Here is a 288358-nt window from a genome sequence, read left to right on the forward strand (position 1 = left end):
TAACCTAACAACTATAAAGTAATAATCCTATTATTTGGTTTCTGAAGATCAGGCCCAGGATTACCTACAGTGAATTTAGCTTTAGGGTGGCAAGTTTTACCCTAGCTGGTTTGGCTCAGTGGATAGAGCATGGGCCTGTGGACTGAAGGGTCTGGGGTTATATTCTGGTCAAGGCCTCATGCTCAGGTTGTGGGCTCAATCCCCAGTAGTGGGGTGTGCAGGAGGCAGCCCATCAATGATTCTCTCATCATTGATTTTTCTATCTTTCCCTCTCCCTTCCTCTCAGAAATAAATAAAAATATGTGTTAAAAAAAAAAAGTGTCGCCCTAACTGGTTTGGCTCAGTGGATAGAGCATCAACCTGCAAACTGAAGGGTCCCAGGTTCAATTCCGGTCAAGGGCATATACCTTGGTTGCAGACACATCCCTAGTAGGGGGTGTGCAGGCGGCAGCTGATCGATGTTTCTCTCTCATTGGTGTTTCTAACTCTCTGTCCCTCTCCCTTCCTCTCTGTAAAAAAATCAATACAATATATTTTTTTAAAAAGTGGCAAGTTTCATCAGCATATACTATCATTATATATTTAAAGAAACCCAGTGACTAAACTAAAAAAATAAAAGCGACAAGAAATATATACATATGTGCTCAGTAAGATGGTATAATTATATGAAAAAAAGAATGCAGCTGAAAAGATTTTCACTTTACCCAACTTCACTTCCTTTCCAAGACAGAAATTGAGACAATGATGAGCAAATATCCTGATGAACAAAAGTAAATGCCAGTGTCTGACTAAAACTTTCCCATATAGTCATTTGTGATAAGCTCTACTTGTCATAAGAAGCTAAAACTCATTGATGACTCATACCACAAACAAGATGACCCATTACATAAGGAAATCCCTCCACTCAAAGTTTCAGTCTTAAAATCAACCCCCAGAGAACCATACTCCTGTAAGCAACTGATTTTAACTCCAGGTTAGCCTGCCTATAGACTCTGAATGGTCACTCTATCAATCCATCCTCCTTAGCCTAATGCTGGTAATAATAATAATAATAATAATGCACTTTTTGCATTTATGATATTATTTAATGGTCAATTTTTTTAAAGAAAGAAAAACCTCTGTTGTCACTAATCCTATATAATAAAACCCTAATATGCAAATTGACCGAACTGTGGAATGACCGGTTGCTATGATGCATACTGACCACCAGGGGCAGAGGCTCAACAGGGGGAATGCCGCTCAGCCAGAAGCCAGGCTCACAGCTGGCTAGCCCAGCGGTGGTGGCAGGAGCCTCTCCCACCTCCATGGCAGCGCTAAGGCCCACTCCCCTAAGCTGGCAGTCAGACATCCCCTGAGCGGTACCAGACTGCAAGAGGGCACAGGCCTAGTTGAGGAAGTCCCCTCTCCCCCCTCCCCAGGGCATGAATGTCATGCACCAGGCCTCTAATTTGACAAATAAGAAGGGAACTGACTCTTGGCAAATTATCTTGCCTAAGGAGACACAGCTTATATGTGAGGAAGCTTAAACTATGTGTTTTATTGAATCTGCGTGGGGTAGAGGTAATTGCCAAAGTGGGGAGTGACTCTTTGTCTGTGAATTTGAATAGATGCAAGTTCAAATCCTAGTGCTGTCCCTTGGGGAAGTCATTTGAATTCTCTGAGCCTCTTTTCTCATTTTAAGTAAGGATCAGGGTAGTACCTACTTCATAAGGCAAGGAATCAAATGGACAACTGTACGTAAAGCATTGTTTTAGGAGTCTAAGTATGTGAGAAGGTGAAAGAAATAGACAATGTTGGTTTTCAAATGTAGACTCTCCAGAGCACATTCGACTAGTTTGCAAAATTTTACTTATATTAGGGATATAACTATTATCTACTAAAATTAAGTCAAGTTCATTTATGCCTTAATATTGATTAACAATCCAGCTACTTAGAGAGATGAGATAAAGAAAATACCAACAACATGGGAAAGAATTGGTTGAAATATAACGATATATAGAGAAAAGAGAAAGGCAAGGAGGTGCTAGTACAGGTCCCACTTCCTCTTTCACTTGATCAGCTGCTACTTTCTGGTCTCTAATTCCTCCTTTTCTACTTTTGTAATGATTACTTGTAGTATAAATTGAAGTAGCTCAGGCTATGACTTTAGATAACCCAAGTTAAAGACCAGTTGTTCATAGGATAGTCTCAATTAATATCACTGATTTTTAATATAGTTGTCTGCAAAACAAAGATAATACCTTCCTATGTGCATCGTCAGACACGTAAGAATAATTTATTATATATGTGTATGTATGTGAGCATTTTATTATCTAAAACTGGGCATTCTAGAAGCATTTAACTGGATTCTTGCCTTGAACCTGTTCATACTGAAATTTTCAGAACCTTTGAACATTTAATTTTGAATAATGATATCTAGGTATTTCAAACTACTCCAGGTTTGCATACTGAATTTCTTCACATTATTTTCGCATTATCTTTGGAAAAATGGGATTTTGATATAGCTTTACTTTAATGACTAGGAAAAGAAATGGTTTTTAATGTTTTGGAGGTACAAGTACACCCTTTATGTTTTTATATGCAATCCTAAAATACAGAGATCTTGCATATGATAAACAACATTTCTCTATAAATAGTGAGACTAACTCATGAGTCACACATGAATAATAATCAGACTTTGCAGCTGCCCTGTATATTCGTGTTGTAGAAGATATAGGTAGGCAAATATAATCTGGTAAGGTTGGTAATTTCAGAGGTGAATGTAGACTTTGAGCTCTATTAACTGAAGTTGAAAATTAGACCACCAGATTTCAACTACCCAGAAGTAATTAATTCCAGTATGTGAAACTTAATTAAGGAAAAACAAAATACATCACAAATTGTCGAAAAGTAAAGCCACCAACTGATGACACAGGACTATTTAAATATATTAAAGAAATGGTGCAGTATGTTAAGCATGTAATTCCGCCAAAATTCTCCCAGCTTTATTTTGTCTTCCTTCCCATTTCCTTGGCTCTCAAAAATTCGTTCTCAGTTCTTTGGCAAAAGAAACTGGAAGAGACCAGAAGGAGGAGAGGGGGAGTGGACAGCTCATGCTAATGCCATTCTTGATTTCATAATTTTGTTAAAAAATCCTACTTTGTGCATATAAAATATAGTTCATTTCTTATCCTGAGAGTTACCCTGGCATATGGCTCAATTGGAAACATCAAGGTTTTTAGTTCTTTTTTAAATGGCTTGCCTCTTTTCCAGACTTTTCTTCAGATGTATTGTCAATGCCACTTTTAGAGTCTATCACCTGTGTATTGGTAAAATTCTTTTCATTTCTTGGCATAGAAGGTCCTGACCATGATGGTAGGCAACTAGTGAACGGGATGAGTCTGGGAGTAACTGTGAACACATCCATCTAAGTAGTTTCTTTTCGAGGAATGATTGATCTCAAGTTCTTGGACTCTTTTGTAATGTAAAGGAGGTGTTCCTTAGGCGATAGAAAATACTCTTCTACTTTTTTTCTCTTGAGTTAAATCATTTGAGTTAAACAACCCAAAAGCATCTCTTGAACTCTAAGGCCAGATGCTAATTAAAGGTCCATGAGTTCAATCCAATCCTGACTCTTCTTGGTAAAATACAATGCCAACTAACTTACTTGCAAGAACATTCCTGTATATCTAAGGCTTAACAAAATCAATGTTGGGCTGGTGTGGTAACAACATGACTAAAATAGCCAATACCTCAAAACTGAATGTGGACTGAAAGAAATAATACCTTGTTATATTACCCATCTTGGATGAAGTGTTTGGTTTCAAAAGTCTGAAAATACTTACCTAATTTTATTCGTCATGACTGGTCTGCATTAGTCTGTAAGAAATATTGGCTAGAGCCAAATGAATGCATAGAATTATTAGATAATAGTAAATCCTTCACAAAAAGAAAAAGGAAGATAGCCTAAAAGTATGTATCAAACAACAAATATGGAATAAGAAGTAAAGGTAAAAGAAAACTGAAAAAAGCTAAGTAGTTCTTTAAGTTAGTTTTTTCTAAATGGGTATAAAATAATAGAAATACTATTCTTTATATGCAATGCTAAAGAAAGTTTTCAAGGATACTTTATACCAATGACTTTCAACTTCTAGCTGGCTGTAATTTCTGAGGCCTGAGGCAGTTGTCAGTCACTTTTTCAAACTGGAGAATATGGTAATAGTTTCAAGAGTGTTCCCCTACTTCGTTCCATATGTATATTCTAAATCTAAATATCATTTGTAAACAATATACATAGAACTTCATGTTATAAAGGAATTATAAGTTATAAAAATTCATTTACATTTAGAAACATAGAAATATCTACATCCAGACATTTTGAAGGACTGTGCAAGGTTATATTTTTCCTTAGCAAACTCTTCATCTATTTTTCATTTTTCTTACTTGGCAGTCAGCTAGGAGCTACAGAGTCACATAATGAAGTTGTCTTTCATTTGAATATAGTTTATTAATGGCAAAATACTAATCCATTACTCAACTTAAAACAAGTCAGTAAATTTTTTAAAAAATTGGCATCTCCTTTAGTAATAGAGATCACGTGCCTCTTAAAAAAAGGATCCATTATCTCCATGGGTTTCTCAGCTGAAGTTAAAAATCTAAAAATGATTTTCATTCATTTCTCATTAATATGCAAAAATATTCAAATTAGATAGTAATTAACTATCTACTCAGTAGAAAACCTTTTCATGTTAATTTATGATAAACTCAGTTGCTGCTTTGATTGAGATTGATTTTTGTTATTGAAATCTATCCTGAATACAAAAAAGCACCTGAAAAAATATTTTTAAACACCTAACATTGCTCAGCTAATTACATGGTAGCCATGCTCACAGACTGTTCCAAAGAGAGGCTTACGGTACCAAGACAAGCGCTGAAGAAGCTGTGCATACACTCTTCTGTGTGCTTATTGTAACTCATCCTAAAGCAGTGTCTTTGGATGCCTCAGTTCAGCTGATTCATATCCTTTTGGGGTTTATCATTGTTTAATTCAGCCACCAATACACTTTACATGTGACTGCCTGGATAATATAGAATTTCAATAAGTAAAGAACTATGAAGAAAAAAAGAACTATGGACATTTTTACATATTCTTGGGCTTAATTGACTCCACAGGTTACTTTGCTCCATGGATTCAGTATGATTTGTAAACAGACCAGTTTTACTTTCTGCAGATGAGAAACTCACCTCTGTAGTAGATGACAAAAGGGTGATTATCAGGCCAGTGGAAGTCATTTTCATTCCCAACAACAAAAGCTGGAGTTGAGTATCAGTGAGCATAGGGTATGCGCCTGAATCTAAACACTGAAGACTGCTATTCAAACGTTGCTCCCTGGGAGTCACAGAACCATGGGGACACAGTTAGTGACCTTCTATTAGCACTTTTAAAAAGTATACAAAGAAAACACCTACTACTTTCAGTGCCTATTTGGTTGCAGAGATCAACTATGGGTGAGAATTCCTGTGGCAACAGATGAAAAGGAAACTCTGACTCCGGCTGGGTATAGATGGCTGCCTCCACCATCCACTGAAAAGCACATTGCTGTGGGATCACAATAGCACACATTACATTTTGGCAAGCGTTTTACCTTGGGTTTATATTTACATGCAATAAGATGTCCGACATTATTTCAGTTGCTCCTCTGCCAAGTATGCTGGGCAGATATGATACTCATTTTCTAGATAAAGAACATGAAGCTTGAGCAGCTTCACTGGCAACAAGTTAATTATTCAGTTAGATGAGACAGGACTAGGATTGGTGTTTCTTCTATTTCTTTTCCCCCAGCTGCCCAGTGTTTTTCATTGTCTCCCAAAGATGACCTACATTAACATCATCAGGGGAGACTCTTTGAGATGCCCAGCGCCAGGCTCATCTAAGTTGGACTGTGAAAAAAGAATCTAAGTATTTCCATTTTTAAACTAGCTTCCCAGGTCATTCTTCTGCACACACACAAAAGACTGTGAATGCACTGCCTATAACTCTGCCTCACTAAACAGTTGATCTCCCACCCCTGCATAGTGTGCATTGTACCTTCAGGGAATGGGGCAAATGGGGAGAGGGATACCCTTCTGTGCATCCTCCTGGGGATTTTATGACATAGTGAAATATAGGGCAATTAGTAAAATATCCTGAAAACATTGTTCTGAATCTTTCTAGCAATGTCTGAGAAGGGTAATTATAGGATAATGAGCAAAAGCCTAAACAAAAGGGAGAAAAGGCTGCATTAAAATAAGTTAACACCTTAAGAATGTTTGAAAGGTGCCTTCACAAAAGTGAGTGGTGAAATTATCGAAATTTGGAGCATACTGCTAGTTCCCATAGGGTACAGTAAGTCCCCACTATGGGTAATATGCATGCACATGCTTTCTGATACGATTTTAAAACAACAAAATTAGCCATAAGCTAAGAGTTGCCATGATTTATGTTTTTATAGTAGCCCCTCCTTTCCATTTCCTGGTCAGCGTTCTGGATGATGGTTCCATTTAGCACACATTCTCCAGTTTGTTTCTTTTGCTTCAAGTCTCTTTTACATTTTCCTGTACTGAACTGCATTTGCCATCTGCTGATCCAATTACTTATACAATCCAAATTCTTTTGAGTCTGATTGTTTTGTTCCTCATTATTTGCTCAGCCTCCAGTCTTAGTATCCTCTGTAAACTCTAAAATCTTGTTTTCAATACCTCATCTGAATTGCTCATCTACAATACAACCCAATTAACTCAAACTTCAGAAACCTAAGGCTACTTGTGTCTGAGGGGATTTAGATTAGTTGAGTGGATTTGGATCCTAAGAAAGAACTGACAATTCACTCATCAAAGGCCAGCTGATCCATCAGGAATTGAGCCATCCTCTTTAAATGAAAAGGAATCAAAAGAGAGGAATGTTACAGATTCTAAAATAATACTATATGTAATAATATCATCGTCATCATCTTTATTTTTGTTACCAATCAATATTACCTCATCAAATGTTTATTAAATTCCATTGTAAAATTATCTATTAAAATAATACATCTATACTAAGATGAGATTGAGGTTATGCCAAAGGGCCAAAATAAAGGTGTTAACTCTCCAGTTTATTCCTCATTTACATCTATTGTGGTAAAATACACTTTTTAAACCAGTTCTATTATTTATACTTTATATCTCAGCATAGTTTCTTTTGAATCTTAGATAGGCTGATTTTTCCAGTGTTACCTAGCAAATACTAGTAATGATAAGTTTGGGAACATTAAGTGGCTCAAAACATGTTCACATGTTCAGTTTTCTTCACAAAAAAACCTACTAAGCCAATCAATTAGTAAGCAGTTAGAGAAGTCCATTCTTCAGTTGTGTGTGCAAAGCTAAATAATTCAACTTTCACTTATTGCTATCTAAAATGCCCTTTCTCCTCCTCTTGTGAAAGCTTGTCATCTTCTAATATCTAGTTCAAAGGTCACTTCCTTTAAAGAACCCCTCCCTGAGGCAAAACTATGCACTCCTTTATTTCTATTCCCATTTTCTTATTAACTTCCACTGTAGCACATGATATATTTTATATTGTTCCTTCCTTAGATTCCCAAAGGGATCATTAAACATTAATTGGATGAATGAATGAGTAAATAATGAATATGAAGCACTCAATTAAACGTTTATAAAAATCGAGATGTTAGATATCCAGCTCTGCCTTTAACTATGGGACTTAAGTCTCGCTAAAACTCTGTAACATTAACTGGGTTGCTGCTGCCTGCTTTTCTATTCTTTAGAGGCCACACCGTACTTCACTGGGCTCTCTCTCCTCACCTGATCACATCTCTAGCTGAAGCATTTGCTCCACCCAGTATGATTCCTGATGTCTAGTTCTTCCCTCCTCCCAGGCCATTCTGCTGTGATATAATCCATCCATCCTCTTTGGACACACCTTGTTTGCACTTCAACAGCATAGGTAACAGTGGCTTCTGACTTAGTATTAGAAGAGTAGCCTAGACCATTCAGGCTAACCTTTTCATCAGAAAAACAGAAAGTCTCAAATACATAATGGAGATTTCATGCTTTCTTCATACTTCCCAGTCCTGAGGGGTGACAGCTCCTGGTGGCTTGTAACAATCCCATTTGAAATTTAGCAGATGCTATCTCCTATTATTGTTTCTCTCTCCTCAATGTACACTGACCAACTCAACTAGACTTTAAACCCTTAAATGTTATTCTTTGTCCTTTCCCACACCCTAACCCACACTGCCTTCTCTATAACAGATGTTCAATAAATGTTTACTGGTAAACCATTCATTTAATTTCAACAAATATTTACTGAGATGCTGAACTACATACTTTAGAGAGGAGCCTGAGCATGACACAACCTTTGAACTTCAAGGAAATTTAACTCAGTTGAAAACTTAAGTACATGGAAGCAATTGTACAAGGTGTTAGGTGACGTAACAGGAAAGGACCCCTTTGTAATTTTGTAGTTGAAATTGCTCTTTCCAGACAACAGAGTCCCACAGAAGCATCATCAGATTGATGCTGATTGCAACAACAATCCATTCTTACTTCCCTGAATATTAACTTTTACCATTAATTTTTATGGCTTGTACTTTAGATTACTTCAATCTAATAGCTGGAAAAGGCCTCTGTAAGAGTCCTTAGCTTTAATAAAACGATTATCATATGTCCACACCCATTAGGAAAATCTACCCAATCCATGGAGGCAAGATGAGAGATTCATGCATGTAAACCTGAAAATCATAGACCGCTGAGCTCTTTATTTTTATTTTTAAAAATAGTATTTATTCTTCCTTTTAATTTCCTTATGACTTTGAAAAACTTGCGAGCTTTCACTCTCCTTTTGGAGATGGTTCTCTGGTTAGGCTAACTTTCCTCCCTAATAATGATTCATTATTCAAAGACACAGTAAAGTGTGACATGATATTTCAGAACCTTCAGATCATGGGCAAACAGGCAGTTCAAGCTCAGAGAACAAAAGAGAGAGAGAGGCCTGAAATAGCACTTGAAGTGAGATCTGGAAGAGAAGACAAGAGTAGAGAAAGGAAGAGTAGAAGAGGAAGCAAACTATGTTCTAACAGAGAGTATCTTTGTAGCTATTTCTCTTAGTTTTATTGGCTCATAATCAATATTTTCAGAATCAACTTTGCATCACTTTACCTAAGTCTCCATTTTGTGCCTTTTATTCTTGAGGGTTCATTTTTCCAGATTTTAGTATTTTCAGTGAATTTTCCAGGAGTAGGTATAATATTTTTATTTATTTCATTCTTTTTAAAGAAGGTATAATTTTTACATGAAAACATCTATTGATTCTCCTTCTGGTCAGTTCTTGGTTTGTAAAGGGCTTCACTTCCACTTTTTCTTCAGTGCTAGTATTATTTCTCTGTCATTTGCAGTTGCACTTTCATATAATGAAATGGACTCATTACTTCCCATATCAGATATATATATTTTCCATATCAGATGTATATATAATGTTCATGTATTCCAAATAAAAAATGAGGGCACATGACTCTGCAAAGAATATTGTCTTTGGTTTGTAAACTTTTTTCTCAGAGAGCTATATTGTGCTGTAAAAATTAAATAATATTCATTTATATATACAAAGAGATGCCTTCATTGAAAAATAATAATATTATATGAAAGTAAATGCATATCTTAGCAAAAAAAGTGTATCAGTTACACTGATATTGCATTTTATTTTGTCCTTTATTGACTATCTAATTTGATGGCATGTTTTTTTGTTCTCACATGTTTAAAATTGGGTAACTCAGTAATACTTAATTCCTTTTAAATGTCCATAAACATATCTTGTAAAGGTCAGAATAGTCTATTTAAATTATCAAGAAATAGCTTACTCTTTTATTGGCCATAGATAACTTTTTTGTTGTGCAGGCTGGTTAATCAGTGAAGATGCCCATTGCATTCTTTGTACTTGGCAGCAAGATGTTGAAATTACCTTTCTTTAGTTTTGAAATACTAGTTATTCTCAAAATAGAAATCTTACACTGCATTTGGATATCTTTTACTTTCAGAAACATAATCATTTAGAAGATTACTGTCAACACTGAAAAATATTTTCATACAAAATGGAAAAAAAATATTTTCCAAAACTTTCCACAGTCTTTTTTCTTCTCTTTCCTTCTTTCTTATGTTACTTTACATACTTTCATTCATGTGTTATTTCCTTAGTAAGGACATTACTACGTATCAGTGATAGTTACTAGACTAAAGAAACAGATCAAATTATTTCACAGGAGACAATGAGACAGAATAAAGCTAACTAAACTATTTCACATAGAAATTAAATTTGTATCCTGGACCTCATCTGTGACCTACTTTAAAAAAAAACTAAATAAAAATTACAAGCAAGAAAGTCATTGGTAACATTTTGTATAATTTATTGTATAGGTCTTAGAAAGAAACACAACCATGCCATCTGGGTCTAAATGCTTCCTGAAACCAAGTACTGATTCTGATTCCCTATAATAATGACTCTTAAGGTAGAAATTCAGATGTAATACAAAACTTCAGTTAACTAGAGCAACTTTAAACTCCATTGTAAGAAAGCTGGTCATTGAAATGCTACAAAGTTATGGTTAATCCTGTCAGTCATAAAAGATATGTCCTCACTAAAAAAATCAGGTAATTGTATTAAATGGAGTTGTGATCTCAAATAGAGTGTGGTCCCAAATTTCAATGTTGCGATTTTACAGTCTGTTCTATGCTTCTATGTCTCTGGGTCTCAGAGGGAAGGTGGGGGAGGGTGGGTGGTGGGAAGAGAGCAACCAAAGAATCTGTATGCATATATGCATAACCCATGGACACAGACAATAGGATGGTGAAGGCCTGGGGCGGGGGCGGGGAGCTAGGTGGACTAGAAGGGGTCAATGGGGAAATAAAGGAGACATATGTAATATTTTCAACAATAAAGATTTTTAAAAATAAAATAAAATGCAAGAAAAATCAATGTTGAAAAACATAAAAAGTGACATAACTTTTGCACTGATGATGACATTTTTTTAAACATATCATATGATATGGGGTGCAGGACGGCTGATCTAAACACACTTGTGTTTTAATTTGACCTACTAGTAGTGCTTGTAAGAGAATTAATAAAAAACACTCTTGCTTTAGAAACATATGTGTATCATATTAAGAAAGGAAAAGGAATGCTGAATCTGGTCCTTTTTACATTATAAAGATATTTCTCAAACCACCTTTCTGACACGTTTGTCTATATTGATTACATGCCATTAGACTGACATTGTCTGACCTGCCTAAATCCATCAATTGCTAAGCTGTTGATGCCTGATTCCCTAAATATGAATATTATTCATAAGCTTTTTATTAAAGAGATCAATAATTATGTGCATATTAAATTTGCATTGCTGCGTTGTTAACAGTGCCCTTTAGCAGGCCACCGATTACATTCTTCGGCTTAAGCTGCCATAGGTGATAAACATTTCATTAACAACACTTAGAATGTACACACAGGATACCATATCCCCAAGAGTGTACATGGGAATTATAAGGAGCCTGTTTAGTGTTAGGGTAAGTACATATTCCTTATAATTTTCATTGTATTTTCATTCTGGGTGCCCCAAATGCTCCCATTAAATAAGTTTTGCCCACTTAAAAACTGCTTTGTGGGGATTGCATGTCTTAATTGTTCCCAAGACAATGCATAATGCACTGCTGTGATGGGCCTTCGGTTAAACTAATAGGCAAGCAAGTTGCTGCTTGGTTTCAGCAGATTTTAAAGCGCTAATGAAATACATTGCACTTGAGAAAAAAAAAAAAACACAAAATCTTGTTATCAGGAGGGAAATATTCCAGAAGAACCTTTCTGTCTTTTAGTTTTTGCAAATAAAAATAGGTAACAAATGCATTTTACTGGGTCACTGTAAGGCTCTATTGTCTTCTATACCTGATATACTTTAGGTCCAAGAACAGAGAAATATTGGTGCCAAATTTTCCAACGCAACTCATTTGTGCATAAAAATTATGCGGAAGAAAACAAAATCAGCTAGTTGCCCTTACAAATCAGGCAGTTGTGCATGTAAAGCAGGTAATGGCGTATTTTGCACCAGCAATCACCTTTCCTGCACCTGTGAGTGCCTGTTTTGCATAAGTAAGTAGGTCCCTGTTTGTTGCATTTAAAGCTGCCACCTCAGCTTCTTTAGGTAAATTTTATGTTTTTACTAAATGTCACTCCAAAACAAAATGGGGGGGGGGGGCATTTCTAAGGTGGGTTTATGTGTTTGTGTGCACGTGTGTGCCTGTATGTGTATTTTTTAAATAACTGTAAAATTGATGCTAACTTCATTTGATTTTAAGTACTGTACCTTGCAGGGCCGTGTTCAGTGATATAAAATATTTCATTTTGGTTTTATGACATAAATGACTAAATGTCCTGCTGCTGAGATGTATCAATCAAATCAAAGGTCCAAATTTAATATTATCCAGGTGCCAGGATGAGCGGGAAAATGATACTTCAGTTCACAGTCAACCGACACAGAATGTCTTCACAGTCAATAACATGTACCTCTCGCAGAGCCATTACTTCGGGGTTCATAAAGTGGGATGCTGCACTTCTGACAATTCGGTAGGTTTCCCCCCACATATATATTTGTTATTGCATGAAAAAGAGAAAATATCCAATTCATTTTAAATAGCCATCATAAGCAATTAAAATCCACAGTGTTTCAAGGACAGTTCACAGCTTTTTGATAAACCGAAGCAAACCCCGAATCCATTTTTATAATCCCACTGCATCTAGTAGCTAGTCATTCTGAAGCTATCAAACTGAACGCTTGAATACGTCTTACTGACCTATTTTTTATCATTAAATCTCCAAGAGGGGTACAGACATGATCAATCCAGCAGACGACACCACTGGGCACAGGTCTAGGAAGCAAAATTTTAAGCAAGACTATCTAATAAGACTTCATTACTTTCCAACTTTATGGCAGATAGCATACTCTATTTGTCAATCTTCACACCAGCCAACTTCATTAGCAAAGTTTATGGTCATGAGTACAAATTTTACTTTATGTTTTTATTGATTTTAGAGAGATAGGAAGGGAGAGAAAGAGAAACATGGATTTGTCATTCCACTTAATTATGCATTCATTGGTTGATTCTTATAAATGCCTTAACCGGGGATTGAATCTGCACCCGTGGTGTATCGGAACGACACTCTTACCAGCTGAGCTACTTTGGGCCTGAGTGCAGATTTTAGATGTAGGAGTGAGAAGGTCTGTTTTAGAAGCAACAAAGGGAGAATCTTGTTTCTCTCTTGGGGTTCTAGAAAGAGCCCCTAGAAGTTGTGACATAATTATCCAATGATCACAGAACTTCTGGCCCTTCCTTAAGAACAAACTTTCCCATGGATACATTGTCATTTATTAAATCTGACAAGGGACAGCATGTAATACCATGATTGAGAACCTGGCTGCTTAAAGGTCAAAGGCATGATGAGCCTGAGACCACCAGACAACAAAAGGGAAGAAAAGAAAGGTGTGGGGTCTTTTCTCTCCCCAAACTCTTTTGGCCAAGAGAAAAAGGCTAGGTATAGTTTGTACTAGAGGTGAAAGAAATACTGATCTTCTACAGCAAACTCTTTCTGTAAAGGATCAGAGAGTAAACAATTCAGACTTTGTGGGCCATATGGTGTTGTTGCAATAGTTCAACTCTACCATTGTAGCAAAAAGCACCCGTAGACAATACAGAAATGAAATGGGGTGGCTATGTTCAATAAAATTTTATTTACAAAACAGGCAGTGGGCCAGATTTAACTTGTGGCCTATGGGTTTGCTGACACCTGCTCTAAGTTAAAAAAAAGAAACGGTTACAGTTTTAAACAAAACCCACATCTATATAAAGATAACAGATAATGTTAGCCATTAATTATGTCAACATTCTCATCTTCCTTCTAATGACATCCATCTCATCTTCCTTCCTATAGCTACAGTCATTTGTAGGGTCACTAATTCCAGGTTTCTTTTTCTTTCCTAATCAACATTATATATCCTTTATCCCAGTTGTTAACACTAGATAAACAATGATTACTTTTGTGTATGTGTTTAGGAGTGGTAGGTATCATATAATTAAGCACAGCACTTTAGCTAGGTGTGGACAAAGAATAAAAGGACAAAGATACTCATGAAAGTTCTTAGGGGTATTTGTATAGAAAAGTATTTGAAAAAGAAAGGGAAAACACGAATTCATTATTTCATGCATTCAGTGAATAAATGAAACAGCAAAGAAGTCACCTCTTCCCTGTTTCTTTTTTCCAAAGATGAAGGAGGAGGTGTAAGAAAAGGAGAAGAGAGGTAACAATGCCTATCACATACTAGGCACTGTGCTGTTTTTCACTCCCTTATTCTAGCAAATTTATTTGTGACTGGGGCTCTGTTAATTACACCAGTTAACAACACATGAGAAAACTGAGGTTTAGCAAAAGTTCAGTAACTTGCTCAAGGTCACCCAAGTAAGAAGTGACAGCAGAAATCCTCTGGAAATGCTCCATCAGTATTTACATGAAAAAGTGATTCTTCATAGTATAACATGGATTCAACCAATTCATGTATCAAATTTGAAAACCAAGACATATCAAGTAAAGCAATAAAATACTCAATACTATAATTTCAAATTTGAAAAAAATATTGCATGAAGTTGATTGTAATTTCCCTTGGATACTCTTTATATCCTGGATTATAAACAAACCCAGATTATAAGTATGCCTGTGCCTCCTCACATTTCCTGCATCAAGATTTCCCATTCAGCCCAGCCAGCAAGGCTCAATGGTTGAGCATCAGTCTATGAACTCAGAAGATCACCATTCCATTCCTGGTAGGGGCACATGCAAGTTTTGGGCTTGATCCCCAGTAGGAGGCAGACAGGAGGCAGCCAATCAGTGATTCTCTCTCATCATTGACAGCTCCCACTCTCTCTCTCTCTCTCTCTCTCTCTCTCTCCCTCCCTCCCTCCCTCCCTCTCTCTCCCCTCCCTCCCTCTCTCCCTCTCTCTCCCCTCCCTCCCTCTTTCCCTCCCTCCTTCCCTTCCTCTCTGAAATCAATAAAATAAAATAAAAACATTTCCCATTCAGAGCTCCATTGGTTGCCCCTTTTCAGACTCCCCTGACTGTGACCTCTTGTCAAGATTGGAACCTATAAACTGTCATCATATATACAAGTATATGATCTGGTACATAATAGCCCCTTTTCTGGAAAAATATATTTGTATATATATATTTATAGTATGTATAAAAAATAACCCAACATAATTACTCTATCCTGCCAGTCAATTCTGTTCATAGTACCTATAATATATGCTGAGTACAATATTTCAAATTCTGCTCATCTTAGTCACCCTACTTGAAATTTCTCTCCTTTATCCTAGTCCTCGTCATGGATTCAAATCAATGATTGGAAACAATAAATGGCTCTTTAAGCTTCTGCTAAAAATTGACACCATCATTTCTACTTAGACTTCTTTGTTTACAGCTAGTGGCATGGACAGGGCTGCATACACCTCTGGAAGGGAGCACTCCAAGGCCCACAGCAATGGCGGAAATGTCTGTCCTCTCACAGGGAAAGAGAGAACAAATATTTGAGAACAATAAAAAGACCTCTCAGAGCAAAACAATTTCAGCTGGGAAATGTGGGAGCACATGGAAAATTGGTGAATTTTATTGTTACAATCCACACTTCTTATCACTCAGTATCCATTTCTTCCTTCTTCCTACTCATAGAATACATTCAGTGCCTCCCCAAGGGAGATGTTACAAAGACCCATGAAGTCATTCCATCCAACTTAACGTCCAGGATTCTCTATCTTGTCCAGATGTAGTTTCTCTTTCTCTAGAGGCCTATGCACTAAAAGGAAAAACAACATCAAAACACTTTTATCATCTAAGGCTTAGACCCACTATCCCACCACCACACAAGAGAGCAGGAACAGTAACAAGACAGATAAATAATTAAAAATGGAAGGATAGTGTTTTATTTTGCTAGGGCTACCATAACAAAACGCCTCATACTAGGAAGTTTAAAGTAGAGAAATTAATTTTCTCACAGTTCTGGAGACTAGTTCACGATCAAGGTGTCAGCAATTTGGTTTCTTCTGAGGCCTCTTTCCTTGGCTTATATTCAACCACCTTCTTGCTGTCCTTACATGGCTTTTACACTAGGTGTCTATATCCCTATTGTTTGTGTCCAGATTTCCTCCTCTTATAAGGGCAGATTGGATAAGGGCCCACGCTAGCAGCCTCATTCTAAATTAATCACCTCTTTAAAGTTCCTTTGTCTAAATCCAGTCACCTTCTGGAGTTCTGGGAGTTAGTGCTTCAATACTAGTATATGCATTTGGTGGAGTACACAATTCAGCCCATAGCAAATGAGAAGCACAGAGCAGTCACTAGTCTAATGAACTTCTACCCTAGGTGGGGGGAAGTTTCTTTGATTAGACCCTCATTCTGCTCTGGAAGAAAATTCCTTACCCATTGTTCTTTGTGGCCCCCATGGCCACCTGCAGAAGGTTTTTCCTTTTATTTTTATCATCTTCTTTGTCTATATCTTCAATAGTCATAAGGAAAGAGGCCCTCCTCAGTAGCACAGTTTTCCAGCCTACCTCTGGCTTCTGGAAGATATGGGCCCAAAGGTTGTTTTAAATGTAAAACAGTCAAAGGCTTTTAAAACCTGAGGTAAAGATTTTATGGGCAATTAATGTCCTTAAAAACTTAGTAGACATGTAATCTTTTTTGATCCAGTAATATGTGCCTGCCAGTTTTCACACTAAAACTTTCATGATACCACTCTCAGATGTACTTTATTTCCTAACTTTGTAATCTCTTCAGCGTCTACTGTCTCTCCCTCCCTCCCATTTTTCTCTATCTCTGTGGTAAACAGAATTGTGAGATGATCCCCAAAATTACTGTCCCTGCTGTCCATGTCCTGGATAATATCTTCCCTTAGTGTGAGTGAGAAATCTGAATGTGTGGGGTCTAACTTCTAAAATTAAGTTATATGGTAAAGGAACTTTATAGATGCAATTATAATCCCTAATAAATTGACTTTAAGTTAATAAAAAATAGATTATCTTGGGTGAGCATGACCTAATTAGTTGAATCTTTAAAAGCAAGTCCACAAGTCAGACACTTGAAGCAGCAGAGACTGCCTCGCTCTTGCTTGCCCCGAAGAAGTAAATTTCCATGAGTTCTACAGATGCAAGGAAATGAATTCTACCAATAGAGCTTGAAAGAGAACCCCAACATCAGATGAGGCCAAGGCCCAGCTGACACCTTGGTTGCAGTTTTGTGAGACACTAAGCTAAGGACCCAGCTAAGCCATGTCCAGATTCCTGACCCATGGAAAATATGAGACAAATAAATGGATATTTTGGGTCTTCAACAGCTTTACTAAGATACACTTTACATATCATACAATTCTGAATGTCGTTTTTAGCCAATAAATTTGTGGTAATTTGTTACACAGCAGCAGAAAACTAATACATCTGCTTTCTAAAACAATGACAGCTATTTTAAGGCTTTTATAACTAAACTAGAGGCCCGGTGCACAAAAATTAGTGTACTCGGGGGATTCCCTCAGGCCAGCCTATGCCCTCTTGCAGTCTGGGACCCCTCGGAGGATGTCCACCTGCTGGCTTAGGCCCACTCCCTGGGGGATTGGGCCCAAGCTGGCAGTCAGACATCCCTCTGGCAGCCCAGCAGCCCTTAGGAGATGTCCACTTACCATCAGGGAGCAGACCTAAGCTGCAGTCGGACATCCTTAGTGCTGCCTGGTAACCTTTATTAGATGTTTGAGCCTCTCCCGCCACAACCGCTGTGCTGGCAACCATCAGCCTGGCTTGTGGCTGAGCAGAGCTCCCCCTGTGGGAGCGCACTGACCACCAGGGGACAGCTCCTGCATTGAGCATCTGCCCCCTGGTGGTCGGTTTATGTCATAGTGACCAGTCATTCCCAGTCATTCTGCTGTTAGGGTCAATTTGCATATTATCCTTTTATTATATAGAATAGAAGCCTGGTGCATGGGTGGGGGCCGACTGGTTTGCCCTGAAGGATGTCCCGGATCAGAGTGGGGGTCCCGCTGGGGTGCCTGGCCAGCCTGGGTGAGGGGCTGATGGCTTTTTGCAGGCTGGTCACACCCCCTTTAGAGTTGGGGTCCCCACTGGTATGCCTGGCCAGCCTGCGTGAGGGGCTGATGGCTGTTTGCAGGCTGGTCAAGCCCCCCCCCCCAGTGGGGACCCTCACCCCATGGAGGTTTGGCCAGCCTGGGTGAGGGGCTGATTGCTGTTTTCAGGCTGGCCACACTACCTTTAGGGTGGGGGGTCCCCTCTGGGGTGCCTGGCCAGTCTGGGTGAGGGGCTGAGGGCCGTTTTCAGACTGGCCAAGCCCCCTGGCGACGGAAGCTCCCAGCCTCTTCTTTTTTTCTTTTCTTTTTTTTAATTCTGGGATTTATTTACCTTCTATAATTGACACTTTGTAGCCTTGAGTGGAGCTCAGAGCCAGCCAGGGCGGGCAGGAAGCTTGGCTTCCTCCATCACCAGAGGCAACCCAAGCCTCCTTCTCGCTCCAGCTCCGTGGCCATGGCCAGCTGAAAGCAGGTATCTGGGGTTTATTTATCTTCTATAATTGAAACTTTGTTGCCTTGAATGGAGCTCAGAGCCGGCCGCGGCAGGCGGGAAGCTTGGCTTCCTCCATCACTGGAGCAACCAAGTCTCCTGCTTGCTCCAGCTCCATGGCTGCCGGCCACCATTTTGGTTGGGTTAATTTGCATATAGTCGCTCTGATTGGCTGGTGGGTGTGGCTTAAGGCATAGCAAAGGTACAGTCAATTTGCATGTTTGTCTTTTATTAGTGTAGACTAGAGGCCTGGTACATGAAATTCGTGCATGGGGGGGGGTGGTGTCCCCACAGTCCAGCCAGTACTCTCTTGCAATTCGGGACTGCTGCCTCCTAACCACTGGCCTTCCTGCCTGCCTGATTGCCCCTCATCACTCACCTGCCTGCCTGATCCACCCTAACCACCTCTGCCTGCCTGCCTGATCACCCCTAACCACTCGCCTGCCTGCCTAATCGCCTCTAACCACTCGCCTGCCTGCCTGATCACCTCTAACTGCCTCTGCCTCGGCCCCTGCCACCGTGGCTTCATCCGGAATGATGTCTGGAAGGTCGTTCGGTTGTCCAGTCTAATTAGCGTATTATGCTTTTATTATTAGAGATGGGAAGGCTCAAAGTTATTTTGATTTTTTGACCCTAGTCATTTAATCTACCTGATAACCTTTATTAGATGTTTGATCCTCAAGGCCTTTGTTAGTACTCGTATAATTTCCAACCCTGATAAACCCATATTTCTAAACTCTATATTTCTTGTCACTCTGCTACAAACCAGACAATTTTTCTGACCTAATATAATTCTTATACTAACTCACCATGACCATGCACAGTCTGAGTTGTACTATAGATGTTTTCTAATACCTTGACCTAGAGTTTCCAGCTTGGAGCACACTAGCATAGTCATTTTCTAATTACTTCTAATGACAGTTTTCTCAAATAATTTGTCACTGTAGAACAAGGATCTCCCTCCCCTTTTTTTCTGGCAGCCACTAATATCTGTTTCCTTATTGTCTATATCTCTCAAACAATGCATTTCCCCACTTCTGCTACCAATCTCTGAATCAGCTATGATAGGCTAGACCAGTGGTCGGCAAATTCATTAGTCAACAGAGCCAAATACGATTGAAATTTCTTTTGAGAGCCAAAATTTTTAAACTTAAACTATATAGGTAGGTCCATTGTTATTAACTTAATTAGGGTACTCCTAAGGCTTAGGAAGAGCCACACTCAAGGGGCCAAAGAGCCGCATGTGGCTCGAAAGCCGCAGTTTGCCGACCACGGGGCTAGATTAAATCCAAAATCTCTGAGGCTTAATACATAAAAAGGTTTTATTTTTGTTTTTCTCCATTTAAAATCCAATATAGGTTGCACAACTCTCTTCTATATTGTAGCTTCAGCATCTAGAACTCATGGGCATTGGGGTCACCACAATAGAGGAGGATATGAAAGAGGCACCTTGGCTCCTAACTGTCTTGACCTGGAAGTGACCCATTACATACTTACTCATGGCCCATTCAGCGGTTCTCAACCTGTGGGTCGAGACCCCTTTGCGGGTGAAATGACCCTTTCACAGGGGTCGCCTAAGATCATCGGAAAACACATATATAATTACATATTGTTTTTGTGATTAATCACTATGCTTTAATTATGTTCAATTTGTAACAATGAAATTGGGGGTCACCACAACATGAGGAACTGTATTAAAGGGTCACGGCATTAGGAAGGTTGAGAACCACTGGGTTAGATTAATCTTATAGCCCCAATCTAAATGAAAGAAAAACAGGGAAGTAAGATAACAGTTGGAATATTTGGTGATCACAGTCTCTGCCATAGGTAGGCTTAAATTCATGCTCTACATACTTTCTAGTTAATCATTCTCATCATTGATTTCATATAAGAATTAGGAAGAGAAATCAGGGGTTTAAGGAAAAAGAATCAAGAAGCAAGCAGAGCAGAACCAACATACAAACAGGAGAAAAGGAGAAAACCTAAGGAAAGAGGGGAAAACAAGAAAAACTATAGGATCAGCTTTTCTGTATTTTGTTAGAGCCCGTCTGAGGCAAATTTGTTTCCTTCAGGAATTGAACATCTCCCTGTCTCCCAATAAGTCCTTGTAGTGACCTGGTTTCCCTCCATGTGCTGAAGAATTATTGAAAAATTCAAAGCATGCCTCACTTGAGCACAGTGGTGCAAGGTTAATTTGATGTACAGTATAAAGTTTTATAGTTTCACCTAAGTGTACAGCTATACTGTGAGGTTTGAGATTGCATGCCACAGCTGTACAACAGCGTTTATAAGATAATATAAATAACTGCTACAGAGTTCTTTTTAGCACAGTTATGGTAAGTATCAACATTGAACTTTCAGCAAATCACATTGGCTTTACATTAGACATTTCTCTTTGTGTAATACTAATTGGGGCTCTCTTTCTGAGAGTGTGGCTCACTTTACCAGGTTCTGATTGGATCAGAAACAATGCCAAAAATCTGGAGGAACAAGTGATAAAATTTTAATTAAATATCCTATTATAGATAGACATTAAACATTTGAATATAAGTATTTGAATATTTACACACTGCAGCTATTTTGCTGACTTTTTTTATTCTCTATTTGTCATTGTACAAAGTCTAAATGCAATTGCTGCAGAGACTATAAATATGTTCTTATATTGAATGACAACTTGCTCTGGCAGAAAAGATCATTGTCCTGGAATTCAGGATCACAAGGTTCCAATTGCAGAACTGTCATTAATTGTTGTATCAACTCTAGCATGTCAGTTCACTCTCTGTGTCCTGACTTTTCTCATCATTAAGTTTAAAATATCAGTGGCTCTCACCCTAGCAGGTTTGGCTCAGTGGATAGAGCATTGGCCTGCGTACTGAAGGGTCCTGGGTTCAGTTCTAGTCAAGGGCACATGCTTGGGTTGCAGGCTTGATCCCCAGTAGGGGGCATGCAGGAGGCAGCCTATCAGTGATTCTCTCTCATCATTAATGTTTCTATCTCTTTCTCCCTCTCCCTTTCTTTCTGAAATCAATAGAAATATATTTTAAAAAATATCAGTGGCTATCAAGCTTTCTCACATGGGTTTAAGAGTGTGTTTCCTGTGGTAGACCAAATGAGCTCCTAAAGATATCTATGCCCTAATTCCTGTGACCTATAAATATGTCACTTACATGAATAAAGGGCTTCACGAATGTAATGAAGGTGAGGGACCTTCAGATAGGGTGAGTATCCTACATTATCCAGGTGGGTCAAATCCATCATAGGAGCCTTTACAAGCTCTTGGAAGTTTCTCCAGTTAGACAAGAAAGAGACAGGTGAGATATAGCAGAAGGGGAAGTCAGAAAGATTCCAACTGTGAGGAGGATTTGACTCACCTTTGCTGGAGGGGGTCAGGGGCTCCTGGAAAAGCATGAGAAGGAATGAAGATAGCCTGTAGAAGCAAAGACTGGCCCTTGACTGGCATTCTGCAAGGAAAAGAGAACTCCAGTTCTGCAATTGAAAATAAATGAATTCCACCAACCATCTGAATGAGCTTGAAAGAAGATTCTTCCCAGAGCCCCCTGATAAGAGCCCAGCCACCCAACTCGTTGATTATGACTTTTCACTGGCATTAACAGTCAAGTCCGATCCTTCTAGATTATTCCAGTAATTGGGCCGCAAATTACATTATTCTCCTGACACTTTTGTAGAGTTTACTTTTTCTTTCTCTTCAGAGGTTTCTCCACATTTGGTGTATTTTCTTGTCCTATTAAACTAGACCTATAAATCAACATTGATGAGCATCTTGTTACTCTCTCCTTAAGATATATTCCCAGAAAAATTCTGACTCGTCACCAACTCATAATCCCAGTGTCCAAGGGTATATTCACATAAAGTTATAGGTGTTAAGTTCCCATAAATAGATTTAAAGCAATATAATTTATATAGTAGGTCCAGAAATAACGTTGTTGTGTTCAATGTCCTTTCATTGTAACGTTGATGAGAAAAAAATCGATTCTTGGACTGGACCGCTCTCTGTGTGGAGTTTGCATCTTCTCCCCACCATCTGCATGGGTTTCCTCTGGGTCCTCTGGTTTCCTCCCACATCCCAAAGGTTTGCATGTCTCTCGAATTGTGTCTAATTGTCCAAGTTTGAGTGAGTGTGGGTGTGAGTGTGCCCTGCAATGGAAGGGCATCCTGTCCAGAGTGGGTTCCCACTTTGTGCCTTGAATTGCTGTGATGGGCTCCAGCCACCTGTGACCCTGAACTGGAATAAGTGGTTTGGAAAATAATGATCTTACTTGTTTTTATTAATTTTGTCTGAAATGTAGGTATAACTCACATTTATTTTAATATTTAATATTAGAAGTGTTGGGGGGTTTTTATTAAGAACTTTGGTGATGTTTTTGTGACCAGAAATATGCTGTGGGAACTTAAATCTTGTTTATATCAATTAGCCTATGATAAATTGGTTTTGTTATACTCATTTCACTTAAAGTCGAAGTTTCCAAGAACCTATTCACAATGTTAAGGGGGATCTTACTATAAAAGGATATTCTGTATTCAAAGCCATATACTCAAACTTTTTTTAATTCACCAAATTGACTTCATCTAACTTAATCCCATTAGTTCTCTGTCACATCTCTGATGGGAAATTACCATGTAATTGAAGATCTGGTCCCACAAAAATCTCCTTTTCACTATATAGTATTTTTGATCAACACTTCTTTCTGTCCTCATTAACTGATGTCATATTTATTTGTTCAACCACATCAGTGTATATTATGTGCATAAACTTTAAAAAAATTTTAATTACTTTATTTTAAAATTGAGGTATTACATACAGTATAGCACACATACCTTAAGTATATAGTTTGATGACTCTTTATACTTGTATACATGCACCAATGTGACCGTCACCTAGATCAAGACATAAAACATATCCAGCATCTCAGAAAGCTATAGCCCTTGCCAGTCAGTATTTCCACTGTTCTAACTAGAATCACCATGGATTGTTTTACCTGTTCTTGAATTCCACATAAGTAGAATTATACATTCTTCTGTGCTGAAGGACATTTTGGGGAAGGAAAGGAAGATCAGCACATTTAGACTTCCCCTTATATCACACCCTCATACCCGCACAGTGGCCTCCAGAAAACAGTTCAATTGTATGCAGTTCTGCAGACATGTACACTTTAGTATTCATACTATGGTATTTAATGCAAACAAGCTTTTCTTGTTTCTCATCTTTGGAGAGCCTCTAATTGTGCCTTTTCAATAAATAAATTATTTTAACTTGTTAGGTTTTACATGCTAGTAATATTTTTAAGAAGTGACATATTGATCAGAATAGTAAACATTCTTAGAGAGAAAGGAGATTTGAATATCATCTACCTGTGTATTGGTAATAACAAAGCCCACACCAGTTTTGTCTGTTTGTGTGTGTGTGTTTTTGGTGAGGTGAGGGTCCATCAGAAATAGGTTAAAGTACAGTTGAACCTGAAGCAATAGCTGTTAATGGGAAAAGAGGGTAGGTAGAAGCTGAACAAGAGACACTTCCATTTTGAAATGTATGAGAAGCAAGAAATTATGACGTCATCAAAGATAAGTGAAAAAGGAGTAACAAGCAGAAAGGAAGGTTGAAGAAGTAAAATGCGTAGAAAAGGCCAGAAAAGTGAGGCTGAAAAGGAGGGCTGTGAATTTGTCAGAAGGAATACACTGTGTGGCTTCATGAGGGCAGTTGTAGAATGTAATAATGAAAGTGAAATTGCAAAGCATTTTGAAGGTTAGCGAAAGGAAATAGAAGAATTTGTCTTAAATAACACAATCAACAAATTGAATTTTCTCAGGCAGGGAAAAGGATTAAATGATACCTACAGAAATAGAAATACTGTCCTAAAGCTGAAAAAGCTAGAGAGAAAAAATATAAAGGGAGGGAGAAATTGATGATACCAGTAAGGGAAAGGAAAAGCTTTGGCTCCTACCTCAGAGGGAAAGAAAAGAGGAGAATACAAGTGAACGTTTTCAACATGTTCAGAAGTGACAGTAGAGATGAAAGAAGAGAAAGAAAGAAGATGGTAACAATGAAAGAAGAAATTTACATTTTGATATATGTATTTTATTGTTACTTCTCCCAAACGAGGTCTTTCCAAAGTTGTTTCATTCATTGAGATTCAACAAAGACATAACAAATACTTAACAAGCATTTTACAAACACCATGTGTCACACATTGTGCTAGGTACATGTCGTGAACATACATGTCCTTACCGGAAAGAAATAGTTTATAAGGCAAAACAGGCACACACACGTAAAAGCACATTAAAATAACACTTATGAGAGTATTCTCATAGATCTGATTTTATTTGCATGTTATAATAACCTTAGGCGAAAGAGTAGGTGTTAAGCCATTCTACAGGGGAGGAAAATGAAAATCAAAGAAATAGTGTGAATGTCAAATATTGCATAGTGAATTGAGACCCAGAACCAAGGCTTCTGGCTGGGAACTGGGGCAATCTCCAGTGAAACCTAAAAGTCTGCAGTAGCTTTGTCTGTGGATATGCTTCCCTCTCTTCTCTGACAACTTGGACCTTGACTTGGAAGTCAATGATACCTTCACCAGTTTTATTTTCTGAACTTTTCATCAGATATAGTTGGATGATGTGACCTGTTATATTCCCCAAGGACAAAGTGATGTGTGATCCTGACAGATTCATGCAAATTATATCTAAGTAGCTTAGGGTTTAGAAAACTTAGCTGAAAAACAGTAGAGGGGAGGGTGATACAAATTTATGAAGAGGATGATCCAGAAACTAAGAGTCTACATATGTATTTAATTCACTCTCTCTATTGCCAGGTTTGGCCTGCTTATAATGAAGAAAAGAGTTTATCTCTGATCTGATCTATTGAAGTTGATGCTACTTACTTTGGTCTTGGTTATAAATACCTTTTTCTCATTTTCAGAGTTTATCACATTTCTTTATGATGGATATGCCTCCTCTTTGCTTATTGTCCCAGGTCTATCAATGAACTCTATTGATAGGACATTTTACTTTTGATTCGTTAGTCCAGGAATGAACTGGATAGTTCCAGCAATGTAACAAGGGAAATTGCTTTGAAGCCATCCTGTGAAATATACCTATTATTATTACATTTTGAAGGGAATATTATAATTGCAGTTCTATACTGAAAATATTTTCTTGTATCTTAAGGAAGTGATTGTAATTCCTTCACTTCATTTTCACATATGGTCATGTATTTATTTTCACACTTAATTCTGAGATGTAGATAGGTTGAATGTGACGCACATGTATAGCTTTTTAAAAAGTGAGGTATGAGGACTGACTTGTTAGCCACACTGACAGAGGAAGACATTTCCACCACAGGCCCAGAGTGAGTAGAAGGAAAGAAAGAGTAGAGGGAAAAATGTCTTCTGACTGTAAATTCTATTATTTGTGTATTACAAAAAAATACAATAGTCTAGTATCACTACCATAATCTGAATTTGCTTATAATTAAAGGGATTTTTCAAAGATAGTGGATGAACACTTATTATCATAAGGAAGAAAACAACAGATAATATTACATAAGATAACTTGAATTCAGGTCTTTCCATGGCAGATCCTTTCCAATTTTATATTCTCCCATACTTTCCCCCATTCCTTCCGTGTCATTCCATTACTCCAGCACGGGTTTCAGGGTTCAGAACACAATGGCTCCTCAGCAAAATCCACCTGTTTGATTGTCTTTATATTCCTGCCATCTCCTGTGTACTCCTTACTAATTTGAGACCTTCAGATTGTGGACCTCCATTCCCTTGGCCAGACATTTCGTGGGATTTTCAGTACAAGAGGGGAAAAATTATGCAATGAATCTTTTTTGTCCAATCTAGAAACATTCAACCATTGAATGAAGTAATCAATATGACGTCCTTAGTGATTCTATTCCATTTACAATGAGTTCTACACAGTGGAAAGAGTCTTTGACATGGAAGATATCACCTCATCCACCCCTTTAGTTTAAAGATGAGGAAATGAAGGTCCAGAAAGGTTAAAGGACTTATTCAAAGCCATTCAAATTTTGAATGGAAATCCTTTAATTTGTGCATACCATTTTTATTGAGATAAATTGTCATATATCATTGTCTAAGTTTAAGGCGTACAACATTTTAATTTGACATATTTACATATCATAATATGATTACCACTGTAGCTTTAGCTATCATCTCCATTACAGTACATAATTATTTCTTTTTTGTGTGGAGAACATTTAAGATCTAGTCACTTAGCAACTTTGAAATATATAGTACAATATTATTAACTATAATTACAATGTTGTGCATTCGGTCTCCATCCTCTAACTGCAAGTTTTTACCCTTTGATGAACATCTCCTAATTCCTCCAATCACCCAGCCCCTGCTATTCTACTCTTTGTCTCTACAAGTTCAGTTTTTTAGAGTCCTCATATAAGTAGTTGTCTTTGTCTGACTTATCTCTATTAGCAATGCCATCGAGGTCTATTTATGTTGTAGCAGATGGCAGGATTTTCTTCTTCCTCATCAAAGTAATCAATTAGTACTAGAATAAATTCAATACATTTTTTCTTTGATCTCTATCAGTTTAGTGGGGGTTTTTTCCATTCTACTAAGCTAAATTTTCAATATGTCATAATTATTTTTTCTTGAACTAAGTTTCATTTTTGAGGAAATAAAAAATGTTCCTGAAAATAAACACTCTAGTGCAGTGGTTCTCAACCTTCCTAATGCCGCGACCCTTTAATACAGTTCCTCATGTTGTGGTGACCCCCAACCATAAAATTATTTTCATTGCTACTTCATAACTGTAATTTTGCTACTGTTATGAATCATAATGTAAATATCTGATATGCAGGATGTATTTTCATTGTTACAAATTGAACATAATTAAAGCATAGTGATTAATCACAAAAAGAATATGTAATTATATATGTGTTTTCCAATGGTCTTAGGCGACCCCTGTGAAAGGGTCGTTTGACCCCCAAAGGGGTCTCGACCCACAGGTTGAGAACCGCTGCTCTAGTGCTATTCAATTCAGTGTTACAGTATGATAATGAAGATACCTAAATTATAGGTTCAATTTCCTAATGCATATCCCCAGGCCCACTTCTATATCTTAAAATCATTGATTTGATGAAACTTGACACGTGACTTTTAATGTATACGTGTGAGTTTATAGTCATTAGTGGAGAAGAAAAAGCGAGACACTGCCTACTGAAAGGGCCATTAATTTTCTGCAAAAATGTCAGTATATGTAAGATTGAATGTCACAGAGAAAAGAAATAATGTATTATTTATGTTTGCAATTTACATTGATTATTAGAAATGTTAAGCCAATCCTTTCTCCCAACTGAGTATGAAAGCATACAGAGAGTATGCTTTCAAAAAAGGTGTTTTAGAATATATTTACTAATAGTAAGTCATGGGATTTGAACTATGGTCTATAAGGATTGGTGAAGAACATCTCATGGCCTAGAATGGGATAGAAAATATTAGGAATAGAAATGAAAAGTATTTCCTCAACATTGTCCCTCTACAGAATAAACCACTTAATATTACCTGAACAAGATTTATACTTCATAATCATCTTAAATATATCTTAATACAATCTTTGATCCATATATGAAAATGAGCTGTAGTATAAGAGGCCTGTATATCCAAATAATTCTAGAGTATGAAGATATTACAAATGTAAAGTTTCTACATTGGATCAAAATACATGCAAACACATTAACTCATCTCTACTAACTCCCAAGATCCATTGAAATAATAACAAAATATAAAACTAGGAAAAAATTAGTTATCGTACTAGAAAATCTGATAGCAAAACTACTGTCATCAGTTCCGATGAATGGCTAGGAAATATAATGCAGATGGGATGTAGTTGACAGCAAAACTCCACAGATCTGAGAAACCAAAGATAAATAGAATAAAATGATAATTTTTCCACTGAACTCGACTCCAAACCATAAAAGAATATCTCCTCTTTTTTAAAAAAAAGTTAGCATGAGTGAGAAGCAATCAGAATTCTTGGACATTAGAAATATGAGTATCATAATTTGTAAACAAAACCCAAAAAACAATGAGGGGTTGAATGTTTCACTATATATGCTAAAGAAAAAGTGAGCAATCTGGAATAGCAACCTAAATATTCCCCAAATGTAAGGCAAAAACACCAAAATAAACTTATGAGAGAAAGGTCTGAGAAAATACTTACCGAAAATAATTTTGTAGAACCAGATGCATAAAAAAGTAAATAAGTAGTCAAGGAAATGATAGAAGCATATTTCTCTAAACTTAAAAATGACAATTTGTCAACCAGAAAAGAGCTTATTGAATGCTTTAGAAGAATTAAGATGAATCCATTTAGAATCTATCAACACCAGTAGTAAAAAATATACCACAAACTTCAGTAGAATAAAAGTGAAGTTGCCTGCAAAGAATAAAAATGCAGACTTTCAGCTGTCTTCTCAGTTACATGTGAGAAGTAATAGAGTACTGCCCAAAACCCTGAAGTGAAAGTGTCAAGTTCAAATTTCTATATTTAAAAAAACTACCATTCAAAACAACAACCACCTACCATTCAAATATAAGGGCAAAGAACACATTTTAAGGAATAATAATCCTCAGATATTGTACTGCCTATGCACCCTCTGCAATTCTCAAGAATGTCCTCTAAGTGAAAATTAAATTTTAGGAAGTAGAAGTATAAGATAGAAAAACTTGTGATGAACAAAGCCATTATGAAACTCATAGTAAACTGACTATTGATAACATGGCAATTAATATAATTTATTATACAAAGGTTTCTAGAACAGATGAGATATAATAATAAAAAGAAAAGCCACTGGAAGATACTTCAATCTTATTTCAACAAAAGTGTTTGATGGTGAAAAATGTGAGAGGAAAACATTAAATTGCAATAAAGGTCTCATTGGGCTGAAAGGAAAGGCTACTACTGCTGATTATTTTCTGAACCTTTATGTAAAATATGTGTATGCGTTGATTACATTTTTTATTGCAATCATTGTATCAGTCAAGAGAGGCTTGTGGTAATAGGCAAGCCCAAAGTTCAGTGGTTTAAGCATAACAGCCGCTAAGGAACACAAGATGACAAAGGCTGCATCATCAGGGAAGCCATCACCTCCAGATGAGATGTTGAGATTCACTCTGCAAGTGAAGAGAGTGCAGAGGGAAAAAGAGAGAGAGCGCAAGAGCATGGGACATCATATACTAGCTCCCAAATGCTGCATCACATAAGTCACATACTCGTGCCCATTTTTAAAAGGACAAGGAATTGTAAGCCTTCCTATTTATAGGAAGAAAATGTCAGTGACTGCTACTAAAATCTACCACAGTAGTAGACTAGATGTTAAAGGTAGAACCTCCAAAACTCTCTAAGAAACCATGAATGAAAAAGTTATTAATCTTGTAAAAATCTGGAAAGAAAAAGGGAAACAACAAAAATAAAGAAAATATATGGTATGTTGTCAGAAATAACACCAAATATCTCAATGTCATGGAAATTTCTTCACAGGAGGTCCAGGTAAAATGACACCAAAGTTGAATCAACTGATGAGGAAAATAATAGAAGTATGCTAATGTAGAGAGAAGGAGAAGGGAAGGAGCAGAATGAATGGGAGGAGGGAAAAAGAAGGAAGGGGTGGTAATATTTGACATCAGACAAATTAGAATGCATAACAGAAAAAACTAAAGGGCATAAAGATGGCTCACATTGATAAGAGATAAAAATGCACGAAAACTATATAAAAGTTATGGTTTTTAATAGACCATTCAGCAAATAATCAAAACATATGAAGCAAAACAAGTAAAATTTAACGTAACTAAAATCACACACAAGGTGACAGCTCAAGGACACACAAGTAGTAGTACTATAGAGGAGTTGGGTGACATGATCAACATTCCTGATGTGTCTGTATCTGAGTGGATATATACACTTAGTTTCCTTTTAGGAAGGACAAAATAACAAAAGAGTAGAAAAAAAGACACAATATTAAAGAAATTTCTATAACTTTCCTTACCCAAAGAAATGGAAGCTAGGAATAATATTAAAGGTAGCGATATGTTTATGACTTGATGTGTCTTAACTTCAGTTCTGTCAATCAAAAAGATTGACATGAGATTGACATGTCAGGTCCATGTATTTGCATATTCTCATATATATATATATATAAATATATATATATTTACTTTGAGTATTTGGGTTAACTCTAGTTTAGTCATTATAGGCTTTTTAAAAAATTAATATATTACTTTTGTTAAGAGAAACCAATTAACAAGTCCATTAGCTTTTGCATGTAGATATATTTTCATTATCTTACTTGTCAATTAGTTTATTATATTCAGAAAACACAGAGTTCCAGGTAGTTATTATCATCACATTATTTTCTGAATTGTAACTTTTGTTTTAAAATCTAAGTTCACCACTCAAGCTTTGTGAAAATGAACTGACAAGACCAAAAATACAAATGCCTACAGGACTAGACAGATGAGTGATGCAGGTCAACTGTAAGACAATACAGTGGTAAGGACTCAAAAACTGTGGTGCTAGTGCCACACCTTAGAGAAGGGCCACCACTTCCCCGCTCCAGCCAGTTGTCACCTTATAGTAATGATCACCATGTAGAAATTCAGGCCTATGCGGCCACATTTCCTATTATACCCAGAGAAGCTGTTAGCTCAAATGTGTATGTAAAATTGATGTGGTAAATAAATCAATACAGTTTTTTCAATGCCATGGAAGAAGAAAAAAGTTCAGGGTCTAGATTGAGTCTACAGGCTGCCAGTTTGAAACCTGGCAGTTCTGGATATTTGGATAGACATGTTTATCTCCAGGCGATAACAGGCATGAGTTTACAATTAGCACAGAGAATGTGGGACAGAAGGGCCACGGCAAAAACCTTTTGAGTGGTTAACTTATCTGACTCATACTCTATTCCTACTCATTCTCCACAGCTGACAATGATATTTTAAAAATTCAAATTCCATCAGGTCATGCCTACCTGGTATTTATAACTTTACAATGGCTTGCTACAATTGGGACAAGGTCAACACTCTTAATGCAACCCATGATCTTTATGGTCTGCACTCTGCCTGCTGCCAGGCCTCACCCCTCTAGTTCAGTGACTCAACCTTACTGGCTCCTTCCAGTTTACCAGATAGTTTCACCTTTTCACACAACATTATACCTAGATGCTTCTTTTACTCGTCACCCTAACCTTCTAATAATCCCACAATGAATACCCATTTGTCTTTCAGATCATAGCTCAAACATTACTTCCTTACAAAATTCTTCCTTAATATCATCAGACTGGTCCCCCATATACATGCTCTCACAAGTATGTATACTTCTTGCTGCTGTTGTTGTTAATCCTCACCCGAGGATATTTTCCCATTGATTTTTAGGGGACAGTGGAAGAGAGAGGGAAAGACAGAAGGAAACATCGATGTGCTCTCATACATCGATTGGTTGCCTCCTGCACACTCCCGGACCAGGTCCTGGGCCAGGGAGGAGCTTGCAACCAAGGTACGTGCCCTTGACGTGAATCAAACCCGTGAAGCTTTGGTCCCCAGGCCAATGCTCTATCCACTGAGCCAAGCCAGCTAGGGCTGTATCTATACTTTTTCATTCCTAAGTACTTATTAAAATTTGAAAGTAAGCCTGTAAGCTTTGGGAGATAAGGAATGTGTCTCTTTTGTTCAACATTATCAATTCAGTGCCTCACATAGTGCCTACTAGATAGTAGGCCTGTATAAAATAATTGATGATAGAAGAGCAATTGAGCTGTGATGGGAATGCTATGGTTTTGATTAGCATTTATAGATCAAGTATGATTTTTGGCCTTTTACTTTTTTAAACATTTTTATTTATTTCAGAGAGGAATGAAGAGGGAGAGAAGATAGAAACATCAATGATAAGAGAGAATCATTGATCAACTGCCTTCTGCATGCCCCACACTGGGGATTGAGCCTGCAACCCAGGCATGTCCCCCTGACCAGGAATCAAACCGAAACCTCCTGGTTCATAGGTCAGTGCTCAACCACTGAGATTCACCGGCTAGACCTGGCCTTTCATTTGTAATGAAATAATTAAAGACAGGTACGAATATTTAGAAGGAAAAAAGTAAAAATGTCATTTGGATATAAGGACAGATATCCTTTTGGTGAATTTCTTACCTTTGGAATGATTTTACTAGATGTTATAAATAAAGGTTATAAACAAGGAAAATTTTTTAGAGAGGTGAATTTGGGTTAATGTAGAAATAAAGTTAAAGATGAAGAGTATCATGTTTTCACTATAATTTAACATACAACAATAGATTTTTTTAAAAATGGACATCCTGCAGCATTAATGGCATTATTTGTTAAGAATAGTATGCATTTATCTTGCACTAAACCACCTTCCAGGATGCCCTAATGGATCATGGAGCAGTAAATATTTCTACTTGAATAAGCACTCTCCCCTCTGTCTCTTTAATTCCTTTATCCTTTTCTATGTTTGAATGTGACACTTTATTCACTTTCTCATTTGAACACCTACATCTATCAAGTTTGGGATTTTATTCTTTCTCTTTCTTGAGGCTCTTCATAGGAAGAATCACACTTACAGGCACATCTCAGAGGGTAAAAACATGGACTCTTTATGTTGTGGTTGGAGTAAAAAACAGGCACTTCATTGATTTCAGCCACAATTTTCCAATGAGAATATTCTTGGTACTTCAAAAATGATGCTTTCAGAAATTGATTCTCTAGGTTTCACCAACTTGCTACTCCTTCATAAAAGCACAGTTTAAAAATATTTGCTATTGTGTTATATATTATGAACACTGGTATTTCAAACATTAAAACGTCCTTTGCGATCTTGTTTGTACTTAGTATCTTCAGCTCTAAGGCCCCTTATGATTTAGAAAAAGCAGATCATCATGTACTTTATTCTGTTAAATAGATTGAAAGCTTTCAAGTTGAATCCTTAGGCAGTTACTCTCCTCTTAATAGGAGGCTCAGTAGAAGAAGGTGAGAAGATGGGAAAACTGTCAGCTCTATTGATGATCTTTAATTGGTATCTGTAGGTTTCAGGTTAACTTTTGATGATAGCCCCTTATAACTGAAGTAAACCTAAAGTCATGATCTATTCATAAGGCCTATCTATGCATTGAGAGAGAATTTACTGAACTCTTACCATCACTCACAAAGGATAATTGTGAAGGAAACATGTCTTTAGAATTTTCTCTGGTTCTTTGAAAATTACTTTTCTCTTATGAAATATATGTTTTGAAGAATAAGTAATGTATAGGTACCACACATTAATAAATAAGCAATCAATATGTTTCAGGATTATACTCCTGACACCAACTTTAGGTTGCTTTTCCAGTGAAAGGAAAGGATGGGCATGACTCACCCCACGCTTTCTCAGAGCACAGTTTGTGACACGTGAATCACGGGGAGGATAAGGCTATGACTGGTTAGCATGCAACAAAACCGAGGACTCTAGAGCAATGGTCAGCAAACTTTGGCTCGCGAGCCACATGCGGCTCTTTGGCCCCTTGAGTATGGCTCTTCCACAAAATACCGACTTCTGCGCATGAACTATGAAGTTTCAATCACACTGTACATGCGCGCCCATATGTGGTATTTTGTGGAAGAGCCACACTCAAGGGGCCAAAGAGCCACATGTGGCTCGCGAGCCGCAGTTTGCCTACCACTGCAAGCAATTCAACTCATGGTGTTGATCTCATTTTCACAACATTTATTCTCAAACTAAAATTTTAACCACTGGTAAGAATGGACTATCTGCTTGTCTCTTACCAATTAAAATAGTGAATTGAGCCCTGAATGATGCAGGGTCATTTTTCCCAGTTTTGAAATTGCTACAACCTTCCAGTACTGGAAACTGTTATCAACTCCTTTTCAACACACACATGGAGTGGTCTCAACAGTGTGGGACATTAATAAGGGAGAGAGGAAGACATTTGACAGAAGAATGCCAACTGACATCTGTCCCTCTAGTTCATTGTTCTCAACCTTACTGTCTCTTTCCAGTTTACCAGATATTTCCTCTTTCCACATAACATTAACCTAGAAACCAAGTTCCCAATCCATTTTACAAGCAGACCAACAAAAGTCTGCTCCCACTCCATGCCATTGTGCCTTCACATGAGGCGACATGAATCTACTTTCTTTGACATTGTCTGCATCAGTGGGACAAACTTCTGGCATGCTCAGAACCCAGGAAGTCCTCAGGAACACAGACATTGGCATATATCCAGGCTCCTGCCCTCCACCTCCATGTAATCAGGCGATATAGAGTTCCACCTACTTCAGGTCATACAAGGCCCTTACTTCTCTTTGTGCAATTATCACTTTATTACAAATTAATAAAACCAGAGCAGCTAAGTTTTTATTTTGTTATTACTGTCTTAGCCCCTTTGACTCTAGGTTAGTCAAGAAACTGATTTTACTTTATATGACTTATATCTAAAATATGATGAAAACTTTTTGTCAGTTTTTATGTTACTGCCTTTCAGAAACAGGAATCAAATGTTTCTATTACCTTCTAAACAGGTACCAAAAGCCTCTGTGATGAGTACCTGATACCTTTTTTTTACATTAAACTTTTGTCCCAGTTTATTTCAGGCATGGGCAAAAGTGAATTTACAGTTTTTTGTATAGAAAATAATATAATAATTAATACATAATAATACAGGAATAAATATATGTTGCATACTCACAACTGTAAACCTGCTTTTGCCAACCCTGTATATGATTTTATTTTATTGAAAGAAGATTTGAAACCAGACTTCTAAATGTTGTCTCTATTGTTAAAAGGAACAACATTGCCATTTTCCATCATTTTTATGCTTATTTGGTACTAGAGTGCATTAAATTCCATTTGTAGTTAATTCTATTGGACACTATGCTTCGAGGGCTAATTATTGACCCCTTCATCATTAAGATAGTATTCAGAGAAAACAATAAAGAAAAATGTATTTAATGGACAGAACACATCCTGTAACTAGCTAATAAATGAGTATCGCTAGACACAAAGGAAAAGGGGTAAGAGAGTAATACTAATACCTATTACGGGGAAGCACTCTTAGGCTCAGGGCACACAGATGATAGGTTAGTTGCACCACCTTTTTATTCAAAGGACACCACACTCTATTAGTTGACAATCTATAAAGTTTAGCTGTAGTTTTGGAATCAATCATGCTTATGTTGGTATATGTCTGGATATGTGGAGCATATTTCTACCTAGGAACCTCTTATTCTCATTTTCTATCTGCACAGCCAAGTTTCAGAAGTAGTTGCCATCCATCCTCCCCTTTTTAAAGGAGTATTCCATTATGATTAACATTGATTGTACCATTTAGAGAAAAAGTTTCCAAAACACAGAAAGTAGAACAAACTTGGAATCCCTACCTTTGAGTTCATACAATTAGTCCAGAAATTGGATCTTAAATGGCACAGGCAATTTTCATAGTTTAAAGAGAGAAAACTATAAATCTAGTTTATCATGTTCTTATAAATCTTCCAGAAACATGTGAGGAAATGTGAGGACCACTGTGAATTGAACAATAATCATAAAATTAGGAACAAAAGAATCAGACAGAACAAAGCCTTTTTCCCCCCTTTTTTCTCCCTTCTTTTTTAGGATTCTAAATCACATACAAAACATTTGTTCTGCTCCAGCTCTTTGTGAACTAATTGGCTCTCCTGGAGGGATAGGTAATTGTACCTGACTACACAAGCTGTCCCGAAGCTCCCTGGGAAAGCTCCAGTAAGCTTCTAGTGTTAGCAGCCATCAAGGATTTCACAGGTCAGGCATCGGATCGATACAGCTAAAAGCAGCAGGGACTGTAATGTCGACAGCAGGTTTCAGAAAGCGCTGCAAGTGCCAGTTTGTTCCTCTTCATGCAGAAGCTCAAGACAGCTTAATTAACCCTTGGAAAATACAATTTATCCAGAGGCTCGGCAGGTCCCTACCAGGCCTTATTGGTGAACTGATAGGAGAGATATTGTAGCTGGCAGTGCTGAATTCCCATTTCCCCCTTTAATGCTGTTTCAGTTAGGATGCAAAGAAAACATGATTTTTGGTGGATGTGTTCATCCCATCCTGAAGAGCCTGTGATAGGAGGCAGCCTTAGAGGGGGTTTGTTAGAACTCACGCGTGACTTCAGCAGGAGCAAGGCCGAGACAGGACATTGATCATCGGAGTCCTGGGGTGAAGAATTGGGGTGTGTGTGTGTGTGTGTGTGTGTGTGTGTAATGTGTGTGACTGAGGGGAGGGTAAATGAAAGGCTTTTTTCACTAATGTAAATGCTTCTGTGCCCTCATTTAAAGATATCTTCTGTTAGTTGTCTAATTCTTGTGTCTATAACACCACAGAACCGAGAAAAATGCAGCTCTCAAAATTGTTTCCATGCCCCAAATACTTCATTTGGGAGGACAAAACACCTGTTTGGGGTAATAATTGGGAAGAAGTTAATTGTTCAGGTGTTACCCTCAAACCCTCATCTCGGTGCTGCCCTCCATGCCACGGGCCTTTTCTCCTATTGCCGCTCATCCATGCTAGGGCAAGCTGCTGAAGAGACATAAATGAAGCTATCCAGATACAGAAAATATTTAAAGTTAGTGGGGCTTGAGGAATTGTGGCCACATGAATGGTCCGGTGCATTCACTTAAATTGATTGTATCTACTTGTATTTGCACTCACATTAGCCACATTTTTAATTTGTATCATTTCAATTAATTAAGATAAAAGTATTTTCCTAGGATCATATCTGTGGTCATTAGTGAGAGTTCATGGGGTGCAGGTTCCAGAACAGTGAACTCTACATGGATGCAGAGTGGATGGATGCCATCTCCTTTCTGCTGGTTCATTTCCATTTATGATCAGAAGCAAAGTAGTTTGAAGTGGAAGAAATCAAATTAAATATAGATTAAATGTGCATAGGTTGGTGGTATATCTTAGACCAGCATCCAGCCTCAATCTCTTTGAAATAATTTATAACAAATGCAATGCACACAGAGTAAAAACAATTATGTTAAATGCCAGGTGAGGGTCCTGTCCTCCTCTCTCATCATCAGTCTTTCTCCCTAGAGATACAGCATGTAACCATTTCTATTACTGGCTCTTTTGTTGGGTATCAGCATGCACCTATTCAACAAATGCATATTGGGCAATTACTATGTTCCAGGAACCCTTTGAGAGCAGGTAATAAGGTAACTAAAAAAAAAGAAAAAGAAGAGGGATTACATTAAAAAAATATTTACTAATGTGAGTAGACAACAGATAACCAAACAAAAACACATATATAATACCTCCAAAGTGACCATAAAGAAACATTGAGCAGGGTAAGAATATAAATAGTTGAGTCTCTATCATTGTCATTCCTCATAATATAGCTAGGAATGTTTCTCTAAAAAAAGTGACATTTAAGGAAAATTTGAAAGAAAGAGTAGTGTTCTAAGTAGTTTGCTGGAGGGAAGAGCTATCCAGGCAAAGGCAGCATGTGCAAAGGCCCTGAGGTTGGAGCTTGCTCGTCCTGACCACTGATGAGCAGGAGGGCTTTGTGGTTGAAGTAAAGTGAGCATGAGGGAATAAGGCAGGACATTGAGTTATAGTCAGGGGCCATATCATGTAAGGCTTTATAGGTCTTTCCAAGGTCACATAGCTAGTAAGTATAGAACTGGGATTTGAACACAAAAAATAACTGCTTGTTTCTAACCATCATGCTGCACTGATCCCCTCAAACTGGAGTTTTGTCTTACATATGATTGGCAGTCGTCTATGCTCTCTCTCTTCTGCACACACCCTCCTTACTCTGATAAATCAAGAATTGACTATAATTTCAAATTAGCAGACATTAACTGGTCAGCAATGATGGCCTTATCTCTACCTGAAAATAGACATCAGTGCTTTCTAGTTGCATGTAGAGTTGCTTAATCAAGAATTACATGTGTGACCCTGGCCAGTGTGGCTCAGTTGTTTGGAGCATTGCCCCATACACTGAAAGGCGTCGGGTTCAATTCCCAGTCAGGGCAAATACAGAGGTTGCAGGTTTGATCCCCAGTCGGAGCGCATATGGAGGCAACTGATAGATTTTTCTCTTTCACATTAATGTTTCTCTCTGTGTGTCTCTGTTTCTCTGAAGTTAATGAAAAACTTATCCTTAGGTGAGGATTTAAAAAAAAAAAGAATTACGTGTATATTTTCCAATAAGACTTCTAAAAGGCTGAATACGTACCCAGTCCTTGACTAGTGACACTGAAAGGGCCTCAGAGAATAGTCAACCCTTTTCATGGAAAGCAAGACAAAGGCAGTTAATATTTTCCACTTCAAAATCAGAAAAGTAAACTATCAGGGAGACAATCGCTGACCCAGGGAACTGTGACCTTCCATGTCAGTGTCCTACATGGCCCTCTTTCACCTTTCCTTTCCTTTCTGACAGCCCTTCCCCAACCCCGCCCTCCAACCTCCATTTCTGATGTCTCAACCATAATATGACTTTTTAAAAATTTCTTATGGCAGGATGTAAGAAAAATTGGACAAATAAAATCTCTAAACCTTATTTTAATTTTACTGCCATTCTTTTCTTCTAAAACACTTCACGGGTACAGCTAGCAAACAAAAGGTTAATTTGCACATGTGAAATTCACTTTATTTCTAAGCATGTGTGCTATACAGTTCAACAAAATGGCTGAGAAGCAAATGGGAGGGAAGGTGAGGCAGGGTGGAGCTGCGGGCAGAGCAGAAACTCATCAATCAGGTGATCTATTGGCCACATGGTTTTGAGCAAGTCACTTACCCATGCTAAGCCCTAGATTCTTCAGGTGCAAATTGAGAGTGTGAATAGATAATCTCAAAGTCTCTGTCAGCATTAGAGCTTTTAGATTCATGCCATCAAAGGACCAGCACCTAGCTGTCAAACTTGTCCCAAAAAGCCACATACCATTCCCCTACTGCTGAGATTTCTGTACACTTCATACAGCTACCATTCAAATTGTGGCATGCACTCCTAATTAGCACTTTACTAAAGCTCAGCTCAGGTGTCTGTAGTCCGTTTTTCAAGATGACTTAAAAAGAAATCAGAATTTGTGTGCTATTCATTCCCTCTCAAAAGCATTTTTTTTCAAGATGTATTTAGGCAATAGTGCTTTTCCACAGCATAAATGTATCCTAATGTAAAAACTGCAAATATATTTCTTTTTCCATGTTTGGCAAATCCTTAAATGACCTCATATTTTAGCATCATTATATAATACACAAAGGAAGATGCATCTTATGTGAACTTGTACACATAAATAGGATTTTTAAAAAATTCTTGACACATTACCGTATGCTGCAAGCTTTTTATGGACTATGAAAGAACAGAGGACTAATACACTAACTGAAGTTTGAGAATTTCTCGACATTATCTGAATTTCTATGGCACCTACTCCATTTAATCACACATTCAAATGTCAGGCCTGTTAGCAGTGTCCTCAAAGTATTTATATGTTGACTGCATTGGAACAAGTTTTTTAATATATAATTTTTCTTTTTAAAATCAATCAATTCTAATATACCTGAGTCACAAAGATGAGAGAATGTCAGATTTATTGGCGGATGTTGCATATTCACATTATAGTTATAGCAATGTGGGTATTTTTAATGATCAAACTGGAAATAACAGAATTAGCAAATGCATCTGTTTGTTTAATGGCATTCCCAATATAGCATTTGTGCTCTAAGAACTATTTAAACTATCATGATACCATTTAAAACAGACACCCCTATCTCTCTTCCTTTTTTACCTGCTTTCACTTACTTTCATAAGCACATTGCAATCTGAAATTATGCTATAAATATATAGCCATACTTGTTAACTGTCACTAGAATGTGAGTTCCATGAATGTGGGAAGCTTGCCTGTCTAATCACTGGATCTCCAGCACCTACAAAAATATTGAACACATGCCCTCACTGGTTTGGCTCAGTGGCTAGAGCGTTGGCCTGCAGACTGAAGGGTCCTGGGTTTGATTCCAGTCAAGGGCATGTACCTTGGTTGTGGGCACATCCCCAGTAGGGGATTAGCAGGAGGCAGCTGATCGATGTTTCTTTCTCATCGACGGTTCTAACTCTCTATCCCTCTCCCTTCCTCTCTGTAAAAAATCAATAAAATATATTTAAAAAATATATATTGAACACATACTCAGTGCAAAGTACCTATTTGTTGAATAAATAAGTGAACTTTTGATCATTTATGTTTGTAAACACATGTACATAACATTAAGTTGGTAGATTATGCATATACCCAATTATAGGTATATATTTTTTAACATTAAAATATCTCTAAAGCTGATAATGATACCCATATAACAAACACAGAGAGATAAGATCCCATGTTTACAAAGTCATCTTGAAGAGATTAAAGGCCTACACAGCTAAGAGTGAAAACTGGAGTTATTCATCTACCCAGCCTATTCCCAAAACACTTTCATAAGGAAATAGCTAAATCTATTATAATAACACTAGAGGCCCGATGCATGAAATTCATGCAGGGGGTTCATTCCTCTCAGCCACAGTGGCTTGCCTTGGCCCTCGCAGCCCCGGCTTCATCTGGAAGGTCATCCGGGATGACATCCAGTCTAATTAGCATATTACGTTTTTATTATTATAGATATCCAAGAAAAAAAATGGTTCATTAAAAGAGCAGGAATAGAAGGGAGTAGAAATACAGAAAAATAGGAACCATAAGTTTCAAAGCTGTTAGTGAGAAAGTCAGTAATGCATAGGAACCAGAGCAATTGGGACACCAGAGAAATAGGTCTGAATGTTTCTTCAACCCTTACTCATTACCATCTTTCTTTGCTCTGATTTTCATCTCACAGAGCAGCCTTTTAAAAAATATATTTATTATTGAAAGTATTACATATGTTCCCTTTTTTCCCCATTGACCCTTTCTAGCCCACTTCTGTCCCCCACCCCAGACCTGCACCACACCATCATCTCTGTCCATGGGTTATACATATGTGCATACAAGTTCTTTGATTGATGTCTTCTCGCACCATCCCTCTCCCTGCCACCTTCCCTCTGAGATTCGACGTCTTAATTTCAAACTGGCTTCTTGATGAGGGGGTGAGGCCTTTCCTATTTAAGAAAAATTAGCATTACCTCTTCCAGAAAGGGTATCTCATAATTAATTAATGAACTGTGTCTTTGGTTTAGACATGACCTTTATTAGTGTAACTTTACCAATGAGTGACTACCCCGCTCTCAGTATATGACGACATCCATTTCATGAGATTCTGAGGCTGGGATCCAGACTCTGGACTGAGGTGATCCAGCATAGAGTTCCTATCAGAACTGTGACCAGCAGCCTTCATGTGACCTCATCCCTATTGTCATATGAATGGGTTCGTCAGGTTAATTGATGTGGAGTACATTTCAATATATGCACTATTGTTATACTTTATACTAGTAGCCCTGTGCACAGATTCGTGCACATTGAAAGGAAATTAATTAGAAGAAAGATTCGTGCAGTAATTATGTTACTGCAAAAAAGTATATGTCAAAATAGTATGTATAATATATAGTATTATAAAATTAAAATAGTCAACATTTATTTTTAAATTGCTAGTATGCATCATATGTACCGGCTGGTCAGTCAGTCGGACAGTCAGACAGACAGATGGTCAGTCACTTAGCCTTTTATATACATAGATCCCTACAAAGACCTTCAATTTTTCATTTTTTTAAAACAATTTCCAAGGTGTTGGGTTTTTTTTTAAGTTAAGACAAAAGACATACATTTAGCAGTTTTAAAATTGGTCAGAGAAAAACCCCAGCCTGGCTGAGGATGGCAAGGAGTAAATCTGTTACCACTCCATAGATGCCAAGAGTAGACAAAGAGACTTACTGCATCAGATTAAGATGGTTTATTCCTCAGCAAACAGAAGGTTCATCGTCACAGTACCACTGGTTCCTCTTGTCCCTCAAGTCCCAGGGGCATCATAATGAATGCTCTGACATAGTGGATTGGGTTCCAGCTGAGGAAAATAAGGCCAAGGGCTCAACACCATTTGCACAAGCAACAAACAAGTTAGTAATTACATAGTGGTCACATTGAACAACTTATCCAGTATGACCAGCTACAGAATTTGTTCAGTCCCATGAGACAGAAATAAAAGGGAAGCAAGTATGCAGGTAATAAATTGTATGGAGGGGAAATTGCACCCTCTAAAGACTACCTTCTGCTTTGGTTCTCTTGGCACATATCAAAATATTCTCTTCTAAACAATATGATTGTCTATAGTTCTGGTGCCAACTCCCATGGAATTCTGTAAGTTTCTTTTTCCATTATTTAAATAAATAACTATAGAAAGTAAAATTTCAGAAAAAAATATCAGAGAAAATAAGGCAAAGCAATCAAGGTTAAGTAATTTTTGAGATTAAAAACAGACTAAATAATAAAACTAAAATAATAGTTATCCAGTGGAATTATTTCTTTTAATATATATTTTTTTTATTTCAGAGAGTTAGGGAGAGGGAGAGAGAGATAGAAACATCAAGGATGAGAGAGAATCATAGATTGGCTGCCTCCTGCATGTCCCCTACTGGGGATCAAACCCACAACAGGGCAAGTTCCCTGACTGAGAATCAAACTGACTTCCTGCTTTATAGGTTGAAAATCAACTACTGAGCCACATGGGCTGGGATGTGGAATTTTTTTTTTTTAATATATTTTTATTGATTTCAGAGAGGAAGGGAGAGGGAGAGAGAGAGAAACATCAATGATGAGGGAGAATCATTGTTTGGCTGCCTCCTGCATGCCACCGACTAGGGACTGAGCCCACAACTCAGGCCTGTGCCCTTGACTGGAATCGAACCTGGGACCCTTCAGTCCATAGGCCGACACTCCATCCACTGAGCCAAACCAGCTAGGGCCTGTGGAATTATTTTTAAGACAGAATTACTAGTTTGGGAATTTTTCAGAGAAAAAAGAACCTATCTTCCAAGAAATTATGAAAATATTAAATGTGTACTGATAGTAATTAAAAACTGACCATAAAAATTCACTCAACTAACTTTTTACCAAGGCCAGTAGAATAATTAATAGTCAACCAGATAATAATGGAGGTCTAGGGAGAAGGATCAGCATGTTAGTAAGTCTTTCTAAGGATATGGATACTCAGATCTGTTAACTCTTCTCTCCACAGTCTTGACATGGTTGATAGCCTTTTTTCTTTTGCAAGAATACTTCCTAAGTAAAATCACCCTCCAGGAAGCTCATACTGCCTGCTTCTGTTTATTCTTATGATGCTAGTGTCCATTTATAATCAACACCTAAATCTATTATTTAATTTGGGATTGAAAATTATGATATTCTAATTCTGTCATTTATTTTTTTCATATAGAAGCTGGAACACTTATTTTAAGAAAAGATTTTTCCAAAAATAAGGAAGGCAGAGAGTCTATTCCCCATAGGAAAGGCAAAACAAATACTTGAACTGATTTCTTAGCAACTTCAATAGTGACCAGTGACATTTTCTCTTTAATTATTATTATGTTCTCATGTATTTAAAGATATTTCAAATGTTCCAATTCATTACATTTATTCTTATTGCTGCTAAATTTAATTGCCTTTGGCCAATAAGAACATCTTCAATATTTTTAAATTGATTTTAAAGATAGAGGAAGGGAGAAAAGGAGAAGAGAGAAACATCAATGTGAAAGAGAAACATAAATCTGTTGCCTCCCATACCCACCCTGGTCAGGAATTGAACCTGCCACCTGGGTGTATGCCCTGACCAGGAATCAAACCTTTCAGTGCAAAGGACAATACTCAATCAACTGAACCACACAGGGCAGGGCAAGAGTTCTGTTTTTTAATAAGTCCCTTGCTTTCTGTTTTGATACATTGTTCCAGTTTATCTTGTATTTTTCCTATCTCAGACTTTGATTCAGCCATTTCTTTAAGGAGCCTTTACTGAGAGGCCACAATTGGGCATTGTGAGTGCTCATTATTATCGGGTTGGTCATTGTTTTTAGGCTTTCAGTAAACAAATCTAGGAAATATGTATGTATACTTGTTTTTTTTCTGTTTAAGATAAAATACATGATGACATAATATTGATATTTCCATTTAAATTTAGAATTTCAGAGTTTTTAACTTTCTTAATCTTATGTCTACATCTCTTATCTCTTATACCAAAACTTTTAGTTCCTGGTGACATTAATGTCCTTTTTTTGCTTGTAACAGTTACAGAATAACACCACCAAGAGTAAATTACCAAAAACAATTTATTTTTTCCTGTTATTTTGGTCTTGAGATATAAACCACTAAGAAAGTGCATTTACTATATTTTATATTTTCTTGCATTCTTTGTTGTGTGGTTGCATCACCGATTCAATACAGAGTTAGATTATTTTGTTTAATTTTTAACTATTTGCATTTTTGCATTTTTATTTCATATTTATGTTTATGTAAAATATGTTCATGATTACAAAGATAAATCTGTAAAACAAACTGTATATTTTCAAAATCTATGTCCTTTTTTATTCCTTCTTTCTCATATATAGCTAACCATATAAAGTTTTTTCTAACTTATTTTTCTTTTTCACTTAAAAGATACTACAATATGCACCCCTATGTTCATAGCAGCACAAATTATAATAGCTAAGATTTGGAAACCAAGTGCCCATCAGTAGGTGAAAGGATAAAAAAGCTGTGGTACATTTACACCATGGGATACTATGCAGCAGTAAAAAAGAAGGATCTCTTACCCTTTGAGACAGCACGGAGAGACCTGGAGAGCATTATGCTAAGGGAAGTATGCCAGTCAGAGAAAGACAATACAACATGACCTGTGGAATCTAATGAACAAAATAAACTGATGAACAAAAGAGATCCGGAGACATAGAATCATAGAACAGACTGTCTAATCTCTGAGGGAAGGTGGTGGTGGGTGGATGGGTGGGTGGGTGGGTGGGTGGGTGGGGAAAGAGATAAACCAAAGAATTTGTATGCATATATGCATAATCCATTGATACAGACAATAGGGTGGTGAAGACCTGGGCGGGGCGGGGCGGGGGGTGGGGGGGGCGAAGAAGGGTCAATGGGGAAAAAGGGGACGTATGTAATACTTTCAACAATAAAGTTTTTTTATAAAATAAAAAATACTGGGAATTATTCCATATGTGCATGTAAAATTATTCATCATTTCTTTTTACAACTACATATTTCTATTGTATGGATGTATAACAGTTCATATTTAATCAGACACCAATTGATGAGCATTTGGGTTCTCTCCAGTTTTTGCTACTATAAATCATGCTCTAGTAAATAGCCTTCTGCATATGTCTTTTCATGTTTTTCCAGTGTATCTTTGGGATAGATGCCTAGAAATGAGTTTTCTGGGTCAAAGGGTAAATGATTATGTAGTTTTGTTAGATATTGACAAATTTTCTTCCATGGGGGTTGTGCCATTTTGTATTACCAGAAGCAATATATGAGTGCCTATTTCCTCACAGCCTTGCCAACAGTTGTCAAATTTTTGGACTTTTGCCAAATTGATAGGGGAGAACTAATAACTCAGTGTAATTTTAACTGGCATTTCTCTTATTATGAATACATATGAACATCTTTTCCTATCTTTAAGGGCCAAGAAAATATAAGTACAAAATATATAAAAGCATGATCTCTTATTAACAAATAAATGTATTCCAAATAAACAAGTGTTGATTAATATGAAACATATTAATATGATATATAATACAAGCGTATCAAATTTAGATATATTTACTCAAAATAGGCTGAGAAACATTTGCCCATATGTCATTCAATACCCTTTCCTTAGGGTTATTTTAGCTTTAAAATTTTGAATTTCAATTAACAAATTCTCTTTGCATATTTACCTATCTTACCTTCTTACCTCTCAATAAAATGAAAGAAAAAAAATTCTAAGTAATGATGGTCTAGCAGCACTGTAGAACTATGAAGTGGGCCATCAAAGAAGCAGTAAATGTTAGAATTTTCAGGATGACACAATGCAGATATGATTAAAATTGCAAAGGAGCATATCAGTTCCAAGTGCTGAAATTTAAAGATAAAAAAGGACAATTCTCGGAGAGGTTCTCACTTTGTGGCAGTCTTATTTCCCCAAAAGTCACAGAGGAACCTCTATGTTCAGAGTAGCTGAGGCCAAAGCTAGTGGAAAAAAAAGCTTAATGTCAGTTTGAACATTATTCTTCCTCAAGAACTCATTTTAGCTCTGAGAAACCTTATATGAGGAAGAAACATTTAAGTAGCACTTGAAACTGTAGGAAGAGAAGGAAGCAGACAAGCAAAGATGCCATGAACAAGGTGTGTAGATAGGAGGTGTGGAGATGGAAGTATTCCAGAAAATGGGAGTATCCTGTGCAAAGTCTCTGAGGAAAGAGTAACTCCGTATGTTCTATAGACAAAAAGAATGCTGGGTAAGATAACAGCAACAAATTTATACTTTGTTGTAAGTGTGATTTAAAAAGCCATATAAAGATTTTATATCTATTTAAAACTATTCTTTCTGCTGTGAGAAAAAGGGATGAGATCAGAGAAAGAGTTGATAGAACTTTAATCATAAAGAAATCTATACTAACAAAAGGGTAATATGCTGATTAGACCATATGTCTTCCGGACATCCTTCCAGACAAAGCCACACTGGTGGGGCCAAGGAAGAAGCAGTTGGGGGTGATCAGGCCGGCAGGGGAGCAGTTAGGGAGTGATCAGGCTGGCAGGCAGAGGCGGTTAGGGGCGATTAGGAAGGCAGGCAGGCAGGTAAGCGGTTAGGAGCCAGTGGTCCTGGATTGTGAGAGGGTGCAGGCCGAGCTGAGGGACTTCTCCTCCCCATGCACAAATTTCGTGCACCGGGCCTCTAGTGTTTTATAAAATTTCAGAAATTATCAGATTAAGTAAGACATGCAAGATTTATTTAATCATGAATATCTTATTTAATATATTAATATAGTGATAATTCTAAAACCAACTAACATAGAATGCATATGCTTTTCAAATGTCCATGGGATTTTTTTTACAAATTGTCTACATACTAAGAACTAAAGCAAAATCCCATTATATTAAAGAAAGCAGATGTGCCATCTTCTGTTATTACAGTTCAAAGAACAAGGAATTAAATACAAAATATAAACAAATTTCTTGGAATTAGAAAATAATTTCTTCTAAAAAAAACTAGCTAAAAGTATAGACTTTTTAGAACTTGATGAAAATTTGAATGTGTCTGTCAAATTTTGGGGGATAAAGGAGCTATTTTCAACCGTTTTAATCTCATAGCACATATAAACTAACTAGAGGCCCGATACATGAAATTCATGCAAGAGTAGGCCTTCCTTCCCTGGCTGCTGGCACTGGCTTCCCTCTGGCACCCAGGACCCAGGCTTCCCTCCGGCCACTGGCAGGCACCCGGGACCCAGGCTTTCCTCACAGCCCCAAATTCGTCCAGAAGGTCGTCTGGAAGGATGTTCAGTCTAATTAGCATATTACTAAAATTCTGTGATCTGACAAATAAAATAAGTATAATATTGATTCATTCACACCAGCCAGCTATTATTGTGTTGGCTGTTGTCATTTGTAAATTTGACAATCTAAGGGAAAAGAGATCAGTGCCCTTGACTAAGTAGTCAGGTATTACATACTTTAAAAATTCTTGTGGCAAGGTAGCATACTCATAACTGTCAAAGATTATGACATAGACCTTTGGGAAGCCATTATTCTGGCTACCACACACCCTGCCAAACTATCATAGAAACATAAAGAAAAAAATTTTAGAGGCATAGAAGAAAACTACTAACAATGTAAGATTCTAGATTGACAGTCTTTGATCCCCTTTAATTCTTTGTGTTTGGCATGTATTGTCACTGCTGAAAAATGTATTGTCAGTAACAGGGAAATGGAACCTGGAGATTATATGCATTACTATACAAAAACATGTTGGTTAATCAAAAAAGCCTTCACTGAAATAATAATTTCTATGATAATAACCATCATAATGAAAAATTTGGAAGGTTAAATATAGTGATACCAATTATGACAATAACATTAAAGAAGAAAAGTGACATTTGTAGAAAAGTTAGTGTTCTAATGTTCTAGTTCTGTGGAATAAGTTAAATCCTATCTTTCTCAGTTAGACAGTAGCTCATGTAACAATCATTAGCCCCTTACTTCTCTGAGCATAACTTAATGCAAAATTAGCCAATTGAATTTTGTGTAACAGCATTGATGAAGTTGGATTACTTAGGAGATGGACGGGTGAGGAATTCCATATAATAAAAGCCTAATATGCAAATCAACCAAATGGCAGAATGACCGGTCAGCATGGGGCAGGGCTAGTGAGCAGGTGGTGCCAGGCCAGCCAAGGCGGATGCCAGCAGGCAGAGGCAGGGGATGACGGCGACCAGCAATGACAGAGGGGTGATCGGGGGGTGGGGCCGGTTCCTCGCTGGCCGGCGTTGTCCCCCATCGCCCTGCTGGTCGCCTCCCGCAAAGGGAGGTCACTGGCAGTGGCGGGGCGATGGGAGGCGTGGCCGGAGCTGCCCCCTGGTGGTCAGTGCACTCCCATAGGAATATCCATGGGAAGCGGGCCTAAGCCATCAGTTGGACATCCCCCGGAGCTCCCGGACTGAAAGAGAGCAGAGGTCGGGTTGAGGGACCCCCCGCACCTGAGTACACGAATTTTCGTGCACCGGGCCTCTAGTGTTAGAATATAAACTGAAGCGTATTAAACATTTTAAGTTTATATGAGCCAAAAATCTATTCAAACGGGACAGCGCCAAACCAGAATTGGTTAGAAACACCCTACAAACAGGAGCCAGGAAGAGATATATAGAGAAGGTGCAGAAGCAACGAAAGGAAATTATTTGATTGATATAGGTTAAAGCCTAGCTGGCTGTTTGTGATTTGTTGTTCTTAGTATTCAGATATCATAACCTGGAGGATTTACAGGCTTAGGTTTTGGTTTGCCTATGCAGGCTGCCACAGCATTAGAGCTACCTCTGCCTAATGGCCTCTTTGTTTAATTAATTTAACAGAGAACATCAGAAAAGATCACTAGGTTTTCCCCAAGATTCCAGCTTGGATGATACTCTGAGGTCTGGCAAACTTCTTTATTTAAGGGTTAGATAGTAAATATTATCTATGCTGTTCATACTGTCTCTGTCACAACTACTCATTGTGCTCGTGTAGCTCTAAAACCCCATAGACAAAGTGTCAATTATATTGTCTAAATGTATATTTTTAGAACCTACTATTAAAAGTACAAGTGAACATAATTGTTCCATATGAATAAAGAGTAGGGAGGACTCTCCAGACTACTTAGTACATAGATAGATAGATAGATAGATAGATAGATAGATAGATAGATAATAGATAGATAGATAGATAGATAGATAGTAGATAGAACCAAGAACAGCTTGATATAACAACCTAAAAATACAAAAATTAAATAATTCGGTAGTACAACCCCATGTATCCCTGTAAATAATTTTTAAAAACCTAGATAAAATCCTAAATAAAATGCGAGCAAAGTGTTTTAAGTGTAGTAGGATAAAAATACTCAGTGACAAAGTAAGTCATTTCTAGAATTCAAGAGTGGGAAATGTCAATATAATTTATCTCTATTAAGAGAATAAACACCATATAATTGTCTTGTTAAGTACTAAAAGGCATTATATTATTAATTATCTATGCCAAGCATTTACAAAAGTTTGATTTAAAAATCGTATTAAACTAGAAAAGGAGGGGTCCTTGCTTAACATAATAAAGACTATCTCAACCCAATATACCTCATGAGTGACACTTGAATTTTTAAAATTTAATTTATTTTAATGTCCATCACCATTTATCCTCTCTGTGCACTCTTTCACCTCCTCCCACCTTCCTCTCCACCCCCAGCAATCACCACACTGTTGTCGATGTCCATGAGTTTTCTTTTTTCTTTCTTTTTTGCCCAATCCCTCTGCCCTTCTCCAACGCCCCATCCCCTCACCCCCAACCAGAGCTATCTGCCCGCTTTCTATCTATGAGTCTGTCATGGTTTCATTCATATTTTGAGTTTAATGAACAAACCGAACTACCAAGCAAAATAGATGATACCTGAATTTAATCTCTTTAATGTCAGGGGAAAAAACAGATGGCTCCAGACAATGTTTATTTAACATTGTCCTTGAAGTTACAGTCAATCCAGTTAGATGAGGATGATAATGAGACATACATTTTGAAAAGAAGGGAATAATATTTTTAAGTTAACACTGCTGCTTATCAAAAAGCCCCACCAAAAACTAAAAAGTATTAATATTTTTAAAAGGTTTCATTATAAAATAAGCATATAAATTCAATAGCTTTCCACCCTACCAGCAAAAGCAAGCTGAAAGATATAATTAGAGGATGCCATTTTAAAATCAGCAAAAAGACATAACATTCAGGAACACTCATAAAAGATAAAGATCTATAGAAAACATATAAAGAAAACAAGAAATATTAAAAAATTTTAAATAAATTAATCAAAAACATTATTTTTTAAAGTCATTAAGTCATTATGTATATTTGTTATCTTATACCCTAACTAGAGGCCCGGTGCATGAAATTCATGCATGGGGGGGGGGGGGGCGGTGTCCCTCAGCCCAACCTGCACCCTCTTCAATCTGGGACCCCCTCGGGGGATGTCCGACTGCCGGTTTAGGACATCTGGCAGTTGTATATCCCTCTCACAATCCAGGACTGCTGGCTCCCAACTGCTCGCCTACCTGCCTGCCTGATTGCCCCTAACCACTTCTGCCTGCCAGCCTGATCACCCCCTAACCCCTCCCCTGCCAGCCTGATCGACGCCTAACTGCTCCTCTGCCGGTCCAGTTGCCCCTAACTGCCTTCCCGTGCCATCCTGGTCCCCCCAACTGCCCTCCCCTGCAGGCCTGGTCCCCCCCTACTGCCCTCCCCTGCCGGCCATCTTGTGGTGTCCATCTTGTGACCACATTGGGGCAGCCATCTTGTGCAAAGGCATGACGGTCAATCCTATATTTATTATATAGGATTTTCTGAATATTTTAAGCATATTATTATAAAAATATTTTGCTGGAGTGTGATGGAGAAGAATGAACATTTTCTATTTTTATCTTTCCCTTATGAATATGGTCTATGTATTAATTTATGTGTCTCTTTTTATGTACTTTAAGATAATTTGATATTCTTTTATAAATTTTAGGATAATAATTTTTATTACATTAAGGGATAGGTAACTTTTGGGTTTTCCTCTATTATTAAACTCCTTTTTCTTAACATTTTCCAGTCTGCTTGTTCCTGGTATAATTTTAATGTTTTCATATTGTCTTATATACAATAACCTACCTGACTGGTCATTCTTACTGGTTTAACTGTCCTGTGTGTTGATTCTCTCTGATTTTGTGTCTTACTAGAAATTATATCAATGACTTCTTTTTCTTTTATTTCAGTGTTTAAAATCTCCAGTGAAACAATGAATAGAAGTGGGCACATTATGAGAATTTAAGTTCAACAGGTATAACAGAGATTTAAAAAAAAAAAAAAAATCCATGGTTTAGATTACATAGAAAACTACCAGGACTGGTATAGTGACTCCCATGGTGTGAAACCACAGTAGTTGTATCTTGTTGCTCAAACTTTTAAGATGACCCCATCCACATGTTCAGCCTGATTCATAGCTACGCATCCAGCTCAGTAGGCAGAGAAGCCTAAAAGTAAAAAATGAGATGTGCTCCCTCTCTTTAAAAATACATCCTATAACACACATCACTTCCAAAATACTTCCAGATGGACATAGTTTTATCCATTTGCCAGGGAGACTGGGCCATATAGGTAGCCACGGGCAAACTTAGTCTGGTTCTATTACTGCAGAAGAAAACAAATATTGTAGGCATCCTTGTCTTGCTAGGGGTTTCAAAAAAACTGCTTCTAACGTTTTACCCTCTTCATCATATTTGAACAAGTTACCTTCTACAACAGTTATTTTAGCCTTTTTAAAAATCATGAATAAATACTTCTGCTATACTTATTGAGATGATCACATTGTTTGCAACTTGCTAATGTGACTGCACTAATTTACAATCCCACCAGCAGTGAATGAGAGTTCCCTTTTCTCTACATCTTTGTCAACACTTTGTTATTTGTTGTCTTTCTTATAAGAGCCAATCTGTCCAGTGTGAGGTGATAGTTCATTGTTGCTTTGGCTTACATTTTCCTAATGATTCGTGATGCTGAGTATCTTTTCATGTGTCTGTTGTCCATCTGAATGTCTTCTTTAGAAAAATATCTATTCAGGTCCTCTGCCCATTTTTAAACCAGATTTTTTAAAATGTTGAGCTGAATTAGTTCTTCATATTTTTTATATAAACCCTGATTAGATATATCATTTGTGAGTATCTTCTCCCATTCAGTGGGTTGCCTTTTCTTTTTTTTGTGGTTTCCTTTGCTGTGCAAAAGCTTTTTAGTTTGATGTAATACCATTTGTTTAGTTTTGCTTTGGTTGTCCTTGCCTTGAGAGACATATTCAAAAAATATTACTTAGGCTGATATCAAAAAGTTTATTTCCTATGTTTCCTTCTATGAGTTTTATGGCTTCTGGTCTTACAGTTAAGTCTCCATTTTGCATTTTTTTTTGTATATGGCATAAGCAAGTAGTTCAGTTTCATCTTTTTGCATGTAGCTATTTAATTTTTTTCAACATCATTTATTAAAGATAGTTTCTTTCCCCATTGTATATCCTTGGCTCATTTGTCATAGATTAATTGACCATATATGTATGATCTATCGCTTGGCTCTCTATTGTGTTCCATTGATCTATGTGTCCATTTTTTAATTTTTTTTTTATTTTTGGTGCCAGTCCCATGCTGCTTTGATTGCTGTACCTTTGTAGTCTAGTTTGAAATCAGTGAGCATGATACCTCCAACTTTATTCTTCTGTTTCAAGATTGCTTTGGCTATTTGGGGTTTTTATGGATCCATGTAAAGTTTAGGCTTACTTGTTCTAGTTCTGTAAAAAAAAGTCATAGGTATTCTGACAGGAATTTAATTGAACCTGTAAATTGCTTTAGGTATTATAGACATTTTAACAATATTAAGTTTTCAATCCATGCACATGAAATATCTTTCTATTTATTTGTGTCTTCTTCAGTTTATTTCATCAATGCCTTATAGTTTCCAGTATACAGGTCTTTTACCTCCTAGTTAAATTTATTCCTAGGTGTTTTATTCTTTCTGATGAAATTAGAAATGCAATTGTTTTCTTAATTTCCCTTTCTCATAGTTTGGTATTAATGTATAGAAATGCAATATATTTCTGCATATTGATTTTGTATTAAAACCTAGGCCTCATAGCAACACAATTTACAATAGCCAAGATTTGGAAACAACCTAAGTGCCCATTAGCAGATGAGTGGATTAAAAAACTGTTGTACATCTACACAATGGAATACTACACTGCTGTAAAAAAGAAAGAACTCTTACTATTTGCAACAGCATGGATAGACCTGGAGAGCATTATGCTAAGTGAAATAAGCCAGTCAGAGAAACAAAAATATCACATGATCTCACTCATTTGTGGAATATAATGAAAAACATAAATTGATGAACAAAAAATAGATCCAGAGACATAGAAGCATCGAACAGTCCATCCATCTTCAGCGGGAAGGCAGGGAAGGGTGGAGGTGGGGGTAAGAGATCAACCAAAGGATTTTTATGCATGCATATAAGCATAACCAATGGACACAGATACTAGAGGGGTGGGGGTATGTCCTGGGGGGTGGGAGTGGCCAATGGGAGAAAAGGAGACATATGTAATTCTATATGTAATACTGTAAAATAAAGAATTAAAAATAAATAAAATAAAACCTAGGTATCAGGGTCCTGAGATACAATTCACCCTCCCACCTGACATTCAACCTCAGTAGCAGCTCATGATTCTGCCTAATTTCAGTTTTTGTTTCTGGCAGTTAAGCTTTCCAATTTTTGGATTTACATTCAAATATGCATTTAAGTTCTTTTACTTTTTCCTAATGTCCTCTGTGCTTGGATCTAAAAAGCGGTTGAGTGCTATTTCACATCAGGTAATGCTACCATCTAAACCGAAAGTCTCACAGCAATATTTCCTAACATATCATTCTAACTTCACAAAAGGTGTGTTGGAACATTAAATTAATTGTTTGGACATTTTGAAAGAGGAATGCTCATCTTGATTTTAGATAATTTATGTTTTAATTACTTGTTATATAACCTCAATTTCCTATTAAATGCTTCACGTTTTAGGGAAAGGTTTGTTGCTGTTTTCATAATGACTGTTTATTATTTTCAACACATTAGTAATCCATGTAGGTAGATTGATGATTAAGCCAATAAAGTGTCACTGGTTTAATCAACAACAACAACACAAAGACTTCTTTGCTACTTTAGAGTTCAAGAAAATCTGAAAATTGATATGTGTGAAGTATTCCAATAGTAAATGCATTATCATTTTTTTCTGGGGAATGCAGATTTGTAAATAAAATTATCTACTGTTCAATAGAAAATGGTTTAAAAATGTTTATCTCCTGTTTATTTTACTATTTTAAGAAAAATATAATATTTCTAAAATAATTTATAAAGCTGCCAAAAAATAGATAAGTTAATAATGCTGTATAATAGATCACTAGATTTAGAACATCTAACTGGAAAAGCTGGAAACGAGAAGTTTAAAGTTCAAGGAGGTCTGAAGTCTAACAAGCTTAATCAAAGGAAAAGATGTGAAGTGTTCACAAAAAGGAGTCTGCAAAGCCACACACACAGAAAGCCTCTGCCAGTGTGGGAAAAGAATGGCAACTTTTTCCTATTAAGAAAAAATAAAAATAGGTCACATTGTTGACCTTGGCCATCCTCTGGCATAGTCATGTCAGAGCCATAACAGAGAGCATAACATAAATGGCCAAGGGGCCCTCAATATGTGAAAACAATTTCTGAAAAGAGGGTAGGAAATCAATTCATACTAATTTTAACTCCCTCTTGTTTCTGCAAAGGCTCATCTTGATTTCTTGGTGAACTTTAACACTCTTAGTCTCCTTGACACAGTTCAGTTTTCATACTGTTCCCCTTAGACTACAAAAGCGATCACTGGACCATAGACAGTGCAACAGATAAACATGACCTCTCTTTTACTAAAAATGAGTATGTCATACTGCGCTGAAAGAAAAGAATTATAGGAGGGTAAATATGGTCCAGAGGATAGGACCAGATCACAGGCTGAGATACATTAAGATGTAGCTTTCAAAAGGGCACAGCAATTTTTTATACTCATCATTCAAAACTTCATCAAAAATATCTCTAGGCCTAATATTAAAGTAAACTTCACTCTAATGTCACTGTTTAGTGATGTACAATAGCTCAGACATCAACCAATCAGTCAATAAAAGAAAAAGCACTCATTAAATATAGACTGTTACCCATATTTTACTGAGCACTATTGTGAAGATAAGAGAAGTATAATAATATTTCACATTTCAATATTTGTTATTTACAAAATACTTTGTTGCTAGCATGGGAAAAAAACACAGAATATCTAATATATTTCTCTCATTTTCTCATTATAATACATACAAACACATACCCTAGATTAAACAAAAGAAAAGGTAGAGAATATGAACCATATGTTTAGACTATTAAGAGGGAAGAGTTGGGAAGAGAAATTTTATTAATTTCCATGTCCATAGAGATGGATGGGGAAAAACAAACAAACACATCCTTGAATATCCCAGAATCTGCTTCTTAAAACAGAATGGCATGGATCATCTCAAAAAATGACTGATCTACCTCCTATTCTCCGACTCTAGCATGATATAGAGTCCGTGTTTACTGGTGAGCACTCTTCAGTTGTAAGAGGCATACCTTCTGAATCCAACAGATTTCACCAGATCCTCCCCTTCATCAGAGCCTCTGTGTACATATCCATTTAGGCACTAAAATTTTTAATATTCACTATGGGGCTATACCTTGGTAGTAGTGGTAGTTACATGACTATATGTATTTGCCAAACATAGAACTACACTTCTTAAAAAGGGTTATCTTTACTGTATGTAATTTACACTTCAGCAAAAATAAAAAGTTAAAATATGTACAATATTTTAGAACATGGACTGACCTAAGTGCAAATTTTCTCAAAAGTAAAATATATAGTTAAGCCGTAACCGGTTTGGCTCAGTGGATAGAGCACCGGCCTACGGACTGAAGGGTCCCAGGTTCGATTCCGGTCGAGGGTATGTGCCTTGGTTGCGGGCACACTCCTGGTGGGAGGTGTGCAGGAGGCAGCTGATCGATGTTTCTAGCTCTCTTTCTCTCTCCCTTCCTCTCTGTTAAAAATCAATAAAATATATTTTTTTAAAAAAGTAAAATATACAGTTAAGAGGACTAAAGATACAGACATGTATAGACATCTACACTGTCTAGATACCTGAGTTCAAGGATATATATATATATATATATATATATATATATAATGTAAATATACAAAAATACTGAAGCATAAGAGAAAATCACAATTCCCTAAAAACTTGGAATAAAAGCGTATCACTAAAATTGCTTCCTATGCAAAACATAACAGTACTGTGTAACACCTTTATTTGGTATACCAAAAAATCTAAAAAGGTGAATTTTTTAAGAAAATGAGTTCTATAAAGCAGAAGCAGGAGTCATGAAGGGGTAATACTCTGAGGTGAAATCAGACAAGAAAATAAATCTGGCTGCAAAAATAATTAAAGAAACAAATACATTTTAAAAGTAACAACAGAATAAAAATTGATATTGCATCAGGGAAAACCCAACAGTGACATGGGTAATGGGTAAGGAGAATACAACTCAAACATATTGGGACAACTTTCTAAATTCATCACAATCTAGCCCCTCCTAACTTCTCTAACTCATTTTACCACTATCTCCTTTTCTTCACTTACCAAATCCCACTCTTCAGCCTCAAATAATCACTTACAACTCCCTGAATATGATGCTACTCTTTCATTACCCTAATTTAAGAGCCTCAGCTATGGAGTGAAAATGCCAACTTGAATCTCAATTCTTTCCATTACTAGTCTTAAGATCTTGAAAAAATTACTTAGGTTTGCTATGCCTCAGGTACTTCATCTTTAAAATGGGATCATTCCTCAGCATTTAATGCTTCTCCTTCTTATTTTCAAATTGCAAAATTTTACTCTTTTTCCAATCTCAACTCAGGCTTTACTGTCATTTCCTTGGTCTCCTGGTCTATGTTAGAAAACTTAAAATCATCATCTGTTTTTTAAAAAAACAATGTCTATGTCTTTATTATTTTCTCTCCTAGCATCTAGAAGAGTGGTACATAAAAAGTGTAAATATATGAATGAATGAATGAATGAATGAATGAGGAGATTAATGAAAAATAGCTGAATAATGTTAAATTTTATTTTTTTTAAAAAGCAACAACAAGGTATTGGTCTGTCTTAAGATGGTAAGGATTACTAGTTCAATAAAAGTTTATGGTAAGATGATATTGGGCACCCTATAATAGCATATTTTTCAATTAAAAGCTAATGGTTTCAGGATTGTTTTCTCAGTAATTTCTTGGTTTGGGTAGACATTATACTAGAAATTCTCTATGTTCCATTCCAACTCTTCAATGTTGGGAGCCTCTGATTTTTAATATAGTTTGATGGAGAAAATGAAATTTGAAATAAGCATTAAAGAATGGATTGAATTTGAATAGTTAGAAAGAAGAAGGGAACAACATGAACTAAGGTATGAATAGTTCAGTTGTCCAACAGTGAAAGGGAAATAAGTAGTAAAATTAAATGCAAAAAGTAGTGAAAATTCCATACACTGATAACAGAATTCACTATTGTTTCTTTATTTTCATGACATATTTTAACTACCTGGAGAGGAATCATAGTGTGATAGTTAAATTCATCTGTTTTTTTTTTAAAAAAATAAGGTCTGTGTCTGCAGCTAGACTACCTGCATTCTGATCTCATTTCTGAGACTTATTAATACTTTTGGACAAAGTTTCAAAATGCTTAGTGCCTTAATTGCTTAACCTATAAAATGGGTACAATAGAAGTACTGACCTCTTAAAGTGGTTCTAATGGTTAAATAATTTAATACATGCATGTTACTTAGAACAGTGACTAGCCCATTTAAGTGCTCAATAAATATCATTTAACTTAAGGCTACAAGACATTTCCCATGAAGTTGAATATACATCTTTTAACACAGCATAATTAAACTCAATCTTTTCTAACCCAGAATTATAGAGACTCACTGCCACTTTAAGACAGATTCTAGTACTAACAACACCATCTTATTTAGGATAGTGTGGTAGTTAACATCATAAAAGTCAAAGAAAAGGTCCAATTCCTCTGAGAACACTTCATCATTCTAATTGATGACATTCAAAATTAAGCACTGGGTTGTTCTGGAAAGCACTAAATCTAGAAAAAGCTAAAAGGAAGGAAGAGAGAGGGAGGGAGGGAGGAAAGGGGGGGAAAGCAAAAGGAAAAAGGAAAGGGAGTTTAGGCCATGTCACTATTCAACCTGGGGGAAAAAAGTAACAGAAACTGTTTAAACACTCTAAAAACTTTTGCTAAATTACACTGCACATGAGCCATTGGTTTTGTTTGTTGCCTTGGACCAGATTCATTCAAAGAAGTAACTAAAATATGAATCTGATCTGTGATTTGGAAAATGGTTCTCAATAAAAATATTCAAAAGCCTGACTGCTTCTCAGTCTCAGATGAATTAAGATTTAACTCTGACATGAATTGAACCTCTCTCTGGGGATGCTTCTCTTTCCAGGGCTGAGATCACAGAGTTCATCCTTCTGGCACTAGCAGCTCTTTGATTTTGTCAGGGAGGCCTGCCACCAGAGCACCAGGCGTAGCAATGCGAGGGTGTCTCCCATGTTCCTTAATGAAAAGCCATCCTGGGGGGTGGTGGAGGGGGGGGGGGAACAGGTTGGCGGATGCATTTCAAAGAGGGGAAAGGTCAGTTCATGGTCAAAGTATGAAGAGCTTGTGGAAGAAAGAAAACTTCGAAAATAAAGCATTAACATAAATTACTGAACACAGGCTTTCAAGTCTTATAGAAAGAGATGAAGCAATGCCACCACATTCAAGGCTCCCTTTTTCAAGGATGTATTCATCTTTGTGCTCTTGTTATTACTTCAGAAAATTATCAGAAATGTCGATAGATGATTCTATTTGAGTTTCTTAAAGAAAACTTTACAGGCATTGACATTTAAAGAGATCCCACTTTTTAAACCAGAAAGAGGATAAGGTTATCGTTAGTTTTCTTGAAAGAAAATACGATCAATAACTTTCCCAAGAGAATAGCCTCTGCTAATTGTTGGGGAAATGGTTAATTGACATAACATTATAACATAAATGGCATCAGCTTAAAGAGATGGAAACATGAGTTTAGTGTCAGTAGTCTGGTAATTTTCATAATCTCTAAGTAAACGGCATAATATTTTCCCAAAGTGAAGGTTTTTTGGGAGTCTGAAACACATACTATCTATACAATTTGTAGACTGGCCAGTCTCCATTTTCTGCTGTTGTCCCACTGGGATGAGTGAAAGGAGGACAAAAATACTCCAAAAGATCCCAAAGCAAAAACTTGGCTACGCAGAAGGAATATGGCAACTACTTCAGGTTTGCAGGCAGGAAGTCCAGAACAGTGGTATTAGTCTCAGGGGCCCTTTGCTCTCTTAACAATTATTGAAGACCCCAAAGACAATTTGTTTATATATCACACTGGAGGCCCGGTGTTCGAAATTGTTGCACTGGGGGAGGGGGATGTCCCTCAGCCCACAGGGATCGGGCCTAAACTGGCAGTCGGACATCCCCCTCACAATCTGAGCCTGCTGGTTCCCAACCGCCCTGCCTGCCTGATTGCCCCTAACCACTTCTGCCTGCCAGCCTGATCAACCCCTAACCACTCCCCTGCCAGCCTGATCGACGCCTAACTGCTCCCCTGCAGGTCCGATTGCCCCCAACTGCCCTCCCCTGCCAGCTCGATTGCCCCCAACGGCCCTTCCCTGCCAGCCCGGTCGCCCCCAACTGCCCTTCCCTGCCAGCCTGGTCCTCCCCAATTGCCCTCCCCTGCCGGCCTAGTCGCCCCCAACTGCCCTCTCCTTCAGGCCTGTTTCCTCCCCCCCACACACCCCCCCCCCCCCTCCGCAACTCCCTTCCCCTGCTGGCCTGGTCGCCCCTAACTGCCCTCCCCTGCCAGCCTGGTTGCCCCTAACTGCCCTCCCCTGCAGGCCTGGTTGCCCCTAACTGCCCTCTCCTGCCAGCCTGCCCCCCCCAACTGCTCTCCCCTGCCGGCCATCTTGTGGTGGCCATCTTGTGACTGGGCCAGCAGGGGAGGGTAGTTGGGGGGGACCAGGCCAACAGGGAGGGAAGTTGGGAGTTACCAGGCTGGCAGGGGAGGGCAGTTGGGGCGACCAGGCTGGCAGGGGAGGGCAGTTGGGGGCGATCGGGCTGGCAGGGGAGCAGTTAGGTTTCAATCAGGCTGACAGGGGAGTGGTTAGGGGGTGATCAGGCTGGCAGGCAGAAGCGGTTAGGGGCATTCAGGCAGGCAGGTAGGCGAGCGGTTGGGAGCCAGCAGTCCCGGATTGTGAGAGGGATGTCCCAGATTGGAGAGGGTGCAGGCTGAGCTGAGGTACACATCCTCCCCTGCCCACCCATTGCATGAATTTCGTGCACCAGGTCTCTAGTATTAACATAAATAACACATTTTTTCATCAAAATACGTAAATTTTTCCCAAATAACGAAATGAATGCCATTATCTTACACTTTTGTGAATCTGTTTTAATATCTGTCTTAGTAAAGACAGTAGAGCTCTCTCTGCTTCTGTATTCCATCTGTTGTGATAGCTTAATTTTGGTTAAAATATCTAGAAAAATCTGGTTTCCCACAGTAATGTAGCAGGAAAAGAAAAAGCATTTTAATAGCCTTTTCAGTTAAGTTTGGATACTCTTCTCTGATACTACACTAATAGCTGACAAGTGCTAGTTTCTCAACGATTAGTGCAATGTAGAATCTGAGAATACCTGGGCAGACTTTGCATACTTTGTTACCTTGAAATCCACTGGTCAATATGAAACTTTGAATGGATTTTTCACCCATGCATGATTTGGAACATCATGCATTTGTTACTAGGGAAATAATAGATCTCTGAGTTATATAGCTCTTTCATTTCAAAATACATTTTTCAAATTGCATTCGTTAATATCACCAGGAAGCTCAGCAAAAAAATAACTATTGAGAAGCTGTCAAGCTCACAGTAGGGAATAGGAGTTTTCCAAAAACTTAATTTTTGCTTAAAAGTTGGAAATTTTATTATTGGCAACAAATACTTTAAGTGGTTTCCTTGAAGTGAGAATTTCACTCCATTCATTATCAAGAAAATATTGCCAAATTCTCGTCTACATCATCATAGTTTTTCTGTCGGTCATTCTTTCAAATGAAAATGAAGTTCCATGAAAAAAGTGTCTAGTTCAGCTCACTTCTCAAATAATCACCTAAGTGCTTTTGCTCACGGTAGTTACTGTGTTTCAGAATGCAGCAAAGTACATTCTGCATGCTCCTGCCTTGTCACACAATATAAAAAAAGACATGTACTCAAGGGTCAAGGTTTAATACAGTAATGTGTTATTTTTTATCATCAAGAACATTCTTTGAGAAATTGGCTTTTTCAAAAACTGTGAGTCCAGTTTGGTGCAATTGCCTGAATTCATGCTAAGCCGCCAGCAGTTTTACCCGACATCTTTGCTTTTGTACCATCTGCGCAAATGCCAATGCAAAGTAAAGTAACTTTGTAGTGTTATTATAAAACATATTTTTTACCTCACCAACAACCTGAAAGGGTCTTGTGGACCCCCAGAGGCCTATAGATCATACTTTGAAACTGATGAAATTTTAAAAGTTGGCTAAAGCTGACCCATGCATAGTACAAAATCTGCATATTTGACCCTCCTAAAACTTAACTACACTCAGGATCCAAGGGGAACACCACCCCACTCCCACAGATACTAAAATCTGCAGATGTTCAAGTCCTGTATATAAATTGGCTCAGATCAGTGCATCCTCTGCGTCCACGAACTTCCAACAGTGGATTGGAAACAGTACAGTTGTTTATTGAAAAAATATTCACAATTAAGTGGACACATACAGTCAAACCCATATTGTTCAAGAATTAACAACTATGAGAGGCTGTATTAAGGAGCAGAAGGAAAGACTCCCGACTGTCTGTTTTTTATACTGACCAATTAGGGAGGGAATATTTGGGACTTTAGGTGTTGGTCATATCCTGAAGGAAGTCAAACATCTGCAGCCAACCTTTTAAAAATCTATGTCTTGAGTGAAAAGAGAGAGAGCTGGCTACACTAATTGGACATAACTATATCCACAATGCCTAACCTAATTCAGAAGAATTCGATCCCAAATTAGAACAGGAAATCTCTGGACTCTAGGAAGAATGACTTCCAAAAAAAGAGATTTTAAGCAATAGACAGGAACAAGCTGGTGATATGGTAAAGACAGTTAACATGTTCCCTGTCTTGAAAACAACAACAACAAAAAATGACTTCAGGTTGAAAATAAAAATAAAAACTATGCAAGCAAATCTTCTCCAAATAAGAAACAACAAAGTGTGGTGTGATTTTGAGCAATCAATACAAGAAGAAAACATCCATTTTATTTGATGCCAGGGATTTTCTCTTTGACTTACTTAGGGTCTTTTATTTTGGACTAGTAAAGAAGGAAATATTTGTATATCTATAATGATAACAATACTATTTACTCATTTTAACTGTGTTTTAAGTGAAAGACAAAATACGGATTTTCATATAGGTTATAGAACAACATGTAAATGTTATCGATACTAAAGCTGGAGGGCAGTAGAGAGAATGGTAGAAGTCCTCAGACTATCCTCAGTAATGGGGAGTCAAGAGATGCAATTGAAAGTTATAGAATGAGAAATACAGGGAAACTTTAAGTACTTAAGTAAAAGTATTATTCAACATTACAAAGTTAAAGTTAAGAAGAGATAAAATTATACAGTTATCACAAATTGGGAAAGGTAGGAAAGAGATGTATTGTGAAGGAGCTAAATTTTATGGCGCTACATCAAGAGAAAATGTTTAAATGTTGTAAATCAAGAAGTTATGATATAAATGATATTATTTAGACAGCCTTAATATTGAAAATATTTGATAACTATTATGGCACAGATACATAATGATCAGACCAAACCCAAGTTTATATATTCAGAATGGAGGTTTACTGGTACACACTGGCTGTATATCAACTCTGTTTTTAAAAAAATAATTAGGAAAGTAACAACTTCCAAAACAAATATAGGAGCAGGCCAAAAGGTAGGTAGGGTAGATTTAGGGAACTGTTGCTTTTAATTAAAAGTCTTTCTGTGCTATATTAATTTTTACTGTATGTATGTATTACTTTGATGAGAAATAATATATGAAAGGATATTTTCATTTTATCAATAAATAAAACAATTTAAAATTATATTATCATTCTTTAAAATCTATTGATATTCAGTAGAACAAATTCAATAAAATGTAATGATAAACATTTTCTTGGTTTATTAGTAAATTTTTTAAAAATTCTAATGTATCCTCATATATATTCTCAAGGATATATAAAGGAATTCTTTCAAATTTTAACTTAGGAGATAATTCATAATTATACTTCTTTCTCATGATGACAGGGAAGTAATAGAAATATTCTAAAACATATAGCTTATCTCTAGGGCACATTTCTTTAAAAGTTATCGATGCTTTTAAACATTAGGAGATTCCCCTCAGCAAAATTAAAGATGACGCTGGGAATTTAGTTAGCTTTAATGAATGGACCCCAATGAACCTTAACTTATGTCTATATGGCACAATTAACTATCCTTTCTGTTCTTTAGATCACCACAGAGAACAGAAGGCCTACAATAATTACTAGAAGGTGTATTTTGAGGACATTGCTTTACTTGAATTTATGAGTAGTACAATTAGTCACAGATATTGTTGGCTGCAAGAAATAAGTCCGTGAAAGAATAGTCTCTCAAATAACATAGATGCCTGGACTTAGAATTATTTGGATGTCAGATTCGTCCATTCTGAAGGTATATGAAGTCAGTTAAAGAAAATACGCAAATGATCAAAATGTAATTAATTGTAATTTTCATGTTCAAAACCTAGAATTTTGCAGACTCTTGTGTATTTTTATAAAAATGCAGAAATTGTTATATTGTTAGAGAGTTGTTATGGTACAAGGTATAGAGGTATGAGAGATGGACAGGCAAGTGAGGGTCCCCAAATGTTTGCGTTCATTTGGAGGAGGACCTCAGAGAACAGTTTTGAAGTTCACTTAACCAACATCTACATCTTAAATCAACTTCCTCACTGTGTAATATAACAATATCTTTGTGTAGAACTTTGCATCTTCAGAGTCAAGTAGTAGAGGATTTCAGGCCATGTGACATTCTTCCTTTGTATGTTTCAAACATGCAAGTTATATTTCTTTCTTATGTTTATTAATTTTTATAGATCCTATGGAACATATAATAACATTTGTGCATAGTTTAATCATACATATCAGAAAATAGTGGAATTTCTACATGTACACACATAATGTAACTCAGAAATAGAAAAGAAGTCTTACTAAAATGAATTTGAATTATTTGACTTATTCAAATCAAGTAGCTTTGTACACATATGTCCTCAATAATCTACTCAATAGCAATGATAGTTAATAATTCAAAGTTTTTATTTTTTAGTTAAATAGATGGTCTTTTTGAGGCTATAAAAGTCGGATATGCATAAATATATAAAGTATATAATTATACAAAAAGTCTGAAAGAATATTAACTAGATGCATGTACATTATTTAAATACTGATTAAGTCCTGGGTCATATGTTAAAACCATGAGTTCTAGCAAACATCTGTAGGAAGATACCAAAATTAGTCTTTAGAATTAGTATAAATATATTAGTTAAAACAACAAGGTTACATAAGTCACATAAACTAAAACATCTTTTTTTGTTCTATAGTATAAAATATTCAAAGCAAAGTTCTTAAAGGTCTTATGACATATTAAATGAATGTGTATTAAAAACTGTTTTAAACCAAATTATTTCTACCTAAGAAAGCAAATTTAATGCACTTTTTCCACATTCATTCAATTATTTATTCATCATTCATCTTATAAATATTTACTGAGCCCCCTGCTCTTACACTACTATGGGGATGGCAGAGACATAAAACATGTGGCCATAATACTGTGTGATAAGTGCTCTGGGTAATTTACCAAGTTAGGCCACTCGCAGGAACAAATAAGTTAATTACAAAAGGTCCCTCAATAGTGTTATTTCTGAAGTGACTGGTATTAAAAATAAAAAGTTGCCTACATTAGACTTCATTATACTATAAAAAACTGACAAGTGGAAAACTCTAGAATTATTATATTTACATTAAGGAAAATTAGGTAAGATGCCTATCTTCTTAACTTTATATTCATTTTAATGGACATCCATTCTTCATCTTGTTTCTTCAATTCTAGAAGTTCTTGGAAGGCATTATAACAGGTTCGCTTTCATAAGAGAGAGGACAATCACACAGAAAATGACTAAATTATTCTCGGTTTAGAATTTCACTGTTTATTTATTTATTTTTGCCTCAGGCTTTGGGACATTAAGGCCAAGTTATAAATCCTGGTCACTGCTTTTACTAAAGAGCAAAAATGAGAGTTTATTAGCATCTCAGTAGTTGCCTCAATAATGACAAAACAGTTGCTCATTACTGCTCATTAGTTTCGTATTAGATTCATGTGCAATAGCAATATATCTTCTATTCATACTCAATTGCAAAGCAGCTGATATGATTTGACACCTGCTGTACATAGAATTCATTAGATAGTAATAATACAAATAGAAATTCAGAAGCTGGACTTCTATTTGCCTCTATGATGACTCTGTACAGCAAAAGGCCTCTAAAATCATCTAGGCTAGAATAAGATAAATATGCGCAGCAAATAAGCAAGATTTTCAAATACTGAATTCTCTGTTTTTCTATCTACAATAATGTCCTATATATACAGTGTAATACTGTAATGAGTGGCATAATTTCCAAAATAATGAAACACCTTTCTACTGCACAAATGAAATGAAATATTTATTTAAAGAACCATACTGAATGAAAAGCAAGCCTAGGATAGTACTATAACCCCCAAACAAATAAATGAAAAGCAGGAAAAACACCTTGGGAAAGTAAAGTAAAACTGCTAAAAAACAAAGACCAAATTTGAAAAGCATTCAGAAAATATATCTTTTAAAAATGTCCTTCTCAACTGAAGGGGAAATAAAGATATTTTTAAACAAACAAAAATTTATCATTGACAAATCCTCACTAAAGAAATACTATGGGCAATCTTCAACAGAAAAAAATAATTCTGAAGGAGAGCTTAGATGTGCAGGAAGGATTGAAGAATAATAAAAATATAATTATATGGGCAAATGCAAACACATACACTGTATAAAACAAAAATAATAATAGTTCATGAGGTTTAAAAATACATATGAAATTAAAATAGATGCCAATAATAACAAATAATTTATGTAAAAGTAAATGATGATATTTTAAAACCCTTGCTGTTTCTAGGAAGTAATAAAACAAAGATGTTTTAGTCTCTAATATAAAATCCAAAGATATAATGAAAGAATATGTAACTGTTAAGCTAGTAGAGAGAAAACAAAACTATAAAAAAAATTTCAGTCATTACAATAGAATAAAAGAAGGGCATAGAAATCAAGAAAAAGAGTACAGACAGTCCAAATAGAAAGCAAATTGTAAGATAACAGATGTAAACACAATAATGACATTAAATTGTCAATAAACTAAATGATCCAAATAAAAGACAAAAGATTGTTACAGACTCAGTTTTTAAAAGCCTATATAAGTTGAATGTAAGAGGCACATCTAAAATATAAGGATACATAAAGCTTAAAAGGTAAATAGATGAAATAGATAATCCATGTAAATACCAATCAAAAAAGAGCTATATACCTATATTAATGTATACCTATATTGTTATATAGCTAATATACGTGTATCTATAGTCAGAGAAAGATTAGAATTCTCTCTAATTCTGTCCCCATTTCAGAGAACCATGATTTGCTTTCTGTCATTACACATTTGCATTTCCTAGAATTATTTACAATTGGAATCATACATTCTGTACTATTTTTTAGTATAACTTTATTCACTTAGCAAAATTATTTTGAGATTCATCCATGTTGTAGTGTGTATCAATAGTTCTTTTTATTTTAATCACTGAGTAAAATCCCATTGTATGAATATATTACTATTTGTGTATCCATTTGTTAATGGATATTTGGGTTGTTTCCATCTTGGGGTATTACAGATGAATCTGCTAACCAACATTTGTGTAGCAATCTTGGTCTGGACATATGATTTCATTTTTCTTGAATCAATATCTAGGACTAAAGTGACTGGATTATATGGGACGTATACGTTAATTTTTAAAGAAACAGCTAAACTGTGTTCCAAAGTGATTGTACTATTTTATCTCCCCATCAGAAGTGTATGAGTGTCTTAGTCCCTCCACATTCTAATACTCAGTGTGATCAGTCTTTTAAATTTTAGCCATTCTAATAAATGTATAATGGTACCCATTGTAGTTTAAATTTGTAGTTCCCTAATGTCTAATGATGTTGGGCATATTTTCAGGTTCTTATTTGCCACCTGTATATTTTCTCTGGCTCAATGTCTGATTTGTTTTCAACTATGGTCCTTTTAAAATATGCTCACAAATTCTTCAGTACTCCTCAAGACAAGAAGCTTCATTCCTGTTGCCTTTGGTGTGGGCTAGATATAGTACGAATTTAGTTTCAATCAGAGCAAAGACCAAAACTGACTTCCAATCCATCTATCAATATAAATAAAGAAACTTGTAGTCCTCTGAGCTGCTGGCTGCCACTTTTTCTGACTAGGGAAATTAAGCTAGGATGCAGGCATTAAGGTATACAGGCTTTAGTTAGTTAGCAGTAGGGGACCTGGGGTCAGGATAAAGCTGGCACCGCAGATAGAAGCAGAGATGTGGATGACACCAGGGTCTCTGACACCACTGGACTTCTGGATTAAAGCAATCTTGAAGACTCTGCTAAGACTATTTTTGCACTTATGCGAGCTAAATTTTCTCATATTGTTTAAACCAGTTTAAACTTTTTTTTTGTCACTTGCAAAAGTAAGGGGGGTACAGAGACACCCGACATGGAGACATCTATTCATGCTCATTGCTAATGTTTCTATTAAAGTGTAACCATTTCTTTCTGTATAAATATTTTTTCAGCTTGTTCTTCTAAACTTCTATAGAGTCACATATTCTATCATTTTCCTTTTATTGTCTTCTATACTAGTGTTAACTACACTTCTATTGTACCCTATAAGTAAAAAATGTGAGCTAACAGCTTACCGTGTGGGATGAACTGTCAAAGCAAACTGGTTAATCATTAATATTACCCAAGATATAACCAAACTTTACTAATGATTCAATGGACACAGGCAAGAACTGACACAGATGTACCATTTTTTTTCTAGAAATGTTCAAATTCTTTAGCCACAGTTGTTCAAAAACAACAGTTTGGGTTAAGATAAAAGACAAATTCTGAACAATGGATGTGGAAACATGCTTCTCCAAGAACTGGTTCAAGTTTTGCAGTTCCCCAGTTTTATATTCCATTATACAGATAGAACATATCCATGTTACCATATCCATTCTCCAGCAAGCCAAATTACAGGTCAATTTACAATAAGCAATCTGCACAGACCACATATAGCATTTTTCAGATAGGCATCTCCAGTATCTTTTTCCTCATAAATATCATGAGCAGGTTTTACAAGGGGTCTATCCAAAGTGATCAGAGTGGGTAAGGAGTAAGTCACAGTTGGCTTGTTTAAACCACACACACACACACATACACACACAACTCTATATTTATAAAAATCATTTACATGTACTATATCATAGTGTATTTAGAAGCAAAAATTTTGAAGGCACAAGATAAAGAGATAATAATTTTTTAAATACTGTTTTATTTCATGTATTAAGAGCAGAGGTCTTAATGCCCTTTTAAAATTATTATTTATAAAAGCTTACAATAATTATAGTTATATTTTGTGCAGTAGCATCATTGAATATGTCTCATATTTGGAAATTTTTTATTTAACATAATGTCTCTGAGATCTGAGTTTGGGATACGGAGTTAGATCCAAGGATCCCAGTGGTATAATTGCTGAATTAGCTGTGCTTACTAAATTATGATATTAACATTCAAATTCCCTTCAACTTATTATGCACAGGTTGTTGTTAGTGTTTGGCTTTTTTGTGGTGTTTTGTTTGTTTGTTTGGTGTTTTGTTTTGATAAGAGTTACATATTAAATTTCTACCTTCCTTGTTGTCAGTTCTTGCAAAATAATCAGAATGCAGTATAATTTTACATTTTTAACAAGTGGTTTCAAAATTCACTGAAACTTCTCTTATGGAAGATTTTTAATCAAGTTAGAAAATTTGTTTCTAAATTTTTAAAATATGTAGATATGTGAGTTTATCAATAACACATTTTCAGCATTATCAACCCCCCCCCCACACACACACACATAAAAACCCCATACATTACAATGGAAACATTACCATACATTCATTTTCAAAATACTTTATCCTTACTATCACTTTCTTTTGAAAAGCTGTTACTTTCTTATTTGTTGATAAAAATCATTTCCATGGAGGAACAAGTTAAGGTGGATTTTTCTAGAATATATACCAACTAGCAATCCACTGACAGCCAGCCTTTTGTCTTTATGAAAAATCTGGAACATTTGTATTTCTATTAAAAAAAATATATAGCCCATATTCAAGTTCAACAATTCTCATCAGTACTTTGTTATGAGGTAACCAATACAAAAGTTTTTCATAGTCACTTATCTCATGTACTGAAAAAGAATTCTATGATTGAAGAAAATACAATCTGTGAATCTGTTTATCTAGGTACATAATACATTGTGTAGGCATATACACACATTACTATATAGTTTGAAAATAATGTAATTAATAGACCTACTATGTCTTCTTACACCTCAATTGATGATTTTGTTTTCAACCATGATATTCACACATTGAATTTTATGCACATTTTATTTAATTTCTTTTTATTTATTTTCTGCAGTGTCAATTTTGATCATTACTGCTCTTTCTATATCATTCGACATCTCAGACTGCTCCATTTCCATCTCGTTCAGATAGCCTCTATTTTATTGAAATTGTAAAGAGTAAAACATAGATACTAAAATTTTATTGTTTCCTAAAGTAAGTAATGTTTAGATATGGTTTGGTTATTATATTTAGATCCGTGTTTTATTTATTATGTGAGAGAATATTGTCATTGATTCCTCATGTTGATTTTTTGGGATCACTCATGCTTTAGTGAGGAGCAATCAATATATCCAGATCTACAGGTTAGAAATTGACAGTGTAAATGTGTATTCCAGCTTTTCTCCTACTTAATGTCCACTGGATGCTGCTAAAATTCTCCTCTCATATCTGAAGCTGGAGAACACTAGATGTGTGCGGAGTGCCCCCAAATGTGTGCTTCCTAGCAAACTCTTACTTGGTGTGAGTGGGGCAGAAGTGTTTTATTTACCTCCACTGTCTGCTTTCTTTGCAATGGGAAGCCGTCTGGTGTATTGTTTAAGAGCTTACTATCTCAAATCATTTTGCCTGGGGTCAAATCCTACCTTTTCAACCTATTAGAGGTGTGACCTTGGGCAAATCACTTAACTTGGCTCTGCTTAGTTAGCATATTTCTAAAATAGCATTTCTCTAAAATAAAATCTTTACCTAGGTTGTTAAAATTCTGGGGCCAGTCTATGAGCTCTTGTTAATTTCTGTTAGGATCCACTTTTTACCAAAAATGCTAGATGAAAATAAAAATTTCTATAGAATACCAATTCCCTGTTTTCCTATTTCTACTCTTGCTTACAGCTGATTTAATTAATATCCAGACATTAGTGTGTCCCATCTGTCCCTGTTCACCTTTGGCTAGTTTATATGCTGTAACTTTCAGACACTCAGTGGAAAAGGGCAATTTAGTCTGTTGGTCAATTTTGTTTGTCCCAGCAGGAGCATAATTGCCACTCATTTTGGTTGGGATATGGGCCTCCGTTTCTGACGTAGGGAGAGGAAACTGGACTGTGAATGGACACTCTCCCATCTCCTGCCTGCCTGTCCATGCAGCAGTTTCACAGGCCCACACACGAAAGCTATAGTTTCTCCACCTGACCCTTCTGCATAGGTAATGCTTTCAGAGTTTGACAACTCTGTGTATCCCTCTAACTCAGCAATTTTCAACCGGTGTGCCTCAAGAATTTTTAAAACATGAAATACCTGTAGTTAAGGACATTGACCTCTTTCCCCTTAGATTGTCAAATAATAACAACAGCTGCCTGGTGTGAATGATTCATAATCAGACTTTTTTTTTCAGATCGACAAAAAATATAATAGATGTTCTGGTGTGCAGCAGAATTTTAGTGACTAGTTTATGTGAGCCCTGCATGAGATGAAAACGGTTGAAGCCCACTGCTCTAACTCATAGCTCTCCTTACCTTCTCACATGTTATGTTCATTGTGTCGTCTGCCCCACCCTAGCTAGAATGATAGCTCTGCAAAAACTGGGGATTTTTTCTGTCTGCTAAAACAGCGCCTGGCCCAGAATAGTTCCTCAAATAAATACGTTGTAGTACATTGAAAACCTTACTTTTTAGTACAGTTGTGACTCAAAGGGAGTTCCTGTTTTCAGAGGCATTTCAATAGGGAACTCCAGCAGGCAAAGTTAGCTGGCCACCATAACTTGGAGGTCAAGAGCCAATTATTTGGACTTCCTTCAATGCATAGCAGTTTGACATATATATATATATTTTAATGTTTCCAGAAAACAATTATTATTGATAGTATTTTAATCATCAAAATCCTGTAGAACCCTTAATGTACATAGTCTCCATTGTGTTTTAAGTTTTGAATAAAATATTGTATCTAAATGCAATATATATATATTTTTTAATTTCTAAATTGCTGCATTTGTATAGACTCTCCTGGGGAATATGAACTAGAGAGCTCTGAAAATTTGCTCCTGTTTCTTGGAATGAATTTGTTTTATTTCCCCCCAGAGGACATATACTTTATATCCTTACAATAGTTTTCCTCCTCTGAATTACTAAATATTTCCATCTGCCTGATGGGTTTTCTGTTTGTTCAGCTTTACAGAATGAGACACTTTTTCAGTTGGGGAAGTTGATACAGGATCAGCCAGCAATTTACGTGGGTTTCATTTCTAACTTTTAACTGCAGTCAAAGGGGGGGAAAGAAACGTTTTCATGCTCTGTAGCTTTATTTTGCTAGATCTGGGAGTCCCGGGTGGCTGCAGAGAGCAGTGCAAGAGCTTCTGGGAGGCAGTCACATGATCCAAATTCTCTGGTTTGGTAAGAGGTTTTCTTTTCCACAGTTGTTGAATAACTTAAAGTTAGCTGAGCACCTGTCCCTGCCTTCTCCATCTGACATGGCTAATCTTGCTGTTAGCCTGTTGTAATATTGTCCAGTTCAGTCAGTTCTATTGGTGTCTTCTATTATTGCCACCAATGACTACCCCAGGGGGCTAACTCCCTAGCTTCTGGTCAGAGATTGGGATTTGGAGAAGAGGTGTCAGGCAAGCTGTTTCCTTATTTCACAGGTGGACTTTTCTTGTCATAGCCGCCTCATTACAGACAAGTTATTATGGCTGTCAATCTGATCCCACCTGCACTAGGTTTTGTAGAAAAAATCCTCCACATTGGGGAATTTTAATGGCCTTTGTTGTTGTTATTATTATACAACTCTGTAAATGATTTTTTTTCATTTGTCCCATTATTTACATTTCTGTGGTCAATTCCATGGAACTTAGGAAACCAATATTAAGTACATGAGCTCACATTAATATCCTGAAATGAAAAGCTCTTCTATTTTTTCTTCATTGTTTATTTTTAAATTAAATTAAATTTTTTTGTATATCCCGGCGGCCAGACATTACATAACCTGATATGTGATCATCCCAATAAATCCCACACTTATCCAGCACCATGCCTCGTTATTAGAATATTACTATGTTCTTATGCTGTACTTTACATCCCCATGACTATTCTGTAAAAACCAATTTGTACTCTTAATCCCTTCACCTTTTTAAATAGGAGATTCTTAACTTTTCCAAAGCACTGACATTAGTGTATAATGAACCCAGATTTGAAGTATGTGGTTAAATATAGGGTGTCCCAAAATTCACGCAAGTAGTAATTTTGATAGAAAACACAGGTTCATAATTAAAAATTGTAAATTTTTTATTGATTCATAAAGGATACAGTTTAGGGTTATGTATGGAATAGCATATCAGGTAGACTGGATTATCATGTTGCGATAGCGAGCATCATTATAGCGAGCATTTTCGAAGAAGAATGGTCCGATGAAGTCCAGCCCAAAATCCGCACCAAACAGTGACACGCTGTGGATGCATTTGTTTCTCAACAATCACTCATGGATTTTCTGAACCCCAAATGCAACAATTTTGTCGATTAACCAAGCCATCAAGATGAAAATGAGCCTCATTGAAATTCAGCCATATTTATGCAAAACAGTCATGGAAAATTTAAACAAAAGAGTGCGTATGTGCCAGCAAAGCCGTGGAGACCATTTACCCGATATGCTATTCCATACATAACCCTATACTGTATACTTTATGAATCAATAAAAAATTTACAATTTTTAATTATAAACCTGTGTTTTCTATAAAAATTACTTCTTGCGTGAATTTTGGGACACCCTTTATGTAATACATTTCCTTGAAAGAGAAGTCAGTCACTTTATTTCATATCAATATAGTAAAGCCACTCTCTTGGATTTGTAGTTGAATTTGTTAAACTTTGAAAGCTTCTCCAGCCCCAGAACTTCAACACTAACTATACTACATCCTCACTTTATCCAGTAAGTTCTGCTCATCCATGGTTTATATGCCCTGTTCTTTGGAAAGTTCTCCTGAACCACCAAGCATGGCTTATATTACCTGCAAATACTCCTCGCTATTACAGTACTTTCACACAGTACTAGAAATGCCTCTGTAAGTGCCTTTTCTCCTAGAAAAATAAGCTAAACTCACAGCAGGCAAGAACTAGGTCTTCCTCAAATTGGTATCTATAATGCCAAGCATAACATCAGCTCTCAAAAATATTTGTGGAATTAATTGCAAATAATGTGACCAAACATTAAGACAATAAAAAGAAAATTTTAACACTGCTACTATAAAACTGGCAACACTAAGAATCTAAGTATTTGTACTTTAAGTGTAGGGGTAATATATGCTTGAAGACTAAATAGTAAATGTCTCTGAGTTTATGTTTTAAAAATTATATAAATGTCAACATTATGTAATGTTACATTAGTTAAAATTTCGTCATGACTCATATTTATACCAGGCTTTCATAGCAAATGTGACACAGAGAAATGAGACAGGTATCCAGGAAATTGGAGTGTGTGATGGAAATAGAAGGTTTTTACATAAAGGACAGTGTATGTATAATTTAATCCAGCTTTGATTTTTGATCGCAACAGAAAAACATGTTTTGTTCTAGGTGCTTCAGAATCATTCAGGCTTCCTGCCTCTGGTTCTAGTGCAGTGTCTCCTTTTAAACTGGTGATTTTCAATCTTGGCTGCACACCAACATAACTTCTGTGATTTTGTTCATGGAGATGAATTTGTGAGGAGAACCAGGGCATCGAATTACTCCTCGGGAGTAGGCTAATTCCCTCCTCGGGAGTAGGCTAATTCCCTTATTGCTTAGAGTGAAGGGTAAATAGTTATAATTTCAAAAAATAGATAATTGGCTATCTACACTAATAAAAGAGAAACATGGTAATTAGCATACGACCGCTACCCTTTTCATTGGCTAATCAGTGAGTATATGCAAATTATCTGTCAGCCAAGATGGCGGCCGGCAGCCAGGCAGCTGGAAGTGAACATGAGGCTTGCTTGCTTCACTGAAGGAGGACTCCAACGTTCCCCGCCTGCGCTGCTGGCCTCTGAGTTGGCAGTTTGAAACTTTGTAACAAATATAGAAGCTAAACAAAACCGCAGGGATCTCAGAGCTGGAGTTATACGTTGTTTCGATTATAGAATGCAAACAAACCAGCAGCGGAAGCCTCAGAGCTAGAGCCAGAGCTAAAGCTGGCCCAGAATAAAAAAGAAAAAAAAGAAAAAAAGGAGCGGTTGGGAGCTTCAGTCAATCGCCAGCCTTAAGGCAGCCCTCAGCCCCTCACCCAGACTGGCCAGGCACCCCAGTGGGGACCCCCACCCTGAAGGGTGTGTGACCAGCTGCAAACAGCCATCATCCCCTCATCCAGGCTGGCCAGGCACCCCAGTGGGGACCCCCACCCTGATCCAGGACACCCTTCAGGGCAAACCAGCCGGCCCCCAGGCCTCTATCCTATATAGTAAAAGGGTAATATGCCTCCCAGCACCGGGATCAGCGGAGCAGCGAGGCTCCCGGCACCAGGATCAGCGTGACAGGGGGCAGTGCCCAAACCCCCTGATCGCCCTGCGGCTCTGTGTGTGACAGGGTGTGGTGTCCCAACCCCTTGATCGGCCCTGCTCTGTGTGTGACAGGGTGTGGTGCCCCAACCCCCCCCCCCCAACTCCCCCCACAGGCCCTGCTCTGTGTGTGACAGGGTAGAGCCATAACCTCCCCATCGGCCCTGCCCTGAGTGTGACAGCGGCGGTGCCCCAACCCCCTGATCTGTCCTGCTCTGTGTGTGACAGGGGGCGGTGCCCTAACTCCCCTATCAGCCCTACTCTGTGAGTGACAGGGGGGAGCTCCTCAACCCCCTGATGGGCCCTGCTCTGTGCATGACAGGGGGTGGCGCCGCAACCTCCCCATCGACCCTGCCTTGAGTGTGACAGGGGGCGGTGCCCCAACCCCCCAATCGGCCCCACCCTGAGTGTGACTGAGGGTGGCATTGCAACCTCCCAATCCTCCCTGCTCTGTGCATGACAGGGGGCGGCGCCCCAACTCCCCAATTGGCCCTGCGCTGAGCCTGACCAGGGGCTGCACCTAGGGATTGGGCCTGCCCTCTGCCACCCGGGAGCAGGCCTAAGCCGGCAGGTCGTTATCTCCCGAGGGGTCCCAGACTGCGAGAGGGCACAGGCCGGGCTGAGGGACCCCCCCTTCCCCCCGAGTGCACAAATTTTTGTGCACCGGGTCTCTAGTATTATATAAAATTAGAGTTATAAAGGAATAATTAGAAGAACTAGAAAAACTTTACACTTTCACCTTTCCAAACAACTCAAAATTTTAGACGGATAATACAAATATACACACAAATCAAGGAAACATGGACCATCAGGGATGAATTAAACAGAAGCATTAAAAATAAACAGAAAAAGCTTGAAAAAGGTAACATAATTAAGAGTAAACATATCATTCTATGTGGAAGGTCTATTTGGAGAAAATACTAAAACACTACTAAGGGACATTGTCAGGAATAGTAAAATACTGCATGCTAATTAAGTGACAATCAATAGAGATATGGTCAAATAAAGTGTGGTATTTCCATATAATCAAATACTACTTAGCCATCAAAAAAAAAAAAAAGTGCCCTAGTCGGTTTGGCTTAGTGGATAGAGCATCGGCCTATGGACCAAAGGGTCCCTGGTTCAATTCCAGTCAAGGGCACATGCTTTGGTTGCAGGCTCCTCCCTGGCCCAGGCCCTGGTCAGGGCTTGAGCAGGAAGCAACCAATCGATGTGTTTCTCTCACATCGATGTTTCTCTCTGTCTTTCCCTCTCTCCTCCACTCTCTCTAAAAATCAATGAAAAAATATCATTGGGTAAGGATTAACAAAAAAAGTATTTTTTTCTTGCATTGATATGGAACAATCACAAAGATACAATCTTAAGTGACAAAAGTAAGATACAGATTATTGTGTACTGTAAAGCATACCACTCTTTGTGTAAAAAGAGAAAAAAATCATGTTCTATGTAAATATGTGTATATATATATATACATATATATATACACACACACACAATGTAAGTAAAATTGTGTGCATTATACGCTTAAATATAAGTAGAATATTTCTAGAAAGGCTCATAAGAAATAGTGGTTGCTTCTTGGAGTAGGATTTGGGGTAAGAGAGAGAAACTTGCTTTTCATTGTATAACTGACTATTTTTTAATGTGCATGGATTATTTTTTAAGTTTTCTAAAACAAGAAATAAAGTAAAATTTCTGAAGTAATTGTGGTACCTATAAGCGACTTGTTTAGTCACTGATAGGTAAGCATTTGGACCTTAACAAAACCACTGCAGGTACTTAACCTTCTCTGTGCCATGGACTCCTTTGACAGCCCAGGATAGACTTTGGATCCATTCCCCATACATCTTTAATGCTTTTTAAGTGTATAAAATAAATAAAATAGGATCAAAAAGAAATAAAATCTATTGGCATTATTATCACAGTATTTTTAAAAAAATAGATGATGGGGGTCAGACTTTCATAATAGTGATGAACATAAATGATATTTTGAGATATCTATAATAGCTCTACTATGACATGGGAACATCTTCAATTTCTGTTGCTGGAAAAATCATAAGTAATGATAATATTACAAGGTTTACTATATAATTACAGAAAATCCTGAATTCCAGTTAAAATTAGTGAAAATAAAGATGTGATTTTCTTCCAAGTTCACAGACTGCTCCTTTTTTGTTTTAAATCCTCACTGGAGGACATTTTTCCATTGATTTTTAGAGAGAGTGGAAGACAGAGAGAAACATCGGTGTGAGAGAAACACATCAAATGGTTGCCTTCTGCACACGCCTTGACCAGGGCCTGGGCTGGGGAGGATCCTGCAACAGAGGTGCGTGCCCTTGACCAGAATCAAACCCAGACCCTTTGGTCCACAGGCCTATGCTCTATCCACTGAGCCAAACCAGTTAGGGCCACAGACTGCTTTTAAAGTCTATCCAGGAATTCACTGAATCTGGACTCTAAATTAAGAATCCTTTCTTAATAAAAATTCTCTGGGCTGAAATTCATTCATATTCAAAGTAAGAAATTTAATACAGAGCCTTGTCATAAAAGTTTCAGATGAGTAAGTAATAATATATTACTGTATATTTTTCTTCATTCAACTTATAAACATGCTTGGGATATTAATTTTTCTAAGATACCACAGTCAACAGGTTAGACAGAGGTATCATAACAATTTTGTTTTGAGGTTTATACTACTGTATGAAATGAAAAATACATCAACTACCCAGTGAATCATTTCCATGTGGACATCTATATATATAAAACCCTAAAATGCAAATAGACCGAATGACATAACAACCGGTCACTATGACATGCGCTGACCACCAGAGGGTGCGTGCAGAACATGGCAGGTGTTGGCTGTGGTGGAATGGTGAAGCAGATGAGCAGGGGTGCCAGACCAAGGTGGGGCACCTGTCGCTGTCATTGGGGCGAGCCTCTGGTGGTTACTGAAAATTCTTTGCTCCCACGCATCATGGTCCTGCCAGGCGCTCGCCCCGCTCGCACCCACTGCCAGCACTGGAGCCACCACTCAGACCCACTGCTGGCACCCAGCACCGGTCCTGATCACTCGGCGCCATCAGCGGGTGTGAGCAGTGGCTGCCGGCCACGATTGCCCCTGAGGGCTTCTCCACCTCCCCCTGCTCCTGAGGGGCAACTGGGGCAGCAGCTGCCACTCACACCTGCTGAAGGCGCCGGCCCCAATCACTCCGTGCCATCGGATGCAACCAAGGCTGGCGCCATAAGCATGTGGGAGCAGTGCGGGAGCGGGACTGCTGGCAGTCAGGGGGCCATGGTGGGAGGGGCCAGGCGGGGGTGCGGAGGATGGGCCGAGACCCGCCCCTGTGCCCACCAAAGCCTCGTGGCTCACAGTTCCTTTCAAGGTGCATGAATCCGTGCACTGGGCCCCTAGTCTGATAATATTGGTTCTAGCTTTTTCTTTTTTTAAATAATTGAACTTTCCCTTTTCCCTTTTCTCAGTGAAATCACTGAGTTACAGTTTTTAACATTTTCTTTACTTCTCCTTTATGCATAGGACTCAGCTAATAGCACCTCCCATACCTCTTCACACCTCTGACCAATGGCTACTGAAGCCTGTGTTTTCATTTGACTTTATATAGCATCACGTTTTTCATCTTGGGGTATGTGATTAAGAGAAATTGCTTAAATGCCAATGCTCCTGACTTTTAAGCAATCATTGATTCTTCCTTTTGTCTCAACCATCGAAGCTGTTAGTACTTTGAACCCTCTTTAAGTTGCAAAATGTCCACTTGAAAACCTTAATCAGTCAGAAAGTTGGTAAATTATACCTTCACGCTATCCATATTGAATACCCATTACTCCTGGACATAGCACATTAACTGACTCATTAGCTATTTCAAACCATATGGACTTAGGTTTGGGTGGGTCATTTTGATAATATCCTGAGGTGAGTTTCCTAATTATTGCAATTATGTGATCTCAATCATGAGGCCAGGCTCACAAAATAGTGTCAGTGCCTTTAGAATGAGTGTCAGTGCACCCAGACAATGACTGAGATGAGCAACATGCTCTTTCGTTGTTATAAGTCCCTTGATACCCTAAAAGTAATTACTTGAAAAGTTCTGAGAAGATGCCAGAAACAGGCTGAGACTGGAATAAGCATGGAATGTTACAGCACTTGCCAATCATAAATAGGTTGCCCAGATTTGAAAGTGGCAGAACTTGAATTCCTTTAATGTTGATGCTGCTTAAACATTGTTTCCAGAGTACATTTTTGTGGAATATTTTAAGCAACAATGTAGATTTTTTTAAAAAGGAGTGAGAAAAGAACAGGTGTGAAAATCATGTTGCCTCTGAGAAATTCTGTGATGGCATCACAAAGCAATAAGGGGTTAGACGTTCACATATCAAAATTGGGAGGATAGAAAGAGATTTGTTTAATAACTGAAAGTTGTTTGTATAGTGGTAAAATACACTTAAAAGATACCATTTCAACCATTTAAAGTGTACAGTTTGTGGCATTAAGTGCATTCACATTGTTCTGCAGCCATCTCTACCATCTATCTCCAGAGTTTTTCACCTTATAAAACTGAAACTCTGTTCCCATTAAACACTAACTCCTCCTTCCCTCTTCTCCTCCTCTGGCAACTAACATTCTACTTTCTGTCTCTATGCATTTGACTACTCTAGGTACCTCACATAAATTGAAGCATACAATTTGTTTTTTCGTGACCAACCTAGGTCACTTAACATAGTGTCTTCACGGTTCATCTATGCCAGTGATGGCGATCCTATGACACGCGTGTCAGAGGTGACACGCGAACTCATTTTTTTGGTTGATTTTTCTTTGTTAAATGGCATTTAAATATATAAAATAAATATCAAAAATATAAGTCTTTGTTTTACTATGGTTGCAAATATCAAAAAATTTCTGTATGTGACACGGCACCAGAGTTACGTTAGGGTTTTTCAAAATGCTGACATGCCGAGCTCAAAAGTTTCGCCATCACTGATCTATGCTGTAGCATGTGTTAGAATTTCCCTCTTTTTTTAAGGCTCAATAATATTCCATTGTGTGGGTGGATAGATAGATAGATAGATAGATAGATGATAGATAGATAGATGATAGATGATGGATAGATACCGTGTTTTGTTTATCCATTCATCTGTCTGTGGACACTTGGTTGCTTTCACCATTTGGTTTTGTGAATAGTACTACTATAAACATGGGTCTACAAATATCGGTTCAAGTCCCTGCTTTCAATTTTGAAAGGTTATTTTTTTAAAATAAAATAGTAAATGTGCATTTTCAAAGCCTACCCTCTGCACAGGCATCTAGAAGTTACCAACTACAAATTAAAATTAAAGGGATCAATTTGAAAGTGAAACAGGAAATCCCCAAAGCTCACCACTTCCTTTTATTTTTCTGGCTTCTTTACTTAAAGGCCAAAGATAAACATTAGAAGTAAAAAATATTTCTTTTTCTTAGACTCTAAGATATATATGAAAGGATTAGTACAATCAGGGTTGCCGGAGCAGGCCAACTGGGGACAACACCAGAACACCGCTACAAAATAGACACAAGCAGACTTCATTTTATCGCACTTCACTTGTTGCATTTTGTACAGATTGAAGGGAAGACCCTCCAACAGCAAAATGATATGGCTCGCTTTACTACAGTGTTGGGACTGAAAGGGCAATATATCTGAGATATTGGAACAGGGTAGTCATGCTCCAGCTGGTATAAACAACCAAACTACTGAAATATGGAGGTTTACTAGAAAAAAGACAGAAATCTGTAATCCCACAACTTAACACTAATGAACAGATAATTAGCTAGTAAGAAATACTTTTAAATTAAATTTATTGGGGTGACATTGGTTAATGTGACCATATAAGTTTCAGGTGTGAGTTTCTATGTTACAAGATCTCTTCTTTCAAGAAAAGTCTGCAGATGGAGAGACTAAAGAGCAGGTCTCAGGTTTGCAAAGGGCCATTCACACTTGTGAATAGTTTGGGGATTCAGTACAGATACATTCCAATTTAAAGGTTGAAATAACAATCTAAGAAAGCAGGATAACTCAGGAATTAATGTGTGTGTGTGATTCTATTAGAAGAATTCTATTAAAGCACTTGATAGAGTATAATACCAATTGCTTTATTCCTAGCCTCCCACAGATCCTGTTGAAGCCAAGCTATTACCTGTGGTATTGATGGGGAAAATGAGAAATTTTTAGGGGGCTAGCAATCTGAATCTGTGCCATTAACCTAATGCACATTCTTATTAGCCTGTAGGCTAGCCACTGCCCCTTTAATTGTCTGGTCCTGCAAGACCTGTTTACTCCCATTTTAGAGAAGCCATAAACCATCCCCAGAGGGAGTTATCAGTACTGGTGCCAGGCCAGGCCTTTAGTTGTGGTCTCAAGGCCCCTCACACATGGGGCTCTTTGAGAACTTGCAAAGGGGATCGGAAAACCCTTATTTGTGAGACAAAGGGCTAGAAAGATATAAAAAGGGAAGGCTTCCTCCATGTTTTTGCTCAGGATTTGGAGAGAAACAGTCTCCCCTGAGTCCTGTGCTGGTACACGTGAACTGTCTGGAAACAAATGGGTTTTTCCTGTGCCTCCAGAAATCCTGCCAGTTGGGTGGCTTTTATAGAAAAGGTAAGCTTCTGTATTTTTCAGTTGCCTGGTGAATTTTGTGACAGTATAACAATCAAATACCCTACAGACATTTTATTTCAAGGTTGTGATGCTCTCATGAAGACCTGACTCCTAAACTTCTAAGTTCTTAAGATGAAAACAGCAGCTGGACTCACCGAGATTCGAGTAATGATGCATGTGGAGGGTGCTGAATTTAGTTGGTTAATGTGACAGCAATTTAATAAAAAGAATCAAAATTTGGGGAGTTAAAGATTATCTGAAGAGATTAAATATAGAGGGAAAAGCCTTTATTAGAAACCAAATATAAATATAGGTTTTGGACCTTGTTTTATTTGCCTAGGCATTAGCTTATAGAGTAGAGTCAGAAAGACTGGAATGTAAGGCTTCTCTTCTGGGCAAAGCACTTCTCATCTAGTTGCTCTTTAACTGAGTCATCCTTGTCTCAGTACATTGTTACACTGTACAATGGTTGAGAGCACAAGTTCTGTTGCTTTCAAGCTGTGTGAGCTTAGGCAGGTAATTAAACTACTCAGTCTCAGGTTAATCCAAGATTTAAAAAAAGGGGGGTGGGGAGGCAATAATATACACACCCCTTTTTTTCTTTTTTTCATTATTAAATGAGTTCATAACTATAAAGCAATTACAACAGAGCCTGGGACATATTAATAGCTCAGTATGTGGTGAGCCATTACCATTGCTATCACTGTGGTTTCCTTCTTTCATTTGACTTCTTATCAAGAATTTGAAAAACAATTTTATAGAAAGCCCAAGTTGAAGAACCAGACACAGGAAGACAATCATAGGAAATTTATTAAAAAATATATTTATTATATTTTAACCATTACTAGGTTAAATACATTTTATCTACCTTTGTGTGCATTGCTGAGAATTATTCTATGGATTCTGCTTATGCAAAAGTCATGACTTTTGTCTAACTTAGATTGATGGACAGTCAAGAACTGTGGCTTGAACTGTTTTCCCAGGGACAGAATGAATCTTCCAGCTGGATTAGAGATGCCCTTCTATGTTGGCATGCTTTATCCTGGTGTTGTTCGCAGTTAGTTCAGTTTACCAGAGAAAGAATGCCAGTTGGGTGGCTTTTATAGAAAAGGTAAGCTTCTGCTAGAGACACTCAAAAACCTTTCACCTGACCTTTGCAGATCACTGGCTCTTGTATTAGACTTTCCAAGTAGTATCTAACTCTTGCTCCCAAACCCGCAGTCCATTTTCATCTAATTTATAAGATGTACAAAGTGTACATCAGTTTCTAATGGTCCCTATGATTTCTGTATAGGTGACTACTTCTCATGCATTAAATACTGTTCTTTAAAACTGTGTAAATGAAATAAAATGTGACTCTACTGGGAGATTTTAATGCTTCGACTATTGCTGGTCTTCCCTCTTTCCATGTACTCTATCTCACTTGTTCCATTACATCATGGAGATGTGCAAAGTGAAAATTGCCTAGCACATTTTCCCTTCTGAGAGAATAATGGGAAAATCTCTGAATTGCTGAGATTATTGGAATGTCTATTACCTAAGAACCAGTGTTGCCAACGGGACCAATGGTGTGAGAGACAGGGAGGGAGGTAAGGAGAAAGGGGGAGGAGTGTTTAGTTTCTAATTTATGTAATTAATTTTTATAACATGAAAACAACCTAAATATTTCACTAACAGAAGTTAATGTGTCTCCTCTAAAGACTACAGATCCACCATACTCTTCCTAGGAATATGGAACCATAAATGATAGGCAGATTTGAAATAGTTCACAGTTTTATGGGTGAAGTTTGTTATTATTGGTAAATGCAGCATTTTAAAAGGGTTGGTATGGTTCTGTTTAAATTTAGAATATATTGCCCTTAATGGAATAAAAAACCATTTAGAATTTTTTCATGTAGTCTGGTGGCAAAAGGGAACTCTTTCTTTGTTGATTGCCGAAGGAATAAAAATATACAAATGTTAGTGTGTTTGAGCTAACTTATGCGCTATATCGTTTTAAATTTTATTTAAATAAAGTGATAATAAGTTAAATAATTATACCATTTTGTGCAAATCAAGTATGCCCTTTCCTTTCATCCTTTTCTTTTACAAATTGTCTAGCACCTCCATCCCATGCTTTCCAAACTTAAGGGCATGAATCAAGGATGCCCAGTGACTCAGCAGAATGAGAAAAACTTAACTGGAGGCCAGTGACAATCCAGGGTATGGTAGAAAGACAAAATGCCTCTCAATCCAACCCCATGTACATAAGTAAGGTCCCTCAACTATTCAAATTATATCCTGGGAAAGGCACCAGAAATGGGTAATGGTGAGGAAACTCTAAAGAGTTTGAACAACAGCTATGGTTGATAATATAACCTTTAACATGACTGGCTATAAACCCAAAGCAGTCTTTTAAACAATAAGAAACTAGATTTCTCCTATTTAACAAACTTTTTTTTGAGCAGTCACATGTTAGTGGTAGTGATGCAGGAAAGTCGTGTAGAGAGTTGGAAAGGGGGATGGATTTGTTAGACATCTGTGAAAATGCAGTGCTGCAGAATTAAAGAAAATAGCCAATTGTAGTCAACTATATAAATAAGTCAGTGTTTATAAATGTTAGCCTAGTATAGATAGAAATATTGACAGAACTTTCTTATAGGTGTTTCAGACTAGAAAAATAATACTGGCTTCAGCCCTGGCTGGCTTTGCTCAGTGGGTAGAGCATCAGCCTGTGGACAGAAGGTTCCCGGGTTCAATTCCGGTCAAGGGTACATTCCCCGGGTTGTGGGCTCGATCCCTAGTGGGGGGCATGCAGGAGGCAGCCTATCAGTGATTCTCTCTCATCGTTGATTTTTTTTATCTCTTCCTCTCCCTTCCTCTCTGAAATCAATAAAAATAATGATACTGGCTTCATCTGCAAGATTCATAGGAAAGAGTGTAAGTTTCCAACATGGGAGACTGAGCAAAAAGAGAATAATAGGAATCGTTACATTAATAAAGGGGGGGGGGGGTATCCTCTGAACAGAAATTGCTTGTATTTTCATGAATATAACCAGTATTTTATAATAGAAGTCTTTTATTTTCCTTATTTTTACATTGAATTTGTTGGGGTGACATTGGTTAACAAAATTATATAGGTTTCAGGTATACAATTCTGTAATGCATCAACTGTATATTGCATTGTGTGTTTACCACCCCAAGTCAAGTCTCCTTTCATAACCATTTATCCCCCTCCCCCTTATCCTCTTCTACCTCCCCCAATACCCCTTCCCTCTGGTAATCACCAGGTATAAGGGAAGTCTTAAGAAAAGGAATTGAGGGTGACTAAATGACATAATCTTAGTAATATGTGACCAACACTGCAATCTTCATCTATCTGGTGTGAGGAGGGAAACATCAGGGCCAAGGCTATCACATGAGGAACTGCCTAGTAAGGAGGACAGTGACTATCTGTTATTAAATAGAGCTCAAACAATCCCATAATCTAGGTCTTAAATCTAGATGGAAAATGTCTGAATACTGCAACTGGATTCACCAGCTATTTTTAGGATTCAGAGCAGGGGAAATTGTTTTTATCTTGGGACTCATATTGTTCCTGATTTAGTGCTTTTTACTCCAGGGCTTCCAGAAAGAGGTAACACTTAAGAGCAACAAGAAGTAACATCATTTTCTGGTCTTGTCCATAGTTCCTTTTATGATAGCTCTACATCAAGGAATCTATATATACAAAAGGCTAATATGCTAAGTCTCTGACGTCCAACTGGTCACTATGATGCACACTGACCACCAGGAGGCAGATGCTCAACACAGGAGCTGCCATGCCATGACACGCACTGGCCAGCATCACGGACCTGGTGCCGACAAACCAGCACTCGGCTTCCCCCAAGTGGGATACAGGCCCTGCCACCACCCTGGAGCAACACCCCACCAAATCACAGCCAATGCTGCCAAGACTCCATGGTGCAAAATGTGGCTACAGCCCAGCCCAGCCCAGCCCAGAAATGGTCACTGTGGGCACCGGGTAATGACATCACGTAGCAATGCCTGGCTTCCTCTCCTTAGCAACTAGCCTCCTTGGAGTTTCTTCAGCCCAGGAACACAACTTGCTTTATAGCCAGGTGCAAACATTTTACACTTTAAATGTCCGTGAAGCATTTTCTTGTGCCTCATCTCATTTGATCCTTACAGAAATCCTGGAGTAGGTAGATAGAAGACCCGGTGGAATCTTATTTTCATTAGCTGGAAAATGGAGATTTAGGAAGTTTAGAAACTTGACCCAATTGAAAAGAAATAAGAAATGGTGGACCTTGAAAATGACTTTAGGTTTTCTCACTGCACAGAATATAGTCAAACACTGCTGCAATTAAATATTTTACCCTTTGTTCTCCCTGCGTGATCTACAATAATAATCTGCTTCGTGTTGATATTTACTGCTGTGTTGCTGACAATTACCTGAAAGAGAAGTTGGGGTGCTTCACTAGGCTGGAAAAAGTTTAGCTAAATTAGAAAGCAGGTCTAATTAAGCAAGTTTATTCTATATCTATAAAAGGCTAAGTTGACTCACACATATGCAATACATAGAAAGCTCTCACTGGCACCAATCGCACACGTGTGTTTCGATCTCTCATTGTCGATTGTGAATTTGGTTGACACTTCTATTATAGAGAAAGGGTGAATAGCAATTAAAATATGTCTTCTAATTAATTTCCTTTCAATGTGCACAAATTCGTGCACCAGGCCACTAGTAGGAATATAAAGAAGGAAACCTTTTCTTCCAAAGACTAATCCAATAGAATAGTTTCTGGGTTCTTGAAACTCTAGCAGTTACATTAAAACACTTAGCAATTTGATTTCTCTTGAAAAATACCATAGCCTTTCTGGAAGATGAGGGATCTAATTGCAGTTTAGTCACCCAATAATTCCCAAAAAGCCAACTGAGAATTCTATTCAATAAAGTCCTTTAAAAGCCTAAAGATTAGCTAGTTTCTGTTTCTATTACAAACCAAATAGGGGCCGGGGGAAGAAAAGCAAACTTTCAGGATAATTTGAACCTTCAATTTTTTTCCACCTTCAATATCTTTTACCTGTCTGGCCCACTTCCATCTTTCTTCTCTATAGACCAGTTTCCTCTTAGGCACCATTGGATTTGAACTCTCAGAAGTCTCTATTTTTCCTCTCTGGCTGGCTTAGCTTAAATGGGACCATATTGCTTTCACAAATTCAAGTAGGAAGAAGATTTGACTTTTACAAAAGGAATTTTTATTAACAATTGAGGGGAAATTTAAGTGATTCTATATTAACCAAATGTGGAGTTGACCAAAAGCTAGTAAGAGCTTGCAAGATATTGCCCTATTTTCTTGTCTTAACCACAGTCTTTTTTTAAAAAATATATTTTTATTGATTTTAGAGAGGAGGGGAGAGGGAGAGAAATAGGAACATCAATTATGAGAGCAAATCATTGATTGGCTGCCTCCTGCATGCCCCTACTAGGGATCAGAATTGAATAATGACCTCCTGGTTCAACATACAACCACTGACCCACACAGGCCGGGATTAGTCACATTATTTTTTAATGACCAGATGAAACTATTCAGATTGTCATGTTCAGACAAACATAGACTGACTCCCTTGTCATATTGAGGTTCCTAGGTATTATTGTCTATTGGGGTTTTTTTTTGTTGTTGTTGTTGTTGGTTTTCTTTTGTTTGTATCAGAATGGCCACTTTGGTTCTGGGCTCTGTTGATCTCCTGGTATACATTGTCTTTGATTTTTGACTGTTATCTTTAAGTTATCTAACTTTTCCTTGGGTATCTGGATGAAAAAGGCACATAACTGGCCCTTAATAATGCTTCCTGAGATTCTGAAACAACCCACACACCATTTATCATTGTTGTTTGCCCTTTCTGAATATTATTTGAACTCTAGAGCATTAAAGTCTCGTATTTTCTTGCATTCTGAATTTTGTCCTGTCCAGTCTACGGGAAGAATCTTCAGAGGCCAGTTGTTAAGATTATTTCTAACACTTTATTTCTCATCAAAGTTAGCAACCGAGGTCAGCCCCAGAGTCGGCTCTTTTAGTAGGTGGCCTCAGGAATGATGCCTGTGATTATTTTTCCCTCTGCAGTGGTTAAAAGACCTCTACCTATTATAAAGCTATTGCTGCATTTAAGTTGCCTGAGGACTTCTTTAGCTGTTATCAGTTTGATACTGATATCAAGGTTTTGCTCAGTGAATATGCACAGAGATATTGCATGTAGGTATTTCCCCAGATCTAATAACCTTAAGCTAATTACCCTTTTATAGTCGTGCCATAATCCCCAAATCTGGCACGGACAAAAAAAATCCTATTTTTTCTTTCGTCGGGTGATAATTGAAATATCTATTAGATTCCTGTAGAAATATTAAGTAGGAAAGTAAATACATAAGCTTGGAATTCACTACATTGATCAAAACGTGTCAGATTTCACTTTTCAAAGATGGCAGCAACAGTCTCACAAGCTCTTCTCTGTTTTGATCTTGACAGTACACCCATCTAAAAGTGGAGCTATGTCCCTTCTGAAATATTGGCAGGCTTGTGACTTGCTTGTAATCAATAGCATGGGATGTAAGTTATGCATGTGACTTCTGAGGCTGGATAAGAAAAGGCAATGCAATTCTGTCTGTTCACTCTTAATGCTCTGAGCCACCAAGTAAAAAGTACTAATACCCTGAGGCTGACATGCCCTGAGGAAGTCAAGACACAGTCACTGGTCTTGGTCTTCTAGTCCAAACATGTGAGTGATCAAACTGTCAGCTGATTCTAGCCCTCAGGCTGCAAGTGATGCCCAGCCTGCAAATCATCCCCACAGGAGGTAAGCCTTCCTCTCTGTGCCCTTCCCAAGAGCCCGACACAGAATATGTGAGCAGAATAACATAGCTGTTGTTTTACGCCACTAAATTTGGATTGCTTACCACTCCTAATGGTAACTGAAACAACTGCAAGTATAAACTTTCTAGTCCTGGGACTGGATGGAATGAAAGATGCTCAGTGTCAGCAGAAGCAGATTAAGCGACATAGATTTAGAAGGAAAAGCCAGTGGTCTAGAAGGAGCATAGAGAGAGTGTGGTGGCATGGAAGTCCAAAGAAGAGGACTGAGATGGGAAGTGATGCATTTTTTTTTTTTTTTTTTTTTGGTGCTGAGAGCAAGAGTATGAATGCCATTTCCTCCTTTCCCTCAGAGTGATTGACTTCAGTAAGGGTGAAGAATAAAATCATTGAAGTTGAGAGGTCAAATAAAGCTTTTAAATACATTTTGAAATGATACTTAAAATAATTAATTAGATTTCATTAATGTTCTTAGCACCAGTATCTTCCAGCTGTAATTTTCATTATTCATGTGCAATCCAAATGATAGCTAGTGCTTTCCATCCTTTCAAGATCTAAGTAAAATGAACTTAATACCCTTCCCTAAAATTTCTGTGGATTTTCAGGCAATTTTGTTCTCATGGTTACTATCTCTGTTCAGATATAGAACATGGACTCTTCCATTTATACAGTCATACAAACTAAAGAGAATACAAGAGAGATAAGAGAGGAGTTGAAATTCTAGAAATCCAAACAACTTTGAGTGAACCAGTAGACAAAATGATTCCTGAAGTCCTTTGTCCACCCTACAACCAGTGTTGCCATAGTGACCTCTTACCTGTTCCAACAACCAGCCTCAAACCAACTCGCAGACTGATCTCCTTTCCCCTTTCTGGTTTGCTTCCTCCATTCTTGCTCTTGGGAACCTCCAAAATCTCCACACTTTGTCTCAATTCTGCAGAACCATTTTCCCTTCAAGGTGTTGGCAAATAAAATTCCCTTCCATAGAATGCGGTGTGGTTATGAATAGATACAGAAGAAACTTTGCTCTTATTTTGACTGATTTTTAAAGTTTTTCTTCAGGTTTTTAGTTACTTTACTCAGGAAGGTTTCTTAGCATATCTTCTAACTGTAACATAATCTAGTTTTTGCCCTCATGCATAAGGAAACTTGATTGTATTTAGCATTCTTAAGTCACAGTCATTTTATTTACAACTTTATGATTGACACTCCTTTTTTTTTTTTTTAATTTAGTGTCATAGAATAGAATCTTTGAGCACCATCTAATTTTGCAGGTAATAGATTTTTGCACTGATAGCTTATGGATGTTTTCTCTTATCTTTGAAGTTTATTATCTGTCCTTTCTCTAAAAGAATTTTGTAAGTTTTTCTATATAACAAAATTTTCTATTTTATTTTTTTTTTTTTTTAAATGTTCTTTTAAGCTTTATTCTTTTTTTTTTTTTTTAGGTTAAAATTCTTTTTTTTTTTTTTTTATTACAAAGTGTATTACATAAGTGTCCTTTTTTCCCCCCCGCCCCTGACAGACCCCTGCCCTCCCTTACCCCCCAGTGTCTTATGTCCATTAGTTATGGTTATATGGATGCATACCAGTCCTTCGGTTGATCTCTTAATCCCCTCCCTCCTCCCCCCCAACCCTCCCTGGCCTTCCCACTGCAGTTTGACAATCAGTTTGAGGCAGCTCTGCCTCTGTATCTATTATTGTTCAAAAGTTTGTAATGGTCTTTATTATCCATGAATGAGTGAGATCATGTGGTATTTTTCCTTCATTGACTGGCTTATTTCACTTAGCATAATGCTCTCCAGTTCCATCCATGCTGTTGCAAATGGTAAGAATTCCTTCTTTTTTACAGCAGCATAGTATTCCATCGTGTAGATGTACCACAGTTTTCTAATCCATTCATCTACTGATGGGCACTTAGGCTGTTTCCAGATCTTAGCTATGGTGAATTGTGCTGCTATGAACATCGGGGTGCATATATCCTTTCTGATTGGTGTTTCTGGTTTCTTGGGATATATTCCTAGAAGTGGGATCACAGGGTCAAATGGGAGTTCCATTTCCAATTTTTTGAGGAACCTCCATACTGCCTTCCATAGTGGCTGCACCAGTCTGCATTCCCACCAGCAGTGCACAAGTGTTCCTTTTTCTCCACATCCTCTCCAGCACTTGTCGTTTGCTGATTTGTTGATGATGGCCATTCTGACAGGTGTGAGATGGTACCTCATTGTTGTTTTGATTTGCATCTCTCGGATGATTAGTGACTTTGAGCATGTTTTCATATGTCTCTTGGCTTTCTGAATGTCCTCTTTTGAAAGGTGTCTATTTAGATCCTTTGCCCATTTTTTGATTGGATTGTTTATCTTCTTTTTGTTAAGTTGTATGAGTTCCCTATAAATTTTGGAGATTAAGCCCTTATCAGATATGACGTTGGCAAATATGTTTTCCCACGAGGTGGGTTTTCTTGTTGTTTTGTTGATGGTTTCTTTTGCTGTGCAGAAGCTTTTTATTTTGATGTAGTCCCATTTGTTCAGTTTCTCTTTAGTTTCAACTGCCCTAGGAGCTGTATCAGTGAAGAAATTGTTTTGGCATATGTCTGAGATTTTGCTGCCTTTGTATTCTTCTAGAATTTTTATGGTTTCCTGTCGTACATTTAAGTCCTTTATCCATTTTGAGTTTATTCTTGTGTATGGTGTAAGTTGGTGGTCTAGTTTCATTTTCTTGCATATATCTGTCCAATTTTCCCAACACCATTTATTGAAGAGACTATCTTGGCTCCATTGTATGTTCATGCCTCCTTTGTCAAAAATTAATTGAGCATATTGGTTCGGGCTAATTTCTGGACTCTCTATTCTATTCCACTGATCTATATGTCTGTTCTTGTGCCAGTACCAGGCAGTTTTGAGAACAGTGGCTTTGTAATACAGCTTGATATCTGGCATTGAGATCCCACCTACTTTGTTTTTTCTCAGGATCGCTGCAGCTATTCGGGGTCTTTTTTTATTCCAGATGAATTTTTGGAGAGTTCGTTCTAGATCCTTGAAGAAGGCCATTGGTATTTTAATGGGAAGTGCGTTGAATGTATAGATTGCTTTGGGTAATATGGACATTTTAATGATGTTGATTCTACCAATCCAAGAACATGGTATGTTCTTCCATCTGTTTATGTCTTCCTCTATCTCTTTTTTCAACGTCCTATAGTTTTCTGAGTAGAGGTCTTTTACCTCTTTAGTTAAGTTTATTCCTAGGTATCTTAATTTTTGGGGTGCGATGGTAAATGGGATTGTTTTTATAATCTCTCTTTCTGAAAGTTCACTATTGGTATATAGAAATGCCTCGGATTTCTTGGGGTTAATTTTGTATCCTGCTACATTGCCAAATTCATGTATTAAGTCTAGTAGTTTTTTGATGGAGTCTCTAGGGTTCTGTATGTATAATATCATGTCATCTGCAAATAAGGACAGTTTTACTTCCTCTTTTCCAATTTGGATGCCTTTTATTTCTTCTTCTTGTCTAATTGCAATGGCTAATACTTCCAGGACTATGTTGAACAGGAGTGGAGAGAGTGGACATCCCTGTCTTGTTCCTGTTCTTAGGGGAAATGGTGTTAGTTTTTGTCCATTGAGTATGATGTTGGCTGTGGGCCTGTCATATATGGCTTTTATTATGTTGAGGTATGATCCTTCTATTCCCACCTTGCTGAGAGTTTTTATCAAAAATGGGTGTTGGATTTTGTCAAATGCTTTTTCTGCATCAATTGATATGACCATGTGGTTTTTTTCTTTCAATTTGTTTATGTGATGTATCACGTTTATTGATTTACGGATGTTGTACCATCCTTGCATCCCTGGGATAAATCCTACTTGGTCATGGTGTATGATCCTTCTGATGTACTGCTGGATCCGATTTGCTAAGATTTTGTTGAGGATTTTGGCATCTATGTTCATGAGGGATATTGGCCTGTAATTCTCTTTCATTGTGTTGTCTTTACCTGGTTTTGGTATTAGGGTGATGCTAGCTTCATAAAATGTGTTTGGAAGTGTTCCATCCTCTTGGACTTTTTGTAGTAATCTGAGGAGGATAGGTTTCAGTTCTTCCTTAAAAGTTTGGTAAAACTCCCCTGAGAAGCCGTCTGGTCCTGGGCTTTTGTTTGCTGGAAGCTTTTTGATGACTGCTTCAATTTCTTCCATCGTTATTGGCCTATTGAGATTTTTAGATTCTTCCTGATTGAGTTTTGGAATGTTGTATTTTTCTAGGAATTTGTCCATTTCCTCCAGGTTGTCTAGTTTGTTGGAGTAGAGTTGTCCGTAGTATTGTTTAACAATCATTTGTATTTCTTTGGGGTCTGTTGTTATTTCGCCTCTATCATTTCTGATTTGGTTTATTTGGGACCTCTCTCTTTGCTTCTTGGTGAGCCTGGCTAGGGGTTTGTCAATCTTGTTTATCCTTTCAAAGAACCAGCTCTTGGTTTCATTGATTTTCTGTATTGTTTTTTTGGTCTCTATTTCATTGATTTCTGCTCTAATCTTTATTATCTCCTTCCTTCTGCTCACTCTGGGCTTTTCTTGTTGCTCTCTTTCTAATTCTTTGAGTTGTAGAGTTAGATGATTAACTACCATTTTTTCTTGTTTTTTGAGGTAGGCCTGTAGAGCTATAAACTTCCCTCTCAGGACTGCTTTCATTGTGTCCCAGAGGTTTTGGATTGTTGTGTTTTCATTGTCATTAGTGTCCAGGATGTTTTTAATTTCTTCTTTGATGTCATCGGTAACCCAATCAATATTTAATAACATGCTATTCAGCTTCCAAGTGTTTGAGTATTTTGGGTTGTTTTTATTGTGGTTTATTTCTAACATTATGCCATCGTGGTCTGAGAAGATGCTTTTTATGATTTCAATCTTCTTGAATTTGTGGAGACTTTGCTTGTGACCCAATATGTGGTCTATTTTTGAATATGTCCCATGAGCACCTGAGAGGAATGTATATTCCGCAGCTGTGGGGTGAAGTGTTCTGAAGATGTCAATTAAGTCCATCTGATCTAGTGAGTCATTTAGGATTGCTGTTTCTTTGCTGAGTTTTTGTCTAGCGGATTTATCCAGTGATGTTAGTGGTGTATTAAAGTCCCCTACTATGATTGTATTGTTGTCGATCTCTCCCCTGATACCTTCCAGGAGTTTTCTTATGTATGTGGGTGCTCCTGCATTGGGTGCATATATGTTTATCAGGGTTATATCCTCTTGTTGTATTGATCCCTTTAGTATTATGAAGTGGCCTTCCTTATCTCTGGTTATGGCCTTCACTTTGAGGTCTATTTTGTCGGATATAAGTATTGCTACCCCAGCTTTTTTTTCATTTCCATTTGCCTGAAAGATATTTTTCCATCCCTTCACTTTCAGTCTGTGTGAGTCCCTTCTAATGAGGTGGGTCTCTTGTAGACAGCAAATGTATGGGTCATGTTTTTTTATCCATTCAGCCACTCGATATCTTTTGATTGGACCATTTAGTCCATTTACATTTAAAGTTATTATTGAAAGGTACTTGTTTGTAGCCATTTCTATTTTTTTGTGGCTGCTTTCTTTCTGGGCTTTTTATTTCTTCTTTTTACACCAGTCCCTTTAGCATTTCTTGCATTGCTGGCTTGGTGGTGATGAACTCCCTTAGCCTTTTTTTGTCTGTGAAGCTTCTTATTTCCCCTTCAATTTTGAATGATAGCCTTGCTGGATAGAGTATTCTTGGATTCAGTCCTTTGCTTTGCATCACTTTGTAGATTTCCGTCCATTCTTTTCTGGCCTGATGTGTTTCTGTTGAGAAATCGTTTGATAATCTGATGGGGGACCCTTTGTAGGTAACTCTCTGTTTCTCTCTTGCAGCCTTTAATATTCTCTCTTTGTCTTGTACATTTGCCATCGTTATTATGACGTGTCTTGGTGTCGGTCTTTTGGGGTTCATCTTGCCTGGGACTCTCTGTATTTGTGTAACTTTTTTCTTCCCCATATCTGGGAAGTTTTCTGTCATTATTTCTTCAAATAGATTTTCTAATCCTTGCTGCTCTTCTTGTCCTTCTTGCAGCCCTATTATGCGTATGTTACTTCGTTTCATGTTGTCCTGAAGCTCCCTTAGGCTCTCCTCCTGTTTTTTAATTCTTTTCTCCAGTTGCTGTTCAGATTGAGCTTGTTTCTCTGCCTTATCTTCTAACTCACTAATTCGGTCTTCTGCTTCTTCTAGTCTGCTGTTGAAACTTTCCATGGTGTTTTTGATTGTAGCTATATCACTTTTCATTTCTTCCTGATTCTTGCATAGGTTGTTGATTTTCTCATCCATCCGGTGAATGAATTGTACAACCATCATTCTGAATTGTTTTTCTGTCATGTTGCACGCTTCAGCTTCATTAATTTCCTTTCTTGGTGATTCTTCATTGTCTTTCCTCTGGGTATTGTGTCGTCTCTTCATTCTGATTATCTCCTGATGGTTCAAAGGTTGAGTTGCGTGGGCCTGGGCCGTGCGCAGTGGGAGGCTCCCACCACCCTAGTGTCACTGAAGAGCTCTGACACTAAGATGTGTGGTTGTTGTTGGTTGGTGGGAACCAGGCTCGCTCTGTGTCAGTGTTGCCAACACTCAATGTGGCCTCTCGCGTGCCCTTAGAATTAGGGACCCTGCCTGCACTGTGCTGAAATAGAGGCCCCCCTGACGCGTGTTTAGCACCAGAGCAGAGCCCCCTAGCTTGCGCCAGGAGTCAGAGTTCCCCAAGAGTTCAGTATCAGAGTCTCTGTTGCTTCGCGCAACCTCACCTTGAGAATCAGGGTCCCTGTGTGCCCTTGCACCAGGAATTGGATTCACTGGCTCTTAGTATGAATGCACAGGAAATCAGGATCTCAGGCGCAGGTGATAAGAAACACAGTCAAGTCACTGGTGCTTGGTGCTGCCTCCTGCCCTGAGAAACGGGGTTTCTGGGCCTGTGCTAGGCGGACAAACTCCCGTTCGCGCGATTGCTCCCAGCCCAGGGCTCTGATGCCAGCAGTGCGCGCAGGATTAGTTCCTGGTGCTGTGCGCGTTTTTGCTCCCAGCCCAGGGCTCTGATGCCAGCAGTGCGCACAGGATTAGTTCCTGGTGCTGTGCGCGTTTTTGCTCCCAGCCCAGGGCTCTGATGCCAGCAGTGCGCACAGGATTAGTTCCTGGTGCTGTGCGCGTTTTTGCTCCCAGCCCAGGGCTCTGATGCCAGCAGTGCGCACAGGATTAGTTCCTGGTGCTGTGCGCGTTTTTGCTCCCAGCCCAGGGCTCTGAAGCCCGAAGTGCGCATAGGATCAGTTCTAAGGTGCTCGCGCACTTTCAGGCCAAAGTTTCTGCAGCGCTGAGGCCCCGGCAAGGGGTAGGTCTATCAGTTAGTTACTCTGGCACTGCCCGCGATCCTGGGGGAAGGGGGGATGGGCTCTGCTACTCACGGATCTGCAGCAGGGATCTCCGAACTTTCCGTGTCTGCAGGTCTGTAGCTGTGGTCACAGGTCTCTGTCCCCAGTGGCTGCAGGGTCCTGGTATGCGTCTGAGATCAGACTGGGTGGTGCTGAGGCCAGGATCCTAGTCTCAAGCAGCTCTGTTTCCCAAGATGGCGTGGTCGCTGTGCCTCTGCTGGCCGCCCAGGAGTGTCCGCCCCTCCGTGGAGGGGCGCAGGCCTCCTCTGGGCTCCCGCAGTCGCGCCGCCCGCAAGTCGCCGCCTCCGGGTTAGTAGCCGCTGGGTTAGTAGCCGATCTCTGGATGCCGGTAGGTAACCGCTTCCCAAGATGGCGTGGTCTCGCCGCTGCGCTGGCGCCCAGGGGGAAGTTTCAGCCTCAATCTCTAACCATCCGCATTTTTCAGGAGTTCTCTGTCTTTCCTGGCTGCAGACTGTCTCTCAGCTGAACCTCCCCAGCTTGATCGGGCTGGTTGTTACCCGTTTCAGCTGCTCGCCCCTATCTGCTCCAGGACGAAGGACCAACACGTCCGTCTAAGCCTCCGCCATTTTTATGTCTCTTTTCTATTTTAGATGTAACAAATTGAGTACTTTTTTCTTGGTTTATAATTTAAATGATATTATTTATCTCTTTCTTTTTGGTCCAAGAGAATGTTTTTTTCTAGAATGCTTTGTAGTAGTCAAAATAATAATGCCCTCCACCCCCCACAAGATGTCCAGGTTCTAATCCCTGGAAATGGAATATGTTATTTTGCATAGCAAATAGTACTTGCAGATGCGATTACTTTAAGGATCTTGAGATGGGAAGATCATTCTGGATTATCTGGGTGAGCATAATTTATGTATATATAAAAATCTGAGCGACCAGCTGACCAACCGACTGACTGTTCAACCGCCCGACCAGTAGCTATAATGTGCACTGACCACCAGGGGGCAGACCCAGAACCAGAGAGGAGGGAGCCTGATTCCAGGGTGTGTCACCTGAGAACTGCCCTCTTACAATCTGGGACCCCTCGGGGGATGTAGGAGAACCTGTTTTGGCCCGATCCCCGCAGGCCAGGCTGAGGGACCCTATCTGCCAGAGGGACTCCTTTCACTCTGCAGATGCCCTTTGAGCCTCTGCGCTGCCCAGGTGCAGCTGGCTGGGGAGGGACTGCAGGAGGTTGGCTCCATGGAGTTTCCGCCCTGTCTCACTCAGTCCCGCTCAGCTGGCCACCTTCTAATTAATTTCCTTTTTCAATGTGCACAAATCCGTGTACCGGGGCCCTTCTCAGAGGAATCAGGAGGGTCAGAGTAGGAGAATAATGAAAGATGCTATCCTGCTTGCTTTGAAGATGGAGATGGGGCCATAAGCCAAACAATGCAGGTAGCCCGCAGAAGCCAGAAAATTCAAAGAAGTGGATTCTCCCGTACAGCTTCCAGGAGGAACACAGACCTACTGACATTTTGATTTTAAGATTTCTGCAGTCCTGTAAGAGAATACATTTGTATTGTTTAAGTAATAATTTTGTGTTAATTTATTAAATAGTAATAGGAAATACTATTTTTAGTTTATAGGTACAAATGTCTTTAATTTTGTTGCCCATATGAATCAAAGAATTTTTAGAATGGTTTTCTGTTTATTGTAGTAAATTTATTTTTAAAAGAAGGTAGTTTTGTTTTTTTAAAGAAGGAATGTAGTCTAGCTTATAGGAACTTTCCTTAAGTATGGTATTTTTTCTCAGTTTGGTAATCCATAGAGAGCTATCTGTGCTTTCCCAGTCTTGTTTTATGGCCAAATAGAAATGGATATGGTTTCTGCTAACCTGATATGATTCCTACTAGTATCTCCCCTGTCTGGATCAAGTGATAAATGGGAAAAGTTACAAACTAATAGTGTAACTTTGATATCATCCCTAATCTCAAGGTTTCTGGAATAATTCTTTCCTCTGTCATAGAAATAAAGTAACTCAAGCTCTCATCCTATGTGAGTGCAGATAATGTAGCTGCTTTTTAAATAATTTCTGAAGTCTAGGTAAGTGCTTACAAATGTTTGTCATCTCTCACTATGAATCATTTAGAGAATAATTACTCGGTAGCTATAGTGTTCTTGAAATGTAGATAGTATCATGTCATTTCCTTGTTTAAATTCTTCAGACACATTTTACTTAGAAATCAGACAAAAATCTTTAAACTCAGAAACTTCAGCATTATCTGTCCTTTGCACACCTCTCCAGGATTACCTGCTGCTATCATCATCTCTCACCATTGTCTTTCTGGGGTCTTAAACAAATTAAGGTTCTTCCTATTCAGGACTTTACATAAATCCTTTCCTTCATGAAATGTTCTTCCTTACCTCCTCCTGCCTCCTAACAAGTCTTCATTCTTCCGCCTTTTCTTGTGCTTTTGATTATTGCAGGCATGTTAGTTGGGGGAAAAGAAGATACATGTGTGAATATAGAATGCCAAACCAACCTTTGATTAACTAACCTTTTATTAGGGGGATGGACAGGGTGGGACAAACACTTTTGGCTAGCCAACATTACATTATACCACATTTAGTTTATGGAGCCTGTTGATATACTCAAAGATGACATTTTAAATGAGTTCTTTTGTATCCTTGTCTTTCATTTATATGGACAATCAAGAATTATGTCTTTTAAGTTCATACTTTGTAATAGTCTTATATATAAAGAATGCAAAAGACATAGATATTTGGTCTGGTTGTAATATATGATAGGTTTGCGATTCTATTTATCTGAATACTAATCTTTTCAAAATTTCTGTGTCAGTAACTGCTCTCCAGGGATTGTGCATTTATGAGTGCAAATGACCTGATTTTTATAAAATAAAAACCAGCTCTTCTTTGGCAGGCAAAACGTTCCCAGTGAAGTGATCTCTTTTCTTACATTAAATAACAAAGATTGGATTTTTCTAAATGTTTTGTCTATGCAACATCTTTAACACTTTAATTGATTTGAAATGATCTTGGCCTTGTAAAGATGCTCACTAAATGCTTAGGGTTTTCGTTTTTCTTTGAATCAGTGTAAGCATTTTACAGCACCTGGTTCTCTGAAAAGCAGAATCCATGCCATACCTACAAGATGGCATGCTGCCAAGAAAGTCCTTTTGTGTGTGTTTGTGGTGAATCATTCGGTCTGTAAGACTGATCAAAATCGCACTGTTTGAAAACCTTGTTTTCCCTATTTTTTGTCTCTGATGATTCATACTTTAGTACTTTTATGTCTAGATTCTCTTTTCTTTCTTGTTTCTCATCATGTTCATTCAGAAGATGTTCTTTTACTAGTTCCAAAATTTGTATTTCTATATTCTGTCAGTTTTCATCTTGAAACATACACACAGCAATATGCTCTGAATCATAAAATTCTGCATTAAATCCCAACACTTAAAAAACCCACATATTCTCAGTACAGCTTTACCTGCAATTCTGTTCCCATTTTCATTCAGTAAAAATTTGTTAACATTTTATATTCACTGGCACACGAACCTTTATTATTTCATCTGTTAGAAGATTTTGGATGCAAAAAACTTAAAAATCAATGTGAGTGGCTTAAACAGTAGGACAGTTAGTACATCATAGTCATGACTGAATATGAAAAGTATCCTGGCTCCAATGTTAATTAAATGAATAGTTCAGTAATGGTCTCAAGGACTCAGGTTCTTCCCATCATTCTCTTTGGCCATTCTTTTAAGTCAGTTTTATTGAGGTATTACATCTAATTTTATTTACATCTATTACAATTCATAAATTTTAAGTGTACAATTAAATGAGTCTTGACATGTATAATCATGTAATCACTACCACAATCAAGAAGTTAAACATTTCTATCACTCCAAAAAGTTGCATTAGCCCCTTTGCAGTCAATCCCATACACCAACCTAGTCCCTGGCAATTTCAATAGAATTTTACAGTATGTACTCTTTGTGTCTTTTTTCCTTTACACAGCATCATGCTTTCGATAGCCATCCAGGTTTCTGCTTGTATCAGTAGTTTGTTTCTTTTTATTACTGAGTGATATTCCATTGTATAGAGGTATGTTGTATACCACAATTTTTGTATCCATTCACTAGTTGATGAGAACTCGAGTTGTTTCCATTTTTTGGCTATTACATAAGAAGCTGCTATAAACATTCACATAACAAATCTTTGTGTACATGTAGTTTTGCATTTCTCTTGGGTAAATACTTAGGAACATGATTCCTGGGTCATATGTTATTTATATGATTAATATCATACAAAACAAAGTGGTTGTACCATTTTGGATCTCTACCAGCAATGGAAGAGAGTTCCAGTTACTCCACACAATTACCAAAACTTGGTATCTTAAAAGTGTTTTTTGAAGAGCAATACATTTTTAATTTTAATGAATTTAATTTATCCATTTCTTCTTTTAGACTTTCAGCTAATTTTTAGGTGGTGGTACATTCTAATTACACAAACTCAAAGATCACAAAGATTTACCAAGTCCATAATCATAAAGACTTTCTTCTAGGTTAGGAACTACGATAGGATTTACGGAGGTACTACAATTATCCAGGAAAGAAACGATGGTTTGGACCAGGATGGTAGCAGTAGGGGTGGTGAGAAGTGATGGATTCTAGATCTATTTTGAAGGTTGAGCTAACAGGACTTACTGAATGTCTGTGTCCTCCTAAAATTCCTATGTTGAAACCTAATCCGCAGTGTGATGGTCTTTGGAGATGGGACCTTTGGGAGGTGATTCAGTCATAAACTCCCAGCCGTCAGAAATATGAGACATAAATGTTTGTTGTTTATAAACCACGTAGCCTCTGGTATTCCGTTATGGCAACCTGAAAGGACTGTGACACTAAAAGACTGGATATGCAGGTGTGAGAGAGGAGCCATGTAGGTCCCTCCCCTCAAAACCTAATCTGTTATGACTGATTCTGGAGCTGAATCTTCCCTAAGAATGTCACCTGGAGAAAGGGACAGAAGCCCACACAAATTTGGAATGGGAGAAAGAATGCCCATATGAACCTTTGGGTCGGCAACCAATAGTACCTATTACAGATGTCCAAATAAGAATGGGCATTGTTGGATTTGTGAATGACTACTACGTAAAGACTATGGAGTTTCTTAAAAGATGTTTTCATAGCTACAGCACCAGGTGCCTTTTAAGAAACGTTTCTTTATGCAATCTTTCATTTGGTGACAGTCTGAGAGATGTAGGTAGTCTTAAAACCCATTCCATCAAAGTCACTAAAGGACTTTGATTTTTCCTTTCAGTGTTTGCATCCCAAGCACTTACTGATTCCTACGGAGGAAGTTGGTGTATTGCTTAATAATTGCTTTCTGAGCATTTGCATTGTCTTCCCTGAATTATTATAAGCTTACTATGAGTCATTATGTGTTAGAAACTACTTAACATAATTGTCTCAATTACGGTAATAGTCTTATAACTATAACCTGACAAAGACCTTCTCCTTGACCAAACTCTGATCAGGCTTCCCTGAACTCTTTTTGAACTTCCATGTTCTCTCTACAATTGTCTAATTTTAGCACACATCCTGTTAAGTCAGTTTAGCCAGAATCCCCCATCCTCCATAACTGATCAGACCCTAAATCTAATGGAGTTCCTCATCCCCCATGACCCCCGAGATGTCTGATCACCCTGGCCTGCCACAGAATCCTGTTAGCTCAGTTTAGCCAGAATTCTCCCCTTACTCCTGCTGTTCCCTCTTAGTAATATCCTATCCACTGCTTCTTGGATGTAAATTCCCACTTTGGGTTCTATTTGGAATTGAGTGTAGTTCTTTCTCCTATTGCAACTGTTTGAATAAAACCTTCTTTACAATTTAACGTCAGACAATTTTTCTTTAACAAACCTTATAATCCAAATAATAGGGTTATTTCCATTTCCCACACAACAAAATTGCAGTTTGTAAAGTAATTACATTTAATCAAGATTATCCTATTTGTAAATGGGGCGTTATTCATAATAAATGGAAGCAACCCAATTGCCCATCAATAAACAACAGGATAAAAAGTGGTGGTACATATACACACTGGAGTATTATTCCGCCATTACAAGAAAAAAAGAAATGTTAACCATTTGTGATAGCATGGATGGACCTAGAGGGTATTATGCTAAGTGAAATAAGTCAGACAGAGAAAGACAAATACCACATGGTTTCATTTATATGTGGAATCTAAAGAACAAAATAAACGAACAAAATTAGAAACAGGCTCATAGAGAACAGACTGACAGTGGCCAGAGGGTAGGGGGGAAAGGGGAGGGGTGAAAAACAGGTGACGGGGATGAAGACATACAAATTGGTGGATACAGAACAGTCACAGGGATGGAAAGCACAGCACAGGGAATACAGCCAATAATATTGTAATAGCTATATTGCCGGATGGGTACTGGGAACATCTAGGTCAGTGATGGCGAACCTTTTGAGCTCGGCGTGTCAGCATTTTGAAAAACCCTAGCTTAACTCTGGTGCCGTGTCACATATAGAAATTTTTTGATATTTGCAACCATAGTAAAACAGAGACTTATATTTTTGATATTTATTTTATATATTTAAATGCCATTTAACAAAGAAAAGTCAACCAAAAGATGAGTTCACGCGTGTCATAGGTTCACCATCACTGATCTAGGGGAATACTTTGTAAAGTAAGTGACTGTCAAACCACTGCACTGTACACCTGAACCTAATACAAACTAATATTAAATATAAACTGTAATTGAAAAATAAAAGTAAAACCAAGATGATCCAACTTGTAAATCGGTCTTGAGCCAATGTACCTCTTAGAGCCTAAACGCTGCGTTCCAGGCCCTCCTTCTCGCCCCAGGCCTGCTGCTCCCGAGGGCCAGCTACTCTGTTCGTTTTCTGAGCACCAAGTGCTTGGTCAGACTTGGTGACTGAGTTGGAAGTTCTAGTTGCTTAGATCATGGAACAAGAGACCTCAACTCCCACCTACACCAATGTGCGTCCTGGATGTTCACAGGGAACCGATGGCTGATCTTCCAGGCTGGCGGGCGAGGTGCATGGGGTCAGCCCAGCCTCCCGTTCGCCTTTGAGACCCGCCGCTTCCTCTTGCCCTGGGCGCCCGGCGGCGCGGACAGGCCCAGGGAAAGCACCGGCCGCGGCCTGCCCGCCATCCGCGGGCCCGGCCCGGCGTCTCCGCCCCGAGCGAGGCGGCGCCGGGCGCAGCGGGCCCAGGTGCTGGCCAGTCCGTTCGGCCCCTTCCCGTGGCGGCCCCGGCGCAGGACCCGCCTCCCCGCGGGATTGGAGGCCCGCGGCCCCGCCCGGCCCGCCAGGGCAGCGGGGAGCGAGCGCGCGGCTGGACGCCCGGGGCCCGCGTTCCTCCTCCCGCTGCGGGTCCGGGCGCGCCGCGCAGTCTCTCCGCCCGCCCCGCCCGCGCCGCGCCCCAGGCCCGGGAGGAGCCGCCTTCGGAGGGAGACGCCGGCCCGGAGAGTCCCTGCTGCTGCGGTTTGGTCCCTGACTTTTTCCCAAGTCGAGTGAGAACCCGGCGCCCCCTTTCGCTCGCGTTTGCCCGGAGCCCCGGATGGGAGCGGGGAGGGTTCCCTCCCTTCGGTCCGGGGAGAGCGAGAGGCGGGAAGGGAGCCTCCAGGCGCCGGCGGGCTGCGCGCTGGGTCGGGCCGGCCCTCCCCGCGGACCGGGGGCTGGGCGCGCGCTCCCGCCCCACGCGCGGTCCTGGCTCGCGTTCAGGTTCTGGTGCCGGTTTGCCCCCCGGAAGCTTGCGTGGAGCCTTTTCGCAGCCCCGGGAAGGAGTCCCGAAGCGGGACACGGGCCACTGGCCTGGAGGGAGGCTGCGGGGAGCGGGAACTCGGGGTCCGCGCCCGGGAGGTGCCTTTCAGAGTCAGTTTCATTTCAGGTCTCCAGTTCGCGTGCTAACTGCCTTTATCCACTAGTTCAGACTGCTTTGGAGTTTTTGCCCAGCAGAAAGTTGTTCTTTGGAGACTTTTAGGCTTTAAACCAGCGAATATGGATTGGACACTAGTGAATACCAAGTACTGGTTCAGGGGAAGCCCCACAAAACTTTTTCCTGCTTTAGGCTTCATTCACCATCTAACTTCCCGGCTTTCCTGGGCTCCTGTTAGCAGGAGGACAGGTGAATATCCTTCGAGGTTTCAGCTGCGTTTCTTTGCGCGACCTGAGACCTTGCTGTAAAAGATGGCAGGGCATTGGATTAAAGTAAGTGAAGGACAGAAAGCCTATTAACAGGCACAGAAACGTCCTCATTCCGAAGCTGGGAAGATGATACAACGGAACTTTACATTAACTTTTATTCAGAAGCGCTCAACACTTTAAAAACATTATTTGGAAATACAGGATTGCAGTTACCTTCACGTTTAAATGGGTTTCAGGCATATATGCTATCCCCTCCACCCCCTAAGAAATGTTCTCTCCCAGTGCAAAAGCTCTCATTGTGAAGTTCACTAACCTGTGTTCAAGTATAATGAATCGATTCAAGTTGTGTGACTGTTCTGGGGAGTCTGTGCTTTTGTTGTTGCCAATACCACGTTAATCTCTCAGGCAGGGCAGTTTTCACGTTGGAGAAGGTGGGGAAGGGACAGGGCATAAGAAAACCGAAAGGAGCTGAAAGAGGAGTGTGCAGGCCTGAAACTGCCCAGTGGCCTAGACTTCTGCTAAATTAGAAATCCTTTTATAAATCATAAATCCATGAAACCCCCCAGCTTCTTTAACAAATACTCTGTGTCCTTTGCTGGGTTTGGCAATGGTGTACATTGCCATTTTCCCAATCCATAGTTGTATTTCCTCCTGACCCAAGACCTCATGTCAGTGAAAGGAACGTGTAAAATTTATTCTCTCTTTTTCATCAGAAATTGTGAACTCAGTTCTTAAGGTGTTAATAGTATCATGGACCCCCAAATGAATTTTGGAAATGTTGCGTTAAGTTAAACAGGCTTGCATTTTGTGTTATGTTTTTTTGTTTGTTTGTTTTTTACCATCAGTACCTCGTAGATTTCAACATTGTAAGTGACCAGAATCCTAATTTCTAGGAACCGGGGAAAGTACCCCCTAGAAGACATTTTTGAGAAATGTATATTGACCAGAATATTTTGTTGCCGCTGTTTTTATTTTTTAATCACTGACCTCTCCCATCTTCCTCCAGCAGAAGTGATGCCACCAAGAAGAAATGAGAAATACAAACTTCCTGTCCCACTTCCAGAAGGCAAGGTTCTGGTTGATATGGAAGGAAAGCAATGGGTGCTGGGCAAGATGATTGGTGCTGGAGGGTTTGGATTGATATATTTAGGTAAAGTATAACTGTATATTACCACATGTTCTTATATATGTGACTGTAATGTTTTGATATTGAAACTTTGAAATAAAGTAGAATAAATGGGCTTTTAGTAATATGAAGATAGTTGATGTGTAGAACTTCCAGTTTCAAAACATGACTGGTCTCAGTCCTTGTTGTTCATTTTTTTTTTTTTCTTTTTCCTAAAGGACTCTTAGAAGTCTTTTCAGAGCCTAATTACACAGGCTGCCAGACACAATGTTAATGTTCTTTTTTGAGAGTGTGTTTTCCTGGAAACATTGCTTTTTTACAGCTGGGAAACCACAACTACATAAACACTTTCCATTTGTGAATCTGATTAATATTTAAGTAATATAAGATCTGGTCATTTCTTAATTAGGCTCCACTAGAGAATTGCCCTTTAATATCTCAAAGCATCTACAGCGTGGAATGAATTTTCTCTCCTGTGCATCTAGAGCAGTGGTTCTCAACCTGTGGGTCACGACCCCTTTGGGGGTCGAACGACCCTTTCACAGGGGTCGCCTAAGACCATCAGAAAACACATATATAATTACATATTGTTTTTGTGATTAATCACTATGCTTTAATTATGTTCAATTTGTAACAATGAAAATACATCCTGCATATCAGATATTTACATTACGATTCATAACAGTAGCAAAATTACAGTTATGAAGTAGCAACGAAAATAATTTTATGGTTGGGGGTCACCACAACATGAGGAACTGTATTAAAGGGTCGAGGCATTAGGAAGGTTGAGAACCACTGATCTAGAGTCTACTGGTTATGTGCTGTCTTTGGGATAATTGAGAAAATAGACGCTCGATATTATTTTCTGAGTTCTTTGGTGCATGGAGCCTTAGCTGAGTATACTTGTACAGTATATTTAAAAATGTTTACACTAAATTTTAAAAGGCTTATTCAGGGCTACCTTAAACCTGTAGTTTAATGATTAGAGGATATCTATAACAAGAGTGGATTTAATGAATAAAATAAGGTAAATATTAGTGATATAAAAAATTACCTTCAAGGATAAGTTTTCCTAAATGTATTGACTCATTACATCTGTTTCTACAGGAGTTTAAGAAGTGGTAAAAGACCCCATTACAGGAATCTTGGGTTCCTCATTAAACATTTCAAACTGTTGGGAAGGAAAGGACTATCCCTCTACCCTCCTAGGTTTGATAGCTGGGTTTATGAAATGAATTGACAACAGGTAGATTAACAGGAAACAAGTGTACAAATTTATTCATTTTTAATGTTATGCACGTAGGGATATTATAGAAAAAAAAAGGGAACATCCCAAAAAGTGGTGAGATATGAGCACTTATATACCAATAGAGGCCTGGTGCACGACATTAGTGCACTGGGGGTGGGTCCCTCAGCCCGGTCTGCGCCCTCTTGCAGTCTGGGACTCCCTGGGGGATGTCTGACTGCGGGGACCAGGCCTAAGCTGGCAGTCAGTCGGACATCCCCCGAGAGGTCCTTAGTGCTGCCACGGAGGTGGGAGAGGCTCCTGCCACTGCAGCTGCACTTGCCAATCATGAGCCCAGCTTCTGGCTGAGCTGTGCTCCCCCTGGGGGAGCACACTGACCACCAGGGGCAGCTCCTGCATTGAGCATCTGCCCCCTGGTGTTCAGTGTGCATCATAGCAACCGGTTCTGCTGTTCAGTCGAATTGCATATTAGCCTTTTATTATATGGGATCTTAATAGGGGAACACAAGAAGGGATGAGATGATTGGGCCCTTAGAAAAATAGATGGAGGATATGACAGTGTGTACAGGTATACATATATATGTGCACATACTACTTGTGTGGTGAAAAGGAATTTATTTGCTCAGGCATGTGATTTGTCTCTTTTCAAATACAGAAAAATCTTTGCTTCTTTCAATCTAAGTACATGCCATATATTTTTTGCTTATTTTTTTTCTCATTGCCAAACAGTATTTGTTGTACAACAATTTTCAAGGTTCTATATGTTTGCAATACCTCCTACTATCTAAATTTTACTGGTAGAACCTGGATCTTGAAAATATTAGCAAGTGAACACCATTGAGGAAAGGCCATTAAAAAAGGTTTAGCTGTTTGAAAAAAAGGTTCTACAAAGAAACTAGAATAAAACTGTGTCTCAAATGTCGTTATTGTTCCATCAAAAGTGGCACCCATGACTCATAGAATCAGCTCTTTAGTGAGATGCCATCAGCAGTAACTTCATTAAACTAGTTTGTAGTGATTATTTGCAAAGCTACCTAAGCAAACCCATTGAAAATTGTATCATGTTTTTGCATTTTACCATGGTTCTCATCACTTCTTGTGTAAAAGTGAAGAAGCTGGTAATTTCAGATAGATTGTTTTAGCAGACACTTGATCAGCATTTGTTACCTAAGGCTGAGGAGAAACCAGCCTCTATGTCTAACTCATTGTACATATACAGCTGTTCTCTAGTTTTGAGACCAATAGCTAAGACCTTTCAGTGATCAGCAAAGGGCAGAGAAGTTTGCTGTTTACTCTTGACTTGAAGAAATGATGTGCCTGTAGCATTAATAGTAACACTTACAAGAGGGAAAAATTTGAATACAAGAACAAAGTCAAGGTTCTTTTTAGTTTAAAGAGAGAAAAAAGGAAGAAAGGAAACTGGTTTAAAGGATGGGAAAAAATGCTGTCGTGTAGTATAAAACAAGTGGAAACGTTTCTAAGACTCCAGGGAAGGAGAGAGAACTGAGTATGAATTCTGCTCTCAGAGAATTGCACAAATAAGAGCATGGGTTTTGATGTTTGGCAAATCTGGGTTGAATTCTGACCTTACTAAGCCACCTAAAACAGTGTGACTTTTTCCTAGTAACCAGTCTGTCTTTCTGTTTTGTGTAATTGGGATAATATTAATTGTGAGGATTGAAATAATATTTTTAAACGATTTAGAACTTTGTAAGCACTTACATTGAATTTGTTCATTTAATTAGAATTTCCCATCCTCAGTGATAATTGAACCAACTCTAGGTTCAGTGTCTGGTGCCACAAGGGGTTAGGATGGTGACAAAGACATCTATTGGAGGGATTTTCCATTTACCCTGCCAAGGATTGTGATAGATTTAGCTACTAATGTGGTATAACTAAGAACATACGGAGTGTCAGTGGAAGACTACGGCATTTTACTTACCAACCGTTAACTATTTTTCCCCTTAAAGTTTATAGTAGTAGCCACCATGACATAGTGGAAAGTTCTCCTGTAAGCTGTCTTGTTTGCTCCAGATGTGAAAGATAATGGGTTTCAGAAGTTAGTCAAAAATCCAGAAACACAGACTCATAGGTAATAAGCTTCAGCTAAGTTCCTTTGAAGACTTGTGTGAGGAAAAATGGAAATGATTTATCTGTGGAAGTTTTAGTTTTTGAAGTTGGGCATAGTGGTGACTCTTTGGCAGCTTTAGAATATCAAGCACAGAGTAGAGGATGTTTCAAGAGTTACTTGCCTGAGAGACTGAGACAGATCAGGGTATTTAACCCATACAAGCCAGTTTGCTTTATTCTCTTCCATAATTATAGATGTCAGTCTTAATTCCAGCCTGTAATCTTAGAGCCACACGAAAGGCTGGGACAGGTTAAATAGCAGGATGTCACCTAAAATAATCTATGTATGCTTTATTGATAGTGAATCAATAGCACCTTTCAGGAAGAATACATTACTAGAACTAAAATGAACTCTGGTGCAGCCTTACGACTGAATCCTTTACGCATGGATAAATGTTTAGACTTCATCTAAGTGACCATCATTACACTTTTTTGGCCATGCTCTCCAGTTAGCTCATTTTTGATCTTCAGAAACACAGAGGCAGGGGAGTTGGTAGGGATACTAGGATTTTTAGAAATTATCAAAATTTAACTCACTTATTTGATTGTTAAGGAAACATATTTCTACTTATAAAGAAATAGAAAAGCTTATTTATACCAGTATGACTTTTACTTATTTTACTTTTTAGTCAGTTGTAATGGTATGCAGAACAATGTTCAGAAGAGCCTATCACCAAAATGCAGCCATTGGAACACATATTGCTTCATTACACATTGCTGTATTAAATGCTATTCTGGCAGTGTTTCACAGAGAAGGCTTTGAGATATGCAGCTTTATTTGACACAGTGCACTATTTTGATGCCACCACAACTGTTACTAGGACATTTTGCAAACGATACTGACTGTGGGAGTGGAAAAGAGAAGAAAATAAATAGGAAATAAGGATAACTTGTACTAGAAATTATATGAGATAAATTAGTTCACAGATGAAGGTGTAGAGAGAGAAAAGGTGATATACATTCAAAAGAGGAAGGGATCACTTGGACCTCGTGAATTTGATATATTGGTTGGGCCTGTACATAAGAAGCCGTAGTAGTTGTATTTTAATTTTGTATGTGCTATCACAGGCTATTAAATTGGAGTTTTTAAAGAGAGAGCACTTTCTATTTACCTATCAGTTAAGAAATCTAAGTATTTACAAAAGTTTGGCTTTGTATAAAAAAAAGGAGAGTTCTAAGGCTTAGCCTTTGCTTGTCTTTTTTATTTTTTGAAGTGTCCGGCCTTTTTAACATTTATATTATGGTTTTCATCTTCAACATTTTTTGCTGTTAAACTCTTGCTTTGGGAAAGATTTACAAACTCTTTTGTTCTTCAGTGATTTACATATAATGTCTCTTCCACTGCACTTGTTACTAATTTGTAACCATTTACAAATGGTTGAGGTTTTAACATGTGAAACCTATTGCTATAGGGACAGGTCTTCTTCATGAAATGAGCTCACCTCTCTTGCCATAGAGCATTGGTCGGCAAACTGCAGCTGGTGTGCCACATGCGGCTCTGTGGCCCCTTAAGTGTGGCTCTTCCACAAAATACCACATGCGGGCACGCATGTACAGTGCGATTGAAACTTCGTGGCCCATGCGCAGAAGTCGGTATTTTGTGGAAGAGTCACACTCAAGGGGCCAAAGAGCTGCATGTGGCTCGCGAGCCACAGTTTGCCGACCGCTGCTAGAGTAAAAGACTTCTCAGATTTTGAGAGAGTCTGGCTTCCTTATGAAAATGGATAGACTTTTGCTTCTGAAGTGTTTTTTAGGGTCTTTTCTTTAGATATAGAAGAAGAAGAAATTAGAGGAGGTATGGTCATTCTTTTAAGATATAGGCACGTCTGTGATTATAAAATAAATGAAAAGTGAAATTTCAAAGCTCTAAGTGGGAGAATTCGTAGAAATGAGCTATTTGGATGATGAGTTTGTCCACCATTCACACTTAACAATGGCACATAGGTTTTCATGGGTTTTATACTGCATATGAATGTGGTTTTGTAATCATGCTTCTTCAGAATGCTTCCCCTTATCACTCCGTTCCATGAACTGAGTACACTTTACAGAAGTCTAAGTATTAGGGTATTTTAGGAGAAAAGACAGACAACTCCAGCAGTTATTCCAAGACAATTGTTGAAGTTTTCCATCGTTTTTAAAGGATGGCTTTCCATTAGTCAGATAGACTTTTCTTTTCTAACATCTCCAATCACTTGAGGAAAAAGATGCCGTAGAAAGACATCCATCGAAGGCCAGAAACATCTACAGATGCAATGTGAACCCAAGCAATGAAGCATGTGGCCCTCCATTGGCATTGTATGATAACAGGAGGATCTTCTGGCAGAAGAGCTGACTTTTGCTGCGTTCTGCATGCCGCCCCTCCAAACCCATCTTTGATTGGCACCTATGCCCTATTGAAACTGGCATCACACCTTCTGAATGGGCACAGTGCCAGGCTAGCAGATGGGGATGGGCAAGAGCCTGCCAGAAACCCAGTATGTGCATCAAGTTTAAGTATCAGGGGCCCAAACTCCCATCCAGGGATGTAAAAACGGCAGTCTGTTGAGAGCTTTTTGTGCTTAAGGTGAAAGGACATGCCATTTCTACTCGAGCTTGGAGGTTGATTAATTTTGAAAGTCAAACAGGAGCTCCCGTGGCTGTGTCGGGCAAAATTCTATCTTTGGTGAGTGAGAATTACTACTCCACGTAGGGAAGAGACAGTATTGTAATGAAGTTTCCGATGAGAGTTCCTCTCCTGCAAGTGCCTCCAGCACTTAAGCAGCATGCATTCGGTGGAGAGGAGTATTTCTCTTCCCCCGCAGAGTCAGGTGCAATCAAAGCCAGATCTTCAACCTGCTGCAGTAAAGAACCCTAAATTTAGAAAGGGCAGGCAAAGTTTGCAGGAACTCCTTGGTGGCAGCTCTTACCATGAACTGATGAGGCTTCACAAAAGTGTATAAAGGAGACGAAGAAAAAACTCCAAATAAAAACGCTTCAGCTTGAAACAGGAAGATCTTTAACAAACCCATGGAAAAGTTTAGTCCTTTTTCCTCAAGGCAGAGATTCTTCTGAATTTTATATCAATAAAAACTTAGTTTACCAAAATGTTAGAACCAACTTAATGCGTAAGTAACACAGCTTCCTATTCTAACATGTATTTCATTGCATGTCTATCATGTATATAAACTTCACTTCTTGAATAATGGATTTTGCATAAAATCGAGTTCTAAATATCATATTCCTTATGATCGTCTCACACCAACTACAGAAGTCGGCAAAAAAAAAAAAAGAAGAAGAAGAAAGGGCATCATTCCTTGTGATCACTTTAATCATTTCCCCTAAATGCTCTTAAATTTACAGGAATGCCTGTAAGACCAGCTGTGGCCAAGAGAGGCTTTTCCTAATCGCCATATAGCCATTGCGTTTTCTTTTCCACTGTGTAAACTTAATCTATGGAACAGATTCCATGAGACCATTGTGAATACTTCAACGTATTCAAAACATATAACTGCCACAAATTAAACTACTAAAACTAAAGCTGGTGCTCGGTAACTGCCAAGCGAAACTGGCACGTCCCTCTGTCAGACTGCGGGAGAGTGTGCCATACAGGCCTCAGAAAACACAATTCATCCAGAAGCACTCTTGTCACTTGCTCTGATATTAAACCAGAGAAAGTGACATTAATTAAAGAAGTGACATGAGCCAACAAAGGCAATGAAACTCTCAGCTTTGGCTCATGTGCAGACCCTCCAACTTGCTCTGCTTAGGTATTGTGGCCATTTCTAGTGAGCTGTGTGGCTCCTCCCCCTACCCTCTACCTCCCCCCCCCCCCCCCCCACCTTGTCTTTCCATGCTGAAACATCATTTGCAAGCAACCACAATTTCATAGCCAGGGTTGGACTAGCCAGTAGGTACACTGGTAGTCATTATAGGGCTTCCCAGAATGGTAGTGTGATGGCATGTGATGCATTTACTGCACTTGGTAACTGCATGAGATGAACAATCAGGGGCAGAGGAGAGTTGGTCTAACACAGCGGTTCTCAACCTGTGGGTTGTGATCCCTTTGGGGGGGTCAAACGACCCTTTCACAGGGGTCGCCTAAGACCATTGGAACACACATATATAATTACATATTGTTTTTGTGATTAATCACTATGCTTTAATTATGTTCAATTTGTAACAATGAAATTGGGGGTCACTGCAACATGAGGAACTATATTAAAGGGTCGCAGCATTCGGGAGGTTGAGAACCACTGGTCTAACAAAAAGCGAGCAGCCACACCGCAGAGTACCCTGGTTGGGTAGACTGGAAATGAGGGGAGCCTGCTGCTAGGATCCGTTGTGAAAACAAATGGCTGGTGGGCCTTCTGGAAATTCTAACATGCTGAATTAGGGGAGTGTCCACAACTTTTCTTTCGCTCTGTTCCTACAGTGTGCTCTCTCTCTCGATGCTCATCTTGTTTTGTTTGATTATTATTTGTATGTTGTCCTATTCAGCCCCAACCAACATTAGATGATAAACTCATTGTAGGCATTCTCAGGGTGCTTCACCAAGGCCTTGCGTGTGATAGTTTTCTAAAAATGATTGGTTTAATTAACTCCAGAAGTAGTTTGTTACAGAACAGTAATTTCCCCAGCAACTCTCTGAGATGAAATTTTGTGCCGTAACATGTGGTGTAGGGATAAGACACAGTATTTTTTAAATACTCCATAGATTATAGGATTTATTGGGAAAAGTCTACTTTGCTCACACGTAGTGTAGGGAGAGTAAAATGGATATCGTGTTAAGACTAAACAGCGTGGTGTCTAGATTAAAACAGTTCCACTGAGTAGCACTTATTTGAAGTAGACCTAATAGCAAGTATGAAATTGTGTGGAGGAAAGGGATGGTGTTTATTGTTAAATGAATTGACTTGTCGGCATGTAACATGCATAAGAAATCCACTTTTCACAGAATGTAAACACAACTTTAATGGGAAATAAATTATTGGAATTTCTTTTAAGTGAATGACAGGTTTGATTTAAGAGTTTTGTACATAGTCAGAAGCTTTTGTTCTGGTTGCTGGGCATAGGTATTTCATAGTGGAGATCAGGGATTTTTATCTATGTAATTAGTCATGAGGTTTAACGTACATTTTTCATATCAGGCAGACAATTGCTTCAAAGAGACAGCAGTGCTGCAAAGGAGCAAGAAAAGAAGGCCAAAGTTGACACACACAGAGGCAAAACAGTGTAGAAAAAAAATCAACACGTTTTGCAAAATCAATCATTGAAAATGTGTCAGTGTTCAGGAGACTGTCTTTAATTTGCAATCCAACTGACAAAGAGTATTTAAATATGAGAGGCAGTATTATTGTGCCCAGCATGCCTGCTACCACTTGTTTGACTAGCTCAGAATAGAACACTGAGAGGCAAGGGCTCAAAGTTAAATGAACATTTATACATTTTAAAATCAAATGAAAGATTCAGAGTCTATTCATGAATTACAAAAAAAAAATTTTTTTTCGCAACCCTAAATCTAATCAGCTGGAATTACTTTTAAAGTGTCATTCTATTTAACTTTTGGGAATGATGAATTTGCCTTTTAATAGGGATGCTGTATTTTATCATGAAGATGAAACAAACTGTCTTTTGTTAATTATTCCCCAGAGACACTGGCCATTTTTCTCTCCTATGCTTAGTGTGGAGTAAAGGCAGCTTCCACAACTTTGTTTCAAGAGCAATCGGAAGCTACAATGTGTGTGAAAGCTTAGCCTCCATTGTAGGTGTTCTGAGTGCCACCTAATGAAATTCTTGCAGGTAATGTTACCAAACCTTCACTGAGGGGGGCAGGAGCATAGAACATAGAAAAGTAGAACAGAATGAAAGAGAATCTGGTAGAGAATAGCTGATGAGTCAGATGTGTCTGTGGTATCTGATACCTATTAGGGTAGGATTTTTGTGTGTGTTTTTTTGTTTGTTTTAGGAAATCATCATCATCATCTAGCACTAAGGTATTTTACTAGTGTGTGCCAAGCTCTGTGTTAAATGCTTTACACACATTATTTCATTTAATCTTCCCAACAACTTAATATGAAAGATATTGAGGCCTCGGGAGGTTAAGTAATTCGCCTCCATGCCACTATAATTGTCTCCATCTACCTTTGAACTCAGATTTCTTTGCTCTCCCGATTGATGTCCTTTGTCAAGAACACTTTGAATTAATTCAAGCCAGAAAAAATAGTGGCAAATGACATGCTTATGACATCCTCATTTCTAAAATAACAGTGAACTATCTAATTGATAGTATTGGCAGCTAATTTAAGAAATCTGTTAGTGATGATGCTAATGGTGTCATTTTCATTCAGATTGACAACTCGAGGTGTAGAGCATCAGTGATATGTTTTTAATATTATGTTCATAAAATCTGTGAAAGAACATCTGATATTTATAGTAAATCTAATGTTAAGAACTGGAAAAAATACATTTAAAATGTATGATACTTAGGTCAGACAAAAGTTTTATGAAAAGTGAGAATAGGCAACCAATAGTACTTATAAACTGATGAGAAACGGTGGATTTTCCTGCTTTTTCAGAAATGGATAAATTTGTCTAGTTTATAGGGATTTTGTGTATTTGTTTTGAGTCTAATAAGCAATAGGAAGATCAAAAGAGGCCTCTTTAACTTCCAATGACAAAATTTTCATAAGGATGTAAAACTAGATATTTTTACAAATATTGAGTTATTCTTGACCATATCTTTTTCTTTATCACATTGTAACTTAAAGATACACTATTTAGAAGTCTAGGTCTTTCAGAAAGTAAGACAAACAAATACCTGGATAAGTGGAATCTTGATAAACAAAACATTTCCTTACAGAATTTGTTCAGATATAAAAATATTTTATTTTATAATAGATGCATAGTTTTTTAGTTATTTCAAGATATTATATAATAGTAGTGATTTATTAGATACCTATACATGATTTTATGAAGAAAATTATAACATTTGGTGTAGAGGCAAATTTTAAGGTATTTTTAATGGAGAAGATATATTTATTAGTTAATGTAATGCTAATTTTTATGCTAGAATATTTTTTGACGTATATACATAGCAAAGAATAATGAACAAAATACCGTATTACATCAGAATACATGTTTTTGAGCACTTATGGTGCTATTACGGGGTTACAATTTTAATTTCTGGAGAATGGGAAGAAAAGCTGTTCATTATACTTGATCTTTTTTTTCTATTAAATGATCATGTGTTACAAGTCTAATGTAGATATCCAGTGTCAAATGTATTACAGTTGAGAAGGAGTATTACTCATAATTAGTCTTACTAATTAGGATGGTAGAAGGAAAAGTAATAATAAAACCTACGAAAAAATTCTCTCACAATACATTCCAAGAAAAGTGAGAAGAAAGCAAAACAGAGTTGTGTATCTAATGGGCAAATGTTGCTGTGTGATACCAAGAAGAAGAAAATTGTATAGACTTACATGATTTCAAAATTTCTACTCCAGAAACTGGAGAACAGGAGTAAATGTTCCGAAATTATCTAGGTAATGTGAATTGAATTCATTATGGTATCTTTGTAAAAATAACAGGTTTTTATTGGGGGAAGAAGTTTTCAGTTCCTCTGACCCTAAAAACCTGTGAGATCTTAAAGGATAGTGAGAGATACGGAAACATGGAAACAAACCCATGTTGGGTGCATAAATATTTACAATTTATATCCCCTTGATTAACTAATACCTTTATTGTTATGTTAATTATATAATGTCTTTGTTCATTGTCTCATAACAGTTTTTGGGTTAAATTCTATTTCGTCTGAGATAAGTATAGCTTTTCCTACTTTATTTTGGTTTCCAGTAAATGGAACATCATTTTTTTCATCCTTTCACTTTTAATCTCTGTGTCTTTAAAGCTGAAGTGAATCTCATGTAGGCATCACATAATTGTCTTTTTTTTCCTCATCTATTCAACCATTCTGTCTTTATTTGGTAAGTTAATATATTTACATTTAAAGCAATTATTGATAGGTTTGGAGTTGTCATTTTCGTAATTGTTTTTTGGCTGTTTTGTAGTACCTTTGTTCTTTTCTTCTCTTGCTCTCCTCATTTGTGATTTGATGATTTTTTTCATGGTGGTATACTTCGATTTCTTTATATTTTGTATATCCCCCTTCCCCATCTCCCCATCTTTTTAATGTCCCACTCTACTGAAGATGTAGCACTTTGAAAATTTTGACTTTATGTGGCCATCTTAACTTCAGATGTCTGCCTCTTGCTGGCCGAAGGACTTGTCCTATTCCCAGGAGGGCTTTAACACTCATATTCTTGGTTGCCCTGACTGGGCAGCCTCCTTCAGGTCTGCAGCCTGACCTGGAACATCAGTGCTCATGTACATCTCTCACTGGCTTTTAGATGTCTTTGGCTCATCTATCTATCTATCTGTCTGTCTGTCTGTCTGTCTATCTATCTATCTTGGCAGATCACCTCTGCATTTATAAGTTTGATTTATTTTATTCAACATCCTGTTTATTTTTATAGAGGAAGGTTTTTGGTTTATCTAGTGTGCTAGTCTATTGACATTCTTTACCAGAATCCATCATATTTTAATTTTTCCAGTTGCCTGTGTAGATTTTGGTTGCCAAGGTTAACAACACAAATAGGGCATTTTAACTCTTATAACTGATAAGTACAAGAAAAGCAAAAGGGAGATTTATTAACTCTATTAACAGAAAAGTACAAGAAAAGCAAAAAGGGGGGGGGCGTGTTATTAACTCTTGTAACTGATAAGTGCAGGCTTTCTGGCTTCAGACATGGATAGATTTGAAGCAGTGTCACTAGGGGTCTAACTCTTTCTGCCTTAACCCTACTTTCCTCAGTGTTGGATTTGATTTTCAGATTTTATTTCCCATTTGGCTGAGGAAAGTGATTGCTACTATTTCTAGGGTTTTGGTATTTTTATAGCTTATGATCTATCTTGTCTAACTTAGCATTTTAACATCAAATCCTAGGAAGACTTTTTATGACATAGTTGGGGCACTTTGCCATTTCTGAACTGGTTACTGTGGCCAGTAGGCTTGTGTTTTCCAATTAGCCCAAGTGGTCATGTGCCTAATTCTGGGACATAAGGGAGGGTTCGCTGTGATAGGCAGCCCTCTTAGGTCCTCATGAGGAGTGGGAGGTTTGGTTCCTCAAAGGAAAAACCAGATCAAGTTCCCAATAAAAAAGAAATGCTAGGAAGGTAAATATCACATATGTGCACAGCACATTCCTTATCAGGTCATCAAATCTCTCGTCAGAAGTTTAAATGAAGATATGAGACTACTACTTTCAACGCTGTCAGTGTCGGTGATTGATCAGATCATTCTTCTCATCCCCCAATAGGGCAAACAAGCTGTAACTTACCAAACTAGATCCCTTTCCCTCCACTGTTAAGTCCTATCAGTTTCTGAAATCTCTGGAATCTTCACTTTTCTTTATATCTAACATTGATACTCTAGTTCAAGCTATAGTCCTCTCTCTTCTGGTCTACCAAAATTAAATCCTTACTGATCTGTCAGTATCTACTGTGTTTCCCCTTCAGTCTGTTCTCCACAGTGTAATGTAGTGATCTGTTCTGAATGCAAATCTAATTTTGTGTTTCCTGTCTTCCATATATACTTCAAACTTTAAAAAATCTTTCATTAGAAATTATTAACTAGATTTCCATCTAGCCCTTTACCACCTTTCCCACTAATCTTGCTCAAGCATTTCCTTTTATATAAATGAAATTATACATTCTCATAGTACCACCTACCTCTCCCTTTAACATTTATTATACTTACAGTTTTACACTTGTGTTTGAATATTTGATGAATGTCTGGTTTCTCCACTAGACTATAAAAGCAGATACCATGTCTGTTTTCCATGATCATTTAATTTCACTAACTAGAATGTGGCTTGGCTTTACAGTGGAAAATAAATATTTTTTTTTCATTAATTAACTGATTGATTACTGTAAAGAGAACTGCATGGTAACTAGGACAATTTATTTGTTTAACATCTGTCTCCAAAAGCTTTCTAGTCAATTGATTCTGGATGTAGACTCTCCAGCATAATCTGACTTGGAGGTTTATAGTGAACATTTTGCAGCTATCAAATGACAAGTATGGGGATGTTTCAAGAATATGTCAGTGCATGCTTATGCTCATGTGAAATAGAGTGAAAGGAATATCCAGATAATACAGTGGTCGGGGTATACTGATTGAAATCAGCAAGGAGTAGGACTTTGGATTGGTTGCATATCTTCCCCCCCCCCCCCCCCCCCAATAGCAATATAATATGTTATTTTTCTAGTTGAAATCCCCATTTTCCTTTTGTGTTTTTTTACATTCTGTGTGGCTTAAAAATGTATTTGCTGCTGTGGCCACTTACTTTTAGAGAAGAAGCAGGAAATTTTTGTACCAACTTATACCTCAGAAAGCAAAGACCATTGTCTAAAGTTGGTACTGTACTATGTGGTCCAAGGTGAGGGCAGGCCTATTTCTCTCTAGCCTTGAGCATCATACTGGGGAAAATGATTTGCCATTGGATGGGAGGAAAGGCTATTTTTACTTCTTCTTTTATGGCAGGACTGGGTCCCTTCTTCTGTGTATAGTTTTTTCCTCTCCTTAGATGTAGACGATCCACTCCTCCTGCAGTTCCCTTGGGACTACTGCATGAGTAAAAATGAAATGACTTTATGTGAATAAAGATGAAAAGAGAAATTTAGTTGATATAAGTTTAGTTTCTTTGTTATTTTAAAGATGTTTGGGTTCACAATTTATATGTAATATTTACTAAAATTGAAGTAATAATTTCTTCAACTGGTTTAATAGCATTGCAGACATCAAATTGTTGAAGCATGGTTAAGAAAATTGTGCATGTATACCACTCTAAAGTACAAGGTATATACTTTAGTGTAGTGGTGAAATACTTTTTACGTCTATCATGTGAGCTAATAGAACAGTTGATAGAGTTAGGAGAAAGAAAAGGAAAAATGCTGGGAGGAGTGATAAGAGGATGCAGCATTTTATAAACATACTGAAAATATACCTGGAGAATTTGACCTTGATCTCAGTCTAAGTGCTGATTTTCAATTGCATTCAATACTAGTTTCACCTTTTTCCCTTTCACTTCCCTTTAAACATCATCCTAATGCTTAACACAGTGCCTTGCATATTCCAGCCTCTTGATAAATGAATATTTGTTAGTTGAATGAAGGAATAAATGGATGAAGAGTGAAAAGATGAATGACAAAATTCTAGACTTCACATTTCAAATAAATATACACATCAACTTCCCTGATCAAGATTTGAAAACAGAGGAATCTGTTAATAACTTAAATAACATGAAAGTATTGATTTGATCTAAAATTTTAACAATGGAGTTTTCAGAAGTTGGATTACTATATCCAAAATGCAAGTGGAAATAATAAAATGAAATAAGATAGCTTGAAATGAGCTTATATTATGAAATATGTATTCTTTAATGTTGGGATAATTGATGGCCAGGCTCACAAGATAATTTTTAAAAGACTTTGCTCTTATTCTAGCTTGACTTATTTTAGAATTTTACCAAGTAGAAATTGTTTTGAACTTCTACTTAAAATGAATCAGTTTTCATTTCTGAATTATCATAGATTTTAATTTAGTAAACTTTAACCAATAGATTTTACTATATATCATATATTGGGTTTAATGCTATATATCTAGAAAATATTTTCCCTGATATTTAGATCTATGTGATTAATATCATTTGTTGGTGTTACTTATTTGAATATTTAAATATGGTTGTGGTAAAGAGTGTGGTCTATGGTGTCAGACAGATTTGGATTTAAATCCCCAATCTGCTACTTAGAAAATTATTCAACTTGTCAAACCTTAGTAAGATCTTTTATAAAATGGAGATGATACCTGCAATAAGAGGTTTTGGGGAGGATGTAATTAATATATGTGAAGTGCTTAGAACAGTATTTGGAATATAGTAGACATTCAATAATTTGGAACAACTGTTTTCCCCCATCGTGTTTTGTTCTGCAGCTTTCCCCACAAATAAACCAGATAAAGATGCAAGACATGTAATAAAAGTGGTAAGTATTGCTCTTATATTTGTATTTCGCATATATTTGACTTTTTCTTTTCTACTTTAGTTTTGTAAAAATGTTTCTCATCATAGTTTTCATAATTTTACTTATCATTAAACGTAATGTTATGATGTAGTTTCACATTGTTAAAATGTGAAGACTGGAGAACTTTGTTCTTTTGTGTTAACACTTATAACCGTTGTATCTTATCTAGTTATATATCCCCTTTTCCCTCCCCTACTTCCCCTTTTCCTTCCTATCTACTCTAGATGGTATGGTTGTTAGAGGCAGGGATGAGGTTTGTTTTTTGTTTGTATCCCCTGTATCTAGCGCAGTGAATGAAATATAGTAGGTACTCAGTAAAGGTATTATGTAGAGCTCTTTTCCTCCCTGGCTGCCTGAAGACCAACCTTCATTATGAATGACACAGTAACCATCCGGACCAGCAAGTTCATGACCAACAGACTACTTCAGCGGAAGCAAATGGTCATTGATGTCCTTCACCCTGGGAAGGCAACAGTGCCCAAGACAGAAATCCGGGAAAAACTAGCCCAAATGTATAAGACCACACCTGATGTCATCTTGTGTTTGGATTCAGAACCCACTTTGGTGGTGGCAAGATCACTGGCTTTGGCATGATTTATGATTCCTTGGATTATGCAAAGAAAAATGAACCCAAACACGGACTTGCAAGACATGGCCTATAGGAGAAGAAGAAGACCTCAAGAAAACAGAGAAAGAAACGCAAGAACCGAATGAAGAAAGTCAGGGGGACTGCAAAGGCCAACGTTGGTGCTGGCAAAAAGAAATGAAGTGTCTGGCAGTGAGCTGGAGATTGTACTACAGAAGGAGTAAAGATTCTCCGGTGACTTTATCTGTGACGGTTGTGCAGATGTTTCATGAGAGGATTAATAAACTATAAACTTAGATAATAAATAAAAAATAAAGGTATTATGTAGAATGAACCACCAGGTAGTTTGCAGTGTATTGTGATGTGCCTGTTGGTACACATTGTGTGTCTGTGTATGTATATAGTTCTGAGTGCTTTTAGTAATTTCTTTCATTAAAAAGACTACTTTCATGTGTGAATGTGTGTAGAGATAGCACTATAATGTGTTAAAGTTAAAAATGAGAGTCTTTTAAGTTTACTTAGTATTTTTTTTGGAGATTTTTAGTGGAAATCTGGTGCCTGTGTTTTATAATAAATGATTAAAGTACTGTTGTGTAATACATATGTATATTCATATTTTCCTAGTTGCAATACCAATTTTACCTTTAGAATGAAAAAATAAAATAAATTATTATTTTCTTTTATAGGAGTATCAAGAAAATGGCCCATTATTTTCAGAACTTAAATTTTACCAAAGAGCTGCAAAAAAAGAATGCAGTAAGTAAAATTAGCAAAGCAATTTACTTCCATATATATACTTGCTAAAGTGAATGTAAATATTTTTGTCTTTTTCTAGCCTTCTGGAAAATTCTTTTCAATTGGAAATGTTATTGTAAAATGATTCAGATGGTGTACAAGTTTTGATATTACCTGATAATGGGTTATATTACAAAATTGTTTCTACTATTTTACATACTGTTGTATTGTTGATTCAAGCTGCCAAGAGTTCTCTAAGTATAAAGATAATAGAATGAAATTTAAAAAACAAGCAAAACACATCCATTTGGATAGGAAGGTTTCAAGGAAAAATAATTAAAATGGGCAGTAGATATTTAAACAAAAGGAATGATCTTAGAATGGATTAGGATAGGTGTATAGATACGATTAAGCATTAAGATTTAGAAAATAAGTTAAAAATGCTACAATGTGAATGTTAATTGGAGCTGAGTATCAGATATGAAAACTACCAGTTAGAGGACTTGAATGTGAAATGAGATGAGCATATCTAAAGAAGAATAAAAAAAATTATAAACACTATGTTATACATGGACTAAGTGAAGCTTTAAGGAAGTTCATTTGAATAATGACTTTATAGTCAAGGTCCTTTACATTATGTTCAGGAAAAAGAATGATGAGACTAGCCTCCATAATTAACTTTTTTCCCTTAGTAAAATCTTCTAAGCATTAATATTGTAGTCTTTACTGACTGCTTAAAGTATGTCAGGGTGACAAATAGAATCCATTAAACTTGATTGTTTATCAGTAGAGCCATCTTAATCATTAAACATACATGGTAGAAAAGTGAAAAATTAAATAAGTTACGTGATTGTTTAAGTGGATTTGATTTTTTTCAAAGCTACATTTAATAAAAAAAAATCTGTAAGAATTTATCTGCCCAATTTCTGTTTTTTATTTTGTTTTTTGTTTGTTTTTTTTCTACCATGGCTTTAGATTGTTAAGTAACAAGTAAGAAAATCGTTTGGTGGTTAACATGTTATATTTAAAAATTTTACTAGCATAGAAGGGAATTACCTTTTTTCATGAATACAAACATTTGTGTATATGATAACAATGTATTTTATGACTATGACTACTTTTGTTTTGGTTATAACATTTAATTTAAAAATTCTCTAATAGAATTTTAAGCCATTAGATAGATATATTTAATTTATAAAAGTTTTTTTAGGAAGGTATTATTTCTATTTTAGGTTAGCTAAATAAGTTTTAACATCAATGTAAAAGTACGAAATACCTTTTTAAAAACTTATCTTTTTTCTCTTAAACTTGTCTTTACAGTAAAAAAATGGATAGAACACAGACAACTTGATTATTTAGGAATTCCCATGTTTTATGGATCTGGTCTTACTGAATTCAAGGAAAGAAGGTAAAATGAAATTATTATCCTATATAATAAAAGCCTAACATGCAAATTGACCGAACGGCTGATCGACTAGTCGCTATGATGCACTCAACACAGGAGCTGCCCCCTGGTGGTCAGTGCGCTCCCACAGGGGGAGTGCCGCTCAGCTAGAAGCCAGGCTCACGGCTGGTGAGTGCAGCGGCAGTGGCGGGAGCCTATCCTGCCTCCGCGGCAGCGCTAAGGATGTCTGACTGTCAGATTGGACATCCCCTGAGCGCTCCCAGACTACGAGAGGGTGCAGGCTGGGCTGAGGGACACCCCACCCCCTGCGTGCACCAGGCCTCTAGTAATCAAATATTGTCCAATCACTGTTATTAAAGTGGCCAATTAATTACCTGTTGTTATATAAGAAATACCCAAACTGTGCTGTTTTTTTAACAACAAACTGATATCTCTTTTTTTTAAAAATATATTTTTTATTGATTTCAGAGAGGAAGAGGAAGAGAGATGGAAACATCAATGATGAGGGAGAATCATAGATCAGCTGCCTCCTGCACACACCCCCCTCTGCTCCCCTGGGGGTCAAGCCCGCAACCTGGGCATGTGCCCTGAGCAGGAATTGAACCGTGACCTCCTGGTTCATAGGTCAATGCTGAGCCACACTGGATGGGCAAACTAATATTATCTTAATTTCTGTGGATCCATCTATATATATAAAAGGCTAAACGCCCATCCAACCGGCAGTTATGATGTACAATGACCACCAGGGGACAGACACTCTGACTGGTAGCTATGACATGCACTGACCACCAGGGGGCAGACACTCAACGCAGGAGCTGTCAAGCTTCGGTGACTTGGCAGCGGCCATTCTTGGGTGATGCACCCCGGGACCAGAGAAGAGGGAGCCTGATCTGGGGCTTGTCACCTGAGATCTGCCCTCTTGCAATCCAGAACCCCTCGGGGGATGTCGGAGAGCCAGTTTTGTCCCGATCCCCACAGGCCAGACCTAGGGACCCCACCTGCCGGAGGGACCCCGCTCACTCTGCAGATGCCCTTTGAGCTGTGGCGCTGCCCCAGGTGCAGCTGATCTAGGAGGGACTGCAGGAGGTTGGCTTCAGGGTATGTCTGGCCCATCTCGCCCAGTCCTGCTTTGCCGGCCGCCTTCTAGTTAATTTCCTGTCAATGTGCATGAATCTGTACACTGGGGCACTAGTTATCTATAACTGCCTTATCTGAATGGTTCTAGCTCAGGACTTCCTATGAGGATGTAGTCAGCTGTCTCTTGGGCTGCAGTCATCTCAAGGTTAGACTGGGGAAGGTTCTGCTTTAAATTCATTTATGTGGCTGTTGGCAGGCCTCAGATCCTCTCCATGCAGATCTCCCCATTGGTGTTATGAAGACATGGCAGCTGGCTTCTCCTCGACCAAGTAACTCAAAGGAGGGAGGGAGGCGCACACACATACAGGAGCATACGTCCAAGAAGAAAGTCACAGTCTTTTTATAATCAAATGTGAGAAGTAATATCCTATTGTTTCTACTGTATTCTCTTCGCTAGGAACAAGTCATTAAAAGTTGCCCATACTCAAGAGAGGAGAATTAATGAAGCTCTATCTCTTGAGGAGAGGCAAAACAATTTTTAAAAACCACCAAGTATAGCTAATCACCACATATACTAGTAAATCACTGATAGTAATATTAAGAAGAAAAAAGAAATGCTGTCATTTGTTAGGTACCCATTTGGGCCTTTCAACAGCCTTTTAAAATAGGTGATACTTTTTTCTTAGGTGAAAAAATAGGCTCAGAGGTTAATGCTTTCTTTGCTCAGATGGTCTTGAAATACTTTAAATGAAAACTAAATGAACAAACAATAATCTAACAAAGTAAAGGGCTACCAAAAAGAGACTGAATGGCTAAGCATGTTACATCCCTATCATGCAATATTGTACAGTTAAAGTCAGTCAGAGCTATACCCATTGACTTGGAAGGATTTCAGTCAGGTACTACTGAAAAACATATGATGCAGAAAAGTACACATAATAAGATCGCATTTTTACAAAATGAAGACAAAAGTTTCTATATGTCTGAGCTTGTGTGTGTACACATGGATAGATATAGAATAGGGTCCTATGTGGGTGTGTAAGTGAAGGGAAGAACAGAAGGGGTAGATGAAGGAAAAAGTGCATTTAATAAAAGGCACGTTTCTAAATGTATAGAGACAGTACATATGATTTTATAAGGTCAAAAACAAATATAAATAACATTTTCTGTATGGACAAGTAATTTGTTCAAGGCTATATGGCGAGAAGGTAATGGAGTCAAAATGAATTAAATTGACTATTTAATATAGAAAGATTTTTTTTTCCCCTGTGATCTAAGACAGCAGTCGCCAACCACTGGTCCGTGGACCACTGGTGGTCTGTGAGGTCCGAAAGGTTGGCGCCGCTGATCTAAGACAGTGTGATCTAAGCACAGCATTCTCTTCTAGGAAACTAACTGCAAAATAAAATACTAAATAACATCTTTCTGCAAAAGAACAACATTATTAATATACAATTGTTCTCTAATGGTTCATATTGCATTGTTCTCTATTGTTAGATTGGGTATACTTTTTCTTTTTTCAGTTCATAAATAGAAAGTTTCAGGAATTGCCATCTTAAGATCTCTTTTTGACATCTTCCTCTTACAGTTACAGATTTATGGTAATGGAAAGACTAGGAATGGATTTACAGAAGATCTCTGACCAGAATGGTACTTTCAGAAAGTCAACTGTCCTGCAGCTAGGTATTCGGATGGTAAGAAGGAATGACTTCTTTCACAGGGCTCTATTTTCAGATTATTTACTTGTTACAAATTGTTTCCCTTTGTGGAATTATCAGAGGAGGAAGGATTATTGCTCTAGAAATGTCACTTATTGAGAGTAAGGGGCTATTTTGTTGAAATTGATAACGGTGGGCTCTGTAAGTGACAGAATGTGCTGTGTTTGGCACTACAGATTCGATTAAACATTGGTTCCACCATCTGAGTTTTCCCACACAGCTTTGTTTTACATACCAGAACAAGCTTGCATTCCTATAAGAATAACATCTCTTTTGTCAGTTATATTTATAATAATGCAAACTATACCAGATTATATTATTTCCCATACTAAACATGATGGTATGGGGGTACTATACAGTTTTTATTATGAGTTTGGGATGGTGGCAGTAATTAGTATGGCAATGAGTAATATATACTTTGCCAAATAAGAAGCAATGAAATCTTAATAGCACCCGTGCACACATTTTGTTTATACCACATATTTGTCTTATCTTGTTTGTGTTTGGTTTGCCTAAGCTCCATTTTATTTGTTTCCATCTTAAATAGAATGAAAATACTCATGCCAGGTTGGGATGTGGCAAATAGAACTCATTAATTTTCCCATTTGTCCATTCATCCATCTACCCAGCCAGCAAATGTCTATTAAACACTGGGGGTAGGTAACATGCAGAGCTCAAGGGATTCAGAGATGAAACTGAGGTTTATTCTCTTTCTATGCAGAGGGAGACTGCCTTTCTCTGTGCTGATGGACAAGATGTTTTGTTCTGGGGTCCCCAAAACTTGATTTATAATTATTCCTTGAGAAAGGAATTGCTGCGTGGGCTTCAGGATTATTTCAGTTTAGATCTCTGATGTTATTGAGTTTTTGCACTTTTTAAAAAATATATTTTATTGATTTTTTACAGAGAGGAAGGGAGAGGGATAGAGAGCCAGAAACATCAATGAGAGAGAAACATCGATCAGCTGCCTCCTGCACACTCCCTACTGGGGATGTGCCCGCAACCAAGGTACGTGCCCTTGACCGGAATCGAACCTGGGACCCTTGAGTCCGCAGGCTGTCGCTCTATCCACTGAGCCAAACCGGCTAGGGCTGAGTTTTTGCTCTTGGCACAGTGTGATTCGGCCACTGGGCTGTGAGGAGCACAGGCATTGTTAAATCTTGGTTTTCTTTCATTAGAGTTTCAATTAAAACACTTGATACTAAAGGGTCATTTTACTTAACTTTTCTCAGGATGAGTCGCCAGTACATATGCTACTTTAGAAAAGATAAATAATTGCAAAGCATGTCACTGTCATTAATATGAAAAAATAAAAGTACATGTTATTCCAAACTCAAAATCTTCAAGTGGATAATGAGTTCTAAATAGACATTAGTATAACCTTATTTATTTCTTTTCACAGTTGGATGTACTGGAATATATACATGAAAATGAATATGTTCATGGTGATATAAAAGCAGCGAATCTACTCCTGGGTTACAAAAATCCAGATCAGGTAAATACAATATTAAACTTTGCTTTTTCATAAAGAGTCCTCAAAGTGCCATACTGAGATATTCAAAAAACAAACTCCTAATCCAGATGGGTTTACAAATGAGGACTTAACATGATGAATGTTGTAATTTATCTTACCTTGATTATCTAACTTTTAATGCACTAAACTAGTAAGTGATTGGATGAGGAAATTGAGACTCAGAGGGTTAAATAATTTGCTAATGGGCAACTAGTTCACAAGTGGCTGAACAGGAATTTGACCTGAGCAAATACAAAGACCCATCAGTACCCAGTGGGAGAAGAGATGGGTTTTATGCAGAGAAAAAATAAAAGCTGTCACATTAGCTCCTCCTGTGTGTAAACAACTAAGCTTTCAATAGAGCAGCATTTCCAGTAGAACTTTCTGTGATGATGGACATATTCTGTATATTATTGTCCAGTGCATTAGCCATTAGCCACATGTGGCCATTAAGCATTTGAATTGTGGGTACAACACAAAATGCTGGTGAGAACATGGAGCAACAGGAACTCTTATTCATGGGTGTTGGGAATTGAAATGGTATGACCACTGTGGAGGATCATTTGGTAGTTTTATAAAACTGAACATATTCTTAATATTTGATTTAGCATTTATACTCTTTGGGATTTACCTGAAGGAATTGGAAACATAAAACCACACAAAAACCTACCTATAGGTATTTATAGCAGCTTTCTTTGTAATTGCCAAAATTTGAAGCAACAAAGATGTCCTTTAACAGGTGAATAGGTAAATAAACTGTAGCATATCTGGATAGGGCAGTATTACCCAAAATTAAAAAGAAATGAGCAAGATATGAACAGATATGGAGGAATCTTAAATAATGCATATTATTAAGTGAAAATCTGTATAATTCCAATTGCATGACATTTTGGAAAAGGCAAAACTATGGAGACATAGAGTTATTTGGGTTTGTTTTTGTTGTTGTTGTTAATGAGTTCTTATATATTTTGGATATTAACCTCTTATCAGATACATGGTTTGCAAATATTTTGTTCTGTCCCATAGGTTGCCTTGTTATGTTGATGGTTTTCTTGGCTATGTAGAATCTTTTTAGTTTGACGTACTCTTTCTTGTTTGTTTTGTGTTTGTTGCCTGTGCTTTTGGTGTATATGCAAAAAATCATTGCTAACCTGTGTTTGTGGATTGGAAGAATTCATATCGTTAAAATATCCTTACTACCCAAAGCAATTTACAGATTCAGTGCAATCTCTATCAAAATTTCAATGTCATATTTCATAGAAATAAAAAATACCATCTTAGAGTTTGTATGGAACTACAAAAGACCCTGGATAGTCAGAGCAATCTTAAGAAAGAACAAAGCTGGGGACGTTATAGTTCTTGATTTCAAACTATATTACAATGCTAGAGTAATTAAAACACTATGCAATTGGCATAAAAAACACACACATACACAAAAAACACAGTCCAATGGCACAAAGTAGAGAGCTCAAAAACCCAGGCATACATGATCAAGTAATCTTTGACCAAGGCACCAAGAATATACAACAGGAAAAGGACAGTCTCTTCAATAAATGGTGTTGGGAAAGCTGGATGTCTACATACAAAAGAATGAAATTGGACTTTTATCTTACACTATACTCAGAAATTAACCCAAAATGGATTAAAGACTTAAATGTAAGACCTGAAATCATAAAACTAGAAGAAAACATAGGGGAAAAGTTGAATTTTTATTAATTTAAATTTTAAGAACTCCATGTGTCTAGTAGCCACTATATTACACAGCAGAGATGTTAAAAGATTTAAAAAATGAGTCTAAAAAATGTACAAAAAATGTAGTTGAATATTTAAGTGAACTTTACATGAGAGAAGAACAAAAGAAAAAAATCTTAGAAAATACTGAGAAATTTCAAATTTTAAGCTATCTGTATGTTTAAAAAAATTGAAAAAAATTAAAGGCAATGAGAAAGGGGGAAGTATAGTATGACAAATATTTGAGGATATATAACAAGATGTAAAAACATTAATAAAAACACCAAATACTTTCTTTTTTTTAAAGTTTAAATTATTTTATTATAAAAATTTATATAAAATAAACCATAAACACAACCGTTAAAAATAAAACAAACAGAACTAAAACAGTGTATAAAAACATTTCCAGTGGAAATTAATCTTATCAAAACTACTTGAAATTATCCTTTTAGATATACAATGCTTTCTTTCCTAGACTTAAAATAGGGATTTCCATTACACTTAATGAGGCTATGAATATTAAATATTATTCTTAAAGAGATTCTCAAACTCAAGAATTAACAAATACTTGCAAAGTTATCACAAAAATCTTTGTGTAGTTAATAAAATCGTGAGTCCAGAATACAAAACCCACCTGAAATAATCTAACCAAACACCACAAGTTACTTAAATGAGATTGAGCTTCCCAGATGGTATAAAGAGAAAATTTAAATCTTATTTATGTACAAGATTGGATGCACAATTTGTCAACATGCTTTTTTGTTGTTGAAATCCAAATACTTTCTTAAAGCGATGATTAAAAGGAATGAATCAACAGAACAGAGAAATACGACTGCCCAAGAAATAGATGAGAAAAAAAAATTTTTTTTAATATATTTTTTGATTTTTTTCTTTTAGAGAGACAGAAAGGGAAAGGGAGAGAGAGATAGAAACATCAATGATGGGAGAGAATCATTGATTGGCTGCCTCCTGCACGGCCCCCAGTGGGGATCGAGCCCACAACCCGGGCATGTGCCCTTGACCACAGGCCTATGCTCTATCCACAGAGCCAAACCAGCTAGGGCAGAAAAATTTTGCTGTCACTAAAAACTAAGAGATATGCAAATCAAAACAGAGAGGCAGAATTTTAAAAGAACCTATCAATTGGGAAAAGCCTAAAATACTAATCTGATTATATTGAGGCTGATGAGATAGAGAATGCCAAGGGAATGTAAATTCAGTGGGAGTAGGAGAAATTGTTAATGGAAGGTCAATTTGGCAATCTATAGCAAAAGCCTTTACAAGTCTGCATACTTTCTTAAGGGTAGGTTTATTAATGTATAATTTACAAACAGTAATATTCACCCTGACGAATATAATACACAGCTTGATGTGTTTTGACACATGAATATCATGTAACCACCATTATGATCAAGACATGGAGCATTTCTATCATCCTCAAAAGTTCTTATTCCCCTCTGCAGTCAGCCCCTTCCCTCACCCCCAACCCCTGGCAGTGATTCTGCCCCTATAGTTTTTGCATTTTTAGGGATGCCGTATCAATTGAATTCAAGGATATGTACTCCTTTTCTCTGGCTTCCTTCACTTAGCACAGTGATGGCCAACCTATGACACGCGTGTCAGAGGTGACACGCGAACTCATTTTTTTGGTTGATTTTTCTTTGTTAAATGGCATTTAAATATATAAAATAAATATCAAAAATATAAGTCTTTGTTTTACTATGGTTGAAAATATCAAAAAATTTCTATATGTGACACAGCACCAGAGTTAAGTTAGGGTTTTTCAAAATGCTGACACGCCGAGCTCAAAAGGTTCACCATCACTGACTTAGCATAATGTTTTTTAGATTTATCCATGCTGTTATTCATTGATATTCATTCCTCTTTAATGATGAGTACCATTCTGTTGACAATTACTTCTCTTTCTTTATGTTTCCCTGTTGATGGATATTTGTGTTGTTTCCAGTTTGGGCAATTATGAATAAAGTTTCTATAAACATTCACCTACAGGTTTTGGTATAGGTATATATTTTAACTTGTGGGAAAATACTAGGAGTGGAATTTCAGGATCATATGGAATTGTATGTTTAACTTTAAAAGAAACAGCCAGAGTTCCAGAGTGATTGTACCATTATTATCCCTTCCCACAAGCACTGTGTGGCGATTCCAGTGGCTTCACATCTTGCCACCACTTGGTTTCATTCGTTTTTAAATTTTTGCCATCATAGAAAATGTGTAGTCATGCTGAGTTTTAATTTGTATCAGCCAACGATAATGACTAATGATACTGAGTAATTGTTTTGTGTTTATTTGACACTCACTTATCTTCTTTGGTGAATTAAATGTGCCCATTTTAGTTGGGGTCTTTATTTTTTTTTCATTTCCATTTCTTTCCTATATTAAGACAAGTTTATGTTTTGAGGATGGGAACGCTTTGTCAGATATATATATTTTTTTAGATATTTTCTACATATGTTGGTTATCTTTTCATTCTCTTATTTATCTTTCAAAAATCAGACATTTTTTAATTATGATGAGGTCCAATTTATGATTTGTGATGCTAGAATCCTATATAATAAAAGACTAATATGCAAATGATTGGACTGAACAGCCAAACGACCGGTTGCTATGATGTGCACTGACCACCAGGGGGCAGATGCTCAATGCAGGAGCTGCCCTCTGGTGGTCAGTGCACTCCCACAAGGGGAGAGCCACTCAGTCAGAAGCCAGGCTCATGGCTGGCAAGCGCCTCACCTCCATGGCAGCGCTACGGGTGTCAGACTGCCAGTTTAGTCATACATCCTCGAGGGCTCCTGGACTGCAAGAGGGTGCAGGCTGGGCTGATGGACCACCCCCACCCGCCATCCTGCCCCTCCCCCGCAGGGTACAAATCCTAGTCCATGAATCTCGTGCACCGGGCCTCTAGTCACTAAATGTTTCCTTATAAGTTTCCTTTCTTTTTCTTTTTTTTTTTTTTTGCATGTGTCTGTCCAGTTTTCCCAATACCATTTATTGAAGAGACTATCTTTACTCCATTGTATGCTCTTGCCTCCTTTATCAAATGTTAATTGACCATAAAGGCGTGGGTTGATTTCTGGGCTCTCTGTTTTGTTCCATTGATCTATATGCCTGTTATTATGCCAGTACCAGGCTGTTTTGATCACAGCAGTATAGTTTGATATATGGTATAGTTTGATATGTGGTATAGTTTGGTATATGGTATTATCATCCCTCCAACTTTGTTCTTCTTTCTCAAGATTGCTGCATTTTGGCCATTTCTGGTTAACTCATCTGATATTCTCCATATTTGGAATTTTAAAGACTGACTTCAAAATGTACACTGCTTACCTTCTTTCTTTTATCATCTTCAACATTTTTTTGTTGAAAGGAAAAAATTTTAACTTTATATGTGGGAAAAAGTCTTATTAAAAAATCTGGGATTTCTTATGTACTTCTTTACATTTACTTTATTTTAAGAAATCTTTAGATGAAAGTCTAAAGAAAATGCTTCAATAGTCATCTTGTATTCAGTAAAAGAGGAGGAAGACAAGTGTACTGGCTTGGTTAAATTTTTTAAATTTAAAATTAAAGTATATTAAGAAACATCTACTTATAGAAGAGATTTTAACATCTTCAGAAAAGATTTTATATATTTATATATATATATAAATTTCATTTAATATTTTCAACATTTACTGTGTACTAGGCATTATGTTATATTCTTTAAAAAACTAAAATTCCTAATTTATGCTTCCCTGAGAGATAAGTTGATATCATTTTCTTAGACTACCTGTTTTCTAACTTCTGTTTTCACCTCACTGACTTTGGTATATATAAAAGGGTGCTGCACAATTGATTATTAGAGTTGTGCTTATGGGTGCTGATGTATATAGAATTTAGAAATCAAATGTGCTTTCTGATTTCATTGCTTATAATGGCACCAGAAATGCTATTGAGTGGTGGTTTTGCCACTGGGAACCACCCATTTAGCAGTACCTCCCAGTGCCACTAGGGAATAAAGTTGAACCATTTCAGGTAAAATCAGGGTTTGGACACATTTTCTTATCTCAGAGTTGCAGGTGCTCTCTCACATACGGAAGGCCACCCCTTTGTTGATCAGAGAAGCACATTGTTTTTCGCACCAGCTTGTATTCCTGCTCTGACATGAAGCCTTTCTTGATGAGTCTGGTTTATAGTGATCCTCTCCTTTTGTGATTTCCTTTAGCTTCTAACTGTATTTTAAACACATAAACATTCCAGTGTCACTGCGTGTTGTCTTATGTTCTGAACTAGAATGAACTCCTTGAGGCTTATAGGTAGGTGCCCTTCTCTTCTTTGCATTCCTCACAACACCTAGGTTAGTGTTCCTTTTGGAATAATCCTTCAAGAAATACTTCACTGGCTTCTCTGGATGTGAGGCCAGTCTTGATGCCGTACCTACTATGTCCCTCAGTGCCCGGAGTACCTTGATGGTTCAGCGCCCCCATGCTCCATGTGTTTCTGTCCCCCAAACTGCCTGCTCAGTTGAAGAGGAGGCCTCACAGGAGAGGAGGACAGTTTTCCACATCAGTATCAGGAGTGATAAATATGCCTTAGGAAGCCTGTCATGACTTAGGGTTGTGCTGGACTGACAGTCAAGAGACCCGGGTTTAGTCCCAGTTCTGACACGGAGCAGAATTGCAGCCTTCAGCAAATGACTTAACCTGTGTGGACTTTGGCTTTCTAGTGTATAATATGTGGGACTTTGACTAGGGGGTCTCAAAAGTTCCTTCTAGCTCTCAAATTCTGTGATTCTCTGAAAAATGTGGGTTTTTTTTTAGTTTTGTTTTTTATTTTATTTATTAAATTTATTGGGATGACATTGGTCCACATGAACATATAGGTTTGAAAATGTGTTTTTCAAGTTCATTGCAGAAGGTGATGTTTCTAATAATGTTTCCCAGGTGTCTTGCCTGTTGTTGCATAGCTAAAGAAGTTCAAGTGTTTAAATTTAAGCAAAATTTAATGTTCTGGGAGCAGGAATCATAGCAACTGACCTGTGTCTTGCGGCAAATACTGACTTTCAGATTCCCTAGGATATCCACAGGGTAGGGTCATAAGCCTCATTAAAGCTGCTTGTTCACTGTTTGCTAGAGGGAATTCTAACACAATCCATTTATCAATCACAGTTACTTGTAAAATGGAGTGTGAATGTGTTCGTAAGAACTTTGCATGATATGCGTACAAGATGTGTTTGCCATTTAGAGATAACCTTTTCTTTGTTGAACACACATGAAATTTAGTCCTGTAACATGTGTCCGTATTTCATTATCTCCAGAGGAGTGTTATGTGTCTTAGCTTGGTGTGATACCATGCTATTACTAGATGGCACAGCTGGTACTTCTATTAAATTTGTGTGGTATCAGGTGGATAGAGTTATACTCTGGATTATATCACATGGTGGTGTATGTAGTCACTTAGAGCATGCGTGTTATGTTCTTTGTAGTGAGGTTCTGCTGTATATATTTAGTTGAGTAAAGAGACATTGAAATTTGTATGATTTTAGTTACTTGAACTTTAAGCATTTTTTGAGTTTAATATTATTTAAAATATACACTTTTACTGGATTTTTTTGTCTCACTATAATTATTTGTCATATGAATTTGTTGTTTTTGAAATTTAATAACTTGTATATATGTGGTATTCATAGACCAATTCTGTCACTATTTTGGGATTCTTTCAGTATTATGTGTCAAATGAAAATAAAGTCATCCCCAAATTTTATTTCCATCACATATTCTATAATGTGTTAATACTACTATTTTAAACTCTGTTGTCTGATACTTAATAATGTTCCTGTTATCAGAATTTATTCTTAACATGTGTATATTAAGATGCCTCATTTTAAATCAGATTAGATCCATATTTTAAAAATTCTCACATCAAAATACTATGTAAATGACAGCTATATGAATGTGGATTACTAAGTCTTATTGGAGAATGATGACTAGAAAATATTGAAGAAAACAACCTCATAAATATAATTTAAAGCTATGTTCTCCATATTCAGAATTAGTATTATGTGAAGCTTACTTGCCAGGATTGAGACTCTGAGACAGGTGAGAATCTGTTAAGTATATAATTTTGCCTCTCTAAGAGGATACATTTTTTTTCTAATTTTTAAAAAATACTCCCAGTAATAGAGGATTCCATATACCTATACCCATCACTGTGACTTAAAAATTAAGGTTTTGAAATTTTGTTTTATCTGTTTTTTTTGGCTGAAATTTTTAAAATAAATTATAGATATCAAGAAATTTTGCTTCTAAATACTTAAATATTTATTGCATTTCTGAAGAACAAGGACAGTTCATCATATTATAACAATGCCGTTACCACACTTAACAAAATTACATCATTCCTAATCTATAATAACTAAAGCATAATATGCTAATTAGACTGACAGCCGAACGACCATCCTGACGTCCTTCCGGACGACCTTCTGGAAAAAAACAGGGCTAGCAAGGGCAGAGACAAGCCACCATGGCTGCGAGGGACAAGGCAAACCACCGAGGCTGCGAGGGCTGAGCCTCTTGCGTGCATTTTGTGCATCAGGCCTCTAGTTATCAAAGTTTTATTTCTTCCACTTTCTTCTTTACCCTAAAATTCATCAGAAAATGGGAATACAATTTCTATTCTAATTGTACTTAAACTCTCTTTTCCTCTTTTTCAAAAATGTTATATTTTAGTAGACTCCCTGCCACAACTTTCTGTAATTGAATAGCCTATATCATGTGATCTCTTTGGCAACTTTTAGCTTTCATTGCCTCTAACTTCCTGGATAGAACCAGTTGTTGGCCACAAATCTGACTTATGAAACTATTGGTTCAGAACAAGGTGTGATTTTTTTTTTTTTTTTTTTTTTTAGTAAATGTCCATCAAGAGAAGAAGTTTCTAGTCTTGTAAACAGGAAAACGGGTTGTGTTTGATTCACTGATGTGTATCCAGCAGCTGGCACAGAACATGCATGTAATAAGCACTCAATAAATTAGTAATGAGAAACTGAGTAGGTTAATGCATAAATGAATTTACTACTCAGTGTTCAGGAATAACAGGTAAAGCCCAACAGGTACAGCCAAGTTCAGCAAATAAGCCATTTGTAGACTTCTTAAATTCCTATTGGGAGAAATCTACCCAACTTTCCTGCTTAATGTAGCCATTATGAGTGTTTTCTTATAGATAGAGCTCTGTCAGCATATTCACCAAGAGAAACTGAGGCTGGAGACTCCTGTTGGTTGAATTGTGTCCCCTCAAGAGATGCTGAAGTCCCAGCCCCCAGTATCTGTGAATATAAACATACGGAAGGAGGATCTTTGTGAGTTAAGACTAGATGACTAGGGGAAAGTCATCTCATGGTTGCTTTTCTTATAAAAAGGGAGACATCAGAGAGGAAAGACTATGTGAATAGACAGGGAGAATGGCTTCGGCAAGCCGAGGAACTGAGACTGCCAGACGCTTAGGAGAGAGGCATGGGCCGTTTACCCCTCACAGCCAACGGCAGCAGCCAGCCCTCCTACACCCTGATTTTAGCCTTCTAGCCCCCAGAACTAGGATACAATAAATTTGTGTTGTTTAAGTCATCTAGTTTGTGGGACTTTGTTATAGCCGTCCTGCCAAATTAATTCAGGGACTTAGACATAAACCTTTGATTGGGAGTTGAGATCATACATTTTCCAAATAATGTTAATAAAAATCTCAGGATACTGTTCTGTTCCATGTAAGTTGTTGACACCTTAGCATGGATGCCAGTGTATTTTGGCCATGTATGAACTTCAGGCACCAGAATAGGGGAAGGAAAAGGAAAGGGGAAAGGCAGAACAGGGCAGAAAGAAGTATTCTCTTCTATTTTCCCTGGGGCCACTCCAGGCAGGGCCAAATCAGTTCATGTGTTTAATGTGATTTGTTCTTACACATAGGATCTTCAAGCAGTTAGTTCCCTCCCCCATTTGTAAAATTTAAGTCTCTTTTATTTTTTAAAATTTATTGTACCTTTTCCATCACCATTTATCTCCTCCATGCTCTCTTCCACCTCCATCCCCTCCCCCTGCAGTCACCACACTGTTGTCCGTGAGTTCTCTCTCTTTTTTTCTCAATCTCCCCAGCCCCCAACACCCCACCCCCACCCCCACACCACCATCACCAGATCCATATGCCTCAAGCAGTTCTTGAATATGTGTGGTGGGACCTCCACTTTATTAATACTGTCTACTTTTTTATTCTGGAGCTAAATGTTCTTGTTCAAGGAAGGAAGGAATATATAAAAAGAGGGCTATTTACCTACTCTTAATCCCAGGTAAAACATTTGATAGAAGATGATGACTATTTGTATAACTTTCAGTTATGCTGGGGATTCAGTGTAGAATAGTTAAGACCAGAAGCTCTGGAATCAGACCCCCTGGCTTAGAGTTCTGGCTCTGCCTCATTAGCTCTCTGTTCTTAGCCTTATTATTTACCTCTTGGTTCTTCCATGTCCACATCTAAAAATAAGGATAATAGTACATCAAAGAGATATTTTAAAGATCAAATGCTTTAAACATGTGAAATTTTTAGACCAATATCAAGCACATAGTAAACAGTAAGAGATAGAAAATAGTATTTTTTTATAATTGTTATACTTATGACAATAGAATATTTTATTGGGCTCCTCAACAACTATTTGGATTTATGAGGAAAGGCATGATGTTCTGATTAGTTGTTAAGAAAATGGTATTGAATTAGACTTAATAATTGAAGTTCTGTCCAGGAATGAAGTTTGATCATAGACATCCACCAAAGAACTGTTTATGACCAAAATATTAAAGCATCCTGACCCACAAAAGGCTACATATAGGTTATTTTTTTTCCTTTTACCAGTTAGAATGGGAAAATGCATTTCTGAATTCTGAATATACTCATTGAGTTGTATAAAGTGTATGGGTTAAGAGGTACCCCTGTTTAGGGTCTCTGCGTGTAAGAATGGCCTCATTGCTGGCAACCTCAAATACTGTCTTTGAAAACAATAGAGTTGTAGTTAATGTAGAACAGGGAGCTGTTTTGAATGTTGGGTGGCTGTGTTTATGTAGACACAACTTAAATGTGGTGAATGTTTTTATAATATAGCAATAACAGTCAGATTATATCAGCTAACATTTTGTGGTATCTGCTGTTTACAGATGTACCATGCTCTGAGAATGCTTCTGACATGTTGAAGTCTCAAGTTCAGATTTGATTTAGACAAAGAGGAAAACCGTAAATTGGATGCAATTCAGATTAGCCTCTTCCGTTGCCTATTTGTTAAAGGACAGACACAAGTTACATGCTTTGATATCACATTGGAAATTATAAAGAGAGGTTCTTCTGTATAATCCTTGAAAACTTGTGTCAAAAGGAGAAATTGGAAATAGATTATAATTGGAAAGGTTTTCGTTTATAGGTGAAGGCATTTTTAGTAAAGAAGCAATTCTGAGCCTCTGAATTATTGAGGGAGTTCCAACCTAAAGTCATCAAAGTGTATTAAGTCACAGCCTTAGTTGATCAAACAGGCCTCCATATGTTGCTAAAAGAACCAGGTTGGAGTAGAGAAGCAGGCCATGGAATCAAAATGCTAATGTCATTTCAAACAACTGCTAAATATACCTCAGTATGTTATTATGATGCTGAGTGTATGGTACCATTTAGGGATCATATGCTTGGGCCTGATGGAGCAGTCGATGGAGTGTAGAGCTAATGATTTATAAGAGATACAGCTTTTCTGCTGCTGCTTCGTATAACCTCAGGGGCATGTCTTTTACTCTCTCTTCTCTTTCCCCCTCCACCTTCCCCTCTTCCTCCTCCTCCTTTCTCTCTCTCTCTCTCTCTCTCTCTCTCTCTCTGAAAGTAAATATAAAGAAAAAGGATAAAATTCCAAATGTGAAGTCTGAGTAGTTATGAGAACTAGAAGGAAGAAAACCCCAAACATTATGAAGCAGATATTTTAAGTATAGTAAGCACATGTCACATCTATCATTAAGCAGACATTGTAGGGTTTTTACCTCTCACTAAAAGATAAGGTCAGACTATGTTTTTGAAAAATATATCTTCGTGTTTATTCTAATAAACATCATATTTGAAAAGGCAAATTTTAAAAGTTGTATTTTTTGTCTAGGCTGAATAGTGCTAACGCACATATATCATTTGTAGCGTTATTTTACTGGCAGAAACAAGGTAAGGAAGGATGTTGAGTAGAAGAAAGTACTGTATCCTATATAATAAAAGGTTAATATGCAAATTGTCCCCTTGGGAGTTCGACCAGGAGACTGGGAGTTCGATTGCTCACTATGACATGCACTGACCACCAGGGGGTGGCGCGGAACATGGTGGGCGATCAGCCGCGGCGGTGGCGGGGAGCTGAGTGAGTGAGGGAAGGAGGAGGAGGGGAGGCTGGGAACCTGATCACCCCTAATTGCCGGCCAGGCCTAGGGACCCTACCCGTGTACAAATTTTGTGCACTGGGCCTCTAGTAATAAAAATAAGTGGAACCACAGATTTATATCAAAACATAGTAGCATCTACAAGGCTACATGCAGGTTTTGTAACAGATATGCATGATTTTCATGAACATGCTGCTTACTCATTTCATGCTTCTTTCTCCTCCTGGCATATAGTGATTTTCGTTAGTCAGTAAGCATTTAGTTTATTATGAAGATTTTCACATTACAGAATCTTGTTGATAGAATAGGAAAATATTATACCATTTTCAAATAAGAATAATGCTGGCCTTCTTGTATAAGAGCCTTTACAGTTACAGAGTACCTCTATATGTTCTTCTGGAGTTTTTAAAGTGTTTTCTAAATTGCCATTAAAACAATCATGAGTAGTGACTGTCTCCCCAATAGTATAATTTCCATCAGTGTCTGACAATGAGAGCTTAATAGACACATTTCTTGCTACAACAGGTTATGCTAATGAAAAGGATTTACTTATAGTAAATAGTCTAAATTATGATAAGGTATTAGATTGCACACACAAAAAATAAGTCCTTGAAAAGTGAATCACATTTTGGGACTATATATATATTTCTTCTCTAATGTGAATTTGCAAAGTGGAGGTAACATAGTAATGGCATTACTGATGGGCAGTGGCATTTGTTCACGTTAGCGCCTTACTTCTTTCTCCTCCAGTTTCATAATCTTTTGTGCCCTTCTCCAGCTGACATGTTCATGGCCATCGTATCAAATGTTGAGAAATGCTTCCATTTGAGACAGTGTGGCTGCTTGGTGCTTAGCATTCCTGGTCATTTGATTCCTGATGGGAAGGAGTCCTTTACTTTTCCCATCTACAGTGAATCCTCCCATACCTCTTGCCTAGACTATGATTATATTCTCCAAATGCACTCTCTGTTTCCACTGCCTCATTATGCTGCTGCCAGTGCTGATAATACTATTCCTTGCAAAAAACCTTTTGGAACTTCTGTTTGCACACAGCAGTCATACCCTGCTTCTTGGTGGGGTTTCAAAGCTTTCTAGAAACTAATGCTAACCAGATTTTCTCTCTGGTGTTGTGTTCCAGTAAACTCTCCACTCCCAGCACATGCTGACCCATACCCTGGCTTTCCTTCTTGTGTTATTTCTTCTTCCCTGTTTCCATTTGTGGAAATATTAGGTACTAGAGGCCTGGTGCACAAAAATTCGTGCTCTCGGGGGTGGGGGTGGGGGGGTCCCTCAGCCAGGCCTGTGTCCTCTTGCAGTCTGGGAGCCCTTGGAGGATGTCTGACTGTTGGCTTAGGCCCACTCCCCACAGACATCCTTAGCGCTGCCGTGGACGTGGAAGAGGCTCCTGCCACCGCCGCTGTGCTTGCCAGCCATGAGCCCAGCTTGTGGCTGAGCAGCGCTCCCCCTGTGGGAGTGCACTGACCATCAGGGGGCAGTTCCAGCCCCACCCGCCCATCACCCTGCCACCACCACTGCCAGTCACTGCTGCCCCTGATTGCCATTCCCTCCCTCTGCCAATTGGCACCCACCTTGGCTGGCCTGGCACCACACGCTCACTGGCCCCGCCCCCTGCCAACGGGTCATTCTGCCGTTCGGTTGATTTGCATATTAGGCTTTTATTATATAGGATTTTTCAAGGCTCAACTTTTTTTTCTCTGAGTTCCCCAATTCAAAATACCCTCTCCTTGCTCTAAAATACTATTAAATGTAAATCTAATATACTTTTTGTCAGAGTACATGTTACCTTTAGACTTGCAGATGCCATCTCCCTTCCTATATGTGTGAAGATGCTTAGCCTTCTGGTCAGACTGATTGAGGTTCAAATCTCAACTTTGGCATTTATTATAAGTTTGTTTTATTCAGCGCACTTAACCTACTCATCCTATTTTTTCATCCTCAAGGTATCTTAAAATAGTTTTGTTGTAGGGTCATGAGGGTTAAACAATTACACTTCAGTAAAGCACTTAATGCTTTCACATAGCAAGTACAGTTGACTCTTGAACAATGTGGGGGCACAGACAGCCCTGCACCCGCTTCTGCACAGCTGAAAAGCTACATATGACTTGACTTCTTCAAAACAATAGCCCACTGTTGACTGGAAGCCTTACTGATAGCATTGAATAGTTGATTAACATGTGTTTTGTATGTTATGTGTATTATGCACTGTACTCTTACAATAAACTAAGCCAGAGAAAGGAAAATGTGAAAAGAAAATCACGTTTTCACATTAAGAGAAAATACATTTATGGTATTTATTGAAAAAAAAATCTGTATATAAGTGGACCTATGCAGTTCAAGCCTGTGTTGTTCAAGGATCAACTATATTCAAAATAATATGCATTCATTTTTCTTTGTGTGGTTTGTTTTTTTTTAAATTACAGTTGTCAATAGTTTATCATGCTTGGCACTCAGCTGTCTATTGAAAAGAATTTATATCAATTTGTCCAATTATTACCATCAAGTCTAATCAATGGAAATTTATTTAAGCTTGCTATGCACAAGACCTTAGAGTGGGTGCTGTTGTGGATACAAGTTATACAACATTATCCTGCCTCTTGTTCACTAGGAGCTTACCGCTTGTAAATGTGGGGCCAAGACATAAATAAAAGTAAAATAACTTTGTGAATTTTAAAATAGTAAATTTGTGTGGACACAAATGAAAACCCAGTCAGCTGCCCTTTGGTTAAAGGGATATATTCCCTAGGATTCATCAGTGGTGAATCCAGGGAGTAAACTGTTAATCCAGAAGGTGGGGTAGGAAGTAGAGGAGAGTACCTGGGGGGCCAAATTGAAGACAGCGGCCCTTCCCATGCGGTTCCCTTCAAAGAAGAGTCATCATGGTGTTCTTTCATTGCTAGTTTCACCCATCCATTTGGAAAGTTAAAGCAATGTAAGAGCCTACAACATTAAGAAGCAAAGGAGATGGGAAGTAAAGGTTAAAGTGCAGAACATTAAGATGAGGCATACATGGGTGCACATGTAGATAAACAGGATGTTGTATTTGAGACAGGCTTGTTTATTATAGGGAAGTTGTATTTTTCATGGTCATCAAAAGCAACTTTGTTTTCATCTTTTTGTTTGTGTAGCGCTTTTAATCAAGGCTGTGATTTACAGACCATCTGTGTCAAGTCCAGTTCTCAGAGGAACAGATGCTGGGACAGAATTAGGAGTGTAATGGCTTTATTGGGGAAGGAAGTATATCACCTGTGAGAGCAAAAGGACAAGAAGCAGGATTGGACAAGTGGGGTGTTGATATGACACCCAGGAAAGGAAAGGGGAAGAGGAGGATTGAGCAGGGAGAGCTCAGACTATGATGCAGTTCTGACAAAGCTCAGCTAACCCTTAGGGAGCAGCAAAACAATCAATGCCCACAAGAAGAATCTCTGATTAGGTAGAATAGGCCACACAGCATCCCCTCCCCCAACCCCCCATGATCATTGTGTGGCAGGAGCTGCCCAGGAAGAGTGTAGCCTTGGCTCACATGCTCTGGCGGTTCCTAATGATCCCACCTCCAGAGGTTTTCAGCTTATTGTGCTCCTCACAGGTGATAGGCCAGTTCTTTCTTGATGGGATTACACCTCAGTGGCTACCACACTACCTTAGGTAATAAGATAATTAAATCAAAAGTCCATGAAAGCATTAGCTCAGATTAGGTGGGTTTTTTTTTTTGGTGGGGGCGGGGGGGTGTGCTAAGAAATTCATTAAAACAAAACCACTTGTAGAAGCAGGACTTGGTGAGTGTTGGTAACTTGCATTATTTGGGTATATCACATTGTTTTTCACCTGTTAAATGTGGAAAATGACACACAACAGCTCTACCTACCTTACAAAGTTATCATAATAATAAAAGGCTAATATGCAAATGGTCATGCCATGACGCGTAATGGCCAATCAGCAGGGACCTGAGGCTACGTGGCATCTAGCCAGGGCGGGGGACCTCAGGCCACGCCCCCCATCCAGCAGGGCTTGATGAGACCTCAGGCTGCGCCCCCCTGCACCGGGGCCAGGGGACCTCCGGCCATGCCCTCTGCCCTGGCACAGGGCCTGGGGTCCTCAGGCCACTCCCGCTGCCTGGCGGGGCTTGATGGGGGTGGGACCAGCTGGGTCTGGGTCTCGCCCAATGGGATGGGGCTGGCTGGGTCTGAGTCTCGTGCGATTTCAAAGCACGCACGGGTGGGCGGGGACATGACTCTGAGTCCTGTGGCACGCCCCAGACTCTGACAGGAGGGAGATTTTCATATACATTTTACTAATTTTCTTTCATCTCTGACACTTCTATTATAGAGAAAGGGGAATTAGCAATTTAAAAATATTTCCTCTAATTAATTCCCTTTTAATGCGCACAGATTTTGTGCACCAGGCCACTAGTTTAAAAAAAAAAAAGCATATCTAAGAAAGGTGAGAAAAAAATGAGTACCATGTAGAAATGTGAGGGGCAGTACAATGTAATGAAAAGGGAAGCAGGAAGGGCTGTCCTTTTACTCATAGAGAAAGGAAACCGTTACTAAATTCAGAAAAGTTGCATAGGAAGAAAATCATTTAAAATGCATTAGGGAGCTAGATTTTAAATTTTCTTGTGCCTAGTCTTATTATAATGCAAATAATCTTCTACCTCATAGGTGATCTTGAGTTTCCTACTACTAGCTTCTAAGACTTAAAGCACATTATATGTGTTTATATTTAAAGTAAAAAATATGAACTAGTTATTTTTTATTTCACGGAAAATAAAAAGGATAATATTAAAAAAAAGTTAACTGAAACCAAGTTTTTCTTTAGATTAAAGGTTGGCAAACTTTCTCTGTAAAGAGCCAGATAGTAAATATTTTAGTTGCATCATCTTTTTCTTTCTTTCCTTTTTTTTACAATACTATAAAGATGCAAAAATCATTCATAGCTCGAGGGCATATAAAAACAGGGCCTACACTGCAAACTCTACTGTAGATTAAGTTCTACTTAAACTTAGATTTTATTTCAACAAAATTTTAACAATGGGCAGAAACCCAAATTGTATGTTGTATTAAAAAAAAGAAATTGGACTTTCAAGACATATTGGTATGGATTTGAATCCTGCTTCTATTCTTTACTGGCTCAGAAACTGGGGTAAGTTAACTACTCAGATGTTCAGCTTTCTCATATGTAGAATGAGACCAATGCTACCTGGCTGGGTGATTGATTGGGTTTAATGAAATGATTTTTGAAAGGTATTTTGCTCAGTGATTATCACATAATTAGAACCTCAACAAATGTTAGTTCCTTTCTTTCCTCCCTTATCTTGTTTGACATGTCCCAGCCTTTTTTTCTTTCTTATTTTGAATAGTTCTAACACAATTCTATACTGTGTATTTCCATTAAGTTATCTTTGTAGAAACTCTCACTTTGACCTAATTTGAGACAAAATAATTTGTCAACACTTCGTACAGGCTATTGGCTTCTTCTACATCAAATCTCTACTCAACAAATGCAATCATCCTAAATTTCTTTATTAATGCTTTACAACCTATAATTTTAAAATATTGATAGATTCTAGTAGTAAAACTTTCATGAGAAATTTAGAGAATTTAAATCTCACTGAACCTACAAAAATATAAATATTTATAATCATAGGCTATACTTGTAGGTAAAAATACAAACTAAAAAAAATAGATATATATGTAGTGGGGTGAAGATAGATAGTTGTTTGTTTTGTTATTTTGTTCAGTAGCTTTCTGTGATTGTTTGACTTCAACCTACAGCTCTATTAAGACCACCAATTATGCACCCAATATTGGAGCACCTAATATATAAAGCATATATAAACAGATCTGAAGGGGAAAATAGACAGGAATACATTAACGATCAGGGGCTTCAATACCCCACTTATGACAATGGATAGATTATTCAGACAGAAAATAAGTGGGAAAACATTGGACTTAAACTGCATGTTAAATCTGATGGACCTGATAGACATACAATACATTCCATCTAACAACAGAATGCACATTCTTCTCAAGTGCACATGGAGCAATCTTTAGAATAGATCTTGTTAGGGCACAAGTCTTGGTAAATAAATTTAAGAGGATTGACATCGTATCAAGCATCTTTTCTAACCACAGTGATATGAAACTTGAAATCAGTTACAAGATGAAAACTGTAATATTCACAAATATGTAGAGCTTAAACAACATGCTCCTGAACAACCAGTATGCCAAAGAAGAAATCAAAAGGGAAATAAAAGAAATATCCTCAGACAAATGGAAACACAGTGTTCCACAATTTATGGGATGCAGCCAAAGCAGTTCTAAGAGGGAGGTTTATAGCAATAAACTCCTACATTAAAAAAAAGAAATATCTCAAATAAAACAATCTAACTTTACACATAAAGGACATAGGGAAAGGACAAATCAAGCACAATGCTATTAAAGGGAAGAAAATAATTTCAGAGTGAAAGTAAGTGAAATGGAGACTAATAAGATAATAGAAAATATCAATGAAACTGAACTGTTTTAGTGAAAAAACACACACACACAAAAAAAAAATCCAAAAAACAAAATAGACAAACCTTTAACTAAACTAAGAAAAAAAGAAGACCCAAATAAATGAAGTCAGGAATGAGAGAAGAGACATTACAACTGATAACACAGATAAGAACCATAAGAAACTACTATGAACAATTATATATCAACAAATTAGATAACCTAGAAGAAATTCCTAGAAATATACAACCTACCAAGATTGAATCATGAAGAAAGAAAAAAATCTGAACAGAACGACTAGTTAGGAGATTTAACCAGTAATAAAACACACACACACACACACCACCCCCCACAAACACCCTCCCCCAACCTCCCAGCAAGGAAAAGTCCTGTCTCAAGGACCTTGGAGTCATTCCCTTAAAATGCAATCTTTAAGAAACATTGTGCTGCTATCCCTTCAATCTCTGAAGGAGGGAAGGGCCTAAGCACAAATTAACAAACATAGGTAACCTAGCTACTTTGACCGACCTCCCCTAATATCCTCCAGAACTTTTCACTAGCCTGCCCCAGCGCTTAAAAACTTTCCCACCTTTGTTTCAGTAGGGTTGAGTTTAATCTATCTCCCCTATTGCAATGGCCTTGAATAAGGTCTGTGTTGTCTTTTTAGCATGTGCAGTGCAGTGCAATTTCCCTCCAACAGTGACCGAGAGTGAAAACTCTGGAGTCAGACTCTGGCTCCATTTTACTGCACAAGCCACATAATCTCACTAAGCGTCCGTTGGCATGAGTGAGCTGGAGAGGATGCCACCTACATGCAGGATTTCTGTGGAGGATGGCATGGACCAATGAATGCAAAGCTCTTAGCATGCGCTGATGTAAATTAAGTCCTCCATGAAGTTTAATGTAGGTCTTATTGTTTTGGCTAATGACTACATGGAAAGCTTCTTGATGCTCTTTTTTACTTTTAAGAAAACTACTCTAGTGTAATATATATTTCTGTTTTGCTAAATTATCAATATGTACATTTCTGGGATATCTACTTTGTAAAGTGAAGTCTTATCAATTTAGTTCTTGAAATAAATAAAGATAAAAATGCATCATAAATAGTGAAAGCAAGCAGCCAGTTGCACATCTGATCCTGAAGTCTAGTTACATAGAGCAGAGGGATCAGTTACTTCTGAGACCATGTAGAGAAACAGCATCTGTGGGCGAGAGACAAAACTGAAATACCATGTTTTCAGATACTAGCAAGCTATGTTCTCCAACAAATGAAGAAAACTCTGTGCTGTTTATATTTTGAAGTTCAAAATACCTCCTACTTAAGCTATCCTAAAACCAAGACCTTACAGAAACTAAAAGATAAATACTTTTAATAGATATATTTTAAAATGCAAGTTTTATTTATTTTTATTCTTTTAGATCTATTTTTATTGATTTCAGAGAGGAAGGGAGAGGGAGAGAAACATCAATGATGAGAGAGAATCATTGATCAGCTGCCTCCTGCCCACCCCACACTGGGGATAGAGCCTACAACCCAGGCATGTGCCCTGACTGGGAATCGAAACTATGACCCCCTGGTTCATGGGTTGACGCTCAACCACTGAGTCACGCAGGGTGGGCAAAAGTACTGGTTTTATAATACTCTATTGTCTTATAGCTACATCATGAAATGTTGCCTCAATCCATAAATTTTAAAGAAATATGTGAAACAATACAATTTAAAAGTTGAAACTGCTTTCTTTGGGTGGAGGGGGAGCATGGTAACAGATAGTTGGGAACGACTATATTTTGACTTCATGTCAGAATAAATATCTAGTCGTAACAGTTTCTGTTCATACAGTTTCTGCTGTATCTGTAAAACTATGTCTCCTATCTCTTTCTCACTCCAAAGTAATCTGAGAAAAATTCACTTGAATTGACTTCTGACATTTATCAATTTATATTCTGTTTGGGAACCCTACTTGCAATTCTGACTGACTTACAAATTCTGACTGACATGCAAAGATTACTGTGATGCTATGGGTCGGACTGAATGGCAGAATACTGCATTGACGTTCCATTCTTAAATCCAACATGCTGGTGTGTTTTTGAGTCATTACCTCTTACGATCTATCCACTATTTGTATACTTCCTGTTCATGGAAACTCCTCTAGCATTAAGTTTGTACATTTAGATTGTTTGCCCTGATCTCCCCCTCCCTGCTTGAAACAGTTTTATGTTAGAGAGAAGGGGTTACAAGAAAAGGCCGAGCCCCATAAGCTGCATGAATACAGATAAAAAGGTAGGTTATGGTCTATGATGTCTAGATGCCCACCTGGAGGGGAGGGAATTTGGGAGCAAAATAAAAAGACTAAAAACTCTAAGTCAACTCAGAAACAAGATATGCCTATGATGAAGTAAGGTTTGAAACTGGAAAGTTAGTTGTTATGGTCCTCAGTTGTATCTGTTTTATCCTAAGGCACCATTTGGTTTAATACAAATGTAGGTATAAGACTTCTTAACCTAACAGTTTCTTAAGACTTAATGATAAAGGTTACATTTCAGAGGCTGAAAGCATGGTTCATTTGTCTTCCAGGTTTATCTTGCAGATTACGGACTTGCCTACAGATATTGTCCCAACGGGAACCACAAACAGTATCAGGAAAATCCTAGAAAAGGCCATAATGGGACAATGGAGTTTACCAGCTTGGATGCCCACAAGGGAGTGGGTAAGTTTCTTTTTCTTATTTTTATTTCACAAGAATAATTACAGAGTAATAAGACTCTATGAAATGACCTTTGCATAGTCACTTCGAGGACTGAGAGTGCTGGTGAGATTTTGTCTGCCAGTGACTATTTGTCTTATGGGGGTGGGGGGGAGGAGATACAGACTATGACAAGTGAGAAAAAAGCACAAGGGTGTCAAGGAAGCAAAGCTTGATGCTTATTTTAGGCAGGAAATGACTAGTTTGTGTAGATTAAACTTGGAGGTCAGCACTGAACTTTCATGCTGTAGTGAAGAATACAGATTTGGTAAAGAATTTGGTGAAGAATTGTTCCTGTTTTTCATTGTGCTCTTATCAGAGCTTTGGAAGATACCATCTCTCAACAACAAGAAAATCTCTTCTGAAACTATAAAGTGTTAATTTGTGGAAATCTCTCCTAGTCGCCTTTCATATATCTTACTTATTTAAACTCACTTTGATGGTATTGGAAACACATTTGCAGGTAAATTACATACATAGTCCTTTTATTGGATATTGATTGTACTGCCTTGCATTCCAGGGCAGACTTAATTCAACAATTCCCTAATTAGTTAAAGTCATAACCTATGTCTTGTATTCATTTACCATTAATTAAACCTTAGCTGTTTATTACACTGCAGTCCAAATCCAATAGCCGACCCAGAAAGCCATGGAAAAGGAAGTAGGAGGTCAATATTGAAAATATATGGTGCGGAGTCCCACTGATGGTTGCTTTGTTCACAATCAATATGGTCAATGCAACTGTACTTTCTTAGTTGCTCTGTCAGCAAGACAAAAAGTCAATTCTAATGTTATGCTAGTAAAAAAAGGGGTGATTATTGAAAAACTTTGGCTTTCAAAATTATATTCCTTAAACTTTGTTTATAAAAGTATTTTCAAGTTTGCTAAGCCATACAAATAATTATAAACAGCTTGGAAAGATCCACATTTTCACTAAAAGGCAATTAGACATTTGCACTTGTTAATGACTGGTGAACTGTTACCCTAAACTGAGACTTTCTAACGAGTTTTAGTTGGTGCAAACAACTGTATATTATTGCCTTTCTATTAAAAGGACCATTGACCATGTAATGTAGAGGGGTCTTGATCATTTTCCAAAGCAATTAAAACCCACCCCAGTTTAAGGTACGCCAGTGCAAAAGTGAGACAAGTGTGTTGGATGGATACTGTCTTTCTTTCAGGAAGAATCATAGGTTAAATTTCTGAAATGGAAATTAGCTTTTATACTTTGGATTAGAGTAAAATAAATCACTACATTACTTTTCAAGGGTAGTTTGGTTAGAAAAGTAATGATCACTCAGAAATGAAGAAATCTGTATTTTTTCACCATTTACATTGTGAATGAATCAGTGAACATTCAAAAATATAAATGGGGCATGGTTTTAATTAAATTAAGAAATATAAGAATCAAATGCTCATTGATAGTGGGTTCTTGTTCAATTTAAAGTTCTTTACTCTCAGTGAATTTTCTTCTTCACTTTTGCCAGATTCATTATTGTGAAAGAATTTACAGGAATCTGGGAGGAGTACTTTTTTGATAGTGGTATAACTGGAAATTCATCATACAGATTCTTAAGCATTGCTCTGATTATGTTAATGACTAGAGGTCTAGTGCACAACATTCGTGCACTGGGGGTGGTGGAGGGGGAGGTACCTTAGCCCAGCCTGCACCCTCTTGCAGTCCAGGAGCCCTCAGGGGGCCTTAGCCCTCAGTGGGACATCTTTAGCGCTGCTGTGGAGATGGGAGAGGCTCCTACCACTGCCGCTGGCTTTTGGCTGAGCGGAGCTCCCCATGTGGGAGCACACCGACCACCAGGGGGCAGCTCCTGTATTGAGCGTCTGCCCCCTGGTGGTCAGTGTGTGTCATAGTGACCAGTCATTCCCAGTCTTTCTGCTGTTAGGGTCAGTTTGCATATTACCCTTTTATTATATAGGATAGAGGCCTGCTGCATGGGTGGGGGCTGGCTGGTTTGCCCTGAAGGGTGTCCCGAATCAGGGCGGGGGTCCCGCTGGGGTGCCTGGCCAGCTTGCGAGAGGGGCTGAGGGCCGTTTTCAGACTGGCCACACCCCCTTCAGGGTGGGGGCCACCACTGGGGTGCCTGGCCAGCCTGGGTGAGGGGCTGAGGGCTGTTTTCAGGCTGGCCAAACCTCCCTCAGGGAGGGGGGTCCTGCTGGGGTGCCTGGCCAGCCTGGGTGAGGGGCTGATGGCTGTTTTCAGGCTGGCCACACCCCCTTTAGGGTGGGGGGGGGGGTCCCCACTGGGGTGCCTGGCCAGTCTGGGTGAGGGGCTGAGGGCCGTTTTCAGGCTGGCCAAGCCCCCCGGCGACGGAAGCTCCCAGCCTCTCCTTTTTTTCTTTTTTTTCTTTTTAATTCTGGGATTTATTTACCTTCTATAATTGAAACTTTGTTGCCTTCAGTGGAGCTCAGAGCCGGCTCCTGCTCGCTCCAGCTTCGTGGCCATGGCTGGCTGGAAGCAGGTATCTGGGGTTTATTTATCTCATATAATTGAAACTTTGTTGCCTTCAGTGGAGCTCAGAGCCGGCCGGGGAGCTTGGCTTCCTCCATCGCCGGAGCAACCAAGCCTCCTGCTCTCTTCAGCTCCGTGGCTGCCGGCTGCCATCTTGGTTGGGTTAATTTGCATATAGTTGCTCTGATTGACTGGTGGGCATGGCTTAAGGCGTAGCGGTGGTATGGTCAATTTGCATGTTTGTCTTTTAGATTAGATGTATATATCTAATATAGATTAGATGTATATATTAGATGGAATGTAGATTAGATGTATATATCTAATAAAAGAGAAACATGCAAATTGACCATACCTCCGCTATGCCCCAAGCCATGCCCACCACCCAATCAGAGCGACTATATGCAAATTAACCAACCAAGATGGCGGCCGTCAGCCACGGAGCTGGAGTGAGCAGGAGGCTTGGTTGCCCCGGCGATGGAGGAAGCCAAGCTTCCCACCTGCTGTGGCCGGCTGTGGCCTCCGCTCAAGGCAACAAAGTTTCAATTATAAAAGATAAATAAATCCCAGACACCTGCTTCCAGCCAGCCTCCAATTGGAGCTTGGGTTGCTGGGGGCCATGGCCAGCCTGCAAACAGTCATTAGCCCCTCACCCAGGATGGCCATACCCTCATGGGGTGAGGGTCCCTGCTGGGGGGCTTGGCCAGCCTGCAAACAGCCATTAGCCCCTCACCCAGACTGGCCAGGCACCCCAGCAGGAACCCCCCACCATGAAGAGGGTGTGGCCAGCCTGAAAACGGCCCTCAGCCCCTCACCCAGGCTGGCCAGGCATCCCAGTAGGGACCCCCCACCCTGAAGGGGCTGTGGCCAGCCTGCAAACAGCCCTTAGCCCCTCACCCAGGCTGGCCAGACACCCCAGCAGGACCCCCTCCCTGATCCGGGACACCCTTCAGGGCAAACCAGCCGGCTTCCACCCATGCACCAGGCCTCTATCCTATATAATAAAAGGGTAATATGCAAATTGACCCTAACAGCAGAACGACTGAGAATGACTGGTCACTATGACACACACTGACCACCAGGGAGAAGACGCTCAATGCAGGAGCTGCCCCCTGGTGGTCAGTGCGCTCCCACAGGGGGAGCTCTGCTCAGCCACAAGCCATGCTGACGGCTGCCAGTACAGCGGTGGTGGTGGGAGCCTCTCCTGCCTCCTCAGCAGCGCTAAGGATGTCGGACTGCAGCTTAGGCCTGCTCCCCGCTGGCAAGTGGACATCCCCCAAGGGCTCCTGGGCTGCCAGAGGGATGTCTGACTGCCAGCTTAGGCCCAATCCCCCTGGGAGCGGGCCTAAGCCATCAGGTGGACATTCCCCGAGGGGTCCTAGACTGCTAGAGGGCACAGGCTGGGCTGAGGGACCCCCCCGAGTGCACAAATTTTTTGCACCGGGCCTCTAGTGTGTGTGTGTGTGTGTGTGTGTGTGTGTGTGTGTGTGTATACACATACACACACACACACTCACACTAGAAGCCCCGTGCATGAAATTTGTGCATGGCGGGGGGTCCCCTCAGTCTAGCCTGCACCCTCGTCAATCTGGGACCCCTCAGATTGGGCCTAAACCGGCAGTTGGACATCCCCCTCACAATCCTGGACCGCTGGCTCCTAATCGCTCACCTGCCTGCCAGCCTTGTTGCCCCTAACTGCCCCCCCTGCTGGCCTGGTTACCCCCAACTACCCCCCTCTGCTGGCCTTGTCGCCCCTAACTGTCTCCCCTTCCGGCCTGGTCGTCCCCAACTGCCCCCTCTGCTGGCCTGGTCGCCCCTCATGGCACCACCGCCAGCCTGGTTGCCCCACCCAGCCTGCTGTTCAGTCATTTGGTCGTCCCTCACTAACCCCCGTGCTGCCTGGTCGCCCCACGCAGCCTGCTTGTTCAATTCTTTGGTCGTCCTTCACTAACCCCCCTGCAGGTCTGGTCGTAGGCAGACATCTTGTGAGGGCATGAGGGTTAATTTGTATATTACCTTTTTATTATATAGGATATTTGCTCAAGTTTTAATATGCAGTTTTAGTCTGCTATACAAAGTAAAGGGTTTTATATCCTCAATGTTTTAATTCATTTCTAATTATTTTGCATTTAGTTTTCCAAAATAAATCATTTCACTTTAGGATTTTATTAGAAATGAAATAATCATTTAGTTATATCTAGGAACCAGAATAAACATAGCCATAAATGCAGAAGGTCAAATTCATAAATATGTATGTGTTTACTTTTGATACAGCCACTGTGTAGTTTAATCTCAGAAAAATCTCTTCTATAACAGTCCAACTATGAGATCAATTAAATACTTAGATAATGCAAAGGAAAACGTAAAGAACAAAACAAGCTGTCACTGGGAAATGGAACCTCTAGGTGTCAAAGCATTTGTCATGTGTCGGGTATCTGTGTCTGGTCAGGCCCAGGGAATATTCCGGCTTCATGGTGAAACTAATTTGTGAATTAGCCATTTAACAGAGACTGTTAACCTGATCAGACTCGCTGGTCTCTGTACTTTTTGTAGTGGTTATTCATAAACCACAGATAACTCATTTTTCTGTGGATTAATTGGGTTTTTATAGTTAAGAAGTTTGTATAAGGTACCGATCAGCAGTTTGACCTAAGCTTTCTAGTTCAAATTTATTTAAAAGCAGGGTAGCTTGTATTATTACAAACCAAAGAGATATATACAGTAGATTGGATAGATTGACAGATGAATGGATAAATAACTATTTCTGCAACTATCTTGCATCTATATATCTGTATGTTTTTTAAAAATTGCAGTTACTCTTTCAAACTCAATTTTCTTGAATGACCTAAAGGTATTTTCTGAGTGGCTAAAGTGCTTCATTTAGTGTAAAATTAGAGTAATCTATGTTGGGCTTATCTCTTCTATTATCAGCGTTTTTTTCTTCATAAAAACTAACATGTATAAACATTGACATATTTTGGGCTCGTTGCCTGATAATTAAAGAGAATTATATCTGTGTCAAATATACTATTTTAAAATTTGTTACATTCTTAGTAATGTTAAAAAAGCAATATTTGGATCAATGTGTGGTATGGATTTTTGTAGATTTTTCTACTCACTGAGGCATGCAGTCAATACCTAATTTCTCTTGAGATATACTGCATTTAACATATTGAGCTTTTTTAAATACTTCAGACCTGTGCATTGAGTGTATAATGCCTGTTTTAATTTGACATCATGGATGACTGTAAAATATGATATCTAAATTGCATTTTAAATGGCTGTTTGTTTATGTAATATATTCAGTATCAAGGAAAGATATATTACATACTTTTTTTATTTTTGCCAATTGCTACCGTGTATGAAATCCAAGTCTTGTGTTATTTCTTGCATGGTTTCACTTCACTATAATTTAGCACTCCAACTTACAAAATATATGTGAAATAAGCTGAGAATGTATTTTCATGTTACCAAACTTGGGGAGGTGACATGATATTTATCTTCTTAAACAATAATTCAAAAAAGGAACCCATTTTTCAATTATAGGATGTCAAGGGAAGCCATCAAGCTGTTGATATGCTCTGTTGGAGCTTTTAGTAATCAGAAAAAATACTGTTGATTTCTAGTTTTAGGTAAATGTATCTGCTGTAAATAGTCTTTGGTTGATGTATCTATCAATAAGCAATAATGAGGAAACTATTTCTTCTGCATGCATAACCCAATTCTGACATTTAGACATGACTTTTGAAGTCATGACGTAGGTCTTGAACTCTTTGGTTGGGTTAAGAATACACATCGACCAAATGCAAGATAATCTACACCTTTGCTCTGTTGAGTAACGTTTCCTAAGCCCACCACTGTAGTGTTTTATAAAAAACTAAGCCTTAGAATTTAAAAGGTACAGACAAAAATAAGGGTTGAATATTTTCTTTGCGTTGTCACACATTGCATTCTTTCTTCCTAATGTCATTCTTTTTGAAATTACAAACATTTGTGGCCATCATAACAGTTTCCAGCTTGTTATATGTATATCTGAATTTACAAAATCCTGAATAACAGTAACCTCTGTTTACTACTTAGAAACATAAAAATAAAGTTTAGATTTGTTTTGCAGATAGTCACCCTCCCCTTGCCCAGATGAGCATCTTATTCAGATGCATTCTGCATTCTTATTGTCATTTCTGAGCATATACATGAGTATTTTTGGGGCATTTAAACCCCTGTTTGCTTGAGGCAAAAGTTTTCAAGTTCACTTTATGATTTCCTACTAAACTTGTTTTTCTTCACACTTCATAATGGTACTCTATGTAAGAAATAAAACTAAACAGAAAACCCTCTAGGCAAATAATCAGATTCATTTTGGGTTTAACACTTGCACTTTTCTTGTTCTCTCAATTCCTCTTTCATTCCATTTGATGAATTGGGCCCAGATGATTTCACTCCAGTTTGTTTTTAGAATAAGGACCAGCTCCTACTGCAGTGATGGCGAACCTATGACACGCGTGTCAGAGGTGACACACGAACTCATTTTTTTGGTTGATTTTTCTTTATTAAATGGCATTTAAATATATAAAATAAATATCAAAAGTATAAATCTTTGTTTTACTATGGTTGCAAATGTCAAAAAATTTCTATATGTGACACAGCACCAGAGTTAAGTTAGGGTTTTTCAAAATGCTGACACGCCGAGCTCAAAAGGTTCGCCATCACTGTAAGGTAACTCCTCTGTTCATGTTCCATCTTGGAAGGGCCATTTAACACTTCATGAATTAATGTTTTAACTAGACACACTTCTTCTTCAGAATGAACTAGTTTGAAAGAAATAGCATCCTGGAAGGGTAGTTGCATGAAAAATTTTTGTGCTGCAGCTTAGAACTCAGACTTTGCTGCTTGTTTATTTCTTGCCAAAAGAACTGTCTTTGTATCGGTGTATCGTTTGGTGTGTTACATTAAAATGCCTGCTTCAAGTAAGTCCCTCACTATAGAGTAGTATGCATAATGTTGTTTGAATGATGTTAAAACTAATGTTGGAAGCAAAGTAATTATTAGGTTGAGTGTGGACTTTGGATTCTGAAAGAGGGATTTCAGTACAGAGCTGTGTCAAATTTTGCTCTGCCAGACTGAGCAAGTTATTTAACCTCCCTGACCCTCTGTTTTCTTACTTGCCAACAGGGTTAATAATACTTACCTTATATTGTTAGGATGAATAAATGAGATAATATCAGAGCAGTCAGAGTGTCTGGCACATTAGCAGCTTCATAAATCACATCAGTTGTTTGTATTTTAAGGACGCATTTCAGTGTCACCTGTTCCTGTCATCAGCTTTCTAATGAAATAGAATTCAAGTCCCTCCCTGTACCTTATTTTTCAATCATTGTTCCTCTAGGCCAGTGGTTCTCAACCTTCCTAATGCCGCAACCCTTTAATACAGTTCCTCATGTTGTGGTGACCCCCAACCATAAAATTATTTTTGTTGCTACTTCATAAATGTAGTTTTGCTACTGTTATGAATCGTAATGTAAAATATCGAATATGCAGGATGTATTTTCATTGTTACAAATTGAACATAATTAAAGCATAGTGATTAATCACAAAAACAATACATAATTATATATGTGTTTTCCGATGGTCTTAGGCGACCCCTGTGAAAGGGTCGTTCGACCCCCAAAGGGGTTGCGACCCACAGGTTGAGAACCTCTTCTCTAGGCAATACTTTATAATTTAGAAATGTTGAGCCATTGAGAACACCACAGGCTTTTCACAGAAAGAGTCATGTACATTGCTTCATATTAATAAGCTAAATAAAAGTTACATGCTAAATTATATTTGGAAACTAACAAGAGAGTGTAGAAGAAAGATATTAATAACTAAATTTTGTTTTTAAGTAATAGTTTGGTGTTTTTAGGAAGTCTGTGAAAATATACTGTTAATATATTAATTATCAAATATAACTGAAGAACTATATGTTACAGTAAACTATACAGAAATACAAATTATACAGAAACAAAAGAATCCATAATATATTTTAATTTTCAAATTAAATATTTTTATACTTAGACATTAATAGTCCTCTTCAACTATAATTAATTCTTGTTTTTCTTTTTATTTTCAGCATTTTATTTCTTTTGAAATACAAAGGAAATAAAAGAATATATGTAGTAACTATAAAATATTCATTTCCTAGATTCAGTAATTATTATTTGGCATGACATTTATAGTCTGATATATTTTAAAATCAATTAAAGACATATCAGTTCATTGTGTTAGTTACACACATATTATCATCTAAAGTATTTATTTTTAATTAACAGATATTAAAATTACCTTTCTGTGTACAGTAGATGGAAAGAAGACATAATTGTTGGTAGAAACTTAGCATTTAATTTCACTGAAATACATCAGTTTTCCCAATTTATTTCTCTGGAAGGGAATTTCAGGAAGGGTGTGTACTTAGAAACATTTTTAATATTTCATCTCACTCTTTAATGGTGGGAAAGAGAAATTATAGCATGTTGTTAAACATTACATTTATTTCTATAGAACTGAATGGAAACACTGGTAAAACACCTACTTAACCATTGTTATTTATGTATAATATCACAATAAAAATAAGTAAAACATTGAAAATGTGATAATGTATTTTATTTAGGCAAGGCCAAACTGTAATTGTGAAGTAAAGTTAACTGTCAAAGGGCTATTTCAAATGAGACCAGTTTATGAAAGATTGGCCTCAGAAATCTAAATGACTTGTCATTACGGCTGCTTCAGGTCAATTAATCCCTCAGTCAGAGGGTGGGAGAAAGTGACTGGAAAATTCATTCCATTTTAATTCTTGATTGTTTTTCTTCAGAGGCCCTCTTGCCGGTAGCCTATGTTCTCCAAACAGGTGCCAGAATACAATTTTTCTCAAAAATTAGAAGATGTGAATTTTTTAAGCGGTGGTAATGAGGACTTGCCATAATGGAAAAGGGACTTGTGAACACATCTGTAAAAATGGAACCATTCCATTATTAATGGGAGATTTATTGCCGAAGAAATCACTACAAAACTGTGTGGTAGAGATTGTGTTTTTATTTTAATACGAGAGCCAGGACTTGCATTAGGACATTGTTGAAGCTTGTGCAGAAAGTAAATGGCACCCAGGGGACTGTAGCATTCTGCTAGACTGAAGGGCCTTTAATAATCCCATACTCTAATAGCAGTTAAGATAGAGTGTGTGTAAGAGCTAATCTTGTCTTCTGCTTTTATAAAAACTTACGTATAGTAACCAAAAGTAGCTGTGATGTGTTAGCAGCATTGTTCTTAGTATTATAACTTTTTAAACTAAAAACTAAGTTGACCGAGCGATTTTTTGGAGTTTATTTCATGAAAGGTAAAATAGAATACCGGTTTACAGAAAATTTAACAGCCGCAGATTACACTCAGGAGAGTGTATATTCCTGCACAGATGAGCATTCATGTGATGGTAGAAATGTAAATACCAACTTGTCGTTCTTTAACAGGTTAGAATGGTTTAAAATAATGAGTTTATTTTGTAGGTTTTCATTATTGTTTTCATCCTTATTTCAGTAATATTTTTTATATTTGACATGATTCTTAGGTTTCATTGTCCATCTCTTTAAACCAGGCCCTTTTTAAAATATAAAGTTATGATGGAATTAGTCTATAATATTGAGTAGTTTGACATAAATGATATTTGCAGTGGCCTAAAAATGTTCTTTTACTGAATTTTATATAAAAATGCTGAAAGCCTCTGTTAGGCTTCAAAATAGACTTCCCACCAACTCTGCCCACACTCCCATGCATACCATTGCCTCATCTTTATATTTTCTTTTCAGGATATTTGACCCAGAATCTTAGTTTAGCTCTGCTTAAATCTAAAACTAATATTTGTAAAATTTTTAGAACCATGTACTCAAAACAGAAGGCATATTTTATCCTTCACTTTCATTAATTGAACAATCTTGAGACAGACCTGTTTTTTCATACCGCACACTAGATGGCAGTTTTGTCATATTCTTCCGACTTCAAATGCTGCTCGCGTGAGTGGAACGGAAAAGGCCATCAGTGTTTAGTCTGCACTCAAAGGGTCTCTGCATGACCAATGCAGACCCCATGGACTTCCTGGAACATATGTTAGCAATTTAGCTGCAGACATTTATTTCTTTGTTTTACTGCTTGGCTCTTTGAGAAAGTGTTGGTGCCAGGTTATGGGTTGTCTGGATCATGTCAGAGGCCATGGAGATCAAGTTCATGTGACAGGCTAGACTAAGGAAGGATGGAGTTGGAGGAGGTGAGGAAACTGACCCTTACTTTCAACAGCAACAAGTCACTGCCTGTCTGTGGCCTGGAGCCAAGCGCCTCAGCGTTTTAAATTGTACTCCAGCTGAACAAACAAAACACGTTGCCCATTTTGCTCTTTCATATTTCATCAGTAGTCGTTAAATCAGCGATTTCTCCATTTCTCAAAACCTGCTTATCCCTCATCTTTCTCTCTCCACGCTGACTCCTCCAGCCCTGTCCAGACGGAGTGACCTTGAGATCCTCGGCTACTGCCTGCTGCGGTGGTTCTGTGGGAAGCTGCCCTGGGAGCGGAGCCTGCAGGACCCGGTGGCTGTCCAGGCTGCGAAAACAAAGTAAAGATTTCCAAGTCTCCCATCATGTACAGCAACAGGTCTGCAGGCACCCATGAACGGGAGTTAGTATCCCAGAGGAGACTGCCATTCGCCCAACATGATAACCAAAGCAAATGTCTTCAGTTTGAAAAATACTATTTAAAAAACCAAACAGCTGACAGACATCAAATCCATTAGGGTGATGCCTATGAAATCACATGTACACGAGTTGTAATACAGAATGTAAAGCGACATAGTTGTTCCTTTCCATGGTGTTTTCCAAAGCTTTGATTCTAGGTGGTGGTGTTTTCAAGGAAGAAGGTTTTCAAATGAGCATTGTGCACGCATATGCAGGCAGCCAAGGCTCGGTGTGACTGGTACTAACTGCGCGAAGCGACAGTCACATTGGGACAACTATGGCCTATATTTTTCAAGTGAGAGCAACATACCTCTTTCTTAATCTTGTGTCTTGGAGGGAGTATGTTTTGTTTCTGAAAGAAGAAACAGAATTTTTACATTAGGTGTTTTATCTAAAAGGTAATCCTGCAGCCATGTAAACATTTTTAATATTTCACATTCAGTTTTTCTCAGCTAGAATCTGTTAGCATGAAAATTAGGTCAGACTGAGAACAGAGTGTGTTGCTATTTTACTGTTTTCTCACTTATCAAGCCTAAGAAAAAGTCAATTGCATGTAGCGCAGAATAGCCTCTTTTTTTTTTATTATATACTAAGATATGCCCAACAGTCATTATCCACAGATAGAATATCACTATCGGGAAAGGCAGCTATGTTCTAAGTAGAACATGTTACAACAGAAGTTTACAAAAGAGTTAGCTGATTCACAGAAATCAACTTTCAAATTCAGTGTGGCATCGGTTCTTAAGAGAGACAAAGGTTGGCCTGCAGATGCAGAATAATACAGATTATTGTAAATACAGGCGTACCGTCTATTATATGAAATGTTTCTCCACTTGGAATCTTGATCACTCTAGTCCCTCACCCAAAATGAACACATTTATACAAGTCAATATTAGAGCTATCTAATCAGTTGTTACTACAATGAGCAATGTGTCCATAGTGACCCCCAAGTAATTGACATTTTTTCAGTATATAGGTCAAGTCAAAACTCAGTAATGGGTATAAATAAACAGTCCTGGCAATTTTCCACCTCAGTTTACTGAGTTTGAATATTGTACTTTTTTTTAAAGATTAGCAATTTAATTCTAATGATATATATATATATATACACACAGATATATATATATATATATATATATATATATATATATATACACACACTAGTATATATGTTTTCCTCTTATTAAGACTTACTGATGATTTTAGTCTTTTATCAATATGCATATATAGATGCAGTTATTGTGGATATCTTTAATGAATATACCTACATATGTATATTCAAATGTAATAATAGGGGATTATATAAAATAATAAAATATAATGCTAATAAATATAAACTTTATTTACATTTTAGGGATCCTTACATATATTAATATCTTCATTTTGATTTGATTATTAGTAAAACCTATAGATCATTAAAGCTAATAGATTACGAAGTGTATAAGGTAAACTGTAGATATTTTCAAACATCTTATAGTGTATAATACATAATCATAATTTATTCAACTTGCTGAGGAGGCATAATACTGAATTTTCCATAAGGGCATACTTGCATATTCAACCATACTACCATATCTCCCTTAAGCCTTTTATTTTCCTGACATAGGGTGGTATTAGATCAGTGCATTTATTGTTGCAATTCTGCCTGTGCCAGAGTTTATGAATCACACATCCATATCAGTAATTTTCATTGAATGTTTATATATTTGTGGCTGAAGCAACTTAGAGTTGTACTTGTTCAGTCTAAAACATTGGAAATGGTTAGAATAATGGGGGTTTTTTTGTTTATTTATTTTTGGATATTTCTTGTTAATCTGTGAAACACTGCCCAATAGAGGACAATATACATAAGTAATTAAATAATTTGCCCCTCCCCAATAGTAAGTACTTGAGAAAAAAAAAATCCACATATATTTTTTCTATGTATTTTTTCTTGTTTTTAAGAAAAGAATGACAGATATTGCTACTTCTACATTTTCACATGTGTAAACTTTGAATTAAATTCTACATTATTTAGTTTCTAGGTGATTGATATAAAATTGGTCAATGAGAATTGGGGGATCTTCCCCACCTCCACTTTCCCTCTTACTTATTACTGGTGGTGAAAAAAGGTTCTGAAAGTTAAGAATTAGTGACTCAACAACACAGAATTTGAGTTTTGTGTGCTAATCAAAACAGTGGATCACAGGATCGCAAGCAGATTCATTGTGTGTTACTCTTTTGTTTCAGTGGGTCACAGGATCGTAAACAAATTCATTATGCGTTACTCTTTTGTTTCAGTCTGTTGGATGAGCTCCCTGAGTCAGTGCTTAACTGGGCCCCTTCTGGAAGCAGTTGCTGTAAGTCAAATGATAACTTCTGCCTTCTCCCATATGCTTGACAGGTCACCACATTTGTCACTCTTGTTTTACAACTTTTTAATCCACCACTCCCATTCCACAGGGTTGGGAGGAAACTCTTCGGGGTTACAGATAGGTTGCTAGAGCAGAGGCTGTTTAGATTCCTTCTGACATTAGAACACAGGAGCACTGCACGGAAGTGTTTAGGCTGCTTTCTAGGCTCTGCCAACTGAGTTTTTTTTAAAATATACATATAGTATGGGAATCATGCCCAGGTTTAATACTCAGCTTCATCTAGTATTTCTAGAGTTGACTTTCTATTTTTGTGCCTCTATATATTGTTGAAAGAAGATAAAGTTGATCTATGAAAAGACAACTTTCAATCAGTAATTTAAAAAAAAATCATTAAACCCTTGAATGCTGTTTAGACCCTGGGTTACACTCTGTCTGAACAGCCAGCAACAAAATTTTGGATTGGCAAAGGCATGTGGTGCTGGGATTTGGAGGTGTATTTCATCAAATCATTTTCCCTTCCAAGTTAGTATAGACCATTTTCGGAGTTCTTTAATTTGACATTAGTAGTAGTAAAAATAGTAAGTTGATTCAGAGTTATAAAAGTGCCTGCTGTTTGCAATGCATGTGAGGCACACTGAGCACCAATTGAAGCAAGTGGCTTACATTGTCTTATAGAACAGAGCCCCCTTTTGCTGTCAGGCTTGCTTTTTCTCGGAGATAGATAAGCAGAGTGAATCTTGTTCTCTGTTTATATGGGGCAATCTCAAAGTTAGCTTTTACCTGACTTATGAAAGTGAATATGCACACTGACCCTCTAGCTAAGGTCAAACAGTGTCAATTTCCATCTCAGGGTTTTAGAGCTAAATCATCTTATACTTACATACCTAGCCCTTCTTTGACAAGAGACCAGTTTTCATTTTCATAGGAAACAAAAGAGGAACAAACTAGACCTGCTCTCCCAACGCTATTTCCCAAGTCTGCAAGTCTGCCATCCTGCTTTCTGCCCTCCCTTTGCTGCTGACGGAATGGGGAGGACAGGGGAGTATTCATTTCGGGGATGGGTTGAAAGATGAAAGTGTTTTGTTTTTGTAATCGCAATGAGTAACTTGGTCCAAACGCCAATATTCCTTTTTGGCTAATACTCTTTTTAAAAAATATATTTTTTATTGATTTCAGAGAGGAAGGAAGAAGAGAGAGAGAGAGAGACAGACAGACATCAATGATGAGAGACAATCACTGATTGGCTGCCTTCTGCACACCCCCTACTGGGGATCGAGTTTATAACCCAGGCATGAGCCTTGACTGGGAATTAAACAGTGACCTCCTGGTTCTTAGGTGGACACTCAACCACTGAGCCATGCCAGCCGGGCTCGACTAATATTCTTATTGACATTTTTACCGGGTCACACAGTTTTTGTTTCACTTAGTAAAAAAAGAGAGCTGGGGCAATTTCAGAAAAAAAAAATTTAATTGTGCATCTCATATATCTCCTTTGCCTTTGTTGTCCCTCCTGCACAAAAGGTCAATGTGCAGTTTCAGGTCAGAAAAGAAAGCCCAGATGCCCTGGGTTATTATCAGATAATCTTCTGTGACACTTCTGTCACTAAGGTTAGGTTAAAAGAAGAGGTGAGTGATACAAGAACTCACGGCAGCAGTGCCAGGTCCCTCTTTTCAGCACAAACCATTTGAGTCTATAGTATTATTTTATCAAATGCAGATTTCTGTTTCTAAAGAACAACATGTTGAGCCATTAATATTCACTGACGGTCTCTTAAGTTAGTTGATTATGCTTAGGAGAATGGGTATTGTAAGCAGGGCAATTAAACTGATTTACAAAAGGTCCATTACTAAGACATTTTATGGAATAAAACAGCCAAGAAGTTTGCAGCATGCATGCCTAACTCAGTGTAATAATAGTAGTTTCCAAAGTTCCTATCTCTTGAAATGATAGTCAGTAATGATACTTAATATTCGCTAGCTTAAAAAGCAGATGATTCAAGGATATCATAATTTCATACTACTCAAAGTATTTTGTTTTATAGCTCTGGAAATATGCTAGTAAATTAGAAAGTGTACTTAATATAATAAATCCAGATCTTGAAAAGCTAATATTTAAACCAGTACTACATCACAAAAGTCTGAGCTCCAGGATTATAATACATTTGTAACAGAGGTGGGTCTTTGCTTTTTCTCCCTCTCTGACCTCTCTGGTACCTGGTTTTTTCAAACCTCAGACCTGTGAAGGCTTTGCGGAACAGCTGCTCTCAGCCGTGGAATGCCAGGAGTCTTCCATTGTCTTCTAACAGCCATTTGTGAAAAGTGTTCAGCTCTGCTCTCTCCATTTGGGATATTTTGGTTAATAGAATTGTAAGATATATCATACGTGGCCTACCAATCTTGAAAGGCCCAAAGAACCACAGAATATTTATATTAAAATAGCAGTGAATGTAATTTAATCTTTTTCCTCCTTGATCATCCCTCCAGGAATTGGACGCCCCCAGAGGGCTCCTGCAAGCCTGAGTTATAAATATGATGGAACCCCAGCACTTGCTGGTTAATAGAAATCTGGCTGATGGAATACTAGATAACAGATTTTATATACATTAGAGAGGGGAAAAGTAGGTTGCATAATTGCCACAGTGTCCAAACAAACAAACGAACAAACAAACGAAAAACCCTGGAGCCCAGAGTTCTCATCTTAGTCACATGAGCCTGATGTCCTTGGAGAATAGCTGTGGACAGTATGGTGTGTAATGGTCACTCTCTGACTTTCGTAGAACAAAAACACATGATGACTATGTCTTTTGGAATTTTTCCCTGTGGGCAGTGAAACCCTGTTTCTCTGTCTTTCCCGGATTGAAGGGAGCTAGGCCTGGAGGGAGGGGAAGAGAAGGCTAGGAAGTCACTCCTGCCAACCCACCCGCTTCCCAGATTTTCTTACTATGGGATGTAAACAGCCTGGTGGTCAAGTAAGAAGGACTTGTGTCTGGGTTAGTAATAAGTTTTTGAAGGGAAAAGGCTTGTAAAGACTAGTTTGTGAACTAGTCTAAACCTCTAAACGTCACTGTAAACAAATGAAAACATGCCCGCTTTTAAACAGTGTATGGTCTTATCCTTGTATATAGATTGTAGATTGAACCTTCATGAAACAAAAATGCTGCAAAAACCACATTTGTTTTAAGGCTCTGCTATGTTTATAACTTTTGGTTACTAATTCTACTTGTTTTTAAAAGTTTGTAGTTCATAATTTTTTGGGGGGGGGAGAGTGCTGGGTGGGGGAGAGGAAGTTACTTTATAGTCCCAGGCAGGAGATTACAATAGAGAGAAAAAAAAAAGGAGCAACTTCTCATCCTTCTGCACTAAATCAGGAAGGCTGCGACGGGGAGGTGCTGGGCTAGCCAGGTATGGAGCTTTGGCGAATTCTACAGTCAGTCACGGCTAAACACATACAATTCAATGAACTGTTATAATCTCAAAATCAGAGCCTTAATTAAAATTTGGAATTATTTTTTTCCTTTTGAAGTAAGGACGTTTATAGTAAGTACCAATTGTTTTTAAGTGATTTTTTAAAACCTCAACATAAAATAAAAGCATCTATCATATTATTCAGGTAGTTCTTAGTACTTGCACCCCATAAATCAAAATCACTATAATATAAAAAGTTTTCTTTCTTTGATAAGATTAGTGATTTAGTAAATATAGGGTTTCCCCCCCAAAATGTATACGCACACTTTGAATAATGATAAAGGCAGTATTTATTAAAGTACATTTCATTTTCAAAATTAAGCAATAAGCTGTTAAAGAGTGTATACATTTTAGGGGGGGACATCCTGTATATACAAAAATATATTTAAAAAATCAGTTTCTCTCATCTTGTCAATCTATAGGTCACTATATTTCAGTCATTTTTGGATATCATTTAAAAAGTGCTTTTCATTGAATTGTTCATTCTTAGTTTCTTTAGGATGTGTGTGTGTTTGTATGTGTGTAAGAAAGAAAGAAAGATTTTGAGGACACTGGTGTCTTGACATTCCTTTGCCGATTATGAATGACATGTAAAAAATTTAATACTTCACAGATGAAATAGCCCAATATTTGGCATGTGCTCATAATTTAGCATATGATGAAAAGCCAGACTATCAAATGCTCAGGAAAATTCTGAACCCAGGTGGAATCCCTTTAGGACCATTGGACTTTTCCACGAAAGGAGAGAGTGCAAATGTGTGTACTGCGGACTATCGAAAAGTAAGTACCATAGTCCCTGGGATCTTATGATTACCTCCCCGTGAAGCTTGCTTCCAAGTGAGATTGCTTCAGGTTTCAGGTGAGTTTGACAACCCAGTTTCTTATTATATTTAATTCCTATTTCCCTTAACTCAGCTCCAAGCAATTTTGTTGAAAGTTCGACATACTGTTTCTTACAGAAACATCGTAGGATCTGTGGTCTGTTGTGTACTATTAAAGAAGCAAAGCAGTCACTGTCGGCATGGAGATGCGACTAGGTTAAGTCTACTCTGACTTCATTCATGAGAACCTTTATTTGCTGCTTTTCTTCAGATTTTCTTTAGTTATTTCCCTCTGTTTGTGCAGACCAAGTTGGCCATAATTTGGTGGCAATAATAATATTCTTAGATTTAAGCAGATTATTTGTATGTGCCGATATTTCAATGTATAGAAGCAATTCTTTTTTTAAAAGTCAATTTAAAAAAGTTACATCCCTTCCCTTACTCTGCTGTTTTCTGACTCCCTCGTGCCAACTTAAAAAAAAGAATTAGAACTTGAAAAATAATTAAATTTGAAACAATACAAAATAATTAGGACAAAATATTTTTTAAGAGGGTAGGGAAACTTGAGACTGATGTCAGCAACATGACTGGACAGGTTCCTAAATGGCCATTTCTCCCTTGCCACCATCCACATGCAAAAAATAAAAAAAATAGGAGGGCTTTTTCTCCCCTCATGCGTGTATAATAAGGTAGGGTCAGGATGCCATTCATTTTTAATATTTCTTATGAACTTTGGATCATCGCAAGTGTTCATGAGCCAAGAATGCAGGATGCAAACTAATGTGACTGATAGGCTGCTGGATGAACGGTGAGTCAAGTATCTGAGCACAGATGGTTCTGATTTGCTGAATTTTGTAGCTGCTGCAACTGAAGACATAAAATATCCTTCTAGTCATAAATTAGCTCTTTGGAAGCAAAACCTTGACACCAGAGCTTTACAACCTTCAATTAGTAGGGAAAGAAGTATTTGAATGACTGTGGTATTGACATCTGTAGGCCTGCATAGTAATCATTCCTAATAGAAGAGAATATCTGTTTGAGGAGGTTTTGCATGGCTAATTAACTACCAGTGAGAATATGTAATTTTTTCATGATCTCCTGATTGTCACCTTTCTCTCATGATACAATTACATTTTATTGTAGCAAGTGCCTCACAAACCAATTGTCAGCACTATTTACTTATTGCAGAAGGCAGAACAAAAGTTCATGTTTAATAAAAAGCCACTGGATTTTGATCTTGGTAATTACTGAGACTTATTTCAACAGTTTTATTGACTTTTGTGTTTTTATCACTTTTGCAACAAAACAAAGAGCATTTCCTTGACATAGTATTTCCCTTGCAATAATGGTCACCGTTTAATCTACACCAATTTAAGTAGTGTTTTCCCCTTTTTTGTAGTTTTTTAGTTTCATAAACTTAATTGAAATATAAAAAAGCCATTTTAAAAAGATAGCTATATCCTCTGATATAAAATTTTAATTATTCACCAGAATTTTGTTTCATCAAATTCTAAGGATACTGTGAAACCATTTTAATATCCAGAGACTAGAACATAAAACAGTTTTTCCAATGAGCCTCAATCAAAAATGTTTTACTCTTTATTTTATAATATATTTTTATTGATTTCAGAGAGAAAGGGACAGAGAGAGAGAAACATGAATGTTGAGAGAGAATCACTGATCCGCTGCCTCCTGCATGCCCTTACTGGGGATTGAGCCCGCAACCTGGGAATGTGCTCTGACCAGGAATCGAACTAGGATCTCCTAGTTCATAGGTCAAAGCTCAACCACTGAGTCACCCCAACCCAGCTACTCTTTTCTTTTGATGAGAGCACTTAGTAAAAATAAAACTTTAAGAATGAGGCAGGGGTGGGGTGAGTGGGTGGGCAGTGATCAACCAAGGAACTTACATGCATAAATGTATAGCCCTTGAACATAGACAATAGAGTGTGAAGACCTGGGAGCTTCGGGGTGGAGGGGTCAATGGTAAAAACAAAGAGACATCTGTAAGACTTTCAACAATAAGGATACATTTTTTAAAAAAGAATAACATTCTTAACACCTTAACTTCTGTTAAAAATATGATCAGCCTCATTATATATAAAGTATGATGATTTTGGGGATATATTTCACAGTATCTAAATATTTATTGGATAATGACATTTCTCTAATATTTTAAGTATACAAATATATTTAATTATAGTATAAAATATAGGTCCACTATATGTGGCTACACCTTAATTTTTATTTTTAAAACTTAGATTTTGTGATGCTTAAAAAACCAAACTTGAAAATGTCCAAAAGCCAAGTATGACGATATAAACTGTCCTATACTTCGCCCCTTTGCCTGATACAGCATAAGATAGTTTCCGTAATTGATCGTTTCCATAACAAATGCAATTTTAAGTCCAAAGTGAATATTAATGAATGGTCCCAGATTTCTCTTTTTTTAGTTAGAATCCTCTTAAAATTTCCTTAAAAACATTACTTAATAATCTACACATGGATCACTTTAGTTATGTAACAAACTAGTGAATGAACTTTAGACTTGTACTTTTTAGATAAAGGTACATAAAATAAGCCAGTGGGCCAAAAAACGTGTACCATTAGATGAATAAAATGTTTCTACCATTCAGTATTCAAAGGAGAGATATGTTTAATTGTTTGAAATGTTATTTCCCTCAGTATAAATGGCTGTGCCTTTTCAATTTAGAATTCTTAAAAATATGTTTTGGTTAGGTATTAGAAAATAGCACATCACCATATGAACCTCAGCAAACATCTTTTTACAAAAGAAAAATGAGGTATTTTTTCAATACTAGGTTTTACTAGGTATCATAAACTGTTCCCTATAAACTGAGCCTTCTTCCTAAAGTCCTCAAATGCTGTTACTGAAGTTAAAGTGGGAATGAATTTATGTCAAGATAGTGGAGACGTTGATATTTTTTCCTGAAAAGCAAATCTTTGGGGGTATTTGCCTCAATCAAGATGATGGTGTGTGTAGCTGAAATCACCCGCTAGTAGTGCTGACGGCTCCTGAGGTAGCACTGACAAATTAGAAGAATCTATCATCAGGCCTACACCAGTCTGTTTATGCCATCCACTGGGATTTAATGTCCACAACTCACTGAAGGAAACCATATTTCAGTAAGAATGCTTACTGAGGTGAGCTAAAGCTCTAGAATTCCCAGATGAGAATGCTAAAGCCAAATTGAAAAACCAGCGTTATTGAAGTCCCAATTCAACCCTTGAGTAAGCGGTTTCTTCAGGAGCCAGTGTAGTGGATCCTTTTATCAGTTTGTTAGTATCTCCTTCCTTAAGATGATACCTGAATCCATAGTTTCAGAGTATAGACACCTGGGCATCAGGAGCCACCCATTCTCCCTAAATGCTTCACCTACGTAGCGGAGTAGCTGTAGGTCAGTGTTAAAATGTTCAGGCTAACCATATTTCAGTAAAAGTTTGTTCCTACATTCACCCTAAATTGGAGGTTCCTACAGCAAAGCTAGGAGTGACTTATTACTGGCAATGGTAATCTTTGTACTGAGCTTAAATGTTCACAAAATTCTTCCTTGAGCTTTAATTCTCAAAATAATTCTATTAAACTTGTCTTCATGTTTATTTTCCGTATGTGAGAAGAATAAAATATAAATTCTCCATTATAAGCACATTTTTGGTGTATGAAATTTTAAGGGTCCCAAAGTATTCCTGATTTTGTAGCACAGTGAGAAGTACTAGTGGAAATTTAAGTAAAAAGTACCTTGTTTGAATAGCCACTTTCTCAAAATGACACACATTTGGATAGTATCTCTAGATTATGTGGGATGTCGAGTGTTTTCTGTATTTTTATAACTTAGAGAAAAATGTTTACTTAATCATCCCACTTCATTCTTACCATTTTAAAACTTTCCCTAGAAAGAGAACTTTTGCATAAACTGGCTATCATTTTATTAGGTAGAGGTGTCCCATGGCGGCACAGCCTAACCATCCAACTGAAAGCAGATCCAGCCTCATGGAGAATTGAATCTCTTGGACCAAATCTTTGCACATCAGAGGCTCCCAGAACAACAACTGTCAGACCTACGGTGCCTAGCATACAGGAGGCACTAAAAAAACTCAGTATCTCATCTAATCCTTTATACCACAGAACACATTTTCGTGATGATTGGCAAGCCAGTGTTTTATTAGGATAAAAGTGTGCACAGCAGCCTTGGGAAACTCCTTGTTTCACACTAGTGCTATGATGAGCATTTATTACCAAGATGGAAAAGTGGCTCAGGAGGTGGATACACACGAATTTCCCCAGTAGTGTGGGAGATTTGAGTGTTGGAAATAAAGAACCCCTAAGTGATTAGGAAGCAATTTCAATTTCCACGTTACTGACAGGCAGTGGCTTTGCTGTCCTTTGAGAAGCTGGGATCTGAGAGGAGGGATGAATAAAGAATGATGTTATGCCTTAGCCTGTTGCTCAGTGGTTAGATTGTCAGCCTTCGGACTGAAAGGTCATGGGTTTGATTCAGGTCAAGGGCACATACCTCGGTGGCAGGCTCAATCCCCTAGCGCCTTCGAGAAACAACCAATCAATGTCTCTCTCTCACATAAATGTCCCTGTGTCTCCCCCTCCCTTCCTCTCTCTCTAAAAATCAGTGGGAAAAAATATCCTCAGGTGAGGATTAACCAAAAAGAATGTTGTGATAACTTAGACCTAGCCACAAAACACCAGCATATTTTAAAGGGAAAGAGTGAACACACTTGGCAATAGAAGCTAGAAATTGAGAGACTACAAATTAAGGCTCTGCTTGCCCAGCCAATGTAATTCATTCTCTATTTTGGCACTGGCTACTCCATTATTTCCCCTTGTACTGTCCTATCTCCTGCCCTCTGCTTAACCCATGAAAAAAGGTGACTGTGCTTTCAGCTGCTATAAACATGAAGCTGCCGTACAAATACTTCACATAAGGATATTCACCATGGCTTTCAATCTTCCAGCCGTACGGAGGGATCTGCACTTCTCTTTCCCTGTCTACCTCAGGGTTATTAAGAGTCAGTCATCCCCCAGATAACGCCCCAATGTGAAAAAGAAACCTTAGAAGCAAGTTGGTTGTAGAACTTAACCTCTGATCCTGGTACACAGGATTAGATGACATGAACTGTTATTCATCTGCGTAAAGGTTAAATTACCTGTATAAAAAAAGTAGGCAACATCATAAGCTCCTCTTACACATTCACATTAATTAGGCTCCCTTCAGTGATAGAAAACGAAGATTCTAATTAGGAGTTTAAACTAAAAAGATATTCTGGATCCATTCCCAGCAAAGGTTAATAATGAATTCATGTGCCGTTTTAAATGTGACAGTTTTCTGTAAAAAATGCTGTTTTCAATAAGCAAGTTATCTGCAGAGGTAATTTCCAAAGAGTGCACAACAGAGACACTAATTTTAATTGGTCTTGTCCTACTGATGAGAAAGGGTCAGGATCTTGCCAACTACTGTATTTTTTCTATAACGTCCATTTGTTGGTTTCCTCTCTATTTCTTTTTTTTTTTTTTTCAAATCTTGGCAAGTTTAGAATTTTCAAGAATCTGGATGTAAATGCATTTTTTTAGGTGTCAAAAGTTTTCATTACCTGTTATTACTCTAAATCAACAGGTTGGTTCGCAAAAGGCTGCAACAAAGCAAGTCAATCAGATGCAAAATAGGTTAACAGAAAAAAGTGTCCACAGTGAGAGAAGTGCTGAGCCCTCTGCAACACGGAGAAGAGTTCAGAAAGAGGAGAAGCGGATTGGATTGCTTAACAAAGAAACAGCGCAGGTGAGAGGTGTTTTTGATTCTTTCTCCTTATTGCATACCTTCGCTATGATTTCGTAACGAAGGCGTTACATTAGAATATGCCCTTTGGGAATAAAGATGTTTTATTTTCTTCTGGGGGCCAAGGTTGTATAGTTTTGTTAAATGAGAAGGGACAGTAAATGTTCTATCCAGCAGATAAAATCAAAGCAGCCAACACCAGTTACCAGAGAAAAGAATGACAGTGAATACATTTGCCTACAGATCTGATTTCTTCCTTTAGCCTAAGACTGTAATGAAGTGCACTTAAATTTTTATGCCATCTATGATCCATTAGGGACTCTTAACATATTCCATACTTTTACATTGGTTCCTCCACTCTAACCCTTATAATCAACTGTAAGTGAAGTGTTCCTCTGTCAGTATGGTTGCATTTTAAAATGATGTACTTTCTACATCATTTGATCACTTGGTTGGATAGTGACTCACCTTTAGCAGACGACTCACTCAGCCAACAGCCAATGTCTTCCCTAATCTAAACTTTTTGATGAGTACAGTGTATTTATATCTGCAGTGAAATTTTTTTTTCAGAAGGGCCAATGTTATATGATTTGTACACCATCATTTTCCGAAATGTGAAATAGAATAGTTTAACTCCCCCACTTTCTACCTCTCACCCCTTCCCCCCAAATTGGTATGTCAGGCATTTGGGATGTTAATCAGTAAACTGAGCATTAAAGTTGGATTTGAACTTCTTGGGAGACAAGGCAAAAATTAGAAGCATACTAATTAGACATTTCATTTCCAGCCAGTAAGCATACAAACTTATCCAGGGAGAGATAAGCTTTTATAATACTAATAGGAAGTTTTTGCATTTACTCTGTTACAGAATAATAGCAGCACCAATTTTTTAATTGTAAAGACATCTACTTCAAATGGTCATATCTTACAGTTCCCATTTGTATAATTAGAAAATTCTGCTTGGTGACAAAATAGATTCTTGGGTGCTCTTTTTCAACCCTTCCTGTGTACCAGAATTAACTGTATGGGAGAGGGAGGGACTGTAAAGAGATCGATGCCCAGGTTCCAAGCTTAGAAACTGATTCATTATCACTGGATGGCAGTGTGATGTGTGTGTACATTTTATCACTCCAGAAAGTTTTTGTTCCCTTTCTCAGTCAGTCCCTTCACCTCCGAGACAACCACTGTTTTGACATTCTGATTCTCTTCAATGGATTAGTTTTGCCTTTTCTAGAATTTCACATACATGTAGTCATACAGTATGCACTTTTGTGTCTGGCTTCTTTCACTCAGCATGCTTTTTGAGATTTATCTATACTGTTGCATGTATTAGTAATTTGCTCTTTTTCTTGTTGAGTAGTACTTGATTAACTATATCATAATTCCCATATTCTTTCTCTTATTAATGGACAGTTGGGCTCCCTGGCTCTAGCCACCACAAGTATAGTTGCTATAAACATTCTGACACAAGCCCAATGGACATGTTTTGTTTTTCCTCAGAGGTGAAACTGCTGGGTTTCATATCAGATGCATATTCAGCTTTACGAAAAGCTAAAAAATGGTTCCCACTTTATACTTTCCCCAGTAATGTACAAGAGTTCCGTCCTCCCTAACATCTGGTGTTATTTTTTATTTTAGCCATTCCAACACGTGTATATTAGCATCTCATGGTGATTCTAATGATCACTTTCTTGATGACTAGTAATTTTGAGCACCTTTTCATGTGCTAAATGCTCATTCATAAATCTTTTTTGTTAAATGCCTTTTCAAGTGTTTTGATCCATTTTTATTTAGTTGTCTTTATATTACTAAGTTGTAAGAATTCCTTATATATTTCACACATAAGTCTCCTGTCCTATATCTGTATTGTCGATATCTTCTCCTTAGTGTGCAGCCTGCCTATTAGCCATGTGTCTCTCTCTTTTTAATTGTTAACACTATTAGAGATGCCTCCCCCCCATTTGCCCACCTTCAACCAACCCCCTTCACTCTGGCCATCACCACACTATTATGTCTATGGGTTATGCATATATGTTCTTTGGCTAATCCCTTCACCTTCTTTCATCCACTCCCACTCTTTCCCCTCCCCTCTGACAGCTATCAGTCACTTAATAGTGTCTTTGATTTTGAAGCTATTTGTTATTTTAAAATATATCTTTATTGATTTCTAAGGAAGGGAGAAGGAGATAGAAACATCAATGATGAGAGAGATTCATTGACTGGCTGCATCCTACTAGGGATCAAGCCCTCAACTGGGGCATCTGCCCTGAATTAGAATTGATCCTCAAACTCCTGGTTCCTACGTTGATGCTCACCCACTGAACCACACCAGCCAGACAGTATTTGTTAAAGTTCAATTAACCAATTTTTTGCTTTACAATTTTTTTTTTTTTTTTTTTGGTAATGAAACTTTTGTCTACTTTAAGGTCACAAAGTAACTTTGCTATATTTATATATTTAGAAGGCTTATTGTTTTAGGGTTCATGTTTGAGTCTGTGAACCATCTCAAATCAGTCAGGTTTATGGTGTAAGGAGGGAAGTGGGAGAGGCACAGCTTTTTATGGTTTTCACCTAGAATAGAGCAGGTATAGGCAAAGGGTTCTCTCCTGTAAACCTGCCACTCCTCAGGTCCATTGCTTAGAGACTTCTGAACCTTTGGTCTGTGCATATTGTTTTCAGATTGCAGGCTGCTGTATGGCCAGGCTGAGAGATATAGGATCCAAAAAGAGGGAGCTTGGGGTGAAAGACTCATGGTTGTTACTTCTTCATGTCCTGAGTCTCTATCCAGTCTGCTTTCCATTGTGCAACTTTCACAATGTTCTATTAGTTTCTTTTTGTCCAGTCTTTAGTTGCAATTCGCAGGATGTTTCACTTAGAATGCTCTTACTCTGTCTTGTCTGTTAACAGATGCTGCTCATTTTCATTTTGAAGGCTTCATTGGGTATGGAATCTTAAAAGATATTTCCATGTTGTTTTTCTTGTAAGAAATTAGTGATTATTCTCACATTGTGTGCGGGTAGTTTTTATCGCGCGCTAACAGGTGGCTCTACTTACAGTCAACGTAAAACATATAAATACGTTTCCTGCATACAATGTGTTCTTATTGATCCTGCTTTTAGATTTGCTTCTCACCTTTTTCTTGGGGGTATGGCTGTCTTGTATTTATTCTTCTTGGGTTGATTGAGCTTCTTTTATCATTGGATTGATATTTGTCATCAAATTGAAAAAGTTTCAGCTATTTCTTTGTTTCCTGCCTTAATCCCTCTTAATTTCTCCTTCTAATAGCCAAATATATGCAGATGAGATCGTTTTACCTTTCCTAACAGATAACTGAAGCTTTGTTCATTTATCAAATCATTTTTTTATGTTGCTGTATTTCAGTTTGGATATTGTTTTGCTGGGTCTCATTGATTTGCTAGATTTAAGAGCTGGTTTGACAATGAAGTTTTCATGTCATATTTTTCAGTTCTACAAGTGCATTATATTTTCTATTTCTCTGCTGAGTCCCCCATCTGTTCACTAATTATGCTTAATTTTTCCTTTAAGTCTTTGCACATATTTATGTAGATGTTTTATTGTTGTTTGATAATTCTGCCATCTGGCTCATATCTGACTCTATTTCTTTCTCCTAGTTATGGGTCAAAATTTCCTGCTTCTTATGTTTAGTAAAGTTTTATTGAATATTCTGGATGCTAAGTTCTTGAGAGTCCAGACTTTATTAAAGAGTTTTGAATTTTGTCCTGGCGGGCAGTTAATTTATTGGTAGTTCAACTTGATCATGTCCTGACTTCTGTTTAAACTTTTATAGGCTTCCCTATGGTAAAAGTCATCTTAAATTGTAGCCTAATAAGTTGGTACCTGTATTTTGTCCAACTTGATTGTTGTATTTATTTCATGGGATTTCACAGCAGGAGGGGAAATCTGGTCAATACCCATTACTCATGGCCAGAACTAGAAGAGGGGTGCTCATAATGCAGTTTGATAGAATCACTTTTGGCATATTGGGCTAGGATATATGCTGTAAGGGGCTGTTCTGTACATTGTAGGCCACTATCCCTGGCCTTTAACCAGTAGATGCAATAGTACCTCTTCCCAGTTGTGACAACCCAAAATATCTTCACAAATACAGGGACAAAAATTTTCCCAGGTTGAGAACCCCTGCCCTGGCAGAATTGTTGCATACCTTAAGCCCATGCTACTCAAAGTGTGTTATGCCATCTAGATGCACTGGCATCACCTGGAGTGCTTCTTAGGAACACAGAAACTAAGGTCTCATCTCACACCTCCTGAATGAGATCTGTATCTTAGCAAGATCTCAAAATGACTTTGTATGCTTTTTAATGTTAGATCAGGGGCCAGGTGGTACATATTTTATCCTTAAGGTCCAGTCATTATCACAACAATTCAGCTCTGTCATTACAGTGTAAAAGCAGCCATAGATAATACATAAAAAATGGGTGAGGCTGTGTTCCAATAAAACTTTATGCATAATTCAGGCAGCTAGGCAGTAAGCCACACTTTTCTAAGCTATGCCATAGACTCTCCCAATCAGATCTCTCAAAGTGAAGTCCTTTATGAGTACTTTCCTATTGGATATCATTTGTTGTTGCTTAAAGAGATGTATAGGTTATACACGTTTAGTAGCTTGACTTCTATTCTCCATTTAGGTGGGAATAGCATCCACTTCCACAGATAAGTAAGTTATATATAGACTAGAGGCCTGGTGCACGAAATTCGTGCACAGGTAGGGTCCCTAGGCCTGGCTGGCGATCAGGGCCAATCCGTGGTGTGACCGGTGGGGCAATCGGGGGCCCCACTGGCACAAGCCTTGGCCAGCCTGGGGCCTACGGGCAGCTCCTGCATTGAGCGTCTGCCCTCTGGTGGTCAGTGCGCATCACAGTGACCGGTTATTCCACAGGTCGTTCCATCAATTTGCATATTAGGCTTTTATTATATAAGTTAGCTTACCAGTTGGTCTCAGCCTTTATAAAATATGTCATATTTTTGTGTGTGGAACAAAATATATTATTAGTCCAATGAAATAACTATTTACTTATTTTGCCTTTAAGCTGACAGAACTTTAGGGAAACTGCATTAGTGTGACTTTGTTAGTTTAAAGTTAGTATCCTGCTCACCGTACCATAAGTTCCAAGTCCTTGGGTTTATCTTGGGCCACACACCTCTTGACAAAGTTTATTGTTATACTTTTAGGCATTCAGGTTTAACACTGTAAAGACAGACTGGTTGTTTCCTTTTTTGTTGGGAGATAAGAGTGAGCATCTTTTCCTAGATCAACTTTGTGGACAAACAAGGACTTTAACCAGCTGTCTTCTTGAGGTCTGTGATGGGAAGGTGTCAACCTCCTCTGGAGGCTGAAGCATCAGGTGGCTGGACAGCCATCTTGCTCCCCTAGAATCACTATGTCATTAGAAAGCTTTTTGGTCATTAATAATTATCTGACATCTGTAAGATTAAATCTGTTTTTTTGTCTTGCCAAAAAATTCAGTTTTTATATTCTGTCTTATTTTTGGATTGTAAGTTAACAGATAGCTTACTTACTGGTTTAAAAGAACCAATAAAATTAACCAGATTTGACTGTTTGATGCTGGTAAGTACTTTATAAACTCCTAAAATCCAGGATCTAAAAACAAAAAACAAAAAACTTCTCAGGTAAAATAAAGACAAAAAAGCTTATTTAGCATGAGTACACAAAACAGATACTGGATAACTCAGATCTAACACACTGTATATGTCTTTTTCCATAGGAAAGCACAAGGAGAAGACAAAAATATTGTGAGTTGCAAGAATTTTTGAATGAAGTAAAAAGTTCTCCACAAAAAGAGAGCTTTATGCAGTTCCCAAACTCATTTTATGAACCCCATCAAGATTTTACCCGTCCAGATATATTCAACAAGTCCAGATGTCCATCTTGGTACACGTGCACTTCCACAGCTGGTATGGAAGTCACAGACTTAAGTTCTACAGGATTTTGGTCTGCAATTTCCCAGTTTACCCTTAGTGAAGAGACAAAAGCAGATGTATATCATTATGGCTTCATCATTCTTTTACTTTTGATGTTAGTGGGTCTTGCTTTATATTTTCTCTGAAGATATCAAACAAAATCCTTTTGATAGCTTTTAAAGTTTCAGTTCTTCACAGAAATGTTACATTCTTATTTTAGGGCTTCCTCCCAGACATTTTCAAGGTAATTGGCTAAAAAAAAACAGAAAAAAAAAGGAATACATTTTAACAAAACAAGTTTGTGAACATTCTAAAAAAAAATTGCTTTATACAAGAAATGGTGTCATGATACAGTTTGGAAAATACTTTTCTGAAGTTTCAGATCACCCAGAAAATTTAAAAAGGTTATTCCAAAAAAGAGGGATTACCTCTTTGGATCAAAGGAGCAGTTTGAAAATTAAAATTTTATTTATAAGGACAATTTATCTTACAGAAACTTTGCTTTTTTTAAATACATAAGTTATATCTCAAAAAGTTTTAGGAAAGTTGATATAAAGATATCTTCTAAAACACATAACTGACCACTAAGGATATTTTATGAAATGTGATTAATTGCTTACCTTACTACAATATGGACATTCACCAAATAAAATGTTAAAACTCTGTCTACTAGTCTGTAGTCCTCTCAACCACTGGAGATTTTAAAGAGAAGAGAAAGGGAGCAATGTTAGCATGAATACAGATAATTCCAAAAATAATTTACTCTCTTAAATCTCTTTTGCAAGAGTAAGGGGAACATTTTCTGAGCCAATGTTAGACTACTAATATGTGGAATAACAAGGGAAACCAACATGGATTTCAAGGTTTATACCCAGTGCTGTATAACCAAATTATGGACCCCGGTAAGATTTTGATGAAAATTATTCATCTTTTCTATTCCTGAAACACACAAATAATGCATATGGGTCTATGGGGCTCACAGATCTACCTAAAGACATTAATTTTAAGACCTAATGCAGTGAAAGATACCATAAACTCTTGAAAAGTTAAGTCTTAATTCTGGTGTTATTCACCAATAGTGAGTTAATTCTCAACCATTTGTTACCAGCATTAGACAGTTCATTTTCAAAAACTAAATGAATAATTCATTATTATAAAAGAAAACACATGTTCCCTTAAGAGTATCTCTATAATTAGAACTGATAGGATTTTTATATAAGGTAAACTGACATCTCTAACTCAGTTCTCCCTTGTTAAAACCAGGTAGTATTACTATGGAAGACTTAGAAAATTGAAAGCACCATACAACTGCAAGGTGTTTTGTATATTGATGCACATATAGTTTAACATATGTCAACTGTGCACTAAGATGAATGCTATACAGAGCAAATGATGAGTGACAGAAATAAAAGCAGTCTTCACATATAACAAATAAAATGTCACTAAGAGTGATGTGAGATACTCAGATCACAGGATGTATTCTCAATTATCAAACGAAAGATTATTTCATTTATTCTGTACTTAAAACTAGCCTGAAAAGTAATAGATGCTCCACAGTGCTAGTTCCCCTTCACCTTACTGCCACTACCACCCCCAACTAGGTGAGTCTACAGTTTGCATGTAGTTACATGAGGTGTTTCCTGATTCTAGTGTACCATCAATTTAATTTATGTGTCAATAGTAGTTCATGAATGTATTCTGGACATGATGGAAAAATGAAGCACATGGACATCTGGAATGAACTAGTATAGTAATGCAGGAGCTAATGAAAAAACAGGAGATCATACTGAAATAGATTTTAGTCTAAATATTTCAAATTTATATTCTTTCTTTGTTGTGTTAGCTGAAAAAAAGTCTTACTGATGTGATTTTTACTTTACCTCATATAAGCATATTTGATGGAAAGGCTGCCCACACTGAGAATAATCACACACTTGATCAGGAATGGCACCATCAAGTTGATAGGCATAACAAATTCCACAATCCATAGAAAAATCCTTCAAAAGAAAAGATATATTTATAAGTGTGTTTAAAACATACAAAATGAGATGAGAGAATGAATATGGTATAGATAATATTAAATTTTCATAATTATAGTTTTTATAAAAATTACTCTATTATAGAAAATAGAGTCACATTACTATTTAACACAAGAAAAGCTATTTGTATGAGTGCGCTCCCTTTTTCATTCAATAAATTATACACATGGATACATATAAAAAAACAGATTCTGTTTATTCTCACAAGATGTTTGGGCTTAAGTAATTTTCCCATATTGTACATCAATATACACTCAAGTATGTAAAAACAGGAACTGATATTAGCTAGTGATTACTAACTAAACTTCAAAATTGTGTAACTAAAGGAAAAAGACAAAAACATCTCCACCACTTTAGTGTTTTACAATTTAGTAGCTTTGTCAAAATTCAATTCTAAATTTATTTGCAATGCAATCTTGTCTATTCAGTTTTGAAAAACCGTACTACTGTCTTTAAACACTTATATTAAGCTAATCAGAACTTCATTTCAGTCATCCAGAAGCAGACAGTATAGAAAATCCAAACATTCCATTAGCTACTTTGGACCTTACCCTCTATTTTTAATAATAAAGATGTCTGTCAATCAATTTACTGTTACAAAGACCATGAAAAGTACACATCACCATTAGTCGAAGGTTAACAAGTACTTTCATGCAGCTTGCTTGCAGTTCAAAAGTCTGTTATAAAATTCTTCTAATTCCCTCACTTTCAACCTCATTTTTCTTTGGTGCCTAAAAGAAGTTTTAACTTTCATTCTTCAATGCTATTTGGAATATCAAAGCAATGAAAACACTTACAGATTTTTCTAGGATAGCACGAGCTGGGAAATCAATTTCTAAAACATCTTTCAAATTTTGTAATAGAGTATTTTCTGGATCCCTGAAAACATAAAATTTTTTTAATTAAATTTGTAAAGTCATAGAAAAGTAATAGTTCTATTGCAAAGATACCTACCACAAATGTATGTTTCTGCTCAGCTTAATTCCTAGGGGTTTCACCACTTTAGATATTTAAAGAAAAAAAAAAGTTTAATAATTTAGGGGTTGTTGTTCTCATTTTGTAAAATCACATTTGGCACAGAATTTGTTTCTAATTTAAATTGACATACACCACTGTTAGTTTTAGGTGTACAACATAATGATTGTACAAATTAATATCCATCACCAGATAATTTTTTCTTAAGATGAAAACTTTTAAGATCTCATAGTAACTTTTAAATATACAATATAGTATTGTTAACTACAGATTTTGCTTGCTTCATTAGAAAATAATATATTAAAAACAAAAGTATGTAGTTCAAAATGAGATTTTCATTTGAAATAATTACCCCTAATATTTTAGAGTAATATTTTAACAGTGGTAGACAAGGATTTTATGATTCTGTTAAAATACTTGAATCTGAGATCGCACACCATGGTCAGCTCCAAGGAAGTAGCACTCGGGAAGCATAGTGGGGTGCTTGGGGTCCACCTCTATATGTATGGAAGCATTATTCCCTAGAATAAAAGATATTAAAAGTTTTTACAAAAAAATTAAGGAGTATCTGGCTGGGTGTTTATTTCATTGTATATACAAGGAAACAGTAACCAAATGCTTTATAAATTTTTCATAAAAATTTTTCATAAAAAGTAAATATATCTCTATAGTATAATTTCATTAAAAGATGTAAATTTTGAAATTATAATTGTAGCTAAAGATTTGAGGACCCTAAGTTTCAAAAAACAGTCAATCCATAAGTTAATATATTTAATTTAGATCAGAATCTTGGTTAGCATTCTATTAAAGTTTAAATACAAGGTTTTATATATTGATGGTTTTTAAAAATTCACAAATCAAATATTTAAGAAATACCTAAATTACTTCTCATGACTCTCTTGGAAATAATAGAACTATGGTCAGAATTAAAGAATGGAAGTACAACAAATGGTAAAAAATAAACATGCTTAAGATTTGAGTTTTATGAAGGTTTATAAAAATTCTTTCTGAATTCTTTTGCTCCATGTGAAGTTTTCCCTTGTAAGTTAAAGGGTTCAATTCCTATTAAATATGAAAGTGTTCATTTAGTAAGAACAGCAACTAATCTTGCTTGCGGAATCTATAAAAAAAGCTATTTCTACTTGGTACTAGATTTTTTAAAATAAATTTTAACTATACTAGAGTACTGTACAAATTTCATATATTTTACTATTTTTGAAGGTGCATAGTATAATTGTTTAAGGTCAATTTGAATTTCATTTTTATGATAAAAATGTAATGTCTTTATACATTCTATACTCTATATTGTATAAGCCTTTGGCTAACTAGGTAACAACACGCTTTGTAGAACTATTGTACAATTATACTTTCCTCTTCTCCTAACAACATAAGTACAATTATTACATATCTGGCAAAAAGGTAACCAAAGAAAATAAATGACTATAAGTCATTCACTGAGAAAAACAAAAAGTTAATTTATAATCTCATTTGCTAATACATTCCTTGCCATGAACACAAATTCTGTATCAGCCTTTAACTCCAGAAAATACTTTCCCTTAACAGTGGTTATTAACTAACAATAGCTATATTAAGTAATCTTTTACTTAATTTGTTAAAAACTTGGTCTTATAAAGGCAAATCATAGTTTACCTTTTAGGTTGTTTTTTTTTTTTTTTTTTTTTTTAACAAACTGGGTAACAACAGTCTTTGTAGAACTGCTGTACGATTATATTTTCCTCTTACCACTTTTCACCCACGTAATATAGCATGCCTGGGTAAAAACTCTAAAAATTGCTCACTAATTGGGATATGATCCACATCAAAATTTCAAGATATCATTCGGATTTGTAACAACATATCTATTTGAGCTAGGAAAAGAGGGGGGAAAGATATGAATAGGTATCTTCTAACCAACTACAGTATTTAGTGTGAACTCAAATGGAGTTTAAAATATCTAGTCTTGAAAGGCAGACCTTGAAAACTTTTGCTTGCTCATAATGAAATACATAAAACAATCATTTTATAGTAAGGAGAATATAGTGATTTTTAAAGGATGATATTTATAGTTATTTCACATATTTATGAAAATACTTCAAAACTATTCAGTTATTTTGTGCTTTTTGTTTACTCTTCAAAGGCCCGTGAGTTATTTTATTCTCTTCTATATTTTTTCAGAAAATATTCCCAGATTTGTTCACACTCATCTTCTCTAGTTTCATGGATGAAGACTTCATTATTTCTAACATAGTTCTTTTTCCTAAGTAATGTAAGTTTTGAAAAGCCTGCTCCACTATTTCTGTGCTAATTAAAAGCTAATTTAACACCATCTCTGAATGCTGCTTCCATTGGATCATCACCTTTTATAATGAAACACCTCAGTACTTGCCCTTTTCCCCTGAAATATTTACATTTAAATACATAGTAATAAAAAAAAAAGTTCATCCTAGAAAGTTTTAATAGCTTAATTCATGCAGAAAAGTCTCACCTAAAAGTCCAATGTCATCTTTAGATACATTTTCCTAAGTAATACGAAATACAATCAAATGCGTTAAAAAGAAAAAAGCCTCATTATTCATCTTTCCCCACCTACTGCAATTCTGCGTGCTGTTGCACTCCGAGTAGGTTTTTCGGGTTCAAGTACCCAAGTTTTCTCATCGATTTCATCCATAACATCCCAGAATGTCTTCAGTGATTCCAATGCTGCCAAAAACTGACTATGAATGCTTATTAGGGAACTCTGTGAAGATAGATGAACGCTGAATAAGTTGTATGGCACTATCAATTGCATATCATCTTTCACTTTTATTTTAAAACCCAAATTTAGAATTTTAACTGCTTTATTTCAGCTAAAAATAGACTCTTGTGAACAAGAGTCAACTCGCTCTGCTTCAAACCTCTTCACCTCCATCAATATTAACAGAATTCCTTTGTCACTGGACTATACAATTCTCAAGAAGACTGGCTTTTTTGATAAATGTCATTTTTAAATTTTTTCCATCACCATTTATTTGTATGATGAATTTTGTATTATATATATGACATAGTAACTACTAATACAATAAGATATGTATGTAAGACTATTAATGTATATAATATATTTGGGGCAGTGTTACAATTTTAGGATGAAAATATTTTCACTTTTGCTGTCATTATCAAGTTAAATGCAGTACTATTTGCAACTTAAATTACTTTTAAACATTATGAATGAATAACTTTTCAGACTTCTATATAGAAAAGTTTATAAGAACTAGAGCTTAATGTTTGAGAAGAACCTTTCACAATACTGAAGGTCGAATATCTGTTCTCTTCTGGTATACCAAACTTACCTATAAGTTTAAATGTCAGAATCCAGAAATCAGAAAACTAAACTCACAAGAGTGTTTGTTTGTTTGTTTGCTTGTTTAACTATGGGCTATATTTTATTACTTTTTCCCACTGGTTTCAGCACAATTTTTAAGATTACCAAACAAGAAACTAGTTGTGATCCTTATAGATGTCCTCTCTTACACCTAATAAATTTAATAAGTTAACATAGAACCTGATTCTATTTTAACATATTTATCTTGACAATTCTATTACCCTAGCATAATTATATGCCATTAGAATAATTCCCTAGTTCCTGTTTCCATATCCAGACTAGCCATCCTTGACTTTAACTACCTTACTGTAGAGTACCTGATCTAAAATATAAAACTGAACATATCAGTTTCCTACTTAAAACCATTCATATCAACCTTTTAACTGTATTTCCCCCCCTCTAGTCACATTCCCCTAAAGCCCATTATTTATACTGCAATTAAGTTGATTTTTGTATTCTATCATAAAAGTTTAGGTGCAGTTCTTATCAAAATGTTTTTTCTTTGTAATACTACCACTTAATGAAAGTAACACAAGTTGCAAAAGCTATTCAATAAATATTTAAACTGAACTGAACTACATGACATATAAAATAATCATTGATGATTATTTCTTTTTTTTTTTTTTAAATATATTTTATTGATTTTTTTACAGAGAGGAAGAGAGAGGGATAGAGAGTTAGAAACATCGATGAGACAGAAACATCGACCAGCCGCCTCCTGCACACCTCCTACTGGGGATGTGCCCGCAACCAAGGTACATGCCCTTGACCGGAATCGAACCTGGGACCTTTCAGTCCACAGGCCGACGCTCTATCCACTGAGCCAAACCGGTTTGGCTTATTCTATTTCTTAAGTTTACCTTTATATACAAGTAGCTTGCAAATTGTGTTTTATATATTATTACTGATTAAAACCATAGTTCTTTGTCATGGCTTGCAATTATCATTCTTTTTTAGTATGTATACACAAATATGTTTACAGAGAGTAAACTAACACTTTCCATGGGTATATTTACTACTCCAAGGCTTAGTAACTATCTTCTCTATGATCCTACCCAAATCTATTTAAGCCAGATGGAGAACTCTAGAACTACTCAGCCATCTCTATATAGATGCACATCATAGGGAAAAATATACTTAATTCAATGAAACTAACATTTCAACTCCCTGATAGGACTATTTTGAAATCTAATACAAAGATAAAGAATCCATAAGGAGAACACAGCTGTAATCTTGATGATAACAAAGTATCTGATCTTAACTAAGACATATTCAATTTCTAGAAACCTTAACATTGCAAATATGAAGGTGGTTGTGCACTAGATAGCTTCTACAGTCACTTCCAGATCTATAAGAATTCCAAATATAACTTCAAAAATCCATAAAGTAGGTCATTCTGTCCACTTAAAAGTATCTATATTTCAAGATCCCGATTACTATCATGTACTCCCATTTATTTCCAATTATTGTTTATAAACAGATTTTAAATTGAAATTATATATAAATATGTATACATTAAATGTAAATAATTTCTATGCTTTAATGTACAGCAATCATTTCTTTAATCAAAATAACTATGTATCAGCCCAGCCAGCATGGCTTAGTGGCTGAACATCAACCTATGAACCAAGAGGTCACGGTTCGATTTTCTGTCAGGGTACATGCCTGGGTTGTGGGCTTGATCCCTAGTGTGGGGTGTGCGTCATTGATGTTTCTATCTCTCCCTCTCCCTTCCTCTCTGAAATCAATAAAAATATTTTTTAAAAAAAGAACTACATATCAGAATCAGAATATTTGTGTTATATTTTATAACCCTACTAGAGGCCCGGTGCATGAAATTCATGCATGAGTAGGGTCCCTAGGCCTGGCCGGCAATCAGGGCCAGCTGGGGCCTTCCTTAGTTGTGTGTCTCCCCCTGATGGTAAGCGCACGTCATAGCGAGCGGTCAAACTCCTGGTTGGTTGAACTCCTGATGGGACAATTTGCATATTAGTCTATTATACAGAATGTATGTAAGGAAGAAGTGAAAGATGCATTATACAACTTCAATTGTTTAAAGGAAAAAATGTCAGCCTTCCAAAACTTTTGAGTTTTTGGAATTGGTTTGAAACCATAAATTCCTAGTAGGGAAAAGAAAGCAGTTAGATAGCTTAAATGTAGTGAAGATCCAAAAATAACACCCAAAATATTGCAACTGATTAATTTACTAATCAAAAGAAGGTATCATCCTTCTTTGCACACATGCATAGATAGGGCCATGATTAAAGAAAAGGAAATAGAGGAACAAAGATATGAGACAGAAATAAGCCTGGAGGGAAAAAAGATAACAGAAATTAGTATCTAAAAAACTAAAGAAAACACAAGGCTTTGTGTCCCAAAAGCAACAAACTATCTCACAGAGAAGAAAATATTCCAGAAACGAAGACTATGATGTAGAATCCTCTCATCCAAGCCTTCCTGTGGTGGGGAAGAGGAGAGGACAGGATGAAAAACAACCTCAACAATCTCTTTTCCTTAAAATGTAAAAAAGAGAGATCCTGAGAAAGTTAGAAATTATAAAGCAAGGTGAGAAGAGTACCAGTGGTTCTCAACCTTCCTAAAGCTGCGACCCTTTAATACAGTTCCTCATGTTGTGGTGACCCCCAACCATAAAATTATGTTTGTTGCTACTTCATAACTGTAATTTTGCTACTGTTATGAATCGTAATGTAAATATCTGATATGGAGGATGTATTTTCAGGGGTCGTGACCCACAGGTTGAGAACCGCTGTTTACTCCAAGGATTTGCAGCAAGGACCCATACAGAGGGCATTCCAACCACATCAGGTTGGTTTATATGTGTATCTATCTGCCTTGTGGTGTATCCTATCTAATAAAAGAGAAACATGGTAATTAGCTGTATGGCCGCTACCCTTCCCATTGGCTAATCACTGAGATATGCAAATTAACTGCAACCAAGATGGCGGCCGGCAGCCAGGCAGCTGACTCGAACAGGGAGGCTTGCTTGCTTCAGTCACAGAGGAAGCCAGGTTCCCCGTCTGCCTTGCCGGCCTCTCAGCTGCTCTCTAAGAAACATTGTAACAAAAATAGAAGCTAAACAAAACCCCGGAAACCTGCTTTAGTCAGCCTGGCTTCAGCCAGCCGGACCGCAACATTGTTTCAAATACAGAAGGTAAACAAAGGCCAGAAACCTGCTTTCAGCAGCGGAGGTCTCATAGCTGGAGCCAAGTCTCAGAGCTAAAGCTGGCCCAGAATTAAAAAAAAGGAAAAAAGGAGCGGTTGGGAGCTTCAGTCACCCGCCAGCCTGAAAATGGCCCTCAGCCCCTCACCCAGACTGGCCAGGCACCCCAGTGGGGACCCCCACCCTGAAGGGGGTGTGACCAGATGCAAACAGCCATCATCCCCTCATCCAGGCTGGCCAGGCACCCCAGTGGAGACCCCCACCCTGATCCAGGACACCCTTCAGGGCAAACCAGCCGGCCCCCACCCGTGCACCAGGCCTCTATCCTATATAGTAAAAGGGTAATATGCCTCCCAGCACCAGGATCAGCGGAGCCGCGAGGCCTCCCGGCACCGGGATCAGCGTGACGGGGCAAAGCCCAAACCCCCTGATCACCCTGTGGCTCTGTGTGTGACAGGGGGCGGGGCCACAACCTCCCTATCTGCCCTGCTCTGTTCGTGACAGGGGAAGGCACCCCAACCCGCTGATCAGCCCTGTTCTGTGCCTGATAAGGGGGAGCTCCCCAACCCCCTGATCGCCCTGTGGCTCTGTGTGTGACAGAGTGCGGCGCCCCAACCACCTGATCAGCGCTGCTCTGTGTGTGACAGGGTGTGGCGCCCCAACTGCCCCGCCACACGGGCCCTGCTGTGTGACGGGGTAGAGCCATAACCTCCCCATTGGCCCTGCCCTGAGTGTGACAGTGGCGGCACCCCAACCCCCTGATCGGCCCTGCTCTGTGGGTGATAGAGGGCGGCGCCCCAACCCCCTGATAGGCCCTGCTCTGTGTGTGACAGGGGGCGGTGCCCCAACTCCCCTATCGCCCCTACTCTGTGAGTGACAGGGGGGAGCTCCCCAACCCCCTGATCGCCCTGCGGCTCTGTGTGTGACAGGGTGCGGCACCCCAAACCCCTCCCATCGGCCCTGCCCTAAGTGTGACAGTGGCGGCGCCCCAACCCCCTGATCCGCCCTGCTCTGTGGGTGATAGAGGGCAGTGCCCCAACTCCCCTATCGGCCCTGCTCTGTGAGTGACAGGGGGGAGCTCCTCAACCCCCCTGATGGTCCCTGCTCTGTGAGCGACAGGGGGGAGCTCTCCAACCCCCTGATCAGCCCTGCTCTGTGTGTGACGGGGTGGCGCCGCAACCTCCCCATCTACCCTGCCTTGAGTGTAACAGGGGGCGGTGCCACAACCCCCAATCGGCTCCACTCTGAGCGTGACTAGGGGTGGCATCGCAACCTCCCAATCCGCCCTGCTCTGTGCATGACGGGGTGGCGCCCCAACTCTCCAATTGGCCCTGCTCTGAGCCCGACCAGGGGCTGCACCTAGGGATTGGGCCTGCCCTCTGCCACCCGGGAGCGGGCCTAAGCCAGCAGGTCATTATCTCCCGAGGGGTCCCAGACTGCGAGAGGGCACAGGCCGGGCTGAGGGACCCCCCTCTCCCCCTCTCTAGTATTTATATGGGATAAAGCTATGACCAGAAAAACGGCACAGACTAAATACCAGAAGTTAGAAAACTACCTCTATAACATTACATTCACAGGGAGCAGAAGATCTAAGTTTAACAGGGGAGCTATTGCCTGATATGGAGTCCAATTTCCTGTGTTAAAAGCAAAGGTCAGAAGAATAAAAAGAATGTATTAATCCTGAGGAAAATCACTTCTCAGCCTTTTGGCTAAGATCAAGTGTAATCTTGAGGGGAAAAAATAGACATCTTTCCATGATTTGAAAATAGCAGGCATAAAAATATTAAGAGATCAATCTAATATTAGAATCACCTAAGGCACTTAATGAAATTCTCTGCACTGAAATCAGAATATATGGACTGTTCTGTATATGGGCTTCTCAGTGAAAAGATCTGTATCTGGGACCCCTACATTGATTCCCAGAAAATTTCTGAGCAAACACAACTGGAAAGATTTCTGAACAGTCTTATCCAGTATGATAGATTTGGCACTTAAACCTTGAGATCATGAACCATTAGAAAGTCTGTTCAAAAGTCACCAATCCATGACCTTACAAAAATACTAACAGGCTTATTGTTTTTCCTGCCCAGTTTTATAATGCTGAAGCACAGTCTATTTTGGCAATGCTTGCCAATCTTTATGTTGGAAGGCATGTATGAGTCAAGGACCTCAATACTGAAGCAAGGAAACATCGGGTTGATTATTCTTATTCATGTTTAACGCATAAAACAAATCATCAGAAGACTAGGATGTATCATTATTCAAAAACCTTAAAGGGTGTCACATTTTCTTATGAAGCATAGCCAATAAGTAAGTAGGGAGGTGGATGAAGTAGTTCTCATTAGCTCCATGGCTAGTGACTGTATCTTTAGTGAAAGAAATCAGTGGTCTGGTTTCCACACTGTCAGTACCGACTGATGAATTTTTGTATGCTTAAGACAACTCTTTTCAAAACATGCTCATACTAATTAGTGAAATAGTGAGAAACCATTTTTTTTTACATTCTACAAAGAAGCTAGGTATAAAAACACTATGTACAAGTGCAAACTAAGTGGGATTAGTCCTCCAACTTTGTTCTTTTTCAGTTTTTATTTTTTTAGACTACTCTAGCTCCTTTATATTTAAACTAGAGGCCCGGTGCACGAAATTCATGCACCGGGGGTGGGGGGGGGGGGGTCCCCTCAGCCCAGCCTGCATCCTCTTCAATCCGGGACCCCTCAGGGAATGTCTGACTGCCAGTTTAGGCCCTATCCCAGGGATTGGGGTTAAACTGACAGTCGGACATCCTTCTCACAATCCTGGACCGCTGGCTCCTAATTGCTCACCTGCCTGCCTGTCTGGTCGCCCCTAACTGCTCCCCACTGCTGACCAGGTTGCCCCAAACTGCCCCTTCCCTGCTGGCCTGGTTGCTCCTAATTGCCCCCCTGCCAGCCTGGTCATACCTAACTGCCCCTCTGCCAGCCTAGTCTCCCTCACTGCCCTCCCTGCCAGCCTAATCACCCCCAACTGTCCCCCCCGCCAGCCTGGTTGTCCCCAACTGTACCCCTCCGCCGACCTGGTCACCCCCAAATGCCCCCCCCACTGGCCTGGTTGCCCCCAACTGCCCCCCTCCCCCCCGCCAGCGTGGTCACCCCTCACAGATCCCCGGCCAGCCTGGTTGCCCCATGAAGCCTGCTGTTCAGTCGTTTGGTCATCCCTCACTAACCCCCCTGCCACCCTAGCTGCTCCACGCAGCCTGCTTGTTCAGTTCTTTGGTTGTCCCTCACTAACCCCCCTGCCGGCCTGGTCACAGGCAGCCATCTCGTGAGGGTGTGAGGGTTAATTTGCATATTACCTCTTTGTTATATATGATATAAATTCTAGAATCATTTCTTCAGTTTCTAGAAAAAATCTGTTGGGATTTTGACTAGGATTGCATTATATCTATACATTAATTTGGACAGAACGGACAATATTGAGTCTTTTAACCCATAATTATGGAACATATCCCTGTTTATTTCAGACTTTAGGCAAAAAAAAAAAAAGAAAAAAGTGCACTCTATCAAAAAAGATGTATGGATGACATGAAGATTTGCTCAACATCAATGGTCAGTAAGGAAATACAAATTAAAATCATGAGCTAAAAGTTATAATATTTATAATTTTGAGGAGAGTAAGTTTATTTTTATAGGGAACATTTTTCTTCCCTAAATTGTTTTTGGAATGGCAATTTGTTTCCATTATTAAAAGCTGATGTTGTCAGTTGAAAAAAAATAAAATAAAATAAAATCACAATGAGCTACCACTACCCAGCTACTAGAAGGATTAGAGAAACAGAAATCTTCAGACACTATTGTTGGAAATGTAAAATGCCAAAACCACTTTGGAAAACTGTTTAGCAGTTTCTTAGAAAGTTAAACATATATTTCCTATATGATCCAGCCATTCTACTCCTAGGTATTTGTTGAAGAGAAATGAAAGTATATGATTCATATAATAATATGCACATAATGTTCATAGTTGTTTATTTGTAATGGCCAAATCTTGAAAACAACCCGTATGTCTTTCAGCAGGACAATATGTGATATATCCATGCAATGGAATACTACTACAGTGGGGCCTTGACTTACGAGTTTAATTCGTTCCGAGACCGAGCTTGTTAAGGAGCTCCTTAAGGAGCTCGTTAACTCAAATTACTCTGTCAACTCAATGCAAAAAATCAGCCAAGAGACAGCTGGTATCTCAAAAAACTCGTTAGTCGGGACACTCGTAAGTCAAGGCCCCACTGTACTCAGTATAAAAAGAATAAACTATTATTACATACTACAACATAGATAAATCTCTAACTGTGCTGAGAAAAACCCCCTGAAATAGAATTATTTAAAATTGTAAAAAGCAGACCAGTAATTGCCTAGGGACCAGATAAAAGGGAGAGAAGGGTGAAATTAAAAAGGGAAAGGAGGAAACTTGGGTGTAATGGAAATGTTTATTATCTTGATTGTAGGGATGATTTCACAGATGTAAACATGTGCTAAACTCACCAAATTATTTACACTTTAAATATGTTTAGTTTATCATATATCAATTACACCTCAACAAAGCTGTTTAAAAAACTCATTCTGATTTCTGGATACTAATGAATTTAAATAGCAATACCTTCTTTACAGTAGACTTCCCAACAATTAGCTTTAAAAACCTTAGAAAATGAAAACATTTCTAACAGCAAGGACAAAAGCAGGAGAGTAACTGTTCATAAACCCATCACATAGATAATGAAATTTTATCACTTTTATATGTATATATAGATATATACAAATGTGTATATATTGAAGGAGGGAGAAAAGATATATATGGAAACTAAGATGTTAGCTATTCCCCCATAACTGTTATTAAATTATGCTAAACTAGGAAAGCACTTAAGCAGAAAAGTGTGAACACTGCCAATCTCAAAATGTAACGCTTATTATCTTTAAAAGCATTTTGTTACTTTTATAATACCTGAAGTGATATAATAATGTCACTTAACCAGATCTTAGAGTATAATATCTTCATCTTAAGTACTATTATTTCCAGTATTTTAATAATTTTCTCACAGTCCCGAAATGTGATCTTTTGTGCTCTGATGACACTTAAATTAATAGCATAATTTTCTGGTACTTGCAACAGATGCTTTCCATTCTGATTTTTTTATACTTTCCTATAATACTTGAAGATAAACCTTCTAATAATAATTTTTGTCTTTATCTCTGAGGGATTTAAAAGGCTTCAATAGAATAAGGAAATATCAAGAGATTAAACTTTTTCAGAGATTTAATTTTAATATTAATTGCAGTATTTCCAATCAGATATCATTAAAGAGATGATAACTCTCTTAACTATTCGGTTCATTTGATCTTATTTGCAAGCTTCATTGATGTTCTCAACTCTTTTGGTAGGTACCACTATAACTAAATCTATTTCATGAAAAGCTATTTTTCTATAAAGCAATCCATACAGAATATTTCACCTCTTCATATAGTTAAGTTTATTTAAACTATAGCTGACCACTTATGATTTAAAAGATTTGCCACTATTGTTAACTCATGTGAGATAGCTATCTGCCCACAAGGTCAAAGGGAACATATTCACTTTGTGTGCAGCCATTACAGAATGTTCAAAAAAAGATTAAAGAAAGAAGGAAACATCTGTCAAGTGTACGTTGAAAATAAATAAGCATTTTCTATTTTTCCCATAGCTATCCTATACTGTAGATCATTAAAAATAATAATTATTGTAAAATGAGGCCAATTAGGAGAAGATCCTAAGTAGATGTTGAGCAGGAAGCACCAGGAATATCTCTACCCAACTACACAACAATTGCACTAACAGGATCAATCTGATGTACTTATTTTAAAACTCTGGTGTCTACTATAGGACTGTATCTTTGGTTAATTTCAGTTCTTAGACTGGCAGGGGCTACTCAACCCATGATAGACAGTCCTGCACACACTCCAGAAGCAGTTTGCACACAGCTTGTTAGAGCCAAGATGGGCACAAAGAACCTTGTATTTCAAACATCAGGGATCTGTGCTCTGATCACTAATTGCTACTTCTGATCTCAGAAGGGTAGACAGATTGTTGGCCATCATTGATGCACCTCTCCCCATTGTTGCAAGCCTCTCCCACTACCTGACGTGACTTTTTGGGTATTTAAATAGCCAGTGCCCTTTTATTTATCTTTTCATTGTCCTCTTTTTTTCTCGTTTTGGGAGGCAAATATTAGAATATTCAAAAGCAACTGTATAAACAGGGAAAATCTGCAAGTCACTATGTGTGCCCAGGGCAAGGTGCAGGCTCAGAAAGGGCCAGAGAAGAGCATAAGTTTAAACCTCAGGCTGATCTTTGGGGAAAAAGACAGCATACAACAATAAAATAAATAACAAAAACAGAGGGGATTTTGTTCTTTCTTCTCTGAGGAAAGAGGAGAATCTGATTTCTAGAGTTACCACATTATTAGATTAAAATTTCCAGTTTTCAACAACAAAAAATCACAAGGCATAAAAAGAAATAGGAAAGTATGGCCCTGATTCCAAGGGGAAAAAAATTAACAGAAACTGTCCCTAAAAAAGGACTTGATAGTAAATCTAACAGACAGAGAATTTAGGACAATTGTCTTAAGTATGCTTAAAAAAGTAAAGATGTGGGAAATGTCAGAAAAATGATGTATGAACAAAATGGAAATACCAATAAAGAGAAAGCAAGCCTAAAAGGAAGCCAAAAAGTTACAACAATGGAACAGGAAAGTTCACTAAAAATATTCAAAGGAAGATCTGAGCAGAAAAACGAAAGAATTTGTTGGATATAGGACAATGGGAAATATCAAATCTGAGGAATAGAAAGAAAAAAGATTGAAAAAATGTGAACAAAGGCTAAGGAGCCAGTGGAATACTGTAAAGACGACCAACATGTGCATTATGGGGTCCCAGAAGAAGAAGAGCAAAAGTGGCAGAGAGATTATTTGAAGAAAAAGATGGTAAGAAAAAAATGCACAAATTTGATGAAATACATGAATATAAACATCCAAGATGCTCAGTTAAATCTAAGTCAGATGAACACAAGGGTACCCAAATTGAGACATATCTATACTAATAAGCCTACATGGTCCTCGCGCCCTCGTGCGTGACATCATCATAAGATGGCCACCACAAGATGGCAGCCACAAAATGGCCACACACACAGTAGAGGCAGGGCCCAGCGGCCGTTTCATGCGATGAGGCCTGGGGGGTCCCGTGGCTCCGCCACCATGTGCGAAGGAGGTGGGCCCCCGGCAGAGGAGGCGGGTCATGGCAGGGTAGGGCTGTTGGGTGTGATCACGCCAGCAGGGGAGCAGTTAGGCATCAATCAGGCTGGCACGGGAGCAGTGTGGTTAGGGGCAATCAGGCAGGGAAGCAGGTGAGCAGTTAGGAGCCAGCAGTCCTAAATTGTGAGGGGAATGTCCGACTGCCAGTTTAGTTGGACAACCCCCAAGGGGTCCCAGATTGGAGAGGGTGCAGGCTGGGCTGAGGGACATCCCCCCATGCACAAATTTGGTGCACCAGGCCTCTAGTCTATCCTATATTATAAAGAGGTAATATGCAAATTGATCATCACTCCAACACACAAGATGGCCACCCCCATGTGGTCAAAGATGGCCACCACAAGATGGCCAGCAGGGGAGGGCAGTTGGGGGCAACCGGGCCAGCAGGGGAGGACAGTTAGGGGCAATCGGGCCAACAGGGGAGGACAGTTAGGGGCAATCGGGCCAGCAGGGGAGGGCAGTTAGGGGCGACCGGGCCAGCAGGGGAGGACAGGGGCAATCGGGCCAGCAGGGGAGCAGTGAGGTGTCAATCAGGCTGGCAGGGGAGTCGTTAGGGGGTGATCAGGCTGACAGACAGAAGCGGTTAGGGGCAATCAAGCAGGCAGGCAGGCGAGCAGTTGGGGGCCAGCAGTCCCGGATTGTGAGAGGGATGTCCGACTGCCCGTTTAGGCCCAATGATTGGCAGTCGGACATCCCTCGAGTGGTCCCAGATTGAAGAGGGTGCAGGCTGGGCTGAGGGACACCCTTCCCCCATGCATAAATTTGGTGCACTGGGCCTCTAGTGTGTGTGTGTGTGTGTGTGTGTGTGTGTGTGTGTGTGTGTGTGTGTATCTCCAGTGAAAGGCAGAACAACCAGAATGACTGATTGACCAGTTGCTATGATGCACACTGACCACCAGGGGGCAGACGCTCAATGCAGGAGTGCATTGGTGGTCAGTGCGCTCCCACTGCGGGAGTTGCTGCTCGGCACCAGAATGAGCGGCACTCCCACAGAGGGCCTATCCCTGCAGACCACGTCCCCCACCAGTGCATTTTTCATCAGAAACTTTGAAGGCTATAGGCAATAGCTGATATACTCAAAGTACTAAAAAAAAAAAAAATACTGTCTACCAAGAACCCTATATCTGACAAAACTGCCCTTCATTAGTGAGAGAAGTTAAGATATTCCTAGATTTTAAAAATCTGAAGAGTTCAATACTATTAGCTCTGTCATCCAAGAAATACTAAAGGGAGCCTGTCAGGTGGAAATAAAAAACAAAACAAAACAAAAAACAACCACAATGCTAGATAGTAACTTCAAGTCCCATGAACAAATAAAAAACTCAATAAAGGAAAACATATGGGTAATTATAATAACTAGTACTATTGTAACAACTAGAGGCCCAGTACATGAAATTTGTGCGGGGGGGCGGGGGGGGATGATGCCCCTCAGCCCAGCCTACACCCTCTCCAATCTGGGACCCCTCGAGGGCAGTCAGACATCCCTCTCACAATCCAGGACTGCTGGCTCCCAACCGCTTGCCTGCCTGCCTGCCTGCCTGCCTGCCCCTATTTCTGTTTGCCAGCCTGATCACCCCCTAACCATTCCCCTGCCAGCCTGATCGATGCCTAACTGCTCCCCTGCTGGCCCGATTGCCCCCAACTTTCCTCCCCTGCCGGCCTGGTTGCCCCTAACTGTCCTCCCCTGCCAGCCTGGTCGCCTCTAACTGCCCTCCCCTGCAGGCCTGGTCCCCCTCAACTGTCCTCCCCTGCAGGCCTAATCACTCCCAACTGCCCTCCCTTGCGTTCCTGGTTCCCCCCAACTGTCTTCCCCTGTAGGGCTGGTCCCCCCCAACTGCCCTCCCCTGCAGGCCTGGGTTCCCCCCAACTGCCCTCCCCTGCAGGCCTGGTTGCCCTCCTCTGCCAGCCCGGTCACCCCTAACTGCCCTCCCCTGCAGGCCTGATCACCCACAACTGCCCTCCCCTGCCGGCCATCTTGTGTCCACATGGGGGTGGCTATCTTGTGTGTTGAGTGATGGTCAATTTGCATATTACCTCTTTATTATATAGGATAACTTTTAACTCTACTTTTTGTTTTATACATGACTTGAGATGAATACATTTTTAAAACAATTAGTCAAAAAGCTAGTATTATCATAACTTTTAGACTTAATGCCACACTTTATTTTCTATATAATTTAAGAGACAAATGTAATTAAAAGATTTATTTTTTTGTTTGAGGCACATAATGTTGTAATACCAACAGGTGAAAAGGGTGGGTATACAGCTATAAAGGACCAGAGTTTGCATATATTTTTGAAGTGAAGATAGTATAAATTCAAGTCTGAGTTATAAGTTTAAGATATTAAATGTAATCCCCATTATAACCACAGAGTAAATACGATTTTTGACAAGAGTGCCAAGACCATTCAATGGGGAAAGGACAATCTTTTCAACAAATGCTACTAGAAAAACTGAACACTCACATGCAAAAGACCCTTCCTTTATACCATATACAATATAAAAAAGTAACTTAAAATGGATCAAAGACATAAATGTAAGAGCTAAAAGTATAAAAATTTTAGGAGAAAACAAATGATAAAAGCTTCACGACATTGGATTTGGCAAGGATTAAATGGCTCTGACAATAAGAGGAGAGGCAACAATAGAAAAAAATAGATAAATTTAATTTCATAAAAATTTTAAAATTTTGTTATGTCATAAAGACCATATCAACAGAGTCATATACCTGATAAGGGATTAATATCCAGAATATATAGAGATCCCCTAAAACTCAAAAACCAAAAAACAACCAACCTAATGAGCAAATGAACTAAGTAGATATTTTTGCAAAGGTACACAATAAGTATACAAAAAGATGTTCAACATCACTTAGGGAAATGAAAATCAAAACTACAATAAGATCACCTCACACCCATTAGAATGGCTAGTATCAACAACAAAACAGGAAATAAGTATTGGTGAAGATATGGAGAAACTCAAATTCTGTGCACTATTGTGGGAATGTAAAATGGCATAGCCAATGTGGAAAAAAGTATGGCAATTTTTCAAAAAAATTACAAAAAGAATTATCATATGACCCGGCAATTCAACTTTTGGGTATATAACCAAAAGAATTGAAAGAACACAAAAAGATATTTGTACATCCATGTTCACAGCAGCATTATTCACCAACAACTATAAAACATTAAAGTAACTTAAGTATCCATGAATGGATGAATGAACAAACAAAGTATGATGTGTGTATATGCAATGGAATGTTTTTAGCCTTAAAAAGGAAGAAATTCTTATTTATGCTACAGCACGTATGCACCTCAAGGGTATTATGCTAAGTGAAGTAAGCCAGACAGAAAAGACAAATACTGTATAATCCACTTATATGGGGTACTTAGAATAGTCAAAATCATAAAGTGAGAAAATACAATGGTGGTTGCTAGGGGCTGGTGGAAGGGGGAAAAGGGAGTTACTATTTTAAAAGATACAGAGTTTCAGTTTTACAAGATGAAAACTATTCTGGAGATAGATGGTAGTGATGGTAGCACATTCTGAATATATTTCATACCACTGAACTGTTACCTTTAAAAAATGGTTAAGATGGTAAATTTTGTTATATGTATTTTACCTTATTGTTTTTTAAAAAGAAATAAGGTTAGATGCTAAAAATGCCAACATGGGGCTTAGATGGTGACATCCCGACCCAACCGAAAAACAAACCTTTGTGATTATCTATTATTTCTTTATCTTTTAATTCTTAATCCTGAGAAAAATCACTCTGTAGATTGCTGCTTAAGACCTTTAACGTTTGATTTGAATACATTTCTAATATGCTGTTAATTTTTAACTTTCTTTACTTTGTATTAAAAAAATAAAGGTGCACATAATTTTTAAAAATCAAGCCAATTAAAAAAAACAACTAGCTTAGCTTTTGTTCCACTTATGTCACACTGAAAAAAAGATGCTACTCCCCTTGACAAAAAAAGTTGGTTATACATAATTTTTCATGACTCACACTAAAAACAAAATAAGGAAATAAATGGTCACAAAAATCTTTACTTCAGTTAAGGTCAAGACTACAAGAGAATACCAGCATGCTGCTGGCTACCATTCCATAAAAGTAGTTCACGTGCTCACAATGCACACATCTAAATCTTCTACAAAACTTCAACTAACTTTGATAATCCTAGAAATCAACTGAAATTATAATAATATAGATTCCCAGTCATAACCAACTGCCCACTAAACACATTTACTTACATATACTGTAGGCATATCAAAATCATCGAATTCCAAACTGAACTTGTCTCTACACCTTTTCTTCCTGCACTCACTTGGTAGTACTGGCAGCTAACTTAGTCACCCACACCAGCAGCCCTGGGAGCAATCCTTAAGACCTCGTGCCCAATCAATCATCAAGTTCTATCAATATGACATGTGAAATTTTCTCAATCTCCTTTTCTCTTACCCAGCAACCGTTAACCTAGAACAGACACTAATTACTTCCTGCATGGAAATACATAGCCGCTATCAGCTTCCTTCACTATAGTCTTGCCATCCTCACTTAGAAGCCTCCTCTATGCTAACAGAGTGACCAATTAAAAAAACATGTTTTATTGAAATCTAATCCAGAAAGGTGTTTTGAGGGGTCAAGGGGAGCAGGCGGGGAGGCCATGCTAAAAAGTTATAATACATCTTGGCATCTTAAGAAATCTCAGAAGTCCTAAATCAAGAAATAACAGAACTTAAATCTACAATTTCATAAATTTATTAAATCATAGAGTCCTTTCTTTACCTTAACCCTATTAATAGCCAAAATCAAACCAAACAAAAGACACTTTGAGAAATACTATTATAAAACAAGATTCTGAGCCTGGCACACCTTCATATTACCCCAAGGCTTTGAGGATAAAGCCCAAACTCATCAGAATTAGTATAGCAGACCAGGCTTAACTCTAGCAAAAGCTCCAGTCCACAGAGTACCAAATGAGGTATAATTCATGCATTATCTCCTATAATTTCATGCCTTTGTTCTTTGACTAACATAGTTCTTTCCTGAAGTATCATCTCTCCTCCCAATCCTAATGTCTCATTCCTTAAGACTCACTGAGCTTAAGTAATATCTTATTAGAAAACTTGCTTGACCACATCAGACTAGATTATATGCCTCTCTTCCACCTTATCAAAACAACTCATATTGCTCAACATATTTAACTGAAATTATCTTTTAAATTCCTCTCTCCTTATCAGATTGAGGGTTACTCCTGAAAACCTAACTTAGGGTATTAGAAGCCTGTCTAATTCACGGTAATATCCTTAGGATCCTGCTCAGTGCTTCCTACATAGTAGATAAAAAATGTCTGCAGCATTTAAATTGTTTCCTACTGCAAACTATTGCTTCTTGCTTTTCTGTTTACGTACTTTAAAAGTTAACTATTAATACAATTTTATCCAATAAAGCACTAAAGTTAGGATAGAACTTCCCCAGTAGACCTTTGTGAGTCAGCTCCCTTACTTAAGTTCTATGAATGTCCAAAGAACCCCGAATTACCCACACTAAACCCTACCAAATTACACAAGTGGGCAGGAAAATAAACTAGAGGATTTATTTCTTTTGTCCCTTCCCTCTAGTTGAAAATGTGAAACTCCATTCATATTTAGCATACTTATTTAAAATTTCAATCCCACTTCTCTTTAACTAGAGGCCATTGGTGAAGGCCATGAAAAAAATTAACATGTTCATCAGAATTTAAATAAACAAAGTAAAAACTACACACATAAGACTATATAAAAAGAGGGTTAAAGCTACTAGGTAAGGAAGATAGGTGGATTAAATATAAACATCTAATTTCACTCTCTACTAGAACTATGTTGTTGCTTTTTTCCTTTCCAATTGATTGATCAATTGACTGACAGATAAAATTAGATCATGAACTAATTTGACTTATTTTAAGAATGCAAGATTAGTTTAACATTAGGAAATCAAACTATATAATTTATTCCATTAGGAGATTAAAGAAGAAAAATAATTTTATTACCTTAATATAGAGAATATGTTTGATAAAACTCAACTTTCATTTATAACAGACTCTTAGCAAACTAGAAATAGAAATAAAAATAAAATCTGTAAATTACTAATAAAGCATTTCAGTACAAGAAATATATAGCAAAATATAACTAACTATGATGTCAGGAACCTAAATAAATGCAGAGATAACCAGTTCCTAGACTGTGAACATATCGGTTCTTAATTTGGTGGATAAGTGAAAACCCAATTGTAACTAAAAGTTTAAATGATTCTAAGAATTATCTGTAAAAATACATGCACAGAATCACTAATATTTGAAAAACAAATATTTTGGTAAGTGATGAGTACAATTTCAAAACTATTCTCTCTCCCTCTCTTTCTTGTGATTGAAGGGTACTTTTAAAATAAATGATACATTATTGAAAAAAAGGGCTATTAATAGGTCACTGAATCCAGTAGGTCACTTTGCTACTTTTTCTACCATCCTATCTAATAAAGAAGGAATATGCTAATTGACCCTCATGCCATTGCAAAGATGGCAGAGCCCACAGCCAATAAGGAGGGAATATGCTAATTGACTCTTCTGTCCTCAAAGATGGCAGCACCCATAGCCAATAAGGAGGGACTATGCTAATTGACGCCCGCGCCCTCAAAGATGGCGGCGCCCACAGACACAAGATGGTGGTGCCCAGTCCCCTCGGCCCCCCATCTGCCCAGGGCTGGCCTGAGTCTCAGGGAACCAGGGCTGGCCAAGGCTTGCACTGCTGGCAGTGGCAGCAGCAGAGGTGTGATGGGGCATTGTCTCCCGCCCCTGAAGGCTCCCTGACTGTGAGAGGAGGCAGGCTGGGCGAAGGGAACCCCCCTCCAGTGCATGAATTTTCATACACCGGGCCTCTAGTATCATATAATCGTAATAATGAATTAAATTTCTTTGTTTTGATCACTGTGATGCCTTTTTATCCATATCATGTGGCAACAATCAGATTACCAGGAAGACAAAAGTACATTTAATTAAACCAACATAAGAGAGAACAAAAATCCAGTACTACGAGTTACCTAACAAACACAGCAAAGAGAAAAAGGGTAAGAAAGATAATCCACTAGGTCAGAAAAGGAGAACTTCCACAGGATTCTTACAGTGAATAGTGAGGGGTTTTTTTTTCCCCTCTGACATTCTTTTTGTTTTAAACCAAATTTATTTTTCTTAACATCTCTGTGAAAGAGGAAAAGTTCATTATTCCATATACATATGAACTAAGGTAAAGGGCAGTCATGTGACTTGTTTGAAATTATACAATTAAGTCAATGGTTGAACTGTAAACAGAACCCAGGATATCCAACTGCTAGTCTGCTGCTCTAACTAATGGATCATGCTCCCTGCTATGCAATAGGACTGTTTCCTTTAATTACAAATTCTTCATTCTCCATCAGATTATCAGCCAGAGGCTTTATCATTAATTTTGCTCTTCTTGCATTCATGGCATTATTCCAAAAATATGAGATTTCCATGCTAAAAATATAAAGACCACTGCTTACTGTATAATACCAAATCTGAAAATTCCAACCACCCTGGCAAGAATACTTCACCAAGCCTACACTGAATGGCACATTTATAGGTAGAACTGCAATTGTAACATACATTTTGGGTTGGTCAGCAACTTTGTTTTTTTTATAGAATCATTAATATTAGTGCACTTAGTGCACTTAAAATCTTACATTAGGGAATTCTATAGTCTCATTAGTCAACAATATTCACATACATGACCTGTATGCACAAGTCCAAAAGATAGATTGTTAAAGACACATTTCAGTGTATTTGTCATGTTGGGAAGTAGGATAAGATTAAAATCATGGCATATTCTTACATTCTATACTAAAATCTATTTTAAAAATATAATGGTGTAAACAAAGTAGATATCTGAAAAGAGGTGTGCAGTCACTCGTCTTTGAGAAACACTTTGTGCTTCTTTGGCACATGTCACAGCAGCAGTGGTAGCAGCAGCCTTGCCCTTGGTGCTGATTCCTTACTACTCTAAATGTCTCCTCTGAGCCAGAATACACTGGCTGTTGCTGATCATGCTGTGAGACACCTGCACTGGCTACTAGGCTTGTCATGACGCACAAAACCCTACCATCTTCAGCTTGACATTGTGCAAGTTATAATTATTCATCCAAATGAATATGTCAGAGCAGCAGCAGCAGACCTCTCATCAGAGCAAGAGAAAAATACATCAAAACATTATCAACCCAGCAGGAAGACAGGGACCATAAGGAAAATTACCCATTTTTAATATGGATGCCACAAAGCCATGTCTATTATTTTACAAAAAGAATGGAAAATAAAGATCTTCCAAGTTTAAAGTCCAGAAATACTGAATCCAAAGAAAAAAATGTACAAAAGCAGAAAAGGAATGTTTGTTTTTTAAAATCAATTATCTGGAACCTACTAACAGTCTCTTAAATGTTTGCTATTAGTCTACAATAGTAGCATTTATTTTGGTTGAGAACCACAACTGTTTAAAACTTGTTTAAAAAAAATAATTCCCACAAGCAGAATTATTTCCAACAAATCAATGAAAAAAGGTCAAAAACAGCAAACAAGTCTGATATTGCTTCTTACTTTCAAAACACATTGTCAACACTCTTCTCATACCTAAAAGACTCAAGAATTCATACCCCCTGGTAACATCACCAAAATACTTATGATGTACAACTAGACTTTAAAAGAATAGATAAATATTATATTTTGAAAATTTTCTAAAGTTTAATGTCATGCATAAATGAAAAATTGAAATCACTTCCCGATCTCCACAAATGAAGATGGCACATCCAAATGAGCATATATAGAATAGGCAAGTGTAAATAGATTCCTATCTCATACTTAAATAGTAAATAAATATGAAAAATACTTAAGTAAATATGAAAAATGTGTAACTTTTAGAACAAACTACAGAATATATTTTCAGTATAAGATATGCAAGATTTTTCAATTCAAGATCAAAAGAGTAGAAATCACAAGGAAGAAACTGTTAAACTTCGGATTGACAAAATATAACATATACAAAGTTAAAAGACATGCCACAGGGAGAAGATACTTAAATTTCAAAATAATCAACAAGAATTAGTGTCCAAAATAAAATATATAAGGAATGCTTATAATAAAAGAAAAAATTTAAATAGACTCAGGTTATAAACACAGTAATAATGACTTATCATTCCTAATAAAAACTAAGGTCAGAATAAAATCAGACTAAGATCTGGAAGGTTTTTGAAAATGTAGGAATTATTATGCATTACTGGGTAGGAGTATAAACTTATATAACCAATTTGGGTAGGCAACTGGCAACATCTAGCAATCTCAAAGAGGTGCATTTCCCTACAACCCTGCATTTTCACTACTAGCTATAAGCAGCACTAAAAGTCTCACATGTGTACAAAGAAACATGTTAGGATGTCACTGCAGCAAAAATTTAGTAAGAAAACTGCGAACAACCTTATCAGCAGGGCAACAGATAAATTAACTGGTAGACTCATATAATGGAATGATATAAAGCATTTAAAATAAATGTGCTACACATGCATGGATCATTGGTAAACCATTGTAAAAACCATTGTAAAACCATTGTAAAAAATCAAACTGCAAATGTGAGAGAAAATGGCATAAACAAACGTAGCAAACAAATGCATAGATAGCATTCACATCATTTCAGGGAAGTGGTTACCTCTCAAAAGGAAGAGAGGGAAAGAAAGAGGAAAGGGGAAAGGAAAAGGAGGGGTAAGTCTTAGTTGTTCCAAAAACATTTTATTCCTAAGAGAGGACAGAAATAGGGAGAGAGATATCTGAAGCGAATGTGACAAAATATTAACATCTGTCAAATTTGAGTTGTGGATAATAAGGTATCCAAATTTCTTTCTGTACTTTGCTAAGAATTTTAGTATATTCTGTAACTTAAAAATTAACTTGTGACATTCCTATTACTACTAATTAATTCTATTTTCTTGGAGCTAATACAAAACAGAACATTTGTATGACCCAATTAAATCTAAAATATGAATTTAAATTAGTATTATAAACACTTCATACTTATATATCTAAGGCACTTGAACTAGTGTTAAGTAGGATACAAAATTTTTAAAAATTTCTTCAAAGATTTTCTAGTCTAGTGGAGTCACACATTAATGTTGCTAAATGGCAAAATATGATAAGTGCATTTTTCTGTGGAGATGCAAACTTTTTTCACAGATTAAAATCCGGGGAAAACCTGTATAGTTATCTAAAACAAAACTAAGAAACATCAAAAACATATTCTTCAACCTTGAGTTTTGATAAACACTGAAGTAAAATTTAGAGATAGCATATCTGGAAAGAGTAATACAATCTAGGTACAATGTTATTGCACTGTCTCATATAAAACAAAGATAAAGCCTGGCTGATGTCGCTCAGTGGTTGAGTACCGACCCATAGACCAAGAGGTCATGGCTGGATTCCTGGTAAGGGCATATGCCAGGGTTACAGGCTTGATCTCCAGTAGGGAGCATACCGGAGGCAGCCAATAGATGAATCTCTCTTGTCACTGATGTTTCTCTCTCTCTCTTCCACTCTGAAATGAATAAAAACGTATTTTTAAAAATCAACAAAGATAAAGCTTACAGAGCCAAATAGACAATGTATATTTAAAAAAAGGAAAGTATATAACTTATATATCATTCCAATTCTTTTTTTAAAAACTCAACACACTATTTCCTATCCTATATAATAAAAGCCAAATATGCTAAGTGCCCGGTCGTTCGTTCAACCAATCTAAGTATAATATGCTAATGATATGCTAAGGATGCTCAACTGCTCACTATGATGTGCATTGACCACCAGGGGGCAGACAGTCGACCAGTCGACCAGTCTCTATGATGTGCACTGACCACCAGGAGGCAGACGCTCCGACCGGTAGGTTAGCTTGCTGCTGGGGTATGGCTGATCGGGACTGAGGGAGATGGGCCGGATATGCCCTGGAGCCCTCCTGTTGTCCCTCCCTGGCTGGCCAACTTCCCATGTCCCTCCCTGGCCCCAACTGTGCACCGGCGGGGTTCCGTGGCCTGGACTGCGCCCTCTCGCAACCTGGGACTCCTCGGGGGATGTCGGAGAACCGGTTTTGGCCCGATCCCGCAGGCCAGGTCGAGGGACCCCACTGGTGCATGATTTCATGCACTGGGCCTCTAGTGTATTTATGATATATAACAGAATACCAAAAGTAAATCACATGGTTTTTCCTCTCCTTTATTTTGCTTTTTTCTCTATTTCCATTGAAAGGAGAAAGCCTTTTTTGTTTTTAAAGAAAAAAATGAGAAAAATAATTTTGAATATTTGTACAAATGTAGAACCTTCACACTACTTAAATGCTGTTATGCTTTTTTTTCCCAAAAAACTTCATGTACAATACAGTTGCTTTACATATTTCTAATATAAAATATAAGCATAAATTTTCACTTGAACTTAACAAAATTTCCTAACAAAAAATATTTGTAAAATGTCACTAGGAATTTTGTTTTCTTTGCATAAACAGAAATGTGTGACACAATTTACCAATAAAAGAAGGACCATGCCCATCATCATTAGATTGTTCTTTGAACTTAACTGCTACTATTCTGCCAGGTCTTCAGAAACCACACATATAATGTTGATGATGGACTACTGATAAACCTTATAACTATATAATGTTACAGTTTACAATACACTTCTAAACACATTATCTTATTAGATATCATCAATGTATTGAGAAATTCAATTGACAGGAGCAGGAGAAAGAATCTCCAATATTCTTTATTGAAAGTATGAATGTTTGGACACACATACAAAAGTAATTTTTCTAGGTCCAAGGATGAATGCAGGAGAAACACTTAAAAACGATAAAAAAAAAAAAAAGAGTTGAAAGTGAAAGGCTTATATTTTTAGTCATAACTCATTCTCTTTTAAAGATTCTCTGATATTTTGTCAGCAATGTTAAAAGATTTAACAGTCTGAAAAATGTCACCCAATCTTCTACTTACTGCTCACTGCTTTATAAACAGTGCTTTAGATTTTAAATTTAAAGCAAAATTTCTGTCAACAGAGCTGCTTCATGTTTATCTAAACTGAAGCATAAAGATCTAAAGGCTGAATGGTGTGTTTACGTGTACGTGTTGTGTGTGTGTGTATGTGCAGAGAGAAAATGAACATAAACTACTAGTAAATATAAAAGATGCACTCTAGAAGTCCTGTTTATAAACAAATGCTTAATGAAAACTAAAAGAAAATCACTTTATAACCTATAATGGCCACTTATAAATAAATAGAATATGCTTTTTTTAACTACTTAAAATAAATTTAAGAATGTACCTGTGGAGTCCAGGAAACAGAAAATGAAACAGGAAAATCCACAAAACAATCTGGTGATTCCACAGGGTACTATGAAAAAGCAAAAATATAGGTTAATTTTACTTCTGTGTGACAATTTCACATAAGGTATTTTAGAAAAACTGATTAGGAATAGTATTATAAATGCAAATGTATTATATATCAATACTTTGATCCTACTATTAGAGATGTCAAGAACTGATTAGCAGTTAAATTATGTTCAAGAGGTATAAAGTTTGATGAATTGGGGATAAAAACACAATCAGTTTTGTTCAAGGAAGAATGAATGAAGTCAGTGTTAAGTGAGCTGCTAAGGTGACTGCAGGGTGAACTACACTGTACCTCAGTTTCTTATCTTTAAAATAAGAGGTCAAACTAATTGATATTAGTTTCCTTTCAGTGTAAAATTTAATCTCAAATAGCCTGCTACTATTTGAAGAGGCAGTATCAGAATCAAGACATGCACAAAAATACAAACAATTCTTAATTATAAAATAAAATCTATTTTCCACAATTAAGCAATTACTTTTAGTAAGAAGATTTTAAAAAAGAGTAAAATGCCTTCTTTATTAAGGAAAAACAAAGTAATAGTTTTAAGCCAGAAAAACATTTTCATGGTTGATAAACAGAAAATCAATCCTTCAACAGTTTTCTACAAAAAGTGAGTCATTATGACAAATCAGGTTTCTAAGTTAAAGACAAAATATAGTTATTCTTAAAATCAATTTTATTATTAGAGAATTGTACTACATGATTTCTCTAAAATGCAATTCCGGATTTTTCAAAGTCACATGTAATTTTAAAAATTTATTTCTTTCCATTAAAAATCTAAATTTACTAAAAGAAAACTAAAATTAGTTTTAGGAAAACTCCTTTCTCTCATTTGACAGAATGTTTAAAAAAAAGTTTTAGATTCACTTTTGTCAATTTATTTTTCACTACTTTGCTGAATAAAGCAAAAGGGACAAAAATTATCACCATAGTATTTACAAAATACCACTGAAGTCAATGCTTTGAAATGAATTAACATTCAGTTATAAAGATCTGTTGACTGGAAAACTTATTTTAAACTCTGACTAATGGTATCTGGCTATGCAGAACTGATAACACAAAGACAAAAATATAGGAAACCATATAAAAATATAACTATGCTCTAATTTGGGGGGAAAATTAAGAAAGGTCAGGCTGAAATTAAAGAGGGAGCTCTATTTCAGACAATTAAGTAGCAGATGATGTATTTAAGAGTATAACTGCTATAATCACTGGAAAAACAACTTGTATGCCATTTTTATTAGGCATGTGATTATATCAAAGTAAATGCAGGCAGACTTCAGCTTTCATTAGTTCTGCTAACTAATTTGTGTGATCTTGGACAAGTCAGTAAACTTCTGTTTTTAAGTAAAAATGACGAAACTCAACTAAAAGGGTTATAAAATTTATTTTCCCTCTAAAATGTTAACAATCTGTAAAACTAATAATGCACATTTGAAACCTCCGTGGGTCAAAAATGGAGTATTTAGTTTGCTTGGGCTTACTGCTATTTATCTCCCACTTGATGCTGACAATGAACAATATCAACTCTCTAACTTAAATCATCAATTTGAGTAAGAGTATGAAGTTAATGAAATATTTATTGTATTTAGAGTAGATAAACCAAGTAAAGCACCTATGACTTTGGAAGTCATTAAATACTTATAACTCATTATGCTAAAAGAGAATATGATCTTATATTTAAGTAGGACTCAGTATAATAAATGCTATGTATGTACACTGACATAGAAATCTAGCAATTAAACAAAAAAGCAGGCTATGCTAAATATAACATGATCTCACAGACATAAGTGTGGGATAGTTTTTGAGGTAATATCTTTAAAATACATCTTATGTATAATTATTCAAACATAAACATAAATTAGACTTATCTATATGTAGGTGGCTTTCTGTATATCTATTATAAATTAAATGCATATATCGTGTGTGTTCATTATATTCCCATTTAACATCAACTTTATGTATATAATAAATTTTACAAAACTGCACAGAACCTAAAAAGCACAAATTTATATGCTTGTGGATAATTTAACATGAATTATGAAGTAGTATCCTAGATATTCATATTCAGAATAATTTGTGTTACAGTATTAACTACAACATAGATAACCAAAAATATTATAAAATATAACTATCAAAATTCAGAGTTTTCAGTAAGTAGAATAAGTATATATAAAATCACCAATGACTACCAAAAGTTTCATTTTAGAAGTATAATTGACAATAAAAACTCCACATAAAGGAATATTAATTGAAAAATAAGTATAGCAATTATTTTAAATTAAAATATAGTATAAAAATCTCAATTGAAACAATTCAGTCGAATCAGTAACTTAAAATAATTCTAAAATTATAAAAGTACATATTTTTGCCACATCCAATATATTTAAATTCTAATATAGTTCTAAGAAAAATTTTAACCCAAACTGTTCTGTTATGGACCATCTAAGAGGCTCCCCAAGTAAATACATACAAATTACAGATTTATAAAAATGGCCATCAGAGAGAGAATGCCCAGCCTCTGATACACATCTGTGATTTGTTTTTCAAATAGTTCTGATCTTGGCCAAAGCTGAAGAAGCACTAGGCTACTTCTTTTTCTCAAGGAAAGATAGTAATTACATCCCACAGTTGAGGATATACTATAAGTATTTCATAAAAATACACTTATAAAAACAAAAAAACTTAACTATTTCCCTTATCATAGTTCTTTTTTATTTATATATTTATTTTTAATGGGAAGCATATAAGTCAAATTGGTACTATTTTTTTTCTTTGTGGGTTTTTGGAGATAGTAAGGGAAGGAGCAAAATTGGAAGTATGTATGCCAGAATAAAAATATTTCAACTAATGAATTTCTTTACAATATATATTAAAAAAAGTTTGTATATTTACAAAATAAGCCTTTTTTTAAGGTTTCTTTAAAAAAATCAGCTTGACCCTTTAAAATTTAGTTTGGATTAAGATTTTGCATTATGTGCTTTTAATACAGTTTCAGCTAATCGCTACTTTTAACTGACAATCCCAGATCCAAATATTCCTAGAAAAGAAATGACCACATCTAAAGAGAACTTGGGTCTTTCTCTATGAAAATGGAACAAAATGGGCAATTTAAGACTCTAGTAAATCATCCAACATAAGATTCATTCAGTTCTACTGTCTTTTCAAAAAGAAAAAAAACATTTGTTTTTCTTCCTAATTCCTTCCCAACTCAAATAAAGCTTTCTCTTCTCTCTTGCCAGGGCATCCATGATAGTGCTTCACAACTATTAATACTGCAAAAATTGACAGCTGAAAATATTCTGCAGAGAAAAATTAAAAGTGTCACCTTATCTACCTTGTGAAGAAGAAAAAGCGAAACGACTAATAGCTACATCCTCGCTCTCAATACTACCAATACCATCATGAACTAGAATTAATGATAACATCTTTGTAGGTATAGGTATAGGTAGTGCAGACTTAAAGCATTATCCCTTCAGTAAGTAGAAATGCTTGCAAAAAGTAGGTTCTTAAAAAAAGAAACAGAAACAAAAAAGCTCTGAGGGAAACGACAGAACCCTTGCCACTGGCAGTCTGTATGACCTTTGGAAGGATAAAGACAGTTTTCTCCCTGGTTTTAAAAAAAGCCCAGCTTTAAAAATTAAAAGGGAAAATAATTTATTTTTATTTTAACTAAAATATCCAGTAACTTATTTTACAAATAAGATTTCTAGCCCACTCATATTTTTTAGCACTTATCACACGAGTCTTAAAATTATATATGCCTAAACATTCTGTATGTGAGAAAAGAGAGGGAATGAGTAATTTCTCAACTTGTCTGTTATAGAGGCACTATAAGATATCAACTTTTCTGTGTCACCCAGTACAGCTTTATATATTAATTCTCTCTCATGGAAAGCTTAAATGCCAGGCACATTTTTAAAAAGGACAAACACAATTGATCTTTTCATCACTGCAATCTTCTGAAATAGAGTTGATTGATGACTCCTGGGAACAATAAAAAAAAAAGATGTCCTGGTTTTCTCAAATTCTTATGTTTCCCTAGTGATTACTAAATAAATGATTAATATGCTGAACTTGCTTATTCTGCTTATTTCTCAAAATTCACAATCTAGAACTAAAAAATAAAGATGAAACAGCTATATTTTGTGCCAATAAATTAATGAATAGTTACAGATCACTCGCCTATAAAGGCCCTGTTAAGAGAGGCATAACCTTGGCAAATTCTTAAAATAACAGAAAAAAAAATTTTCAGCCAAAACAAACAAACAATAAAAAATATGCGTATGTGTATGTCTGTGTATGGTGGTTGGGAGTGGGTCAGAAATAAGAACTACAAAGGTAATTCATAGTAAGAGTTGAAGACAAAAGACCTTCAATAGAACTTTACTTTGGATAATGGAAACTTCCAACTCTTTTCTGTACTGGATGTTACAAAAATAACATTTTGGTACTTTAAAGCTGCTGAATCTTATTGCAATATTTCTTTTTTATGAAGGTTATATTTTGATCAAATTTGAACTAAAATAGTGACATGAAATTATATCTAGGCTTTTGAAAACCTGCTGAATTTTCTTTGAGGCTTTCCAAAATAATTTTTTAAAGTACCATATGTACATTTTTTAGAAGCAGCTGGCACTTCATTAGACTGAAAACATTCATAGAGGTCATTTCACGAAGCATTTCCTGACCACAATAACAGTTTAATGAAGCACATACCTTTGCCTTCAACTTGAGAGTGATTAGATGCTCTCTACCAGAAGCATCCTCAGCTTTTAACTTGATGGTACTGAAGCAAGAATCCGCATATACAAGGCTGGTGAGAAGAGAATAAAAAGTGATCACACTGGGGAGGACAGGACTGGGGGGAGGGGTGGAGAATGGTAGGATTTGAAATGAAAATATTTGCTATATTCCTATTAATCCATTACAGAATTAATCAGAAGGATTTCTGCATGCCAACCCTTTATGCTGCTATATAGATTTACTGCCGTTATACACCAGCCTAGTGCTTAATGTAGTCATAGATCTCTGGATTATTTACAATGTGTGTCAAGGCTCATGCTGTGGTCAGTGAGCACTATGTTTCGGTTTTCCATCACTGGAACCTTTGGCACACACAGCATGTTCCTGTCAGCCTCTACTTATGTACACATTAAACTTCCTGTCAAAGTCTTTGATCCATTTCTGTAGTTTTATACAGTATGAGACTCTTATGCTTCCTTTATTTGTTTTCTCCATGATGAACTTTTCCTTTATTATCAATAATGTTACTATACAAAAATCTGGCCAATATTAGTTCATACTCAAATTGATCCTCTAAGGAAAATGCTGCATGAGCACAGGTATAGCCTGATCTCCTAACAATAAATTTTCTTTTTCTGCGATTATAGCTTCTGACACTTAACCTGGGCATGCATTCAAGATGACTAATATTTTAAACATATAGCACACGCACAGTTGTTTTGGCTTTAAGTTGCTCTAAATGCATGAATTTTCTGCAACGGAAACCAATACCCCTTGAAATATATCATTCTGTAAAACTATGGTCCCTTGAGTAGCATAAGCTACTGCCAAAAATGTTCAAATTTAGTAGTATATTTACTAGTGAACTGGGCATGTGGCTATTTTTTGACATTTTTACAATACTATTCTCTTGTAAAGATAAAAAGTAGCCTAAGAGTATTGCACAACTTATCACCCAGACTGATGGTAAGACCCATTAGAGTTCAGCACTAACATTAGCCTTCGAACCCAGGAAACATTTTTTTAACATCACTGTATGCTGCTTAGTCACTGGCCTGGTATAATAGTGAAAATGGGTCAATTTCAAAAATGCTGGGCAGTAAAGTTGTGGAACACTATTTGTAATAAAAAATAGATCTAAATCTGAAAAAGGCACATATCTTCAACAACAAACTAAAAGATAAGAGTCTTTATTAACAGAAGAATGTTTATCATAATCTATAAAAACTCTAGGGTCTTAGAAAACAAAATTATTCCAGAAATAATGTTTACTTACACAAAAATGTCAATGATACTATACATAAATGTTTAATCATTAATTTCTTTCAGCTATATCTGTAAGCATCTCAAATTCCCCTACCCCCCAAAATATAGAATATAAGACTTTATCACACATTTATCAATATAATCTAAGTTCAGATATATGGACACATAACTCTTTGAAAACATTAACACTTCAGATTTAAGATGCTGATATAGCACATGCATTTATTTATATCCTCTCTTTACTCACTAAAAAATAAATAAAAAATTTAAAAATGTAGATAAACCCACAGTTACAAAAAGAACAAGAAGGCAATAGCATCAACTAAAGCAAATTTTCAACAAATTTTATAAAAATAAAAAGTGGTTGAGGAACACTGGGTGACAAACACATTAGAAAACAGAAAAAGAAGATCCTGGGAGCAAGATAGCTGGCAAAGAAAGGAAAGGAAGGAAGGAAGTCTATAGAATAGAGGGTATGATATATATGAGGAGAAATTAAGGGAATTTTTTTTTTAAAAAAAAAGGAAACCAAAAAGGGAAGGGAAAATTTTAATCTAAATTATAAACAATGAAACTATGTTAAAATTTTAATTGTTCTACCATTAACTTTTCAATGAAAAATATTTACAGTAAAAAAAATCAAACTGCTTACTAATTACAATTTTTAAAATCCAGCAATAGACAAAGCTAAAAGAATTATAGCTACGAAAATGAATGTAAATGTATTTAACCACTGCAAGAGGTGACAAAAATTGACAAGTATAATGGGGAAAGAAATGAGAGATTAGGACGACTAAAATTTGTAATTGCTAATTTTAGAGTAAAAGATACATATCATTAATTAAATGGACATGAAAGAAGTTTAAGGAATATTAAATCTAATAGAAGAATAAAAGAATAGTAAAGAAAGGAGATGGTGGTATAGGAACTAAATCCTTTTTAATTACAGTTATCACTATGTAATTCCTAAAACTAATAAATCAAGTAATTTTGAATATAGGCATATCATTGAAAAATATGGAAGTTGTAAGCATGAATATTTCAGAGTATTTGCCTCATAGAATGAGACTGGAGTTTAAAAACGGTGTGGGAAAAGGCTGCTGCTTTGCTTTATAAACCTTAAATCGTTTATAACCATGATGAATATATCAGAAAAGAGAGTAAGAAGGTAGGGAGAGAAAAGAAACAACTATATCACCAACTAGTCCTTTTTGTATTTAACACTGCTGCTCCTCATCCAGATGTTCTTAGACAGAAATAAAAGTTCTAGTCTTTTGTTTCCAGTCACACAAACAAAAGATTATCATCTTTCCACAAAATTGAAGACACGGAGATAAAACATTAGAAAAAAATGTCATGCTCAAAATATGGCTGTGTAGTCAAAATGGTAAGATTAATTTTGTTTAACTTCAAGAAGTCAAATAAAACAGTAAAAACATTTATAACTTTAGGTTACTCTCAGCCTACTTATTTGAAATTAAACATTTTACCTATGTCGATTTCTTTCTACTTTGTTTCAGGAACAGGGAGAAATTCATGATTATTAACACCTTGAGTACCTGTGACCTACACTGGTACATGACCTCCAGTACTTCTCATTTTCTTCTTTTGGTAATAGAATCCCTGCCTCTATAGCACCCCTAACTACACCAAGATTAGCAGGGCACACTCCATTCAGCTAGCAATCCTTCCCAGCTGCCCTTGGGTATCAGCCAATCACTAAATTTTGGACTGCAAACAAAAGTGATTGGTATGTGCATCTTTTGGATTATTTTTATTAACAAAATGTTGCCTAACCCTCTCCAGTGCCCCTCTCACTCTCCCTTCCTTTAGACTAGATCTGAGCAATATAAGCCAGCAAAGACCATGCAGACAAGAACAACTCTCTTAGTGCCACTCTGACCACTGAAACAATCTGCAATAATGGAGGTATTCTACATCTGCACTGTCCAAAACAGCAGCTAATTGTGACATGTGGCTATGGAGAACTTAAAATATAGTTATTATAGACACTGAAATTTTAATTTAGTTTAAATATAAATGCCAATAGCCACATGTGGTTAGTAGCTACTATACTGAACAATTAAGCAACAGTAGATAGATGAGAAACAAATGAAAGAAACCTGGGTTCTAGGATGACCTTGTGAGACAGCGCAACCTGTACTCACTCTGGACCATCTGCCTACCTCTGAACTGTTAAGGAGAGATTAATAAAATTCTATCTTGTTTGAAACACTGAGGATTTGGGGTTCTCTTTGTTAATAGCAGTTTAACTTGTACCCTAACTAAAAGAACATATTTCTATCCATTCACAATAGGAAAGAATATCTTAGTGTTTGGTCTATTAAAAAGATATTATAGAGGGGAGAACAGTGATAAGCTCTTACAAGTAATTTTAAAAATCATTCTTAAAAAAAGTCTATTTTTAATGTTCTGCTTTATTATTATGGTGAGTATCTTGATTTAAACAACATGGAATAATTTTTACTCATTTAAATAAGGTAAATAATTCACTTAAATAATAAATTTTAAAAACTCATCATTGGAGTGCTCAATATTTTTTAAAGTTGTGAAATCACATTTAAAAGAAGGAGTTTGGGTATTATTACTTAGCTAGGCACATTCAGAATTGACTAAAAATATAAAGCATATATATAAAATCTAAAGAAATAAAATATACCTTTGGCACTTTACTTTGTATTTATCACTTGCTGCATTTCTTTGTAAGTATGCTTGCAATAAGTAAAATGGCACTAAACTTGGCAGTTAAGTTTTATAAACACTTAAAAAGAATACTTCAGCTCAGGGAGATTTTTGTTGTTCTTGTTAATAGCTGAATGTTATCAGTAGAGAGCAGCAGAAGGAATGTGCTTTATCTCTTAAAATAGTGTACCTATTTTGACCAACAGCCTAGTAATATATCTAGGTATATTTACATAGTAATAACATCAAAAGGTAGACTTAAGTCCTTCATGGTTTAATAAAACATCAAAGTTTCAAAACAAAACATACACACACACACACACACACAAAAAAAAATAAAAATCTAAGTTTCTATTTTTACCACTACTCTCAAGTTTACGCATTAATACTTCAAACCTACATTTCAAAAAGCAACCTCCCTAATTGGTGTCTTTACTTCCTGTCTCTTCTGTACACCAACCTATCCTGCCTTCCATGACTATAGTTATCTACCTAGGTAACTCCTTGCTCAAAAATACTCAATGAGTGTCCATCAACTGCATATAAAGAATCCTTAGTCTAGCAGTAAGACCCTTCAATCTGGCCCTGATATTAATTCTCTTATGTGAGCAAATGATTGACTCAAAAGTCCAAAAATGAGTTGTACATTTCCATCATTACAGCCTTGCCTCCACCAATCCTTCCCTTTTAAGTCTATCTATATTTTTTCCAAGCTTATCCCAAAACCTACCTCCTCTATGAACCTTCTTAAATTATTTGTAGCTCAAAAGGACCTCACCTTTCTTAAAACTCGCACACTGCTGCTTTTCATGTAAGTTTATTGCTTTTTATAAGGAATGTAAAAGTTTCACACTTCTATATACGTGCCAATGCTCTATGTATTAAATGAACATGGAGAAGCTATTCAGATTGGTTCATGTTTATGCTTCACATGTGTGTTGTAAATAACTGAATGTGCATTGTTTAAATTAGATACTATCAACACATAACCAATTTAGAAAAACAAAATTTTTCACTATTAGATAATTTGCAGTTATTTAATGATTTGGATATAAATGAGGAAAAACACTCTTATAAAGGTAATTTATTAATGTCTATATTCTTTTGCATTATATAACAAAAGTTATTACTGGTTATAATTAAATCATAACACTAATTAAATCTCTGTGAAACTCATATACAGTCTGACATTTCTAGGTGAACTAGTGTCTCAACAACTTTATAGCTACTTTACACAGGGATTAAACGAGTCACATAACATGTTTCTTTTCAACACTCATTATTAAGTATTATTAGTTTCAATTGAAAAATGAAGAAAATGTGGCTCAGGGAGGTTACAATACATGACCGAGGTCACACAGCTAATAAGCCAGAATTAAAGTCCTTGTCCAGTTATTGAAATTAATTTAGTATAAACAAGTATTCCATTTACTCCAATATGTTATATAGTTCTTTGAAATTCATTGAGAATTACAGAACATATCATCATCACTGGATCAAATCCATTACTAAAATAATAGGCTTAATTAAAAATCTAACTTAATATATGTTGAGATATATTAACAATCCTTCAGCGGCACAACAAATTAGGTAAAACTCAGATTTCCCAAGACAAATCTGAAAGGCCAAATACCTGAATTCTACTCACTCTGATAAATAATATGCTATAAAAAGGATAAAACCATCTAATCATTTCCCCATTTAATCTCTGAATTAAATGATGCCATATGATTATTAAAACAACCTTAAGATGCCCTAGCCCAGCCGTGGGCAAACTACGGCCCGCAGGCCAGATCCGGCCCGTTTGAAATGAATAAAACTGAAAAAAAAAAAAAAAAGACCGTACCCTTTTATGTAATGATGTTTACTTTGAATTTATATTAGTTCACACAAACACTCCATCCATGCTTTTGTTCCTGCCCTCCGGTCCAGTTTAAGAACCCATTGTGGCCCTCGAGTCAAAAAGTTTGCCCACCCCTGCCCTAGTCGGATTGGCTCACTGGATAGAGAGTCGGCCTGGGGACTGAAGAGTCCTGGGTTCGATTCCGGTCAAGGGCATGTACTTGGTTGCAGGCACATCCCCACTAGGGGATGTGCAGGAGGCAGCTGATCGATGCTTCTCTCTCATCGATGTTTCTAACTCTCTATCCCTCTCCCTTCCTCTCTGTAAAAAATCAATAAAACATATTTACAAAAAACAACAACCATAAGATAGACTATAAATAAGGTGACTATGAATTTCTTCCCAACTGGGACACTTCTGAGACTGACAGGAGTCAGGATAAAAGGCAGTCATTAATAGGACTAACCTAGGTAAAGTGAGATGTAGATCAGCCCACCTGTAACTCCAGGACATTCATAGTACCAAACAGACAATCCTACTAAACCCCAAGGACTCTGTTTAATTCCCATTGTTTTTCATGAGCTACTCTACAAAACAACACAAGCAGAAGTTAACAAAAGCCCATCAAAACATCTTTTTCCATCCCTCACCTTTGTGAAACAGCATAACACTCAAAGTCACCCATAACTGTCATATCATCTTCATCTTTACCCTTTGAACAACTTGCTGTTTTTAGTGTGCTTTTTAAGAAGTTTAAACATGTATAGAAATTGTAACAGCAGCAATCAAACTTAAGGCGGCTACTAATTCTGTATCATTTCTAACTTAATTTTTTATAATGACTGATCCTATAGAGTTGATTAGAAATACCAAGTATGTAATTTAAAAACACAGCAAGGTCTTCATTAACTTAAAAAGATTTTTCTTTTATTATCAGATTTTATTATTACACTAACAAATCTAAAACTAAAAGATTATTGTTAAGAACGCAAAGGAAATATGGATATATTGACATGGTCTAGAAATCACTGAGATTCTCATAATCCACTTAAACTAATTTGTCATACAAACCATTATGTGTATCATTTTTAAAATATCTATCTATATAAAAGCCTAAGCAACCATCCGACCATCCAACTGGTAACTATGACGTGCAATGCCACCAGGGGGGCAGACGCTCCGACCGGTAGCTATGACGCACACTGACCACCAGGGGGCAGATGCTCAACACAGGAGCTGCCAAGCTGCGGTGACTTGCAGCTGCGGTTCTCGGTTCTCGGGCTATGCACCTGGAACCAGAGAGGAGGGAGACCAATTCCAGGGTATGTCACCCAAGAACCGCCCTTGTCCAATCCAGGAGCACTCAGGGGATGTGGGAGAGCCGGTTTCAGCCCTATCCCCCCAGGCCAGGCTGAGGGACCCCACCAGTGCACGGATCCGTACACCAGGCTTCTAGTATTTTAAATGAAAAAGCTAGCTAGCTGCTGAAGCAGGGCCTCAAAATGTAGCAATTCTAGTTTGGGGACAGTACAATTCAGGTCTCAGTTTTAGCTCTGAGGGTCCTGAAACCCAGTATTACCAGTGTGCCAAGTATATCTGATTTAAGAATTAAGACACAAAAATAAAACTGATAGGAGATTTTCTTACTTTAGCAGTGTTAGACAAATATTGACAAATCCTATTCTTTGGCCTCTCACAATCCATGCAGAAAAATTCTCTTCTGCTAACAGTCTTTATTTGTAAAGCTATGAAACAAATGATTAGGTAACAGCTATATACCTAATTCAAGCATGCATCCTAATCACTATAATTAAACTATCACCTTTCTCAAATCTAAGCCAAGAGATTTTGAAACTGTCTCTCAGGATGCATTAATTTTGCATATGGCCAATTTTATCCATAGTCACACACTGAAGGTACTTGAGGAAACTTTATTGAAGGCTGCCTATGAGAGCTGACCCACAGCACAACTCCAGGGAATATCATTCACATACACAAAGCCTGAGCACTGACATACAACCAGCCTTGGCTGTAGACACTCAATTTATAGATACAAAATTGGGAATATAAATATATATATTGAAACTTATGCTGAGAATTAAATAAGAATTATATAAAGTGGCTAGCACAGTCAGTGGCATATAACAGCAACTTTATAAATGAAAGTTCCTGTGTGTAATTACCTTAGTCTAAGGTGGAGACCAACATTTATATTGTGATGAAGGTTATGGTAGAGGCATTCATATCCTTATTTTTGCCTTTCACCTATTATCTAAATTAGAGATCTATCCCTTTTTCTGTCACATCACAATATGTATAATACAAAGCAAAAGTCAATACTTTCCTTTCATCTCTAAAACCATTTATTCCATAAAGTATTTTACATACTTGCACTACTTCTCTTTATAACTTTGTTACTAATGGCTTTCAAGAAATCCTATCATTATACTTTATAATACTTATCAGTTAGAATTAAGTACTACTGTGATTATCTACATAAATTCTGACTCTTCTACTAGATGTAAGTTCTATGAACAATCTTAAGTCTTGCCTATGTATCCTCACTGCCCTCCATTACAGGCATTCACAAATAATAGTTGAAAGAAAATGAATTATTCAAAAATTTAATATTTAAATTATCAGTGCTTCAACAAATTTTTACTGGAGTTCTCTGAAATATGTCACATTCACAGAAAAAACTGTCTCAAATTCACTTTATCAATATAACAAAAACAAAACTAGAACCATTACCTCTTCCCTTTCCACTCCCTTCCTACATCCTTAACTATTTTAAAAACTAAGGTCTTAGCCGAAACCGGTTTGGCTCAGTGGATAGAGCGTTGGCCTGTGGACTGAAGGGTCCCAGGTTCGATTCCGGTCAAGGGCATGTACCGGGGTTGTGGGCACATCCCCAGTGGGAGATGTGCAGGAGGCAGCTGATCGATGTTTCTCTCTCATCGATGTTTCTAACTCTCTATCTCTCTCCCTTCCTCTCTGTAAAAAATCAATAAAATATATTAAAAAAAAAACCTAAGGTCTTAATATTAAGCACCTGAAAATAAGTCAAAATAATTTTTCTCTATTCTGTCACCTTACATCCAAAAAATGGGAGGGTCCATGTCATCAATGCCTTGAGACACACCTTCATAACCTCAGTAGAATTGCTATTAGCACATCGTAATTCATTACTCATCTTCTCTGTCTTCTTCCTTCCATTGGTATGCTACATCCTATATAATAAAAGGCTAATAGGCAAATCGACCGAACAGCAGAATGACTGGTTGCTATGACACACACTGACCACCAGGAGGCAGATGCTCAACACAGGAGCTGCCCCCTGGTGGTCAGTGCATTCCCACAGGGGGAGCGCTGCTCAGCCACAAGCCGGGCTCACAGCTGGTGAGCACAGCGGTGACAGCGCTAAGGATGTCCAACTGCCAGCTTAAAGCCAGCACTCAGACATCCCCCGAGGGCTCCCAGACTGCGAGAGGGCGCAGGCCGGGCTGAGGAACCCCCACCCCAAAAGCACGAATTTCGTGCACTGGGCCTCTAGTTTTATTATAAAAATTCTATCCATCCCAAATCCTATTCAGGAATAACACCTTATCGAATAAAGCCTAATCTCATAAATTAACATTAACCTCAATATCACCATAATAATACATTTAAAATTATAGGTAACATCTATGTCTGGCTAAGATGAAGAAGCTTGCTACAGACCAAAACTTCCACTGAAAACAACTAGAGTAACCAGATGAAAGAGAAAAGGAAAAAAAAAGTATGAATGCATCAAAGAACTGCTAAGGCAACCAGGACTTGAAGGACCAAGGTCTTGAAAGGGGGAATAGAAGAGAGGTGAATAAAAATTTTGCAGTCATTTTTCCCTTTGCCTATTTACAAATTTTGGAACAGAGCACGAGAATAAGGATTTGGGCAAGGTGAGACAATAGAAGACATAGGTGGTAGATATAAGCCTAAATAGATTTGGTGACATCAACAAAATGGCACTCAGAAGTTCTAAAAATTCTCCCCTCTATAGTAGCAACAAGAAAACTGACAACAAAAATGTAAACAAAATAAAAATAAAAAAGGCAAATATGTGAGGTGATGAATATGTTAATTAACACAATTGTGGGAATATTTTCACAATGCATATGTATATCAAATAATCACAACGTACATTTTAAATATATTATAATTATATTTATTAATTACACCCCAATAAAAGTTAAAAAATAAATTTAAAAAATATGTTCAGTGAAAATATGTAATGTTTTTTCACAAATTTAGTATTTTACCTTCTAGGTCATTTTTTCAAGATAATATCCCTTTAATTCATAACCACAATAAGGACCAGACACTCTAATTACAATGAAACACTTTGACTAAAAACAGGTATAAAATAATTTGCTAAAACTGAAAAAATATTAAGTTGAAATATGTAAAAGAAAAACATTTCTAAAACATATTTTAAAATAGACATACTTATCCCAACCAAGAATTCCTATTTCTTCAATAAGGCTTGAGTAGAACTGGGGAGGGGGAGGTAGTGCATGTATTTCTTGTTTATTCTTTAAAGCAACTTCCTGTTTAAAAGAAAAAACTTGGATCAGCTGTGGAATGCCAGACGATGAATTGTTAGTACCTGATTATACAAAATAATTTCATAATCTTCTCTGTGCCTAACTAAAGTGTCCATTATTTTTACAAGAAATCCAGCTGAATCTTTCCACTTCTCATAAAAAAAAAAGAGAGAAAGAGAGACATGAAAAAGTTAAAGGACTGCACTGAAGATCATATAAAAACGTCAATTATTTGGTCAGTGTGGCTCAGTGGTTGAGCATCAACCCATGAACCAGGAGGTCATGGTTCAATTCCTGGTCAGGGCACATGCCCAGGTGTCAGGCTCAATCCACAGTGTGGGGCATGCAGGAGGCAGCCGATCAATGATTCTCTCTTATCACTGATGTTTCTATCTCTCTCTCCCTTTCCTTTCTTAAATCAATTAAAAAAATAGAATGGATTTTAAAAAGTCAATTATTATACCTTCAACCTTAACTTTAATATTCTCCTCTATTACACTTATCAGAGATAAAAATTTTTAAAAAAATACTCATTCCCAAGGCTTCATTAGTCTCTTACTACTCCTGTGGACATGTTTGATAGTAAGTAATATGTACTTTTGAAGAAGAGCCTGAACTCTAAGTACATTGCCTAGACTGATACATCTGTACACCATTATGAATTACCTTACAAACAAAAACCCTTCATTATCACAATAAATACTTATCTGCTAATTTCTTTCTTCATTCTGTAAAACTCCAGATTGGGCAAATTCAAGTGTTTTGCCATCTGGATAGATCACAATTCCTTTTTCTGCTAGGCTCACCTAAGATATCTTTAAGATGGTTTATGTTCCTCCAAACAAAACTAAAATTACGTTTTAGAAGCAATACAAACATCACTAGAATTGCTGAGGTTAAAAATTACCAATTACTGCAAAGGTGCAAACCTAGACAAATATCTATAAATTACATAGATGTTCATATGGTCTGAATTATCAAAAGGTATCTAAAAACTAAAGAAGTAAAATTTAAAAAGAAATCTGATAAAATACCAAAACCATACGGAAATAAGCATAAAAATTATGTTTCTAGTAAGTGTAACCCTAATAAAAGGTATAAATTTTAATGCTTTAAGTATATGTTTAATCTATTAGTGCTTATCATTTTTTTTTTCCCAGGATAAGATACTATCAAATTAAGGTAACACTGGAAAGAAACAGATTTTACAAAAAGTATTTCAAAATCAGAACTATTAACTGGAAGTACTTTAATAAAGTTCTAAATCTGTTTTATGATTTTAAAAATAAAATTAAAAAACCCTGTGAAAGCAGATTTATAAAGCCCAAAGTATCAATCTAAATTTGATTAGAAGGTAAACTAGAAAACAAGGAGTTTTTTTGTTTTTTGTTGTTTTGTGTGTTTTTTTACAAACTAAATACCTAATGATATCTGATGATAGCCTGATGGTCTATAAAAATATATTTGTATTATTAAGATTATCCATTTCTAAAAAAAAAATATGTCAGTACAGTTCCTGTACTTATACATATAACACCTATACAGTATTTCCTTTGAAATTTCCATTTTTATTCAGAAATATTAATTATTGCTATCCACAAATACTGACAGTAAAAAGAAACTTAGATAATAATAAAAACAGTATTTTAATCCTAAATTTATATTTGTAAACTCTGCCTTCTACCTGAGATCAGACATGTTATTCCTATTCCAGAACCGTAACAGGAAAAAAGCAAAAGCAGAAAAGCAAAGCATTCTTCGTGGAGAAGGAAGCAAAGGTATGTAGTAGAAAGAACACAGAGGATTTACACACAGAGTTTTAAATCCTAACTTGAATATTTCCTAGTTTTTAGGTCTTAGGCAGTTAATGACTCGGCTCTGAAATAGGAATAAAATAACCTACACCTTATACAGTTTTTAAAAATATGAGTAATTGTTCATTTATAAAATGCATGCAGAACAGCTACTATATGCTCAGTTATTACTAGGAAACTCCATGAAAGATTTACAAAATTACCTGAACAAATTCAGTAACTACTGATTTCATTGAGGTATCAATACTTTTATCAGTGATTGTATTATAGGAACCCTATTACTAACAAAACACTTCAACAAATAAAGTCATAATTCTTCCATTTTTAGATACACTGTCATAAGTGTGTAGTAATATCCCCAATACTGTCCATATTTCTTTAGAAAGCTAAAAAATAGGTTCTCATGTTATTCAGAATTACAGTAATAAATGTACTAAAGAGAATATTGTGACTCAGAGATTAACTCAATATTTTCAGTTTTGAATTAATGATTATTTCTTCAAAATTAAATGACCAATAGACCAAAAATAATAATTATGTTAATACTGGAAACCAAGATTTTCACAGTAAGATATAAAAGATACAGGAATTACAAAAGCAATCGAGACTTATGGTAGCAGTGTTAGAAAACAAATACCTACCAAGACCATCTTCAACTCCATCATAAAGCTCAGTAGATCAGGAGAGTGCTTCATTCTCTAGATCAAAATTACATTTCCAATTAATTTCACTTGTACAATGAATATCCCATTCACTGAAACTAAAATACATGTTTTGTGAATGTGAATACATATTAATTATATTTACATCATAAAAGTATAAGAATTGAAGTATTAGTCAACATCCTTACTATTCCTATGAATTTCATTTTGAAAGAGTAAATCAGAGCTTAAAATCTACTCTGGTGAGATATACTGAACTGAGTAGAATGTCACCTAAAACTTCACATACTCTTCTTTTCCTTCAACACTGATTTCTGTCAAGTTCAACAAATCTAGCAAACCACATCATTATTTTTTAAGGGAGTGAAGAAAGTGGAAATAAGCACATAAAATATAAAAATCATGCAAATCTATACAACTAAAAAAATCTAGTTAGAGCAATTAATTAAATTATAATACTGTCTATTTTTATTTTTATTGATCTTAAAGATTACCTATAATTATTATTTTTATTCTTTCACAATTAACCCATATTAATTCAAAAGGAGTCAATCTTTCAATAAGATAAAACTAATATAACAAAATGGCAAAAGTAAAACTTCAAAAGTAGAATGAGTATTTAAGAATCACTATTCCATTTCTTAGAAATCATTCTTAAAATAAAATAACTATACAATAAAAGAAAGCAAAAAAATAATTTAAAATTGTTTTCTTAGATAAAATTCTTTATCATTTCTCTGCTTGAATTCAAAATATCATATTTTTGCTACTTTTTGTGATGCACTGCACTACAGTCACACAGTTCTAGACAGTCAATATATGAATTTGTTCACTCTCTTTCGAGACAAAAATAATAATCCAAGATATTTTAGCAATGTATGAGACATAAGATTCACATTTTAACATAACTTTGAGTGGGTTCATGTTTTAGAACAAATCTTTGATTTTCCCTTCTTCTATACAATATCTTTCCTTTCCTCCCCACACCCACCCCCAATTTAGTAGAAATGAGTGACAAGTTATATCCATGGTCTACAAACTACAGTCCAAAGGCTAAATCCAGCCAATGCATGCTTTCGTAAATAAATCTGTACTGAAATGCAGCTAAGCCACTCCTTTACCTCTTGTCATGGCTGCTTTGGCGCTAAAGGGCATAGTTGAGTGGCTGTAACAGAGAACTTACCGTCCACAAAACCTGAAAAATTTACTATCTGGTCCTTCTCTGAAAAAGACTGCTGACCTCCTGATCCATATTTACTAGTTAAAAATGATACAAAGAGCCCTACCCAGTTTGGCTTAGTGGATAGAGCGTCGGCCTGTGAACTGAAGGGTCCCAGTTTCGATGCCGGTCAAGGGCACATGCCTGGGTTGCACACTCAATCCCCAGTAGGGGGCATGTAGGAGGCAGCCAATCAATAATTCTCTCTCATCATTGATGTTTCTCTCTCTCTCTCTCTCTCTCCCTCTTCCTTCCTCTCTGAACTCAATAAAAAAAAATGATAAAAAGAAAGAATATTGATATTCATCTGGACTTGGAATAAAACAAAGACTCAACTAATATTGGGTTCTACATAACCAACTGGAGGGCAGAAAGGAGATTAAGTAATTGGGACTTTTTCTAGGAACCCTCTTGGTGAATTGGTAAAGAAAAAAAGAGATCTTATTATTATACTTAGTCTTTATTAACAAGACTTTTAGGCTTTTTAAATATCTCAATAGGTTCACTTCTTAAACTTTAATATATAATATAAATAGTCACAGGGGATAGGGAGGGAGCAATGGGAAAAAAAACAGAAGAAATGATTTAAGCATTCCCTTGAAAAACTGCTGTAATTATACTGCCAGCAATTACAGCCTACATTCTACAAATCAAATAGTTTATCTCCTATTATTCTTTTTGGTTCAGTAATGCTTTATGTGAGAGTTTCTGTCATTGTCAGTTATCATAGATAATAACCTGCCTTTTAGATAGAGAAAATATAAGAGGGAAAAGCATAAAATTAAATGCATTTCTACTTAATTTATTTTTCTACAAGAGGCATTTCATTATTTTCCTTTGCTTTAGTAACAGTGATTTTGTTTTAAAGTTTCTTTACTCTTTAATGGAATTTTCAGGTACAGGAACCTAAACATTAAGAATAACTAAACCAGGGTACAGAGGGTGGGCAAAATGGGTGAAGGTGATATAAAGGTACAAACTTCCAGTTACTACTATACAATAATTTTAAAAAGAATACCTAAATTAATCCTGCCTATATCTCACTAATGTGGCCTTTATAGCTACTCCTATTATGTCCACATACATGATCCTAAGTGATTTCCACACCTTTTCTGTTACTAATCTAGAACTACAATCCCATTTTTGTCACAGATATCCTACAACTCCTAAATGGGTCCTGGCATTTCTTTATACCACTATTCAGTCTTAGCAGAAAAAAATTACTCAAAAAGTGATGGATATGGATAAGGGTGAATGCATTTGAAGACCCTGAAGTCTCAAGGATGGAAATCTTGAACATAAATGCTGCCCAGAGATGTGCTAAGGATTCTGAGACAGAAAAACACTTTACATAATGTATAGATCCTTAAAATATTTCATAGAGATGAAACCTACAAAATTTAGCAACTAGTTTGTTACAACATTCTGCACAGTAAGTCTTTAAAAAAGAGTAAACTTAGTAATTTCTTACCCTTGCTTAAACATAAACCTTTTAAAGGACTTACTTGTTGTATTATTTGGTGGTATCCACAAAGTATTGTCCTCAGCTTCCAACTACCTAGTAATCTAAAATTTAATGGAATAAAATAATGTGTTAATTGTTCAGAATAGGAAAAAACTTACATGTATGCTAACACAAACAGGCATGAGCATAGAAAAGAATGACAAACACAATTCTGAAAAGTTAATAAAATTTTTACCACTTATAAAGTTCAAAGTCTTCAAACTTACAGTACTAATTTTATTTCAAAATATAAATAATTGCAATCAATAAATGACAGGCAAACAGTACATCTTTTTTTAAAAATAGCAATGTTATCTATTGAACCAGATTCTGCTCCAAGTAGGTTAAATAGAACCAACAGTTTAGATCTTAATATACAGAACTTATATTTGAGAAAGTTTATGTAGCAATATAATCTTCAAATTCCAGAGTAATATAACTAAAAGGATAGAGCCTTTTAATCACGTTAGTGATAGTTAATGTTCATCTATCTACTGGATCATCTCAGTTGTGCTCTCAACATTGTTAGGCAAGTAACTCTTCTAGGAAGAGATTTAACTTAACTAGAAGTAGGAGGCCTAAGTTTCCCCAGCATTGGCCACTCCTTTTCTTCAAAATAGTTTTTACTGTTTACATTTCCTTTCCACCCACTCATCATCCACTCTAAAACCCAATACACCTGTCTTGTGTCTACATAAAACCTAATCATTTCTAACATGATCCCTTTGCAACACTCAGCACTATTAACCACCCCTTCCTTAAGTCTCTCTTTGTTTGGCTTCAGTTTTTCCCATTACTTTTCTGGTCAATCCTTAGTCTTCCTCCAAGGTCCTCTATATTTACCAGTCCTTTAAATGTGGTATACCCTCACTGGCTTTCTCTTTCCACCCCACACATGCAGCGCTGAAGTCTATCCGTACTCAGAGCCCCAAACCCCATGCCTACTGTGAATTCCACATGCATCTTCATTCCAAGTCTCACACTGGAATTAACACACCAATACACTACTACCTACTGAATAGCCTCTCTTGATATTTCACACCTGATATGTCTTAAAACAATTTCTCCATCAATTCCCTCTTCTCTAGCTTAATGATCCAAGCCAGGAACTTGGAAAGCATCCTCCATTCCTCTTTCCCTCTTATTTCCCACTTCTAATCAATCACAAAATCCATCAATTCTACTTGTAAATGCCTCCAGAGTCTTCCTTACCCCCTACCACTAGAGATATTTAGGAGCAGAAATGAGATTTGGGGTGCTACCTAAATTTCTAGTCTCATCTCTTGACATTCCTTGACAGGCTGTCTGTACTAATTCTAATTCTTTTGTATTCTACCTTTATACTTCAGTTCAATACTTGTTAGTGAAATTTACACAGTTGCTGTTTACTGCTTCAAATAAAAAAGAAAATTAGAGAATTAATGTGTCACCTTTGAAAAGTACTTCAGCACCAGGGAAAATAATTTATAAATGCACAATGATCTGGGAAAATCAGAAATGACTAATAAGCATTTTAGGCGAAACTCTAATGACTGAAATCAGTTTATAGCAGATTAATTGACTAACCATTCCATAAAGATGCAAATATAGAACAAAATATATCACCTTGCATTCTTCAGCTGCAAATCTTCAGGCAACAATATTTTAAGATGGAAGTCTCTTCCCTGTGGAAAATATTGAAAAGGTTCAAATTTTCACCTTTCATTTAATGTTACGAGTTTCACTTAATTTTAGAATCATATAGAAAAGGCAATGCTTCCTTTATTTTCTAAACGGGATAAACTTCATCCAAATGTTTATACCTATTAAAATATAAGCAACATAATATTGCATTTGAGGAAAAATAATTGGCTAAAACTTTGTAATTATTGGGAAATCAAACCACTAAAGTTGTTTTCAAAGAGACAGTCATTCACATAAACATAAGAGTTATAAGAAATTGTTAATGTAGACAAAGATTTTTAAATGTTATTTCTTGGGAAATAAATGTATGAAAAGAAAATTCTTTCAAATTGCTTTGAATATAGAAGAAGTCATAATGTTGATAAGTAAAATAAGAATATGTAACACATTATAGGCATCATATTTCCAATGTTCTATCTTTTATAAAATAAAAATATATTTAGTTAAATAATCTAAATATACAAAATCAGAGAAATATTTTCATAAATCAGAATGTATTTAATTCTCCCACATTTGCAGATAGTTAATAAAATTGCTAACATATTACATTACTTCTTTCAACTTACATATTCACTAGCTACACATTTGAATATATAAAATTTTACTCAAGAGTCTTTCTTTCTAAGGAAAAAGGGACTGTTCTCAGAAATTTATTCAGTTTTACTTTCTTGAGAAAGTGGATGAGTAAGCAGCTTAAACTTTGTAACTTAAATAGAATAATACACATGAAATCTGAGCAAAGGTAGGCAGAAAAGGACAAACAGAATTATAATCTTTTACTCCAACACTATAAAATGAAAAAGAGTAATAAAATTCTCGAAAAACAATTACCACAAGAATTTTAGCACAGTCTCCCTCAAAGCAGTTTCAAAAATAGAGGAACACAATTAAATGTACCCCATAACCTTTACTTTCATGGTAATATTACAGTTCTGACTTTCATTACATTTAAATGTCGTTTAAAAAAATGAAACAAAATGTACTACTGACCTTTTCAAAAGGTCAAGTAACAATAATTCACTATTTCATTAAAGCACTAAAAGGTATTATGTAGTACCTTTAACCTAACTTTATAGACATCCCACACATAGGTGTAAGAACAATCTGGAATTCAAAATTTACATGAAAAATAGTAAAACTTCTCTCCTGCTCTGTTATCTGAAAGAATAAAATCCCAAAGTCCCTTATTTGCAAAATCCAGCCATTTTAAAAGGTCAAATGCCATGTCACATGCCATCATACGTTTCTGATTAAAGAAAATATCCAAATTAGCTTTTTTTTTCTTAATTGCTCTCAAAAAGCAGATTTTTCCAGGCTTAGAGGAAACAAAAGTACTGATAGTTGCCTAAATGCCAACCTCTCCACACATCCTCCCAAAATACTATATAGATCAATATTAAGAACAACAACAACAAAAGACAGAGAACACTAAATTTCAAATTACCTGCAGAAAAAAATATATAGATCACTTTCAGTTTTTTCCGATCTGGAACTCCAACAGCAACTCCTTTTGGACAGCTAGGGGGTTCAGAAGAAAATGCATGGAAGAGAGAAGAGGGGACTGGACCAAGTACAAAAATAACCCTATATAATAAAACCCTAATATGCAAATCGACCGAACGACCGGTCACTATGATGCGCACTGACGATCAGGGGGCAGACGCTCAACGCAGGAGCTGCCCCCTGGTGGTCAGTGGGCGCCCACAGGGGGAGCGCCGCTCAGCCAGAAGCCGGGCTCCCTGCTGGCGAGCGCAGCAGCGGTGGCAGGAGCCTCTCCCGCCTCTGCGGCAGCGCTAAGGACCCCTCAGGGGATGTCTGACTGCTGGCTTAGGCCTGTTCCCGAGGGGCCCACACTGCGAGAGGGCACAGGCCGGGCTGAGGGAGCCCTCCACCCCCCCCCAGTGCACGAATGTCGTGCACCAGGCCTCTAGTAGGTTTATATTCCTCTAAAATATTGTTGGATATTGGTGTGGGGAAGCAGGAAGACATTTAGGGTGGGAGATTTGGTAGAGTACAAATTCCCTCCTACTGGTTTTAGTTAAGATGAATATATTCTATTCATTTATTATTATCCTTTTAATGAAGCATAATTAGAATCACTCATATCCCTTTTGTGCTAATGTATTGAGTTAGATTTGGGTTAGCTGACTTGAAACAAATACTAGTAATAAATAATCTGGTAGATCAAAGTATGGTAGAACACTGACCACAGGTAAGGGACTAAACATGAACACAAAAGGCAAGGGGTTCGTCTTAGAAAAGAAATGTAGGAATAGAAGATGGTAAAAAAGCAGGGAAGGAAATACTTTGGAAACTGGGTGCTAGGAGGAAAAAACAAGAGTGGCAAACTTAGGATCTTATGTAACAAAATAGAAACACTCAACTCCTCCTCTTAGCACTACCAAAAACATCATCCATTAAATAAACTGTACTTTTCTTCACTGACAGAACAGTGTATTTCTGAACTAAGAATTTTATAAACTACTAGAGGCCCGGTACATGAAAATTCATGCACTGGAGGGGGGGGGGTCCCTCAGCCCAGCCTGCCCCCTCTCACAGTCCGGGAGCTCTCAGGGGCAGGAGGCAACCCGGCGGTCAGGGGAAGGCTTCTACCCATTATAAAAAAAAAAAAGGAAGACAGGATTTACCTTCCCACATTAACTAAAATGTTGGACAAAATATGTATGAAACAATGATTTGTCAGAGATCAAACAATAGGCATTGTAGGACAGTGATCCTTGAAAGAAGGGAAAGAAATGAGAAAATCTCTATAAATAGTCAGCCATATGGCCTGGAGACTTTTCAGGCTGCCGGGCAAGGATGAAGAACGAAACAGAGCCCAACATTCTCCCTGACTTAAAAAGACAGGGGTGAATTAGGGGAGGTAAAGGTATGTAGGATTCATAATGTACAGCACCAACGAGGAAATACATGGGGAAGAAAGAACTACAGAGTAAATGAGAACTTCAGAGGATTCTTCCAAAGGAGTCTTTAGCTAAATAGTGATTGCTGCATGGATGTGAGAAAACCACCCAAAGTTAGGCAACCAGGAGAATGGAGCATGCAAAACAATCTTGGAGCTCCCACAAGGTTGAGCTTGTTCCCATCAAAGTGGAAAACCTTATACTATTAAAGCCAACAAATACAAGTGTTGCCTCAGTGATAGAGCCAAAGTCTGTTCTTTTTCTGCCTAACAAAGCTTAAAAGCAAACCTTGAAAAGATCAAACCATTTCCAAGTAACTTAACTGCTGCTTAGAACAAATCTCAAGAATATTTAAGAGAATAAGTAATATCTAGCACACCACAGGTAGAATGCACAATGTCTGGCATTCAATCAAAATATACCATGTAGCAGAGAAGCAGGAGAATAAGATTCATAATAAAAAGAAAAATCAAGAGAAATACAAAAATAACAGATGACAGAACTGCTTTAAAATTCTGAAACAGTTATTACAATAGTACAGATATTCAAGAAGGTTAAGGAAAGCATGAGTATGCTAAATACATATGGAAGAGATATAAAGACCTATATTTAAAAGATAAAAAAATGCATATACAATGTCTAAGATGATAAATATGCTAGATGTATTAACAGATTAAACCTTGCAAAAAAAGATATTAGTGTACCTGAAACACAGAAACAGAACATCCAAAAACAAACAAACAAACAAACAAAAAAACCAGATTGATTTTTTTTTTTAAAAAAGCAGACCATTAATGAATTATGCAACAACTTAAATTGGCCTATCATGCATGTATTTGAAGTCCCCAATACAGGTAAGAGAGAGGAGGAAACAAAAAAAATTTTGAAGAAATAATGGTTGAAGTTTTTCCAAATTAAATGAAAAAAACTGCCTCATAGACCTAAAACAAACAAACAAACAAAAACTGCACAAACTCTGTGGAGGGAAAACATAAATAAAACTACACCAAGATAAGAAGAGAAACCTTAAAACAGCCAAAGGAAAAATAACATACTACTAACAAAGATAAGAAAAAAGAGTTCTCATAGAAAATAATACAAGAAAGTGAAGTGACATATTTAAAGCACTAAAAGAAAAAAGTCAACCTAGAATCTTATACCCAATGAAAGTATCTTTCAAAAAATCCAAATAAACAATTTTTTAGACATGAAACACTAAAAGAATTAATCATCAGCAGACATGCACTACTTGAAATATTAAAGAAAGGAACTCAGGAAGATAGTAAGTGAAATCAGATGGAACTCTGGTATACAACAGAGGGCCAGAAATAGTTAATATACAAGTAAACATAAAGACTTTTCTTATTTTTCAAAAATCTCTTTAAAGGATAATTGAGAGTGCCAAAGCTGTCAATTTGAACAACAAAGAAAATAAGAATGGATTACAACCCAAAGTATAAAATAAGTTTAATGAATCCATACTGTTATAAGTGAATTAGTAAATGGGAGAGGTTAAGCTAATCTCTCATGCAGAAGAATCAAATAAATTATGTACACACTCTACCTTAAAAGGGAGCATAACTCCCCACTCCTTAATGGGAGCTGCTCATAGTGACTTCCTCTCAAACAGTACAGTATGGGGGAAGGAAAAGAGTATAGTATGGAAAGTGTGTGTGTGTGTGTGTGTCTGTGTGCGCGCGCGCGCCTGTGTAAGAGGGGTGGGGGGGGCAGAGGGGCAGAATAGTAACTTTCTAGTGGATAAAACAGACAAATGCCACTTCAGCCAAATGATCAAGGTCAACATCAATGGTAATATATCACATTGATAATCTGTGCCCTTAATATGACATGATGAAATGGTACTTACACTGTGATGTTCCTCTCAAAAACCCATAACCTCAGTCTAATCATGAGAAATCCCAGTAGAGTATCCTACAATAACCTTGACGGGTACTTCAGAAATAGTGAAAAATCAATGATATCAAAAGTAGGTTCTTGAAGAGATCATTTCAATAAAATGTATAAGCCTCCATCCCAGTGCATCAGAAGAAACACAAAATACCATTATCAGTATTGGGATTGGAGGTGTCTATAAAATATGCCCATAATTTCTTTGCTACTTCCACCATTAAGTGTTGGTGCCTCAATTCTCTCCTTTACTATGGGCTGCATTCGTGACTTGCTTCTAACAAACAAAATAAAGCTGAGTGAATATGTGTTAACTTCAGTGGCTGGGGGAGAAAAGGCACTGTGCAGCTTTCCGCTTGATCTCTGTCCCATCACTCACTAGTTAGCCAGGGGAAGCTAGCTGCCATGCATCATTACAGTCAAGCAACACTGCAGAGGCCCATGTGGTGAGGAACTGAGGCCTTCCTAACGGAGAGCAGTAAAAAAACTGAGGCCTCCAGCCAATGGCTATGTGAATGAACACTCTTGGAAGCAAATCTTTCAGCTCTAGTCAAGCCTTTAGATAACTGACATCCTGGCCAACATCTTCTGCATAAGAAACACTGATCCAGAAACACTGGCTAAGTCACTTCCAAGCTCCTGATCCAAAGAATCCTGAAATAATAAATGTGTTATTTTAAGCCACTAAGGTTTGAACTAATTAGTTATGCAGCATAAGATAACCAATAAAAAGAGCATCATTACAAGCCTAAAGACATTAAAATGATAAAATGGAATATTATAAGTAACTTTTAAGCCAATAAATTTTAAAACCTAGATGAATGAACAAAGTCCTTGAAGGAAACAAACTATCAAAGCTCACTCAAGAGGAAGGGAATAATCTGATAATAGAGAAAGCACCTTCTTTTAATCAATCATGAATTTCTCTCTCTCACATACACAGGATCAATAAGTTCCACAAACTTTTTACAAACAATATGATCTAATCACAATGCATTAAAACTAGAAATTAGTTAACAAAATTTAAAAAAGACCTTCCATGATAAATTTTGTAAAATCTTCTATTAAGCAGAACTAAAATTTAAAATTACAAAAGTTCTGAAAAATGATATATCACATGTCAGCATCCATAGGATAATTTTAACAGTGATGAGAGGAAAATTCAAAGCTTTAACTTAAAAATGTGTATCAATAACGGTGTGCTTTCACTGGCCAAATCTGGGACAATAAAAACATAAAAATAAGGGACGCAATGATGATAACCCATTAAATAAATTATTTTTAAAATCCATGAGACCATTATGATATAAATAAATTGTAAAGAAGGGAAAACTATTCCTTATCATAGAATGTCAATTAACAAAGAAACGATAGAGCTAAAAAATTTGGCAAAGATCACAGTATTAACTGACTCAAACAAGAGTCAATAATGCTATAACTGGGGTGTGTGTGGTGAAAGTTTAATGTTTCAGCTCCCTAAAAGGACTTATTAATTGCAAAGGAATAACTGGAAGATGCCACCTTAAACAGGAGATCAGAGGTAACATTATCAATAACCAGGCCCACTGATATAAATACCTTGAAAAGGACACAACATTCTTTCTGGGGCATTTCTGCCAAATTGCATGATCTGAACTTGAAAATATCTGTGAAACCCAAATTGAGGGGCATTCTACCTAATAACTAACCTGTCCTCTTAAGAAATGGCAAGTTCATGAAAACCAAAGAAAGACTAATAAACTCTTTCATGTTAGAGACAGCTAAACATGAGATCTCACATCATCAGATGGTAGGGAGCTAAAATAATGTAATTGCAACATTTAAAAAAAAAAGTTGAAAAAGGACTCCACACTAGATAGTGGTATTATATCATGGTCACATATCTTGATTTAGAGAATTGTATTGTGGTTATGTATGTGTATGTCACGGGTCTCATGAAATATACCTGAAGTATTTAGGAATAAAGGGGCAATACCTCTGCAACTTAATCTCAAACTGTTTGGCACCTGCCACTCTTATAGGCAAAAGTTTCATTTAGCAAGTGATTTTGATAATTCTCTCAATATTTTTAAGAGTTATAAGTAGTCTTCAAAACATATGGTAATTCCTAGGATATAGCCCCATCCTCAAAAAATACGTGTGCTGGGGAGGGGGCATGATGTTGGGCATAACGGTCAGGGAACAAAAGTCTGCACTAATTCTAACCTAAGGGATCTGGGTGCAAATGCCGAGGGGGAAAACCCAGGCGTGGAATCAGCCTGAGTTTAAGGGGTTCTGTTGCGATCATGGAAAAGGAAATAATCCTCTCCGTTTTCCCACGCCTTGACTTATTCAACTAAGAAACAGGAATAATTATTTTTCCTAAATGTCTGCCTCCAAGGGCTGAGGTTAACACCGAGATAGCGTACTTGGAAAGCGCTCTGTGAACTTCAAAGCCCTACACGCGTGTCACTACATGTCCTAACTGCACCAGAGAGGCAATTTGGGAATCTGCCAGCACAATTCATTCTGTGGTCAAAATCCCCTACAAAACATCACTTCGGGTGCACGCGACGTGACAAGAGGGCCGAAAACAAGGTTTTCCTCCTAAATGTTCTTTCTACAGGAAACACCAATATGATGATGAGCAGGGATGCCCGTGAACGGCCGCCAACCTTCGTGGGTGCGGGTGGCGTGAGAAGAGAGGGAGGCACACAAATTCCAAAAACTGAGAGGAGTTTGAATGAATGTGGGACAGCCACTGACTCAGAGAGGAGGCAACTTAGAGAGGGGAGGGCCGAGGGGCGTGGCCATCTGTCCCGCCCCGCCCCCCAGCCCGCCCAGGCCCCGCCCCCCAGCCCGCTCAGGTTCCCCTCAGGTTCCGCTCAGGTCCCGCTCGCGGGTCTCCTGACGCCCGGCCCGGCGCGGGGACCCTGGCCCCGGCTTCCGGCTTCCGGCGGCGGTTCTCCAACCTCTAGTGTCCGGGGAGTCGTTACGGGCCGTCCCTCTCCATCCCCGTAAGTCAGGGCTCCTCAACCCCTCGGGTCAGACTCCCAGGGGCGGCACTGCGCCCCGAGAGGGAGGCTCTCCTAGCGAGAGAGCAACACCGGGCAGTACCTGAGCAGTAATGAATCCTTCATACACGGTTTTCGCTCGGTTCTGGGGCAGAAGCAACGGGAACTGGCGCAACAGGCTCGCTTCCGCCGCCTCCATGGCTCCCTGTCCGCGGCGCCTCAGGGGGCTAGTCGGCGGCCGGGCACTGCACATGCGCAGTCCCGCCGGCGTCAGGGCGGCGGGAGGCGGAAACCCGGCCGTTGGCGGGAAAAGGCTCGAGGATTCCACGGGCGGAAATGAAAGTCTCCTGCGAGCGGGACCACGTGGGCGTGAGCCCAGCCGCGATAGAAGGGGCTCGTTAGGAGACAGCATTGGCCCCAACAGGAGGCGGAGGGAAGATGGTGCTCAGCTTCACAGGGCTCAGTGAACACGATCCTTCCAGCCCTGATGGTTGCAGGAACCCGTCCGGTGGCTTCATTTGGTGTTACTGAAATGCTGCTACAACTTCGGAGGTGCATTCCTCCCAGTACACCACGGCTTACCCGGAACCGCCTCACCTCCCCTTTCCACCATCATCAGTCTCCCGGTAGCCTGCCTGCTCTACAGGGCCTCCTGGATGCCCACGGCATACAGAATAATGGGTATATCCTTCTCTACGGAATAATATTATGTAAGGCAATGTATTCCATTCCATTTAATATAGCATATGCAATATATTGCAGTTCTGTGGCTTCGCAAGTTGAATCAGTGTTCTTGCATTTGAGAGACACGTAAATATCTATGTACTGATCCAGACTGAAGTCAACACCAGGCTGAGTTCTGATACACTGCACTCACCAGTATCTAAGGAAAACACGAGGAAAGATGACTGATGCACTCGGTGAACCAAAGTTGGGTTTGTTTTTTTAACATTCTATGCATTTTTCTAACTTAGGAATGGTAATCATCTATTCCCTTTTACTAAGGATTGGTTAAGTAAGGGACTTATTGATAGTTACTGCATGGTAATTTGTTAATCCAATCAAAGCAGCACATTTTTGAGCCCCGGTATTTGCAGAAAATCACTGTAATATGCCAAAGCTGTGCAAAGATGAATAAGATACATATACCCCCTCCCCTCTCTATTGCCCTCCAAAGGGAATCAGACTGCTCAAAGAGTCTTAAAGTTTGACAAATGTGTCACAATATTCTGGGTGATTAGGGATAAATAAGAATGCTGCAGCAGTTAGATGTTAATTGCACTAAAACAGTGCTTCTCAAAATGTGATTCTTCAACCAAGAGCATCAGCATACCCTGGGAACTTTATAGAAATTCACATTTTCACCCCTCTATCTCAGACATAGAAATTCCCAAACTCTGGGAGTGGGACCCCACCATCTGTGTTTTAACAAGCCACTCCAGGTGATTATAATGCACACTAAAGTTTTTCCCCCAGGACTGTGGTTCTCAACCTTGGCTGCACCTTAGAATCACCTGGGAATCTTTTTAAAATCCTGATTTCTGGGCCTCATCCACCAGAAATTCTGTTTCTTTGTTATGGGATGGAACCACAACATTAGTAACAAAGAAACAGAATTTCCGGAGGATGAGGCCCAGAAATCAGGATTTAAAAAAGATTCCCAGGTGATTCTAATGTGCAGCCAAGGTTGAGAACCACTGCCCCAGGAAACCTCTAGCCTTTGTTCAAAATTCTCAGATGCTACCACTTTGGGGAAACCGTTTTTACCTGCTGAAAATTATCCCTTTCCCTAATCGCTTAGTATGTTTTCTGGTACATTGTAAGTGCTCATTAACTATTTACTAAATTAAATATCAATTAGTCCTGTGAACAAAGTAAAAGCAAATATTCCAGGTGAGGGATGGGGAAGGGCAAGATGTGAAGGTGAGCAGATAGGAAAGAAACATCAGAAAGTGTGTCATATGGTGACAGTAGATATTTGGGCTTTTGTAGAGTTATTAATGATGCTTTTGTAAATCTGGGAACTGATCTGATAGACTTAACTTTTAGTAAAACTTCTGAGAGCTCTGTAGAGCATGACTAGAGTACTGGTAAGATCAATTAGGAGATGATTACCAAAGTCCAGAGAAGATGCTAAAGAAATAGTTATGAGAAATGATATTAAGGAGGTGGAGAACTTGCCTCTCAGCCCTCTTTTTTAAAAATATATTTTTATTGATTTCAGAGAGGGAGAGGGAGAGAGAGATAGAAACATCAATGATGAGAGAGAATCATTGATCAGCTGCCTCCTGCTCCCACCCCCAACCCAGACTGGGGATCAAGCCCACAACCTGTGCATGTGCCCTGACTGGGAATCGAACGGTGACCTCCTGGTTCATAGGTTGATGCTCAACCACTGAGCCACCTCAGCTGAGCTCTCAGCCTTTTTTTGACATCTCCTCTTCATCCAGTTGTAACAGTTGGGGTACCTCAGTGCTTATTACTGGTCCCTCTTCTCAGTATACCCACTCCTCTCAGTAATCCTACATAGTCTATGAATATTAAAATCCACCACATACTTATGACTTCTATGTGTATCTTTCTCACCCCACTCTTCAGATTTGCATACCTACTACTACAAGTTATTTCCACTTCAGATGTCTAATTGCCATCCAAATTTTTTGTGTCAAAATGGACCTCCAAAATATGGCCAATATATAATTTCTAAAGAAATAATTGACTTAGGCAATAAGCACCAATAGATTCTAAAACCATAATATGAAAGGTTATCATGATATAAATGTTGACATAATGAAAAATTATCAACTTAATGGTGGGATCAGGCTATCACCACCTGACACCTCTTTAGTTAAAAGCTAGATAGCCCCACATTGTCAACAGATGTTTGGCAATAGGAAGTACAACACCAAAAATACTTGACATAAATCTAATGAAGCTTTGGATGTAACTTCCAGTTTCCTGGTAACACAGGAACAAGCTAAATGACATCAGGAGGACAATCAGGCAAATCCAGAATATCAAGTATACCACAGGACAAATGAACCTATTTATTTGTCTAGTTGATAAATAGATGGGCGGGGGGGGGGGAGGGGGGGGGCGGGGCGAGACAACAGGAGGGAAAAGGACTGTTCAATTTTAAAAGAGACTTGGGAAACATTAACACTCAAGAGCAATATGAAACTTTGAATACTGAACAAACCAATTGTGCAAGCATATGCAGTGGCCCTGGGAAAGAGAGATTTCTGGGTGGTGAAGTTTTGATAATGGTACAAGACTGATAAACATCCCAGACTAAGAACAAGAAAGAGAAAATTAATATATTTAATATGTACCAGTAACATATTAAAATTTAAGTTAGTGTGAACTGTTCATGCAGGGATGACCTCAGAACAGTGGTTCTCAACCATGGCAGTTTTGATGCCCAGGAATATTTGGCCATATCTAAAGATATTTTTGGTTGTCACAGTGAGGAGAGAGTAGTAGGATGCTACTAAACAGTCCACAAGACAGCCCCCCCTCCCCCACGACAAAGGACATTGTAGCACAAAATGTCAGTAGTGCTAAAGTTAAGAAACCTCACAACAGGCAATCAGATGTCTACACAAAGAAGATAGAGACCAATGTTGATTTTTTTTTTTAGCTTAGCAGTGTTCCTGGTACATGGTAAGTGCATATATTTGATAATTCCTTTTATATTGTGTAAGCTCCAGATTCTTGAAAAAGTGGGGGAAGGTCAAAGATAGATACACTATTTTGAGGGCTGAAACCTAGAAGACAAATCCTAGAAGGATTTAAAAATATACATTATCAGTATACAGGTGTTAATAGAAACCTTAGGAGTGAATGAGAACTTCTACAGCACTGGTCCATGAACCTCACTGTGGATCAAATTCACTTGAGCAGTTTTAAGAAAATACAGATGCTTGGTTTAACCCCAGAGCTGCTTCTGATTTAAATGTCTGGGAGTGGACGGTGTGATAAGCATCATATTAAAAACAAACCAAAAAAACCACACCTCTTCATATTATTTGAATGTGCAGCCAGTGTTGGAAATCTAAGATTTTTTTTTTCTGAACTGCATTCATTATATTCAGTTTATTAATAAGACATACTGCATTATGTATGGTAGCTCAAGCAGTTGCCTGTAGTTTCAACAGTTTTTCTGGGTTTGCTAAAGCAAACACAACCACGGTTGGTCTCTCTGGGTAAAGTAAAACGCCAGAAAGTCCTTGGCATAATGTAGAGGAAAGAATTTAAAGACGTTGGGAGATTAAAAAAATAAAAAAAGTAGATTAAATGGATCATATGTCTCACCTCTATATCCTGGCTGGGCCCTGAAAAATCATCTCCCTTGCCAGTAAAAATAGAGTGAAAAGGGAAATACCCAAATATTTAAAAGTGCTTTGCTGGATCTTCCCCCACCCCACCCCTCCACCCCCTTGGCTTGGAATGCTTTTGGAAGGAGATACAATAAAAATGGTATTCCTGATCTCAGTGGGGATGTGAGAAGCCAGCTGAGGCCTGGCCCAGGTGATGACTGTTAACAGTCTGAAGCAAAGTGGGTATTGTTTTAATAGCCAGATGCTACACTCAGGGATCAGGGAATGGCTTCAGTAGCAGAAATCTCTGACTGTGGTTAATTAATCATGGGGTCCCCAGGAATGAACTAGACAGACAGCCAATTAAGGTGTGTCTTGATTTATTTAACCAAAGCTATTCTAGGTCTGATGAACAGAGGCCTCACTGGAGCCAAGGTGCTAGAGAACTTTGGGTTCACTGACCCTGTGCAGGGGAGGCTGGTTCCCGTGAGGAAAGATCCTGCTGTAACAGTACCCAGGCATACTGTGAATCTCTGCTTTGTCCTTCCTAATGGGGCTGGCAGTCGGTAACCTGAATAGATGTGCATTGAGGAAAGGGAAATACTTCCACTCTGGAAATATTGGTTATTGCCCCAAGTGGTCACTGATTCCTGGGGACTTGTAATCCAATTATAATAAGTTTGGCAGAATTGGGGATCATTATGGAGCCCAGGTTTTAAATGGAGTTCTGACCTGAGTTTTTAAAATGGTAGCCCCAGTGGGACTCCCAAAACTTTCTTGGGGTCATTTTCGCAGATCCTGAGTCAATTCTTGGAATGGATATGATAGGAAAATGGCAGCATCCCACACAATTTCTTACATCATAAGTAGAGGCTGGTATTTTAGAAAGTTCCAAGTGAAGGCCATTTGGCAATCTCCTTTTCTGACAAAATAAGGAATGAAGAAGAGCATTACAATCCTGGAGGTTGCTTCCTGAAAGGTGTAGATTTGGTGATTAATTAACAGGATGGTTTGGATTCTGCAATCTCAAAGGTCTTGGAGAATGACTGTGGATCCCTGGAAACAAAATCAGTTGAGGGTCCAGTGGTGGCTACTAGTCTAGTTTTTTTTCTTCCTTACTAGAATAAATTAATGTATCTTGCAACACTTATGGTGCAGTTATTGATCCTGCCAAAAAATTTTTATCCACTTGATGTAGGCATCACCAGAAATTTACCTTCATTGATAGAAGCACCAACAAATGTTTATTGTTGTGCCTCAGGGATATGTCAGCTCTCTAACTCTGTGTAGCAGCTAGTTTTCTGGAACCTTGAGCATGTTACCACTTTGATCCAGTATCCACAAAACATCATGCTGATAGGACATAAAGATCAGAAAGTAGACATAATCCTGGATGCTTCTATAAGTCACATGTATGCCTGTGAACTTCTGTAAAACTAAAGACCACTTACATGACAGAAAAGAGCTGGGTGTTTGAGGATCTAGGGCAGTGGTTCTCAACCTGTGGGTCGTGACCCCTTTGGGGGTCAAACAACCCTTTCACAGGGGTCACCTAAGACCATCGGAAAACACATATATAATTACATACTGTTTTTGTGATTAATCACTCCTTTAATTATGTTCAATTTGTAACAATGAAATTGGGGGTCACCACAACATGAGGAACTGTATTAAAGGGTCGCGGCATTGGGAAGGATGAGAACCACTGATCTATGGCATTCCGGGCTACTCCTTTCAAAATGGCTATCTAAATATTAAATGCAGCTTATTTGTATGTCTTACTCTGGCCATTAGCAAGATTATTCAAATTATACCCATCCATAATTGGGGCCCATAATAAAAGAAAACTTAGCACCTGGTCCACTGTTGCAGTGCAAGTAACTATCAACAGTTCCATAGTCGGCAAATACTGAATAGACATTGCTAACTCCAGGTAGGAGATAGAGAAGGATCCTCAAGTTTGGACAAAGTTCATGCCCTCTTCAATAGTTAACATTGTGTGAAAACGTTCCTGACTTGATATTAGCTCTGAGGAGACTGATATTTGGCTCATGCTACTCATAATGAACTATGTTATATCTAATTCCAGCCATAAAGTTTGTGGTGCCCAGTAATTTAATAACTGGACATGACCTCCATTCCTATGCCTTCTGCAAACTGCCATACTCATTTCAACTCACATCCATATCATAGGGAAAGTTTCTTATGAACAATTGACTGAGGATGTAAAAGTCAATTTTATATCCTGATTCAGGTAGTGGAGGAAGTGAGGCATCCTGGTTTAAGATGGCTCCACACTAAATGCCTCTACTAGGTGAAGATGATTGCTGGCTCTTAGGGTAATGGAGAATAGAAATTGCTTTAGTGTGCTTTACATGTTAATTACTTTTCATAGAAGATGATCTGGCCTGTGGTCAGGATATATGTACTGATTCCTGGGCAGGAGCTAATAGTAAGAATTATCTAGAATTTGGAAGGAACGAGATCAAAGGATTGGTTAAAAGCAACCTTATGGAATGGGTGTATGTATGGAATAGATCTCTTACAGTAATCCCAGAACCTGTAAATTTTTGTAAACTCAAGCAAATACTCAGCAGAAGGCCCAAGATGGAGAAGAGAGTCCTTAATAATCAGGTAGACAGGATGGCCTTCTGGCATGGCATTTGATCAATGATCTCATCAATAGAGTGGTGATGGGGCAGGAGGCATGAGGAGGATAATTAGAAGAGAGAGAATAGAACATGGAGAGGACATTGCGAAAGACAGAGGCATGTAGAATTTTTGTCGAATGACTCTAAAAGCCCAGATGAAACCAGAGATGATGAATTTATAGCTACAATATGAACTAGAATGAGTTTTTCTTCAACATCCTAGACCGAAGAACAGAAATATTAGATTGATGCAAATTTGGGGACTAACCAGTGGCTGTAGACAGAAGTGCAGCTTTCAGAGGAGTTGGATAGGGAGAATGGGAACTATTATTCTACCTGAGGAAATTCTGTTTTGCAACACTGGAAATTTTTTTAAAATGACAGAGAAATAGTTTAACATGAAAGTTAAGATTATGATGAAAAGACATAAGAGTTACCAGTGCTTGAGAGCGGGATTGTGAGTCACATTCGAAAGATACTCTGATTTAGCTACAGTTGTTCAATTTGCTAGCGACTACTGCACAGGCAGACCTCTGTGCCTGTTCCTCTGATTTCTGAAACTTACCATGCCGGGAGGAGGGTAGTGAAGCAAGACAGGATATAAGGCACTGAGGGTTCTGGTCACAGAGTGATTGAGGTGGTATACCATGGGACTAGGCAGAATGGGCAAAGAAGTGATTGGTGATAGACTGAAAGAAATGGGATTGTAAGATTAAAGGAGTGAAAAGGTCAAAAGTGGTGTATCTTGCATCCAATCTCTGCTCTGGCCATTAGAATTTTCTTGACCCATCTATTATTTGCTCCTTTCCATGTCTTTGCTCTACTCTTCGCACTAGAAAGCTCTGCCCTCACCTGCCAATTCATATATTTTTACTTTTTTAAATCCTTGCTCCAAAAGTGATTTTAATCATCCTAATTACACCTTAATTTTAATCTACCTTTAATCAACACCTTGATTTTGTGCTATATGAAGACTCAGCATTATAGTGATTTGTACTTGTTGATGTTTCTCTGAACGCATTTTTGCTTGTTTCATGTACATTTGTTCTGTCTCCCTACCCAAACTGAAAAAAAAAAAATGCTAGCAAAAACTCTTTTCTTTTTTACCCTGATATGGTGGATTTACCAGTCAGTGGGCTGTTAATACAAAAGATATGTGAAAGATGTTTTAATTTTATTTTAATCATATGGGTAGGTTCTAAATTGTCAAATCCAAGATTATACTGCTAAATCTAAATTCTGTATTTTTATTGGAGATGAAAGGTAAACAATTGCATTTTAATTTTGTATTCCTGTTTTTTGAAAATATGAACTGAATCATTCTGCAAAAGCATTTTGCCAGGAGGCAAAAATAGTAAGCTTTAAAACCCAGAAATATTGGCACCAACAAAATACACCTTTAGAAGACTTAACTTAAAATTCAGTAGGGGAGCATGAAAAATATAAATTAAGATTATACTAGAGAAGGAGTAATAGTAATCATTTTTTTACAGGAGATTTCCTCCATCATTGAAAATTACATGAAGAAATACTAAAATTATTACTAAAGAAGAGAATGTAAATGAATCTATGGTACTGATGAGATAGTTCTTGCACCATAAATTGTTTTGTTTTTCTTAATACTAACAATGTTAGTTAATTTAGTAATAGCATTTTTCATGGGGTCCTCTTATAAACTAAACCCTTGGGTTTCAAAAAGATTTTATTTTGACAAATGCTGCTTTGCAGTGTCACAGAAAATATTTCCCTTGGAAAAAATACTTTGTTTACTCCATTCATAAAGGATTTTGTCAGGATTTGATAAACTCTATTTTTTTAAACAACCCTGAAAATAACATATTATTTGCTTTTGGCTTATATATCTTATGGGATGTGTCAAAGATTCTGAGCCTTACATTTTAAAAGGCTTGTGCAACAGCAACACATACGGATCTGAAAATGACCTGGCACTTAAGAAAGTGGGCCATTTAACCAGGTCCAAATAAGATCATTTAAATCTAATCTAGAATACCAGTTTTTTAATTATGTAATATAATATGCTGGGTTGTATAGAGGGAATTCTGCATTAAGAAGATTGGATAAAAGAGACAATTCTTCTGATCTCTTTGTTCTTTGAGTTCATAAATGAGTGAGAGAAAGCACCAGAACAATTATGAGACTCAGGTTAAACCATGATCTTTCATACACACACACATACTTACATGTATATATAATACAGGGTATCCCAAAAAAATGTATACACACTTTAACAGGTGATAGCTCAATTTTGGAAATGAAATGTATTTTGATAAACACTGCCTTTATAATTACTCAAAGTGTGTATGTACATATTTTGGGGATACCCTATATGTGAAACATATGTGGGCACATACATTAATTTTTATGACACAGTTTGGTATTTATTATAAATTTTTTATCATAACTTCTAAAATGAGATTAACAAAGCACTATAAACATGGGCCACTGATCAAAGCTATATATATTTTTTATTACTTGGCTTCTATTGAAATTGACTTTTATATCAAATTTTTAGGTATTTTAGGTCTTAAGTGTTCAGTCTGGAAATGCAGGATTATTTGCTTCAGGTTGGTACTTTATGTTATTAGTATACACCCTGTTCATTTTTTATTTAGCTTTTAAGAAAATATTCTGAAAAAAATTTTTAATCTTACCTTATACAATAGGCACTCTTTAACTGATAGGTCTTTTATTTTGTAAGAGCAATCTATATCTATACTAAAGGTCAATTTCTGTTACTACATGTAAGAATTTTGCATAAAATTGGTGAAAGTATGTTTATTTGTTTGTTTGTTTGGTTGGTTGGTTTTGTTAATCCTAACTGGAGGATATTTTTCCATTGATTTTTAGAAAGAGTAGAAGGGAGGGAGAGAAACACAGAGAGAGAAACATCAATGTGAGAGAGATACATCAATTGTTTGTCTCCTGCATGCACCCTGACCAGGGTGGGGGATCAAGCCTGTAGTCAAGGTACATGCCCTTGCCCAGAATCAAACCTGGGACCCTTTAATCAGCAGGCCAATGCTCTATCCACTGAACCAAACCAGCTAGGTTGGTGAAATTATTTATTGAAACAATCTGATTATGGTAACTTTTAAGAATAAAGTTTTAGGGAGCCCTGGCTGGTTTGGCTCAGTGGATAGAGCATCGGCCTGCGGACCAAAGGGTCCCAGGTACGATTCCGGTCAAGGGCACATGCCCGGGGTTGTGGGCTCGATCCCCAGTGGGGCGTGTGCAGGAGGCGGCCGATCAGTGATTCTCTCTCATCATTGATGTTTCTCTCTCTCTCCCTCTTCCTTCCTCTCTGAAATCAATAAAAATATATAAATAAATAAATAAATAAAGTTTTAGGGAGCCAGATGATATCATATTATAAATATACTAGAGGCCCGGTGCACAAAAATTTGTGCACTGGGGGGGGAGGGGGAGAGGGGGGCCCCCCAGCCCAGCCTGTGCCCTCTCGAAGTCTGGGACCCCTCGGGAGATAACGACCTGCTGGCTTAGGCCTGCTTCCGGGTGGCAGAGGGCAGGCCCAATTCCTAAGTGCAGCCCCTGGTCAGGCTCAGAGCAGGGCTGATTGGGGAGTTGGGGCGCCACCCCATCATGCACAGAGCAGGGCGGATCGGGAGGTTGCAATGCCATCCTCAGTCACGCTCAGGGTAGGGCCGATTGGGGGGTTGGGGCACCGCCCCCTGTCACACTCACGGCAGGGTCGATGGGGAGGTTGCGGCGCCACCCCCTGTCACGCACAGAGCAGGGCCGATCAGGGGGTTGGGGCGCGGCCCCCTGTCACGCACAGAGCAGGGCCCATCAGGGGTGTTGGGGCTCTGTACCCTGTCACGCACAGAGCAGGGCCGATCAGGGGGTTGAGGAGCTCCCCGCTGTCACTCACAGAGTAGGGCTGATAGGGGAGTTGGGCCACCGCCCCCTGTCACACACAGAGCAGGGTGGATCAGGGGGTTGGGGCGCTGCACCCTGTCACACTCAGGGCAGGGCCGATGGAGAGGTTATGGCTCTACCCTGTCACACACAGAGCAGGGCCCATGAGGGGGAGGAGGGCACCGCACCCGGTCACACACAGAGCAGGGCCGATCAGGGGGTTGGTGCACTGCACCCTGTCAAACACAGAGCCGCAGGGCAATCAGGGGGTTGGGGAGCTCCCCCCCATCAGGCACAGAGCAGGGCAGATAGGGAGGTTGTGGCCCCGCCCCCTGCCACACACAGAGCCGCAGGGCGATCAGGGAGTTTGGGCGCTGCCCCCTGTCACGCTGATCCTGATGCCGGGAGCCTGGCTGCTCTGCTGATCCCGGTGCCGGGAGGCATATTACCCTTTTACTATATAGAATAGAGGCCTGGTGCATGGGTGGGGGCCGGCTGGTTTGCCCTGAAGGGTGTCCTGGATCAGGGTGGGGGTCCCCACTGGGGTGCCTGGCCAGTCTGGGTGAGGGGCTGAGGGCTGTTTTCTGGTTGGCGAGTGACTGAAGCTTCCAACCACTCCTTGTTTTCTTTCTTTTTTTTTTTTTTTTTTATTCTGGCCCAGCTTTAGCTCTGAGGCCTCGCCGCTGAAACATCAATACAATGTTGCTAAAGCCTGGCTGAATGAAAGCCGGTTACTGGGGTTTTGTTTAGCTTCTTATTTGCAACATAGTACGTAGTTGCTTAGAGTTGCAGCTGAGAGGCCGGCAAGTGAGGCGGGGAACGTTGGAGTCCGCAGTCACTGGAGAAAGCAAGCCTCCCTGCTCGCTTCAGTGCATGGCTGCCGGCCGCCATCTTGGCTGACAGTTAATTTGCATATACTCACTGATTAGCCAATGGAAAGGGTAGCGGTTGTACGCTAATTACCATGTTTCTCTTTTATTAGTGTAGATGGTATGCTACTATATGGCGGGTAATAAGTCTGATTCCCTATATAAAAATTATTCTTAATCCATTACAATTGTGTCTCATGAAATTAACTATATTATAAATAAGTTCCTTAAAGCTAGAAACATATATTTCTATTCCCTATATCACCAATTAACTGCATATTAACTATGTTGTATTATATTAGGGATTAAAGTAATTACTCTTTAATAAATTTATTAGTGAATATCACAGGTTTCCAGCTTATCTGAAGTACATGATAAGAAAAAGTGAGAGCCTTTCTGCACTCTACAAAACACAATTCTTACCAGCAGTGCCCTATCTCTATCAGACGGAACTGCTATTAACATTTCACAGGTTCCACAAGGACACTCTACCACTTTTATGAAGGAAAGAGTATTTATATTGACTTAATTTTTATTTAATACATCTCCACAAGGTCCATCCTATCTAATAAAGAGGGAATATGCTAATTGCCCCTCACGCTGTTGCAAAGATGATGGCACCCACAGCCAACAAGGAGGGAATATGCAAATTGACTGCCCCATCCTCAAAGATGGTGGTGCCCACAGCCAATAAGGAGGGAATATGCTAATTGACTGCCCCGCCTCCAAGATGGCAATGCCCACAGCCAATAAGGAGGGAATATGCTAATTGACTGCCACACCCTCAAAGATGGCGGTGCCCAGTCCCCTCAGCCCCGCTGGGGTGGCAGGCGCATCCAAGGCCGGGCCTGCCCTCCGGTGGGTCCAGCCGCTCTGCACGCCTGCCTCCGGAGTCCCCCAGTACCCCTCGGGCCGGCCCGAGGCGCAGGCAAGCCTTGGATGGCGGCTGCCTAGCTGCCAAGGGCCACCCGAGGCTCAAGTAACCAGGGCCAGCCAAGGCTTGCGCTGCCGGCAGTGGCAGCAGCAGAGGTGTGATCGGGCATCACCTTCCCCTGATCACCAGGTCACCTCCCACCCCTGAGGGCTCCTGGACTGTGAGAGAGAGCAGGCCAGGCTGAGGGACCCCCCCCCCTCAAGTGCATGAATTTTCATGCACTGGGTCTCTAGTTGCTATATAAAAATATAAGACAAAATTTATAACTTTAACACACATAGCTAGCTCTTTTAGGATTATTATTGGAGACAGGTAAAAGCTTAGTTAGAAAGCTAGCAAAATATAGTCTTCTAACTAGTCTTCTAACTGATCCCTGCTTCCACCCTTGCCTCTCTATTACCAACACAGAAGCCTCTAAGATCCTTTTTAAATGAAAATCACATCATGTCACCATGCTGCTCAAATCCCTCTAATAGTTCCCCATTTCAATCAAGTAAAAGCCAAAATCCTCATAATAGTTTACAAGGTCTTACAGGATTTCCCCTGCCACCTCCTTTTCTTCTCTGATCCCATTCCCTACTTACTATTCTTGCTCATTGCTCCAGCCACACTAGTCTTGCTATTTCTTGAACACATGCTCCTGTTTCAAGGCTTTGTATTGGTATTCTTCTGCCTGTTTCCCAGATAGCTGATTCTTCTCTTACCAGGTTCAAGTCTTTGCCCAAATGTTATTATTACTTTGTTAGTAAGAACTCTAAGTCAACTCTACTTAAAATTGTAGGATACCACTACCACATCTTTTATTCCTTATCCAAATTTATTTTTTCCTTTAGGCTTATTATCTTCTAACAACTATAAATTTAACTTATTTTCCTTATTGCCTATCTCCGCCCACCCCAAGAGTGTATATAGATAGACTCCATGGAACAGGATATATTTTTGTTTCATTTTCTGCCAGATCTACAGCACTTAGACTAACTAGTCCCTTGAACAGAACAGAAATTCAAATATTTATTGAATAAACTATCACATATACAAATTTTGCCTTAATTTTATCAGTTTCCATCATGTTTTAGTCATAAAGTTACTAATGAAAAGATGAATAAATAAGCTATATAATCTGAAAATGAACTGACAGAAATAAGTGTCAAGTGTTACAAATGATATACATTTATAAATGATAAGCATGAATATCATATTTTCCTATAAATTATATATTGAGACCTTGAAAATATTTGGGAAATGTATGCAAAAGAATGGCTCACACAAGCATCCATTTTCAGCAGAACCTATAGCCCTGTGGTGATAGGAGAAAGCCACATTCCCACTCTGCCCCAAACTGTAGCTGAATTTGGAATTCTTCTATAGGATGAAACTGCCTCCAGATCCAGATCCACAAATGTGAATTTTTTAAATGAAAGTTAATTTGGTAGATCAGGTAAGGATAGTGTTTACTAACTCAACCCAGGCCATCACTCATGGGGAAGAATGCTATTTGAAGCTGACCACTGCTGAGGAATTTATGACTTCATTACTTAGGACTTATTCAGGCTCAGGACATTCCTTAATTTGACCATCCCAACTAATGGGTGATGAGTTGGAGCAAAAGGCAATAATCAGATATAATTAATCATGAAATGTTCTTAGAGAACATTGGCAACTGGGTCTATGGTACTAACAACTAAAGTACTAAATAACTCTGCTACTTGATAAAGTTATCCAACACTTCAGAGTTTGCCATTGCATGGCTTTATAAACGGGTCCTGGCCACATGCACTTTTATATACACCTGATGCCAGAATCCAGTGAAGCTCAAAGCTTTAGGTGGGGCTCACAAGAAGCAGTTGGGGAGAAGGCCATTTGGCCACATCAGCCAAATAAAGTTTGGTTATCAGTGGGATGCTAGAGGTCAAAGCAGTCTTATCCTGTCAGATTCTTCTGCATCCCCAGCACCTGCCATACTCTACTTATTCATTCCTTCAGTACCTTATTTCTTCATTCAGAAATATTTATTGAGAAAAGTAGTGAACAAGAACCAGTACAGCCTTTGCCAATATGGAGTTTACATCTAACTGGAGGGGCAGAGAGAGCATAGTACAATTATAATATCTATTACAGAGGAGATGCAGAAATTTATAAGAAAGCATATAACCTAGATCTGACCTAGTTTAAAGTATGAGATATAAACTCTCATAGGAACTGATTAATCCAAGATTTGAAGGGTGGATAGGAGTTAATTAGGAAAAAAAAGAGGAAGACAATACATACACGGGTGATGCCAGTCTGAGGTAGGAAGGTGCATGGTATGTTCAAAAAATTGAAATATAAAGAATCGGAGTGTAGAGAGGAGTAAAATGATGCTAGTGTGTGAAGACAATGCTTATAATGCCTTGAAGTCAATGTAAGGAATTTTAATTTTATTATAAAGGTAATAGAGTTTGTGGTAATTTAAGCCAGAGACTAACATTATTAGACATGATTAGAAGTTGGTTGAAGGGAGGGACCACCCTGAGTATAGTATATAACATGCTTGATATATAAAATCTTAGTGGCTGTGGTGTTGATAATAGAAGTGTCAGGGTGAAGATAGGGATTAGTTAAGAGACTAGTAAGATAACTGCTTTTACTAACTTTTAACTAGGTCACTGGATGTTTCTAGGGGTTATCTGAAATGAGCTTTCCCAGGGCCATCTTTTAAGTTATATTTTCATATATTCCAGGAGATAGCAAAAGACCTTTGAGAGGCTATTGAAGTAGCCTGGGTAAGCTAGGATGGTAATTGGACAGGGCTGATGGTGATGCAGACTGGAAGAACCAAAGGATTCTAAAGATAGAAATTTGAATCACTAAGGCTTAATGATTAATTGGCTATGAGATAAGATGGGCATAACTGAAAGCATAGTTGAGTTATTTACTAGGCTCATGAACACAGAAAGAACTGGTTAGTGATTAGAAAATTATGAGTTCAGTATTGAATATAGAGAAATTGCGATGCATATCATCCAAATGATATGAAAAATGGGCACTAGCTATATGGATTTAAAGCATGGAGGAAAGATCTGGGTTGGAGATATAAATGGGAGTAGTTTGCATTCAGATGGTAATTGAAGCTGTTAACAGAGAATGGAGTCTAGACAATTGAGTAGGAAAAGAAGAGATTGCCTTGAGAAACTCAAACATTTCAAGGCTGGATAGAGAAAAAGAGGCCATCAAAAGATAATGAAAATAAGTCATCAGAGAGGTAGGAGGAAAGCCAGTTAGTAGCAGTCATGTTTATGGAATGAATGAATGTAGAAGAGTTCTTAGGAGATTGTATTAGATTCCTCTCTTAGCAGAACCAAAATGTTTCTGGCAGTGCTGGATATCGTAGATTAAATGGTACCTATGCCTGCTGGGAGCATCCACTCTTGGCTGTAGAAAGTAGAAGTACACCACCCCTACCTCCAAATACATGCCCACATTGACCTTGTGCTTGGTCCTGAGTGAGGTTGGATCAAGCTGGTCTCTTATCTAGGAGGTAGGCATTGGTAGTGACAAGTTGGCCGTAGTGGGTACACCATCATCACCACCTAAGTCAGGCTACATGCTTTAGGCATTGTAGCCGGCTTATCAGGAATGGACCCAGGTCATGGGAAATGACATCCTAGGCTAGGTCAGATGCTGACTAGGCATGAAAGCCAATCCCTTCCTTTCCTACCAAAGACATACCAGTATATTCTCCACTCATCGGTGGGACTTGAAGGAATGCAAAGGGGCCAAAAGAAGTAGTCATATGTCTAGAATGCTTAGAGGTGATTGCTTTAAATAGTACTTCTCAACTTTTAATGTGCACATACATTTCCTCGGGTTTTTGTTAAGATGAAATACATCTGATTCAGAATGTCTGATTTGTTGCCTGAGATTCTGTATTTTCAACTGGCTCCCAGGCTATGGGAATGCTGCTACCCACACTTTTATTGCCAAGGTTTAACTTACATTTGTACGCTAGCAAGCCAGAAAATAAAATAGTCACCTAAGCAACTAGAGCAGAAACTAATCAAGAGAGAGATGGGGTGCTATGTGAAGCCCAGACCTGACCTCTAGGTTCAGGAACAAGATCTCAACAAGGTGTATGAATAGTGGTGCCCAATTGATGTGCATTGAGCCTGAGTACTTAAATAAAGGGCTCCACCATTTTGGGCCTCATGTTCCTTAGCACCTTTTCACTTCCTAGGTTCCCAAATACAAATTCCAGAAGGGTTTGAAGCATAATACATTTGTAAACCCAGATGTATAGCAAAATGTCCAGCTATCAGCAGCATCTTTAGCAGTGATTTCGCTTGGGAACTTAAAAATCATTCCTGATGGGAAAGGAAATGGAGAAATATTTCTAGTAAGAAAATTGAATCCACTTAATTTTTAAAAGTGTAATTTTATAAGGTGCATATTATCTAATGAATAATTATGCCCTTTGTGTGTGAGGGAGCCTAGAAGAGTTGTATTTGGATGGGCAGTTAAATTGTAAAATAAAATAATACAACATGACAACTATACAAATCCTGCCTCCTGTAAAGTATGTTCAAAGTAAAAGGAAAAGCTGAAAAAAACTGGCATAGAGAGAGGCAAAGAAAAAAAAAAACCCACTACAGAATATATAATATAAAAAGAAGCAGATAAGGAAAATTAAAAGGAGGGTTTTTACAGGGAAAAACAATTTCATTTTATTGTAAAGACCTAAATGAATGAAAGAAGACTTTGAATGTGAAGATGATTAAAAAGACATCATTAGCTAAAGATATTTACAAGTTTAGTCTCTTTCATTTTGATTGTAATTTTAATTAGCTGGACACTGTGGGGGGAAGAAAATGAAAGCTTACATCATTTACTTGCTCTTTAAATTGTATTCCACCTTAATTTTCTGCTCTTTAGTTCTTAATTTTCTCTATTTTTGTTCTGAGTAATCCGGTTATCAGGCTAAACTGATTTTCCCTCAGCCAGATTTAGCATTCAGTATTTGCATCTGTGAACGAAAAATTCACCCTATTGCTTTAGTTTTTATTCTTTCAATAGCAAAAACTCTCTCTAGGTAACTTTTTTTCAGTCCTTTGTCTATACAGCAGGGTGCTTTGTATAACCATGACAGTTAAATGACTAATAACAAAGGATTCTATTTTTCAAATAATTATGCTCTATTTACAGTTTTCCACAAAATTTACTCATAAAATTTAGAAGGCATCAAAGCTTTAAAAATCTGTACTTTTACTGTTCATTAAAACCATTTTTCTGTATGCAAGCAATTTGCTTATTTCTGTTTCTCAGACAAAATAGAAGCAAAATTTTTAAAAAATCAGTATTAGTTGAATAAATTCTTTTTAAAATAACATTGATATAAAACAAAACATCTGTTTAGAATAACCTACCTTAGAGAGGTTTATCTCCAAGCTATCTGGCTTTCTAGTAGACTATTTATTTTACATTTGTTAAAGAAAACAAAATTAGCATAGCTAACCATGTATTATGTGATTCTCAGTTTGCCCTGTCTTCCACAAGAAATTCACTCAAATAATGGGAAGTAACAATGTTGGAGTGCCTCAATGTCTGAGGATGAAAGGCACTATTTAAGTGGTGACAAGTACTATTATTATTCTGCCATGGACAAAGAGTAACAATTGGCTTTTAAAACCATTGTGGACAGTTTTATTCTGCTCCCCTATATCTCAGAAACTATCAGAGCATGGAGTTCTCAGCACTCAAACTAGGACAGCACATACACAGTGATAAGGAGTATACAAATAATGATCCTATTAATTAAACACCCCAAAAGTAGTTTTGGCTGCCAGTCATAGCCATCCAGGGTGGTATAGTTAAAGGAACAGCAAAACAAACAGAAACAACAACAACAAAAAACCAACTGTACATCATTAGTTGTTTCCATAATTCCAAAATTTAATTTGTATTTCTTTAAGGCTTTTCCTCACCTTAAAATAAAAATAGTTCTTAAAATGAATTATTCTTTGAACCTTATCATTGTTGCATTATTTTAATGAAAAGAAGTTTCACATGTTTTCCAGATATAGTTTAGAAAAGGCGTAGAATAAGAGAGGGGAACTAAGAAGTTGAAAGAAGAAATTAGAGGAGCTGTTGAGGGTGAAAAAATGTGCAGGAACTGAAATACAGGAGCAAGAGAGCTCAAGTTTCTGATTTTACCCAAGAATATAATAATAATTAACATTATAATCACTAGGAGGTGTTATCAAGGAATGTTATAGAATTTTATTATCTGGAAGTCTTTTAAAATTAGATACTTGGGTCTCTCTGGCATGGTTTATGGGTACTATGGAATAGAAGGTGATGACTGATTAGCTGTCCTGTCTAGGATAAATCTCTCTTTGAAAGGTCTTCTTCCTTACTGAACTATTGTAATGATGTATCAATTTGTTTATAATTTGAATATGCTGCAGCAGCACTGAGATTTTATTCCAGTATTTCTTATCTTGCCCACCTTATTGCAATGTATCTTCAAACTCTTGCATCAAAATCAACTGGAGTGCTAAGTATTTCAATCCCTGAGGCCACATCTTGTGGGGTCAAATACACTCAATTTGTGAGTCTGCAAACACCGACTAAGATGAGGATGGGAGGTTTTAAGAGTTAGAGATGGGCAAGGCATGGTATTCTCCAGTCAGGTGATACTACTGTTATCTGCTGGGGCTTCTCACCAGGCGTATTCCCAGCCTGGGTTGGTGTACACCTCTGGCTCCATACCACTTCCACCACTCCTATCATAACACTAAATAACAGGATAATTACTTGGGTAAAAGTTTTTAAAAGAAAAGAAATGTAACTTTCCAGCAAAATGAAGCAGAGTAATAATAATATTAGTGACCAACAATGATTACATTCTTACTATGGATCAAAAAGAGGTCTACGAGCTTAAATGTAGTATTTAATTCATACAACCTAGTGAAATACTACTACTACTATTACTATGTTTCATAATAAAAGATGGTTCAGTAATTTTCCCAAAGTTACATATCTAGGAACACAGGACCAGGACTAAAATCAAGGCAGCTGGACTCCAGAACCCAAGCTCTAAGCTATTCTTCTGTATAATGCAGGCAGTGGTTGAGGTACTGTGCTAGGTGTGGTGGAGGATGCTGAGACTAGGCTCCTGCTTTCAAGGAACCTTACAATAATTAACAACATGCTCATCTGAATAACTTGCTTCCTCTTTTTCTCTAAAATTTAAGAGAGAGAGAGAGAGAGAGAGAGAGAGAGAGCGAGTGCCTGGATCAAGGAATCAGGGTGGGGTGCGTGAACAGGAAACAACCTTAGTTCTTTACCAAGAGGTTTGTGACCCGTTTTATACATGTTTCATTCTGTTCCAGACAAGCAACAATGAATGGAAAACTCTCAAGCCAGCACTCAACCTACAAATTGTGTTTACCATTCTTTTGAGAATTAAAAAATCTGAGAATTATTCTTTATTGGAAAAGAAACCATTCCTTCAACAATAATGAAAGAAACATTTTTCTGCTTTCAAAATAACCAACAGGTCACATATATAGGGTATTCCCCAAAGTGTATACACATATTTGGAATAATTATAAAGGCAGTGTTTATTAAAATGCATTTCATTTTCAAAATTGAGCTATCAGCTATTAAAGTGTGTATACATTTTTGGAGGACACCCTGAATATACTGTATCTTTAATCTCACATTACCCATGGCAAAATTGTCACCATAGTGTTTATGTGTATTCTAAAACTGTCCAATGATGTGGCATAAAATTGCTAATTCATTTTTCATGATCATGAAATTTAATTCTTAGAAGTTTATCAAGTTTCTATACAAAAATTGAAAAAAATAAGGTAAAAATCCCTAGCTGGTTTGGCTCAGTGGATTAAAGGGTCCCGGGTTCGCTTATAGTCAAGGGCACATGCCCAGGTTATAGGCTTGGTCTCCAGTGTGTGTGGTGGTGGGGGGGGGGAGGGGGCATGCAGGAAAGCAGCCAATCAGTGATTCTCTCTCATCATTGATGTTTCTATCTCTCCCTCTACCTTCCTCTCTGAAAGCGATAAAAATATATTTTTAAAATGAGGTAAAAAGAGCAAAATGACTTGTGAGAGAACAGAGTTCAGGTGCAGGATGAAGAATAACAAAGACATGAAATGTTATTACTTTGAAAAGAAATAAAAGAATAACAAGTTTAGAAAATTAACTATCAAATTACATTTTTTAAAAGAGGGGCAGTTAAAATGTTGATGAACAAATATAAGATGATGACTCAGGGGCACTAAAAACGCAAAATGTGTGGGTTCTACTAGATAATACAATAAGTACTGGGAGCTTCACTTTATAACCCATTGTGATTAAACTGCATACTGCTGAAAATGCAGATGTGATACTACCATAGTAAAACCAGCCTTTTAAAAGATGCTTCTAATTAAATCATGAAAAATCAAAAAGAAAATGTTGAGAGAAGCCATTCTGAAGATTTTATTAATGATGCATTCATGGAGAGGGCTTTATTAGATTTGAGCTAGCAAATGCTAACACTAGTATAAACAAAATGATAATCATCCCTCCCCTCTAAAAAGTTTTTTCTTTCAGGGTAAAAAGGGTTTGTTGTTTTTTTTTGTAATACAAACAACTTTAGATTCTTGAGACCTTAAGAAAAAACCTCTATGAATTATTTTTTTTCTTATAATAATGGTAATATAAACCAATTGTAGGTAAAGGCCCACTCTTACTGTACCTAATCTCTATTTGATAAAAATCTCTTGACTGATAAATTTTCCCTAATTTATTAACACCCTTCCACCCCAGCCTAAACCACATGGTTCATTACATCAACTATTTTCTCTCCAAGCTCTTCAACCACTATTCCTCCAGCACATCCACTTGGCAACATCTCATCCTGGCCAAACTGACAGACCACTTTCTCTGCTACCCTTGGGATGCTGGGAACAACTAGAGAAAAACCTCAGGACCATCCTGACTGGCACTATTGCACATTTATTGTGGGAACCTCAATGCTTTCCCACAATCCTAAAATTATACCCTCTCAGCTCCCTTTTGGGTTCAGTGACATTTCAACATCTTACCATATTCTTCAATTTCCTTACCTAAATGAGCTTGCCTCCTACTTCACCAAAAAATTAAAGTATGAGGTTTGAGACCCTAGGAGATATATCAGGAAAAATATTGCTACGTGAGATGTCTGAGACTTTACTGCCTATGTTTTCTTCTAGGATTTGTATGGTTTTGCAACTTACATTTTAGTCTTTTATTCATTTTGAGTTTATTCTTGTGTATGGTATAAGTTGGTGGTCTAGTTTCATTATTTTATTTTTTTTTGCATATACTTGTCCAATTTTCCCAACACCATTTTTTGAAGAAACTGTCTTGACTCCATTGTATACTCTTCCCTCCTTTATCAAATATTAATTGACCATAAAGGCATAGGTTTATTCCTGTGCTCCCTGTTCTGTTCCGTTGATCTATTTGCTAGTACTTATGCCAATACCAGGCTGTTTTGATTACAATGGCCTTGTAGTATAGTTTGATATCAGATATTGTGATAGCTCCAACTTTGTTTTCCTTTCTCAACATCAGCATTAAGTATTTTTATTAAGTTTTCTGTTGCTTTTGTTAATTTAATAGTGAAACAAAGCAGGGCATTTTTGCATTAATTTGCATAATATGCATACTTGTGCTGCTGTTCATTTTTCCCCTATGTTTGTTTGAGTGTTATTTCTGTGTTTAGCTATTATATTTTAATTTCCACTAGTTTTTCTTATTTTCTAATTGACACTCATCTTTTAATAGCATCCTGTTTATACTTCATAAATACAGTGCTTTATAAAATATTCATGAGACATCACAGATTATTTTTCTTAATTTATTTTCTGTGCCTGCAGTCTGTATTCTTTGATGGTCATTTCTGTTTATACTTCGTTATCATTCTCTTTCATATTCCAGGCTTTGCTCAATGCCAAGTGATGATCTATTTTATTTATTTGTGCTTAAGAATGTAATAAGAAAAATAAATGACTATGTACTTTATATAGATGGCAGACTTTATCCACTGGCATGCTTGGTTTGGGGTGAGTGGGGTAGAAGCCAGCACCATGCCGAGAGGTCCTAAAGCAAAGAAAAAGGCTTTGCTATGGGGCAGCTGTATCACACTCCTGTATTCTCCCCAAAGAAGAGGTTTGTTTTCTTTGGAATAGGAAACTGTGATTTTGTTTTCTTTTTTAAGTTGGGCAATAAATGCTTAACTTCTGGGGCTTCTGCATGTATGTGCGTGTGCATGTGTAAGAAGGAGGGAGCGAGATGGGGTGGACACAGCAGTGAGTAAGTTCTGTGTGCCCTTGAACCTATTTGCAGCCCCATGTCTCACTTCCTTAGAGCTTCACTGTGGGGCTCAGCAGGACAGATCAATCAACCCACTCAACACATTGCAGGCCCCGCCCCCTCTGCCCTCTGTCACCAGTCACCTCCACACCTCAACTCACCTTCCGTTTTGCCAAAATTGGTTAGAATTCCTCATCCACATCCCCTTTATTGTTTTGATGTTTATGTTTCCCTTTTGGACATAGGTACCCACATAATTTGCTTTTTTCTAAAATTGAAATCATAGAGTTTATAATTCATTTATATAAAAGTAAGGAATTAACACATTAAATTAACATGTTTATATACGACACAGATATCTCCTTATCACTTTTTACTTTGGTTTATTTTAATGTAAAGTTTTAAGTTATCTATTCATTTCTCAGTTTTCTCTATGTTTTCTATAGCATCTACTTTAGGAGAATTCTACTTATTTCACATTTTTACTACAAGTGAATTATGTGTTCCCTTAGATGGTATTTTATTTTCAATAATATTTTATTCCTCTAAATGTAGTTTGATGTATGGAAAATTTTCAAACATTTTAATTTCTTTAGGTAAAAAAAAAAAAAAGCCAAAAAACCAAACTTTCTTCAAACGAAAATCTTACATGGAAATTTAAGTTCCATCTCTCTCTCTCCTGCTTTCCTTTATCCCTGGTCTTATATTTGAGAGAATGTACTCAGTTTTTGAGAAGTAAATAGAAAAACACTGGTATATGGCATAAAAGCAAGTCAAAATCGATCGATCCTATTCCTAAATTGCCAACCAATTATCCCAAACTAGCCATTGGTAAGCCTATTTTCCCCACTGAATTGTAAAGCCCTTATGATATGTTAATTTGTTATACATAATATACTCTATTTAGAGTCTTTGTTCCTGTTCCATTGACCTAGCTATTTCTTTTTACACTAGAACTTTACTGTTTTAATTAGTATAGAATTGTTTTCATGTGCAGTAATTAAAATTACACCTTTTTTCCCCTAAGAATTTAAAAAAATACTCTTGCCTCTGTATTATTCCAGGGGATCCTAAGAATTCTACATTATATTACGTGTGGGTGGTACAATTTTCAATCTATTAGATTTCTAAGCTATTAATTTTTATTTTTATTCTTTAAAATCTTATTTATTTTAGCCAAGTTGCCCTGTCCCAGCGTGATAGCACTATGTTAAAATATCTAAGCATAATGTGCTTTATTCATTTCTTTTTGGTTCTGTCACAGTTTTGTCCTCATGTATTTTGTCATTCTGGCTCTGTTATTCGGCACTTAATATCAGTTCCCATGTGATGACCGGCCTTGGGTAGGCCAAAATCCAACTGTGGGGACACAGGCCCCACAGAAAGAAAGAAATCAGCAGCTGAAGACCAGGAAGATCACCTGGCGAGGAAAGAATGACATTGCCAAAGCTCTGGTAGATGCCAAGGCTCCTAGAACAAAATGGGGCTCAGTGCCAGCGAGTAAAAGTTAGGAAGCCAGGCATGATGGGAAATGGGGGTGGGTACAGTAGACTAAATAGCCTGAGATGAGATGTGGGTACACGTAGTGAGAGAAAATACGAGGACAGACAGTTTGAGTAGCTTCAGGAGTGTGCGATGGCACCAATGAGGTATTCACAAGATACCAGAGAGGAGTAGCCTGTGCTTGCTCAGCCAAGAAGCAGAAAGAATCCTGTCAGGAAAAGAGGACCCAACTACACCTTCATCTGAAAGGCGGTCATTTTTTTCTCTTTTATAGGGAAAATGGAATAAAATAATATTTTGTCTTTTAAGTGATTGTTGTAAATCCTACTTTGAAATTAACACCTTCATTTCTATTTGCTTGAATTTGTTTTACTTAAGTCCCTTTTACTTTTGTTCCACCTATCTGTATTGTTTTGTTTAAACCATATATTTTATAATCAGACAATTTTTTTTAATCCAACCTGGGAATCTTTGATTTTTAGTTAAATGAAACCATTTACGTCTATGGCTGTGGTGGAGATGGCTGGCTGTTCACTGAAGATGTGTGCTCCTCTCCCAAGGGGCTGAATCTATGTGCCACAAGTGTGAGCAAAGTGAGTGTGTCCTCTCTACCCTCACTCTTCTCCCACTGTTCTGGATGGATGTCAATGCCAATGGTAATATTTAAAACTATAGATGGCAGAGCCCTCTCACCTAATTCCCTGAATAACCTGATACAGCAAGCCTCACCTCCTCCTCCATCAGTGTGCACAGTACATATTTTGTAAGCAAAAACCAGACTTTTGTGTAAAAGCACTACAATTTGTGAAACTTTTATAGCAGCTGGTGTTAACCAAACTTATATAATTCTTAGTAGTTTTTTCAATTTCTTTGTTTCCTTACTGTTTATTTTTCAATTGCTGTTTATTGGCAAAGGCTCCTTTGTGATGTGTGCTGTATTCTGTATTCTACTAGAAGCCCGGTGCATGACATTTGTGCACTTGGGGGGGGGGGGGGGGGCGGAGAGCCTCAGCCCGGCTTGCAGCCTCTTGCAGTCTGGGACCCCTCAAGGGATGTCTGCCTGTTGCATTAGGCCTGTTCCCAGGGAGTGGGCCTAACCCGGCAGGCGTTCATCCCCCGAGGGGTCCTTAGCGCTGCCGAGGAGGCAGAAGAGGCTACTGCCATCCACTGCGCTCGCCAGCTGTGAGCCCGGCTTCTGGCTGAGCAGCACTCCCCCTGTGGGAGTGCACTGACCACCAGGGAGCAGCTCCTGCATTGTGTGTCTGCCCCCTGGTGGTCAGTGCGCATCATAGCAACCGGTTGTTCTGCCGTTCAGTCAATTTGCATATTAGGGTTTTATTCTATAGGATTGTATAATTTAATGATCTGTAAAGGAAACATCTTGTTTTAAAATATACTATTTCCCTTAAAGCTAAACTTATATTTATTTTATTTTTTAAAATACATTTTTATTGATTTCAGAGAGGAAAGGAGAGGGATAGAGAGATAGAAACATCAATGATGAGAAAGAGTCATTGATTGGCTGCATCCTGCACGCCCCCCATGGGGGATCAAGCCCAAAACCCAGGCATGTGCCCTTGACTAGAATCAAACTTGGGACCCTTCAGTCCGCAGGTTGACACTCTATCTACTGAGCCAAACCAGCTAGGGCTAAATCTATATTTATTTTATTAGCTTAATTAAAATAATGAATGCTGACTTTTTTTAGGGAAAACAAGAAACTTCATGTTTTGGCATTCTACTCTAAAACTTTCTTTTCACTAGTTTTTGCTAATTTAATCTGGAGTCACGGGTACCATCATTAAAAAAAAAGTTTCATTTTTCAGATTTTTTAAAATTCTACTTTTTAACCATTGTAATAATATAAACCATTTCCCAATTACTTTTCTCCATGTATGGTTATACTTTTCTCTAATTTTGGATCTCATTTCTATCTGATACAATCTGTTGATTCATTTTCCAGTTGAAAAGAATCTTTTAGTAACCTTTCAGAAATTATACCTGGCTGACATATTTTCTGTGGCTTTTGGTATCTGAGAATGGCTTCTAGTTGCCATTGCACATGAATAATAACATAATTGATTATAAAGTTATTGGAATATTGCCTTTTCCTCTAAAAGTTCTATAGAAACTCCCCCAACTGTGCTCTGATAATTGTTTCTGCAAAGGAAATCCAATTTTAATTATTTCCCAAAGCAAATACACATGGGCATCCATGTATACACATGTGTGCATGTTTGTGCTGATTGTTTACAAGTTCCGGAATCAATCAAGAAATTTAAGGTTTTACAAAGCTCTGTGTAGGGATTAATCTCTGTTTCTAATTTTTACCAGCGTTATGTTTAGCCTTGTCAACTCGAGTTTTGGTTCTCTTAGATCTTGAATTTTTTTTTTCTGTTCTATCTTTGCTTATTGTTTCTGATCTGTTTGCTATGATGTTTAAAACTCTTTAGATTCTAATTCATATTTTCTCCCTTTATGTAGTCATTTATATGTCTGGGAACATTTCTCAAGTTTAGCCTCTATGTCATTGATTTAATTTTTTGTAGTCTCAAGCTTTATTTTTTTGTGTGTGTTTAATAAGGCTAATTTTATTTTGCTTAGTGTGTTCTTCATATAAGTATACTTTTTACTCATCTCGCCCTGTTGATTTCAGGAGGGTGGATTGGGTGCCTTTGACAACTAGGCAAAGGTAGAAGTTGAGGCTCCCCACTTGGCCTTTCCTGAAGGGGTGAGGAATTAGGAGCTTACATTTTTCCTGTGGTGTTTGCTGGAGCAGGGCACTCATTGTCTAAAAATTTCTGTCCAGTGAGGCTACTTTTTCTTTCTGTTGGTAAGACAGAACAGGCTTTTGCTAGGCTTTACCCATTGGTGTTTTCTGGCATTTCTTCAGCATCAGTCTGAAATATACTAGTCATAAATAAAACCCAGGGAACTCATCACTGTGTCGTTCCTTTGGTCTCCACGTCGCTAGCCAGCCTGCTTTCTTCTCTCCACCTTTCAGAGTGTTGATAAGAAACATCTAAACCTGTAGAGAATTGTTATAAGAGTTTATTTGAGCCAAAACCAATGACAATTGCTGGGAAGTAAGATCTCAAATGCTCTAGAGAATAAGTTTGCAGTTACAGTTGACATTTGGATTCTATAGTTAATTTCAGTCATTTTTACCGCTTTCTCTGCATTGCAGCACTTGACTCATTTGTCTTTCAAAGGACTAGTAAACCTTAATTTGCTTTAGCAGCTTTGAATGGATTTTTATTGTTTCTTACCACTGCCTTTCAATTCATGTAATTTTAAAACTAAATGCGAACTGTAAAACTCAATCAATCTGGTGGTATTCTTTTAATATCAATTTTTATGTAATTAGCCCCCAAACTGTGTTCAAATACTGATGATTAATCTTATGTACTTTGAGGGACAACACTAATTTCAACCCTAGCAGCATTTAAAAGGAAGGTGGTACAAATAATATAGGGGGAAAGTCCCTCCCTGAGGACTTATGCTTTATTATCACTGACTAGAGAATAAAAGTGCTTTCCCATTGTAATCCACTGTAGGGGCCCAAATTTTCTTTCATTTGAGACTGGTGGATTTGTGTAACAAACACAGAAGCAGAATCACACATACTTTAATTACAGTTTACCACCAGCCTTTTTAAAAAGATCCTGGATTTTTCTTGTTCTTTTGACAATTTTCTTGAGTTAGTATTCTTATCAATCTATATGGTTAATTGTTCCATTGAGACTGACTGCTAGAAACCAAACAATAGAACCATAATAGGACAAAATATGAGAACAACAGTTTAAAAGTAAAAAAAAATATAGAAAACTTATTATAAAAGAAATGTTCATAGAAATAAATTCCAAAACTAGAATGTATTTAGTCATTGCTTAATATTTGTTATAATGCTATATGACCCTTTCTGTATATTACTGACTTTAAAAATGTGTGCAATTTGAAAAAAATTATAAATAAATAATGTACCAATTTCTAATTCAAAACTACATTTTATCTTATTATTGCCTTGTATGTATATAAATACCTTCCCCTAACGCTTTGAATCTAAAGTTGATATCATCATGACTGAGTCATATTAAAATAATTTTTGAAATGTTATTATAATTTCTCCTAATAATTCAAAGTCAATTACTATGAATAAACCAAGGTTTGAACTATCTTCTAGTGTCAAAAAATAATGAATACATGTTGAATTGTATGCAAGGTGTTTAGCAAAAGGTGCACACCTATCTATTTACTTTGGTCTTTCATGACTTTGACCTTTTAGGTGCTTCTTGTTAGTAATTGGGTGATGAGGAGTTGTAGCCAATTTTAATGTTTTTAATTCATACTCAGATATGCAAATTGATGAGTACATTATAAATTTTTAAAATTATAGGGACAATTTATAGTGCAAAGTGGCATTGCTCCAGGGGCTGAGAGGTGGCCTGGGAACTCAGAGCTGTGCATTTTAATTTTGATTAACTCTCAGCATGACCACAGGCACAGTACCTTAATCTCCCTGTATTTTGGATAATTCATCTATAATGTGTGTGTAACAATTTCCTTCCTGTAGTTGAAATTGAGGTGAGGTAAAATTATAAAACAAAGAGTGGCTTAAAGACCAATGTGAAACTAAAGATTTTATGGGTTTAATAAACATTAAGTTTTGTGTCATTTACACAAAGATAAGACAAATGGCCCATGGTCATGAGAAGTATGGAAGTCACCATATTCCAATCTAGAAATCTTATTACAGTGCATTTAACATAAAAAATAAAAAATTTCTAACAGCTGTCACTTATGTAGATATTTAATAATTAATGAACATTATTCCTTCATTCATGTTCTCTTCAATATTATGCATCTTCCGCATGTAAAATAATGCATTTTTAAATGCTTTATTAGGTACACTCTTTTAAGGAGACCCTGTTTCACCTCTCCTTAACAATACCTAGGTTTTCATCAGGCACTTAAGCTTTACACCAGGAAGACAAAAATCACACAAAGGAATCAACTTAAAAGTAGGACATTGCAAAATAACATTCAATTCCATGGTAATTCACAACAAAGGATAAATCTGTATTTTTAAACTCACCTAGTTGTCCTACCTGTTAAATGATATATTGTATCCTGAGAGCCACAGAATACACAGGCACAACTGGTGAGTTGATGATGGAATTTGAGCCTCTACTTTTTCCATATATTGAAATATCCATCTTTTTAACTTAATAAATAGCTCTGCAACATTGAATTTCAGCAGGGAGGCCATTTGCCAGTTGTGGAACAATACAATTTTGAGCTCTAGTGTCTTCCCAAACCTCCCTTGAATTGTGAAGTTGATATTTAGAAAACTCTAGCACACTAACACCTGCTAAACATCAATCACATGCAGAAATCTACAACTGGACAAGCTCAGGAAGACATAATAGATCAAATCCATGAAGAACCTCACGATGAATTAAGAAAACCTTAAACTTAATCCTATAACTTGACAGGCAGTCAGCAGCCTGACTTATGGAGAACTGTAATGTGGGAATTAGACTGAATGCCAGATGGCTTCTAGAAGTCAAATTTAAAAAAAAGAAGAAGAAGAAACTGCAGTCGATGATAAGCACAGGTAGGGAGCCTGACAAGGAAAATGCAGTAACTTCATTTTTAAATAACACACAAGGAGGAACTAATATTTTACACTATATTCTCTTCCTTTTGTTTTTCCCAGCCAGCTCAACAGAAAGTAGTAACATTTCCCTAGTTCGAAGCCTAATACCAGATGCCAGTTTGAACAGGTGCAAAAACAAAGAATAGAACACTTACATTTGGAACATCATCAGCTTTTCTCTTTATGTCCTCTCTGATATGCTTTGTGGGAACTCACCTACTAGGTTTCTTATTGTTATTCCCCTGCTTGGGAGAAGTTCTATTTGATGAACACATAGCATCTTCCCTTAGTCGCTGAAAAAAAATGTTAAACAGAGAATGACCAGTTAATTTATTTGGGACCTAATCTCATTCCGACATTTCACCATTGAGAGAGGATACAGTGCTGGAATTTTGAGATGGTACTGTGCCTATTTTCTGTTGCCATCATCACATAATTGTGAAGTGCTAGGACATAATTCAACACGGGAAAGAGTGGAAATTGGCAATGCCAATTATCAATGTTAAATGTATGGTCAGCCAGTACCAGGAGCTCAAACAAACAGGCAGCTTGTTCCATACACTTAGCTGGGAAATTAGATGCAGGCAGACAGAGGAACACAATATCCCTCCTCTGTAGGTGGTCTCTGTTTCATTAGGTTTCCAATTGATGTTGCTGCACGGTAATCCAAAAATGTGTGATGGGAACATCACTCTCATTTTTCATTAAGGCTCCTTCACAAATGTATTGGAGGCAGGTACACAACAAAGATTTTGCCAGGCTTACTTTTATCCCTTTGGAGACTATTACATATCCAACATCACTGCTGGGTGCTTAGTTACTACTCTTTTAGAGTTACTGTTTGATATGATCAACTTCCTTAAGGATGTTGTGGAAATGGTAGAAGAGTCGCTAATCTTTAAAAGACATGTGGTTTAGGAAAATCAGCTTATATACGTTAATGAATAGTAACAGGGCTACTGAAATCAGGTGGGGCAAGAAAAAAAATAGAGGTAATACTCATTGTCTCATGAAATCTACCAGAAATATATAAACCTTGGAATTTTTTGTGATCTTAAAGATCACCTGAAAAATTTCTCTTTTCATTTCATAAATGAGGAAATGGAGACTTACACTGGTTTTTGGCTTTTCCAAAGCAATGCAGTTATTGGCAACAGCAAAGTCTGCAGGGCAGAGCCTCTACCTCATGCTCTGTTCAATATACCATGATCAGTCTATAACATGGACCCAGAAAACTACCAAGGACTACATAATTCATATCCCCTGCCTCCATGGGCAGCTTCATAGCTTCTATTTATAAAGATCATCTAAAACATCCCCCAGCATGTAGCTTCTGCAGAACTCATTCAGCATTATGCTATGGGTAGCAGTGTTAGTGTCCTGGCATAAAGTGTAAAGTGTTACACATTTCTGGTAGATTTCCTGAGACAATATTAGTAGGTATTATCTCTCTCTTTACTTCTATCACCTAACATTAGTACCCCTGATACTTCTGGCCTGAAAGCCTGCCCTGAGTCGCCATATGGTGATGGAGATGGTGCCATCCTGCCTTGATCGTAGCCAGAAGCCTCATCCCCAAGTTGAGGATAGACAGTTCTCAGATGACCAACCCCCTTTGATTCCAGAAACATGGCTGTGTCCTGCATTAGTAGAACTGCGTTTTATCTACATGATGGGACTCTGTTTGCAGTGTTGTTGTTTTTTGATAAATGAATGAAACCCAGTACATAGGACCTAACCCCCCTGGCACAATCTGAGCCAATCTGGTTACGTGGGCCCAATGTTTTTCTTTTTTGCTGTCACTGAACCATATACTTATTCCCTGTGTTTCTGGGAATTTCTTATTTTATTAAGTGGGGAATTACCATCCCTCAGATTCAGACCTTAACTTGTACACTAATATGGAGTCATAGCATTTGCGTGTGTGTGTGTGTATGTGTGTGTGTGTGTGAGAGACTTGTACACAGAATATTGAGTCATATAGCATTTGTGTGTGTTCAGGATTATTATCTAAGCTAGTTTAAAGAATAGTGTATTTAGAATATGAATATCAAAAAAAAGGGGTGACTGGTTTCAAACTATTTAAAATTCTTCAGAATATTTCATATGTAAAAATATAGAACACTTTATCACAGTTTTTTTCAAAATTTTCAGTGTGTGTTGTATTTATTTTTTTACTACAAATATTAGGAGTTAATTCATACAATCCACTGTGGTTCAACTTTGTTCCGTTTTAAGAGTATCCAATCCTCATCATCAAAAAGCATGTTATATAGGTAGCTGTAGCAGCTAAAGGAAAAAAAATGGCAATTTTAGTGCATTATTTCATTGTCATTAAAAGCCATGTAATTAACCATATCCTATTTCTTATGGTATGAGTAAGTAAGAACATGCTAATCACATAATCAAAACAAATGGTAACTATACTAAGTGCATCACAGTGCCTCCAGACATACGTTAATTTCATTTGTAAAATTCAGCTGTCTTAAAGTCATTGGCAAAAGTAGACAAACAGAAATGATTAGTAAGCTGATAAACTTGAAAATCTATGTAATAGCTACTCAGGTTCTTTGGAAAACATTTCCTCGATTCATATCAATACACATACTTGACAGAAGTTTCAAATTAGGTTTTGCATGTACTGGTGAAATATATTATCCTCGTGCCCATCATTTCATTTAAGAAAATTATCAGGCACTTTAAAATTTTAAGTCTTCGCACATGAAAGGACTTCTGTTATAAGAGATTTGTAAATCGAACTTCATAAAACATAAACTTTTGGGGAGATGTAGAGTCACTTTTTTATTGACAATAACATTAAGGAAAAGTACATGAAATACTTTACATCTCCTGCTGGAGTCACTCTACATTTTCACATATAACAACCTGTCTCACTGCATTTTTCTTTTCTTTTTAGGCCATGAAAAAAATGGGAATTCTCTCAAGGACTAACAATCAGAGCTGCCTAGTTGACGAGAGAGGTTTGGTTTCAAGAAGACCCTGAAGCAAGGATTCTAAATCAAAGATTCAGGGTAATCTGAGTTTGCATTAAAGATCCCTATGCCTATAGCAGTGGCCTATATGTTATGTTCAATTGATGTGTAAGCACTATGAAGAAATATTTTATTACAATCGCTTATGACATTAATATTGTGTAATTCACATAGAAATTTGGTTTATTTCATTCCAATTATAACTCTTTCTTAAAAGCAGAACTTGGAAATTAAATTTATCTACATAATTGACAGTATTTATTGCACACCTATTCCATACTAGCAATGAGCAAGGTGTTATAAAATAAAGCATAGAAAACGAAGTCCCTTTTCACAAGCTAATTATTTCCCACTTTAAGTAAAGAAATATGATATGATATTTCTTATAGTCGATTTGCTCTGAATAGTTGTTCAATTTATATTGCAAATATTACTACTTGACTAGATGATTTTACTAATAGAGATTGAAACTATGAGGAATTGTCATGGAAAAAGAAAAAAGCTAAATGACTGTAATTCTTTCATCTCAAATAAGAGAATTAATTGGGCTTGATCTGTGGAAAATATGTCCATTGCATTTCTGGAATCTGCACTTTCAAGGAGTTGCAGTTGACTTTGCATATAGTGGTCATTCTCCTTTATAAAATGAACTTGTGTGTTCAAATCAGTAGATAGGGGAAAGTAAATTTCTCCATCAGTCAAGCAAAAGTTCACTGATAGAAAATAAAGTTGAAGGAATTTCAGTATCCTTTCCTCTTTGTAGTTAGGGAATGCATGTTCATGACTGCAGCAAAGGACAAATTTAAGAAAAAATATTCTTTTTAATAATCTTTCTTTGAATTTCATATGCAGACTTAGTAAACAGTTATTGCTAGCATTGTTTACTCTGACTAATACTTTTCAGTCATGAGTAGGCTGTTATATTTGGGGAAGAGTTGCTAAATTATATAAAACTTTAACTTGGAAAAATCAGAATTATAGTGACATATACTTCTGAACCAGATTTTTCATTTGTACAGATAAATATTGTATGGATGGAATTTCCGCCCTATCTTCATTTTTTCCTTTGTGAATGTCTTTACAAAACCAGTATAGTTTGTGAAAAACTCTATTTATCAATCCAACCAGACAACTCAAGTTCTAATCTGTGTCTAACACCTCAGCATTTTCATTTCTATTCATTTCCCTTTTGATGATACCTGAGTACTCTTGTTTAATTAGTGGTAAGAGTGGTAGAATCTGAGGTCACAATTTATTTGTCAAAATCAGCTCCTTAAAGCTGATCAGATGGGCTTTCTTTCTACCATCCTATTATAAGAGGTTTTTGTAAACTAGTGTTATAAACGATTATTTTTAGTTAAGAGAAGCCCCAGGAAAGATTTTTTTAAAATGGATATAAAGACATTCCAGTTCTTGATCTTATCTTTTTCTCATCTCAACCTTTAGAGAGTCTTGCTGGAAGAACACAAGGAAAGGCAGGAAGGATTCTTACAGATCTTTGAGACCTCCTTCCACTCAAGTCCCAGGGGAGCTAGAACGCCATACCTCTGTGGTTCAAAAAGTCTTTGGACCAGAAAAGGGGCCTTTATCTGCTAACATTTCAAACATATTCAATCAAATATTGATCTAGAAAATCAGCTACTTTTTCCTTTAGTAGAGAAATTAAATTAGTACTACCTACTGAAGGCCTATACATGGTCCTCAGGAAGATAATGATGATACCCCTAGGCTGTTCCTAGGATCAAAAGCTTATATGGACACCAAACTGATTTAACATTTTCTGTAATGCATGGAGACAAAAGGGTGAAAGATCTGCTTGCCAATAGTAATGTGCTGGAGATTATCTCATGTGGCGAGTCCTTGCATCAAGAAGCCAGGTTATGGTTTTCAAATCCATCTCATCTCTGAAAATAAAAGGAATGGAATGTGGCCTAGGTCACCTCACTGACAGGTTTTCATCACCAGAAATATCTGATGGTTCTTATTCAAGTTGACAGTAGCACATGTTTCTCTGACTCATAAACAGTCCCTCTCTCTATTATGCCCTGTTTCCAAGAAGCACCTGACGTTAGGTTATTAAAGAATAGGAGGGTTGTCTGCTTATTCTTCCATAAGTATGAGAATTTAAAAAAAGATCAAAAGCTTCCCCAATTCTAAAATCATTTGGTATTTCAAGTTTAATTTATGAAATAATGTGGTTCAAGTTGGTGTATGATATAAAATTGTGACAGCCCAATTTTAATTAGAAATTTTAGGTTGGTGAGAAGCTTATTTCTACCAATAGTATCTATGGTTTATTTTTGCTACATTTATTCTCTTAAAGTTATTTTTTCTGGCGATGCCTTTAAATTTTCCTTTATTTAAAGAAATGGGAATGGATTATATGCCTTACAAATTATAGATGCTCAAATCAAAATTGTCATGAGCGATAAGACTAAGAAAATAAAGTATTTCTCCTTTGAAGCTTACATGTGGTAGCAGTGGCCATCAGAATTGTGAACCTACTAATTACAAGGCAATATTGTAGAGACTAAGCATGTGAACAGCCACTTTACTCAGTAAAAATAATGCTTGCCAGGCTATGGCATTGTTAGTTGCTTGGCACAAAGGTTACATTCTTAGGTTAAATGGGACATATGGTGGAAATCTGCCATGAACTTTGGGTTTTTTAATTATACTGACCTTTATTAGGGAGATTATTTCAATGAAACATTGTCACAATGAAGTCACTCGGTTAACTGTTTTGAATAAATTGACTGATGATGCATCCAAACTATTTCTCTAAATCGACTTGTTTTCAGCATTATGGCAATGCAGTCAAAGAATTATGGAAAGAACAGGTGTTCTTGAGCAACTAGTGTATGTTAGTCACTTTGCTAAGTGATGAGAATATAACGCACAGGCCCCACTCTCACAGAATCACATGGTAAACATAACATTACTTCCGTGATAAGAGATGCATGTGAAAGGAGGTACACACATTTGTCAGGCACCTGGTTTGTGCAGAGCATTTTGTTTCTTACATAAATGAATGTAGCATTTTGAATGAAGGTTGAAAAGGTTAATTGCAAATTTAAGAACTAAGGAGATCTGATTTAGGATTCATACAGGAAAAAAAAAGATATGAGAAGAGTTCAATTTATGGCAAACAGAGTGGGAGACTGTATTTGTAATATGAATTTCAAAACAACTCAAGCAGCTTTAGAATGATTAACAGAAGCCCAGGTTATAGGTTAAGAAAGGAAAAGGTATCTGCATATTTGACACTGGCCACATGCTTTAGGCTCCTTTTCTTAAAAAGGATATTGAAAATCAGGTGGTGTCCTAAGGAGCTAAATCCATATGATAAAGGGTCCAGAAACCACATCTGTAAGAAACATTTGAATAAAGTGGAATGCTTGGCAAGGAGAAGACAAGGGAGATTATGATAGTATCTTTAAATAATTAATATGCTGTCATGGAAGATGAATTAGATAATGTTGTATAGCCATACGTGACAGATTTTAGACCAACCAAAGGGTGGAAGTTACAAGATTAGGTTTAACATTAATGATGAACCTTTCAACAGTAAAAGCTAGTTGAAAATATAATGAGCCCTTTGTGAGGTAGGGATTCCATGGCATTAGAAATGCCCAAATAGTGGCTTGAATAAAACTTTTCCAGATGAACAAAATCCAGCTATTTTCTATTCTGGTGACACTCTGCTCAAAATTCTAATTCCAAAAAGAGATTGCTTTGAATGACCTAGCTTGGTTCACAGGCTCATTCATTGGCTTCATAGTCCCATGAAGACTAGAAAAAAAAACTGGGATGCTTTTTTCAAGAAGAGGAAATGGACTTTGTACCACCCTTACTCTTTTATTTATATGCTTATATTTTTCTTTATCATTGGTCACAAATCTCTAAAATAGGGAAAGTGAAAAGTGGTCAGTGGGCATGTTTTAGAAATTAACCTTTTAAAGATCCCTTGAGATTTGTGTAGGGAAGAGTATTCCAAAAATATGAACCCTATAGTTATGGCATCTTGTTTTATAGTCTCTCCCAAAGTACTATCTGTATATATTTATATTATATATACACACCACTTATACAATAGTGTATATATGTAAAATATGTATGTGTATATATTACATGTATACACACACACACACACACACACACACATATCTATATAATAAAGAGCCAGGGTCATAAGGACGGAAGGCTGACCAGACTGGAAGTCAGTGCTGGGTTTCCATGGTGACCCAGCACTGACTGGGACACTTTGGGCACCCGGACCCAGCACTGACTGCTTAGGGGGCTGTGGATCAGGCGTAGAGAGAGGCCTGCAGAGAGAGAGGCAACGTCTGATCTGTAGCCTCTGTGGCAGCCGTTGATCAGAACTTGCCTCACTTTCTCTCCTGGCCTGGCCAACAGCCGAGCCTCCATTTTTCTCCAGGCCTCCACAGGGGCTGCTGATCAGCCCCATCTTTCTGATCAGGCCCCATTGATAGGCCCAGAGACGCTGACTGGCATAGAAACTGACCAATCAGAACCAAATCTGGGTGAACTGTGAGGAGTCAATGGCTGCTTAGGAGGCGGAGCTTTTGATGCTGACTGGCATAGAAACTGACCTGTCAGAACCAAATTGGCCACAGAGGAGGGCCGTTACGGGTGATAAGGCAGGCAGAGGCAGTTAGGGGCAATCAGGTCAGCAGGGAAGGGCAGTTGGGGGCAAGATCAGACTGGCAGGGGAGGGCAGTTGGGGCCAACCAGGCTGGCAGGGGAGGGCAGTTGGGGGTGAGATCAGGCCAGCAGGGGAGGGCAGTTAGGGGTGATCAGGCAGGCAGGCAGAGGCAGTTAGGGGCAATCAAGCAGGCAGAAGCAGTTAGGGGCAATAAGGCAGGCAGGTAGGTGAGTGGTTAGGAGCCAGCAGTCCCAGATTGTGAGAGGGGTGTCCGAACGTGGTCAGACATCCCCCGAGGAGTCTCTGATTGGAGTGGATGCAGGCTGGGCTGAGGGAATCCCCCCTCCATGTACAAATTTTGTGCACTGGGCCTCTCTCTCTCTCTCTCTCTCTATATATATATATATATGTATATATATACATATGCACACACACACACATAATAAAGAAGTAAAATGACCATTTATTTAGTGTTCAAAAAGGAGTACATGAATTTTTCCACTTCTCAGTGGGAAAAAAGTATTCCCATTATAAATGTACTTGGATTTTGATTTTTCACTTCTATCCTCACTTCAGGGCATAGAATATAGTTAAATTATGGGAAAACCATTATGAGTGCACTCTAGGTCCAATAGTCTATCAGCATAAAAATGTTCCTTAGTACAACAAAAGCTTTTCCTATAGGTATGACCAATGTTGTAAATTGCCTCCATTGCTTCATGCAGACATGTTCCGTAGACTGCTTAATTATAAATTTTCCCATTAGTTTTTTTTTTCATTATTGTGCCCTCACTGTAAAGTTCTATAATGCGACTAACAAAGGAAAGCCACAAGATGCTGGGGATAAAATGAGAAAAATCAAGAGGAGGTAGAGAGACAGGTAAACGTAATTATTATTATGAATGGTGCATTGCAAGATTTCTGCACTGTATTTTATATATAAAGGAACTTTTAAAAGCTACACTTTTAACTGTGCTGAAAGAGCAGTTTAATTGGTTATACTAGTATGTAAGTGTAGACAACACAATGCAGTTCAGTTGCCCCTGGTGAAATCAATTTGCATTCAAGCATTTCTTAAGAAAGACCTTTGTTTCTTTGGATATGGGCACTTTGAGGGTTTATCAGTGAAGATATTTGTGAATTTGGCTGCAGAAGATGTAGAGTGGCCAGTGAGAAAAGTGCAAAGAACGTGGGCTTTAATAGAAAATTCCAAGGGAATTCCGAAGGACTTTGCAGGTTTAGCTGAGTGGTGGCACCTGCTCCCTTCCCTGCTTCCACAGCATAGAATATGATTTTGCACTGCCATGTCACACTGGCCCATGATAAACAAAGCTATTTATTTTATAAGAAACAATAGCAACATGATATGACAACTTGAGCTGGCCCAGTGCAATTCAATTGTGTTATTTTCTGATAACAGGAGTATAGCTTGTGTCATCGCTGTATATCACATTCTCTGTGTAAATTTGGTTGGTTTTTTGAAGCCTAAAACAACAAGGCCAGCTTTTATTGCTTTTATTATCTTTCATAAGTTACATAGCAAGAACTGCTGCCCCTTCCATTAAACTTACATTAAAAATAATGTGAACTTGAATTAAGAATTAATATGATTGCAGTCTATAATAAACAATTGGGCTGCTATCAGATGATAAAATTGTCACCACCTGGCTTCTTTTCGTTTTCGTAGGGTTGGGAGACAGGGTAAATCCAAAGAAACAGTAGTTTCCATCTCTATTCTTTGTTTCAAAACTGTTAGCAGTTGACATGGTTTTGTTTCAGATAACCTAGAACAGTAATTTACTGATATAAGAAGTACAGAAAGCTTTTGGTTTTGTCATGAAAATCACAAAAAAGCACACCTAGATTTTCAAATAAAATAGGAAGCATTTAAATTTCATGCAATAAATTTTAAAAATTATTTTACTGTGAAGTTCCCGTGATAGAAAAGTACAATTTATCAGAAAAGAACTTCCTATGTTTTAGTCTTTGTTCCCACCTGCAGAAAAATATAAGGACATATACTAGATTTTGAAAGTATTACTACAGCATGCTTGTTTCCTTTTCAAACTATGCTATAAATTCTCTATGTTCCTGTATTGAGAAACCCAAGTACCCACAAATACCAGGGAATAGCTATGTCTTCGATATTAATAGACACTGTGTGTTAAGTACGTAAAAGAGTTACAGAAACTTCCAAGTCAGAAATAAAACACACAAAGCAAATCCATGTTTATGCTGATTGTTAAACAATAATTCCTTATAATGATAACATAGACATGAGTGGTAATGAACTTTGTGACTGAGTTTTGAGCATGATATTGCCTTTTTACTTTTGAGTTATCTTTTCTTTTAGTAACATACATTTACCCTTTAAGGTTTTAATTTTAGGTATTTTCTTCTTTAATTTGAAGTATTCACTTATGATCACTTCTGCTTGATTTATGCTGGCTTTAAACTTTTTACTCTGACTGCCTTGTATGACTGGACTAGAGTTGTAGTGACAATGGGTAAGAAAACATGAAACAAACCTAAAACAAAACAAAACAACAACAACAACAAAACCCCAGAAAAACAATAACATTGAAAACTAGCCTTCAGGACAACATCCTTTATTCTGGGAGGGGTGCTTGACTAGCTGAGTCAAAAAGATATGTGACTGAAAGTGAGAAGGTGGTTCCCATGGAGGTGGAGGTGGACAGGAGGGAGGGGCTGAGGGGCAGAGAGAGACAGAGTCAGAGACAGGGACAGAGAGAGAGAGAGAGAGAGAGTGTGTGTGTGTGTGTTAGTTCTTTTTTTAAAAATATATTTTATTGATTTTTTTACAGGGAGGAAGGGAGAGGGATAGAGAGTTAGAAACATCGATGAGAGAGAAACATTGATCAGCTGCCTCCTGCACACCTCCTACTGGGTGGGGATGTGCCCGCAACCAAGGTACATGCCCTTGACCGGACTGGAACCTGGGACCCTTAAGTCCGCAGGCTGACGCTCTATCCACTGAGCCAAACCGGTTAGGGCATGTTAGTTCTTTCTTAACACCTCAATGCAAGGGAGGAGGACTCAACATTTTAAGGAACATATAGCCTTAAGAAGTGTATTTTACTCACGCTTACTAGTAAGCCTACTGTGAGACAAAATGGTACCTATTTGCAACTGTGGAGGAATAACACTGGTACAAGGAGACCAATCATTCACATTAAATGAGATAAAACTAGAGTTTTTTTCTCTCTCTCTTAAAAAAAATACATATTGCTGCCAGGCCACAGTGGCTCAGTGATTGAGAGCCAGCATATGAATCAGCAAGTCACAGTTCGATTCCTAGTCAGGGCACATGCCCATGTTGCTGGCTTGATCCCCAGTAGGGGGTGTACAGGAGGCAGCTAATCAATGATTCTCAATCTATCTATAATCAATCTATCTCTCCCTCTCCCTCCCTTTAATAATATTATTTAAAAAGTAAAGTAAATGGAAATATAACTAGCAATAAGTTATTTAAAAAACCACATTACTGTTTTATTTGATATTTATTCCAAAAATCAAATCCCAAATAAAATTTTGATCTCAAACTGACTTAAAGATTTTTCAAGACTATCTCTGGAAAATGTGAAAAGGTTTGTTTGTTCATCTTACATTTTTACATAATAAGGCTCATTTTATATGTTTAATTGCATAGAAGACATTGTCAAATAAGAGATACTTAACCTCCCCTGGATTATATTTGTATGGCTACATGTGTTTAATATAAGTGTCTCAAAGTTATATAAAATTCATAGAAATTTTTCCATGTCGTAGATGTCCATGATATCTCTTCACATGACATTATCAGTCATAATTCCAATTATTATCTTAAAGTGCTGTATGCCACAGAAACAACAAAACTTCACTGTCAATTGCATTATTTTTATAATAATCTGCCATCAAATCTTTAAGGACAGCCATTTTAAGTCTTTTGTTGTTCACAGATGGTTTTTTAATTATTTTTATTTTAATGCTTTATTGAAAGCTCTTATAATTAGCAACAAGCTACAATGCTTCTTCCTCAATAAAAGGGACTTCTCAGAGACCCATGGGAGGGGTTATGACAAGTACTCTAGGGTACAGGATTCTAATGGCATTCCTTAAATACCTTTGAGATCATACCCCTGGACAGAGAAAAGATTTCCAGAATTCTACTGGAGAAGCCAATGGGTTCATTAAACTGCTAGCCCAAGATCAAGCAGAACTAGAATGGATAACATGGCACTAAATGAACTGATGAAGAATGATTATAATTTTTATGGCCTTTTGTTTGGAACATGGCTAGTTCTTTAATGTTTTATTTTCTGGATTTAAGGAATCCCTTTCTCTTTTATCTTAAGTTATCTATAATTGACAACAGTTATAGATTATACCTTTATAAACAAAAGTGAAACATTTCTATTTTTCTCCCTACCTTATCCCTCCATAATTCAGAAATGCTTAAGTATCTTAATTTTTTTGGCCATATAGTTATTTGCATAAGTTCAGCAAGAATCTGTTCTCCATATAAACAGGACATAATTGAGAAGAATTGGTGATATCTCCAAGGCTTTGACTGGACTCTCGTATTTGAGAATGATGTGCATAGAATCAGATATGAGCAGATAGTTTTAAGGAACTGAGGTTGACTTTATGGAGCCAATGCTTACAAAGCCCTCTTGGAAAAACCAGCCTGGTATCTGATTTATAGATATTACTGAGGAGTAAGGAAAGTCACTTCCTGACAGGCCCAGGAAAATTAAGCTGTTTGGGGAACGCTGAGGAGAAAATAATTCATCCAAACCTATAGTAATGGAGGTAAAGTATGATTGGTAAGTTCTTAGCATGGCACCCCAGCCTAAAGAGAATTTTAAAAGTCCAATCTGAAATTCCTTCTGAAAGTTCCAGCAAGGAAAATTTTAAAAGGCTTATGTGATCAGTTTTTATTCTTACTGTACTTATTTATATAAATGACCAGGCTAAATGTAATGAGACTGGACTTACTTTATAAATAAAAGTTATTTTACTTTGATTATCTTTGACCAAAAGAGGGGTGATTGTAGAGAGATGTTTTATGTTTAAATGGGCAACCACAACCCATCCTTGTGAGTTATCAGGTTCTAGTCTTGTTCATTGTCTCTGAACAACATATATTTTCACCTCTTTGAAAACTAGAGCCTACCATCTTGCACTTGTTGTCAGTAATTAATGGTTCTAATTTTTCTCCCATCCTCTTGACCTGGCACCACCACTGAAAACTAAAACTGCCTTTTCTTGAAGCCCTGGATGTCTTGATATAACTTCAAAGGCTTTATCACCACAACATTGCAGGCTACTCAGGAATTTCCCAGAAAATGTCCATCTTCCAGTCTCCGCTCCAGATAATGACCGTGACTATGACAATTCCACCGCAATTCTCACTCAAGATGCTTTGAGCCCAACATCCAAAAATCTTCTCAACTGACCGCCCTCTGGACTTACAAAAACTGGGTTTATAGTTTGTTCCAACCACTAATCTTTGTTTCCTCTCCCTTTGCAAAATTCCTGCCCTATAACCTCTAACCCGAATCTCTTTCCACAGCAACTAACCCAGTCTCGTTTTTAGGTCAAACTTCTAGCGATGTTTTAGATAGGGTAAATATGCAGCCCCACTCAGCCTTCCAGAGTTAGTACAAAGATTATTTCAAGTAAAAACATTTGCAGAAGTAAATCTAACCTGAATTTCCCTTATCTGACTAAAGCAAAGCCTCTAGAAAATATAGCTGCTACTAATGCTCACTCCAGAGATTTTTCTGTGAATTCAGCTACCACAGAAACAGATTGCCCATTTTTATTCGCATCAAAGAGCCCACTAGAGCCTTCCATACCTTCCCATTGAAACCATAAACATCCACCCTTCTTTCTTACGTTTTATAGATAAACCTTTTATCTCTGGCTATTGAGTGAGTTATTTATTCTTAAACTCTCCTGCCTGTATGCACCACACACATAAATAAACCCTGTCTTTTCTCCTGTTAATCGGTCTATTGTCAGTTAATTTACAGGCCCCCAAACACTGCACCCAAGTTGGAAGAGGAAAAGTTTTTCTCCCAACGGTGACCCAATGAGTGGTAGAATGTAGGTGGAAGTGTGACACAGGACAGGCAGAAGAGTAAAATGGACAGAGCTTCAGGTGGAAAGAAACACAATCCACAGTGGCCAGAAGAGAAACCTACTGCAAAGACCAGCTAGTGTCATGATGTTCTTCTGTCTGATAAGCCCTATTTGTCATTATGCTTAGAGGGGTCCCAGCTCTCACAGGCGAACCTTAAGTAAATTCACTAGACTGATTTGTAAAACCAGAGGGTAATGGTTAATTTACTGTAAGAACCAAATTCCCTCGGAATCAGCAATCCGATTCTAAGACTCAAGAGAAATGAAAACATATGTCCACAAAAAGATTTGTGCATGAGGGTTCATAACATTTAATCCTAAAAGCAAAAAACTAAAGCTACTTAAATGTTAGGTAGTACATCCCCACAATGGAATACTATTCAAGAATTAAAAAGAATTAACTACGGACACAAACAATGATGTAAATAAATCTCAAAAGTTGTATGCTGAGTTAAAGAAATCAGGTGAAGTAATCCACACCACATGGTTACATTTATATGAAATGCTAAATCAGGTAAAACTAATCTATATTGATAAAAATTTTTAAATGGTTGCTTAGAGGAAAGGGTGAGCAATTGACTGGAAAGGTCCTTGTGGGAACTTTCTGGAATGATGACAATGTTCTATATCTTGATTGGAGAGGTGACCAAAGTATTTATAGTCATGGAACTACATAATATATATATATATATATATCTACACTAATAAAAGAGAAACATGGTAATTAGCGTACGACCGCTACCCTTCCCATTGGCTAATCAGCATATCCTTATGCAAATTAACTGTCAGCCAAGATGGCAGCTGGCAGCCAGGCAGCTGGAAGCGAACATGAGGCTTGCTTGCTTCAGTGACTGCAGACTCCAACGTTCCCCACCTGACTTGCCGGCCTCGGAGCTGGCAGTTTGAAACATTCTAACAAATATAGAAGCTAAACAAAACCCCAGAAACCAGCTTTCAGACGGCCGGGATCTCAGAGCTGGAGTTATACATTGTTTCGATTATAGAACGGAAAAAAACCAGATACCTGCTTTCAGCAAAGGAAGCCTCAGAGCTAGAGCCAGAGCTAAAGCTGGCCCAGAATAAAAAAAAAAGAAAAAGAAAAAAAGGAGCGGTTGGGAGCTTCAGTCATCAACTGCCAGCCTGAAAGCAGCCCTCAGCCCCTCACCCAGACTGGCCAGGCACCCCAGTGGGGACCCCCACCCTGAAGGGTGTGTGACCAGCTGCAAACAGCCATCATCCCCTCATCCAGGCTGGCCAGGCACCCCAGTGGGGAACCCCACCCTGATCCAGGACACCGTTCAGGGCAAACCAGCCAGCCCCCAGGCCTCTATCCTATATAGTAAAAGGGTAATATGCCTCCCAGCACCAGGATCAGCGGAGCCGCGAGGCCTCCTGGCACCGGATCAGCGTGATGGGGCAGCGCCCAAACCCCCTGATCGCCCTGTGGCTCTGTGTGTGACGTGCGGCACCCCAACCCCCCCCCCCCCCCACACACACACACACAGGCCCTGCTCTGTGTGTGACAGGGTAGAGCCAAAACCTCCCCATCGGCCCTGCCCTGAGTGTGACAGTGGCTGCGCCCCAACCCCCTGATTGGCCCTGCTCTGTGAGTGACAAGGTATGGAGCCCCAAGCCCCTGATGGGCCCTGCTCTGTGCGTGACAGGGCGTGGCGCTGCAACCTCCCCATTGACCCTGCCTTGAGTGTGACAGGGGGCGGTGCCACAACCCCCAATCGGCTCCACTCTGAGCGTGACTAGGGGTGGCATCGCAACCTCCCAATCCGCCCTGCTCTGTGCACGACAGGGGGCGGCGCCCCAACTCCCCAATCAGCCCTGCTCTGAGCCCGACCAGGGGCTGCACCTAGGGATTGGGCCTGCTCTCTGCCACCCAGGAGCAGGCCTAAGCCAGCAGGTCGTTATCTCCTGAGGGGTCCCAGACTGCGACAGGGCACGGGCCGGGCTGAGGGGCCCCCCATCCCCCCTGAGTGCACAAATTTATATATATATATATATATATATATATATATATATATATATATATAACCTATATATAAAATATAGATTATACTTCAATAAGAAGTTTATTGTAAACCCACAAACAGACCCAGGCTAGAGACACCACCACCATAGAGTGACTGTGAGAAAGTTGATAATATAGAAGAGCCGATTTGCAACTGAATTCAAAGTTCCAAAGAACAAAACAAAGAAACTGACAAGAGAAAAGTAGGCAAATTAGAGTAGAAAAACAGGACAAGGGAAAGTAAGTATGAACCAATTATTGAAGAATTGGGTGACTGGAGGAGTTTACACATTGTTCCTTGACCTAAAATTGTAAGCATGAGAGACAGAAGGCACTTAATTGGCCTTTGGGTGCTAGAAGTGGCTGAGGGTTTCTGGCAGCACCCATTCGGGATCTCTGCCTTTACTTTCTTGATGACTATGTATAACTGGTTGAAGATATAATAGGTTCAGCCTTGGAGGTGGTATCCCAGAAACCAGTGTGCTCTGGCTCCTGTGTGGAGGGCTAGGCTTTCCAGAAGAAGTTCTCTGGTGTGATCACAGCAGACTCAGACTCATCTATATATATAAAACCCTAATGTGCAAATAGACTGAATGGTGGAACAACCAAACAACCGAACAATTGGTCGCTATGATGTGCGCTGACCACCAGGGGGTGTGCGTGGAACATGGTGGGCATTGGCAGCAGGCGACAGAGCGTGGAACATGGCAGGTATCAGCTGCGGCGGGATGGTGGAGCAGGTAAGCGGGGGTGCCAGACCAAAGCGGGCCACCAGTTGCTGTCATTGAGGCAAGCCTTTGGTAGTTACTGAAAATTCTTTGCTCCCACATGCCATGGTCCCACTGGGCACTTGCACCTGCTGCCAGCGCTGGCCCTGCTTGCACCTGCTGCTGGTGCCAGAGCCTCCCCTGATCGCTCGGCGCTGTCAGCAGATGCAAGTGGTAGCTGCTGGCCCGATCGCCCTTCAGGGCTTCTCCACCTCCCCCTGTTCCTGAGGGATAATTGGGGCCAGCAGCTGCCACTCACACCTGCTGCCAGCAACTGCCCTGCTCAAACCCACAGCCAGTTCCGGAGCTGCCACTCTCACCTATTGCCAGTGCCTGGTGCTGATCCCAATCATGTAGCGCGGTCAGCGGGTGCAAGCTGTGGCTGCCAGCCCCAATCGCCCCTGAGGGCTTCTCCACCTCCCCCTGCTCCTGAGGGGCGATTGGGACAGCAGCCACCACTCGCACCTGCTGATGGCACCAGCCCCGATCACTCTGCGTTGTCAGTGGGTGCAGGCGGGGCCAGCACTGTTAGTGCATGGGAGCAGTGGCAGGAGCAGGGCTGCCAGCAGACAGGGGACAGGGGGCCGCAGCAGGAGGGGCCGAGACCCAATCCTGTGCCCACAGCAGCCTTGCGGCCCACAGTCCCTTTCAAGGTGCATGAACTCGTGCACTGGGCCCCTAGTTTAAGGTATAAAATGTCCCTCTTCAGTTAGAGTCATGGTGAACTTGGCCAAAAGACTGGGAGATTTAAGGGCATTTCATATTCTTATCTAACATCTGACCAGAATACTCCAAATGTTTCATGCCTACAATGCTTACAATGTTCAGTGAAGAACCCTTTCAGTTGTTCTGTATTTCTGGTTCCCAATTAAGCTGAAACAAAGAACAGTTTTTTGCATAGTATTTTGGCATATTCACTCAACCCAGGTTGGGCAAGGATTAGTGAAAATGGAAACTAACAAAGGAATAAAATTGCCCTAGCTTCTGAAAAAAGTGGGCATTTGTCTTTGCCGTACTGGGTAAATGCTTGTGCAGTTCTGATTTTTCTAAATGGATGGTATGATTTTCATTTTCATTTTTATGCCGAAACAACTCCCATCCCAGGTATCCCCTCTGCGTACAGTACATGAATACATGTGTTTTAATTCTGACGTTTCCTGTCATTTTACTTTGAAATGTTAAGTCATTACTTTTTAAAAAGATCTACTCAATATAGAATTTCTTTTCAAATTCCCTGGAAATCTCATAAAGACTATATTATTGCCTATTTCAATTTACAAAATGAATTTCACATTAGCTAGGTTTTTCCTAATATATTTTCACACATAGAATATATATTCTCATAGATTCACATATCATGTCAGGATTTATTATCTGAGTCATTGTGCTCCTAAAATTTGTGACACTTGAAAAACATTTTTGATAAACAAAATTCATTCTGGTGTTGACACATAGAGAACATGAATTTCAGCTTACAAAAATCTAATGATAAAAGTTTATAACCTATATAATTCTTAACAGTTTTTATACCTGTACTTCCTTAACTTTCATTAACATTTAATTTCAATTTATTTCACATATGGGTGTTTTGTGACTTAAATTATATATTTTGCATGCTTGGTGTCATTTGTAATGTGGCCCAGCTTTAACATTACTCATTTTCACCATTTTAAAATATTTTTTTCTGATGTTATTACAGTATTGTATGTCAATTGTTTATCTGAAATTTTAACATTACATCTATAGTCTGAAGGCATGTTGCTGAGTTAGTTACTTAAATGCAATCAAACAATCTATGTAAGAATTTAGTTTTTAATATATTTTCCATATAAAATATATTTATTTTTGCATTCTCCTTGACTATGTACAAATATATAAATATTTTGTATTTGTAATGTATATACTAAGTGCCATGGGTAATTATAAATTACACATATTACTGCCCTTTGAAAAATGGTGAGATTCACTAGCAATTATGGCCTCTGAGGTTTTTGTCACATACATGCCATTATCCACACTAAATTATTATCACCAGGGATGCCTGGTTTTTTAATTCTTCACCACTAAAAGGGGGTTTCCCACTTATGACCACTGAATTGTGTTGAAATTTTTATTTACAAACTGGCTATTAGAAACTTTGAAATCATTAAATAACAAAATAAAATTAATTTTTATGTACTGGTTAGACTTCATTTGAGGGTACTTCCCAGCTACAGCCACTTCTCTGAGACCTGTTTCT

General features: G+C 37.5%; 2 protein-coding genes and 1 pseudogene across 9 annotated transcripts; 2 read left to right on the forward strand and 1 right to left on the reverse strand.

Moving 5' to 3' along the window:
• The first annotated feature begins 104721 nt into the window (after window positions 1-104721).
• VRK2 (VRK serine/threonine kinase 2) lies at window positions 104722-213520 on the forward strand. 6 transcript variants are annotated; one of them, XM_070429256.1, is made up of 15 exons: window positions 104722-104849; window positions 106493-106633; window positions 122017-122066; window positions 123378-123447; window positions 124747-124834; window positions 127497-127602; window positions 129029-129121; window positions 150385-150517; window positions 161533-161653; window positions 164052-164110; window positions 168204-168370; window positions 174060-174221; window positions 177126-177159; window positions 179984-180011; window positions 212751-213520. In XM_070429256.1, exons 2-15 carry the CDS (start codon window positions 106498-106500, stop codon window positions 212779-212781), a joined length of 1278 nt encoding a protein of 425 aa, XP_070285357.1. In that variant the 5' UTR covers window positions 104722-104849; window positions 106493-106497; the 3' UTR covers window positions 212782-213520. The 6 variants fall into 6 exon arrangements, with proteins under 6 accessions (XP_070285357.1, XP_070285356.1, XP_070285355.1 ...); XM_070429255.1 differs by lacking the exon at window positions 212751-213520 and adding an exon at window positions 185369-187481; XM_070429257.1 differs by lacking the exon at window positions 177126-177159 and having other exon boundaries at window positions 104726-104849.
• On the forward strand, window positions 122460-122998 carry LOC139019425 (small ribosomal subunit protein eS24 pseudogene; annotated as a pseudogene).
• On the reverse strand, window positions 175207-239581 carry FANCL (FA complementation group L). 3 transcript variants are annotated; one of them, XM_070429262.1, is made up of 15 exons: window positions 239460-239498; window positions 232976-233049; window positions 231454-231512; window positions 229850-229910; window positions 227105-227161; window positions 224552-224652; window positions 214228-214324; window positions 209440-209508; window positions 185780-185930; window positions 183631-183714; window positions 183173-183218; window positions 183016-183097; window positions 182060-182176; window positions 180800-180871; window positions 175207-180431 (listed from the first exon to the last, which is right to left on the reverse strand). In XM_070429262.1, the coding sequence occupies exons 5-15, from the start codon at window positions 227156-227158 to the stop codon at window positions 180396-180398; spliced, it is 909 nt and encodes a 302-aa protein (XP_070285363.1). In that variant the 5' UTR covers window positions 227159-227161; window positions 229850-229910; window positions 231454-231512; window positions 232976-233049; window positions 239460-239498; the 3' UTR covers window positions 175207-180395. The 3 variants fall into 3 exon arrangements, with proteins under 3 accessions (XP_070285363.1, XP_070285360.1, XP_070285362.1); XM_070429259.1 differs by lacking the exon at window positions 232976-233049 and having other exon boundaries at window positions 239460-239581; XM_070429261.1 differs by lacking the exons at window positions 183631-183714; window positions 232976-233049 and having other exon boundaries at window positions 239460-239581.
• Between the last annotated feature and the right edge of the window lie 48777 nt (window positions 239582-288358).

Source organism: Myotis yumanensis, unplaced genomic scaffold, assembly GCF_028538775.1.
Source record: "Myotis yumanensis isolate MYYU_CA2020_CCGP unplaced genomic scaffold, mMyoYum1.0.hap1 SCAF_11, whole genome shotgun sequence".
Lineage (NCBI taxonomy): Eukaryota > Metazoa > Chordata > Mammalia > Chiroptera > Vespertilionidae > Myotis > Myotis yumanensis.

Bases quoted from the DNA above. Each gene is read 5' to 3' on its own strand.
- FANCL (XM_070429259.1), bottom strand. From the start codon at position 239,555: ATGGAGGCGGCGGAAGCGAGCCTGTTGCGCCAGTTCCCGTTGCTTCTG. The intron at 214,325-224,551 runs GTATGTCTATTT...TCTTCTCACCAG, and splicing joins GGAATTCTTGGTTGGGATAA to CCTTGTATATGCGGATTCTT. The intron at 180,872-182,059 runs GTAAAGTAAAAA...TAAAATCTCCAG, and splicing joins ATCAAATATGCTTATATGAG to TGGTTGAGAGGACTACAGAC.
- VRK2 (XM_070429254.1), top strand. From the start codon at position 106,498: ATGCCACCAAGAAGAAATGAGAAATACAAACTTCCTGTCCCACTTCCA. The intron at 123,448-124,746 runs GTAAGTAAAATT...TTGTCTTTACAG, and splicing joins AGCTGCAAAAAAAGAATGCA to TAAAAAAATGGATAGAACAC. The intron at 124,835-127,496 runs GTAAAATGAAAT...TTCCTCTTACAG, and splicing joins ACTGAATTCAAGGAAAGAAG to TTACAGATTTATGGTAATGG.